The sequence below is a fragment of the Nuphar pumila genome, chromosome 17, assembly GCF_984573655.1.
Source record: "Nuphar pumila chromosome 17, dmNupPumi1.hap1.1, whole genome shotgun sequence".
Lineage (NCBI taxonomy): Eukaryota > Viridiplantae > Streptophyta > Magnoliopsida > Nymphaeales > Nymphaeaceae > Nuphar > Nuphar pumila.
The window spans coordinates 10074666-10363023 of record NC_143265.1 but is presented as its reverse complement, the minus strand read 5'-3'; the positions used below and the strand labels follow the sequence as shown (position 1 = coordinate 10363023).

The window sequence follows — 288358 nt, the reverse complement described above, 5'->3', positions numbered from 1 at the left end:
CACATAGTTTGATCTTGTCTGAGTTATGGTCGGCATTAGTGGATCAGATCCAACCAAGACATGTAAATTCCAATTTTCTTTCAGCAATAATTGATAGGCCCTAACCATTTGTACCGCTTAATAATAATAATAATAATAATAATAGTTGCAGGTATGAACCTGCAGGTTTGTTTATAATTGGTTTTTTTCTAGACAGAGAAAGCTAGGGTTAGGCAGACCTCTACCCAGGGGCGTATCTAGGATTCATGTGATGAGAGGGGGGGGGGGGGGGGGGGGGCAAACAGGGGTGTAGCAAAAAAAAAAAAATTTGGTGTGATAGTCTGCGGTTGGGGGGCAGCGCCCCCCATTTTTTTTTTTGAGATAAAATAAAAAATGGCTACAATTATTAATAAAAATCTATTTCATATGGACAAATCAAACTATTTGCTGCAGTCAGGGCTGGGCTAGGACTGAACTACAAAAATGGATAAAAATCTATTTCATATGGAATCAGGGCTGGGCTTTTAAATTTTTTTTTTTTAACAGTTAAACAACCATAGACCATTGGGATTGGAACATGCAACGTCCCAACACAAGGTAACGTACACTAGCTACTCCTGCCAAACAAGGGGAGCCACCCCCATTGATTATAATTGCTTATTTACTCAAAAAGCTTGCTTTGAATCGAATTCATTTATCTTAGAATCAAACATTTTCTATCATAAAGTTTTCGTGCGATACGAGCCATTGATTTGCTGTTCTCCTTGAAGATGACATTGAAAGTACTGCATCTAATCATATTTGTTTTCCAATTAAGCCATAACCAATGCATCTGTAAGTTCAAATTAAGCAAAACACCTATCCCCTCGCTTCTTAAAACCGTTTGGTCTAGTTGGAGATAAAATTGTTTGCGACCTAGCCATTAGACTTCTTTCCAGGCATTCAAGTTGAAGGATGTCATGAGTTCGATACCGGGGCATGCATCCCTCCCTGGAGCAAGAGGGACTGCCCAAGAGTTTTAACCATGGTTTTAAAACCTAGTGACTCGCCCTTTAGTGACTCGTTCGGGTCAACTCGGTGACTGGTTGGGTCATGTTAACTTTATATTTTATGGTATTTTATTAATATATTATATATAATATATATTATATAATATTTTTATAATATATTTAATATACAATTTTATTAATACATGTATAATCATATTTTTATATATAATATATTATATATGTATATATATATCCATGACTCTCCTACTCGGCTGAGTTTTGTAAAAAACGAGTTCAACACATTTTTTGAATGAATGACTAGGTGATCTAGGCCGAGTCAATCAAGTCATTGTGTCAACCCAGCGAGTTTTTAAACTATGGTTTTAACCATACGGTAGAGCGTCAATCTCTCCTAAGCCCCACCACCTCAACCAGTATAAAAAAGAAAAGCATAGTAAGGTTCACTTTGATTGGTTTCGGATCCTGATCCGACCCATAAAATTGACAGCCCTAAAATTTGAAGAAGAATAGAAAATTAGTGGTCCAAGGTTGGAGAGCTTACTGTGGGCTGAGGGGTACACAGTTGTTTATTGACATCCAATCTCTCACTGGGGACAGCCCACATGGCTGGATTGCCGTGTGGCATGTTGTGTTGTCAAGGCCAGCTAAGCTCCCGCCCAAGGGAATCCAAGTTGGAAGACAAAGCCTAGTGAAGGGTAAGCACGTGTGGTACCCACGTAAGCTAAAAGACGGGCAAGTTCACACGTGTGCCACTACAACTCACCTCGCACGTGCGCATCTAGGTTAGATAGGTGTCCGAAGGAGAAATTGCAGAAGTAATGTATTGCTAACCTGTGTGATGAATATCGGCATTTTTTTTAAAATTTACCCCAGTCAATAAAACCATAAATTTTCGTGGAAATCATTTTTCGGATTTTTTTTGCATTTGCAAAAGTTTATTTTGCTGGTTTTTAGTTCATTTTGTTGGTGATGCTTTGCCAATAAAAGCATGAGATTTTTTTTTTAATTCAATTTATCAGGAGTAAAAGTTAGTGGTATTTTCTCATTTTAGACTGTTGTAACTATAATAATCAATGGCACAAATATGCTGTCAGGAAGGTTTCAGAGAGTGAAAACCTCACAATATTTTGGAAAATTGGCTTTTATATAAAAAAAAATCTTGGAAACATACCGGCACATATAAAATATAAAAATATAATATTACAAAATTGTTACAACGATTGTTTTTACGTCTTGAAAATATCATGTCTTTTGGTATTATATTGGATTTAAAGAAAAAGGTGATATTTTCTAAATATGGACAATATATGTGACATAGTTGCTGAGCTCCAGTGTTGCTTTTAGTGGGTCGGATACTAACATGGGTCCAATGCGATATGGTCCGTCTAGCGGGTTTAATGATGTCATCAAGTGGGTTGGGTAGGATAGGTATGAAACCTAATCTCACTGGCCTGGACCTAATTTATGTATTTACAATCTGGATTCTAACCCGATTGGTTTTCCAGTATTGTGACTGTAAAAATTTGAAAATTGCAATTTACCCATTCTGATATATTTGACATAGCCAGATCCAAATCCAGCTTGAACTAGACTGACTCAAATCTGACAAAGTCCAATAGATTTTTTTTCCCTTTTTTTGGTGTGTGTGTTGGATATAGGTCCAACTCAAAGTTAACAATACAGGAAATGTCTGAAACTCATCATAAAATGAGTGCATGATTAAAAGTGTTGTGCATTAGAAAAAGATATGGCAAATTATACTAATAAACTTATCCAGATGGATATCATACAATATGACCACGTGTGTTCAACATAGTTTGTTTGCTAAGGATTGGATTATAGATTGTGTTTTTCTGACGTCAAAACAAAATTTTTGAGTCAAAATGTTTTAGTATATTAGTATATTACCATTGTGATGTGTGAAGGAAGATCCATATCCAAGACATGTATAAGATCCAGATCCAGGGTGTGCTGCACCGGTTATCCATGAGATAGGTCTACACGTTGAGGTGGATGCAAATGTTAAAAATAAGGATTTCAATCTGGTCTCTCATGTGTGCAGTTGCTCTAAACAAAGATTCCTCCTGATCAAGGAAACTGAAGTGAAAGACTCTTCTTCCTACAAGAAGACCTCTAAAAATGAAACTTGTAAATGAGCATGAAGAAGTCTCAAAAGTGTGTAATCTTTGGGCCCATGAATGAAAAGGGGAGAGACCCTCTCTCAGGTAGGGATGGCAGTGGGGCGGGGCGGGGGACAAGGTTTCCACCCCCGCTCCGCCTCAAAATTTCATCCTCCACCCCCGCCCCGCCTCCGCGGCGGGGATGGATTTTATCCTCCACCCCCGCCTCCATCCCCGTTTCATACCCTTCATCCCCGGTCCAAACGGGGATGAGGCGGGGCGGGTTGGGGCGGGGATCGTGGCGGGGACGGGGCGGGGCGGGGAAAAGTGCACGTCCACCCCCGCCCCGCCTCCGCGGCGGGGATGGATTTTATCCTCCACCCCCGCCTCCATCCCCGTTTCATACCCTTCATCCCCGTTCCAAACGGGGCGAGGCGGGGCCCCGCTTTCCCCCGGTCCACTGCCATCCCTACTCTCAGGGGCATAAAAAATGAGAGAGAACGTAGGCCAAATTAGACTGAACCACTATAAATTGTGTTTTCCTTTGGTGTGCATGAAAATCTCAAGTGTTCACGTTTTACATGGTATCAGAGCTATAAGCTCCATCGAGTTCAGTGTGTTAGTTTTGTCTCCCCCGATTCACTGCCGATAGCATCAAACTCATCCTCCTAGGTTCTTAACTCCTCTATACAATGAAATGTGTTATCTTTATTGATGTCTGTCAAGCTCGATCAAAACAATTATCTGCTATGAAGCTCCCAAATTGAGTTTGTTATGTATCTTATCAAGTTTATGGATGGATCATATTCAACTCCATGTCATTATATTGTTTAAAAATAGTCAGACCAGCTCGTGTTGAGTTGGATTAAAGCTACTGTTACCGAAGCCATGTTGAGGCAAATCATTAGAATTCCCTATGCACAAGATGCATGGATTGAATTAGAACAATCTTATATCTTTCACTCAAGCCTCAAGATTCTATAGTTAAAACATGATCTCAAAAACGTAAAAAATGAGAACAAAAGCACTATGGAATGTCTGAGTCATGTTAAGTTTATTCTAGACTCTTTGTGTATTGTTGAAGAACCTGTCTTTGATGGAGATTTGGTGTACACTCTAAATGGCTTAACTCATGAGTATGAGAGTTTTATTGCTACTGTTACAACAATAAGCTGTCAAAGTTTAATGAGGAGCTTGATCTTTTACTAAATCCAAAGAAGTGACTTCAATTATTTAATCCCAAGTCTCTTAAACAAACAGAAACTTTTACGATCACCTTCTCTCTTAAAGGGGTTGTAGTAGAAGTCGTGAAGGTCATGGTGGTTGTGGGAGAGGGACTAGTCATTTTAATCTCTTCTTCCAAAACTATCAAAATATAGGTGTTAGAGAAAATCAGGAGCAACAAATGACTCCCTCAACGTGATGGTAGGAACAGATAGGTGGTGTGTCAGTTTGCGGATGCAGAAACTACACGACACAAACATGTTATGATATCCTGAAATCCTTTGTGGTCATGGCCTTAAACAATGTGCATAACAACTCATGGTACCCAGATTCGGGAGCCACACATCACATGGCCACAGATAACTAGGGCATGATGAAAAAGGTATAATATAATGGGTAGAACAGAGTCACAATTGACAATGGTATTAATCTACTAATTACAAGTTTATGTGATTTTTTCTTAAATAAGATTGCTCTTTTAGGTGTTTTTCATGTTCCTCTCAGAAGAAAAAATCTCTTGTCAATTGCCAAGTTTACTCAAGATAATAATTATGCTTTTGAATTCAATGTTGACGAATTTTATATAAAAGATCAAAAAAATAAGACTAATCTCTTAAAATGACCAAGTAAAGGAAGACTATACCCTTGGCCAAGTCTGGCCCAAAATATAAAGGTAAATTATGGAGTTCCCGATAGTGAAACCAATTTTTCTTATGTTTCTCATAAGTTTTTTGAAAATGTTTGGCATTATCGTTTGTGACTTGTTTATTTTAGAAGTTTAAGTTTGCTTGAACAAAATAAGTTGATATCATGTAAAAAAAAATCATGTGATGATGATTTGTGTTTCAATTGCATTGTGAACAAGATTCACACACTATTGTTTGAGAGGGCAAAATACTCTGCTAACTCCCTTATTGAAGTTGTACATGTTGACCTTTGGGGGTCTACCCCTTCTCCTTCGAGAGAAGGGTATTTTTATTACTTACTTTTGGTTGATGATTATTTTTTATTTTTGTAGAATTTTTTCTTGATTAGAAAATCAGATTTCATGTCATGTTTTAAAAAATTCAAGGCCATATTTGAAAACCTGCTTGATAGAAAAATTAAAGTCTTTCATAGTGATGGGGGAGGAGAGTTTATGAATGGTGCCTTTATTGAATTTTTTAACAGACATGGGATAAAAAGCTGACTCACCTGTCCACACACCCCTCAACAAAATGATATTATTGAGCGTAAACATATGCATGTTTGTGAGGCAGGATGAGTTTTATGGTTCATGCATATTTAGATGTAAGCTTTTGGGTTGATGTTTTTTGTATTGCAGTATATTTGATAAACCGGTTTCCAAGTCCAAATCTTTCCCCATACGAGTTATTGTTAAATCATGTGCCTAGGTAAAAGCATCTCAAAAATTTTGGATGCTCATGTTATCCATATTTGAAACTGTATGTTGATTCAAAATTGCCATCTAGGTCGAAAGCATGTGTTTTTGTTGGATATGGCACAAATTACAAAGGTTATGTATGTTATAATCATGTTTTAAGAAAAGTGTTTATTTTTAGGCATGTTGTTTTTTATGAATATAATGTATGCTGGAAGGAACAATAAGAGACTTGTAGGCAAAAGAAACTGCCTCTTGGATACAAAACTCCTCATTGGTTCAACCTCTTGAAATGTCCTCACTTGTCACCCTACACGACCCTATGTTAGCTAATCCTAGTCATAGTTTACCTCAAGAATCATGAATCCAAGACCTTAAAAATATGGACTCTGACCTAAATTCATCAAGTGAGTCCCAGAGTGCATCACCCAATGAGTCTTGTCCAATAACTATTCATGAATCATCTGGCCCAACTCTTGAAGACAGTCATACAAATTTGATTCCTATTAGGACTCACCATATGATAACTAGGTCTCAAATGACACATTATAGCTCAGGTCTTTTCTTTCTATGAAGTATCACATTTCTATGTGTCTCTTAATTGCAGTATTGTAAGAAGAGAAGGAACCTTGTAACCTTAGTCAATCCATGCAGGATTCAAAATAGCAAATTGCCATAAAAAATGAAATTCATACCCTGTATAACACTCGTTCCTCTCACTAATAACCACAACCTAGTATGTAAATGAATATACAAAATAAAATGTCATACAGATATGACAGTTGCCAGGTATAAAGCTCGCCTAATTGTCAAGGGGTACAATCAACAAGAAGGTGTGAATTATTTTGCGACCTTTAACCCTATCATTAAACCCACGTCCATCAGAATTCTGTTCTCCATTACAGTAAATTGTGGTTGGCAGATATCCACTAGGTAGATGTTAACAATGTTTTTTTGGATGAGCTTCTAAAGGAAGAAGTGTACATGAGTCAACCTACAAGTTTTGAAAATAATTGCCATCGTGACTATGTAAGCAAGCTTAATCATTTATATAGTTTAAAACAAGCTTCACATGCATGGTTTGAAATGCTGAAGTTATACTCAGAGACACTCAATTTCATGGAGCAATATGGAGATTTGTCTCTATTCATTCGCCAAGAATATGGTGTGCAAATGTAAATTCTAATATATGTAGATATCATTGTAACAGAAAGCTCTTCTCAGGTGGTCAGAAACATTATTCAAGCTTTTGGTAAAAAATTCTCAATTAAAGACCTAAGCCCTTTGCATTACTTTTTGGGCTTTGAAATTGTCCGGGACATGTCATGGTTACTTTTGACACAAAGGAAATATATTACATCTTCCTGATTAAGTAATGCATTATAGACCACAAAAGTGTTGTCACCCCTCAAGCTGCTAATGTTTCTCTTTCAAAAAAATTTTGAGGAATTATTAAAGAACTCAATTATGTATAGAAGTATTTTGGGAGTTCTTCGATATGTCATGTTCACTCAGCCAGTCATAACCTTTGTCTCTAAACAAGACCTATCAATTTATGCCAGAGCCCACCCACGTAAGAACATTGGACTCACATCAAATGAATCATGCAGTGTCTCAAAGAGACTCTCAACTAGGGATGGCAGTGGGGTGGGGCGGGGAACAAGGTCTCCACCCCCGCCCCGCCTCAAGATTTTATCCTCCACCCCCGCCCCGCCTCCCTGGCGGGGATGGATTTTATCCTCCACCCCCGCCTTCATCCCCGTTTCATGTCCTCCATCCCCGGTTCAAACGGGGATGAGGCGAGGCGGGGCAGGGCGGGGATATTGCGGGGAAAAGTGGTCGGGGCGGGGTTGGGGCGGGGATGATGCGGGGATCGGGGCGGGGCGGGGAAAAGTGCACGTCCATCCCCACCTCCACCCCCGGACGGGGATGGATTTTAACCTTCGTCCCCGCCTCCATCCTCGGTCCAAACGGGGCGGGGCCCCGCTTTCCCCCTGTCCACTGCCATCCCTACTCTCAACTATGGTTTACAGGCCAAGCATCCCAAGTTCCAGTACTCGACAATGACAATGTGAAATAGAAAATCAAACCAATAGAACACATGATTCCATTAGCTTACATAGCTTAATTGCATCATTCCCCACAAGCAATTTTCTTGTAAAATTTTCATTTAGCCAAGATTGACTGGGCATGAAAACTATGACAGGATTTATTTTAATTGGAGGTTACACTTCTAATCTATCAGAAATTAAGAATTTCCTGTACATTCAGCATCCCTACATGTTTCAATAAGTTTAAATCCAACAAATTCTGTGGGTGAGAAGAAAGTACATACTGAGAACCACATTGACATCAAAGTTAGTAATTGAGATCAGGTGCAATGTGATTGCACACTTCAAGTATGCTGTTGCACCTGATCACCCATCATCTACTGTTGAGCCCCACAGCTGACAGGCTTTGGTGGGTGATCAGCTACAGAAGCACACTAAAAATGTGCTTACACTTGATCCCCCCTTCCATAGTTAGTGATAATTTTTGCTTTTATTTTATAATACTGAGTGGGAAGGGTTGGGATCAATCAATTTGGAGCTTAACCCACAACCATTCAGCTATGAATAATAAAGTTACCAATCCAGCTATCAAATTCTATCCTTCTATTTTAAGTAGTGAAAGAAACTTTATTGGACATTCTAAACTATGTCACAAAGACCATTTTGGCCTGGTGTCCGTGGTGACACGTCCGGACACGCTGACATGGGCACTGACAAAATGGCCATTAATTTAATATACGTTAATATTTTTAATACTGTTTAATAGTATTTCAACGAATTTGCATTTTAGATATTAAGAAATTTTGAAATTTGTGCATGGGACCCGCATTGCATGTGGGGCCATACCCGTATCCCCGTGACATAGATTCTAATGCACATTTTTTTTGTTATGTAAACTTTAATTTAACTACTTGAGTGTGCTCCCCATTACCATTTTATGAAAAACACAAAAGAAAGCCAAGAGCATAAAAGAAACAGTGATGTGTGCTAATGAGGCTAAGGGTTTTAATGGATCGGGTTGAACCTGGACCAAACCTTATAGGGTCAGGGTTTTGTAATAAAGGAGGAGGCCCGATTGGAATCCGGGTTGGATCCGAAGGGTCTGATTAGTATATGGATCCAGGTATGGTTTGTAAACTTCATACCAGACCCGGGTTCGACCTGAGTTCTGATTAAGATTCGTGATTTTTCAATATAAAAAAAGTTTCAAAAAATATTATTTTACTGGGTCTGGTTCATGTAATCCTCATAGAACCTAGGTATGTTTTTTTCTTATCGAAGGGGGTGTCAACGGGTCGGGTATATCCGGACCCGACCCATACAAAACCCTATAGGGTCCATGTATGGTGATAAATAAGAAGACCCGGGTCTGGACCCAAAGGTCCGATTAATACATGGAGCTCGGTATATTTATGCCAGACCTGGGCCCGACCCGAGTTTCGATTAAGACCCGCAAATTTTCAATGTAAAAATGATAAAAAATATTATTTTACCAGGTATGGCCCGAGTCTGGTTCATGTAGTTCTTATCAGGTTCGAGTATGGTTTCTCTTATGGTGGGTCTGATTAGACCCAAGTCCGGATCCGATACCATACCTAAAAATCAGGGTCAGGTCTGGTTCCACCTGGATCCAAACCAAACCCAACCCATTGACACCCCTACGTTACGGTAGACCTTATTGAACCCAGGTCAGGATCTGATACCAGCACCTGAAATTCAGATATGGGTTTGGACCTACAGGGGTCTTAACCAGATCCTATCCATTGACACCCCTAAATGAGAAACTCCGAGCTTGGGAACAGACATTGTAGTGATTGAAGTTGACAAATGACAATCCTCAATATCTGCATTAATGCATCCCCACTGGTTTAAAGTGGTTAGAAAGTACTGGAATTCGGGGAGTTGAAGGGTCGGATATGAGCTAGATCGGGATGGGTCTTGACCCGGATTAGAATTTGAAGTGTTGGTATCTAGTCTCTGCCAAATAGCAAAAACCAAACCCTGTAAAATATTTGCTTTTTTATATATTTTAACTGAAACTTTTTTGGATCTTAATTGGAAACTTATCAGACTGGGTCCATTTGATAGTTGGGTCTTTCAGGTCCAACATCGTTAGATAGTCAGACCTGATGCACTAAGACTGAACCTGGGTCGTATTGGATCGTATCCGGTACAAAATAGGGTCATACCGGCAATTATTTGATGTCACTAATAAGTCCACATGTACGGCCCAAAGGGGTTTGGCCTAGTCGGATGGGGTTTAGGCTGCTAGGCAGGCGGTCTAGATTCAAATCTCATGGGCATCACCCCTTAGAACGAAGTCGAAGTGTGGCGACTCCTTTGGGGGTAAGGGTTAAGCGCACGGAGGTTTAATGGATGATTTACACGATATTTATCAGGTACGAATTTTTAGGAAGATCTCCAAAAATTTGGCCTGTCATGTTTTTGTTAAAAAAACCTCAGCAAAAAATAAAATTTAAGAATATGATTGAAATACCCAGTAATTTAACTGGTTCTCAGCTAGGATTCATAGTCGCAAAAGAAAAAAAAGAATATGATTGAAATAAAAGAAATTAAAACTGAAATTCAACTGAAAGTTGATCAAATTGTCACGATTTTATTAGACTTTTTTATCGTCTGCCAATTTATTAGATATTTCTTTCTAGTTCGAGCTTGGATATGAATAGGGGTGGCAATCGGGTCGGTTCGGCGGGTCAGGTTAACGGGTTGACGGGTCAGAATATCTCAACACGAACACGACACGACCCGTTTATTAAACGGGTCGAATGTGGCAAACACGAACACAACCTCATTTATTGAACGGGTAACCCGACACGACACAACACGGTTAACCCGTTTAATAAATGGGTAGGGTCGACACAACATGACACAATTACACGACATGGCGACCCATTTATTAAACGGGTTGACCCGATAACATAGACACGATAACCGACCCGAGTAACCCGAATAACACAATGTGTAAAGTTAGGAGTTAGGGTTAGATAAGTTAATATATATAAACGGGTTGCGGGTTGACGGGTTCGTGTAAACAGGTTGACCCACCCGCCTAACCCGTTTATTAAATGGGTCAAACGGGTTGGCATACCCTTAACACGAACACGACCTGTTTAATAAATGGGTTAGGCGGGTCGACCCGTTTATGATATGAACCCGTTTAAGCCAAACCCTAACCCGGCTAAAAAGCAGGTTGGCGGGTTGGGTTTGTGGATCGGGTCAGATTTTGCCACCCCTAGATATGAATAAAAAGCGGCCTAGCCTAAATTTAAGTTTTTTTTTGTCAGATAGCCTAAATTGAAGCTTGTTTTTAGCAGATGGCAAAAACTAATCCAACTTCAAGATAGTATGAAGTTAAACCTATTGATACACACTATTCTTTAAAAAGCCGCAGAGGTGGCCTAACTAATAACTGTCACAGTCTAAATGCCTATCCAGGCACTCGGACCTAACCAGGACCCTTGTTTGCATGTAACAATATATGAAAGCCACCAATGGTCCAGTTGATTCCAAAAGGGTCAATGTCTACTGATTTTGATCGGGTCAAACTATTGTAAACAATAAAATCTGCAGACCCTGTTTGTTACCTAAGAATCAAACCTGTACAGAACACACACAGAGTAACTAAAGGGAGGGAGAAAGAAGCTAGAAAAATGCCTCTCTCCCTCCCTGTATAAAAGGGTAGTCTCATGTATGTGCTGTGGGTCTCCACGCATGATGCCAAAGACAAAACCATAATTATCAACCACCCCACCAATTCACATGCTTCTCTCTTGTCCTCGTCTCAATTATGCAAATGTAAAAACACATGAACCCTTTCTCACATCCCATTGGCATTCCCCCCAAAACAAAAACTTCTCCAGTCTCTGATTTAACCCCCTTCCCCACTCCATTCCAACCTCTCCATTTCTCATTTCACCCCTTTCCCCCTTTGTCACCCCACCCCGCCCCCCAAATTATTCCTTATTATTACTCTCTCTCTCAAATCTCCAGCCCCCCCCCCCCCCCCCCCCCCCATCTTCCCTTTCTTCATTATCTCCACCCCTCTCTCTCAAAATCCCATCTTTCCTTCTTTTCCTACCTCCCACCTGTGACAAACCCCACAAAAATGCCTCCTTTCTCTTCCTCACCCACAATTCTTCTCACCCTTCTCCTCATCCTCCTGACCACACATCTCTCAACCTCCCAGAATGACCCACAACCCAAAACCATTTATGATGTCCTGAAGATGAATGGTTTGCCAATTGGGCTGTTTCCCAAAGGGATCAGCAATTTCAGTGTGGATGACCAGGGAAAGTTTGAGGTCTATCTTGATCAACCCTGCAATGCAAAGTTTGAGAACCAAGTGCATTATGAGAAGAAAATATCAGGCAATTTGAGCTATGGACAGATGGGAGCTGTCTCTGGGATCTCTGCCCAGGAGCTGTTCATGTGGTTCCCTGTGAAGGGCATAAAGGTTGATGTTCCCAGCTCTGGTCTGATCTATTTTGATGTGGGTGTCATCTACAAGCAGTTCTCATTGTCTCTCTTTGAGACACCTCCTGAATGCAAGTCTGCGGATCATCTCAATGCCCCTGATCTCTATCCGGGAAAGAGAATTGCTGGTGTTGTCCTGAAGGTATATAAAGATTCTCTTTTCCCTTCTTTTTCTGTTTTTTCCTTGATGATCTAGTTGCAGATGTGGTGGTTCTAATTTTGTTCTTTTCTAAGATGCAATTGATTTTATCGGCTTTTTTTTCTGCATTAGATCATCATTCACGTATTCTATTTTAAAATGTTTGTTTTGATGACTACTGAAAAATTTTGAAGTACTAACTCATGCAGCATTTTGATTGGGTTTATATTACTTTTTACATCATGGTTTTAGGAGTTTGGTCTCTTTAGTGGAATCCTGATTGTTTATATACAGTTATAGACAATTGATGGAAGGCTGTCATCTGTATCTCTTAGTCCCAAATTTCTGATTCATTTAATGGATTGGAATTTTTCTTTTTCGGTTTATTTGCTATTTTGCCACTGATTATCGATAAATATTTGTGTTTAATACTTCATTTATGGCGGTGTTTTTGTTTACTAATTGTGGGTAATTGAAATCATTCAACTTTCTACCACCCATAGTAAAAATCCATCACTGGTACCACCATGCTTGGGAGTATCAATGGATTCTGAATATCTTTGTTACCGGTTGTCTGGTTTCATCCTCGTTGTAACCTTTTTATTCCAAAAGTTAATTCTTTTCCAGTTTACATTATATAGTGGGCGTCGAGTATTGAAGCCTCATTTCTTTTATCCCTGAGATCTCAGTGTCTCTAGCATTTATGTTAGTTGCTCCCTGTGTGGTACTTTTTCAATTTCTTCTGAAGGATGATGTAGTTGTATTCCCTCATCTGTATAGGTCTTTCAATATGCTGAAAAGTTTAAAACTTGTTATTTTGTTACAGACCAAAATGGGGAAACTCCGCTATGAATATGATCAGGATGTTCACACGGTTGCTCTATGAATGCCTGAATTATCCACTCAGCCAATTATGATTCAGCTAGTTATAAATATGGGTTGCTCTTACCATTAAGACAGTCTCAGAAAGTCTGGCTTAGCAGATAGTATGCTTCCACATTATGCTTGGATTAGAGTACGGACTAGTTGGGATTACTGTACGTGAGAGCATGAATTTTTGACAGGATGAGGATGATGTTTGCTGCATGTGTCGATAGACAGATACAGAGAGAGGAAGAGAAGGAAACATGATGTGCAATCGAATTATATCAAGGTGATTTGAGCTGGTTAGTTTTCCAAGCCATCACTTTCAGGTTTTGATCATTATAGTACTATGTGAAATGGAATTTTGATTTGTGAAATATGTAGTTGAGTCATTTGTGTCGTGTTCTTTGGTTTGAGCCATAAAAGCTTCTGGTGCAGTGAATGCCAAACTAATTGAACTTCAGTGCCATAACCTTTGATTTGTTTGTACAATCACATGTATTTAGATGAATAATAAGTATCGAAACCCTTGTGGGGAAAAAGAACATCTTTCTTTTGTTACTTGGACGTGTTTTAGTTTCTTTGTCATCTCCACTTTTCATGACAGGTCGTGTTAAATTGATTTCAGAGTCATGTTATCATGCTCTCAGCTTCTATAAGCTTTGCTGCTAAACAGATGATGATCTACAAGTGGTTTCTGTAGATGTTTAAAAATTTTTAATTCCATTTGCTCTAATGGAAAGTTTTGTTCAAGATCAGATGATGCTGCCACAGTGTTTCGGAAGGTGCAACTTGATTCATTGGCACATAATAGAGACTTGGAGCATGAACTTTTAAGGTCGGCTAAGCCTGATTAAACCCGGGGATATTCTGACTTGATGGCATTAGTTGGTTCTGTTGTGAGTCTTGTGACCCACCTAGCCCTTGTATCCAACGCAAGATTGGCTCTTGAATTTACTGATGTTCTAAAACCTTGATTGAAATGGCTTTATGATCCAAGATACATAATCTAACCATAGGAAAGTCTCCATTCACAGAGCATTGCTGCTTGCAATGACAATGACACCATACCTGCATTGCCAGCATAGCGAACAAACATCTTAAAATACCATTATTCTACTGTGAAATTTCTCATTCTCACGAAAGTTTTTTAGTTTTTTCTTCAGGTTCTCATTGGGAAATCTCAGCAATATAATTAAATAGTGAAACAGAAGAGAATAAAATGAGAAAATCATGGTTAAAAAAATCAAGACTGCACACGAAGAAAAATAAAAAAGCTGAGATATCTGATATTTGATAATGTCATGGTGTTATCACATTTTTAAATCTAAGAACAGAATTATAGGATATTTTAAAAATTCCAAATGCAAGGCATGTATGGTTTTTTTCTCTTTTTTTAAAAAGATATTTGCCATTATGATTGCCAGCATGTCTCCCTAAAAATGTTCTTCAAGTGCACGATACGATGTGAGATTGTGAGAAAATTACAAAAGATGAATATTGCACTTGGATCGATAAAGCTCTGTTATGCTTGCAACATTGATTACTTTTTGTGCCTCACTGAGAATTATCATGCATGTGCAGTACTTAACGCAGAGTAACCACGTACTTTGAGGATATATGGTGATACCTGAAGTGCTCCTCTACTGAGCGACGGCTTGTTTTCAGAATGGGACATCATTTTGAGCAGTTATTATACGTTGCAGGATACTGTAACTGCAATGCGTTTTTGTGGAGAGAACTGCATCATGATGAAGATGAGCTAAAGCAGTGGTGTGTTCATATAAAATAGAACCAGAAATTACCTGAAATTGGAAGGACTGTGTTGCTGTAGATTGAGCTAGTTCCTAAATGACTTTAGGAATGGACCTTTTGATGCTAAGACATGAAAGTCGCATTCAGCAAGGCATATAGCAGATTCGGTTTTGCATTTGACACACTCGAGTTTGACAGGGTTGAGTGAGGCTCCAATTACCTTTTTTTTTTTTATAGCCGGGCATCGATTTTCTATGCACTAGAAGGTACAATCAGTTGACCTGTGTCCTGTTCACGGTGTCCGTTGGCGTGAAATCCAGGTCTCCCCTGCCCATCAAGTACACCCAGTTTTGACCTTGCAGCAAAAGATGCGCAATCTAGGTTTTGAACTTGTGACGCCCCTTTAACTTGGGACGTCAGGATCCACCCTCTAGCCAGATGATCAGATCCCCTCGTGGGCCCAACTTTTTTTAGTGTATATGGCCAAGCTCTGAAACTCTTTGATGCAACGCAGTTTCTATAGAATGAACTGTTAAGGGATGATGTTTGCTACTTTCTTGGGTTTCAAACCTTCTAGTGAAAAACTCTAATTTTTTGCACATCTAATCCTCCAGATGTTTGATCCAGTAAAAATCATTCCTTGGATCATGTATATTAGATTTTTTGGAGTTGAAAAATCAGCAGTGTACATTGTACTGAATTTTCAACTATCAAAACAACATATCTTTATGCTGAAAAAATACAATCTAAATGTTGATTTCTACTATTTTGATCATGCTAAACACATCCATGGGATCATATTTGATCACAACTTCTCCTATGAGTTTCAACTAGGGGGTTTGGAACCCATGAGAGCAACCAATATTTTCCGGTTTGTACGCCTTAAAAACTGTTTAGAACATTTTCTGGTTTACTTAGTTTCGAGTAGAGAAACTGAAATGCAAGTGGGCTACATGACTAGTGTCAGTAACTTCATTGAAATGGAGAAGAGGGTGAGGATTAGAACAGACTTGGTCGGTGGCATGTGGGGGGCAGGAGGGAGAAGGGGGTTGCTGTGTTCTTTGTTGTTGGGGTCGGTAGGCAAAATAATGGCATTGATATTTTATTAGTCTACGATAATTATTAGCAAAAAGACAATGGCTGACATAACCATTCTATGGAAATTCAATGATGGTTGATAGGAGAGTATATGCTTATGCACATGCACAGATATGCATGAGCGCGTGCATGTTTGCACACCTCTCTCTCTCTCTCTCTCTCTCTCTCTCTCTCGGATTCGGTTATTGAATCCGACCTAATTGGACTCACTCTCTTGGATTGGGTTAGGGTCCAAGATTATTGAATCCTACCTAAATGGATTTTGCATAACCGGATTAGGAAGGACAAGGCTAAATCCGAGTCTTGATCCACTAGCTTAAATAGCTAATTGGATTCAATTGCATGTACATGGATTTGGATCAATGTCATATTTGAATATAATTCTTTATTAATTATATCAGATCTTTCATTTCTGAATCTGACTAATTGATTCGGATTCAGTCAGATAAATGACCTGAATCCAAACCAGTTATGTGCCTTCAGTTTGTAAAACCCTTGAGATCCTCCCTGTTCACTTCACCACGGAGTACACCCAGCTTCGACCTTGCGGCAGGGGACTATACACATACTGCGCCCTTTGGCTTTTTTACCAAGTAAAAAGGATATTGGAGTTGTTTGGATTGGAAGTAAAACCAACCTCTATCCTTCTTACCCCATGAATTTAATGCAAATGTTTAGCATCCATATGCCTTCTTTCTCCTTCTTTGACTGCATATAATCTGATTTTTCACCTTTTCAAGATAGTAATGGAATTCCTGATGTTAATGAAAACAGTTGCAAATATCTTTTTTTTTCTTGCTGAAGCGAAGGAGCCTCTGAAAGCTACGGACACACCCATGCGTTAGTGGGGTTTGATCCGGCTTCTTCAAGTCAACACCTTCACAACCACCCACAATTAACGCTTTAGAGAGCCTACGATGGCTTTGCTCATCTACTAGGGTTGATTCTTGAATATGACAAGTTGATGGAACATCATAAGTTCAAAACCCACAGGCGTGCTTCCTTCGCTGCAAGGCTAAAGATGCGAAGCGGGTTATATGTTTCCCCTCCGAACAGGGCAGTTAGCTACATCTCATGTTCGGGGTCCCAAAGAGCACCACGTATGTAAGCATGTGCGTCTCGTATCCCCATGTTTGTCAGCATTAATTAGCATTGGAGTTTGATGCGATTGCAAAGACTTAAGTACCCTCTCCTCCATTGGTGTAAAAAAAAATGACGATTCTTGAAAATGAGTGGTTGTAAAGACTTAAAGTGCCCCGAAGATGATTATTTAAGACCCAGTCTCTGCACTGCAGGATTATCTGAGAAAAAAATCTCCCCTGGAGGAGGCCATGAACATCAACCCTCTCACACTCTCTCTCTCCCTTCTCTTTCTGCTTCTATGCACATCCAACAGAAGATCTTACATTGCTCCATCAAGCACCGGCTGACTTGCACATTGACTGTTGTGGAGCCTGATTCAGAGTTTTTACCCTTACAGGAGGAGGGTTTGAGGGCTCCTCCCAGCATGGGTAGCATCATTCAACTAAATGAGTTGTAGATCCTGATTCAGAGTTTTTGCCCTTACAGGAGAGGGGTCTGGGGGCTCCTCCCAACGTGGGTAGCATCATTCAACTTGAAGAGTTGTGGAGTCTGATTCAGAGTCTTTACCCTTACAGAAAGGGGGGTCTGAGGGCTCCTCCCAGCGTGGGTAGCATCATTCAACTTGATGAGTTGTGGAGTCTGATTCAGAGTTTTTGCCCTTATAGGAGGAGGGTTTGGGGGCTCCTCCCAACGTGGATAGCATCGTTCAACTGGATTCATTGTGGAGCTTGATTTAGAGTTTTTGCCTTTATAGGAGGAGGTTTGGGAGCTCCTCCCAGTGTGTGTAGCATTGTTCAACTTGATTCGTTGTGGAGCCTGATTTAGAGTTTTTGCCCTTACAGGAGGGGGGTCCGGGGGCTCCCCCTGACACGGGTCCCGGGTGTCGTGGTCAAAAAATGCACAGGGTATCGTGGTGAGAAAGACATATTTTTGTGCCCCGAAGATGATTATTTAAGACCCAGTCTCTGCACTGTAGGATTATCTGAGAAAGAAATCTCCTCTGGAGGAGCCCATGAACATCAACCCTCTCACTCTCTCTCTATCCCTTCTCTTTCTGCTTATATGCACATCCAACAGAAGATCTTACATTGCTCCATCAAGCACCGGCTGACCTGCACATTGACTATTGTGGAGCCTGATTGGAAGAAATTAATGGAAAATCCAACAAGGAGCATGTCAGAATCAAGATGTGGATGTCAAGCGAGAATGGTGTTGTGCAACTCAAATAACACAAAATAATAGAGTATAGTTTTTAGTTAAAATGAGAAATGAAATGACAATAAAAATCACTGAAAATTTACAGAAATAAACTAGACTCAATAACGAAGACACCACTTTTTACGGATTTGGAATATGACATAAGGTTAAAGAGATATGACCCTGACAAATTTGTCTTAATTCGGGTAGCGATTTACAACGATTTGCTTACTGAATAACACTACAAATCGCTATAGTGATTTGCAGAAGACACTACAAATCGCTATAGCGATTTGCGGAAGAATCTATAAATCGCTATAGCGATTTGCGGAAGACACTACAAATCGCTATAGCGATTTGCGGAAGAATCTATAAATCGCTATAGCGATTTGCGGAAGACACTACAAATCACTATAACGATTTGCTGAAGACATTACAAATCGCTATAACGATTTGCAATTTGTAGTGTCTTCCGCAAATCACTATAGCGTTTCGTTGGAGACCCGAAAATACTACAAATTTATGTAGGAAAGCCTGATAATACTATAAATTGTTGTTGGAAGGCCAAAAAAAAATTTGGTCCGGAGGGCGCTGCCCCCCTAGCCCCCCGCCAGGGATGGCCCCCCCGGGACCCGCGCCGGGAGGGGGGGGGGGGGGGGGTTGCCCCCGGACCCCCTCCTGTAAGGGCAAAAACTCTAAATCATGCACAGAAGTAGAGAGAGAAGGGAGAAAGAGTGAGAGGGTTGATGTTCATGGCCTTTTTCAGGGGGAACTCTTTACCTCCCTTGATTTCTTCTCTAGAGAGAGAGAGAGGGTTTTACAGTGTTTTACGGAGAAGGAAGAAGAAGAAGATGACGATGGAGCAATGTAGGATCGTCTGTTGGATGTGCACAGAAGTAGAGAGAGAAGGGAGAGAGAGTGAAAGGGTTGATGTTCATGGCCTTCTCCAGGGAGAACTCTTTGCCTCCCTTGATTTCTTCTCTAGAGAGAGAGAGAGAGAGGGTTTTACAGTGTTTTACGGAGAAAGAAAAAGAAGACTTTGAAGAGTCAACATCATCCTCGACTTTCTGGATGGAGGACATGTTTGTCCTTTTTTTGAACGAAGAAAGAAGAAGAAGACTTTGAAGAGTCAACATCATCCTCGACTTTCTAGATGGAGGACATGTTTGTCCTTTTTTTGAACTATTTGTTTTTTCTTTTTTGAATGAAGGGCATTTTTGTCATTTTCTCAAACCATCACTTTATGAGAAGAATAGCAAGAAATGGTACTTAAGTCTTTGCAACAACACCAGAGTCCGATGCAAAGTTATGTCAACATACACGAGAATACGAGCCCCATGTGCTTGTATACGTGGTGCTTATTCAAAGCCCCAAACACAGACGTGGGATTCAATGAATCATCGGGGGCGAACATACACCACCCTCTCCTAAAGATGGGTATACTTCCTAGTGGCTTGTAAACTCTGCGAGTGAAGCATTTTTTTTCTCTAATTATCCAACAAAATATTTTTTAACTCTATTTCTTGAGAGAATGGTTATTATTTATTCTTAATTGCATATTTTTCCTACTTTTTTTTTTTAAATTATCAATATTTTGTCAATAAACATGCAAGAAAAATAAAAAAAAAATTCTCACGCCGTGTTAACAAATCGTGTGAGCCTACATATATACGTTGAACCACACATCGTAAGTTTGTCTTAAGTTCATGCCCGATTCATGTGGTCTAATCCTGATGGGCCCTATGATATCTCAAATGGTATGAAACACTATATGGAGAGACCTGTTGTGTCTACAACTCTATAATGGGTTGAGTTGAGAGAGACTCATAAATGCATTAGGTTATGGTCCCCAAACCTTATATTAAGGTCCTCTCTCTTCAAGTTCTTCATAAGTCAAAAAGAGATTGAATCTCTAACACCAGGTTTAGAGAAAGAAAAAAAGTCAAATATACAGGTTTAGAAAGATCATACCCGTCAATGATCAACCGGAGCGTTATGAATTCAGGTATAAATTTCGCTTTTGATTTTATTTTGTTTATGATTTCAACAGTTTAGCAAGAGCATATTATCGATCTTCGATGGATTTAAAATTCAACAATTGGTATCAAAGCATATATTCTCGTTGAATCGTTGAAAAATAATGATTTTATATATATTTTGTATTTTGTTTTTCAATGATGATCCATTCTGGTCATCGGATTGTCGTCGAACATCATGGGTCCATTCATATTGTGGAGCAGGGGCACTTTATTATGCTAAGGATCTGACGGTGACACTGTCTTTACCTGATCATCGGACCGTGGAGCAGAGGTTTGCCCCCTATTCAATCCAGTAGATAGGTGCTCGTCCGCTCTGATCGTCAGATTATCAGGGATGATGCCCATTCAGGATTCGCATAAGCGATTTCCCCCCTTCTCAGTTCTACTGGATCTCATCGCCGGAATCGTATGGATTCAGGGTCGGATTTGGTGTCCACCAAACTCGTTGGCACCCTGGCCGAATCCAGTCATCGCCGGTCGACAAGAAGGTGAGCACTTGGCAAGCCCTGTGTATGCCGGCATCCAGGGTCGATTTCAACCATCGTCGGATACACTCTGCTCGTCGACTGTTCATCGGATTTTGGGGGTGTCGCCCGTTTTGAGAACCGTTTGCCGGATGGTGTATTGTCGTCGTTCAGTCCTCTGGACACCAAACGGGGTTACAACTGACCTGATCTTTGGATGTCGTGCGAAGGGATGTTGCTCGCTCGACTCATCTTATAGCCGAAGTTCTTCCCCTTATTAGGGCCATCCGGCGAGAGAGAGGACTCGTCGATGTCTTCGTCGGACGACAGAGGGCCCTCCTCCTTCTGATCGCTAGACCGTGCGAGGGTGGATGTGCTTGGGTTCAACGGCAACCCAATATGGTTTTCTGCCATTGCTGGTCTCTCTCCAAGGTCGGTGGTTGCAGGCATTTGGTCTGGTACTCCGTCAGCGGCATACAGTGTTTTGCTCGGACCTAGCCGCTGGTGGATGATCGGATGCAGGTTGCCGACGGATGGGGTACTCTGTTCGCCCAGTCGCCATCCAATGTCTAGGGTCAGTTTTGTCCGGCAATGACGATGAGGCATTTGGTATGCCCCACCACCGTCACCTGGTGACTCTATGTACTAGGCAGAAGATGGTCGGCGCTTGGCTCGGCCATCTCGTGCTTGAGCCGGTTTGTCTTTTCTCTGTATTGGCTCTGCCCAAGCCGAATCGGCTCACTGTTGATTCAGTCAGGTGGGTCGACTCGATCATTCAGTTCAGTGTTATGCCGACCAAACCAAGGCAGGTTCGGTGTTTAGCCGACTGAACCGGACCGGTTCAGTCTGGTCTTCTGCCAGGATCTGGCCTCGTCAGCCACCTGAGTTGGAGACAGGCTGACTCAAGGTGCATTTGGGGGTGGGGGAGGGCCTGCCTACCCGATTCAGTCCCATTCAATTTGGGGGGGGACTGAACCGAGTTGGTAGACACCATTGTGTGGGTCGAGCCTGGTTGCACCCCACCCAATAGCTCGGGTCTACACCCGGCTACAATAATTTTGGGTCTGACCTGTTTCGAGTTAGACAAACTTTGGATCCGTAGGAGAGTCCAGCCTGACCCAATTGGTCAGACCCCTGCACTAAGCTTTATAAAAAAAAAATTAAGATTTTATAGGGCTATTTGGTGTGCTTCATGGGTCATTTGGTGGGCTATTTTCGGTTAACTTTTGAGCCACATACAAATTATAATTGTGTTTCCTTTATGTTCATGTGCATTCATTGACATATTCGAACATTGGTATTTTTTCTGATTTTGGGTCCGATATTTTAAATTGAATTGATTGAATCAATATGTTGCCAAAATAACATCTATTGTGTAGGTTAGTTTATTTTAGAATATTGTGATGACTATATATTTGTGGTTCATGTGAATAGTGATCGGTCCAAAGGATGATTACTATTTGATCGATCCAAATGTATACTTTCAGTAATAAATATGGGACAATCATTCAGTTTTTCATGTGAATAATGAGTCGGTCCAAAGAAAGGCTCGTTGTTTGACAGGACTGATGGTCCATGTTTTGATTATTGTATTGAGAGTACCACTTACAAGTTGACACTTTTGTTCAAAGACTAAGTGTCTATATTGTGCTGAGTATCTTGTAATGGGGTTCACCATTGTTTTAAATATGTTATTGCATGTGAATATGAATGTTAATTCCGAGTTTGTTTATTCTTTATTCAGTTAATACCTTTGCTTCTATGATATCTGCAAACATTAATTATATTCTTATTTTGAGCAATTCAAATTTTAAGAACTGAATATAAAATGTTATGATTGTGCTTGGTTGTACGGATCTGGATCTTGCACTACGAGAAGATTAATCACCTGCTCTTATGGATAAGAGTGTTGTTGAAGATAAAAAGAACTTTGAGCGGTGGGATCAATCTAATCGCATGAGTCTAATAATCATGAAATGTGCGGTTTCAGAATCCTTCAGGGGCACCATGTCTGAAGAAGCCAATGCCAAACATTTCCTTAAAGAAATTGAAAAACGTTTTGCAAAAAAATAAACGGTTGAGATAAGTACTCTTCTTTCGTGTCTTGTCTTAGTGAGGTATAAGGGCAAAGAAAACATTTGGGAGTACATCATGGAGATGTCTCATCTTGCTTCAAAACTTAAGGCATTAAGGTTAGAGTTGTTCGAGGACTTACTCGTACACTTAGTTTTGATATCCCTTCTTACAAAGTACAATCAATTTAAGGTCAGTTATAACTGTCAGAAGGAAAAATTGACTCATAATTAGCTCATTTCACACTGTATACAAGAAGATGATAGGATGAAGCAAGAAAAGACTGAAAGTGTTCATCTGGCAGTAACCTCTAAGGAGAAGTTTAAGAAAAAGAAAAGAACTAAGGAAGCTACAGTTGACTCTTAATCGCAGAAGAAACAGAAAAGACATCAGGACCCAAAGTCTAGTTGTTTCTTTTGCAAACGGGAGGGTCACATGAAGAAGGATTGTACCAAGTATTATGCTTGGCATGAGAAGAAAGGTACACTCCTTATTTTGGTATGTTCTGATGTCAATCTAACTTCTATGCCCGAACACACTTGATGGATGGATTCTGGTGCTACATGTAAAACCCATGAATTTTAAGGAATTTTCAATGAAATAAAAACAAGTGTTTATGTGAAATAATATGGTTTATGAAATATTCAATGTGATTTTGAGGCTTGCGGGCCAGTAGAGCGAACCCGGTAACGAATACTAGAAAGGGTACTTAGATCCGGACTTAGCGAGATCTGATGATCCAACCCGGTTCACGAGGCCAAGTAGAGAAATCCGATGGTTTCGAGATAATAGCGTGGAATCCGAAGCACATTTATGGCGAGAGAGTGCAAGTTTAGAACCAACAGGTGAAAAATCTACTTGAAAATAGAAGAAATCCATTAAAAAGGAAAAACGTCCAAATATGACATTAAAAAAATTTTCTTGCAAAAGTAAACACCAAGTGATGGTGTGGTGTAGTGGTAGGGCACATGGTTGCTTGGAGCCACAACCCAAGTTCAAAACTCACGGTGCACCCATGTAGAAGCGAAAAACATTTCAGTTTTGTTCCGGATTTTTATGAAATCCAGAACAAAACTGAAAGGGTTATATACAATTTAATTCACACCCTTTGCAATGAAAAGCAACATAGCACAAGTGGTGGGGCTCATTACCCCTTAAGTTGAAGACCCCGGTTCAAAACCCCCTGTGCATTGATTTTTTCCTTTTTGCACAAGAAGAGGATGATGGAGATTTTAAAATAATAATAATAATAATAATAATAATAAATAAATAAATAAATAATATATATAGGAATGGTAAAAACGTGGGAGTGGGTTAAGCCTACATTTTGGCTACTTTTTTTTCCTTTTCCAAAAAATAAGGGGAATCCCATGTGACATGGAAGAGGGGTACCCATAAAGTAAACTCAAAATGGAAGTTAGAGAGATTCTAGTCATGGGAGAAAGAGGGCAAATGTGGAAGCATGACCACCCACAAAAAAAATCGTGGATGTTGGTGGGGTTTGAAAGTTTGAAATTTTTTTTAACTCCCCTAATTAAGAGGAGTCATATGAGGGGCTCAAGAATAAAAAAAAAACATGCAACCACCATAGACGTCTCTCTCTCTCTCTCTCTCTCATACTCGACCTCCATTGTGGAATGGGAAGGCTTCTCCCTTGTGACTAAGTGGGCTCCAACGTGAAGGACAGAGAACCACCATTATCGCCAGCAAGAAGCTCTGAAGAGGTAAGGGGCACTATACTTATGTGTTGTACTCGTTGCCTTGTAGTATGTATGGGGCTTGATGCTGCCCAAAAATCTGTACTAAACCATGCTAGCCATGAATGGGTATACAGAGGTTCAAGCTCTGAACTGATAGAAAAAAAAACACTTTGGGTTTTGGATGGCCCGAGTGATGGTGGACTGGATGTGAACTCATCCCAAACGATTGATGGGTATTTGTAATACACGATTAGAGTGGATGACTCTAGAGGAGGGTATATGCATATTGAAACCACATGAGACGATCATTTCAACTTTCAATAGTTGTCAAAATTTTGTTAAGGTATATGTTCAACAAAATATACACAGACCATGTCACATGATATAAAAAAAATATAGGTATATGTTATTCCCAGATCTACAGTCCAAGGGTTTCATTGGAGGTCACGTAAATCTGGTTATTTACAAAGACTGTTGTTGAGACCATGTTTGTTCACTCCCTTTAGGTTTAAGCTTGCCTTGACCTAATGATTTTTGCTTTGAACATCTACTAAAGGTTGCTTGATAGTCGGTTAGACATGGGCCAAATAAGCTACTGATTTATGCTCTACTGCACTATGTCTTGGCTGGAATTAACGGTTTGAATGTGAACAACATGACCTAACATTTGATTTATTGTTGTATGACGTTAGGCTCAAAATTTTAGTTTGAATCATTACCTAATGAACTGTGAACTATTACAATAGATAACCAATACCATAGTTCAATAGTGTATAATACACTTATGAATGTCACGGTGGACACAGACCTTTTGAAACAGACTCAATCACAACGCACGATTGTGTTGCTCATATATTTTTTCTATTACATCAAGGTGTGCACATATAAAAAAAAAATATATGTATATATATATATATAGTTTTGAGTTAATTACCCAATTGTCCCATATAATCTGTTCAAGTAGGTTTTGGAAGTGTTTTAGTTCTACAGAAACGTGTGCACACATATGGTGGTTTCATTTGTATAATTTTTTTTGTAAATTGGAAAAGAATATACAACCTTGATTTGATGCTTGTTCGGTTGGAACAATGGGTTGGGTTCTAAAATGGTTAGATAAACAATCTGAAAAAAAGAAAAAAAGAAAGAAATGAATTTATACATTAGCATCAAGATTTGATGCCCAACATATTATCAAATGTATCATTGCCCAATTCTTTTTCTTGTTGGAGTTACAGATTGACGTTACAATGGTATGTGTTATCGTGAGCCTTGATGGTTACACCATTATTAAGGAAGTTAGTATATTAAATTTGTTACATGTACCTTGACCATAAAGTTAATATTAGGGCTGTATAAGAAGCACATTATTCCATTTTTGGTTATAAGGGAACACATTCATGTGTATTGAAAGTGTCTATATGAATAAGCAAGAAATATATTTTTTTTAATTAAGCTAGACACCATGCTTACTCTTTTGGGTGAATCAGCCACTCCCAACCGGAGGTGGGTATTGAGGTGATAATCCGGTTTGGGTCATTTTATGGCCACAAAACCACTGATCAGTTGGTCGGTATATGCTGGGATGATGGCTAAGCGAGTTGTATTGATGCATGAATAACTATTGAGTAAGCACGATGTCTTGAAAAGAAAGAAATAGTCTTTGTGCCACGTATAGCGCCTAGTTTCGTGGACGTGGACACACTCCATAGCCGAAAATAAATGTTGGAAGATATGAGTTCCAAGTCGAGCCATGTTCTGAGAAATACTACCTTGTTGGTGCTTATGGCACCCTGACTCAAAATGGAATACTATGTGTGTGAACCGCAAGTCGGTTTCAGGATTTTGAGAATCCTCTGTGGTGCAATGACTCACACAAAAAAATAATTGAGAAGTCAAAATATGAGATTTATGAGGCTCTGGGTATACCTGAAAGAAGGTGTATGTTACCGGACCCCTCGTAGTGCGATAGCTCGCACCTGATTATAAAGAAAATATAAAATGAAATATAAAACATAAAACTTTTGAGATTCTGGGTATACCTGAAAGACGGTATATGTTACCAGATTCTCTGGGCTCTGGGTATACCCGAAAGACGGTATATGTTACTGGACTCATTGATCTACCTTGAAGAGGGTATGTGGTACAAGCTTCGTAAACGTTCATGTTTTTTTGAGAGCTAGGCGTATCACCGTAGGGTCTCAGTTTACTACGATGTCTATGCCTGTGTGTACCCACAGGGTAAGAGTAAGAGTAAGATAAACATTAAATAATTTAAGTTGACTGGAAACTAATTCTTGAAAGATTGTGAACTGTTGATATGGCATTTGTAGAACTACAACTTATGCTAGTATAAAGAAATGTACCTTTAGTCCAGTTATCTCTCGTACTGTATCATGAATTTAAAAGCATGTTTATTTTATTAGAATAAGACAAATTACCTGCTGGTTATAACTTTAGATGTTTGCACATATTTGTACACAGGACACTGAGCACCACATATAGATATAATGCTTCTTACGCAGACAGTGGAGTCTGACCCTTCTGCTTTAAAAATTTTCAGGTAGTAAATAATTGGAGCATCGTGGCGTCGCATTTGGGAGTAGTCAAGAGATCTCAGTTTTCAGTGTTTCCTGTTTAACTCTGAATAGTTAGATTTGTAATTTCATTTATGAGATGTAGTTAATGACATTAATGTTTTAATATTTGAATGGTATGTTTTTTGGTACTTCTTTGTTTTACCCTGTAATGCACCCGATTTGTGTTTTCCGCACTTCCGCTATTTCAAAAAAAAAAATTACTCCAAAATTTTTACTATAAAAACTTGGGGCGTTACACTACAACTCACATAAGTTTGTCTTGCCTAAGTTGCCGATTGCAATTGATGTTGAAGGATTCATATATGTGGGCGATGGCAAAATAGTTAAAGTCAAGGCAATCGGGACATTTAGGTTATCATTAAAGACTGAATTTTTTTTAGATTTGAAAGAAACATTTATTGTGTCATCTTTTAGGCATAATTTGATTTCTATTTCCATTTTAGACCAATACAGTTATTCTTGTTTATTTAGAAATAATAAATTTAAGTTGTTTCTTCATTCAAATCTTATTGGGACTGGTTCTTTATCTACAATTGATAACCTTTATATGCTTGATATTATTGCTTCATTTAATAAAACCTTACAAATAAGTTCTCGTGGTGCAAAACAAAAATTAACAAATGAGAATTTTGCTTTGTTGTGGCATAAGCACTTAGGTCATATTTCTAAACAAAGAATTAAAAGGCTTATGTTAAATTAGATTCTTGGTTCCTTTGATTTCACAGACTTTCAGGTTTGTATTGAGTGTATAAAAGGAAAACAAACAAACATAAGAAAATTAGGTGTCGAAAGGAGAACAAATGGCTTAGAACTAATTCATACAAATATTTGTGAACTATTCCCTATGTCTTGTTAGAATATTCAATAATATTTTGTTATGTTCATAGACGACTATTCTCATTATGGGTACCTATATTTAATTTATGAAAAGTCTCAGTCTCTGGATATGTTCAAATCGTATAAGGCTGAAGTTGAAAACCAACTTAGGAAAAGAATTAAGGTCACCAGATCTGACTGTGGTGGTAAGTACTATGACATATATGATGGATCAGGTGAACAACGTCCAGGGCTTTTTGCTAAATTCTTAGAGGAATGTCGTCTCTCAATATACCATGTCAGGCACCTCTAACATGAATGGTGTTGCTGAAAGACGAAACAAGACTCTTAAGGATATGGTAAGGAGTATGATTTCTCATTCTACCTTACCAGAGTCCCTCTGGAGAGAAGCATTAAAGACTGCAACCTATGTTTTGAACAGAGTACCTTCTAAAGTAGTAACCAAGACCCCATATGAATTGTGGACAGGTCGAAAGCCTAGTTTAAAATATTTTTATATTTAGAGATGTCCAGCTGAGGCTAGGCTATATAGGCCATATAAAAAAAACTGGATTCCAGAATGGTTAATTGCTATTTTGTTGGATATTCTAAAAGGTCTACGAGCTATAAATTTTATGACCTTGTGAATAAGTAATTTTTCAAAATAAGAAACATTTGTTTCTTTGAGGGTGTTGAGTTTGAGGTGAGTGATAAAGTAAAAGATATTGCTTTTGAAGAAGAATATTTTTCTCTTCTTACAGTTGTGGATGACAATGATCAAATTTTCATTCCTAACATTGTTCCCATAAATTGGGATCAAGGTAATGTTTCAGATCTTCCTATCCAAATTAAGCTTTTAATTCTGAAGTTCAAACTCAACAACCTCAAGAACCAGTGTCATTAAGGAAATCCACTAGAGAGAGAAGAAAAGCGATTTCAGATGATTATATTGTCTTTCTACAAGAGCATTAGGGTGATACTGGCTTAATGGAAGATGATTCAATCAACCACCATCAAGCCACACAAAGTTCTAACTCTCAAAAGTGTATTGAAGCAATGCATGAGAAGATTAAATCCATGAGTAACAATGACGTGTGAAATCTTGTCCCATTACCTGAGGGTGTGAAACTCATTGGTTGCAAATAGATATTTAAAACCAAAAGAGATTCAAAGGGTAGTGTGAAAAGATATAAGACCTGTCTTGTTGCAAAAGAGTTTACTCAAAGAGAAGGCATTAACTACACATAGACTTTCTCTCTGGTTTCTATGAAAGACTCTTTTAGGATTATGATGACACGTGAGGCTTATTATGACTTAAAGCTACATCAGATGGATATTAAGACTGTATTTCTTAACGGGGACATCGATAAGACAATATACATGGTCTAACCAGAATATTTTGTCTTAAGCGATGCTAAGAAGATGATTTGCAAACTAAAGAAATCCATCTATGAACTTAAGCAAGCTTCTCGTCAGTGGTATAATAAATTTCATCAAGTTGTCCTCTCGTTTGGTTTTGAGATGAATGTGGTTGATGAATGCATATATCATAAGTTCAGTGGGAGTACATTTATTTTTCTGGTTTTGTATGTTGATGATATATTGCTTGTCAGTAATGATATAGGCATACTGCACGAAATCAAGAGATTTCTGACAAAGAAATTTGAAATAAAAGATCTTGAAGACACTTCTTTTGTATTAGAAATTTAGATACATCGAGACCATTCTTGGGATATTCTTGATTTATCACAAAAGAACTATATCAAAAGGATTCTGGAAAGGTATGGCATGAAGGATTGCAAACAAGGCGATACTCCCATTGTTAAATGAGACACGTTTAGTCTCGCTCAGTGCCCCAAACACCAGTTTGAAATTAAGGCAATGGAACATATTTCCAATGCATCTGCGATGGGGAGTCTTATGTATGCTCAGGTATGTATGCGTCTGAATTTAGCGTACATTGTTGAGATGTTAGGCATATATCTTAGTAACCCAAATATGAATCATTGAAAAGCAGTCAAATAAGTTATGTGGTATTTGCAAACAATAAAAGGTTACATGCTCACATACGGGAAGTAAGATCAATTAGAGATCATTGAGTATTCTGATTCTAACTTTATGGGATGTCAAGAGAGTCGCAGATCCACGTCAAGCTATGTTTTTCTATTGGGCGAGGAAGTTATTTCCTGAAAGAGTGTCAAGCAGACACTCATTGCTTTTTCCACTATGGCAACAGAATTCATGGCTTGTTATGAGGCATCCAATCATGGGATATGGCTACGTAATTTTGTCATCAGGCTGCAGATTTTGGATAATGTTGAAAAACCGCTAAAGTTATTTTGTGACAAAAAATCAGCAGTGCTATATTCCAATAATAACAAGAGCTCGTCGAAGTCAAAGCATATTGACATTAAGTTTCTTGTTGTTAAAAAAAGAGTATAGAATGATCAAATATCAATAGAACATATTGGCATAAACTCCATAATTACAGATTCGCTTACTAAAGGTTTGTCACCCAAGGTCTTTCACGATCTTACTGCTCGCATGGGTGTTTTATCATTTTATGATATGTTGATTTAGTGAGAGTTTGTATTTGGTCGTTCTATGATATAATAAAGTTCTCTTTTGCTACTTCGGTATAAAGTTAAAGTTTCAGTTGCATTCTGTACTCATTATGTTGTGATCTCACTAAAGTTTTCAGTAGGACCAGTTGAAAATAGGCATGTTTGATCACATTGCATGTAATTTTTATGTTTCATATCCATACTTGATCCATGTCATTTGGTTGTATCAATATACGTGATCATTGATGAGTCCAATTACGTTATTTGTAATGAAGACCGTTTTGGTTCTGTGTTGACATGATCAATTGGCAAGATTGATAGAAATATCAATTAATAAAACAATATTTTTGAGCTCATAAGGTTACAATGTGTGATTGTAAGGTTACATATGTGACCCAAGTGAAAGATTGTTAGAAAATTATGTAGGTCTACATACGTTGAACCACACATCGTATGTATGTCTTAGGTTCATGCTCGGTTCATGTGGTCTAATTCGGATGAGTCTTGTGGTATCTCAAATGGTATGTAATACTATGTGGAGAGTCCTACCCTGTCTACGACTCTATAATGTGTTGAGTTGAAGCAGACTCCTAAATGCATTACGTTATGGTCCCCAAACCTTATATTAAGACCCTCCCTCTTCAGGTTCTCCATAAGTCAGAAAGAGATTGAGTCTCTCTCATCAGGTTTAGATAAAGGAAAATGGTCAAATATTCTGGTTCTAAAAGATCATATCCGTCAACGATCAACCGAAGCGCTATGGATTTAGGTATAGCTTTTGCTTTTGGTTTTATTCTGTTTATGATTTCAACGGTTTAGCGAGAGCATGTTATCAATCATGCTTTAGTATCCGGTGGATTTAAAATTCAACATGTCGTTCTTTTGTTATTTTAAACTCTTTTGTTGTTTCGTGAAAGAAGGTAGTAGGTGGCACAGTGGCACCATTATGTTCTTCGTGATTTGTGGGTAATAGCCCTTCTTGGAGCACCAATGTTGTTAGTATTCATCCTGTACTTATCTTATCGGTAGAAAATCGATAAGCTTCACCCTTGGCAATTTTTTAATAAATATAAAAAACACTAAAAAAAATTTAATATTATTTTAATGGATTTAAATTATTTTTGGCCAATTTAAAACTATTCACATATAGGCCAATTCACCTGAATCGTTGGCCAAACCATACAGGACTGATACCGATACTGACAACATTGTGGAGCACTCTCATCCCACAAAAGGACCAGATCTTATAGGGGTGAAACACGTAAGAATCTGTTTGAATCTAGGTATAACTGAATCAGCCCAAACAAGAATCTCAGACTTTGCAAACACCATACAAACCATGATCCCATAGCTCATATTACAGTTTTGGATTTAGATAGATTCTTGGTTTCATATTTTTGTAAGATTCAGTCTGCAGAACCCGTGTTAGAGAAAGGGAACCACTAAATTGATATCCATACATAAAGATTTCATCCTAACCGTTCCCAAAGATACCATGTAGATGGTTTTAACCAGAAACTGATACTGAGCACCTCCATACAAAGAAGGAAAATGATTTTTTTGCTCTCCAAAACAACTTTTCTCAGAAGGCCTGTGGCCATCTGCAAAACATCTAAACCTGGATCCAACTTTTCTATCATATCCAAAAATTGGACTTAGGTTGAATCCGGATCGTTGGTCCGTGTTTTAATGTAAATGGGTTCCATAAAACTGGATGGAAAGAGACATGTCATGAACCCAGTTTCAACTTGTGTAACCGGCTGGAGATGGCACCCAGAACATCTGCCATTTTTTTATGCTCAACTCTGAAGCCAAGCCTACTGACCAAGTATACTAGATTGGCTGCCAAAAGTAAAACTGCCCCCTTAAAAACGTTTTAGCTCCAACTCTTCTGATCCTTTTTTAACATTCAATTTTGTTTTTCAGGGAGGCTGGCTGGGCTGTCGTGTCCTCAACTCAGAGTTTTATCTCGCAGGGGGGGGGCATGGCCATTAAATGACCCAGTTCTCGGTGAGGTTTTCCTTTGTCACTGAAATAAAAAACATTCAATTTTGTCTTTCAACAGAACAGAACTAGGAACTGCACATTATGCATAACTATACATTGAATGCCATACTTCTTTGTAGATGAGCTTTTCAGAGGTCGGAAATAAAATGCGTTGTACAGAAGACAAATACAAGTTGCAAAACGATTACAACATTTTTACTTAAATTTTCTGAGGGATCGACTTCCATCTCCAATTACATGCACCCTCGTCCATGTTCAAAAGCCTCACTCAAGCAGAAACCTCAAAATGATAGTAATGTGGTACAGGCACATGACACCACACTGTAGCTGAAACAAACCATGTTTTTCAAAAGGGTGTGAGTAGCATATATATATATATATATATATATATATATATAAGTAATGGGTCGTGATAAACCAATTTGGTGTTAAACTGTGTGCTAAATGGGTTTTTGGGCTTCTCCGGTGCTTTTTATGCCCCTCCTTCAGACCCTGTAAATGTTTTGGGCATGGTTGATTTATTAAAAAAATGATGTTTGGAGCCTCAAAATTTCACAAAGATTTTGGACCGTTGATTTTTCTAACTTTATAAAAAACCACCCATGTTTTTAGCACCAAATTGGTTTAGTATCTGATCTCTCTCAAATCAAGTACATTCTGTACTGTCAGAATTTTAAAAATAAAATAAAAAAACTCAAAAAACCCATTTAACATGTCGTTTAGCAAGGACTCTCTCTCTCTCTCTCTCTATATATATATATATATATATATATATAAAGTGAGATAGAAATGGGTAGTTGCCTAATCCTTAGTAGCCTTAGAGGAACCTTATTGCAGTGGCCAACATTCAATATATTAAAAAAAAATACAAACTCTCTCTCTCTCACCAGCGCCCCATCCCGTCTCCTCTCCCTCTCCTTCTCGTTGCAGCCTTGGACGAAAGAACTCTCACCCGCACACACTTACAATCTTTGGTAGGCACATAGGCACAAGATTGGATGATGGCCTCACCTAAACGTGGGATTCCTGCAAACCTTCTTCCACGACTGAAAGGGTGGCTCTCCGTTAAGGTTAAAAAATAGGAAGGCCAGGCAGAAGAGGCAAGAAAAAAAAAATCATGAATGGCGACAGATGACAAGCAAGAGAAGATCATCCTCCGAGGTTGTATCTAGAAGGAGAGGGAAAACCAGAGGAAGAGGAGAGGAGAGGAGAAGGGAGATGGGGTGCGGGTGAGAGAAAGAGAGACAGGGCAACAATTAGGCAGCTCTTTCATCCACGTATGCAACAAGAAAGAGAGGGAGAATGAGAGGGAGAGAAGTCGGAATGTTGGCCAATTGTGTGTGTGTTATGTTCAAAGATTTGCTAAGTTAGCAGCCTTAGAGGAACCTTATTATATTGGCCGTAGGATCTTATATGCAAACTCTCCCTCTTCCTCTCCCACTCGTGCCTCATCCCCGTCTCCTCTCCCTCTCCTTCTTGGACGAAAGACTTGCATGCCTAATCGTTGCCTTGTCCCTCTTCCTCTCTTACCCACGCCCCTATTTCTCTTCTCCTCTCCCTCTCCTTTTGGCTGCAATCTCAGACGACTATTCTCTCCCGCCTATCATTTGTTGCCATTCATGATTTCCCCCCTTTGAGCCTCGCCCCCCTTTCTTTTAACCCTAACAAAGCCCTTTCAGTAGCGGAAGAAGATGAGCAAGAATCCCACGTTCAGGTGACGCCATCATCCCTTCTTGTGCGTACTACCAAAGATTGTGTGTGTGTGTTGTCTTCAAAGTCTTGCAAAGTTTTTCTTTTTTGTGCGAAGAGGGTTTGGGAAAAACACAACCATATTTCAATCCCTTTTTATCCTTGTTTTTTTTTTGCATTGAGTAGATTGATATCATCCCAACCCCTCTTTTTCTTTAAATAGTTGTTTTCTCTTTTTATCTAGCACACACCTTAGCTTTATTTTCTCTTTTTGAAGAAGGTGAACAGGAATCTCACGTTCAGGTGAGGCCATCATTCCTTCTTGTGCGTATGTGCCTACCAAAGATGAAGATTTTTGAGAAAATTGTTTGTTCTAATTAGAGTGTCTTGTTCACAAACATGTTTAAAGCAAAATTTGCTAGCTGGTATTCTTTTATGTGCCTGTGAAAGAAATAATTCATCCCCACAACCTTGCATATTTATTCATCTCACTAATCAAATGAAACTTCTGTTTAGCTTGCTGTACCGGTTTTGTTCTTTCATATCTGAAAATATTTCATTGCTGATAGAGGACTTCAAATGGGGGATGCTAGTGTATCTAAATAGTTCATTGGTGTTGAAGATAACTGTGAAAAACACTGGACCTGTTAAGGTAGTTGTAATGAAGTACTGTCTTCAAAGACTTGGTATCATTGTTGACGTTGTGAGTAGCATGAAAATGACAATTTATGTAGTATCTGCATGAGCTTCACTGTTAGATGATAATTTAATTCAAGTGCATAAATGTACCATTATTTTGACAAATAGGTACGAAGAACTTTTTTTCTTGAAAAAAGGTCCTTTTTATGGTAGAAAATGCCGGTTTGTATTTTTCATTACATTCAATGGTAAGTATGGCCTCATTCTGCATCATGGTTCACTCTTTTTGTTGTGCCTAAAGAAATAAGAGGGTAAGTCTTTCGATTTCATTTTCTTTATCATAATGTATTGTTAGGTTTAGATTTACTATTTAGTTGTTTTTGAAATAGCATAAATGTGTAATTAGGGTTTCAAGGTTTTTCTTTTCCAATTAGCATTATGCATGAAAAATGAATGCTTGGTTTTGGTTAGAATATTAGGAGTTTTATTTCATTTCATGTTACTTTATTTTGTTTTACCTGTACTATTGCAACCTTTGTTTAATCGGATTGTTTCATTTGGTGATGCAGATTTTAGGTAGCTTTTCTATTTTTTCTCTCATTTTTTAAAAATGGATGTCTTTGAGTAATTGTGTAATTTTTTTGGTTTAATGAGTTTATCGTTTTAAAAGATTGCAAAAGGATGAAGCTATGGACACAAGTTGTTCTATAAATCTTAAAGTGGCAAAGAAGCAGGATATGTGTTCGGCTAAAGATGTTGGAAAATGTGATAATATGAATATTTGTTTGGCTCAAGATGTGAAGAAATGTGCTAATACAAATATTTGTTTGGCTCAAGATGTGAAGAAATGTGCTAATACAAATATTTGTTTGGCTAAACATCTGGAAAATGTAATAATGTAGATATGTGTTTGGATGTGAATGATGGTGAGGAATTTGTTGCAGAATTAGATGGAGAAGATATTGTTTGTCTTACCTCTACGGATGCAAATGAAGGTGGTGCTATGGAAAACAAAATAAGTAATGAATATGTGTCAATTGTGCCATTGTAGAGCTAAGTCACAGGGACTTGGCAAACTGGGTGCCACACCCGCGTCGACGCGATGCGGGTGCTCGTGCGAGTGCAACACCCGATGCAGGTCATTTGTGTCTATTTTTTGAACCCAAAAAAAAATGCTCTCAAGTTTGCTTCGTGTCGTCGCCACCTGAATGGGTCAAAGAGAGGGGGAAAGAACGAGGAGGGGAGGTGCTCAGTACCTCCCTCCCTGGCAGACCCGGAGCCACCACGATGGTGGCTCTGGTCCACCGACTTGAGAACAGGAGGGTCGAGGGAGAAGGAGAAGAGGGAAGAAGACTTGGGGGAAGGGGGGTTTACCTGAGAAGGTTGCGGAGGGCGCTGAAGTCGCCGGCGAACGGGGTGCCCATGGGAGGAGGGTGGCTGTTGAAAAAACATAATGAGAGAGAGGGAGAAACGAGCGGTGGGGCTTGTTGGGGTTCCGGTGACTGAGGGAGCTCGAGAGGGAGGGAAACCGAGGGGGAGGAGAGGGTAACAGAGAGAGGGAGAGGGATGAGCACAGGGGGGCGGGGGGTAGGCTATCGGTCGGCGCTCCGATGAGCCGTTGGTTGGCGGTTGGACGGGAGGAGAGATCAGGGCAGGCGACTGAGGTGGGGAGGGTTTTCTTGAATGAGAAAACCCTAACCCCTCTGTTTCTTTATAAAAGCACAGGGTGGGGTATCCAGTTTGAGTATGGGTCGAGTCCAGACCCGACCTGGGTCCGACCTAATTTTTTTTTTAAATCCTGGGTTTTACAGGTGTAGGGTTTTTCGAAACATCACGATCACCTGGATTTATTTTTTCTTTCAAATTAATCTGATGGTTTGATCAGAGAACGAGGGAGATAAAAGAATTCATAAAAAATATGATGGGGGTAAGTTAACTCTTAAAACATAAAAATTATATATATATATATATATATATATATATATATATATATATATATATATATATATATATATATATATATATATAATTTTTTATATTTTTGTTGCACCCCCGCACCCAAGTTTTTTGAAAGTGCCGTTTCCCCGCACCCGCACCCGCACCCGCACCCATGTGACATAGTTGTAGAGTATACCTAATGAGGGCATGGTATTTGAGAGTGATGACTGTATGTATGCTAGGATGGGTGACTTTGATACTAAGATAAATACTTCTAAAAGAAAAGGGTAGTTGTTTGGAAAGAATTTGTATGCACAAAGGCTTTAAGAAACCAGTAAGAGAGTTAAAAAAAGCAAGGGTTATTAAGAGATGTGTTTGTAAAGCAAGAATTACCATTGGATTATGTTTCAATAAAAAACAGTGGGTTGTACTTAATATTTGATTGGGACACAATCATGTATTACATTCTCCATCTACAATAAATATGCACAAGTCAACAAAAAATTTTGACATGCCTCCAAAAAATATGATAAATGCATGGATTGATTCTAGTATGAAACATTCTCAAGTGATGAATCTCTTAACCACTGAAGCAAAAAGATTTGAAAATATTTATTTTATTGAGGAACAACTTAGGGTGCATATTCGAAAGGGGAATAAAAAATAACATGATAAAGATTGTCAAATTGCATTGCAATATTTTATGAAAAAAGGAAGAAAATGCATATTTTTACTATGCTATTCAATTTGACGATGATGGAGATATCGGCAATTGTTTTTGGGCGGATGTTAGATCACATGAAAACTATTATTATTTTGGAGATGTAGTTGTATTTAACACAACATATAAAATAAATAATTATTTGATGTCGTTTGCCACATTCATTGGAATTAGCCATCATAATCAATCCATCGTGTTTGGATGTACATTGCTTATAGACAAAAAAAATCTTTTGTTTGGCTTTTTCAAGAATGCATGCAATTGGTGATCATCCTTCGGTCTTGATTATCATTGATTCAGATACATCAATGTTGACAGCAATAAAAGAGATTTTCTCGGATATATTGCATAAGTTGTGCATACAACATATCATGCAAAAGGTTTCATGATTTGTAGAAAATCTATAGTATAAAAATTATCCAAATTTTAAAAAACATTTGGATGACTGGTTTTACAATTCAAAAACAAGTAAAGAATTGTATCCTGAGATAAAAAATAGTAAGTTGATTATGGATCTTTGAGAAAACCACACTTTATGGGCTTCAACATATTGCAATAATATATTTATGACAAGAATATCTACTTCTCAATGCATAGAAAGTATGAATAACTTGTTTAAGAAGTGAGTTGATGCACATACTTCGTTACGCTTGTTTGTACAAAAGTATCATGCTTCCATGAAAAGGCGCCACTACAAAGAAAAAAATATGACTTTCGAATGAAAGAAAGAAATATACTCATTCAAACATGTACACAAAGTCTCCGTTGTGAATAGTCTTCACTCCAATAATATTTTCGAAAATGAATATTTGAAAGCGCATAATTGTTTTATTAATCTTGAAAGTGTGGTTTATGTTAAAACATATAAAGTGACATACGAGATAAAAGATGAGATGAAATCTCATATGTTTGTTACATATGAAGAAATCCCACAAGAACTAAAACGTCAGGCATTGTGAGAAGCATCAGGCATGGTATGTTGTCACGTTTAGAATTTTTAAATGTGGAACGTATTTGGTGAATTTTTATTGAAACTATATGAGTGTCTGGCAAACATCATGGACATTCTTGACAAGCATCTTCTATTGAAAGACAAGAACCATTCAGTAAGATGTATGGTTAGAGCTAATGGTGTTGTGAAAGTTAGTTATCCGGTTTATACTGAAAGGCAGGAAACATTCCTTCTATCTTTATTAAAGATGTGGCTTTTTAGCTGACTTTGTTATAAAGTCGGTTATCGCATATTGATCTTGTGGTAACCAGGTGGGAGTTGGTGTGATGATTTTTAAACAGTTTGGAGGGCCAGTGCGATTGAGTTTTATGCAACTACGGTTTTTTGTTCATGCAGATTGGTTACCAAAAGCTTCATAATTTAAAACAAATTCAAAGGACCTTAAACAAACCAATTCACAGTGATCTTGACTCACACTGTGCTTACACTTTTTTTATCACCACTAGTGTCTTAGCCAGCACATGCTAACTCATTAACTAAACAGACTCCTTAGTTTTAACTTTTATCTCAATTTAGGCTTTTCTGATAATGAGTATATTATCAGGTTTTTCTTCTGGTAAATCTGGAACAATAGCAAGTGCTGTCACTGAGGTCTTGTTGCCTCCTTATGCTTGCTTTTGATGCAGGATTCAGTAAGACGCAGGATTCGGATTAAACAGCACAATGATGAATTTTCATCGCAACAAGAGGTCCAGTTTGGAGAGCTGATCCAGTAATCAAGCTGAGTATTTAACAAAGAAAGAACTCGGTCGATTTATAGAGTGACTAAAATTGTGATTTTCAAGAAAAATCGCTTTACAGAAAAACTAAAAAGAAATCTCAAGTGGGAAACAAAATAAAAGATCACTTGACATGTTCAACATTATGGAAAGCTGCGTGGTACTGCAAAAAAAACAAAACAAAACGCTTTGGCAAGGCGCCATTAATTGGCAATATCAGGTGACTTACGTCATGAACGGCTGCCACAGCCACTAGCAGGATGGGAAATAGATGTTTTGTCTGTGCCTTTCGATGGGGAGCCACCGGATTCTTTGCTGGATACAAAAAAATAAAAATTTATATCCTCTGTCACAAAAATTATATTACAAGAATAATAGTACAAAAATACTTGTCACAAGCGTTATGATAAAGAAAATGAAATCAAAAGAATTACCCTCTTATTTCTTTAGGCACAACAAAAACAGTGAACCATGATGCAGAATGAGGCCATACCATTTAATACAATGAAAAATACAAACCAGAATTTTCTACTAAAAAAAAAAGGACCCTTTTCAAGAAAAAAAAAGTCCCTTCGTACCTATTTGTCAAAATAATGGTACATTTATGTACTTGACATCAATTATCATCTAACAGTGAACTTCATGCCAATACTACATAAATTGTGATTTTCATGCTACTCGCAACATCAACAATGATACTGGTACAACAAGCTAACAGTGAACTATTTAGATACACTAGCATCCCCCATTTGTATCTTTCAAATGAAGCATTCCAAGGCATCAATACTTTCAAGTTAACCAATAGAAAACAATCAATTCAATTCACCGTGACAAAATTTTGAACATAAAAGAAAAAAAAAAGGAATCATACACCAGCTAAATATTAACTTTTTTATAACCAATTTTATTAAGAAATGCCCTGTATAACCCGCAAATTTTCAATGTTTTTTGAGAAATAACATTGAATTAAGGCTAAAATATTTTTTAAAATTAAGCTATAAATTTAATTATAATTCAAGTATTAATGAGATTCAGAATAAATTTTAAGTTGAGAATTTATTTTGAATCAGGATTTTGATTTTATCAAATTTAATATAGATTTAAGCTAAACTTCAATGAAAACTTAAGTTATATCAATCCAAATTTCGATTCAAAAATTCGAATTCCAATCGAATTTGAATTTAATAAGTATGTCTCAGAGTAACAATTGCTCCTTCATTAATTTTTTTTCTTGCATGATTTTAATTGCAATTCTTGCTGGTTTCTGGCGTAAAATGGTTGAAATTAAATGGTGAAAGTAAGGTTCTGAAAAATAAAATTTAAATCTTGGGTTGAGTTTAAAGCAAGTTTCGTTTGTCTCATGGGAGTATTCTTGGATGATCATATCATAGGTTGTTTGTCAACTTATCTTGGGTTCTTTGAAATATTATAATATTATTTTCTTATGCTTCCTTGCATATATGTTATAATTAGACCTATAGGTTTACAATTCCTATGTGTCATGGGATTATGGCCAACCTCTAGCCATTATCGTAGCACTATCTTTAGAAGGAATCATAATAAAGATCAAACCTGAATTCCCTATAACATGATTTGGTTGCTCTACTATTCACGTATCATTCTATGGGTGAAGTAATGAGCAAATTCTCTACAAAAATATTAGAGCAAAAACCTCTTCTTAAATATGGCTTGTTTTAGTCGGCCTGTCAAATGATGAAGCATAGGCAAAATGTTGAGAATTGGGATCAATCCTTATGTGCACAACCTTGATTTATGGTAACACTATTTTTTTTTCAATTCTAGGGTTAGTAAGAAGCCTTGACCAACATGGTTAAAACCTGTACCATGTGTACGTTACCACAATTACCAAATACATGGCCAACACCATTGCTATATTAATTCTCAGTCTACATTTGTGCCACAACTTTTACTGAATCTACCTCTTCTCCCAAATTTTGAACTGTACTTTCTGCCACGTCTACCTTGATTGGGGGCATTATTTATTAGTAGAAAATGTTGGCTGTTTAGTAAACTTTTTTCTCTCTTTTTTTCTCTTTTTAGTATAGGCTTACATGGTGACGTGATATGGGACATAGTTCAGTAGAGGTTGAGTTTTTAAATAAAGAGTCATTTGCCTTCACTTTGGATACTTTACGAGAGTGACAAAGTCCCTTCCACAATTCAGTAGCACTGAATATTTCAATGACTTTGTGCAACATCCTCATCTGATAAGATTGAGTTAATCCAACCTATGGCAACCTAATCTGCATATGTTGGACAGATTACCACAAAATGTATGAATGGACCCATCTTAAAGATTTTCTTCTTTAGAAATATGCTCAATAGGATGTGATGTTCTATCAAAGTGGTTTGGGTGCTTCATGTAACGAATGTAGGGACCAATCATCCCCTTCCATACAAGAAAATTATTTGAAGTCAATGTATAACTGAGACTTTAGGTAATTGATATTGGATGGTGAAAGATCCAACAACCATGCAGGCAGTCCAGAACTCTGTAACTGCATGTGGTTGATATGAAATCAATGAGCGGCTAGGAGAAAGGAGACATAAAAGCAAAAAAATAAATAAAGAAAGAAACCGACCTATGCAAACTTACAATGGATATTGATTAAAGCATGGAGAGAGAGAGAGAGAGAGAGACCATATATGGTACGAGATTAAATGTAATGGGAAATTATTTGTTTGCATATAGTTTCCTCCCTATGAGTAAACATACCTACTATAGAACCGATAAGATTTTCAAGAGGTCAATATCATAAATTGGAAAGAAAGCATTAAAATCTACTTATTTGAGTTCCCTAACCTTAGATAGTGTTTTGGACAGGGTCACATATTGGCAACATTTAGAATTTCTACCTTGGGAAAGTCTGCTAGCCATTAAGTGAAGTCAAGAAATGTTTCCAATGAAAGAAAAAAAAAGTGTGACCAAAATTAGAAAAGGTGGGTCAACCCCATGGGGGGTCGATCAACCCTTATAGCCATGCATATAACTTAATATATATGTAATATATATACTATGTTATACATATTATATGTTATGTGTCCTAAGCATAAAAAAAAAGGAAAGGAGAAGAATTAAAAAGAAGAAAGTGGAAAATAACAAGAAAAAAAAGGTAGGAGAAATTAGTTAGATTTAGAAACTAAGTTAGATCTTGATCAAGGGCTAGAATTTAATTCAGCCATTGACCCAACCCTACCCTCTATTTAAAGAGAGGAGGGGCTCACACAACCCCCCCCCCCCGCATTTGGCTCTTTTTATTTTTCCTCTCAAAATTCCTCGCTTTCACAAAAACCCTTCTTCTCTTTCCCCATTTCACACCCAATCTCTTAGCGTTTTCTCTCTTGGGCCAATAAGAGAGGACTTCATGTGATTGAGCGTAGCTTAAGGAGGATCTCATCGAGGGTGTGGTACGTGTAGAATGGTTGGATCTTGCAAAAAGACCCACATGTTTGCGTAGGAGTGGATTTTCGATAAAAGGTAGGTGGATCTATACTTCTCTTGTAAAATGGAATTCATAATATGAATTTCATTGATTTTTCATAAGCATAGACCCTAAACAAACCCTCACATACGTGGGTTTGGCTTAGGGCTATCGAAAGACGAAAAAAGAATGGTTTTCTGAGAGAAAATTATCTTGAAAACATATTTTTCTCCAAAAACCAATTTCAAAGAAAATAAAATTGTAAATTATTACAATATGTAAATTTGGCTAATATTTTTATGCAAATTTCAATTTGGGTTAGTAGTATATGATATTGTAGACATTCTATAAAAAATTGGCAGATTTTCATATACGAAATTTGGAGATATTGCAATTTTAGTCATACCAGGTTTTTTAGAAAAGATTTTGGTAAATTTAGGAAAAAACATAAATTTCATAATTAAGACCATGTAATTTTAATTGTAGTTAGTAGAATATGTGCATGTGGATGTTATGTGATTTTTGCATATTTTTTTTATTTTTAGTCATAAAGAAATTCTAGGATTTAGCTACTTAATTATGTATTTTACTGAATTAATTTCTGAGAAAACAAGGCATATATGAGACGAGTTTATTTTTTTAGCCAAAAAGGCTGAGAAAAAACAGATTTGTCTACTGTGTATTATGATAAATTAATAGTTATGTTTTTATTTAATTTTCTGGGTTTAATTATAAGAAAAAAAATATGGGTGTACGGATTCAGGTGACCCAATTTGATACAACCCGAATGCATAGACTTGGTGTTACTGTTTTCTAGCCAGACATCTGGCCAGTAAAATGCTCGTAACTCTCTCTTGTTCAGAGGAGTTTTGATGACCAATTTATTGCATTAGAAAGCTAACAAAATTTTTTAGCTACTGTGAGTTTTTAAGCTCTGTTCATAAAATAAACATGGCTATGTGATAGTCGAAACAGAAAAGGATATGTCTACGGTAAAATGTTCTTAACTCCCTCATACTAAGAAATTTTTATGAACGATTTGCGGCTACAAAAAGCTGACAAAAATTTCTATAATTTATAAAAATCTTAGCTCTGTTCACTAAATATAAAATTTTCTATTAATTCGAACAAGATTGAGGGTTTTGCAAATTGAAACCGGTCTAAGGACCGAACTCCGATACCTATGTAGTTACTTATGTGTTTCATAAATTTGTGTATTTTAGTCAATGAACATATTGTATAAGTACAAGAATGTCTCACTGTATGTAGGGTATAATATTCCTATGATGAGGCATGCATGTATGTTTAAAAGAAAAATATGTTTGCCCAAATAGGGGGCCATGTGCAATCAATGGACCAAAGAGTCCAAATTGCGTAATGTATTTATTATTGTTAATAAAATTCCTACTGAAATTTATGTAAATTTCTTTAATGATTATGATGACAATGGTAATGATAATGTTGTTATGTATGCATGGATGGGTGCTAAATAATGAATGAGATTTGCATTTATGCATATGCCCATATTTTTGTTTAAAAGCATGAATGAATAAATGTTTTAATGCAAATGCTTAATAAGTGCATCCATTGCCTTGTAAGAGACTGAATTATTTTTATGGATTCAATTGTGATTTCATATAAGATATTAAGTAATCAAGTAAAACAATGCAACGCCACAAGTAAAAGATACTTATTGGGAGAGTGGCAAGTGGTACAAAACTTTGTGGGTTAAGTTTCGAGTATGAAAGATTGCTCCTCCCCTCCCACGATTTTATGAAAAAATATCTACAATAGACTACAGTGTAGAGAACAAGATACTCATGAGTGCAAAATTTGATGCATCGAGATTAAAGGTATTGATTATCTCTCTCGAATTATCGTCCATCACCCTGTCCCTGGTGAAAGGTGTTTGGCCAGGTCAAATCCACTCTTATATATGAAAATACCCCTACGTCATGGCCCTGATTCAGGTTTTCAAGCCTGTGTCATATCAACAGGGCTAAGAAGTGATATACACATTAGTTAGGAATAGCATACATCATTTAAGAAAAAAAAATATAATTAAAGACAGGAATCGACTCATGCATCGAAGGGCTTCTGCATTTGGTAAGCACATGCATTTTATCTTATCATGCATATTTGTTTCATTTGATCTTTAATATACTTATTTACTTAATTAGAATGCATGCTTAATTCCTTAGATTTACTTTATTATCTTATGAAAAGTTAGATGAAGTTCTTGTTTTGTATTTCTGTTTTACGAGTTTAGTATATTTCACTCTACTAAGACATGTTGTTTCTGATCCCTGTGATTTTAAGTTTTTTAGGAAGTGAGTAAACACTTACAAGCGAAGGCGGGAGGTTACAATAGGGACTGAGCCTACCTTTCCTTTGCCTTCATGAATTTTAGACTCTAATTTTTATTATTTAAATTTAATTCAAGGATAAATTGTAATTAATTTTGGACATGTTTAGGCATTTGATTTTTATTGTCGTATGTACGTTTGAATTTGTTTTAATTCCATAAATTATGATTGCAAAATGATTGTGTAAAGTAGCATGCCAAATTTTAGACTCCGATGTGTTATTCTGTTGTTATTTATAAACAAATTAAATGTATTTTAAAAAGAAATTTTTTCCACCATTTTTCGGGTTATAAAAATTGAGGTGTTACAATATGATATCAGAACGTAAGAAAAGAATGGCTCAAAGCTCGTCTAGCCGACCACTACCGTTATAAGTATTTTTTAATTTTTATTAGTTTTAATTATATGTTATTTAAATAGTATGCATGTAATAGTTCTGTTTTATGATTGGTGCAAAAATAAGAACGTAGATACCGTATAGGGTCATGTGAACAAAGATTTGTATTTGTGCTAAACTTAGAACTAATTCGAATCAATTTATGTTATTGCAGATTTTTCTGATTTTTAATTGTATGTAAATTCTATGTTTTATTTATTAAACATATAAATAACAAAAACAAAATATCTGATAAATAGCCTTAAGTAAATTTTGAGGATAAAATTTCTTTAAGGAGAGAAGGATGTAAAACCCATACTTTTTTTATGTTTTTCTATAAATAACATTGAATTAAGGCTATAATATTTTTTGAAATTAAGTTATAAATTTAATTATAATTCAAGTATTAATGAGATTCAGAATAAATTTTAAGTTTAGAAATTTATTTTAAATTAGGATTTTGATTTTATCAAATTCAATCTGGATTTAAGTTGAACTTAACTAAAAACTTAATTTGAGTTTTAATATTAGTCAAGATTCAAACTAAGTTATATTTAAATTGAAGTCTTTTTGAATTCCGATTTCAATTCTTAAAGTTCTATCAATCCGAATTCCGATTTGTAAATTTGAATTTGGATCGGATTTGAATTTAAATTTGTATTTAATAAGTATATCTCACAATAACAATTGCTCTTTCATTAGTTTTTTTTTTCTGCATGATTTCAATTGCAATTCCTACTCATTTCTGGCGGGCAATGGTTGAAATTAAATGGTGAAAGTAAGGTTTTGAAAAGTTAATTTTAAATCTTGGGTTGAGTTTAAAACAAGTACCTTTTATCTCATGAGAATATTCTTGAATGATCATATCATAAGGTTGTTTGCCAGCTTATCTTAAGATCTTCGAAATATCATAATATTGGTTTCTCATGTTTTTTTGCATATATGTTGTAATTAGACCTATAGGTTTGCAATTCCGATGTGTCATGGGATTATGGCCAACCTCTAGCCATTATCGTAGCACTATCATTAAAAGGAATCAGAATAGAGATCAAACCTGAAATTCATAAAGCAATTATTTGGCTGCTCTACTATTCACATTTCATTTTATAGGTAAAGTAATGACTAAATTCTCTAAAAAAATATTAGAGCAAAAACCTCTTCTTAAATATGGGTTGTTTGTGATCAGTCCTTATGTGCACAACCTTGATTTAAGGTAACAATATTTTTTTTTCAATTCCAGGGTTAGTAAGTGTAGAAGGGAGCAGCCACTTGTGTAGAGAGAGAGAGAGAGAGAGAGAGAGAGAGAGAGAGAGAGAGACGGCTGCACATAAAACTAAATCACGTTAAATTAGATTAGGGCTTTTCTCTATATTAAATAGAGAGAGGCAAAAAGGAAAAATTACATCTAAGTCCTTATGAGAACAAAATTTCAGAAAACCTCTAATATAAGAGAACTTAACCTAAAACCACCTATTCTCAACACTCCCCCTCAAGCTGGAGCATAGATATCAATCATGCTCAGCTTGTCACAACATTTTGAGAAATTTGGCCTAGCAAGAGGCTTTGTAAACATATCTGCAACTTGGTCTTCCGACTTTAGGTATTTGGTAGTGATATGACCAGCTTGAATCATATCTCTTACATAGTGGCAATCAACCTCAATGTGCTTTGTTCTCTCATGAAAGACAAGATTGTTTGCTATATATGTTGCCGCTTTGTTATCGCACATCATGGTCATTGAAGAGGAAACCTTCACCTGGAGATCATGAAGAGCAGTGCGAACCCATATCAATTCAGCAGTTGTTTGGGCCATAGCCCGATATTTTGATTCTGCACTCGACCTGAAAACCACATTTTGTTTCTTACTTCTCCATGAAATCAAGTTGTCTCCCAAAAACACACAGAATCCTGTGGTAGACTTTCTATCTACTACAGATCCAGCATAGTCAGCATTAGAATAGACTACTATCTCCAGAGTTCCACCTTTCCTGAACAATAACCCCTTTCCAGGAGAGGATTTTAGATATATGAGAATCATTATGGCTGCATTCCAGTGTACCTCAGTTGGTTTGTCCATAAACTGGCTAACTTTGCTTACTGCTAAAGCAATATCCGGCCTGGTCACAGTTACATATAATAACTTCCCTACTAGGGAGCGATAACTTTTGCTATCAACTGGTTTTGACCCTTCTTCAAACAACTGAACTTTATGGTCCATGGGAATATTTGCTGGTTTAGCTCCCAACATGCCCGTTTCCTTTAATAAGTCAAGAACATACTTCCATTGAGACAAAACCATCCCTTCACGGCTTCTAGCAACTTCTATACCCAGAAAATACCTGAGTGAACCAAAGTCTTTTGTAACAAAGTGTTTTTAAAGATGAGCCTTTGTGGCTTCAATAGTTTTCACATCATCTCCTGTAAGAATGATGTCATCCACATATACCACCATAACAACTATGCCAGAGCTAGTTTTCTTTATAAAAAGTGTATGATCTGCTGCCGATCTATTAAAGCCAAAGTTTGACATCACTTTAAACAACTTTTGAAACCATGCACGAAGACTTTGTTTCAAGCCACAAATTGCCTTTCTCAATCTACACACCTTCTGACACTCCCCCTCAACCTCGAATCCTGGAGGTTGTTGCATGTAAACGGTCTCAGATAGATCCCCATATAGAAATGTATTTTTCACATCTAATTGACACAAGCTCCAACCATGCTGAACAACTACTGAGAGAACAAGACGGATGGTACTCATCCGTGCAACAGGAGAAAAAGTTTCAAAGAAGTCAATTCCATATGTCTGAGTATACCCTTTCGCGACTAATCTGGCCTTGTACCTTTCAATAGAACCATCATATTTGTACTTTATTATATATACCCATTTACATCCAACAATGTCATCTGCTGGAGAATCAACTAGATCCCAGGTATGCTGAGATACTAAAGTTGTCATTTCTTCTTGCATAGCCAGCTTCCAGCGAGTATCAAGTTCTGCCTGTTGATAGTTCAGAGGAATAGTTTCAGCAGATAAGGCTGAAATAAAAGACTTCATATGATGTCCAATTCTGGCATGGGAGACAAAATGAGATATGGGATATAAGGTACATTGTCTTGTCCCCTTTCATAGAGCAGTAGGTCTGTTAAAACAAACACAAATACTTTTGCTGCGTGACCCAAACAGCAGGAACAACCAACAGCTCACGGCTGGCACGCAGCAGCACAGAAGCCTGTTGCGTGACCCAAACAGCAGGAACAACAGGAACTCGTCAATCACGGCAGGCACGCACCAGCAGGAACTCGTCAATCTCTAGAGAATCACGACAGGAGATGACAAAAAAAACCCCACGAAGAGAGAAAAAAAAACCAGATTCAAAAGAAATGGTTACGACTCCATGAAATCACGACAGGAGCTCCATCCTTAGATCTGACGACAGATCTGGGTAACATCCCAGATCTGTTATCAACAGATCTGGGTAACATCCCAGATCTGTTATCAGATCTTCCACACTAGTGCAACAACAAACCTGATTTTCACGCAGTCTGAATTTTTTTTCGTTGGTGAAGATCAGTCCTCTTCGTGATCACGCTCCCGAGATCGAGGGCTCTGATACCATGTAGAAGGGAGCAGCCACCTGTGTAGAGAGAGAGAGAGAGAGAGAGAGAGAGAGAGAGAGTTGCACAGAAAACTAAATCACGTTAAATTAGATTAGGGCTTCTCTCTATATTAAATAGAGAGAGGCAAAAAGGAAAAATTACATCTAAGTCCTTATGAGAACAAAATTTCAGAAAACCTCTAATATAAGAGAACTTAACCTAAAACCACCTATTCTCAACAGTAAGAAGCATTGACCAACATGGTTAAAACCTATACCATGTGTACTTTGTGTTTGTGCCATAACTATTATTGAATCTGCCTCTTCTCTTCAGATTTGAAGTGCACTTTTTGCCACATCCAACTTGATTGGGGGTATTATTTATTAGTAAAAAATGTTGATTGTTTAGTGCCCTTTTTTTCTCTTTATTTCTCCTTTTGGTATAGGCTTACATGGTGACATGATAAGGGACATAGTTTGGTAGAGGTTGAGTTTTTAACCAAAGAGTCATTTGCCTTCACCTTGAATACTTTACGAGAGTGACAAAGTCCCTTCCACAGTTCAGTGGCACTGAATATTTCAATGACTTCATGTAACAGTCTCATCTAATAAGATTGAGTACATCCAACCTATGGCAACCTAATCTCCATATGTTGGACAGATTACCACAAAAAGTATGAATGGACCCATCTTACAGATTTTCTTCTTTAGGAATATGCTCAATAGGATGGAGTGTTCTATCAAGGTGGTTCAGGTACTTCATGTAATGAATGTAGAGACTTTAGGTACTTCAAGGTCAGTGTATAACTGAGACTTTAGGTAATTCATATTAGATGGTGAAAGATCCAACAACCATGAAGGCAGTCCAAAACTTTGTAATTGCATGTGGTTGATATGAAGTCAATGAGCGACTAGGAGAAAGGAAGCATAAGAGCAAAAAAAAAAACAAAAAAACTAACATATGAAAACTTACAATGGATATTGCTTAAAGCATGGAGATAGAGAGAGACCATAGATGGTACGAGATTAGTATATTTCACCCTACTGATATATGTGTCTGACCCCTGTAATTTTATATTTTCAGAAAGTGAGTAGACGTTTACAAGCGAAGGTGGGAGGTTGCGACGGGAACTGAACCTACCTTTCATTTGCCTTAATGAATTTTGGATTCTGATTTTTATTATTTAAATTTAATTCAAGGATAAATTATAATTAATTTTGGACATGTGTGGACATTTGATTGTTATTATCGTATGTATGTTTGAATTTATTTTAATTCCACAATTTATGGTTGCAAATGATTATGTAAAGTAGCATGCCAAATTTTAGACTCGATGAGTTTTTTTGTTGTTATTTGTTAAAAATTTAAAAGTATTTCAAAAAGAATTTTTTTTTACCATTTTTCGGGTTATAAAAATTGAGGTGTTATAATATGGTATAAGAGCGTAAGGAAAGAATGACTCAAAGTTAATTTAGCCGACCACCATCATTGTAAGTATATTTCAGTTTTTATTAGTTTTAATTATATGTTATTTAAATAGTATGTCTGTAATAGTTCAACTTTATGATTGTTGCAAAAATAAGAACGTAGATGTCATGTAGGGTTATGTGAACAAAGATTTGTAGTTGTGCTAAACTTAGAACTAATCAAATCAATTTATGTTATTGTAGATTTTTCTTATTTTTAATTGTATGCAAATTCCATGTTTTATTTATTAAACATATAAATAACAAAAACAAAAATATGATAAATAGCCTTAATTAAATTTTGAGGATGAAATTTCTTTAAGGAGGGAAGGATGTAAAACCTATAAATTTTTGATGTTTTTCGAGAAATAACATTAAATTAAGGCTAACATATTTTTTAAAATTAAGCTATAAATTTAATTATAATTCAAATATTAATGAGACTCAGAATAAATTTTAAGTTGAGAATTTATTCTAAATCAAGATTTTGATTTTATCAAATTTAATCTGGATTTATGCTGAACTTAAATGAAAACTAAATTTGAGTTTTAATATAGGTGAGGATTCAAACTAAGTTGTATTTAATTTGAAGTCTTATTGAATTCTGATTTCAATTCATGAAGTTTTATCAATCCGAATTCTGATTTAGAAATTCGAATTCGGATCATATTTGAATTTGTATTTAATAAGTATGTCTCAGAGTAACAATTGTTCCCTCATTAGTTTTTTTTTTTTCTGGCATGATTTCAATTGCAATTCCTGCTGGTTTCTGGCGAGAAATGGTTGAAATTAAATGGCAAAAGTAAGGTTATGGAAAGTAATTTTAAATCTTGGGTTGAGTTTAAAACAAGTTTCTTTTATCTCATGAGAGTATTCTTGGATGATCATGTCATAAGGTTGTTTGCCAGCTTATGTTGAGATCTTCGAAATATCTTAATATTGTTTTCTCATATTTTTTTGCATATATGTTGTAATTAGACCTATAGGTTTGCAATTCCTATGTGTCATGGGATTATGGCCAACTTCTAGCCATTATCGTAGCACTATCTTTAAAAAGAATCAGAATAGAGATCAAACCTGAATTTCCTATAGCATGATTTGGCTGCTCTACTATCCATGTATCATTCTATAAGTGAAGTAATGACCAAATTCTCTAAAAAATATTATATCAAAAACCTCTTCTTAAATATGGCTTGTTTGGGATCAGTCCTTATCTGCACAACCTTGATTTATGGTAACACTATTTTTATTCAATTCTAGGGTTAGTAAGAAGCCTTGACCAACATGGTTAAAACCTATACCATGCGTAGGTTACCACAATTACCAAATACATGGCCACCACCATTGCTATATTAATTCTCAGTATGTGTTTGTGCCATAACTATTACTGAATCTGCCTCTTCTCTTCAATTTTAAACTACACTTTCTGCCACGTCCACCTTGATTGGGGGTATTATTCATTAGTAAAAAATGTTGATTGTGTAGTGCACTTTTTTTCTCCTTTTGGTATAGGATTACATGGTGACGTGATACGCGACATAGTTCGGTAGTAAAAAAATCTCCCCATTAACACGTAAGGAAAAAAATGATTAATTCCCAAAAAGAAAAACTTTCGTGTATTCACTACCAAATTCTTAGTAAATAAGTATGAGATTGAACTATAGCAAAAGATCGAACAGAAATTTCAAACTTTTTACCAAAAGAATAAAAATATCAAGCAAATACCTCATTATATCCGAATGAGATCGCCACGGCACGCACGATTTCCCTAAAATCGTTGGTCCTCTCTTGAGCTTTCATCATCCTTAGGGAAAGAATCGTGGGCAACAAACACTTTAATTTTTCATGAAATTCTTGAATTTTCAAAGAAAAGGGGAACAGGACACACGCACACACGCAGGGATGATGGCCTCACCTGAACGTGGGATCCCTATTCACCTTCTCCGACGATTGAAAAAGGGGCTCTCTGTTAGGGTTAGAAGAAAGGGGGGCAAGGCGGGAGAGGCTCGAAGGGAGGAAATCGTGAATGGTGACATATAACAAGCTGGAGAGGATTGTCATCCATGGTTGCAGCCAGAAGGAGAGGGAGAGAAGGGAGATGGGGCGTGAGTGAGAGAGGGACAGTTAGGCAGCTCTTTCATCCAAGGCTGCAACGAGGAGAGGGAGAATGAGACGGAGAGGAGACAGGATGGGGCGCGGGTGGAAGAGGGAGAGTTCGTGTTTTTTGTTTTAATATAGTGAATGTTGGCTGTTGAATCTTATAAGATCCAACGGCCAATGCAATAAGGTTCCTCTAAGGCTGCTAACGATTAGGCAGCTATGCATCTCTCTCTCTCTCTCTCTCTCTCTCTCTCTCTCTCTCTCTCTCTCTCTCTCTCTCTCTATATATATATATATATATATATATATATATATATATATATATATATATATATATATATATATATTGGCTGATGAAGGTACAGAACTAATGAGTAGAAATCACTTTTCCTTCAAAAATTTCCAATTTTTTGTAGATCAAATGTTAGGGATGTGATCAGAGCCGTACCTGTGTTTTATGGGGCCTGAGGCAGAGGGAAAAAATGAGCCTCCTATTAATAGTAGGAGTTTGGGGGCAACGCCTCCGATTTTTTTTTAAAGAATCAAAATAACAATAAAATTTGCATTCACATTAAACAAATATAATATTCTAATTATTTATATTATATTAAATAAAAATGTATAAAATATTTATATAAACTACCTAAACAATGGGCCCCTAAAAGTTTTTTGGGCCCAGGGGCCCTGCGGCCCAAGCCTCATTGGCCTCTTTACAGGTCTGGCTCTAGATGTGATCAATATGGTTTGTTTAGTAAGAAACTTGTTTTGAATTATGTGATTATGACATGTAATTAGGATTTTAAAGGGGTCCAAAAATAAATGATGGCCCACAATGTGCCAAAATTTCATAACTCAAAAGATCACATTTTTACATCAGAAAAGCATGATCCATAGCAAACATACCATGTTGAACAGATCTCTGTGGTTAGATTGAGTTGATACAACTTGCACCTATTATTTCTAATTCATTAGTTTCATACCTTCATTAGTAGCCAATATTAACCATGTTGCTAAGGATCAAGCCTTCGATTGTCCTTTTCTAATGTAAGAATGTGATCTTTTGAGTCATGAAATTTTGACACATCGTGGGCCGTTGATTTTTGGACCCCTTTAAAAACCTAATTACTTGTCATAATCACATTATTCAAAACAAGTTTCTTACTAAACAAACCATGTAGATCACATCCCTAACATTTGATCTACAAAAAATTTGGAATTTTTTTAAGAAAAAAGTGATTTCTACTCATTAGTTCCTTAACTTCATTAGTAGCCAATACTTACCCATATATATATATATATATATATATATATATATATAGAGAGAGAGAGAGAGAGAGAGAGAGAGAGAGAGAGAGAGAGAGCTCACCCGAAAATGAAAAAAACATATCACATAAAAGTAAAGTACATACATGTATATGTTGATGCACCCCAAAGTAACAAAGTCAACACAAGTATGCTGAGCATTTTGAAGTACCCATGATATTTCACTTAACAATCGAAGCTTTAGGCATCATTCCACAACATAAATGTGAAAAAGAAAGGCCTTACAATAAAAATTTTATGACACTTCATAAGACTTTACTAATGTTTTACAGACATTCAGCAGCTGAAGCAAAATAGTTCCAGGCTGTCTGCATAAAGCTTCCAAATCTGCAAGAATACAGGGAGCAATTAAAACGAGATATCCATGTGGATATGCAAGAAGCAAAGGCTTGCTCAATACAGAGGTAAAACTAATCAGGAGGAAAAAAAAACTAGAAAAGGTGAACCCTTCCAAGTGGTCACCAACAGATTGCCAAAATGGATATCATGTTCTCATGGTGTCACATTTGTGATGCCCAACAGACTGGAGAGGATGAAGAGAAAAGGAATGTCAATCAAAGCCCTTTCATCTGCATCTAATAGTAACTGTATCAGAAATGAACAATGAGTTAAACTTTTAACTAGTTGATTGCATGGCTGAATAGACCTCAAAAGATCAGTTGGTTCACCAAACAGCAGTAGCTGATACAATCAGTCTTGGAAATTAATTCCCAATATGATCCCCTACAGCATGGCTCCATAGTAGGCAAGTAGCACTCCTCCCATTAGAAACATTTATGCAATTTTTTTCTTTTAAACACTTCAGTACGGCAATCTTTTGTATGGTGCATCATAGGACAACTGAACCATTTTTCAGTTAAGAAACAGGTGCAATATCCAAATAAAAATTATCAATGAATATAGAAGTGATAAGGTACATATGACTTGGCGTTATGCCTTAATTATCATAAAAGGCTAAAAACAAAACTTAAAAAGGGAATTGTTCATTTGAAAGCAATGTTGAAACTGCTTTTCAAAATTAGAACCTTGTTTGAAACATGCAAAATTAATCAAACCTGATATTGATGCAAATCTCAGTTACGTGATTAACCACAATCCTTCACACTGCAATACCACAAATGGGACTAGATATCTTCCCTAAAAATAAAAGATAAGAAACTCAATTTAAGGCTTTTACTGAACACAAATCAATGTCAGTAACTGGCTGGAAGTGTAGCAAGGCTAATTTAAGAAATTTTACAAAGCGTCACAACCACAACCATAATGTGACAAAAAGCTACAACATACAAATAAATATTTGAAACACCCATGATCAGCAATAACATAAACACCTGTCAAACAAATAACTATGTTACTGCCACATATATAAAAGGAAAGATAATTACCTGGTTCTCTTTGGCACCAAGTCAATACACCTTCATAACAAAAACAGATGAATACCACAATTAAGAAAAATCATTAAATAATGAAAAGCAAAGAAAGTTCCGTTCTCAATCTATGAGAGTTCGTAAGAGCCAGAGTTGCATCTTCAGAGAACATTTTCATATTGTCAAAAGGGTGTAAGTGTAAATTAACACCTACCCAATGTTAAAACATATAGTATATTTTTTAATACAATGAATGGATCTGTTATTTTGACCTAATCTTCTCAGACATCTCTGTCAATTCTTCATTTTCTGATACAAGGGTATCCGTCACCTTGAAACACTAGATATGCAATTCAAGCCCAGTTCTCAATAGATTAAATCCAAGAAATCCATCTGACATGAGCCTTAAATTAGATTCTTGAGTCCAAAGACTTGCATCTAAGGTTGAATCCAAATTTCCACAGAAGAAAAGAAGGGAAAAGGACAGCCACTGACATTATTTTTGGCACCCCATTATTCAGCTCTCCAATCTGTCAACTCATGACGACGGACGCGTATTATAGATACTTGTTCCTCTGCCTCTGTGTCATTAACAACACCACGGCATCTTGGGAAGCCACAATAACAAGCAAGTTGTTGATCTATTGAAAAGAATCTGTGAAAGCAAATTGGGAAAGCAATTAGCCAGTTTATCAGCAGAACATTAAAATAAAACACTTGCTCAGTTAAGAGAACCTATAATCATATGTCAACTCTTCCCACTGATTAATGTCCCGCTTTGAAAATATGACTATATGCTCATCACCAGAAACACTTATCACTCTTGAATAGCAATTAGGCTGCACAGTATAGAACAAAAGAAAATGATGGAAGACCCAACTTAGTTAGCAATATAAACTTATAAAACATAAAACTGTACATAAGCTGACAATGGCATTAGGCTGATGATATGGGTTCTTCCATGCAGCTTCTAGAAATTGGTCATGAATAATGAAATCTTTCATGAACATTCAACTTGAATATAGTCAACCAGTATGTAGCATGTTTAACTATAGGTTAGCCACTGACATTGATAAAGCAAATGATATGTGACAAAGCTACACATCCAAGTTTGCATCATAATGACTTGCATGAAGCACTATTGTATAATTTAAAACTAGTTCATACTTCACAGCATTAAGGAATTAGAGCATTTTGTTAGATATTTGGACCCATTTATATTGGTTGGTCGGGATCAAATCCCATTTGATTTTATTATGCACAGGTGTTTAGGTCAGTGGCGTGTAATGAAATCAAGAGGAAAGCAAACCATAATGTGCATAAGCACAAGATAAAGTCCTACAAAGGACAATACAAATGCTAAAGGTAATACAAAAGCACCTAAGTGCATACAATGGCTACAAAGAGCCTAAATGTGCACAAGCACAAGTCCACAAAGGGACAATCCACAAGCCAAACAATGGCAAATACATGAGATCATAAGAGGCACCAAAGAGCATACACAAAAGAACACAAAAAACATACAAAAATATTAATCTTTATTGAGATAGAATGCTTGGGAAAGCATTAGAAACAAATGGGGAGATTTACCCCTTTATATAAGCTACATGGGTTACCATATAGTCGTTGGGATGCTCCCAACAACTATATTGGACTGTGCAAAATATCCTCATACAAGAGGGAAAGGACAAAGAAACACAAAAAAATATAAAAAACTGTACAAAATCAAAACTGCCCTTAATGGGCAGTACCTATTACATAAGTGCAAATAACCAAAATATCCTTACATGGGCAAAACCTATTACAATACTAAAACAGTTACAAAAATATAATATATATATATATATATATGAATCAATACATTTTAACATGGCAGAGCCACATAATGGTCAGGGTGGGCACGTGCCTACCCTGACCTGAAAAACTCCCTCAAGGGGTATCGGGTCATGGTGGGCAGTGCCCACCCTAACCCAGAGCACACATTAGAGGTGCCCTGGGTCAGGGTGGGCACCACCCGATCCGGACCGAAGCCCAGGGCATGATGTGTGCCCTACCCCCGGACCCCATCTCTCTCTCTCTCTCCTTCCTTTTCCTCATGTCTTTCTTCTTCTTCCATCTCCACCTCCTCCTCTCTTCTTCTTCTTCCTTCTCCTCCCTCTGCCGCTTCCTCGTCTCTTTCTTCCGCCTTCTTCTCCTGCTCCTCCCTTTCTTCTTCTTCCTTCTCCTTCCTCCTCCTCCTCTCATTGGCGCAAGGGCCGAACCCAAGCCTGTTGGGTTTGGCTCTACCTCTGGTAAACCCAAGTCTGGGTTCAACAACTGTTAAAAATTATATATATACCCTCTGCGCACCCCCGCACCCAAATTCTTTTAAACTGCTGCACCCGCACCTATGTGACAGGTTTTAAGGATTTTTGTGTGTGCTTTTCTATTAGCATTTAGGTTTTTTAATAAGATAGATATTTATTAGTTATTTCTGCATTTTTCTTCAATCAACATTAGACATGATAATGCATGCTTGATTTTCATTAGAATTTTGTGGGTTTTGTTATTTTTCTGTTTCAATTAGCCTATGTATGAAACTATGAATGATATTTGCTAGGATTGAAGGGTTTTATTTAGATTTTTTGAATAGCATGAATATTCAATTAGGTTTTAGGGTTTTTTCAATTAGCATATATATATATATGTGTGTGTGTGTGTGTGTGTGTGTGTGTGTGTGTGTGTGTGTGTGTGTGTGAATATTGTTTGTTTAGGATTTAGTTTTTTTTTAAAATAGCATGAACCATGAATATTTTATTACGGTTTAAGTTTTTTTGCATTTTTTTCAATAAGCATTTAGGTACTTTTAAACTTAGAATTTTAGGGGTATTTTCAATTATTATATATATGAACGAGGTTTTATATTTAGTTTTTTAAAATAGCACAAATATTTAATTAGATCTTAAGTTTTTTTTGCACTTTTTTCTTTTTACTATGCATTTGTGCCTACCCTAGTTTAGATTCCTGGCTCTGCCACTGGTTTAGGTCTTCTAAGTATTTAGGCATTTCTTCATTCTTTTTATTTGTAATTATGGGATGTTTACAAGGATATTTTTGCATTTTTTTTAACCATTAATCTATTTATCAAGGAAAAATGTGTTGATCCTCTCATACCCTTTCATCATTGATTCCCTCTCTCCCAAATAGAATCTCGTCAAGGCCACAAATTGGTTTGATTTGAGCTCTATGTAGTTAAAAATCACTAGTAGGCACCTAGGCAGTAGACCTCTAAAAACATTAATTGGGGCCTAGCCATCACCGAAAGAACAAAAAGTCAAGAAAATCAGACAGTTGAAAAGTACATACAAATTTGTCATGATAAATGTACATAGCCAATGATGTCTAGACTAGAAACAAGAGATCCACTACATTCACTCAAGCGGAAAATGAAAATGAAAAAGTTAACACAACCCAAGGTGCCCTAATATTGGATGCGAGTTAATGCACCTGACGAACTCAAATCATGAATGTGTGAAGAATTTAACATAGTATCATCTATAAAATTCTGGAGACAAAGTTAATGCACATGACATCTAATCAACTAAGAATATAAGTCCAATTGGAGGTCCAAGAGGGATCCAACTCAAATAAGAAGATTTGCACATCCATAGTGGATTTACTTCCTGCAGATCTAAGAGTAGTCCTTGTTCATGATCCAGACCAGATCCATCTCACTAGAACCAGATACTATTCAGGATCTAACAGAGACATTTTCCAGGGTCCAACACTAAGACTTGATATCTGACATTGATCTGAGTCCAAATTTTCAGATCCAAGGCAGATCAGTATCAGGATGAGATCCACAGAACCCAAAACGAGATCTGAGCAGAAACCAGCAAAATTTTGGTTCCCGATCAAACCCCTCCCCACATCCCAAAACCACTGCAAAATAGGCCATTTTGTCCAAAGTGAATAGCAAGAAAATTTTGGCACCAAAGAAAGTGATATTACTAGAACAGACACATTTTTCTTCTCAAAGACAAGATTTTTGTCTATAATTGGACCCCAAGTAGATTTGAGAACTCAATGCTTAAACAACCAACTCAAAACCTTGACAAAAATCTATGTGCATGTGTGGACATTAATATTGCTCAAACTTCAAGCTTGCTTCATCTCCAATACTTACTTCACAAGAATGATTTATTAAATGAGCAAGGCTCCCTGCCCTTGTAGCATCAATAACCCGTTTATCATCTATTCGGAACATGTATGTCCCAGCACCCTGCACAGGAAAAACAATTTTTTAATATTAGCAACATAAGTATTCAATAAGCCTGAGACGATGCAACTAGGTGGATCATCAAAAAAATAGCCTAGGATAGAAAGAACAGGAATGGCCTCCACTTCTATCTGCATACATAACATGAGAATTTTTATCAACTACAATCAGAAGTATAGGAGAAGATATTGGCCAATAGAATACTGATTTTGCTTAGAATATATCACACGATTATAAAAACGCATCACTCATTTGTCTGAAATTAAATTGTAAACATATAATTAAAGCAGAAAAAGCACTTAACTGCCCCAAATTTTCATTTTTATTAAAACAAAGAGCAAAGTGATCAAGCAAAAATAAATATAAGTCAAAACAATGAGAAAAATCTGATACCACCTATGTAGTCAAAAGTGTGCCTAGTTGGGCTAGGTGTTAGGAAAACTAGGAATCGGTCAGATTCCTAGTTTTCCCAAAAAAAACAATGTACCTTTTTTGCCGATTAGGAGCCTAACCAGACCTCACCTAGACGCGAGGGCAGTAACTTTTTTTTAATGATAACATGGGGAGTTATAAACCTCTCTCTCTCTCTCTCTCTCTCTCTCTCTCTGGCCCGACTCACCATCGCCCTCGTTCGTCGTTGTTGCCCTCCGCCTCCATGTGCGCCTTCTCTCCCCCTTCCTCCGCCTCTTCTTCTTCTTCCTCTTCCGCCTCTCTCTCTCTCTCTCAAGCATGACTCGCCACCGTCGTTGCCCTCTGCCTCCAAGTACACCTCTCCCCCTTTCTCTGCCTCTTATTCTTCTTCTCTCTCTCTTTCTGCTCTTCTCTCTTCCTTCCTCCGCCTCATCTTCTTCTTCTTCGTCTTCCGCCTCTTCTTCTTATCTCTTTGTCTTTGTCTCTCCCCTTTCCTCCGCCTCTTCTTCTTCTTCTCTTTCTCTCTCTCTCCCCGTTCCTCTACCTCTTCTTCTTCTTCTAATAGGTTTACTATGCAGCTATGCTTCACGATAGTGGTGTTTTGTACTTTGTGCATTTGTTGATTAATTTTATGTTGGATACATCTTTTTTGTTGGTCTTAATAATATTTAGGCAGGTTTTGTAAAATAACAAGTTTATTATGCTTGACGATAGCAATATCTTACGCTTTGTACATTTGTTGTTGATTAATTTTATGTTGAAAACAATTTAGATTATTTTTAACTTATTTGGCATTTGTTGATAGCTGTTTGCTTTGCTTATTCAATTGTTTTTAATATTTGGGCAGGTTTTGTAATGTTTGACATGTTTTTTTATTTTTTACTTATTGTTGATTGATTTTATGTTGCATACATGTTTGTTACTAATTCTAGCAGTTCATTTGCATATTTTTTTATAGTTTTTAATTAAGATACCGACTAGTCAGCAACTAGTCTTTTTAGGGGTCCACCGACTAGGCACCACCTAACGCTTTAGACTACATAGGATACCACAGAGAACATTCATCAAGGATGATGGATGACACTGAGAGCAATCTGCTATTTCCAGCACAAGGAAAACCTTGATTAGGCCATTGAATGACCATTCAAGCTCAACCAGCACTGCATATATGCATTTATCAGTAGCTTCCCAAATCGATACATGAGTTTGTGTGGGATCCTTTCCAAACCACAACTGCATTAAGCAATAAAACCTCCACCATTTCCAAATAGCTTGCATCTTTTTTTACTCATGACAGATATTGCCACTATGATTTCTCGCCCACTTCAAAAGCACGAGATTAAAAAACAATTAACAGCATCTGGACAAATGGTTTACAATCTCAAAGTTTTCATCAGATAACAAATTTTGCTCACCCATGACTACCCCCATATGCAAAAAATTAACCAACAAAACCTTCCTAGAGATGTTTTCTTCAGAAAGTAAGGTCCCAAATCCACCATGATTCCAATTCAATCATTATCTCTAATAGTTTGTCGAAGATGCAATAGTGAAGAATTACTTCAACGGTGTTAAAATATTGTATATATATATATATATATGTGAATATACATATTTTATTTTGTATGTAAACTAAAATACCCATGAAAGGGTATTTTAATCATTTCCCATTGTAATAGGGGTCGACCCACAAGGGGCTGACTTCATAATTTTTTGTTTTTTTTTTTGTTTTTTTTTTGTTTCTTGTTTTTTGTTTTTTTTTTGTTTCTTGTTTTTTATCTTTTTTAAACAATATGACTGTTGGGTACAACCGTTGGGGGCTACCCCAACAACTAGTTGGGCTGCCCCCTTTGCTCTCTCTTTTGCTTTTAAATAGGGGTCTTCCCTATTGTGTATCTCAATGTTTTTCTAAGTATTTTATGTGATTCAATACAAGTTATGTTTAACTTTGTGTTCTCTTGTGAGTTGTTCCTTGTTGTGAGAATTATTCTTGGTCCACAAGTGACCCTATTTGTGTTTGAACTATCTTGTAGCCCTTAGTGGCACCCTTTGTATTCTCTTGGTGCCTTTCATTACAAACGGTACCAAGAAGCCTCTGACTTGACCATGTCAAGTGCTAGGGCAACATTCCTTCGAGAATCCCAATCTAACTCCCCAATCAATTAGGCAGCAATCAACCCACAGAACAACCAACAAGAAGAACACCAAACTATAGAAAAGCCTCAGGAAGGCTTTAGCAATGGCCCTCTACGACTATCGCCTGTCCACATAGGATGGACAGCCCATTTCTGGCACAGCAATAAATATGACATCCCCAGGAACATAGCGGCTCTTGAAACAAAAACTTTCAGGATCCACACACCTTTGTTTGTAGTCTGTATACATTTTGATAACCGTCTCCAACAAAGGGACTCGAGCGTATAATTATATTTAACATGATCAACTCATTTTTCTTCATAATATCAACTAATAACACATGAAACAAGAGAAAACTCACTAAGATGTATGATATGAAAAAATAATATGGCCTACAGTAATCGGTAACATATATAAGTGTTGCAGGGAAAAAGGGCTTAGTTAACAATCTTTTAACCAGGAGTTTGGTTTTCATATAACTGCAAAGTTTTCCCAATAAATTTCAAATAAACTTAGAATAGGAAAATCATGATTTTAGTATTTAAAATTTTAAATTAAAGCTGTTTACTACATGTAATCTCTATGCATAATTTTGTCCTTAAAACATCGTAATGCCTATTAAAGAAAGTTCATTGCAATATCAGTTATACTGGATAAATTAACTTTCCTGGCACCTAGCGTAAGGTGAGGGCAGTTGAAACAACAAAAGCTAATTCCATTTTTTATAGAATTGGAAGCTAAACTTAAACATTTGAGAGCACTTATTCATCCTGTCAGAAATATTCACCTGCAGGGGTTAGAGATGAGGTAAAGAGAGAAGAGAGGGGTCGGTGGCAATAGGGTTTTCCCTCTTTCACTTAATATTTATAAGTGTTGTACATAGTATGACTTTACACAAGAAGTAAAAACAAATTACAAACATGCCACCACCCACGCATCCCAAGATGGATCTTGGAATGTGGTGCGGGTCGGATTCAAGATCCAAAACTAACAGCCTCCCTCAAGTTGAGTATGGTCTTTGATCATGCTCAACTTGCCTTTGAGTGCCCAAAACTGATGAGTGGATAATCCCTTGGTAAAGATGTCAGCAACTTGCATATCTGACCGAACATATGCAGGTTCAATTTCTTTTTCTTCCACCTTTTGCCTAACAAAATGTTGATCGATCTCGATATGCTTCGTACGACAATGAAGGATGGGATTAAAGGCAATATTAATAGCACCCTGATTATCGCAAAGAAGCATAGAGGACGAGATTGGTTCTTGTAATTCCTGCAGTAGATGTCTCACCCATGTAACATCGGTTGTTCCTGCTGCCATTGCATGATATTCTGCTTCAGTACTTGATCGCGCCACTGCCTTTTGCTTCTTGCTACTCCATGTTACAATATTATTGCCGATAAAAATGCAATACCCCGAAACTGATCTTCGCTCGTCAGGATCACCCACCCAGTCCGCGTCTGTGTAGGTGAATAGTCGATGCCCTGACATATAAGATGTGTCCTTGGTGTACATCAAGCCATCTCCAATCGTACCCTTTAAATACCGAAGGATCCTTTTTAATCCTTCCATATGTACATTTGTAGGAGCATGCATAAACTGTTAAGCCTGATTGATAGAGTATGCTATGTCAGGCCTAGTGAATGTTAAGTATTGTAACATCCCTACAACTCGACGATACAAAGTAGGATCATGATAAGTAGTGCCTTCTTTAGCGCTTAGCTTATGATTTAGAAGGCAAGGTGTGCTGATTGGTTTACAATTCTCCATCCCTGTAGCAAGTAAAATATCAATGATGTACTTATGTTGGCTCAATGTAATAGTCTCATGTCGATTATCAACTTCCACACCCAAAAAATATCGCAAGGGACCCAAGTCTTTCATCTTGAATTTAGCCATCAGCATAGACTTAACCCAAGATATGTGAACCTCATCACTCCCGGTAATAATGATGTCACCAACATATATAAGCACCCAAACAATAGCTGAATCACTTTTGAATAAGAACAATGAATGATCTAGAACACTTTTAGTGAACCCATGATGCTGGATCTGTAATGAGATATTGCGGAAATATAAAGAGTGCATACAAGCACATACAACAATGAATAAAAGAGAAAATATCACAAGTCCACGAAGGGACAATACAAGCACAAGCCTTTAAGAAGGCAACAATATACAAAGCCTCTTATTGAAAAGAGAGAGGAGCTCTCCAAGATGATAATACACAAGGGGATCACCCCTATTTATACAAGAGAAGGAGGAGGAAAAAGGAGGGCCAAAGGGCCTCAAAAGGAGAGCCAAAAGGGGGCTCCCATAGAGTCGTTGGGAGCCCCCAACGGTCACATTTGTGACCGTTGGGGGCTCCAACGACTTCTATGTTGGAGCCCCTTTAGGTCCTCAAAAATAATAAAAAAAGAAATGAAAAAATAAAAAATAAAAATTACATTTGTTCAAAAAGAAAAAATAGTTGTTTTCTAAAACAACTGTGAAATTACAAAAATACCCCTATCGGGTATTGATGTAATAAACAGAATATATATATATATATATATATATATATATATATATATATATATATATAATAGGTACATTTTAACACCCCCCCTCAAACTTTACGGGGGAAGGACGGAAAGTTTGCCGAGAAGAAACATGAACCGAGGAGCCGGGAGAGCTTTAGTGAAGAAGTCTGCCAACTGATATTCTGAAGTGACATATGGCAGAGCAATAGTTCCTCGTAAAAATTCGTCACGAACATAGTGGCAATCCATTTCGATATGTTTCGTACGTTCATGAAAAGTATGATTGCTTGCAATATAGATGGCACTCTTATTGTCGCAACACAGCTTGGAGGCTTCAGTAATATCAACTCCCATATCTTTAAGCAAACTGCGAAGCCATACAAGTTCCATTGTTGTGGTTGCCATTGCCCGGTACTCAGCTTCAGTGGATGATAGGGAAACTTTCTGCTGCTTCTTGCATCGCCAGGCAATCAATGAGTCCCCTAAAAAGACACAAAAACCAGTAGTTGAGACTCGATCATTGGGATTACCTCCCCAATCTGCATCAGTATAAGCAAGAAGATTCAAAGGGGAAGAGGAGGATAGAAATAGCCCTTTATTTATGGTATTCCGAATGTAGCGAATGATTCGGAGAACCGCACTCATATGCACGGTTGTAGGAGCATGCTGAAATTGACTGACTGAGTGAACCGCATGAGTGATATCTGGTCTGGTGATGGTTAAATATGTAAGAGACCCAATGAGTTGTCTGTACGGTGTAGGATCTTCCAGAAGAACCCCATCCTCTAACCGCAACTTGGCATTAATAACCTCGGGAGTCTCTACCTTCTTATCATCAGAAATCCCAGACTTAGAACATATATCTGCAGCAAGCTTCATCTGTGACAAAATATATCCTCTAGGAGAATATGCAACCTCAATTCCAAGAAAATATCTGAGAAAACCTAAATCAGACATATCAAAATTATCTTTTAACATATTTTTAACATTAATAATACTACTTTGATCATTTCCAGTGATAATCATATCATCAACATAAAGCAACAAAATTACGATACTAGAACCTGCATTTTTAACAAAAAGAGCAGTGTCAGTATAACAAGATTGAAATCCTAATTTTATCATGATATCACTAAAACGATCATACCAAGCCTTAGGAGCTTGTTTAAGACCATATAATGCCTTTAAAAGCCGAAGTGTTTGACCTTGCTTAATATTTATTCCGGGTGGTGGATCCATATAAACTTCTTCACTTAAACTTCCATTTAAAAAAGCATTTTTTACGTCAAGTTGATAAATAGGCCATTTTTTGGTTGATGCGACAGCTATTAAGGTTCTGACACTTGTCATACGAGCTACGGGGGCGAATGTTTCTTCGTAATCAATACCATATTCTTGGGAGTATCCCTTAGCAACCAATCTTGCTTTATATCGTTCCAAAGAGCCATCGCTTTTAGTTTTAACTTTGAAGACCCAACGACAACCAATAGGTTTTTTGTGTGAGGGTAGATCAACTACTTCCCAAGTATTGGTCTTTTTTAAAGCATTTAGTTCAACTTGCATTGCTTCAACCCAATGAGGTATAGATTTAGCTTGATTATAGTGAGTTGGTTCAAAATAAGAGTGTAGAGTTATCAAACATGCCCGATAGTTGGGAGTTAAAGAGTCATAGGAGACAAACCTATTTGGGGGTATTGATATTCTAGAAGAATGCCTAACTTGTGGTTCCTCAATGGATTCGGAAATTTGAGAGTATTTTTCGAGGGCACTAATAGGTTTTTCTTGATTTCTTCTTGAGTAAACATTTACATTGGTATTGCTATCATGAACATTTGTATTTGAATTACTATCATTTGAGAGTGTTATGTCAAGAGGGGATACCTTGTGAGTGTCATCTATGTTTTCAAGAGAATCTTCTTGTATGTCATCAATAAGATCATATAAGAATACATAATCGATTTCATTTGTCTCTTCTATTTTATCAAAACCGTTTTCTTCTTCGAGAAATGTTACATCTTTTGAAATATATAGTTTATCATTCTTAAAATCATAACATCTATACCCTTTTTGATTTTCACCATATCCAAAAAATACACATTCAATTGCTTTGGGAGATAACTTATCCCTTTTATGTAGTAGGACAAAACATTTGCAACCAAAAATACGAAGTCGATTAAAATCGGGTGAAAACTTAAAGAGTTTCTCATAGGGAGAAGCATTTTTTAACTTAGAAGAGGGCATTCTATTGATTAGATAGGTTGAGGTAAGAACGGCTTCCGCCCAAAATTTTTTTGGAATATTTCTAGACACAAGCAATGTTCTAGCGGTTTCTATAATGTGCCTATGTTTCCTTTCCGCTAGGCCATTTTGTTGAGGAGTCCTAGGACATGACTTTTGATGACAAATGCCATTTTGGTTTAAATAGTTTTGGAATTCGTGAGATAAGTATTCACCACCGGAATCGGATCTTAAAATAGATATGTTACTTTGAAATTGATTTTGAACCTTTTTATGAAAATCTTTAAAGAAAGTAAATACTTCCGACTTATGACTAAGGAAATAAATCCAAACATACCGAGTAAAGTCATCAATAAACGTAACATAATATGAATAACCCCCTTTAGACATAACCGGAGAAGGACCCCAAACATCCGAATGCACCAATTCAAAAGGCCTTGATGAGAAAAAAGATCTAGTTGGAAAAGGAATAGACTTCATTTTTCCAAAAATGCAATCTTTGCAATTAATTTCTTTTTCCTTACAAAATTTGTTTCCAAAAGGAAAGAGATACATTTTGGAATAACTTGGATGACCAAGTCTTTTATGCCAAGTTTCCATATTTTTTTCTTGGACATAAGAACAAAAAAAGTTTGTAGGGAGATCAAGATGGTCCATATAATAGAGGTCTCCCTTTCTATGGCCTTGCCCAATCCGCTTCCCGGACCGGAGATCCTGCACAAAGCAATCATTAGATGAGAAAGATATTTCACATCCATGGTCGGCAATTTGAGAAACCGAAAAAAGGTTTAAATTTAATTTGGGAACAACTCTTACTTTTGGAACACAAAAATTTTGAGAATCTTTAAAAGAGTCAATACTTGAAATTTTCAAAAAGGTTCCATCGACCGTTGAGACACAAGAGTCCTTTGAATTGATGCAAACATCACTAAGTGCATTCTCATGAGGGGTCATATGAAAAGAAGCTCCAGAATCAAGGATCCAAGAATACGTACCGGGTGACGATGTTGAAGCAATGGCCGCGCCCGATGTGGAGGAAGAAACTTTAAGCATTTGTTGGAGAGCCATAGATATTTGTCCAAGAGTTTCTTTAATGTCATTGTTTTTGCCTTCATCTTCTTTGGAGGTGGTTTCTTCAAGAGAGGCTACTTTAGGCTTGAAGGCTCCCATAAGCTTTGGACAAACGGGTCTAATGTGACCCGGCTCATTGCAATAATGACAAACAATCATTTTTCTTCCTCCATTGTAGTTCCCTTGTTTCCCAAAATGAGGAGGCTTATAGGTTCTAACATTGTTACCCGGTTTGGATACGGCAAGGACTTCATCAACATGCTTACTCATGCCAAGCCTTGTCTCCTCTTGAGTGATTTCGGCAATAGCATCCTCAATAGGAGGAAAAATAGATCTATGGAGAAGTGAGGATCTCACTTGCTCAAATTCGGGGCGTAGCCCAAAAAGAAATTGAAACAATCGCTCTTGTTCCATTTGTTTTTGTCTTAAATCAACATCTTCCATAGAAACCCACTTTGGCTCTAAAAGAGCCAATTCATCCCATAGTGGGTTAAGGGCACTACAGTAGTCTTGAATGCTACAATCACCTTGCTTGGTGGTTCTAACTTTTTCTTGCAAGAAGTATGCTCTTGCAAGATCCTTTTGGGTATACATACCCCTCATAAAGGACCAAGCCTCATTGGCTCGACGAAATTTAGATATATTAGCACATACCTTAAGTTCCACATTGTTCATAAACCACGCAAGGATTTTTGCGTGATTGCTTTCCCAATCTTCTACTTCCTTTTGATGATTTTCAATGGCCTTGAGACGAGCATCTCCCTCAAGAGCTTTTTCTTGATCTTCTTCCATTTTTGTGAGCATAAGCTTAGGTTCCGGAACGGTCCCCATGACATAACCCCAAAGCTTCTTCCCTTTGAGATTATTCTCCATTGCCGATGCCCACATCATATAGTTCTTTCCATTGAGTTTGAAAGAAAGATCAATCTTTGTCTCCATGATGTTGCCAAGAAGTGAGAAGATGTCCACCAAAATAAGAGATACACGAACCACACCTTTCCTTCAAGAATCGAGTGGCTTTGATACCATGTAATGAGATATTGCGGAAATATAAAGAGTGCATACAAGCACATACAACAATGAATAAAAGAGAAAATATCACAAGTCCACGAAGGGACAATACAAGCACAAGCCTTTAAGAAGGCAACAATATACAAAGCCTCTTATTGAAAAGAGAGAGGAGCTCTCCAAGATGATAATACACAAGGGGATCACCCCTATTTATACAAGAGAAGGAGGAGGAAAAAGGAGGGCCAAAGGGCCTCAAAAGGAGAGCCAAAAGGGGGCTCCCATAGAGTCGTTGGGAGCCCCCAACGGTCACATTTGTGACCGTTGGGGGCTCCAACAACTTCTATGTTGGAGCCCCTTTAGGTCCTCAAAAATAATAAAAAAAGAAATGAAAAAATAAAAAATAAAAATTACATTTGTTCAAAAAGAAAAAATAGTTGTTTTCTAAAACAATTGTGAAATTACAAAAATACCCCTATCGGGTATTGATGTAATAAACAGAATATATATATATATATATATATATATATATATATATATATATATATATATATATATATATATATATATATATATAATAGGTACATTTTAACAGGATCTCCGTGGAAAAACTCTCAAACCAAGATCGAGAAGCTTGTTTCAAGCCATAAAGAGAGCGTCAAAGTTTACATACCCAATTGGATGAATCATGCATACTATAACCAGGTGGTTGCTCCATGTAAACTTCTTCCTTTAGTTCACCATGCAAAAAAGCATTTTTAACATCAAGTTGACTGAGTGACCACCCATGTTGTAATGCCAATGCAATGATAATCCTGACGGTGCCCAATTTTACTACTGGGCTGAACGTTCCATCGTAGTCCTGCCCATACTGCTGTGTGAAGCCACGTGCGACCAGACGAGCTTTATAGCGCTCAACACTGCCATCCAGTTTGTGCTTGATCTTGTACACCCATTTGGATCCTACAACATTCTTGTTATCTGGCCTTTGTACAATTTCCCATGTATTGCATTCATGCAATGCTTCCATTTCCTCATTCATCGCCTCTACCCAAGCACGAGAATGTACAGCATCATGAAAGGAGGAAGGTTCTGTTTCTTTGGACACTCTGGTTAGAAATGTTTGAAAATCCAAAGAGAAATTGTCATAACTTACCCAGCGATCTATAGGATGTCTAATCCGAGTGGAACGTCGTAGAGGAGTCTCATCATTGACTGGATGAGCTCTACGAGAATAAACAAGACCAGAAAAACGTGAGGATGTTGTTGTAGGAGGAATGTCTTCCATATGCGATTCCACATCGAAAGTATAGGGTTCATTATCTGTCAATGAAGATGAATCCTCATAGGGCAACGAGTCATATAAAAGTGAGTCACTGAGCCAACGATCATAACTGTCCTGTGTATCTGTGGAAGATGAACCCAGAGTGTCAAAATTTTCATCATCAAAAACAACATTTCTAGATACCCGAATTTTGTTTGTATGAGGATCATAACACTTGTATCCTTTATAGTGATCTGCATACCCAAGAAACTTACACTGTACAACTCTGTCTTAAAACTTATTTCTCAATGAATGATCAATGTGAACATAACATACACAACCAAAAGGATGTAGTTCTTCATATGATGGATGACAATTATAAAGAACAAAATATGGAGAATTATCTTCAAGGATGGTCATGGGCAACCTGTTGATAACATAAACAGTTGTATGGAAGGCCTCGGTCCAAAGAGAGAAGGGAATATCCACAGTGTGCATCATGCTCAAGGTTGTCTCAACAATATGCCTGTGTTTTCTCTCAGCTACTCCATTTTGTTGAGGGGTGTGAAGGCAAGAAATGTTACGTGTAATGCCATGCTCCTTCAAATATTCACTAAAATCATGGGATATGTATTCTCCCCCCCCCCCCATCACACTGGAAATATACAACATTGGTATTGAATTGGTTTTGGACTAGTGCATGAAACTGTTTGAACAACTTTAAAACTTCATGTTTGTTTTTCATGAAGTAAATACAACTAAAACGAGTGTAAGAATCAAGAAAGAGTACATAGTATCGAGATCCAGAAAGAGAGGCAGTGGGCGCAGGACCCCAAACATCTGAGCATATAATCTCAAAAGGCTTTGTTGCTCTTTTATTGATACTATGAAAAGGAAGTACATGACTTTTGCATAAATGACAACTTGGACATTTTGACTCTAAACTGACTGCGGGTATTAGACCTTTAGCAGACAACTTGTCAAGAAAAACTTGACTACAATGACCCAAACGAAGATGTCATAAGTTTGGCTTATTAAGTTTCAAGACTCTAGATGAAGAACTATGATCTGTGGATCGACTAAAAAATGTTGGAAAGGAAGGAGCTAAAGAAGCCACGGCTACGGAAGACGATGTCTTCAAAGGCACATGAGATTCTTCAAAGACGTACATGTTCCCGCGCCGTTCACCTTTAGCGATCGTCTTCTTGGTGTGAAGATCCTTGAGATAAACAGAAGAAGGAGTAAATTCAACTGAAGAATTTGTTTCATCAACTAATTTAGACACAGATAGAATATTCTTTTGAATAACAGGTGTGAGTAAGACATTTGACAAGGGTAATTGAGATTCAGGCAAAGAAAGGGAGACATTTCCAGTGTGAGAGATGGGGTGGTGAGATCCATCTCCTATGACTATAGTGTCATTTCCAGTGTAAGGAGTCAAGTGAGAAAATTTACCTGCATCAGAAGTAACATGTGCTGCTGCCCCTGAATCAATATACCATATACCATCATCATTTTGACGCAAGTTCATCTGATTGAAAGTAGTCATAAGGATATTTTGTACGTCCTGTGGAGGAACCTGTCCCTGAGGATTACGTGCAAACGTCTGAGTTGCCCTCTGCCCTGGCCTCCCTGTTTTGTTTCGGTTCTGAGGATTGTACCAGCAATTTGCTTTAACATGTCCCCGCTTGTTGCATAGAAAACAAGTAAGAACATGTCCCCCTCGTGGTACACTGCCTGAGCCAAGGCCTCCTCCAGCTGGTGTAGGTAGTAATCCTCCTTTGATTATAGTTGTTCCATTTGGACGAGAAGGAGTAAATAAAGCTCATGTTTGAATAAGTGTATCTGACATCATCACAGGGTATCATCTGAAGCGTGTTCCTGATTTAAACTGACCTCATATTGCAGAAGCTTAGATTGAAGATCATCAAAACATGGAAGAACTGAGATAACCTGAAGTGCTGTGCAAAACATGTGATATTCAGGTCCAAGGCTACCTAATACCTGTTGTACCATGTCCATATCTGATATAGGACTTCCAATGGCAGCTAACTGATCTGTAATAAACCTGACATCCCCCATGAACTCTGTAATGGATTTGTTTCCTTTTCGCATGGATTGGAATTGCCACTTGAGTTGCAAAGCCCGAGATTCAGAGACCTGAGAAAAAGAATGAGCTAGTCCATTCCACAACTCGGCAGCAGATTGATCATCAGAAATGGTTTGTAAAACACAATCAGAAAGTGTGGAAGTTATGTAAGCAACTAATGTCTGATCCCGTTGTACCCATATGTCATAAGCAGGATTGGTGGTTCGAAGTTGACTCACCTTCTCATCTTCACCTGTTATTTCTTGCATGATATGTGTGGGTGGGGCGGGTGATCGCCCATCTAGATGACCATAAAGACCATGACTGCGAATAAAAGGCACAATCTGACGTTTCCAAAGTAAGTAGTTATCATGAGATAACTTGTGGGTCATGAGGTGAGTAAGAAAACTAGGGTTCAACTTGGAATCCATGGATTATATGAAGAATAAGAAGCCAAAAATGTTCTAACAGTGTATTGAAGAGGAGACAACAATATTGTGTGCTGAAAATAATATCAGCACACACGTTATTTAGAGAAAGAGGAAAGCAACAATGCTGTGTGCTGAAAATGATACCAGCACACACATTGCACACAGAAAAAGGAAGCAGCAATGCTGCTGTGTGCTGAAACTGATATCAGCACACACGCTACACAGAAAAAATAAAACAACGATGTTGTTGTGTGCTGAAAAGGATATCAGCACACACGTTACACTGTGTGCTGAAAAGAATATCAGCACACACGTTACACAGAGAATAGTAACGTGAGAACCAGAAAAAGGGAGAGAATCAAAAATATTTTGGGGAGAAAACAAAAACTCGGCAGACTAAAAAACAGAATGTTAAGACGTGCGTACAAAAAAAAATTAAAATGAGAAGATCGAAAAAGAAAACTGGAATGACGTGAAAGAGGATTAAGGGAGAAGGGACAGAAATGAACCCACGTTCTTTAGCAGCACGTGTTGGTCTTTAGAGGCCTTCTAGATGATTGATTTCCGTGCTTGTGCTCTAATACCATGTCAGAAATATTCACCTGCAGGGGTTAGAGATGAGGTAAAGAGAGAAGAGAGGGGTCGGCGACAATAGGGTTTCCCCTCTTTCACTTAATATTTATAAGTGTTGTACATAGTATGACTTTACACAAGAAGTAATAACAAATTACAAACATGCCACCACCCACGCATCCCAAGATGGATCTTGGAATGTGGTGCGGGTCGGATCCAAGATCCAAAACTAACACATCCGACTACTTTGCCAGAATTTTGTAGTTGGAAGTTTAGTGCTGAAAACCCAAATGTCAAGACAGTATTAAACAACAGAGAAAATTCTATTAATTTTGTTTTGCCAGCAACTTGTCCTTGTACCTCCACCATACAAAAGAGGAAACTCAGGATAACAGTTTCAAATGATGATACTAACATTTCCCATAATCTAGATATAGTTGGACATGCTCAATCACCCAGTGGAGAAGAAAATAAAAAACAACTGTATCTCTCCTCTCTTGATAGCCCGGTATCATCCTATTATCAGCACCTCCAGTATCTGCTGGTCAATCTGTTATAATAAGCTTTTCAACAGTTAGCAGATCCTGAACACAGATTGTTTTGATATTATCTATACACTTTAACAGCTCCTGTGTTTGACTTCCAGCTCAAATACCAAAGCTCTTGACCCACCTCAAACTGGATTTTGATTCTAATCCTGCTTAGGGTATCAAATATATAATAACCCTTGAAAATAGATTATTCTTCGCATGATTCTTCAATTAGTCTGCCTTAGAGACTGAATTCATCATCAAGTTCATAGGCAGTTTCTGAAATCACGGTTAAGGTAAAGTAATTGATACTATGCAACTTGATTACTTTGTCATGAGAAATTTGAGGTGCTGGAATGGGGTGTGTGATCCTGATGTAGATGAAGTGGTCAGATAGATAGTTTTAGGGCCACTTGTATTCATCAAAATTAGTGAGCAACTTCTTATCTATAGAAGGTGACTGGTAGGGCCCACGGAGGATCAGCCTGATCTCCTAGATTGTGCATGCACAAAAGGACTCGGCTTAGCATTTGATCGTCTTGTCTGAGTCATAACCAAGAATTGTTGAAAATTCACCTGTGCACTTTGGATTTTCTGGTGTGCAACATAGTTTTGCATCGATAAGAACAGGGATGCCAATGGAAAACTCTCACAAGATCATTGGAGGGCCGATCAAAGTGATTAGACTGGGTAGCAGCTGTGGTTTCAGCAGTGGTAGCTCGTGCGATGAGGAATTCTGCCGATCGGCCGATTCCGATGACAATTCACTGGTGCTCTTCACGTTTTCCTCTGGCAGACTTTGGTGATCTGCGAGCTCTGATGCTTGAATTCACTAGAAGGAAGACAACCACCGAGTGATCATGTCGGTAGACTGAGAATGGGAGATCGGCATGTAGCTGAGCTCAACTGGTCTATTGACAAGCTCGACACACGTGATGAAGCTCCGAACATGTAAGGGTTGAGCTCTTCATGATTTGAGAATGAATTCTCCAACGCTTTGTGACTGAGTCTCGCCAAAGGGCCACATCTCCGGGATAGTTCAAGGATCGCCAAATGAGAAGAGAATCAATCAACGAAGGCTATGATCGATCTCTTATGGCAATTGGTAAGGACTCTGAAAGTGATTTTGGCAGCGTCAACAACTCACCAACATCATAATTGGTACAGAGGGAATTCTCCGGCGTAAATTCCGGTCTAAGAATCAAGGGAAAATGGAAGAGGAAGAAAAGGTGGGAATTGAGAAGAGTGAAAATTTAATTCAATTCAACATCCCTCTACAAGTGGCACCACTTGGCCTTATATAGGGGCGACAGATGGTCCTTGGATGGATCTTATGCATGGACCAAAGCCTTATTACCAGTGTGTCGTACGATATGATACGGTGTAACGTAGTATCATATTTACTTATTTCATAAGCTATGGGAACCAAAAAATAGAAATTTCTTCTTAATTAATTGTGATTAGTGAAGACAAGAAAGAAGAGAAGTATTATTATGGAAGAACACACAGTATTCAACTTTGTGCTTATTGCAATTAATGAAAGACATTATGAAACTTCTTTGTTTTAATGCTTACTACTTATGAATTGACCTATTCCTTTCTCTCTTTTTTTAACTTTTTTATTTTAATTTTAGACTCTTTTGATATCTATAATGGATACACTGATATAACATCATAATTATGGCTTTTATATTTGATGAATGTTACATATTTATTCATGCTCAATTTATTCCATAATTAAGTTTACTTAATTGTAGTTTGACTACTTAAATGTGTTTTATTTCTTTTTGTGGTCATATTTTTAAATTTTTATTGTTATTTTAAATTTTATCTTATTTTTGAATTATGTGATTGTTATAGTTCGTTTATTCAATTTTTTTTCCTTTGTGTGTTATCTAATATGACTCTTTAATAGAAAACCTTTTGTTTTTCTAGTTGTTAGCTTGTTACAATATCGTTTCGCATGCTACAGTAGTACTTGTAATATTGCGTACTTTTACACTTAGCAATTTTGAGATGCTTTTCGAAAATTTGGCTAAATCTGGGAGAAAAATCGTTTGAGGCTCGATTTTTAGACTGATGCCTTTGAATCTGGGCTTGAACCAGGTCTCAACGACAAGGTCGAAGCGAGCCAATCGAAACGTGAGAAAAAGCTTTATTTTTTACCTTTAAATTCAAGCGAAATTCAAGCAAAATTTGGGTTATTTTCGGTCAAAATTCAGATTTTGATATTCGTGTAATATGTCGTTGGATGCGTCTCGGAATTTTGAGTGCAACGATATTTTATTTTTCTCAATTCGAGCTACGGTTGACCGAGAAATCGCATTTTTTCAAAAATTGAGCACTTTGTCAAAATGGACCCGAAGTTGGATCGGATTGAATCCAAGGCCTAGGATCCGAATTTGTATGTATTTGGGTCTTATTTAAGTCCCGCTCAAATCTGGATTTGATTCAGGTCTTGCTCTAATTTTTGTTTTGGGTATGGGTTTGGATCTTAGATCAAGATCCGGATCCAAATCTAAGCTCAACATTTTTCCAGCTTTAAATTGAATATACAGCTTTATTTTGGGGTTTAATAAGGTTAGGGAGCCTTCTGGGTTAATTTGGATATTTTTGGAAGTTTTAGATAATTTTTATTAATTAATATTTAATAAATAAATAAATAAATAAACAATATTAATTCCGAGTTTTCATTTTTGGGTTGAGTAGGACTTCCTAAAAGAGTCCTTATTATTGCTTAAGAGAGGTTAAAAAAGAGTTTTAAAAGTGTTGAGAATAGGTGGTTAAAGTTTAAATCTTCTTAGTTTGGAGGTTATTTGAAATTTTTATTTAATAAGGGACTTAGATGTAATTTATTCTTTTGGCCTCTCTCTATTTAACATAGAGAGCAGCCCTAATGTGAATTAACGAGTTTTTCTTCGTGTGCAACCGTCTCTCTCTCTCTCTCTCTCTCTAGGGTTCGGTGCATCTCTCTACATGGTATCAGAGCCATCGATCGTGGGAGCGTAATCGATCGTGATCAAACTACGATTAATCTACACTAACAAATTTTTTTTTTCAGGTCAGCTGTTTATTTTTCTGTGTAAGATCTGATAACAGATCTGGGATTTGACCAAGGCCATGGCCCAGATCTGTCATCAAATCTAAGGGAACAAGATGCGTGTTGCGGGTCGTGGATGCGTGCTCCTCGTTTTCTGTTTTTCTTGCCGTGATTCCCTGTTGTCGTGATTCCATGTTGTCGTGATATCCCTGCCGTGAGTTTCTGTTGTGATTCTCTGGTGCCGAGTTTGTGGCTTTAATTCCCTGTTGCCGAGTTTTATTGCCTGGATTCTCTGCTGTGATTCTCTGCCGTGATTTCTTGGATTTCCTGCCGTGATGTTTTGTTGCCAAGTTTTATTGTCGTGATATCCTGATGTTTGGGCACAACAGCAATCTTCTTGTCGTGGTTTTTTTGTTTTCTTGATTTCCTGTCGTGACTTCCTGTTATTTGGGAGAAACAGCAATCGCACTTGTTGTGCTGTTGCTGGTGATTGAGATATGACTGTCGAGCTATATATGTCTGGGAGCAGCCTCTGTTATGATTCAGTTTCTGCATATGCATAGTTATGTTGGTCGTGATTCCCTGTTGTGCTAAAAAAAATAGAACTATTATTCATGTTTGTGGGCTGCTGTTCACTACTGTCGTGGAAACTGCAGTCTTGATTCCCTGTTGTGCTGGGAAAATACGCTTGTTGTGGGCTGTTGTTTCTTACTGTCGTGGTTTTTGTGTGTGTGAACAGTTGCTGGTTGTCGTATCGGTTGATGTGTGAGTGTAACACACGTTATTCCCTGTGTTGATTGAAGTCTGTCCAGATTTTTATCTCTGCTGAAACAGAAGTATATCTTCAGTATGGCTGAAACTTCGAAATGTGATTCCAAATAAGAACATATTGGAGAGTATAAGGCATTTGCCAATCCCTTTTCGTACGGCTCTTCTGTAAGGTTGAATGAAACTAACTATGTCAGGTGGTTCAGAACGTTCATGATGTCGGTATCTGGACATCGTAGAAAACATATCTTGTTGGAAGACGAACCCACTGAAAAAGTGAGAAAATATGTTACCTGGGATGAAGATAATGACATAGTTATGTCATGGATCATGAATAGTGTCGAAACCCATATTGCAGATGGTTTAATTTACTATAATACAACCAAACAAATGTGGGACAATCTTAGAGATACGTATTCACAAGAGACTAATGTTAGTCGTATCCTGCAAGTCGAACAGGAGATATATAATTTACAGCAGGGAGATCAGACCTTGGCCCAGTATTATGCATCAGTAAAAGCTGTGTTTGAAAGACTCAATGCTCACAGGCCTCTTTGTTGTTCGAAGCAGAAGGATCATCAAGAACAGACTATGGTTGCTCGGTTTCTTACAGGCTTATCTTCAGAATTCTCTGTTGCAAAAGTCCAAATGTTGACTGGATCAGATGTACCTACTCTTGATGATGCATACAATCGCCTGAAGTAGACTTGTGATATCTCTTCCACAATCACAGCCTGTGACCCAGTCATCTGCTCTAGTTGTCTCCGCTGGTTATAGGCGTGGAAATATTTAGAATATTAGAGGACGAGGTTGTGGACGAGGTATGGGAGGCAGAGGAAAGCTTCAATGTACATTCTGTGGAAAATCTGGACATTTAGAAGATCGGTGCTGGGATAAACATGGCCGACCAACCTCTTCTTCATCAAATTCATATGCTCCCAAAGCAAATGTTACTACTCTCGAGGCAACAAAGGTACAAGAAAATATCTCTGCAAGTGACAGTAGTATCACCCTCAGTCGTCCTGTGAGTTCCACCCCTCCTGTAGCTGGTGTTGCCTATTCAACCGGAAATCATCTTCATCGGACTAACAGTAAGTGGATTATTGACTCTGGTGCATCTAGACATTTGTGTGGAAATTCTCTTGTTTTTTCAGATCTAAAGTATATTAATGCTCATCGAGGAGTCTCATTAGCCGATGGGAGTTCCTCCCCGGTTGTTGGTCAGGGAAATATTTTTATATCCTCCTCATTACAGTTGCAAAATGTTCTTCATGCTCCAAACTTTCCTCAAAGTTTACTCTCTGTTAGTTGCCTTATAAAAGAACAAAACTGTAGAGTAATATTTGATCCGATGGGTTGTCATTTTCAGGATTTGCTGATGGGGAAGAAGATTGGTGGAGGCTATGAAGAAAATGGAGTTTACTACCTACATCATCCAATGGGTAATGTTCATGCTGCCGTGGAACATTCATTCAGTCTTGTTCAGTGGCATCGTCGTCTTGGTCACCCTTCATTGTCAAAGCTTCGTTCGGTCTTTCCTCAAATTCCTTCCACCACATCATTTCAGTGTAAAGCATGTCAGTTGGGCAAGCATCATCGAAGTTCGTTCCCTTCGAGTCAGAGTCAGTCTAGTAATAAAGTTTTTGAACTTCTTCATGCAGATGTATGGGGGTCCTAGTAAGATTCCTACTAGGACTCAGTGTCGATACTATCTAGTTATTGTTGATGACTTCTCTAAGTTGTCATGGGTGTTTCTAACAAAAGAACGATCTGAAGTTCCAAGTATTATCAGATCCTTAATTCTTGAAATAAAAACTCAATTTGAATCTATTGTCAAGATTGTTCGCACTGATAATGCTCTTGAGTTTAAATCAAAAGTTTCGTTACAATTTTACCAAGATCATGGCATTCAACCTCAAACTACCTATGCCTATTCATCTCAACAAAATGGGGTGGTTGAGCGAAAACATAGGCACCTGCTTGATGTTGCCCGGACCATTATTATTCAATCTAATGTTCCTGCGTTATACTGAGGTGATGTGATTACCACTGCGTGTTATCTGATCAACCGCATGCCTTCTTCTTCTGTGGGTGATCAAATTCCATTACATATCCTAAAACCCAATACCCCACTCTTCTCTTTCTCGCCCAAAATATTTGGATGTGTTTGTTTTGTACACAAATTTGGCCCTGACCGTGATAAATTAACTGCTCAAGCTACAAAATGCATAATTATAGGTTATCCCAAAAATCAAAAGGGATATCGATGTTATGATCCTATTTCTCGCCGAGAGTATATTAGTGCGGATGTATCTTTCTTGGAATCCACTCCATATTACTCTAGTATCGGTTCTCCGCTGCAGGTTGATCCAGCTGAGTCTTTTCCATTACCTATACCTGTTTTTCCTTTGGTATCTGTGCCCTCATTACCGAACCAAACTTCATCTTCTTCCAGATTTCATAATCCTCCATTGGTATATGTGCGTAGAGCTCCACCTCCGCAAGTGCCTTCATCTTCTTCTTCCCCTGAGGTAAGTTCTACTGAAAATAGTGATCTTCATGATGATGATAACAGGCCTATTGCTCTACGAAAGGGGACACGACAATGTACCTTATATCCCATATCTCATTTTGTCTCCGATGCCAGAATTGGAAATCAGATGAAGTCTTTTATTTCAGCCTTATCTGCTGAAACTATTCCTCTGAACTATCAGTAGGCAGAGCTTGATAATCGCTGGAAGCTGGCTATGCAAGAAGAAATGGATGCTTTAGTATCTCAACATACATGGGATCTAGTTAATTCCCCGACAGATGCTGACATTGTTGGATATAAATGGGTATATACAATAAAGTACAAATCTGATGGTTTTATTGAAAGGTACAAGGCCAGATTAGTAGCAAAAGGGTATACTCAGACATATGGTATTGATTTCTTTGAAACCTTTTCTCCTGTTGCACGGATGGGTACCATTCCTCTTGTTCTCTCAGTAGTTGTTCAGCATGGTTGGAGCTTGTACCAATTAGATGTGAAAAATGTGTTTCTATATGGGGATCTATCTGAGACCGTTTACATGCAACAACCTCCAGGATTCGAGGTTGAGGGGGAGTGTCAGAAGGTGTGTAGATTGAGAAAGGCGATTTATGGCTTGAAACAAAGTCCTCGTGCATGGTTTCAAAAGTTGTTTGAAGTGATGTCACGCTTTGGCTTTAATAAGTCAGCAGCCGATCATACACTATTTATCAAGAAAACTAGCTCTCACATAGTTGTTATGGTAGTATATGTGGATGACATCATTCTTACAGGAGATGATGTGAAAGCTATTGAAGCCACAAAGGCTCATCTTCAAAAACACTTTGTTACAAAAGACCTTGGTTCACTCAGGTATTTTCTGGGTATAGAAGTTGCCAGGAGCCGTGAAGGGATGGTATTGTCTCAACGGAAGTATGTTCTGTAATGAAGTATGCGGAAGAATTCAAGAATGCCAAAGCATTCACAATGTCCAACACGGACAAATGAAACAAGCACAAGAGAGAAAATCCACCAAGGGATATACGAAGGGCCTTATAATAAGGCTACACACATAAAAGAATATTTCTTTTATTGAAGAGGAGCTCTCTAAGAGCCATGCAAAATACAAGGGGGGTTCCCCCTATTTATAAGAGAAGGGAGACCAAAGGGGGCTCCCAATAGAGTCGTTGGGAGCCCCCAATGACTCCATTGTGGGGCCCCTTTTCGGTATCCCAAAATACATTTAAAAAATAAAAAAAATAAAAAATAAAAAACAGCAAAATAAAAGAAATAAAACAAGTACCCCTATTGGGTACTTGTGAAAAGACCATAATACCCCTATCGGGTATTATGGTAAATACATCTATATTTATATATATATAGATGTATTATTACATATTATTACATATGTCTTAACACCCCCCCTCAAACTTTACGGGGAAATGACTGAAAGTTTGCCAAGAAGGAACAAGAAGCGAGGAGCAGGCAGGGCTTTGGTAAAGAAAAGCTGCAAGTTGATATTCTGAAGTGACATATGGCAGTGTAACTGTCCCACGAAGATATTCATCACGTACATAGTGACAGTCCATTTCAATATGCTTAGTCCTCTCATGAAAGGTGTGGTTGCTGGCAATGTAGATGGCACTTTTGTTGTCGCAACAAAGCTTCGAAGCACCGGTAATTTCGACTTCCATATCTTGAAGAAGACTTCGAAGCCACACAAGCTCCATTGTAGTAGTTGCCATAGCCCTATATTCTGCTTCAGTAGAAGACAATGAGACTTTCTGTTGTTTCTTGCACCTCCAAGCAATTAGCGAATCTCCTAGGAAAACACAAAAAGCCATTAGTTGAAATTCGATCATTTGGGTTTCCTCCCCAGTCAGCATCAGTATAAGCCAGTAAGTCTAAGGAAGAGAGTGAGGATAGGAATAGCCCTTTAGTCAAAGTATTTTTGATGTATCGAATGATCCGGAGCACAACACTCATATGCACAGATGTAGGAGCATGCTGAAATTGGCTTGCAGAGTGCACAACATGAGCAATATCCGGCCTGGTGATAGTCAGATAGGTGAGGGAGCCAATGAGTTGCTTGTAGGGCGTAGGATCATCCAGCAGAACTCCATCCGCCAGTCGAAGTTTAGCATTGATAACCTCAGGAGTCTCCACCTTTTTGTCATCTGAAATCCCAGATTTGGAACATATGTCTGCAGCAAGCTTCATCTGTGACAATATATACCCTCGAGGAGAGTATGCTACTTCTATACCAAGAAAGTACCTGAGAAAACCCAGATCAGACATATCAAAATTATGTTTTAACATATTTTTAACATTAAGAATACCACTTTCATTATTGCCAGTGATGATCATATCATCAACATAAAGCAGAAGGATGATGATACTATTACCTGCACGTTTAACAAAAAGAGCAGTGTCAGTATAACATGAACGAAATCTCAATTTTAACATGATAGCACTAAATCTATCATACCAAGCCTTAGGGGCTTGTTTAAGACCATATAAAGCTTTTAATAACCGAAGAGTTTGACCTTGGTTAACATTAATTCCCGGCGGAGGGTCCATATATACTTCTTCATTCAACTGACTATTAAGAAAGGCATTTTTAACATCTAATTGAAATATAGGTCATTTCTTAGATGATGCTACCGCTATTAGAGTTCTAACGCTTGTCATGCGAGCCACAGGGGCAAAAGTCTCCTCATAATCGATGTCATATTCTTGTGAATATCCCTTAGCAACTAATTTAGCTTTATAACGTTCTAGGGAACCATCACTTTTTGTTTTGACTTTGTAGACCCATCGACATCCTATAGCTTTTTTATTTGGAGGAAGGTGAACTATTTCCCAAGATTTAGCCTTATTTAAAGCATCTAGTTCAACTTTCATTGCTTCAAGCCAATGAAGAATATTTTTTGCTTGATTATAGTGGGAAGGTTCATAGTAAGAATGCAAGGCAATTAGACAAGCTCTATATTTAGGTGAGAGAGTTTCATATGAGACAAACCTATTAGGTGGAATTGATTCTCTAGAAGAACGCCTAAGGGAGGTTTCTTCTAGGGGTTCATTAAGCCGCAAGAATTTTTCTAAAGCACTAATAGGTTGTGCTTCCTCACGCCGAGTGTATACTTGGAGATTGTCACCATTAGTTGGTGATATACCATTATCATGAGTATTTTCTAAAAATTCCGGATGACTCAAAAGGTCATCATTTGAGTCTTCTAAAAGATCATTGATAAACATATAATCAATTTCATTTGGTTTTTCCAAAATTTCAAATCCATTTTCATCTTCTAAAAAGGTCACATCTTTGGAGACAAATAATTTATTGTTCTTACAGTCAAAGCATTTATAGCCCTTTTGATTTTCACCACATCCTAAAAATACGCATTCTATTGCTTTAGGTGACAATTTATCTCTTTTATGTAAAAGAACAAAGCATTTACACCCAAAAATACGAAGACGATTGTAGTCGGGTGTCATATTGAAAAGTTTTTCATAAGGAGAGATATTGTTCAATTTTGAAGATGGCATCCTATTGACTAAATAGGTGGAGGTTAACACGGCTTCGGCCCAAAAAACTTTTAGGAATATTTTTGGAAATGAGTAAGGATCTAGTAGTTTCTAAAATATGTCTATGTTTTATTTCCGCTAGACCGTTTTGTTGAGGAGTTCTTAGGCAATATTTTTGATGACAAATGCCATGTTTTAGATATGATTGAAAATCATTTAATAAGTACTCTCCACCCGAATCGGATCTAAGAATGGATATTTGACTTTGAAATTGATTTTGAACTTTTGCATGAAATTCTTTGAAGAAGTTAAAAACTTCCGATTTAAAGTTAAGAAAATAAATCCATACATATCTAGTATAATCATCAATAAAAGTAACATAATACGAATAACCACCTTTGGATAGAACCGGAGATGGTCCCCATACATCGGAATGCACCAATTCAAAAGGTCTTGTTGTCACAAAAGTTCTAATAGGAAAAGGAGTAGACTTCATTTTTCCAAAAATGTAATCTTTGCAATTGATATCTTTTTCTTTACAAAACTTGTTTCCAAAAGGAAAAAGATACATTTTAGAGTAACTTGGATGTCCAAGCCTTTTATGTCAAGTTTCAATATTTTTGTCTTGGACATAAGTACAAAATGAGGTATTTGGAAGTATTAAGTTATCCATAAAATAAAGGTCTCCCTTCCTATGGCCTTGCCCAATCCGCTTCCCGGACCGGAGATCTTGCACAAAGCACCCTTGGGATGAGAAAGATATTTCACATCCATGGTCGGCTATTTGAAAAACGGAAAAGAGGTTAAGATTTAATTTAGGAACTATTCTAACTTTTGGAACAAAAAAATTTTGAACATTTTTAGAATCAAGAGTTCCAATACCATTTATTTTGAGAAAAGTTCCATCGGCCGTAGAGACGCAAGATATTTTTGAATTGGTGTGCACATTGGTTAATGCATTTTCATGAGGAGTCATGTGAAAAGAGGCTCCGGAATCTAAAATCCAAGAGTACGTACCGGGAGGTGATGATGAGGCAATGGCGGCACCGGAGGTGGAAGAAGTAGCCTTTAGAATTTCTTGGAGAGCCAAGGAGATTTGTCCAAGAGTATCTTTGAGATCCCCGTTCTTGTCGTCATCTTCTTTGGTGGATGATTCTTCAACGGAAGCCACCTTTGGCTTGAATGCCCCATTTAGCTTTGGGCAAACGGGTTTAATATGTCCCGGCTCATAACAATGATGACATATAATCATTTTTCTTCCTCCACTCCCTTGCTTACCAAAATGAGGTGGTTTGTATGTTTTAACAAGATTGTCGGGTTTAGATACGACAAGAACTTCCTCTATGCTTTTACCCATGCTATGCCTAGTCTCTTCTTGAGTAATCTCGGCAATAGCCTCTTCTAAGGGAGGAAACGTAGATCTATGGAGAAGTGAGGATCTAACTTGTTCAAATTCGGGACGAAGCCGAAATAAAAATTGAAACAATCTATCTTGTTCCATTTGTTTTTGTCTTAATACCACATCCTCCATAGCCACCCATTTAGGCTCTAAAAGAGCCAATTCATCCCACAAAGGATTTAGAGCTCTATAATAATCTTGTATGCTCATGTCACATTGTTTTGTGGTTCTTACTTTTTCTTGCAAAAAATAAGCTCTTGCAAGATCCTTTTGGGTAAACATACCCTTCATAAAAAACCAAACTTCATTTGCCCGGCGGAATTTTGCAATATTTGCACATACCTTGAGTTCGACATTATTCATAGACCATGCTAGGATTTTTGCATGGTTGCTCTCCCAATCTTCCATTTGGTGATTATAATCTTCAATAGCCTTGAGACGAGCATCGCCTTCAAGTGCTTTCTCTTGATCTCCTTCCATCTTTGTGAGCTTAAGTTGGGGTTCCGGAACGGTTCCCATTACATAACCCCAAAGCTTCTTGCCTTTGAGATTATTCTCCATTGCGGATGCCCACATCATGTAATTTTTCCCATTGAGTTTGAATGATAGATCGATCTTGACTTCCATTGCTACAAAATGAAGATGTGAAAAAGAAAGGAAGTAGAGAGAGACACGATTTTACCTTAGAACATCGTATGGCTTTGATACCATGTAATGAAGTATGCGGAAGAATTCAAGAATGCCAAAGCATTCACAATGTCCAACACGGACAAATGAAACAAGCACAAGAGAGAAAATCCACCAAGGGATATACGAAGGGCCTTATAATAAGGCTACACACATAAAAGAATATTTCTTTTATTGAAGAGGAGCTCTCTAAGAGCCATGCAAAATACAAGGGGGGTTCCCCCTATTTATAAGAGAAGGGAGACCAAAGGGGGCTCCCAATAGAGTCGTTGGGAGCCCCCAACGACTCCATTGTGGGGCCCCTTTTCGGTATCCCAAAATACATTTAAAAAATAAAAAAAATAAAAAATAAAAAACAGCAAAATAAAAGAAATAAAACAAGTACCCCTATTGGGTACTTGTGAAAAGACCATAATACCCCTATTGGGTATTATGGTAAATACATCTATATTTATATATATAGATGTATTATTACATATTATTACATATGTCTTAACATGTTCTTGACTTATTAAAGGAAATGGGAATGTTGGAAACTAAACCAGCAAATATTCCCATGGACCATAAAGTTCAATTGTTTGAAGAAGGGTCAAAACCGGTTGATAGCAAAAGCTATCGCTCCCTAGTAGGGAAGCTATTGTATGTAACTGTGACCAGGCCGGATATTGCTTTAGCAGTAAGCAAAGTTAGCCAGTTTATGGACAAACCAACTGAGGTACACTGGAATGCAGCTATTATGATTTTCAGATATCTAAAATCTTCTCCTGGAAAGGGGTTATTGTTCAGGAAAGGTGGAACTCTGGAGATAGTGGCCTATTCTGATGCTGACTATGCAGGATCTGTAGTGGATAGAAAATCTACCACAGGATTCTGTGTGTTTCTGGGAGACAACTTGATTTCTTGGAGAAGTAAGAAACAAAATGTGGTTTCTAGGTCGAGTGCAGAATCAGAATATCGGGCTATGGCCCAAACAGCTGCTGAATTGATGTGGGTTCGTACTGTTCTTCATGATCTTTAGGTGAAGGTTTCCTCTCCTATGACCATGATGTGTGATAACAAGGCTGCAACATATATAGCGAACAATTCTATCTTTCATGAGAGAACAAAGCACATTGAGGTTGATTGCCACTATGTAAGAGATATGGTTCAAGCTGGACATATAACTACCAAATATTTAAAGTCGGAAGATCAAGTTGCAGATATGTTTACAAAACCCCTTGCTAGACCAAATTTCTCAAAATGTTGTGACAAACTGAACATGATTGATATCTATGCTCCAACTTGAAAGGGAGTGTTGAAGATAGGTGGTTTAAGATTAAATCTTCTTAGTTTGGAGGTTATTTGAAATTTTTATTTAATAAGGGACTTAGATGTAATTTATTCTTTTGGCCTCTCTCTATTTAACATAGAGAGCAGCCCTAATGTGAATTAACGAGTTTCTCTTCCTGTGCAGCTCTCTCTCTCTCTCTCTCTCTATATATATATATATATATATATATATACCTAGGGTTCGGTGCATCTCTCTACAAAAAGTTTTAAAAAGGAAAAATTTCCAAATGTGAAAAAGTCAACATTTGGGAGAGTTTCAAAAAATTAGGAAACTCAGAGAGAGTCCAAGGGCCTATAAAAAGACCCCCAAAAAAAGAGAGAAAAGAGAAAGAGAAGGAAAAAAAGAAGGGGGAGAGGCAAAGTGAGGAAAATTGAGGTAAAAGGGAGAAGAAGAGGAGGATATTTGATCTTTTTCAGTCGTCCATCCACCTTCCACCACTGTTTTCTTCGTTTTAGATTCATGGTATGGGTTTCTCTTTTGTTTTGAGTGAGAAAAAGAATATGGATTCGATTTCCATGCGGTATTTTGGTAGAAATCCATGTGAAATAGTAAATCTAAATATTTACCCTAAGATCCATGGTTAAGATTAATGTGTTTGCATTATTTTCGAAGTTTATTTTGGGAAAAATACATATCTTGATGTTTGTATTGGTGGGTCTCTAAATCGGGACAGAATTGCCATGTTTGAAACATGCGTAAATCTGGCCCAGATTTAGTGTATGAAAACCCTTGATAAAGGGCTCTCAAAACAAGTAGATGTACGTGTTCTCTTAAAGGAATATGTTGAACGTGCAAGCCTAACTGAAGAGCTTGCATGGCAACGGTTATTGTTGGTTGACCTAGGAAAATATGAGTATGCTCATATTTCAAACTGTGGAAAGGCATATACATGTTTTACATGCCAGCATACTCACGCATATATGCTCATATTTCAAACTGTGGAAAGGCATATACACGTTGTTTTACATGCCGGCATACTCAAGCATATATGCTCATAAGGCGGCCTGTACATGCATGCTAAAATAACTTTTCTTTTTAAACATGAATGTATTTCTTATCAATATATATATATATAGGAATCTTTTTGTTGTGATGAGCCTCAGCCGACCCAGTCGGCTGAACCATGTGCAGACAGCCTCAGCCGACCCAGTCGGCTGAACCATGTGCAGACAGCCCCAGCCGACTGAGTTGGCTGGGCTGCGGTTGTAACTCAGCCAGCTGAGTGCTTGGCTATGTTTTTTTTTTTTTTTAAATCTTCTTTTTGTTTGGTACAGGTGTGCTGGCTATCAGACCAGCCGACCCCAGTTCGGCTGGCCTGACTTGCCAGGCCTTGTGGCAACCGAGCTGAGTAGTGGCTGGGCCTGAAAAAAAAAACAGTTTCTTAACTGTTTGATGCCCAGTCGACTGGGTCAGCTGGGCTGGAGCAGAGTCCCAGCTGACCATCAGTCGGTTGGGTGCAGGATCAGTCTTCCTTTCAAAAAATATATATGTAGTTTGGTATGGACAGGCCCAAATTTTGTGTTTATGGAAATAAATTGGTTAGGCTATGCATGCCAATATTACAAATTATGCTAAGTGTATTAGGCTTAATCATAAGCATACAAAGGGGTGATGTTCCTTATGTGCTTAAACTTGGTGTGTGATACTTATTCGAAATTGTTGTTGCAAGCAGGCTTACTTGTGCATGTACATATACGAAATTTAGGTGCTTTTGCAAGATCAAAATGGCATGCCTGTTCGCACGTTTTAATTGGAATGATTCATTAATGAAATCATGCATTTGTCAGGAATTGTACACTGAATGAAAGTTTGCATCTAATGTGAGTGTGTGAACTCATGTACACGCCTATGAAAATTATAGTTACTCGCACATCCTCTTGAACATGGCATAAATAAATGTACTTTAAGAGGCATTTAACAGTAGATGCATATTGGCATATGATTCATGACTTTTGCATATGAATGTATTGATGATCAAATGGATCATCCTGAGCTGTGTGAGCCTTGAGCATGTGTTGCTTTTTGGTTTAAATTGTTAAATGCATTGCAAAAATTAAATGTGATATTATTGTTCTTATTGCACTGTTTCATGTTGCCACGGGCTGTGGTCCTGTAAAGAGTCTCGCATGTTGATTTGCAAACTTATGTTATTAATTTTGCATATTGATTTACGCAGGGAGGGGTTGAGCCGCCTCCCTGCGTCCCTCAATCGCAAGGGAGGGGAAAAGCCCCCTCTTTGCTGCCTTAAATCGCAGAGGAGGGACAGAACCCCCTCTCTGCGATGTGTTTTGCGAGGGAAGGGCTCGGCCCCCTCCCGATGCCTCACTTTTGCAGGGGAGGGGTCGAACCCCTCCCTGCGTGTTGTATTTGGCGGGGGAGGGGTCGAGCCCCCTCCTTGCGTCTCCTTTTGGCAGGGGAGGGGTCGAGCCCTCCCTGTGGCCAAGGGAGGGGTTGAACACCCTCCCTGCACAACCTTTACCAGGGGAGGGGCCCAACCTCCTCCTTGCTCCCTGTTCCTTGTTATGGAAGGGGAGGGGGGTTGAGCCCCTCCCTGCACCCTCGTTGTTCAGGGGAGGGGTCGAGCCCCCTCCCTGCTCCCTCTTCTCTGGCGTCAGGCAGGGGCTTCGCCTCCTGCCTGTTTGCGTGTTCAACAGGCAGGGGCCAAGCCCCTGCCTCTTTGCGTATTCGGCAGGCAGGGATGAAGCCTCCTGCCTCCCCCTTTGTGTCTAGCGAACAAGGGCCTCGCTCCTGCCTCTTTGCTCTTCCAGCAGGCAGGGCGAAGCCCCAGCCTCCCTCGTTGCCTTCATCAAGCAAGGGTGCAGCCTCTGCCTCCCTATGGTTGCTGACAGCAAGTCAGCAAGGGCTCGCAGCCCATGCTTCTTTCGCGTTCAATAGGTTCGCAGGGGCACGTTGCCCTTGCCTCTGCTTCCTTCACGTCAGGTCAATGGCAGTGGCCCTGACCTTCTATTTCTGGTGTTAGCGTGCTAAGACTGTCGCTTTTGCAGCTCGTACAACGGATCCGGCTCGAGCCCCGCGACCCGAGCCGTCAATCACTTACACCAGCAGACGCCAACAAGCTCGCAACTCCCCAAGGTAGGGAAAGATTGCACGGAGGACTTGGACAATTGAATTGAGTTCAATTAACTAAAAATGACAATTAAATAAATATATGTGCATATGTATATCTTTATACGAGTACGCATTTAACTCAAGGACGCGGTTTCGCGATCCTTGTCATTTACTTTGTCATGTCTTTTGTTTGCCGCCATGCTTTGCGGCTAGGCTTCGCTTACGCATTCCTGCTTTCAGTCTTTCTTTTACCGTCGCGCTTTGCGCCCATGCTCTTGCTTTTGCAAATGTTTTGTTACTGCCGTGTTATTGCAGAAGACGCTCAGGTTTTCGCTCATTGCATGTGCTATAAAGGCATCCTCGTGGAGGATGCAAGAGGCATTTACCACTCTCCCTCTTGCGACAAGAGTTGAGTCGAGAGCTTAACGATACATCCTCGTCTAAGGAGAGGGATCCCTAGCAGGGATCCTGGCTTTTCGAGTGAGCAGTCTTGCAAAGTAGACTTGAGAATTTAGAGAGCTGCGCAAAAGCATCAAAGACTGCCCAAATCAAAGTATTTGGAAGGATGTGATTGACTGGTTCCGTTTGTCTATTCGACATATCTCGGGTAACCCCGAATTGGGGCTTGAGCAAACTTCTTAGCGGGAGTTCTGTTGAGAAACTCGTATCCCGTTTATCGAAGCCAGTATCGAGTCATGCGAAGCATGTAGATACCACGAAAGCAGATGAGATTCTTGAAAATCGCATGCCAAATGTTGGCACAAGTTGTTGGTTGTTTCAAAAGATAAATAATGTCAAAAGTAAAGTTTGAGAAACATTACATCTTTGCGAAACACTTCTGTTGAGGCTCCTATTGAAGAACTATACATCTTTCATCCTAGAGTACTTGTAGTCGTGCACTACACGCTAGTACTGCGATGATCGGATGAGACGGTCGTGCAACCTCGTTCATTGCTAAATGCATAATGCTGTAAACACATAAAAAATAAGATCGCCTTCACAAGCAAGATGCTCGTATGGTTGAAAGACCACAGCATGTAGAATGGGTCGTTATTTAAGCAACGCCTAACGCACCCATTCGTCCTTTGGTTTCTGTCAAGGGAGAGGATAGATCGGTACAAAACTCCAATGGACAGGTTGTTAACAACCACCCCACGGACAAAGATCCGACCTCCCCAGTCATTGGAGTAGATGCATATTGGCATATGATTCATGATTTTTGCATATAAATGCATTGATGATCAAATGGATCATCCAGGGCTGTGTGAACCTTGAGCATGTGTTGCTCTTTGTTTTAAATTGTTAAATGCATTGCAAAAATCAAATGTGATATTATTGTTCTTATTGCATTGTTCCATGTTGCCACAGGCTGTGGTCCCGTAAAGAGCTTGGCATGTTGATTTGCAAGCTTATGTTATTAATTTTATATGTTGATTTGCAAATGTAAAAGAGATGAATTAATAACAAGATAAAAGAAAGTAAAGAACAGTGCAATTTGTGTTTCCTTCATGTCTCTTTTTTATTGTGGGAATCTTGGATATTGCGGTTTTAGGGAAACCATAAGGATACTAAAACTCCGTGTGCGTTGTTGTTGTCCCTGAACCTGATATTAAGGTTCTTTTCCTGACCACGGTTTTAGGGAGAGTCGGTCATTTTGCCTGGGGGTGGTGTGTAGACACAGTTGTTGTTTTGGTATACCAAGAAAAATAGCACTTGTGAATGTTGATGTCCCTGGTGTCCCCGACATTAGATGTTGATTTCTAATGTTTCGATGGATGTTGCTTTTTAATGTCGGTCGAGGGATAAATTTAAAATCCAGTAATAAAATACAAATTGTGTGCTAAGTTATCCTGAGAACCAGACTTGACCTCAGGGATTTTACCCGTTTTGAGTATCTGCGGGCAATGGTAATAAAAAAGTGGAACTTAAACGTATGTGCAATCTAATAGGGACATGCATATGAAAGAAAATTTGATTAAAGATAATAAATTATGCATGCATTCCATTAAAATCATGCATATTCCTGTTATACATTACATCATGCATATTTACTTGTTCCTTTTAATTGTGATATATTGATGAATGCATGATGTTCATGAATGCATGTTAAATGTTTTTAATGCTTAGATTGTGATATCTATTGTTATTAAATGTTTCCTCATGCTTAATAAATATTTCATATTGCATGAATGATTATTTGAATTATGAATGTGTTATATTTATGTCTCTCTAAAATATTGCATGAATCTTATTTATATTTTTTTTACTTATTTGATTCATTAGAGGGATCTGTACGCAGGATTCTTTGGATTTTGACACCTTATTTTTTGTGTTTTTCGCAGCCTCAGATGTCTAGTGGGGTGACCTGCTTCTGAGAAGAGTCACGAGGGGACCACACGACTACATGGCAGATTCTTTAGACGGTGTGGCTCTTTCCTTTTGTCTTTATTTTTGCTTTCTTTACTTTTAATTAATTATGTCTCAGACTCTTTATAATTGAATAAATAAAGTTTGGTTTGGTATGAAAGATGAGTATAAGATCCTTTGTAGTGGTGGTGTTTAATTGTAAGGCCCGGGTCTCTGGGAATGTTTCCGCACTTGTTTAAAAAAAAAATTGCCACTTTTTCTTGAGTATGAATTGGGGTCGTTACAGTACTAATGTTGTGAAAAGCGTTGAGGCATAGCGAGGCGCTCCACCAAAAACTGAGGTGAGGCATAAGCGTAAGTCTCAATTGTTTTTTTTTTTTTGAAAAATTATAAAAATATCTAAAAGTATAAGTAAATAAAAAAAAAGCTTTATTGATGAAGTTACAACCAATAAGAAATAGAAAATCTAAAATAAATACTAAAAATATGAGATTAACATGTAAAAGTAACTGAGAAACTGATTATATAATTGAGAAACTAATTATATAACTTAGAAACAAATTATATAGTTGTGAAAAAAAACCACACTACATAAAACTTATTAACATTGCTTACACAACACTATCAGTGACATCCCCATCAAAACATGCAAACAGGTGAAGGAGATGGAGAAAGAAATATAGGAATCAGTGTTGTTAAAAGCACACCTTGAGGCGCAAAAAGCGCGCCTCGCATTGAGGCAAGGCCCTTTGCGCCTCATGGCGCCAGCCTAAGGCATGCGTGAAGAAGTTAATCAATTTTATGTTGTGTAGTTTTTTTCACAGCTATATAATTTGTTTCTAAGTTATATAATTAGTTTCTCAATTATATAATCAGTTTCTCAGTTACTTTTACATGTTAATCTCATATTTTTAGTATTTATTTTTTATTTTTTATTTCTTATTGGTTGTTGATTCATCAATAAAGCATTTTTTATTTATTTGTATTTTTAGATATTTTTTTATAATTTTTTTTAAGTTTAAAAAAAAATTTGTGGCTTACGCTTTACGCATCGAGGCTTACACCTCACCTCAGTTTTTGGTGGAGCGCCTCGCTATGCCTCAATGCTTTTCACAACATTGGCAGGAATGAAGATAAAGACGTCAAGTTATAGGCCCAAATTATGTCCAAAGATTGGGCATCTACAATTATCCCATATTTATATTATAATCATGCTATGGTTAATAAGTTTTTGCCATTGTTAAATGGCACCCAAAATGTAAAAGAAAATTGCATCATTTGCTACTGCCTAATATAAACAACTTCGATTTTGCCACTTAAAGGTGGTGTCACCTATAAAGAATATTGCATTGCTACTTGGTTACTGCTCTCTCAAGTTGTACATCTAGTTTTCTCATGTACAGCCTGTCACAAGGACTCGGCAAACCGGGTGCCGCACCCGCATCGATGCGACGCGATGTGGTTGCGCGTGCGGGTGTGGCACCCGGTGCGGTCAACCCGGCTCTGGGTGCGTTGACCGCACCCAAGGTCATTTGTGGCCAATTTTTTTATTAAAAAAAATCTTCTGGGGGGCGCTGCCCCCAGAGACCCCCACCAGGGGCGGCCCCCCTGGACCCCCAGCCGTTGACCGCGCAGCGGGACCCGCGTCGAGGGGGGGCCTCCGGACCCCCCTTTCTGCAAGGGCAAAAACTCTGAATCAAGCTCCACAACTCATCAGCTCGACCCCTCCCCTGCACAAAGAGGGCGCAGGGAGGGGGCTCAATCCCTCCCCTACACAAATTATATATATATATATATATATAATTTTTTTTGCCGCACCCCCGCACCCATGTGACATAGTGTACAGCTTGCCTTTTAAATAATTAAATTTGTCTTCAAAAAATTCCTTTGTGAAAATATCAGCAACTTGATGTTCTGAATTGTCAAACTCTGACAAGTCCCCCTTTGAAAGAAAATTTCCAAGGCCACGCATGTGGCCTTTATGTAGTGTGATAATCAATATGAGTATGATTGGATATGTCATAAAACCTGGATTTGTTGAAGTGCCAATACACTTTTGTAAATGCCAATAAATAATTCTTTGTCTTGTATTGAAACCAAAACCATCCAATAAGCATTTAATGAAAACAGTTTTAGAAATAACTCCTGCCAAAGACCTATATTCTGCCTCAAACTTGACCTGGCAGCACTTTTGTTTCTTGTTTTTGCATGATATTATGTTGCTAACAAAGTATATAGTATATACAATATGTAGACACTGATCTTCTTGAATCTAGATCACCTACCCAACCTACATCTGAGAATCTCAATAATGAATTTGTATGCATGCTAACATCTGTCACATATACTCGTCTTAGGGGCTATGGCACCCACATCGACATGACTCGACACAAGTTCGGGTGCGGCACCCGGCGCAGTGGGACGGGTTCCATCGCACCAAATGCGATCAACTCACACTTGAGGCATAAAATGTCTAAAAATGGACTTGCTCAATGCTGACTAAGTCCATTTTTGTAAAAAAATTGTGAAGGAAAAAACAAAGGTAAAGGGGGGTAGGGTTCTGCCCCAAACCCTGATACTCCTCCCCCCTGCTGCACTCGCCCCGCCTCTCTGCGGCATGCCTCCTTTACTCACCGACAGCAAGGCACCTCTCTCTCTCTCTCTCTCTCTCTCTCTCTCTCTCTCTCTCTCTCTCTCTCTCTCTCTCTCTCTGACTAAATCCCGGCCCTGCAGGGACAGGTGTTCAGTTTAGTTTAACATGAATCAGACCTGGGTTTTGACCTGGTCTGATTCAACAAAATGAGACCTGGGGTTGGAGTTGGGACCCAGGTTTCATTCAGTCTGAATCAGACTTGGGTCTGGGCCTAGGTTTGATTCGGTCTGAATTAGACCTAGGTCTTGGTTCAGATTAAATCAGACCTGGGTGTTGACCCAAGACTGAATCAACTAAATGAGACAGCTTGGGCATGGACCTAGGTCTCATTCAGTCTGAATCAGACTTCTATTTGGGTTCAGGCCTGGTTCAGTCTAAATCGCCCTGAATCTGGGTCCAGGTCTAATTCTGACCAATTTAGACCTAGGTCACGGCCCAAGTCTGATCCTGTCGTATATGTATACCCCACCCGCACCCCCAGACCCAAGTTTTTTTAAAGTGCCACATCGCCGCATCCGTACGTGTATGTGGCATAGGTTAGTATTTCTATCTTATGATAAATCGATTCCTGCAATATTGACCTTTTTAAATATCTCATTATTCTTTTTAAAGCTTCCATAGGAATATTGGCGGGCCAATTCATAAATTGGCACACTTAGTAACTGCATATGCGAGATCTGTACATGCATTTGTCAAATATTGTAGAGTTCCTATCATACTCTTGTACAATTCTGCATTGCCAACTGGTTCACCATCATTTCTGGACATCTTTCCTAATGCAGCTGGCATATTTTTAGGCTTGCAATTGGTCAATTTCAATCTGTCTCATTTCGAATCTATCATGCATAAACTCCCTCACTTCATTAATTAATGACTCTAAAGTCTAAACTTCTAATGATTATAATATCATCAGAATAAAAGATGGTGATAACTACGTCCCTTTCTCCTTTACAAATACATAGGAAATTATATACTAGAGATCTTATTAAGTCTGTCTCTGAAAGCACTATGAAAACCCTAGAACCATGTATCTAATGTCTGCCTTAGACCATAAATAATCACAAACAAATTTTCTTGTAACTTGAAAAAAGCCAATGGGTTTTCCATGTGTACTCTTTCAGTTCTTTCAATTCTCCATGTAAAAATGGGTACTTAACATCCAGATAATATAATGGTCATTCATACGATAGAGCAAGAGAAATACAACATCCTCAGTTACTATGCTTACAACTGGGCTAAAAGTTTCTTTATAATCCAGTCCATATTGTTGATTATAACATTTTGTCACTAGTCATAACTTACAGTCAAGCTATCAGAATTCTGAAATCTCTTACAAGATTTAATAAGTTTGAACCATAAATAGAAACAATCATTCATTTGACAAAAACATAAAAGAAAATGCTGCAGTTTCACAACATCAAATAGACAGTGTACTAGTGTAGGCATGATGTGTAGCAGGATGCAGTATCCCAACTCATTGTTGCAAAGACTGGGCAAGGACGATCAATGAATCAGATCCTAACACAAGCCAAACCAATTAAAAGCCAGATACTGACTCGCCTAATGGGAAAGATGTGCTTATTGGGTTAATTTATACTTGAGAGATTTGAAAGCCACAAGGACTAGAACCAGGTTAACCCTGTCTATAACCCACCCAAACCTGGCCAAAACTATGCCACTTTTTGCAAACAGGAAAATATAAGTATGTCATTAGGTTGGATAATCAACCAACTTTCAGATTTCAGTATATGGGTTCATGCCAAATCAATGTCCATACCTACTGCTTGCAGCTAAATGTACAAGTAACAAAAGTATCAACCACTTGGGAAACATTAGAACTCCTGGATTTTAAAAGTATCCAGACATTCCAATAAATAGCCTTGACTTGAAAATAATTCCATAAATATGGGTTTGCGCCAAATCAATGTCCATACCAACTGCTACAGACAAATGGGCAAGCAAACAAATCACCCACTGAAAGAAACATGAAAACTCTCCTGACCCATTTTAAAAGAACTTGGACATTGTATCGAATAGCCTCAACTTAAAAATAAATTCCATGAATCCAAATGTCATGATAACAATTTTACTAAAGTAAGAGAAAGAACCAAAATATCCACATACCACCATAGAATTATAGATAAGATTTTCGCGTATGTCTGAAATTATTGGTCTAACAAGTTCGCCTGTGTATTCAATGACCTATAACAGAAAATGAGCAAGAAATTATCAAATCATCTAGAGATAAATCGAACGCATGCATGCACAAACACACCTACATGATACATCCAAAAAAATTATTAATTTACCATGTCACCAGCTCTATGTGCATGCTTTGCAAAAACACCAAAGCCATGAATAGCTGATTTCCCTACAAATTATAAAAATAAAAATAATTCAAATTAAGTCAGAGGCTGTGCATGTAAATCTAAAATATCCAAATTTTTTACAAGCTTCACACAAGCAATGATCATTACCAACAAATCAAAGCCTTAGAAGAAAAAAGACAGTAATACCATAATCTAGGTACAGTTCCCACTCAAAGTGAAAATCACATCTAACTACTTGATATGACTCATGCATTCAACACACATTCTTCCTGTAATGTTGTAAGTGATTCTTATTAAAGCAAAGTGAGGGTGAGACAAACATAAATAACATACATGAAAAAAAGTTGATGCAAAAGTCACTACTGCTATGACAGATTTCACCTCCACAGATTATAATGAAAATTTTCATGCCTTCTTTTCATTTGAATCATTTCCTATAATAAAGTACATATTCCATGGGTGTCATTGACATGCAACAGTTTCAATCAGCGTTAACAACTTTACTAATTTTTTGCTCAACCAAATTCTGAAATAACACTGTGGTGCCTTAGATCGATTGTCACCACCAAAGGGCATGTTATAAAGTGTAAAAATTTGGTACTTGTCTTCCACAAGAACTCCTTGCTTTCACAAAGTACAACAAATAAATATGTCATGTCCTAAATTGTCCTTGATGATGACAATTCATTTCGGGCACCATCAGAGTTATTCAAATTCTGTTAAAGAACAAAATTTGATGAACTTGTCATATTCACTAAAAGCGGTCCATGTTAACATGTAAATAATGAACAAATATGCACATATAAATACGTGAACACACATGCATGCATGAATCATGCTGAATTACTATATTGTCATGTTGGTAGACTCCCTAAGCCCATAAAGAAAATACTAATAGATTTCATGAATAATATATCAAGAAAAACTATAACTCGAAAAATATTAACAAATCCCCATCACCCCCACCCCTCCAAAAAAAAAGGACAATGTGTGCCATCTCATCTTATGTTAATTAGGAGGTTAGTTTCACGCTAAATCACTTGAATAAACGCAAAAGAAATGTTTAATCAAATTTAGATAAAATTAAAATTGCACAACTCATATACTCATGCTAATTCACTTGAATTAAATACAAAAGAGATGTTTAATCAAATTTAGATAAAATAAAATTGCAAGACACATATACTCACAATAATTTGCATAAGATTTAAGTGAAGAAACATTCAGTGTTTCACAGACCCTAGAATTCGGTAATCTTCCATTATTGCTTATCAGGGAAAATGACCCACAAGCCAGGATTTACATGCACTGTTATCTGCAAGCCACTACAATGTTTAGCTTTGCTGTGTTCCTTGGTCAATGTTCATCTAGGTCATATTCTTATATTTATAAGTTAATTTATTATTGGAAAAATTCTATTTGGGGGCCAACAGAGTTACCAGTCGGGGAAGCGGGAAGCGATACGGGAAGCGGGAGCAGGAAGCGAAGCACTTTCAAAAATTTAGGAAGTGGGAAGCGTGGGGTGACTTAGAAGAAAATTACGAACCGTCTCGGAAGCGACCTAGGAAGCGAACCAGAAGCGAGGGGGAAGCGAAAAAAATGAAAAAAATGGGGAAGCAAGGGGGGAAGCGTGGAGGAAGCACGGGGGAAGCGCGCTTCCCATAAAGGGAAAGTGTGTTTCCCATAAAAGGGAAACACACTTCCCATTTTTGGGAAGTGCGCTTCCCTGCACGTTTCAAAAGCGCGACGTTTCACGCTTCCCCATGCGCCTAGGCGCTTCCGGTAACTCTGAGCCAACCTTTTGCCTATAATTCCAAGATAGGCCACACTTTTCTGAAATTCCAGATATGGGCCAAACTTTTCCTAAAACAGTCAAATAGGAACCTCAGGTCAACATCTATCTTATTGGAACACGTGATTCCTTTTTGGTTTCTTGTATCTCCCCTTGGAAATAGGAAAGTACTCATTCAAACTCATAAAAAAGAAAAAGTAAACAGTTTGAACTTTTAATGATGAAGGTCACTGTTGTAATTTCACTTGTGATTTAACCTGAGTTAAAGAACAATAATAAATGCAGGCCCTTGTTTGGCAGTTTCCAGGAAAACAAGGGTCCATATTTGGAATTTCAGAAATGTGAGGCCATATTTGGAATTAGGGATAAAAGGTTGGCCCGTAAATGGAATTTTTCCTTTATTATTTTATAATATCAGCATCTTTTCACCCACAAATGTTTTTCTTTTACATCTTTCCATCAAAAGCTAGAGATGAAAGTGGATCAGAGCTCCCACATGGTTGGAACCAGATCTGACACACATTACTGGAAATGGTTGCTCTTTTAGGTATCTTGATTGGATCTGTATGTATAGAATCTATAGTTATAATTAGATTTTATCTTATCCAGACTCCGAACCTGTCAAATAAGTAAATTGGGTTTCTAACTCTCGTTTCAGATGATCCGCTCTCCATATTGATGCCTGATAGATAGAGCAGCTTGCTTCAACCAACGCTCCACCTTTTTCTCCGTGCAAAGTGTCAACCGGTTTGCATCTCTACAAATAGAAACAATAAGGACAACCTATTTTACCGGGTTCTAGTGTCACAAAAGCTCATATCAGACCGGGTTTGACCTATTATGGCATCTGAGCCAAGTTAATCCAAATGGACCACATTTTACAAAAAATTGATGCAGTTGCAGATCAAGAAGGATCCAGTCCATATTCAACCTGTTTTAATCCCACTAATATGCTAAGAAACATGGTCAATATATCACAGAACCTACTTTTGTCACTAGTTTCTTTAAATTGTGAGCATGGCGGCTAAGTACAGTGAGATGTTTCATGATAGACTGACCTAAATACTGTTAAAATAGAGTTATGGATGGGGTTAAATATCCAATCTTTTTTTAATTATGACAATAAGTTCTTGGTGGAATTACATAACAAAAGGATGCTAAAAGTGGTTGAGGTTGGCACCATCAAAATCAATCTAAGCCCGGAATATTGCCTAGAAGAAATTTGACCATGGAATAAGGAAGATAAGCTTGACTGCATTTCCCCCATTTTATACAAGAAAGAGCATCAAACATTTCCTCAAACCATAATAAGAGACATGGAATTAATTGGTGCAAGAGAAATAAGGTTGAAAACGCTGTTAGCTAGTGTCAATAGATCACCAGTCATTAGCAACACCACTTGAACCACACAAAGCATGACAAGCATAGATAGAACGATTTAAATTTTTCAAAATAAAAGCAGAAGTAAACCAAGAGAGAGAGAGAGAGATAACCAAATACAAGTCTCTTCCTGAAGGTAGCCTTCATGTATTCATACTTCTCAGGCAAAGAAAGAAAATGAGGCCTCTCACATTGGCAAGAGATTGTGGGATGACAAGTTGGCACAAGAATGCCACCAGAGAAAGTGTCCTCAACTGTCTCATTTTGGTGGTAGCCACCAACTATGTGAGGTCTGTTCTCCACATACAACCGCTTCAAAGATGCAGCAGCAAGGGCATCAGGCTCTTTACGACCCCTTCTACCAAGGAAATCATAAGGCTCTGCTAAAAAAGAGGGGGAAAAGCAAAAAGAAGGCACAGACAAACATAAGGATAAAACCAGATAGACAAATTTAGGTCATAAAACCATAGAGCAAGACTGGACAGACTGCATAATGTGCCCTAATATTACTTAGACAACAAAAAAACATAGCAGCAAAAAAGAGTAAAAAATGAAATCATAAAGAAACCATTGTTAATTGGATAGTATCAGCTGTGATGAAACAAGAGTATGCACAAATAGATGCCACTAAGGGCTACAAAGATACACAAGTGTGCACAAATAGAATAAGCCACTTATGGGCAAGATACAATCTCACAAAATATAGCACAAGCACAACACACTAAGGGCTACAACACATAAAAAATAAATATTTTATTTAACATAAAATGCTTAAGAGAAGCATGAGAATATGTGGGTTAGATCCCACATATATACACTACTAAGAATGGGAGAAAGGGAGCTCAACTAGCCATTGGGCTAGCCCTAACGGCTACAAAAATAAATACTAAAGTGCCCCTAATGGGCACTACCTATCACAAGATAATAATAAAATATTAAAATATATATAGAGAGAGAGACATACATAAACCTAGTATACACATAACAAGTATATACATATAAAATGTATATACATATTACTATATGTATTTACAAATAACTAGACATTTTACGACTCCCCCTCAAACTTGCAGCGATATCACCGAGAATTTGTCAAGCAGGAAGTGAAACTGAGGTGACGAAAGTGCCTTGTTGAAGAAATCAGCCAACTGATATTCTGAGGTAAGCAAAGTAATAATCATCTTCAAGAATTCTTCACTCACATCTAAGTTTGTAAATATCTAATTATTCTCATCACAACACTCACATGTACTATAGTAGGTGAGTGTCGAAATTGACTTGCAGTATGAATTGCATTAGCAATATCAAGTTGGATGACAATCAAATATGTAAGCGCTCCCATCATTTGACTATATGGTATAGAATCCCCCAGAAGTGATCCATCATCTATCTTCATTTCAGCATTGATCATTTCTAGAGTGTCCACCATCTTCTAATCAGTAATCTTTGACCTGTCAATAATTTCAATAACAAACTTGGTTTGTGTTAGCAAATATTCACGAGGAGAATAGGCTACTTCAATTCCTAGAAAAAAATCTGAGGAATCCTAGGTAAGTCATTCCAAAGTTTATTTTAAGAACAATCTTGATATAGCTAACCTCTTGTTTGTTCTGTTAGTAATGATCATGTCATCAACATTGTTAAAATGTAAAAAATGTAATATATATAATATTATATTATTATTATATATTTTCTTTTTCTTATTATTTCTATTTTTATTATCTAGTTCATTTTGAATTAGATATTTTAATCTAGTCAAGTACCAACTAGGACTTGACTAGAATATAGTCGTTGGACGCTATATTTAGAGTCGTTGGACTAGGTCCAATGACTCTTAAAGAGCTCTCCTCTACCTCTTTCTCTCTTGTATAAATAGGGGTGATCCCCCTTAATAATGTAATAATGCTTCTTAAGCATTTCTTGTGAAAATAAAATATTATTATTTTTAGTGTGTTCTTCCATTTATACCCTTTTACGGGTTATGCCCGTAGTGTCTCCAATAGACACTCTTTTTGAGTTCGTGCTTTTGTGGAAGACCACCATTTCATTACATGGTATCAGAGCCTTGAAGAGCTTTTGATCTTGAAGATTCCTACCTCGTTTTCCATGCCCCCATGCAAAGAGAGTTTTATTCTCTTGTGCGTGACTAAGGGATCGTTCTTGGAGGGAGCTTGGCGACAATTTTTTTTGTTTGTACTCATTCTCCTCCTCTCTCTTTCTCTTCTTTTCTTCTCTTATTTACCTCTTTTTCTTTTCACACCCTTGTAAAAGATTGATGACAATGATAAGATCACCATCATACCTATGAAATTAAATGACACAAATTATGTAATGTGGACATCAATTATGAAGCAACACATTTGGGAAAAAGGGTTGTGGGGTATAGTTGATGGTTCTGATTCGGAACCAAAACTCATTCTCACAAAAATTGAGAATGACAAAGAAGTTCCTCTAACGGAAGGAGAAAAGAACAAAGCATTAGCAACCTATGAGAAAAAATGAAAAGAATAGAGAATAGGGCACGTTAAAATTATGTCATAGCTAATCGATAGCGTTGACATCAAAAAGTGTTCAAGTCTTGCTAAGTTTGAGCATGCCGATAAAGCTTGAGAATACCTTAAAAATATGTATTCCCTTAAACATATTGCACATGTGTGCAATTTACAAGACAAGGTCCGGACAATGACTTAAAAGGATAAAACTATTAGAGAATATTACAATGAGTTGTCCGAACTTTGGAAGGAATTGGCTCTTCTTGAGCCAAATGGCATTGTTCCGAGAATATCGAGCATCGCCAAAAGCAACTCGATATGGAACATTTTTATCAATTCATAAATGGTTCAAGACCGGAATTCGAGTCGACCAAGTTGGCTCTCCTACATCGTGAAAAAATTCCCTCTATTGTTGAAACTACAGAGAAACTAACTATGGAGGAAAACAGACTTAGAAAAAATACTCAAAAAACTGAAGATGACTCCATTCTAGCTATAGACCGGGCAACTATTATTGAGAATGAAGTGTACGGGTCTAGTTCTAGACCCAAATGTTTTCTTTACGGGTCTGGTTCTAGACCCAAATGTTTTCTTTATGGGTCTGGTTCTAGACCCAAATGTTTTCTTTATATGATATTTACAGGTTGATGTTATCGGATATGGGTCGACAGGCCCGATCCAGTTTGTACCTTATATAACACTAAATATAGGGCACGATATCTCATAAGAGAATCGTGCCAGTCATTGAGGCCTCTCTCTCGTAAGCCTATTTCTCCTTTACAGCGTATGAAAATCTGGTCGAAGATGCGCAACGAGTCAAAGGTGTGTGACTTCTAATATGGTATCAAAGCAGGTCGAGAGGTAAGTACCAGGTCAATATTCTTTTCTTCCTCTTCTTCGTCTTCTTCTTCTTCCTTTTTTTTATTCTAAATCTGATCTCGTCAGATCAGATTTCATTCTTCGTCTATTCTGAAAATCGATTTCATCGTATTAGGCTAAAAAAAAATTCTTAAATCCTTCTCATGTTTTCAGTCTCTCAACATTGAATCTGGTCACGCCAAAGAGTCTGGTCACATCAAACCAGATCTCTTTCTTTTAAAACCTAAAACTCGGCTCTTAGTTTCTTCTTTAATGCTGGATCGGATCGTTCCAGATCTAGTGCTTTCGTTTCAAGCCTGATTAAATTAAATCAGGTTGTGACATATTGATTTCTCTCTTCAGCAGGGTTAAATCGAATCTGATCGTATCAGATCAGATTTGTGTTTCCCTTTAAATCTAAAATTTCTCTTGTCTTTCAAATCAATTCTTGTTCTTCAAATCTTTTATTTAATTATTCCTTCTTGTTCAGATCGTTGAATCATATCTGAATAAGATTTCAACCCCTCAAGGTGAAATCTGACCTAATCTAATTCTTTGTCCTAACATGAAATTTCGTTTCTCATCTTCATGTTTGTTACTTTCAAAAAAAAAAACTAATCAAAGTTTCAATCCAACGAAAAATTCATATCATTATCCTGTCTTGTTCTACTGATTACTTCTGACTATTTGTAGCAACATAATTTTTCGCAGCAAAGAAAAACGAAAAACCGAATTGCATTGCTGAAAATCAAACTCCTGGTGAGAGTGTTCTCTTATTATCGTTCCACATGGATTCTCCTTCCCTTCTTTCCAGTTTCCTTGGACAGCTCATATCTGAGAAATTAAACAACTCAAACTACTTGACCTGGAAGCGGCAAATTTTTCCTTTTATTAAGAGTTTGGATCTCTCTGGATATCTTGATGGAACGATTCATGCACCACCAGAATTCGTCCTGCAGGAAGAGCGAGATGATAAAGGGGAGGTTTCAAATAAATTGGTTTGTAATTCAGAGTTCGCAACATGGAGAAGAAAAGATCAAGCGGTTGTGGCTTACATTATCTCTACGCTTTCCCAAGAGGTATTAGTGGTCATTCCAGATGAGTGTTCAACCAGAGAGTTGTGGCAGATATTGGCTCAGACTTATTCACAGATTTCAGAAGCCAGGATTTTGCATATAAAGAGAGAATTTCAGCTCGTGAAGAAAGAGAGTTTATCAGTTATAAAGTACATGAACAAAATCAAGAGTATTACAGATCAACTAGCCATGGTGGGTTGCATAATTCCTGACAAAGAAAAGGTTCAACAGGCACTGAATGGTCTGGGATCTGACTACCACATGTTAGTTACCCCTCTTCTATGCCTTCCTTCATTGCCCAGTTTTGAAGATCTATGGACTAAGCTACTGCAATATGAAGTTGCCATTAGAGGTGAGGAGATGGCCCTGAATTCCAACAATCATGAGATACTTGTCACAGGAATAGCGTCAGAGCGAGAATGTGTGGGTTTTCGAGGCGGACGTGGACACGAAAGAGGTAACCAAGGAGGTTGTGGGTTACTTCCCACACCCAACATGTCACCTAACTCGTATCCAGGGAACCAATATTCTAGAAATATACCGACATGTTTTTAGTGTAATAAAAGGGGGCACATTAAAGCAAATTGCTGGCATAATCCGCAAAACAAAGGCAAATTTAGTGGTGTTGGGCCTTCTACTAGACGACAAGCAAAGGACGGCTCTAAAGGTGATGAAAAGGAAAATGTGAAGAATGTCTTGATTTCTTCTCTTTCAGAGTTGAGCTTCAAACAAACTGAGCAGGGGACTTGGTACATTGACTCTGGGGCTGCTACACATGTGACAAGTGATGTTGGTAAGATTTTGAAATTCATACCTTATCGTGGTAAATTTAGTATTAAAACTGGAGATGGTGCTCTTCATCCTCTCTCTCATGTTGGAAATATTTCCCTTCCACTCCTCGATTCCTCATTGCCTTTATTTGATGTTTATCATTCTCCTAGCATTGTCAAAAACATTGTTTCTGTTTCTAAACTTGTCGATGATACTAATTCTTCTGTCGAATTTACTCTTTCTTATGTATGTGTCAAGGATCTTCTCACGAAGAAGACGCTCGTTGAAGGAGAACGACAGGGAAACATGTATGTCTTCAAGGCGTCTCTTCCAGTTCGTAGTGCATCACTCAATTCACAGCTAGTTCGTCCAGTGTCATTCAAAAATTGTTTTAGTCTATCTCAATGTAATAAGCCAGAGATTTGGCATTGTCGTCTTGGTCATTGTAATCATTCATTTATTGAGAAGCTTGTGTCCAGAGGTCTTGTTCCGAAGTCTAGTTTGAATGTTGAGGTTGATTTTCATCTTTGTTCCAGTTGTCAATTATGTAATAGTCATGTTCTTCCATTTCATTCAATAAATCAAAGAGATTATGTGCCTTTTGAAAATGTTTATTCTGATGTCTGGGGACCTGACATGCAGCATTCTTTATCGAGCAATCGTTATTATTTTACCTTCATTGATAGTTACTCCAGGTACACCTGGATTTATTTTATGAAACATAAATCTGAAGTTTTCAAACTTTTCTGCTCGTTCTGTGCTTTAGTTGGTAATTAATTTTCAACTAAAATTCAATATTTTCATTATGACGGTGGAGGAGAGTACTTATCGAAGGAATTTACTGAATTTCTCCAAGATAATGGAATAGGTCGTCGAATATCTTGTCCACACACACCACAACAAAATGGTGTGGCGGAAAGAAAACAGTGGCACATTGTAGAAAGTGCACTGAGTATGTTACATGACACTCATATTCCTTTAAATTTGTGGACGGAAGCTTTTCATTCAGCTGTCTATGTCATAAATCGACTGACAATGAAATTGCTAGCAGACCAATCCCCTTATTTTACACTCTTTGGGATTCATCCTTACTATAATGAGTTGCGTGTGTTTGGTTGCATATGCTATGTTCACATTGACAGTTTTCAATGTCATAAGTTTGAAAACAAGGCATGCAGGTGCAGGTTTGTTGGATATGTTGATCAGTATAGAGGATATCGGTGCTATGACCCCACTATCAGTGGCATCAGAGTTTCACAGAATGACATGTTTGACGAGACTCGTACGGCTAATTCAGGAAGTACAGAAGGGCACAGTAAGGATGTTGAAAGTTATCAGCCATGGCTTGTTGCTGAGGTGTTTGATCAAATGGCGATGCATGACGTACGCTCATGTCACACTCTATCTGCAGAACAGCATAGTACAAATGTATACCCAGAAAAGGAAAGGTCGGTAAACACACAAGATATTATTATGCCTGTCGTTTCAGATGTTACAAAGTTTCAAGGGATTATTTATGTGCGGCGCAACAAAGACAATGTTCAGCAACCTATTGTGCAACCCAGGAGGCCGGAGAGGATTCACCATCATATTGAAAGATACGTAAGTTATAAAAACTTCTCTACAGACTTACAACTGTTCATTTCCCAGATTGAAAAGCATGATGAACCTATCAGTTTCTCACAAGCATCTATGTCAATCAAATGGGTTGAGGCCATAAATGAGAAAATGAAAGTTTTACATGAGTGTGGAACTTGGGAGATTATTCCTAGACCATCAAACAAGAATCTTGTAGGATCTAAATGGGTCTATAAAATCAAGTATAAACCCGATGGATCCATTGAACGCTATAAGGTGAGGCTAGTAGCAAAAGGGTTCACTCAAGAATACGGGCAAGATTATAACAAAACTTCCAGTTCTGTGATTAAGATGAAAACTATTTGATTAGTTCTGTCCTTATAAGTATGGATGGACTTTAAGTCAACTTGATATCAAAAATGCATTTTTGCATGGCAGTCTCAAAGAAGGGTGTATATGGAGCAACCCTCTGGTTATACAGATTATAGCCCCAACACACGTTTGCAAGCTATGAAGAGCCATTTATGGGCTAAAACGGGCCTCCCGCTCATGGTTTGATAGTTTCTCTGTTGAAGTTTAGAGACGGATTCGTTCGATCTCATCTTGATCATTCGCTTTTTATTTTTTGAGATCGTCAGGTACGCACCTTGATTCTTGTATATGTGGACGATATTATTCTTACTGGGAACTCTGATAAACACATAGAAGCTACCAAGATTTTACTAAGTCGCCAGTTTAAAATGAAAGATTTGGGGGTTTTGCATTATTTCTTGGGGTTTGAGGTGGATAGACAGGATGAAGCCCTGTCACTAACTCAACACAAATATACTTTAGACCTATTGGACAAGGCAGGCATGAAAGATTGTAAACCACTATCCACTCCTAGTGTCCTCAATCATAAACTCGGTTCCCAGGATGGGGAAGTATATGAAGATTCCAAGCAATATCGGAGTCTTGTGGGTATGCTTCAGTATCTCACATTTACTAGACCCGACATTGTATATACAGTGAATTAAGTCTCTCAATTCATGCATAACCCACGAACAGAGCATATGAATGTTGTCAAGAGAATCCTTCGATATTTAAAAGGAACTCTTGGAGATGGTCTAGTTTATCATCAATCCAAGTCCAAAGGAGAACAACATCGACTGGATGTATACACAGATGCAGATTGGGCTGGAGATCCATATGACAGCGCGATCGGTTTCTGGATATTGTGCCTTTCTTGCCTTTCTTGATGGGAACTTGATAGCGTGGAGTAGCAAGAAACAACGTGCAGTTGCACGATCTAGTACTGAAGCTGAGTATCGATCAATGGCGGCTGCTACAGCAGAGGCCACATGGTTGAAACATCTTTTGACTGAAGTCGGAGAATCTATTCTACCCACCACTCTTGTGATAATCATAGTGCCATACTGATTGCCTTTAATCCTATTCACCATAGTCGCACAAAGCATATAGAGATTGATCTATACTTCATTCGACAAAAGATAGAAGATAGAGAAGTTGATCATGCTTATGTTCCTACGGCTGATCAAGTGGCAGATTTGTTCACTAAGGGTCTTACCAGTATGCGTTTTTGGTTCTTGAAGAACAAGTTGTCCATGGTACAAAACCATGCACGACTTGAGGGAGAGTATTGAGAATGAAGTGTACGGGTCTGGTTCTAGACCCAAATGTTTTCTTTACGGGTCTGGTTCTAGACCAAATGTTTTCTTTGTATGATATTTACAGGTTGATGTTATCGAATCTAGGTCGACAGACCCAATCCAGTTTGTTCGTACCTTATATAACACTAAATATAGGGCAAGATATCTCATAAGAGAATCGTGCCAGTCATTGAGGCCTCTCTCTCGTAAGCCTCTCTCCTCTGCAGTGTTTAAAAATTTGGTCGAAGGTGCGTTGAAGATGCGTGATGAGTCAAAGGTGCATGACTTCTAATAACTATGTGTGAACTTATAGGCCTCCTCACTTCAGTAGACAAGGAGGTGGTTTTGATAAAAAAAGTCATTCGTCATCATTGTCATGAGCCAGGGCACCAGTGTTGTGAAAAGCGTTGAGGCGTAGCGAGGCGCTCCACCAAAATCTGAGGCGAGGCGTAAGCCTAAAAAAAAAAAAAATTTAAACTTAAAAAACTATAAAAATTATCTTAAATTATAAATAAATAAGAAATGCTTTATTGATGAAGCACCAACCAACACGAAATAAAAAATCTCAAATAAATACGAAAAAAATATGAGATTAACATGTAAAAGTAACATTAATGTAACTAATGCAAATGTATTTAATTCTAATATCTTTCATGTAGAAAAGCGCCACTGACTGGCCTGAAGTAAGGTCATTCAAAATGTGGCCACTGAACCACCAACTCAATAAGAGTGTACCCACAAACGAAAGAGTTTGAGATGGGAGTTTGTAAAATTTTTGAAACATAGCACATGAGAACAATTTTTTTGACTTTTTAATCAATACACAAGAATAATTTTGTGATATTTTACTGCATCTTTTATACATTTCTATTGAAATAATTCAAAATAAATATTAAAAGCTACTTTTTGTATTCTTACGCAGAGAAACCGTCCCCAAACTTTTGCTCCCCAACATTTCCTATGGAAAAAAAAAGATTAGTGCAGCTTTACCATCCAGCTATCTCATTCACCCCACTCTTAGGGATTGTAAGCGAACAGAGCAGCTCACTGCTCGGCTCAGTTGGCTCGCACAAAGCTCATTCAGACTTGAGCTCAGTGAGCTGAGCAATAAGCAAGAAGCAGTTCGTGCAATATAAGTGAAACGAGCACGATTAGGTTTATCATATGCCAACAAACATAAGAGTAAATGAACTGGTTATGCAGATATGATAAAAACAATGAGGTCACTGGTGCATTTTTGTTGTGGCTTCTTATAAAAAAAACCTATTTCTGCTTAACGAGCTAACTCAGTTTTGGCTAACTCGAGCTTGTGCAAGCTCATGTTCAGCTAGGTTGTAATCGAACTGAGCCCGAACAAGGCTTTCAGTTTGGTTCGTTTACCCACTGCTCTTCTCTATAAACATTGATACAGCCAACTTCACAACCTTGGTCTCAAGGTCTACGAAGGGGGTCGGGCCTACCAGAATAAGTCGCACAACAGGGGTCGTGCCCCTGCCTGCTACAAAGATTCAAGAGAGGGAGGCAGACACGAAGGAAAACTAATGAAGGGGGTCAGGTTACCTGGGGTATGGCTGCTTCCGGCGTCGCAGCTGCTTTCGGTGTCGCAGTTGCTTCCGGCGTCGCAGTGGCTTCCGGCGAGGAGGAGGCCGATAAGGGAGAGACGCTAGAGAGGGATTGCGAGAGACTGTGAGAGAGGAGAGGGGCTGTGAGAAAGAGAGAGAGGGAGAGGGGCTGCGAGAGAGGGAGAGATTGTGAGAGACGAGAAAGAGAGGGGCTGCGAGACATTAGGGCCCCCGACCCTCGTTAGGGTCGGGGGCAAGAATTTAATTATGGTCAAATGAGGGCTTTGACCCTCATTTGACCATAATCACGAGGCGTGCGCGCCTCACCGTGAGGTGAGCCTCGCCTCGAGGCGTACGCCTCAAGGCCAATGAGTCGTACGCCTCTATGCATTTGCGCTTCAAGCCTGCGCCTCAAGGCACAAAGGCCCTCGCCTTGAGGCGAGGCGCGCTTTTTGCGCCTTGAGGCGCGTTTTTAATAACGCTGCAGGGCACTATAGGCCCCAATGTCTTAAATTAAAGAGAGACGAGAAAAGGTCACATCGGTTGAATCAGATTCAAAAGATCAAGATGCACTAGTTTATATGACTCAATTGATGAAAATTCTTCAACCTCTTCTTAAGGGAGTGTCCTCCTCAACTGGAGCAGTTGCTTCATCCTTATCCGATCCAAGTAACTTTTCTTGGCTTCTTGATTTTGGTGCTTCTTTTCATATGACCTCAAATATTAAAAGCTTATCCGAATATCTTAAAAGTAACTCAAGTGTGTCAAAGTTTTCACATTTGATGGGACCTCTCTTGAAATAGAAGGAATAGAAAATTTTGGAAAACCTCTTAAAACAAAGAAATTTTTTATCCCAAAAGTTAGGTATATTCCTAAATTAAACTTAAACCTCTTGTCTGTTTCTCAAATATCTGATTATGGGTGTAATATTTCCTTCTCTTGTCATGGTTGTTCGATACAGGATTGTCAGTTAGGGAAGCTGATTGGGGAAGGCCATAGACAAGGAGGACTCTATTACATGAACTTTTTGGAATTACCTAAGAATGCTTTCTGTTATAATGTTCAGAAACTAGGATTGGACCTATGTCACAAAAGACTAGGTCATCCTCATATGTTCAAGATCCAATACTTTCCAAGTTTAGGAAAAGTTTATAATTTTGAAAGTTTCACCTATAAAGACTGCATTCTTGGTAAAATGAAACGATTATCATTTCATGATAGAACTTTTGTTTCCTCTAGAGCACTTGAATTAATACATTCGGATATTTGGGGTCCCGCACCAGTTATTTCAAAAGAAAGATATGCATATTATGTTATTTTTGTCGATGACTATTCTAGACATACTTAGATTTACTTTCTTAAGTACAAATCTGAGGTTTTCTCACATTTTCAAACGTTTCATAAAATGGTTAAAAATAAATTTCAAAATGATATTTTCATTTTTCGCACTAAATGAGGGAGAGAATTTATATTAAAAGAATTCAAAGACCATCTCAATTTACATGGCATTACACACCAAAGATCTTGTCCACACACCACAACAAAATGGCATGGCCGAACGGAAACAATGACGCATCATGGAAACCACTAGGACTTTACTAATAGCAAATCAAGTTTCAAAAGATTTTTGGGCCGAAACTGCCCTAACTGCTACCTATCTTATTAACCGAATGTCAATCTCTTGTGCCTTCCTAGGATATGCTGATAATAAAAAATGCTATCGATATTCTGATCTCAAAACTAGAAAATTATATGTATCTAGGAATGTATCTTTCTTAGAGAAAGAAAGTTTTTTTGAATTCGAGAAACCCAAGGAAGTCACTGAATACTCCTTTTTAATAGATATGATTTCAAAACCCAATGAATGGGATCCTGAATGTGACTTTGACAATGATCAAAGTCCTATTAATGTTGAACCTAATGATGATAATGAAGAGCAAACTCAGAGGGACATTAGTCTACAATATTCAAGATGTAGCGAGTCAAATCTTCCATGTGCATTAGAAAAATATATTGAAGTACCAACCAAAAGGTCATCCAGAATTTCTAGGCCTCCTAAAAAATTTGCATCATACGAGTCTTTTTCACCTACATACAAGGCAGTTATTGCATTGATACAATCTTATACAGAACCGCCATCCTACTATCAAGCCCAAAACCATATAGAATGGATAAAAGCCATGAAAACAGAATTGGATGCATTAGAAAAGGCTAACATTTGGACTATTCAAGATGTTCCCTCATGTAAGAAACCTATGGGTTGTCGATGGGTCTACAAAGTCAAAACCAAGAATGATAGAACTCTTAAAAGATATCAAGCCCGCTTAGTAGCTAAAGGGTATACCCAAGAGTACGGTATTGATTATGAAGAAACATTCTCTCATGTTGCTCATATGACCACTGTCAGAACTTTAATAACCTTGGCCTCCATTAGAAAATAGCTTATATTTCAGATGGATGTCAAAAATGTTTTTCTCAATGGAAACCTAATTAAAGAAGTATATATAGAAGCCTCATCGGGTATTAGTCTTCTTAAGGGTAAAGCTCTTCGTTTAGAAAAAACACTTTATGGTCTTAAACAGGCACCAAAAGCTTGGTATAACAGATTTAGTCGGGTTATGACTGATCTTGGTTTTCAATCTTGTTTAACTGACACTGCTTTGTTTGTTAAGCATTTTGATGCAGGCATTATTATTTTCCTTCTATATGTGGATGATATTATTGAAACTGGTTTATTCGGGTTACGGGTTTGGAACTAGACCCGAAAACATGAATCTGTGTAATACTTTGTATTTGTATTCGGGTCTGGAACAGATGTAATGTTATGTAATATCCAGACCCGATCCAGTTTGTAATACATATATATGTGGAATATAGGGTACGATCCTCAGTAAGTGGGATTGAATCTTCTATTGCACCGTCCCCTCCTCTCTCACCGTCTCTACCTTCTTCTGCATCAACGATACTCCTGGAGACAAAATCTTACATGGCATCAGAGCAGGGCTTCGTCTGATCTTTGTTCAAGGGCGTGAAGTTGATCCCAAAACGTGTCTCGAGAGATCGGTCTTCAAACTCCAAGTTAACGTGATTCTGCCCTTCATTCCAACTTCTTCTATTGTCTCTCATTGTGAGTCTCATTCTTATCATTTTTTTTCTCAAGATAGATTTTTGTTTGCATCTTTATCCCATCTTTCAGATCTGTTTTCGATTTCAGATTTGTGTCATCTTCTTCTTCTTTGTTTTCATACCTGATTCCATACGCAGATTTGTTTTCGATTTCAGATCTGTGTCATCGTCTGTTCCTTTGTTTCCAGATTTCCCATTTTGATTTCTGTTTTCAGACCTGACCTGACCTGATTATTTCGTCAAATACGAAATCTGATTGTTTTTCCCAGATCTGCGTTACTTTCACAAACACGAGATCTGATTATTCATCTCAGGAATATAGATATATATTTTATCGTAAATCAATCTTTGGCCTTTTTCTCTGTCACGGTTTGAGCACGCGTGAAACAGATTGTAATTTGTTCACGCTCCATCAGTTAAGATCTATTTCCTTGTTCGTTACCAACCTTGATGTCAGCAGCACGTTCGATTTAATTTTTTTTAATCAGACTCCTATCTTGATTGCCCTTTGCTGAATACTAAGCAGCACCAGCACAGTTGGGAATACTCGATCATCTGCGACTAACTAATCTCAAAAAATAAAAAAAAATAAAAAATCTTTGATTGTTGGAATTTCTGCTTCGTTGAAATTTCTATTAGTGTTGTACTGGTTGTTGCCTTGTATTGCTGCTCTTGCACTTGATGTTTTCCCTTATTCATCCTACTTCACATTATTTCGTCATAGATTCTCCTTCTCTACCGTCAAGTTTTCTTGGTCAACTCATCTCTGAAAAACTGAACAATTCGAATTACTTGACCTGGAAGAGGCAATTTTTGTCCTTTATCAGAAGTTTGGATCTCTCAGGACACATCGACGGGACCGTTCATGCACCTCCAGAGTTTGTGATGCAGGAAGAGCAAGACGATAAAGGGGAGGTTTCCAACAAATTGATTCGCAATCTAGAATTTGGGACATGGAAGAGAAAAGATCAAGCGATCGTTGCTTACATCATAGCTACTCTTTCTCAAGAGGTATTAATCGGCAGTCCTGACGAATGCTCAGCAATGGAGTTATGGCAGAGGTTGGCGCAAACGTATTCACAAATTTCAGAGGCCAGAATCCTACATTTAAAAAGAGAATTCCAGCTCTTAAAAAAAAAGAACTTGTCGATTACAGAGTACATGAACAAAGTCAAGATCCTCACCGATCAACTGGCCATGGTGGGTTGTGAAATTCCTGACAAAAAAAATGTTCAACAGGCACTGAATGGACTTGGCTCCAATTATCACATGTTGGTCACTTCCCTTCTATGTCTTCCTTCATTGCCAAGTTTTGAAGATCTTCGCGCAAAGTTACTACAATATAAAATTACCATTAGAGGAGAGGAGATGGCCATCAATTCCAGCAATCATAATGTATTGGTTACAGGGATGATGTCAGGAAGAGGACGTGGAGGCTTTCAAGGTGAACGCGGTCAAGAAAGGAACAGTCAAGGAGGCCGTGGGTTGTTGCCCACGCCCAATATGTCACTCAATTCCTTCTCAGGAAACCAGAGCTCCAGGAATATACCAACATGTTTTCAACGCAATAAAAAGGAGCACATCAAAGCTAATTGCTGGCACAACCCACAGAACAAAGGAAAATCTAATGGTGCAGGATCCTCCCATAAAGGAAGAATAGGAGAAGACTCGAAGGATGATGAAAAGGATAATATGAAGAATCTTTTGATATCTGCTCTCTCAGAGATAAGGTTCAAGCAGAATGAACAATGAACTTGGTAGATTGATTCTGGGGCTGCGGCACATGTAACAGGTGATGTCGGTAAGATTTTGAAACTCATTCCTTATAATGAAAAAATTCGCATTAAAACTGGAGATGGTACTCTTCACTCTATATCTCACGCTGGAAATGTTGCTCTTCCACTTCGTAATTCTTCGTTAAATTTATCTAATGTCTATCATTCTCCCAGTATTGTCAAAAATATTGTTTTTGTCTCTAAACTTGTTGATGATACTAATTCTTTCATCGAATTTACTCCTTCTGTACGTGTCAAGGATCTTCTCACGAAGAAGTCACTCGTTGAAGGAGAACGACAGGGAAATATGTATGTCCTCAAGGAATCTTCTCCTTCTTTTCGTGGTCCTTCATCGAGTTCGTCGGCCAGTCAGTCAGACCATCCAGTGTCCTTCAAAGATTGTTTTAGTTTATCTCAGTGTAATAAGCCAGAGATTTGGCATCGTCGTTTGGATCATTGTAATAAATCATTCATTGAGAAACTTGTGTCAAGTGGACTTGTTCCACGGTCTAGTTTGAGTGTTGAGTCTAAGACTTCTCTTTGTTCCAGTTGTCAATTATGTAAGAGTCATGTTCTTCCTTTTAGTTCAATAAATCAGAGAACTTCTGCGCCATTTGAAATTGTCTATTCTGATGTTTGGGGACCTGCCCCACAATCTTCCTTATCTGATCGTCGCTATTATGTTATATTCATTGATAGTTATTCCAGATACACTTGGATTTATTTTATGAAACATAAATCTGAGGTGTTCAAGCTCTTTCGCTCGTTTTACGCCCTAGTCTGTAATCAATTCTCGTCCAAAATTCAACATTTCCAATGGAGGGGCGAGTATTTATCAAAGGAATTTACTGATTTTCTCCAAGATAATGGAATAAGTCATCGTATATCTTGCCCACATACACCACAACAAAATGGTGTGGCAGAAAGAAAACATCGACACATTGTGGAAAGTGCCTTCAGCATGTTGCATGACACTCACATTCCCATGAGTTTATGGACGGAAAGCTTACATTCTGCTGTGTATATCATAAATCGTCTACCCATGAGATTGTTAGAGAATCAAACTCCTTATTTCGTACTTTTCAAGGTTCAGCCTGATTACAATGAATTACGAGTGTTTGGTTGCATATGTTATGTTCATATTGATAGCTCTCAACGTGACAAGTTCCAGGACAAGGCATACAGGTGCAAGTTTGTTGGATATGCTGATCAGTACAAAGGGTATCGATGTTATGACCCCACCACTCATCGCATTAGTCTCACGAAATATTGTGTTTGATGAAAACACTGTTGAGAACTCGAGGAATATAGATTGACACAACAGGGATGTCGAGTGGTATCAGTCATGGCTTGCCGCTGAGTTACTTAACCAGCTGGACACAACAGGGACACATGATGTCACCTCATGCCATACACCACCCGTTGAATGGAGTGAGACCAATGTAGAGCCTCAGCCGAAAGGGCTGAGAAATATGCAGGTTCTTGTCATGCCTATTTCAAATGCTGCAAAATTCCAAGGAGTCGTCTATGAACGACGCCACAAGAATAGTGTTCAACACATCGATGTGCAATCCAGGAGAACGGGAAGAATTTGACATCCTATTGAGCGATGGGTCAGTTATAACTTCTCCATGGATCTACAGTTATTCGTTTCACAGATTGAAAAGCAGGATGAACCCATCAGTTTCGCGCGGGCATACATGTCAACTAAGTGGGTTGAGGCTATGAACGAGGAGATGGAAGCTTTGCATGAATGTGAAACTTGGTAAATTGTTCCTAGGCCCTCAAACAAAAATGTTATAGGTTCTAAATGGGTCTATAAGATCAAGTATAAACCTAATGGATCCATTGAACGCTACAAAGCGAGACTTGTAGCCAAAGGCTTCACTCAAGAATACGGACAAGACTATGATGAGACCTTTAGTCCTGTTATTAAAATGGGAATCATTCGATTAATTTTATCTTTGTCGGTCCAGTATGGATGGACTCTCAGTCAGCTTGATGTCAAAAATGCATTTTTGCATGGTAGTCTGAAAGAAGAAGTGTATATGGAGTAGCCCCCGATTATGCAGAACACAGCCCCAACACCCATGTATGTAAATTACGAAGAGCCATCTATGGGCTAAAGCAGGCCTCCCGTTCTTGGTTCGATAGCTTCTCTGTTGAAGTTCAACGACATGGGTTCATTCGGTCTCACCTCGATCATTCTCTATTTATTTTTCAGGATCGTCAGGTCAGTACATTACTTCTCATCTATGTAGATGATATTATCATTACTGGGAACTCTGATGAACATATAGAAGTTACAAAAGCTTTCCTAAGTCGAAAGTTTAAAATGAAAGATTTGGAGATTCTGCGTTATATCTTGGGGGTTGAGGTAGATCAGCGGGATAGTTCTCTTTCACTAACTCAACACAAATATACCCTGGATTTATTAGATAAGGCAGGAATGAAGGATTGCAAGCCCCTATCCACTCCCAGTGTGTTGAATCATAAGCTCAGTGCTTAGGATGGGGAGGTATATAGAGAACCCCGACAATATCGCAGCCTTGTGGGTATACTTCAATATCTCACTTTCACAAGACTAGACATTGTATATGCAGTGAATCAAGTCTCATAGTTCATGCATGATCCACGCACAGAGCATATGAATGTTGTCAAGAGAATCATTCGATACTTAAAGGGTACTCCTGGGGATGGCTTAATCTATCATCAAGCTAAGACCAAAGGGGAGCAACATCGACTAGTTGTATATGCAGATGTTGATTGGGCTGGAGATCCGGATGACAGAAGGTCAGTTTCTGGGTATTGTGTTTTTATCGATGGGAACTTAATAGCATGGAGTAGCAAGAAGCAACGTGCAGTTGCACGATCTAGTACTGATGCAGAGTATCGATCTATGGCAACAGCCACAACAGAGGTTACATGGCTGAGACATCTTTTGATGAAAATAGGAGAAACTATTCTACCCACTACTCTCCTATGTGATAATCAGAGTGCTATCCAGATTACTTTTAATCCCATTCATCATAGCCGTACAAAACATATAGAGATTGATCAGCATTTTATTCGGCAAAAGGTAGAAGAAAGAGAAGTTGAACCAGCCTACGTTCGAATGGTGGATCAAGTAGCAGATTTGTTCACTAAAGGCCTTACCAGCATACGGTTTTGGTTCTTGAAAAGCAAGTTGTCCATGGTGCACGACCATGCACAACTTGAGGGAGGGTATTGAGATTAGTTTATTCGGGTTACGGGTTTGGATCTAGACCCGAAAACATGAATTTGTATAATACTTTGTATTTGTATTCGGGTCTAGAATAGATGTAATGTTATGTAATATCCATACCCGATCTAGTTTGTAATACATATATATGTGGAATATGGGGTATGATCCCCAGTAAGTGGGATTGAATCTTCTATTGCAGTCGTCCCCTCCTCTCTCACCGTCTCTCCTTTCTTCTGCATCAACGATACTCCTGGAGACAAAATCTTACAGATATGATCATCACCGGTGGCGACAAACAGGGAGTTGCAAATATCAAAACCCTTCTTAAAACTCATTTTTAAATTACTGACTTAGGCTTATTAAGAGTTTTTTAAGAATTGAAGTTGCTTATTCTCCTCGTGGGTATTTAATATCTCAGTCTAAATTTGCCTTTGATATTGTTTTTATGCCTGAAATTTCAAATGACAAGAAAGTAGACACTCCAGAAGTTATCAACATCAAAATGAGGATTAATAACGAAGAACCTCTTCATGACCCCACTCTTTACAAACAGCTTATCGGAGCATTTTCCTATCTCTCCATAACTAGGTCAGACATAGCACACGTTGTACACACAACTAGTCAATTTCAACATGCTCCCTCGTGCTTTTGTGGAAGACCATCATTTCATTATAGACATAAGCAAAAAAACAATGCATACATCAGATTTTTTAACATAACAGTGTCAGTATAATAAGATTTAAATCCAAGTTTAATTATTACAGAACTGAACTTGTCAAAACAGGCGTTAGGAGTTTGTTTTAACCCATATAAAGCTTTCTTTAAATGAAGAACCTTTCAAGATAGAATCTCTTATCCAGGAGGTGGATCCATATAAACTTCTTTGAGTTCTTCATTTAAAAAGGCATTCTTTACATCCATTGATAAATAACTCATCCATTGACAACAGCGACAACTATGAGAGTTCTAACAAAGGTCATCCTGGCTACAAGTGCAAAAGTTTCATCATAATCTATATCATATTCTTGAAAATAACCTTTAGCCACTAATTTTGCTTTATATCTTTCTAATGTCTTGTCACGTTCAGTCTTGACTTTGTAAATCCATCTACAACCTATGGTTTTCTTTCTTTTTGCTAAATCTTTTATCTCCCAAGTTTTAGATTTCTCAAGTGCCTCTAATTCATCATTTATATCTCATATTCATTTAGGGTAATTTTTTGCTTGGTTCTATGTGGTTGGCTCAAAACAAGACAAAATCTTGGCTAGACAAGCTCTATATTGGGGAGAGAATGATTCATATGATACAAATCTATCAAGAGGTCTAGAAATTGTCAGATCTTCTCAAGTTACTTTGTTATTGTCCTTCTAGGTTGGAATATTTTTCTAGGGCATCAAGTTGTCTATCATTTCCTCGCCTACTATATTGAATTATTGTGGCTTCAGTTTTAACCATGTCAATATTTTAATCATCCTAGATATTGAGTTGTGGTTCTTCATTAACAACAACATCAATCACACATTCATCATTACTCTTCGGCAATAATTCTAACAAGAATGAATATTCAATAGCTTCCTTAGGCACATTTTGATCAAAAAAACTTTTTTTTATAAATAAGACATTCTTTGAAACATAAAGTTTGACATTTTTGAAATCATAACAACTAAATCCTTTTTGGTTTTCACCATACCCAAGAAAGACACATAGTATGGCTCTAGGAGAAAGTTTGTCATTTTTGTTGGTAATAACAAAGCATTTACATCCAAAAATCCTTAATCTTGAATAATCATGAGAGAATTTGAAAAGTTTTTCAAGAGGAGATATTTTGAAGTTTAATACAAAAAAATTTATTTATAAGATATATGGCGGTAAGTGAAGCTTCAGTTCAAAATTCTTTTGGAACATGGTTCAAAATGAAAAGTGTTCTAGTGGTTTCAATTATTTGCCTATGTTTTCTTTCGGCCAAACCATTTTGTTGGGGTATATTGGCACAGGACCTTTGATGTAAAATACCATTGGTTTCCAAATATTCTTTGAAATCTTGACATAAATTCTCCCCATGAATCCAAGGAAAAAATAGATATGTTGGTTTTGAATTGATTCTTAATGAAGTCATGAAAAGTTTTAAAGATTCCAAAAACTTCATGTTTGTATCTAAGATAAATATAAGTATATCTAAAAAAGTCATCCACAAATATTATATAATAAACATAACCACCTTTAGAAGCAATGGGAGCGGGACCCCAAACATTTGAGTGCACTTATTCATGAGGTATAGTGTAAGATCGTGTATTTTCACACTTAGTTAAATTTGATTTTTTATCGAAAATTTGGCTAAGTCTGGGAGAAAAATCGTTTGGGGCACGGCTTTTAGACTGATGTCTTTGAGTCTGGGCTTGGCCCAGGTCCCATTGAAAAGGTCGTAACGAGCCAATCGAAGCGAGATAAAGAGTTTTATTTTTAACTTTTAAATTCAAGCGAAATTCGGGTTATTTTTGGGCAAAATTCGAAATTCGATATTCATGTAATATGTCGTTGGATGCATCTCAGAATTCTGAGCGCAACGATATTTTACTTTCCTGAATTCAAGTTTCGGTTGGCCCAGAAATCACAATTTTTCAAAAATTGAGCAGTTTGTCGAAACGGATCCGGAGTTGGATCGGGTTGGATCCAATGCATATGATCTGAATTATTATGGATTTGGATCTTATTAAGGCCTACTTTAATCTGGATTTAATCTAGATCTTGATCCATTTTCGTCTTGGGTATGGGTTTGGGTTTTGGATCCGGATCTAAATCCAATGCCCAACATTTTTACAAGCTTTAAATTTAGTTAGGGGCTTTAAATTGGAGTTAATTATGTATAAAAATTCTTCCTAGTCAATTTGACTATTTTTGAAAGCTTTTAAACAATTAATAATTAATAAATAGAAAAAATTTAATTATTTATTTTTATTAATTCCGAGTTTGTAATTAGGGCTTCCTAAGATGGGCCCCCATGCTTACATAAAAAGAGCTAAGAGGGTTTAAGAAGGACTTTAAAAAAAAATTGAAAAGTTTTAGAAAAAGTCAAAAAATTTAAGTTGAAAATTTTGAAAAGGAAGGTGAGAGAGGGTCCCAAGGGGGAAACCCTCCTTCTCCAGCCCATCTAAAGAGGGCTTGGGGGGGGGGGGTCACCCCCTCTCCCTCACTTTATAAAAAATAATAATAATAAAGAAAAGGGGAAAGAAGAAAGAGAGGAAGGAAGAAGAAGGGTTTTCTTCTTCAGCCATCCAACCTCTATTTTTCGTGTCTTTTCCGATTTTTAATAAGGTACAGGTTCCCCTTTTGATCTCGAATGAGAAAAGGAGTACGGATTCGTTTTTCATGCAATAGTTTAGTGAATCCAATGGGAAGAGGGTAAACCTACATTAACTATTCCTAAAGAACGAACCATTCTTATTGGCAAAGATCTTGCTTCCCAGGATAAATAGTCTTAAGCTCAGTATTCTAATTAACCTTCATAAAACTACTGAAATCTAAGCAGAAAAATATAACATGGTAGATGCTTTTAACATTTTATATAGTTTGAACTTTGAATCATTATTCTGGTTTTGGCACATTCTTACAAATCATCCCTGTCATCTCTGTCAAATTTGTCTGGCCTGGCCTGGAAGCATCTATGTCAAATGCAGTTCCTATATGATATGCAGCTTGGTAACAAACCAGTAAAGATTAATGAGAAGCTTCGTGCAGGTGAAGTCATGGGTTTGGTAGTTGCCAAGTGCTGTTGATTCAAGCTACCAATGTCTTGTATCAAATGACCCAAGTTAGCTGTATTATGTCTTTATGTCTTTATAATGTTACTGGTATGATCTGGCCTAGCTGATGTGGCGTTGAGGTCATGGTGGTTTTGAAGTGTTTTAAGTCAATGTTTTAAAAGTACGTGGATCTTTTATTTGAAAATGATGGATTTGGTCAGAACAATGATAATCTGGGTAGTTAAAATTCCACAACACATCCATGCACATGCATATCATACCATCACTGGTTTGAGAGAACATGATCGGAATCCTTGCTCTGGGAGTGGATGATAGGTTGCATGCCATGGTCACAAATCTCCTTAGGTTTTGGTTAGAAAGGGAAAAAAACATGATGTTGCATAAGATCTGTTGTCAAAAAAAAAAGGTATTAACAAAATTTTGGTAAATTAGAAAAATTAAAATATCATTATTAACAATAAAGAAAGAAAGGTTGAAAAATCTAAAACTCAAGAACAATAATTTCTGAAACAATCACACTAAAATCATGAAATAAATTGAATGCGTTGCAATTTTCCTTTCTTATTTTTGTGAATTTCCTGTTATAAGATGCAAGAGATTGATTATTTGTTGATGTGTGTGACCATGCTAGGAAACCAACTTGAAAAGGAAATTTAACTCTTAGAAATGCAGACCGATCTTATCTAGAACCTTAAGTTGGCCCTGAGCATGTCTAATTTTATTAAATATATGAGGTTTTGCTCATCTTACTCCTATTTGATGACTAATCCAAATTAGCAATGCAAGTATCAAGAATGTCTAGTAGCATCAATGTCATTTAAATCTAGTTTTTTTTCTTCATTTCATTTAGGTTTAAATAATCCCAATGAACCAATCAAGTAAACAAGCTTGACCAAGTCAGCACTTTGATAGCGCATATGAGAGCTACAGTGATTGTAAATTTATCTTCCTTTTTCCTATAAATGGTTTCTTTACACCCTATTCATATTCATATCTCAAACTTGCAAATTCAGATTCGGAAACGCATACTTAAAAATGACCAGCTAGTCAGCTACATCACATGGATACTCCATCTTTGCTCCTGTACCATATCCCCTTATATACTAGTTGGAGATAAAAAAAATGTGTATATATCTGGGTGTTGGATTTTTGTTTTACAAAAGCAAATTTTATCATGTGCTGTGTATGTTATTCCAAAGAGAAGCATTAATAGTTATGTGCCTTGATATGTATATGTTTTCTAAAAAAGAAACTGTGCATTAACAAAAATGTATTGTTGTGTATCTCTGTTAAAAAGGGGCAACAGTGCATTGACATATATGTTTACATTTAATGAGAACATGTACTGTCATGGTTCTGCAAAATTTAAGTAGCACGTGCACTTGCCATGTTGATGCAGAAATTAATAAAAACATGTGCTGTCATGTTTACATAGAAATTAATCAGAACATGTATTGCCATGTTTATACAGAATTCAATGAGAATATGCATTCCTATATTTATGCAGAATTTGATTTGAACATGCATTTGCTAAGTATATGCAAAATTTAATAAGCACATGCATTGATTTATTGAGATCATGCGATTAGCATGAATATGCACACTTGATGGGAATATGCATTTACATGAGCACATACATTCAAAAAAAATATGCATTGACATGGATACGTGTATGTAAATGAAAGAATGCACTTGATATAGTTGCATATGAATTAAGTAAATACATGCTTATAAATATTTTTGTTTCATACGCATGATAAAGGTTTGCATATATGAATGTGCATTTGGAACATGTAATTTGTGTCATAAATGACATATTGCTTTGGTTTTTGCATATGGTGCATCGATGATACAAGGGGATCATCACAGGCCTGGAGAGCCTTGAGCACTAGACGCTCCTTCTTTATTTACTGTTAAATGTATCGCAAAAATCACATTTATTTTTATTGCATTGTATTGCATTGTTCTATGTGTTTCCACGGGTGGGAGTCCTGTGATGGCTCTTGCAGGGGTAGATGCGAGTTGTTGCCTTTGTTTGCATGCTGAATTTGCAAATCAAAGAAATTAGATAATAATAATCTAATAAAAATAAAAGAACGGTGTATTGTACTTTCTAAAATGTCTCGTCGGGAGTACGGGACTCTTGGAGTTGCGGTTTTGGGAGACCACGAGAATAAAAAAAACTTTGTGTGCTTTATTTGATTACCCCTGAACCCGATATGGAGGTTTTTTCTTCTGGCCACGGTTTTAAGGAGAGTCTGGCACTTTAACTGGGGGTGGTGCATAAACACAGCTATTGTTTTGGTATACCAAAAAAAGTGGCACTTGTAGATGAGTGGTCCCTAGTGTCCCCGACATTAGATGGGTGATCTAATATTCCGAAGGCTTTTTCGGTTGAGGGTTAAGTTTGAAACCCAGTAATAAAATACAAATTGTGTGTTAAACTATCTTGTGAACTTAACTTGACCTTGGGGTTTTACCCGTTTGGTGTATCCACGGGTAAAGGTAATTAAAAAGAGAAACTTAAATTGTATGCATTTAATAGGGACATGCATATGAAAAGAAAATCATAATAAGAGGTAATAATTTACTCATACTTTGTACTGAAGCCATGCATATTCCTGATATGCATTAGATCATGCATGTTTACCTGTCCCCTTAACTATTAAATGTTGATAAATGCTTAATGTTGTTCTTTAATGCATGTTAAATGATTGTATTACTTAAATTGTGATCCCTGCTACTAATTACATGTTCCTTCATGCTTAATAATTGTCTCTAATGCATGAATGCTTAATCGAATTACGAATTTGTCATAATTGCATACCTTAAAAAAATATTGCATGAATTTTTATGTGTTATTTATGCTCATTTAATTCATTAGAGGGATTCGTAAGCGAAATTTCTCGAATTTCTGACACCCGATTTATGTAGTTTTTCGCAGTCGCAGAGGATTAGTGAAATGACTCGTTTCTGGGAGAGCTATGAATGATGCACGTTTGCTAGACCGCTTCACAGATGGACAGTGTGTCTCTACTTTTCCTTTACATTCAATTGTTTATGCACTCTGAATTTTCTTATGCAATTGTCTCGAAACTATCACTAATTATTCAATAAAAGTTTTATTTGGTTTGGTTTGGTTTGGTATGGATGATAAATGTAAGATCCCTTGTAGTTGGTTGGGTTATCCAATAGTGAGTGGAACTGTAAAGGCCCTGGGTCTCAGGGAATGTTTCTGCAATGATTTAAAAAAAATGCATTTTCAAGAGGTATGAGTTGGGGTCGTTACGTATAGATAAAAGACATCCTTTTTGCAAATGGAAGGGTTTTCATTTTGCCAAGAATGCAATCAGTACAGCGGAAATCGTCATTACAAAAAAAATTTAAGTGTGGTACATAGGATAATTTAGATAGGATGTCCTAGCCTTTGATGCCACAAAAAAATATCCAAAATTTGTACATTGCAACAAAAAGTGTCTTTTGGGATAATCAACCAATCCATAAAGTAAATATCTCCCTCCCTATGGTCTTTCCCAATTTGCTTCTTGGATTAGAGATTTTGCACCCAACATCGGTTTGATAAGAAAGAAATACTACTACACCCATGGTCGGCAATTTGAAAAACCAAAAGTAAATTCAAGTTAAGTTTTGGAACAAATCTTATTTTGAGAATTGAAAAGCTTAAAAATTTGTTAAAATCTTCAATTCTTTTCATGTCAAGAGAAGACCCGGTGGTAAAAACATGGGTTTTATTTGAATTAGTGTCACGATTGGAGAGCAAAGAATCGTTTGGGGTCATATAAAAAGATGTTCGGAGTCCAAAAGCAAAGAAACCTTATGAGGAGGTGAGAATGTAGAGAATCTTGAGATGGAGGACGATGAGTTCTTGAGAAGCGGTTGTAGGGGTTCCATCAATTGAGACAATATCATGGTTCCAATGGATTTGAATCTTCATTAGTCTCATTCTTGTTCTCTTGAGAAGTCCTTGCTGTCGCCACTCTTTTTATATCTCCTCCTTTAAACTTTGTGCAGTACGGCTTAATGTGCCCCGGTACTTCACAATTATGGAAAATAATCTTCTTCCTCTCGTCATCGTTATGTGGCTTTCCAACTTGGTGAAGTGAGGAGGCTTATAGGTATTTGTGCTGGCAGTGGGTCTAGAAATTGCCAACACATTGTCTTTAGTCGGTTTAGAGTAGAATATAGATCTTAATCTTGTCTCCTTCGTACAAACTTCGGCTAAAACTTCATATAAGGGTAGAGGCTCCAACTTAGCCATTTGATCCTAAAGTTTTAATAGTATTGTAATATCATGTGTTTTTTCATGTTTTTTAAATTCGAAAATTTTGAATTTTTAACTAAGTATTTAATGAAATTGATAAAAATCGTGGAAAATATCCTTAAATATGGGTGACGTCAGTTGGGTCTGGGTGTGGCCTAAGACCCGCTGACAAGACATGAATGAGACAATCAATATTTGAGAAAATTTTAGTTTTTAACCTTTCAATTTGAGCAAAAATAGAGCGAAATTCAGGTTAAATTCAAATTCGAAAGCAAAAATTGGGAAGTACAACGTTAGATGCGTCTCATAGTTCTGAGAACGTTGGTACCTTGTTTTTCTGAAATCGGTTTACAGCTGGCCCAAAAATCACGTTTTTCAAAAATGACCCGCCTCTATTTTTACCTTTTTCTGGATTGGATCGAACTGGATATGTTCTGTTTGATCTAAATTGATATGGATCTAGACCCAGGACCCATATTAACTAAGATCTGGTTCAAGTAGGATCCATATGAATTTTGGATATGGATTTGGATCTTAGATCCGGATTTGGATCCGAAATTCAACTATGACCAATTTAAAACTTGAAAATCAATTTAAAAGCTAAATTGAGTAGAACTCTACTATGGGAGGACTTCCAGAGGGGGGCGACACCCTCTGGAATATTCTTCGAATATATTATTTAATAATTAAATATTAAATAATTAATAAAAATAAAATAATTAAATATATTTTGAATATATTTAATAGATAAGGTAGAGTTCTACGTGAAGTAGAACTCTACCTAAATGAGTTCTCTAGAGGTGATGTCACCCTCTAGATAAACCTTTAATAAATAAAATAAATTAAAATAATAATACTAAGAGGATAATAAGGGAGAGTGTTCAGCAAGTTTGGTAGAACTCTACTCTCTGTGAGATAGAGAGCTATCTAGAGGGGACGTCACCCTCCAGATAATGAGATATTTAAAAAAAATTAAAATAAAAATAACACAAAGAGATAGCATTATAAAATGGCGTTGGACTCCCCCTCGCTCTAGAATTGTGATTCTAGAGAGAGAGGGAGAGAGTTAGAGAGAGAGAGAGAGAGTTGAGAGAGAGCCCAACTTGTGGGAGAGAGAGAAAAGAAAGAGAGAAAGAAAAAAAAGAAAGAAAGAGAGAAAGAAAGGAAAGGAAGAAAAGAAAAGAAGAAGAGAAAGGAGAGGAGGAAGATCCATCCTTCTCATCAAACATCCGACGCTTTTTTGTTCTTTTTCCACATCCGAACTAAGGTATGGATTCCTCTCTAGATTTGTAACGATTTCATGTATTTTTGGTTTGATGCGAGCATGTCATTGATTTTTTGTGTTTAAGCATGTGTTCAACATCGAATTATTCTTGGATTTGCATATCATAGGGGTTTCTGTCGATTTTTGTATTTAACCCTTCAATGTTGAATATACACATATATTTATATTCTGGCCATGTCGATTTTGGTAAATGCAAGTTTTACTATTCATGTTCCAAAATAAAATTTGATATATCTTGTTTGCGATCAGATTTTATCCAAATCGGGTTCTCGATTTCATCACATGGGCAGCTTGATCAGATCTGTCTAAATGCTTTCATGGGCAGTCTGATCAAACCTGCCGACATGCATACATGTTGCTTTTTATGGCGGAATCAATTTTATTTTCCTGCTTTGATGCAGACATGTTGCTGATAAATTTTTCTTTAATGTAATCAGATCTGAGTTGTGCTGATATGTTAATCAGATGGTTGTCTTATATATGTTGTGCAACCTGATCATGTTGGCAATACTTGGGCAGTCTGATTAGCCCAGCTATGGATAAATTTTCTTTAAGATGTTATCAAAACTGATTTGCCTACATGTTATTTCGGTGGACTGTTTATAAAAAAAAAACTGTTTTCAAGTGGTTATGTTGGATGTGAATAAATCAAATTTTATATATTGTTTTTCTTGCTGTGATTAAATCGAAATACATGTGTTACCTGTTATCATAGTGACAAACTTTTTTTTGGCAAAATCTCATTTTTTTTAAACTCGCGAGAAATTAAAAAAAATCATAAATCTCACATTTTTTGGCAAAATTTTGGCAATAAAAAATAATTTAAAATATATAAAACATTTTTTATAAGAAAATATTAATAAAATTTATTTAAAAATAAAAATACATGTCTTTTCATGATAAATAGCCATTTAAAACATAAATATTATGTTTAAATCGTGGTATTTATGTTTTTTCATAAATCTCGTGATATTTTGAAAATCTCGCAAGAATTTGTCGTTTTAAACTTTCAGGCAATTTCACGTGATATTATCGCGATGAAAATCTCACGATATTTGTCACTATGCCTGTTATCAGATTTAGCAACATGTTAGTTTGATGGCTGTCATCAAATTCATGAACATGTTGAATATGTTGACTATTATAAAATCTGATTTTTCTGTTATGGTATAGACTGATGTCATATTTGATTACAAGATTTGTTATGGATTGTTATCAAACCTATTTAGAGGCTGTTTTGTTGATTGACATCAAAAAACTGTTTTGATGTTGTTATGTTGACGGTCATCAAATATGAACCTATGTCATGTTGACTGTTATCGGAACTGTATATTCATGTTCTGTTGGCTGTCAGTAAAACTGATTATTTTGTTAAAAGTGTGGACTGTTATCGGATGCATATAGAGGTGTTTTTACACACTTTTTTGGGCAGCACATTGCTGCATAATTGTAGAGCAATAACTTGTTGTTCAGAGCATGTTGTTGTGCGTATTTCTGTAGCAATAGCATGCTGCCGACAGCATGTTGTTGCTCGTATATAAACAGTAGCAGCATGTTGTTGACAGCATGAAGTTGTGCCCATTTTGCAGCAACATGTTGCGGACAGCATGTTGCGGCTCACTTTAGTGTAGCAACAACATGTTGACAGCATGTCGTTGGGCATAATTATGGAATAGATATCAAACTTGCCGAATGGTGCATGGTGTAGTTAAATATGGACCAGACTGCCGACTATGTTGGATGTTTGCAATCTGATCAGATTGGCAGTGCGTTGGATGTTATTTCTAAACAGTTTGGTTATGTTCAGACTTGCATTCATGTGGACTACAGGGTGATTAGGGGTGGCAAAACCTGACACGACCCGCCAACCCGCCTCTTAGGCGGGTTCGGGTTGAGCTTAAGCCAACCTGTTTAATAAACGGGTCGACCCGCGTAACCCGTTTATTAAACAGGTCAGGTTCGGGTTGGGGGTATGCCAACCCGCCAACCCGGCTGACCCGTTTAATAAACGGGTTAGGCGGGTAGGTCAACCCGCCAACCCGTCAACCCGACCCGCCAACCTGACCCGTGAACCTGAGAACACGTTTACCCGACCCAACCCATTTATTAAATGGGTTGGCAGGTCGTGTCGGGTTACCCGTTTATTAAACGGGTCGGGTTCGTGTTTGCCACAGCCGACCCGTTTAATAAACGGGTCGGTTTCGGGTTGAGGTATGCTGACCCGCCAACCCATCGGGTCGACCCGCCAACCCGACACGATTGCCACCCCTAAGGGTGATACATCTGATGAGTTTTGATTATGCATGTTTATACATTCAAATCAGTGTTGTGAAAAGCGTTGAGGCGTAGCGAGACACTCCACCAAAAACTGAGGCGAGGCATAAGCCTCGAGGCATAAAGCGTAAGCCTTAAAAAAAATTGAAAACTTTTAAAAAATTTTAAAAAATATCTAAAAATACAAATAAATAAAAAACGTTTTATTGATGAAATAACAACCAATAAGAATTAGAAAATCTCAAATAAGTACTAAAAGATATGAGATTAACATATAAAAGTAACTAAAAACTGATTACATAAATGGAAAATATATGAGATTAACCAATAAAAGTTAAAATATACTAAGAAATTGATTACATAACTGAAATAACTGAAAAATCTATGAGATTAACATACAAAAGTTAAAATATATGAGATTATTCTAAAAAATATGAGATTAACATATAAAAGTAACTAAAAAATAATTACATAACTGGAAAATATATGAGATTAACCAACAAAAGTTAAAATATACTAAGAATCTGATTACATAACTGAAATAATTGAAAAATATACGAGATTAACCTATAAAAGTTAAAATATATGAGATTATTCTAAAAAAAAGATATTTCACTGGACTCTTGAAATATCTTTTTCATATGCATGATATATCATTTTCTCAAGCATAGGCTTGTTTCTTTGATGGTTTATGCCTTTCTTATTTATATGTTAGTTCAAACTAGAGGCCATTGAGATGCATGTCTCTATTGGTTTATATCTTTTTTATTTCAGTTCTCACTCTTGTTTTATTGCTTGACTTTACCCATTGCACAATGCTAATTAATAATTGTGCTAGACCTGGATATTTGTGATTACATGGCAACTAATCTCTAAAGTTCAGAAAAGGATTTTCTTTGGAATCCTCTTAAGGCATGACAGAAAGTCATCTTCACTTGAGCATTCAGTGGGAGCGAGAGTATACCCACAGACAGAATGCAAAAAAAGAATGCTACAAGTGGGAGCGAGAGTATACCCACAGACAGAATAGAGCATTCAGTTCCTGCAGGCTCTGTTTTCTTTCTATGCAGTAGCTTCTTTGTATAGATAGTTGGAAATCCTATGAATTGTTTTGCCAATTTAAGTAATTGTGTATTCTTGTTGATTATGTCTCAAAAATCTTGAAAAAAAAAATTTACGCTGCAAGCTTGCGCCTTGAGGGCCGCACCTCAAGGCGAGGTGTGCCTTTTGCGCTTTAAGGCACGTTTTTGATAATGGTGATTCAAATACTATGTTGCAAATGTGCATATCATACACATGAAAATTCTGAAATTATTTTGATGTTTGCATAAATATGATCATGTGCATGTTTGGATGTTATGCATGAAATTGATCATGATAATGCGCGTTGCAAGCATTTGTTCACATGCGTATGCAATTACCTTTATGTGCATTTATGTTGTGTATTTGAATGCGCATTGTGGACTTGTTTGGAAACCGTGTGTGTGTTGCATGTTAACTAAAATTTTGCAAAAAGATGCATAAATCATTTTGAGATGCTTTTATGGCTAGATATGAACTAGTGCGGGTCGTGTAGGCCTGGAGCACATGTTGCTCCAACATTATTGATTTTATTTATGCATTGCAAAATTTATTTCTAGAAATTATTGATTTTCTTAAATTAATTGCACTATTAAATTGTGCGGGTCAGGGCCTGAAGTTGGTTTTGCGTGAGGATTTGCAAAACAGTTCTTTTATAAAGAACTTGAAATTAATTAAAAAGGTAAAAGAGACCAAATAGTGTAATTAATCACTTTCTTGATGTGTCTTTCATAGTGTGTGAATCTTGGATAGCGGCTTTAGGGAACCGTGAAGATATTAAAACTCTGTGTGCGATTGTGCCCCTGAACCCAATGTGGTGGTTCACCTCCTGGTTACGGTTTTAGGCAGATTTAAGTTGTGTTGCCTGACGGTGGTGTAGTTAACTTAGTTGTAGTTATTGGTATACTAAGAAAGTAGCGTCAATGGTTGAGGATTTTCATTGATGTCCCGGCATTATGTGAGGATTTTGAAATGAAATAGGGATCTTCGAAACTCGAGCTTAGATTCACAAGGGAAAGTGTCATAAATGACACTAAAGCATAACCCTTGAAAATGGTATAACTAGAAACAAAATAAAAATAAAAAGATATTCTTTATTGATATGAAAAACCAATTGCTTAAGAAGCATTGGAATAGAATACAAGAGGGTTGCACCCCTCTATATACACAGCTGAAAGAGGAGGACTCAATAGAGTTGTTGCAACGGCTCTAAATAGAGTTGTTGGACTGTGTCCAACATCTCTATTGCTAGTCAAGTCTAGACAGGACTTGACTAGCAACAGTCATTTTAGTTCAAACTGAACTAGATGACATAAAGACAAAAAAAATAAAAATAAAGGAAAAAAGATACAGAAATGAAAGAAATGAAAAATATATATTTATATATATATAATAATATTATTATATATATATGTACATTTTTACATTTTAACAGATTTCTAATATGCTGACGGAAGGTGAAGATCCTTAATATCGATCGAGGAACAAGTGTGGAACCCAATAATAAAATACAATGTGTGTTATGCTACAATTGAGAACCTAACTTGGACATCGGGAATTTGTGCCCATTTTGAGTATCCACTGGTTTAAGGAAAAGTGAAAACTAAAATTATGTGCAATTCACTAGGGAGATGCATGTAAAAGCAACTCTGAAAAATAACTTAATAAGTTATTCATGCATTTACATTGAATCATGCATCTTTATTGTTCTGCATTAATTCATGCATTCATGTTTATTCTGTTTTGCATGATATTTGTTATTGCATGATACTTGTTTAAATGCTTGAATGGTAAGTTGATCATGAAGATTGTTGATGTGATATTTCTCTGAAATTATGCATAAATTTGGTTTATACTATTTTCATATTGTTTGAATTTTTAGAGGAATTCATACAAAGGACTTTGGTTCTTACCCGTTTTAAAAAAAAATTGTTTTACAGTATCGGGTGGTCAGTGATAGGTTGACTTGCTAGCTGGGGACCACGAGCCTAGCGTGACTAGTTTTGAGTTCTTGACAGAGTGGCTCCTTGTGATAGACGATTTTCTATCTTAGTTATTTGACATTAATTATTAATTAATAAAGTTGATTATTCCCCTTTGAATCAATGTAATGTCAGTTGTGGTTTAGTATATATTAAATCTGTGAAACCTCGGATCTTTGGGTTTGTTTTCGCAATTATTTTAAAAAAAAAATCCACTATTTTTACAAGGATTAGTTGGGGTCATTACAGAGTACCATAGTATTCTCTAACGGATTTATCTCCTTGCTTGCAATTGTAGATGCGGTCATGTAAATCTCATTTATATGCGGCATCCTTTTGTTTGTAAGTTTGCTTGATGAACTCCCATGCTTTGTCGGCCCTTTCAAATTCTTGGATGTTGGAACATGGTTTTTCGTTCATGCTTCCCATGAAGAGGGAGAGGACCTTGGCATGTCCAACCTCCCATTCTTTATGGGCTTTTTTGTAGTCCAACAATGTCTTCTCGCTTCCTTTGAGAGTCTCTTCTTTAGATGTTTCATCTTCTCTCACTACGGTTTTTGGGAGCCATCAACATATTGTTACAAATCTTTGCCCATGAGAATTCACTTCACTGTTGTGGCCCATATGTTGTAGTTGCTTCCATCAAAGTTGAAGGGTACAACCATAACTTTTTTGTCAATTATTGGAATGAGAAAAGAAGAAGTTGAGAGAAGGGGAGAAAAGTTGAATAGATGATAAAGGCTCCACCAAGAAACTTTCTCACAAGCTCACAAGCCTCCAACACATAATCCACGAGCACGAACACAAACACGCAAAATCCAAGGGATCAAGGCTTTGATACCATATAATGAAACAAGAGTATACACAAATAGATCCCACAAAGGACTACAAAGATACACAAGTGTGCACAAATACAATAAGTCACTTATGGGCAAGATACAATCTCACAAAAGATAGCACATGAACAAGCCACTAAGGGCTACAACACATAAAAAATAAATATCTTATTTAACATAAAACGCTTAAGAGAAGCATAAGAATATGTGGGTTAGATCCCCCCCCCACCCCACACACACACACACACACACACACACACACACACACACATATATATATATATATATATATATATATATATATATATATATATATATATATATATATATATATATATATATATATATATATATATATACTACAAAGAATGGGAGAGAGAGAGCTCAACTAGCCGCTGGGCTAGTTCAATGGCTAGTTGAGCTATCCAACCGCTAGTTGGGCTAGCCCTAATGGCTACAAAAATAAAGACTAAAGTGCCCCTAATGTGCACTACCTATTACAAGATAATAATAAAATATAAAAACAAAAAATACAAAAAATAAATAAATACATAGACATACATAAACCTAGTATACACATAACATGTATATACATAATAAAATGTATATACATATTACTATATGTATTTACAAATAGCTAGACATTTTAACAGCAGCAAAAAGCAAAACAGATGAAATATGTTTCTAAAGGACAACAACATTTCCATGAAATAGTGTACCAGAAGTTATTTCCTAACTTTTCCATCATCAAAGCCAAATATTACTAAAATAAGTATCTAAACAGCAATAAATTCTTCAAAGAGAAGGAGAAAGAATTAATTGATTTACCACTGCGGGCACAGCCTGAACAATTAGTGGAAGGAGTATAGCTGGGACAATGTAGCATTGCTCTGTGTACTTGTTTGTCGGCAGTTGGTTGCTTGTTTGATGGCTGCCGATGCTTCTTGCAGAAAGAAAGAAGACGAATACAATGATTGTCATCCTCATCAGCAAAAAGGAGATGGAGAATGTTTTCCTCGTCATCAAGCTTCATAATGTGAGAAGAATGTAAAGATCAATTGGTGGTCACAAATACAACACAAATTGAGAAAAGAAAAAACATATAGTCAAGGAGATTGGTAAGGATCATAGAAAATCAAATATATACCTCAACACAGAGGTCGGCTGCACGTGCACAAAGTGGATGATAAGCTACACGACAGGAACTATTTGAACACTGGAAAAAAATTGCAACATGACAATCACCATCATATCTACCATACAAAATAATGCATAAGAAATAAGACCACATGAAATGACTGAATAAACATGTGGCCAGGAAAAGTTCAACAGAATAAAAGAATATACAAACTAAAGCAAATCCATGATGAACCACCAACAAATTCTCAAAGCATTTTTAGTTATTATTTCTCCATCTTTGTTCATTGTTTCTCATTTTCTATTTTTGTGCTGTTGCTAAGGGCAAAATTTCTTGTGCATTCTTTAATCTATTGGTTTACCATGGGTATTTTATGTATTTTCAACGCTTTTATATGTGATGTTACACATATATCACCTGCTTTCATGGTGTGTCTCAGAGCAAGATCTTTAGGATACAATGCTTGCACTACAAGTTCTTATTCTAGCAGAGCCATGAGAAGCAGCTATTACAGCTTATATTCACTATTCCATCAAAACTTTTGCCATATGAGCTTGTTTTCAATATTTTATTCTAGAAAGAAAAGGAAGCGCTTTGGTCTATGACAAGAAAATTTTGCTTGGGATAGTGAATGCCTTGCAGCCATCTTCTTGTGCAAATATTGCTAAATACTGAAAAACTGAGATGCATGGAACTCCAAAAAAGATCTTACAAATTCTTGCATGACAATTCTTATCACAACAAGAAGAAAATAAACTCAACCAAAGGAGGTAATACTTCTTTTAGTAATGGTTACTTTACGATGTCAATATACAAATAACTTTCTTGGAATAAAAAACATATGAGAAGTGTTTCTCCCTATGTCACACGGACTCAGCTCCAAGGTCGCCGCACCCGCGTCGACACGCACCGACACGGGTGTGGACACGAGTGCGGCTCGGACTCGGTCAACCCGACCCTGGGTGCGGTCAACGCACCCAAGGTCATTTTGGTCCATTTTTTGGAATTTTTTTTTAAAAAAAAATTCTGGGCTACAGAATTTTTAAAAAAAAAATCTTGGGGGGGGCGCTGCCCCCCTATAACCCCCTGCCAGGGGCGCCCCCTCCCCCCTGGACCCCCGCGCAGCGGGACCCGCGCCGGGGGGAACCCCCCCTCCTGTAAGGAAAAAAACCCTGAATCAGGCTTCACAACTCATCACATGTCCCCTAATGGGCACAACTTTGACCGAGTCTTTATATATATATATATATATATATATATATATATATATATATATATATATATATATATATATATATATATATATATTTTAAATATATATATAGCGGAGTCCCCGTGTCCAAAATTTTGGAAATTGCACCGCACCCGTGTCGCACCCGCACCCGCACCCATGTGACATAGGTTTCTCCTTGAAACAGGAACTGTAAGCATCTTTCATCTTTTGCTATCACCGAGCAAAAGTATAAACATGTGAGTGAAATCATTTATCATCCTACAATGCCAGCTTTCTATGAGTTAGTTAAGATTAGCATTGAAAAGCGTCAACCTGAGAGATTGTTACACTCATTTTATCAGCACTTGTGCTTACCTCCACTAGAAAAGCCAAAATGACCTCGAGTTAGCATAATGGTAACTCAAGATTAGGATTGAGCCCTGGGTCAGGTGGTCTGACACAGCTTAGGATGGGTTTTAAAGTCGAGCCCTGTAAAGGTTCAGGCTCTACCTTTAGACAGCCAGGCACCATTCATCAGCTCAATCCGAGCGGTCAACAGTCCATTACCCAAGTTTATATTGAAGAAAAAGAAAATAAAGGAGAGCCTAACCATTACCCTTTATCCCATCAATCTAGAGTGGTTCTTCCTACTTATCCCTTTCAATGATGAAGCAATGGCACAATTCTATTCTGGCATGTAGGACAGCGATAAGACAATACTCAAGAGATGAAATCCCCAACTTCCCACACCACCCACCCCCCTGCCGCAGCAAAAAAAATAAATAAAACCTCATACCTCTCTCATTTGTTGTAGGGAGAGAACAGACAAGCAGTGGAAAAGTGGTTGAAAAATCAACTAGTCATTCATCTTCTGACAAAGGAAGCATCAAGTCCCCAAGAGATAGTCATCTGTACAGAATCATGCTATCATCATCTTTGCTCACGATGCCAAAATCTTTCCTCATTCTAATACCCAATCAAGTGAAAAAGTAGAAGAATGGCCTCATTGCCACCCTCATCCACAATAAGTTCACAAGTCATGCATAGGAGCTCCTTTTTCTTTTCTCTAAAAGTCAATACATCCACTATAAATGAGGGAAATTATCTTTTCATATCAATTCTATGCTTTAAAAGACTAGATTGACTCCACGTTTTAAAAAGTAAGCTTATAGTTCAAAGTGCAGTAAATAAAGAATTATGATATAGATTACATGCAGCTGAAATTCATAGCCTAATGTGAAACAAAGAATTATGATAAGTAGATGAAAACCCTGATATAATTAAAGCAGCGCCCAAGCTCACTGGCCATGAGGAGAGACTCATTTGACATATCGAGTAAAATACCTTATCACGGCATGCTTTCTTTTACAAAAACCTAATCACCAAAACTGCAAATTAACCTTTGGAATAAGTATTCCATAACCTATTTACTATTTTCATATGTGAAGAGTTCAATCCTCCAAGAAATGAAATTAATAATTTATTGGCCAATGCAAAAATAATGTTAGAATAGATACAATTCAAAATTTGTGTCTTAGTCTGCCCTTTGGACTTATATCCCTCCATATCACTGTAATCTTAACATTCCAGCATAATGGTTGACATTATACAAAGGAAGCATCAGCCTTACAACTTTAGCTATCATTCTTCTACTTCCGTCTTTATCATGAGATCAAAAGGCAATTAAAGCAAATATTCATGGTGATCCAAAGTCTATGCCTGCGCACGCCATGTTTGTCTTTGATTCTATTTCACCTTCTTATACCATCTTGTTACAACTTTTTGGCTCTATGTTTGACAGATGGCAGCTTAATTAATCAAAAGCAGGTCATATGTTCTTGGTACTGCATTAACTTCTTTTGTTGCCATATGAATCTTTCCCTTCAATCTAAGGCCAATATTACTGATATCTTGTTCATGTATGATCTTACAAGTTCTTATAAATTGTCAATTCACTTCTTAATAGGAAAGAGTCAATTTAAGTAACATTTGGTTACATCTCAAGTGATTTGGAATCACATGAGATGAAATCAAATGCACAATCCCTGCATAAAAATTCCTTTAACAGTACATATGCAGCATTATTCAATTCTCATAAAAGCATATTTGAATGCCTTACAAAATATCACATGCATTGTTAACCGGACCCTTAGCCGGTTCGAGATCCGTCGGACCCCTAATATATCTGACTGTTACGACTGTCACAGAGTTGTGTACAGTCTGCTATTAGAATATGGATCGGATATGGATCCAGTAAAGGATCCATATGGTTCACGTGTTTGTTTATATTCTAATGTAATATATATTACTCACACAAGGCAGTTTTGTTCATGTAAAATAATTGTAAACCCTATTAATCTTAATGAAGGATTAGTGCAGCAATCAAGTAAGAGTGTGGCTGCCGATTCCCAGAAAAGAACGAGTTCTCCTCTCCCCCCCCCCCATTCCTTCTCGGTTTTTTCGACAAAGTCTGCCAATCAAGGGCAGTTTTAACATGGTATCAGAGCAGCACAACTTCTGGGGGTGAAGAGTTGTCAGGACTTTGCTCCGTCAACGTGAAAGGTCGGCTTCCACTCATCCACGACAGGTCACGTTATTTTCATCCTTTTCTGCCTAGTTTTTCTATTTCTTTCCTTTCCAACGTCATCATCTGCCTTCTACTTCTTCTATTTTCTCTTGTTGAGTTCTTCTATCGCAGATCTGAAACATATACAGATCTGCTATCGTCCCCTCTTGTTGCCTTCTTCTTTTCATGCAGAAGCCGAAGCCGAGTTCTAACTTTTCATGTGATCTGCCTAGTCACGTGAATCTGGTTCCTTTCCTCTCGTTTTCTTTTCTTATTCACCTGCATCACACAAAAGCCGAGTTCCCTATTTTCATTCTCATATCACGTTTCCTTTTAATCCTTGGTCTTGAATCTGTTGGTCACGCCTGACCCGAACTCTGCCATTCATCTCACGCATCTGAATATTATTTCAGATCTACTGTGAGTCTCACACAGTTCTAAAATCATTTTTAAGATCAATTGTCGTTTCAGTTGTCGTCTCCCATTCATTTTCTGTCAAGTTTTTTTTTTAAACACACAAAAAAAATATATATCTCTTGTCGTGACATTGTTTTCTCTGTGCCGATTTCTGTCATAAAACAAAAGTTGTGTCAGTTTATGATAAAACAATCCAGTTTTCAGTCACTTTCTATTCAAAATCTGAGTTTTGCCGATTTCTGCAAATGGATACTTCAGCCAATTCTGGTCTTTCTTGCAATTTCCTGGGACAGCTAGTTTCGGAAAAATTAACTACAAACAACTATTTGACTTGGAAAAGGCAAATTGCTCCTTTTATTTGAAGTCAAGATCTTTCGGGTCACTTGGATGGCTCCACTCCAATGCCTCCGGAATTTATCACCACCGAAGCGAAAGAGGACGGAGGATTGCCAAATATCATTTGCAACCCTGCATTTGTTACTTGGATGAAGCGCGATCAGGCCCTCGCATTACTTTCACATTGTCACAAGAAGTATTGATTTTCATTCTTGATGATTGCACATCTAAAGTTTTGTGGGAGGTTTTAGCTCAAACCTACTCTCAGATATCAGAGGCCAAAGTGTTGTTTCTTAAACGTGAATTTCAGATGTTAAAAAAGAGAGGAATGAGCATTATTGAATTCTTAAATCAAGTCAAAAGCATCACAGATCAATTAGCCATTGTTGGGTACCCAGTGTCAAATAAAGAAAAGGTGCAGCAGACACTGAATGCCCTGGGATCAGAGTATCATGTTCTTGTCACCTCTTTATTATGCTTGCCTACGTTGCCCAGCTTTGAGGAATTACGTGCCAAACTCTTTCAGTACGAGATGACTCTGAAAAGCATGTCTGATGCTTCAGCAGGACAATCGTCTACGCATGAGGTTCTTGTCACAGGAATGATCGTTGATCGTACACGATTAAGGCGTGGCAGAGGCAGGGGAGCTCCAATCCAGGGTGGACGTGGGTTACTACCTACACCAAATTCCACTGTCAGTTTTTCAAAAAATGTTCCCACGTGCTACCAGTGTAACAAACGAGGTCACATCAAAGCCAACTGTTGGTTCAACCCACAAAATCAGAATAGAACGCAAAACAATAGAAATATTGCTACATCAGGAACTGTAGGTACATTTCGGGTCAGTGATAATGCTAAGGATCTTCTCTTATCTGCTATGGCCAACTTAAATCTGAAACAGAATGATGATGGAATATGGTATGTAGACTCTGGGGCAGCAGCTCATGTAACTGGCAATGCAGGTAAGTTCTTTACTTTGACTCCCTATTTTGGTAAATCTAATATTGTAACTGGAGATGGGACTCACCACCCTATTTCAAATATAGGCATCTTATGTTGTTCATGCACCAAATATAAAGAAAAATATTGTCTCTGTTTCTAAGCTTGTTGACTCTACCAATTCATTTGTGGAATTTACTCCTACTTATGACTTTGTCAAAGATCTTCAAATGAAGAAGATGTTCGCTAAAGGAAAGCGACGTGGAAACATGTATATCTTCAATGAAGATCCAGCCTCCAGTGTGTTGAAGCCTAAGTCCAATCATGTCTCTAAAAGCATTCTAAGTATATTCAAATGTAATAAACCAGATCTTTGCCATTCCCGTCTTGGTCATTATAGTCAAGTCTTTATTGAAAAATTAGTGTCCAATGGTGTCCTTTCAGAGTCTGTTTCACCTTTGTTGAAAGACACATTGTGTCCCAGTTGTCAGGTCTGCAAAAGTCATGTACTTTCTTTTCATCAAACAAATAAAAGAGCTTCCATGCCTTTTGAGATAGTATGTTCCGATGTTTGGGGTCCAGTCCCCAATCCTTCCTCTTCTAGAAGTAAATATTATGTATCATTTATTGACAATTTCTCTCGTTTTACCTGGATATTCTTTATGAAGCACAAATCAGAGGGTTTTTTTTGTCGCTTTCATGCCTACATTAAAACTCAATTCTCCCAAAATATTCAAACTCTCCAATGTGATGGAGGTGGTGAGTATTCCTCCAAAGAATTTTTAGATTTCCTCCAAGATAATGGGATACATCGTAGAGTTTCTTGCCCGTACACTCTGCAGCAAAATGGAATTGCTGAACGCAAACATAGACATATTATGAAAAGTACAATGAGTATGATGCATGGTTGTAACTTGTCCATTAGTCTTTGGATAGAAGCTTTTCATATTGTCACTCATGTGATAAATCGTCTCCATATGCATATTCTTGAAAATCAGTCTCTCTATTATGTTCTCTTTGGTGTACATCCCGATTATGATGAGTTACGAGTTTTTGGATGCACATGTTATGTACATATCGATAAATCCATGAGAACTAAATTTCACGACAAAGCCTCTATATGCCAATTCGTAGGTTATGCAGATGAACACAAGGGTTACAAGTGCTATGATCCTGCCAGTAAGAAGATCAGAATCTCCAGAAATGTGGTTTTTGATGAAAATAGTTTTCTGGGGAATAAAGCAAACAATCGCGAACATATTGGCACAGTTGCTAATTGGTATGATCCATGGCTCAGTGCAGAGCTTATTTCACACGCTGCAGAACATACTACTTTTGCTACTGAAAGCATACATGATGAGATGGCATCAGATAAGGTATCGGAAACAGAATGTCTGAGATACAAAGGAAATGTCTATACTAGAAGATCCAGAGAGCAAACAGATGTACCTACTGGAGAACACGTGGCATTGCCCAACAACAGAGAAGCACCAAGAAGATCAGGCAGGATAAGGCATCCTATTGAAAAATGGGTGACTTATGATAACTTTTCTATGGATTTCCAGATCTTTCTATCCAAGATTAAAAAACACGAAGAACCACTTGGGTTGTGTCAAGCTATTCAATCCAACAAATGGATTGAAGCGATGAATGAGGAGATTGAGGCACTTCATGAGTGTCAAACATGGGAGATAGTTGGTCGTCCCAAAGATAAAAATGTTGTTGGCTCAAAATGGGTATATAAAATTAAATATAAACGGGATGGTAGCATCGAACGATACAAGGTACGTCTTGTTGCCAAAGGTTTTACTCAAGAATATGGTCAAGATTATGATGAGACTTTCCGCCCAGTGGTGAAAATGGGAACTATTCGTATTATTCTTGGCCTCGCTATTGAACATGGGTGGACCCTTAGTCAACTTGATGTTAAAAATGCATTCCTTCATGGGGATCTAAAAGAAGAGGTCTACATAGAGCAACCTCAAGGCTATGCAGAGGGAGACCCAAAGGAATATGTATGCAAATTAACCAGAGCATTGTATGGTCTAAAACAAGCCTCCAGGTCATGGTTTGAAAGTTTCTCCTTAGAGATTCAGAACCACGGTTTCTTTCGATCTCAACTGGATCATTCTCTATTCATATACAAGGATGGAACCACTATGGTTTTCTTACTTATATATGTTAAAATACATGTAATTCATATGTATATATATATATGTTTTTATATATATATATATATATAATTGTCTAAAATACCCAATAGGGGTATTTTAGTCATTTCACAAGTACCCGATAGGGGTACTTGTTATTCTTCTTTTATTTTCCCTTTTATTTTTTGTAATTTATATTTTTTGTTTTTTGCTCACACAAAAGGGGCCCCACCATGGAGTCGATGGGGCCCCCAACGGTCACATTTGTGACCGTTGGGGGCTCCCAACGACTACATGGGGAGCCCCTAGGTGGCTCTCCTTTTAAGGCCTTATGGCCATCCCCCCTCTTCTTCATTTGTGTATATATAGGGGTGAACCCCTCTTGTATTCTTCACTCTTGAGAGCTCTCTCTCTTTTTCAATAAAAGACATTTAGATTTTTATGTTGTGTTGTCTCTTGTGGGTTTGGGTGTTAGCCCTTTTGTTTGTTCATTAGTGAATGTTGTAAGTGCTTAATGCACTCTTAGTTTTTCCGCATATTTCATTACAATATATGTTGATGATATCATGATCACGGGTAATGCTCCAGATCATATTCAACGAATTAAAGCTTTACTAAGTATGTGTTTCAAGATGAAAGATCTTGGGGAACTGAGATATTTTCTTGGTGTAGAGGTGGACAGACAGGATAGAAAAATGTTATTAACTCAACACAAATACACTCTTGACCTTCTAGCCAAAGTAGGAATGACAGATTGCAAACCCCTGCCAACACCCAGTGTTGTTAATCAAAAACTCAGTCTTTGTGATGGTGAATTATACCCTGATGCATGCAAGTATCGCAGTTTAGTGAGCATGTTACAGTACCTCACTTTTACTAGACCAGACATTGTATATTCTGTAAATCAAGTATCTCAGTTCATGCATGAACTGAAAACTGGTCATATGGATATCGTCAAACGCATTCTTCGTTACTTAAAAGGCACGGTGGGTGATGGACTCACATATGTACAATCTTCATGAAAAACACCAAAACATGACATATTGGCCTATACAGATGCAGACTGGGCAATGGACTCAGATGAGAGGAGGTCTGATTCAGGATACTGTGTTTTTATTTGTGGAAACCTTGTCTCATGAAGTAGCAGAAAACAAAAAAGCCGTGGCGAGATCTAGCACAGAGGCAGGGTATAGATCTATGGCAGCTACCACAGCAGAAGTGACCTGGATTAGGCATTTACTTACTGAGATGGAGAGAGAATATCTCAAGTTTGACTCTCATGTGTGATAATAAAAGTGCTATACAAATTGTGTTCAATCATGTTCATCACAGTCGGACTAAGCATATTGAAATTGACCAACATTTCATCAGACAAAAGATAGCGGACAAAGAGATTGAACCAGTTTATGTATCTTCAGAAGACCAAGTCGCTGATATGTTCACAAAAGGTCTCACCAGGAACCGTTTCTGGTATCTAAAGAACAAGTTGCACATGGTTCACTCCCATGCACAACTTGAGGGAGGGTATTAGAATATGGATCCAGTAGAGGATCCATATGGTTCATGTGTTTGTTTATATTCTAATGTAATATATATTACTTACACAGGGCAATTTTGTCCATATAAAATAATTGTAAATCCTATTAATCTTAATGAAGGATTAGTGCAGCAATCAAGTAAGAGTGTGGTTGCCGATTCCCAGAAAAGAACGAGTTCTCCTCTCTCTCCTCTCCCCCCCCCTCATTCGTTCTCGGTTTTCTCGACAAAGTCTGCTAATCAAGGGTAGTTTTAACATTTGCGAACAGAGATGAACTTTTGACAAGTGAGAAATTCCGTCAGCTTTCTGATGCCATAAACCGTTCATAAAAATTCCTCAGAATGAAGGAGATACAACCGGTTTAGTGCATGTCTGTACTTTTTTGTTATGATTGTCATTGTTTAGTGCTCAATCTGATAACAGAGCCCAAAATTTCATAGATTATGTAAAATTTTGTTAGATTTTCAGTGCAATAAATTGTTCGTAAAAACTCCTTCGGACGAGAGAGATACAAATGATTTACCTATCGGGTGTCAGGCCGAAAATACGAAATAACGAGAAACATGCATTCGGGTGAGTAGAATTGGGCACTCGAATTAAAATTTTCAAAAATTTTCAACAAGAGTACTTCAAATATTATCTCAAAAATCTCAAATCATGACATTACATATTTTTCTACAGACAAATCCCATTTTCACAGCCATTAGGCTGAGAAATCGATCCGTCTTTCTAAAAACTATCTCCTCATAAAAGTTTTCGGTATTTTTCTTAGATTCATGTTAAAATGTAAACTGTAATATATATATATATATATATATATATAATTTAATATTATTATATTTTTCTTTTATTATTTTCTTTTTCTAATTTTCTTTATTTTCTTTTTCAGGATCTAGTTCAATAGAAACTAGATATTTGATCCAGTCAAGTTCCTGTTGGAACTTGACTGTGCAAATAGTTGTTGGATTGTAGTCCAACAGCTATAATAAATGTTGTTGGACTATAGTCCAACAGCTATAATAATAAATGTTGTTGGATTGTAGTCCAACAGCTATATTAAGAGACGTTGGAATCCAACGTCTCTTTTTGGAGAGCTCACCTCTCTCTTCCACTTTTTGTATATATAGGGGTGAACCCCTTCAATGTAAATTACAATGCTTCTTAAGCATTTTATTCATGAATAAAGTATTATTTATTTTTCAAGTGTTCTTCCTTTTATACCCTTTCAAGGGTCATGCTTGTAGTGTCTCCAATAGACACTTGTTGGTGAGTTATTTGTGCATTTGTTGAAGACCACCATTTCATTACATGGTATCAGAGCTACGAAATCCTTAGATCTTGAAGTGTTTCCGCCTCGATTTCCGTGCCACATTTACAAAAGGTGTTTCATCACCTTGTTCTTGGCTCAAGAAGATTTGTTTGAAGAAAGGCGAACTTGTGCTACAAAAAATTTTGGTTTTGTATCCTCTCTTATTCCTTTGTCTACTCTTTTTCTTTTCTTTTTATTTTTCTCTCTCTCTCCTCCTATTTATTCCTCTCTTACCCTTCTAAAAGATGGATGACAATGATAAGATCACCATCATTCCAATGAAGCTAAATGATACTAACTATGTAATGTGGGCTTCGATTATGAAGCACCACATTTGGGGAAAAGGTTTATGGGGTATAGTGGATGGTTCCGATTTGGAACCTAAATTATCTCTTACCAAGAAAGAGGGTGATAAAGAGGTTCCTCTAACGGAAAAAAAGAAGAGTAAGGCGTTAGCCACTTATGAAAAGAAATGAAAAGAATGGAGGATAGGGCATGCAAAAATTATGTCATGGCTCATCAATAGCATAGACATTAAAAAATGCTCTAGTCTAGCTAAGTTTGAGCATGCCGATAAGGCTTGGGAATACCTCAAAAACATGTATTCCCTTAAAGATATTGCACATGTATGCAATTTACAAGATAAAGTTCGGACAATAACTCAAAAAGATAAAACTATTCGAGAATATTATAATGAGTTGTCCGAACTTTGGGAAGAGTTGGCTCTTCTTGAGCCCAAATGGCATTTTGCCGAAGATATCGAGCTTCGCCAAAAGCAACTCGATATGGAACATTTCTATCAATTTGTGAATGGTCTAAGGCCGGAGTTTGAATCCACCAAATCAGCCCTTTTACATCGTCGAAAAATTCCTTCTATTGTTGATACTATAGAAGAACTCACTATGGAGGAAAATAGACTTAAAAAAAGTACTCCAAAAGTTGATGATGACTCTGTTTTAGCTGTATCGAGACCGGGGAATCATACTCGTACTTACAAGCCACCTCATTTTGGAAGGCAAAACGGCGACTTTGATAAAAGAAAGGTTATTTGTCATCATTGCCATGAACCGGGGCACTATAGGCCTCAATGTCCAAAGTTAAAAAGAAGAGAAGAAAAAAGAGTTGCATCTGCTGAATCTGAAAAAGAAGAGAAGAAAAAAGATCAAGATGCACCTGTGTCTATTCCTTCAACCTCTTCTCAAAGGGGTATCCTCCTCAACCGAAGCCTCAACTGGAGCGGCAGTTGCATCTTTCTCCGGTCCAGGTAAGTTTTCTTGGCTTTTAGATTCTGGTGCTTCTTTTCATATGACCCCAAATGTTAATAGTCTATCCGAATCTCTTAAAAATAACTCAAGTGTGTCAAAGGTTTTTACAGCCGATGGCACATCTCTTGAAGTAAAAGGAATAGGATGTTTTGAAAATCTTCAAAAATCCAAAAGATTTTTAATCCCAGAAGTTAGATATATCCCTAAACTTAATTTGAATCTCTTATCTGTCTTGCAAATATCTGATTATGGATGTAATATCTCATTCTCTTCTCATGGTTGTTGGGTACAGGATCGCCAGTCAGGGAAGCTGATTGGGGAAGGCCATAGAGAAGGAGGGCTTTATTACATGGACTTTTTGGAATTATCCAAGAATGCATTTTGTTATAATATTCAGAAATTAGAATTGGATTTATGGCACAAAAGGCTTGGCCATCTTCATATGTCTAAAATTCAATATTTTCCAAGTTTGGAAAAATTTTGTAATTCTGAAAATTTTTCTTGTAAAGACTGCATTCTTGGCAAAATGAAAAGGTTACCATTTCTTAGTCTTACTTTTGTTTCCTCACGACCACTTGAGTTAATACATTCGGATGTTTGGGGCCTCGCACCAGTTATTTCCAAAGGTGGTTATACATATTATGTCATTTTTGTTGATGACTTTTCTAGACATACTTGGATTTATTTTCTTAAACATAAATCTGATGTCTTTGCTAACTTCCAAATATTTCATAAAATGGTTAAAAATAAGTTTCAAAATGATATTTCTGTTTTTCGCACTGATTCAGGGGGAGAATTTATGTCCAACAAATTCAAAGACTATCTCAATTTCATGGTATTACACATCAAAAATCATGTCCACACACTCCACAACAGAATGGCCTAGCCGAACGCAAACATCGGCACATTATGGAAACTACTAGGACATTGCTAATTGCAAATCAAGTTCCAAAAAGTTTTTGGGCTGAAGCGGTCCTAACTGTCACCTACCTCATTAATAGGATGTCATCTTCCTCATTAAAGAATACAACTCCGATAGAAAAGCTTGTTAATTTAACTCCAGATTATTTTAGATTAAGAGTCTTTGGATGCAAATGTTTTGTTTTCACCAACAGAAATGACAAACTCTCTCCTCGTGCAATCCCATGTGCCTTTTTAGGATATGCTGATAATCAAAAAGGCTACAAGTGTTTCGATTTTCAAAATGACAAATTATATGTGTCAAGAAATGTATCCTTTTTGGAAAAAGAAAGCTTCTTTAAATTTGAAAAATCCAAGGATGTCACTGAATACTCGTTTTTAATTGATCCAACTTCAAAATCCAATGAATGTGATGTTGGATGTGACCTTGACAATGATCAAAGTCCTATTGTTGTTGAAAATGATGATAATGAAGAGCAAATCCACAGGGATGTTAGTCTACAATATTCAAGACGTAGAGAGCAAAATCTTCCATGTGTATTACAAAAATACTCTGAAGTCTCACCTAGAAGAACGTCTAGAATCTCTAAACCTCCAGAAAAATTTGTGTCTTATGAATCTTTTTCACCCACGTATAGGGCCGCCATTACATTAATACAATCATATGTTGAACCATCATCCTATTCTCAAGCAAAAAATCATATAGAATGGATAGAAGCCATGAAAATAGAATTGGATGCACTAGAAAAGGCCAATACTTGGACGATACAAGATATCCCTCCGGGTAAGAAACCTATAGGTTGTAGGTGGGTATACAAAGTCAAAACCAAAAGTGATGGGACCCTGGAAAGATATAAGGACCGTTTAGTAGCAAAAGGATATGCCCAAGAGTATGGCATCGATTATGAAGAAACATTTGCTCCTGTAGCCCGTATGACCACTGTTAGAACTTTAATAGCCTTCGCCTCCATTAGAACATGGCATATCTTTCAATTAGATGTCAAAAATGCTTTCCTGAATGGGAATCTCGTTGAAGAAGTATACATGGAAGCCCCACCTGGTATTAGTATCCCTAAGGGTAAAGCTCTTCGTCTAGAAAAAACTCTTTATGGTCTTAAACAGGCTCCAAAAGCCTGGTATGACCGATTTAGTCATGTTATGCTTGATATTGGTTTTCAACCTTGTTTAACTGACATTGCTTTGTTTGTTAAGAAATCTGATGCAGGCATCATTATTATTCTTCTCTATGTGGACGATATGATCATCACCGGAGGCGACAATCAGGGAGTTGCAAATATAAAATCTCTTCTTAAAACTCACTTTGAAATGACTGACTTAGGTTTATTAAGATATTTTTTAGGCATTGAAGTTGCTTATTCCCCTCGGGGGTATTTGATATCTCAATCTAAATTTGCTCTTGATATCGTTTCCAGGTCTGGAATGACAGATGATAAGAAAGTAGACACTCCAGAAGTTGTCAATGTCAAAATGAAAATTGATGATGGAGAACTTCTTGATGATCCTACTCCTTATAGACAGTTTGTTGGAGCTCTTTCTTATCTTTCCATTACTAGGCCAGATATAACTCATGCGGTTCATACAGTCAGTCAGTTTCAGCATGCTCCCACTTTCGTGCACATGGGAGCGATTTTGCGTATTATTAGATACTTAAAATCCTCACTTTCACGAGGACTCTTCTTGTCTGCTTCATCTTCATTAAATTTAATTGCATATACTGATGCTGACTGGAGAGGTGATCCCAATAATAGACACTCAACTACTGGTTTCTGTGTGTTCCTAGGTGAAACCTTAATTTCGTGGAGGTGCAAGAAGCAGCAGAAAGTCTCTCTTTCCTCTACCGAAGCTGAATACAGAGCCATGGCAACCACCACTATGGAGGTTGTTTGGCTCAGACGATTGCTAGCGGATATGGGAGCTAAAGCAACGCAAGCTTCAAAGATGTGTTGTGACAACAAAAGTGCGATCTACATTGCAAGCAACCGGACATTCCATGAGCGCACTAAACACATTGAGATGGACTGTCACTATGTCAGAGAGGAATACTTACATGGAACCATTGATCTGCCATATGTTACATCAGAATATCAATTAGCAGACTTCTTCACCAAGCCTCTCGCTGCTCCCAGATTTCACTTCCTCTTAGACAAACTTTTGCTCATTGTACCGTAAGTTTGAGGGGGAGTGTTAAAATGTAAATTGTAATATATATATATATATATATATATATATATATATATATATATATATATATTTTTTAATATTATTATATTTTCTTTTATTATTTTCTTTTTCTAATTTTCTTTATTTTCTTTTTTAGCATCTAGTTCAATAGAAACTAGATATTTGATCCAGTCAAGTTCCTGTTGGAACTTGACTGTGCAAATAGTTGTTGGACTGTAGTCCAACAACTATAATAAATGTTGTTGGACTATAGTCCAACAGCTATAATAATAAATGTTGTTGGACTGTAGTCTAACAGCTATATTAAGAGACGTTGGAATCCAACGTCTCTTTTTGGAGAGCTCAAAATGAGCTCTCCTCTCTCTTCCACTTTTTTGTATATATAGGGGTGAACCCCTTCAATGTAAATTACAATGCTTCTTAAGCATTTTGTTCATGAATAAAGTATTATTTATTTTTCAAGTGTTCTTCCTTTTATACCCTTTCAAGGGTCATGCTTGTAGTGTCTCCAATAGACACTTGTTGGTGAGTTATTTGTGCATTTGTTGAAGACCACCATTTCATTACAATTCATGCATAGAGATTTATATTTTTTTCAAAGCAACAATGGCATATTTTCAATTAACAGCATACAACATGAATAAAAACATTAAATGAAGTATTCTAACTGAATTTTTCACAAAGAATCAATTATATATCTCCCTATTGTATTTCGAAAACTGATTTTATTTCTAAGAAAACCCATTTTCAAGGTTAGCATAAAATCATAGGTTCTTAAATAAAAAAATCGTTTTCTAGAGACACCCCCCCTGGAAAATCTGATCAGTCCCTTCTTCATTAATATATTTTAGGATTTACAAAGGGTTGTCATTCGAAAATCCTTCATACTTCGAATCTGGGCTAATCGATTGTACCCGATTTGCCTGTCTTCGAATACTAATCACATGATTCAAATCACATTTTGTTTCTCATCTGCATGAAATTCCAAATCACATGTTTGGTTAGTTGTGCAAACGAGATTCATTCTCTCATTTGCACGAGATTCCAAATCACATGTTTGGTTAGCCGTGCAAATGAGATTCCAAATAACTTTTATATGCAACCAAACATACCATAAATGTTGTAAGATGTTTATTCTTGAATATATCATTTCGTACAACAATTAAGTCATCATCTATTTAATCTTAAATTCCGCTCCTCTCAAACCTGAATTGAGGTTCAAATGCATTAATAACATTCAATTTTCTCTCTCTATCAATATTCAGCCTACTTACATATTGCTATCTATGCATCTCAACAACATCAAATTTCAAACTTCTATAGATGATAATGCCTTACACTAACTCAATTGTTCTACCCTATATACCAAATCTTAAACTTCTACCTGATAACCCCAGCCTTCATGCCTTTGTATTTTTTTCTCTTACAGGCACATTAGATACAAACCAAGAATATATGGCACTATTAGTTTATATCCCAGTAACATCATACTCCTAAAGCAATGAAAGCTTCCAATACCTATGTATCCTCTAGGCACTCCCTACCTGAAATCGTCAACCTAGGTGCACACTGGCATGTTTCACAAGTATTTCTAAAACATACAGGGAATCCATATCACCGAGCGTACATTTACATGATGGTAAGAATATAGCTTATATTGCCAAATATATCACATTCCCCTGAACATTTATTACCATTTCAATCAATAGTACATATAAAGTGATATTTAACTGCCTTGTGCTTATCTTCTCCATCAGAGCTGACAAGCTAGCAGTAAAATACAACAATAAGACAAGAAATACTTACAACCCATAAGAGCAACAACAAGCAATTTAAATGATAAGAATTGCAAAAAATTCAAAGACAGCATAGTTTAGAGACAACCCAATCACAATCATACTGTTAGTAATGAATTTCCAGCAATGAGAACAAAGGAACTTCTAGCAGCCTAAGCACCACAGAAAACATAGGCTAGCTTAGCATTTTCTCTTAAGAAACAAAAACAATGTTGCATATGGCACATCATCTAATACTGTAACACCTTGCAACAAGTTGAAAAGCAACAGCCCGGATGCACAAAATTACCTGAATACATGCTCCATATGGAACACCACATATGCTGCACAAAAGCTTCCAACGATCCTGCGCAGATTAGAGACCAAAATTTAAGAGTAAGCACCAGAAAGTACCATAACAAGGCAAAACGACTAGAAGAAATAGGGGAACTAAGTTTACAAGTTATCCCAAAAACAATAGTGGGGTAGAAAAAGGAATCTCATACTTTGTGTATCCTATTTAACCCGTCAATTGGCTCCATTTTCTTGACATCAACAAGGCAGGTTTCTGCAAAATGTTGCTTTTTTGTGATGTTGTGCATAATTGCTGGTAGATAAATGACATATAGTTGCAATCTGACAGGAGGTCAGAGAAATAAAATAAGCCAAAAGAGGTCAAGAAAAAATTTGTCTTACCAGGTATCCACATAACACATGAAAGATGAGCCCAACGCCCATCAGTTGTAATCTTCATTGCACCACCTGCAAAAAGTGCCACAGATTGAGGTTGAAAAACAAAAAAGAAGCTAATTGAGCTTGCATCATGGAGAATCCCCTTACATAACCACAAGCGTCAACCCAAGTTACTGAATGAGAAATACAACAGGCATACCAACAACAGGGCAGAGGCAGCACCGTGGTGGAGGATTAGGAGCACCTGGCTGACATAAATTGCACAGCCAAAGTTTCCCACTCCAAGGTTCTGATTCACCATAGCATCGTGCATGAACCTAGAAACCAAAAGTGATTGCATTAAATGGTTTAAATATTAAAATATACGGGAAAATTCAATGAAACATAGGCTCTCATTGCCTGCAGATATCAGACAGACTGAACAACACTCCTCAGGGGACTCACCCCTACAAATTCAGAAAATTTTTTGGAAACATCAAAGCCAAAAACAAGAACATCAACTAGTAATAAGGTAGTAGAAGGATCAGAAATTAAACAGACAGACAAAAACAGGAGAAAAGAAGCAAGACGGCACTCCACAGAAAAAAATAAACAGAGGAAGCTTCCCAAAACATTAAGCATGTGAGTTAGACAAGCATACAGAACCATCATATGTAGAAGAGAATAAGTTTTACTTAATTGTTAGTATGCAACTCAAGTACTACAAGATGTGGGGAACCATATTCGCAAGCAAGGTCCCAACAAAGAGATCACTAACTAATAATCTGGGTACAAGATCCGAATGGGTCGATTAAAAATTTTCCAAACATTGCATAGATTTGGCCACTTTCAGAGCTTGAGATTTTTATCAGTGAATTCAATTCATTGAATTATATGACCAAATTGTTGCATGGTACAAATCTTGTCTATCATGAAAGGAACACGTAGGGTGGTGCATTGTCATTTCGGTTAAGAAACGGTTCAAACATCAGAATTTCAAGCATATTTTTCACTATCAGTTCAGTAAAAGGATGGTTTTGCACAATCAATGTCTCTTGGCTCAGAAATGATAGTTTGAAGGAGAGCATAAGACACATGAAAGGCAGAATTGTCATAAGCATCAAAAGGGGTCTTGGTATGCATATTCTAACATGACATTTTTACTTACATAACAATCAGTTATTGGTATATTTCTCATCTTGTAAATTGCTTTAACAGTATTTTTGCATCAGGAAAGGCTGCATATCAGAATACAGGCTAAGGTAAGAGGCTTCCTAGAATAATCAGATTTTCTACCTCTGAATCTTGTGATCATAGTCACAAATGTCGTTCTTGGAAATTTCCAAGATGATGGAATTTCTTGGGAGATTTTGAAATTTTTATTTTTATCAGAAAATCTCGGGAAAATACCGGCATATAAAAAAATTTAATAAATATATTGTAGAAAGAAATTCTGAAAATAGGTTATAAAATCTCTCAATGTAAAACATAGGAATAACATAAGCAAATGGAAAACGCAAGTGTTTCAAATGGGTGGGTATAAAAATTAGTCCCATATCAAAGAAGATGGGAAACGAGGGCCCCTTCCCTCCTCTATTTAATGTGGCCCTTTCCTTATGTTAAGAGGAATGAAAGGGTGGGTGACCACGTGGGAGAACGTTCACGTTGTCAGTGCCCTTTTAAATTTTAAAAGGTGCATTACTATTCTGCCCCTACCTTTAATTTGTTTTTCTCGGCGTGTTTGGTTCTTGGGAAGTCTCAATAAAATCGTGAAAAAAAAGTGCAATAATATCATGACTTATTTAAAATAGGCGAGATTTTGAAAATCTCATGAAATTATTGGATTTATTGCGTTTTATGAATATTGCACGATAATATAGCAAGATTTTCAAAATCTCAGCAATATGTGTTACTATGTTTGTGATTCCATCTATATTTTAACCAAGAAATATATCATGAGAATAGTCACAAAAGAAAGCATGATGTCAAGATTCTTACCATCATCCGACATTTGTCACACTGCAAAAACAGATTGTTTGCATATTCCTAAAACAGAAAAAAAAAACGTAAATAGAGTACATATAAGCGACGAAGAGGTCAGGAAGCTCAAGTCAAAAGGAGTAACAGAAGGGAAAAACTCACCAAAAAATGAAAAAAGAACTAAAGACCAAACCATATACAAGTTAAGATTCTAAGCAAACTTCTAAAAGGAAGCATGGAATGTTAAAAGCAGCAAATAACTTTGATGAGTAAAAGAGGAAAGGTCAAAGCAGAGTACCTCATCCATGTTGCAAACGTTACACCTATCAAGATCTTTCCAGTTAATATGAACTGGATGATAGCTAGAGTGCTGATCCCTATACTTTTGATAACCAAATTTGGATGGGAAGCATTTCGAATATGAGCAACTATTTGCCAGATCCTGAAAATGAAAAATAAGGTTTCATGAAAACACAATACATGGCTAGTCATAGACTGGTTGACAGTAGAACTTTTGACCATAATATTTGGCAACTTCTGTTCAATCAACATGAAATGTGTGCAGGTGTGATTCTGTGCAACCCATGAAATCAAAAGACCAGAACTAGACATTGGGGAGAGGAAAGGTGGAACTCAGTGCTTTGTAGTAATGCATTGATCATCAACAAGTTCATAGCTATAACGTCAACCTTTGTAACAACTAACAAGATTAGATCTAATACATTATTGCACACAAAACACTGTCAATGTGAACAATTGTAACAGCAAAGACTCAAAGAAAACAATATGCAAAAGATACGATAAAACAGCAGTATAAAGTCTTAATCTCCAACCATTGCATAGCAAGCTACCAAAATACTGTACAGAACTGCTGCATCTAACATTCGCCTTAAGTTTCCTAATCTCACTTTAGCAATAGACACAAGATACTGGACATGGAATACTTTAAGAATGGGATAATGCAGCAAGAAGTTGAAGTCCAATTACACATAATTTCATGTACATATGACAACACAGTGGCAAGGTTGGCTGATGCAAAAGTGGTTTTGCAAGTGCCCTTCATTTTATGTTCAGGAACATTGTTAATTCGCAAAAAAAAAAACTTTAGAAAGAAAATGGGCTTTAGCAAAAAGCTGCAACAAATGCCTCCATATTCTTCTTGCATTCAAACTAGTTTTCAAACCTCGAAGTAGATAATATAAAAGCCAAATATAACAAAAGCAGATAGATAATGTGATACAAGTACAGTTATTCAAAACAGTCTTATGAAGCAAAGAACTTTCTAATGGACAAATGCCACAAGGACGAAAACAAGCACATGTTCTTTACGATTTTATCAATACCAAGAACAAGATAAGAACAATAATATTCCCTTTACCTGTATGAGTTTCCGAACTTTTTTGTTGCAAAAACCAAACATATAAGAGCCAGACCTTCGTCTCATTTTTCCAGCTTCAGGGTCATGACCATTAAATAAATTAATCCCTGCCTTTCTAATCTGGCAATAAATCTTCTTCCAGCATGCTGCTGGAGAACTTCCATTGATCTATCAATAAATAAGCATCACATGAAGTTGAAGCAAGAACCAAAAATGACTAGTTTAAAAACAGAAATCTAATGCAGTGGCTACTTGAGAAGGAAGCCAAATAAACATCTGTATTTCATTATCGTTCATAAACTTAACATGGTTCAAGTAATTATGAAGCTAATCAGTAACCTGTGACAGGTTCAAGTAATTATAAAGCCAATTAGGTGATAAAAAAATACCCACTTTAAGTTCAACAAATGAAAAAAAAGGAGGTGATGAGAAATAAAAGTGCCCCCATAATGTTCGCGCTTAATATCAAATGCATGACTTATAAAATATACAAGACATACTTGAAAAACAAAGTCACAGGAAAATGCTGGCATTCCTAATGCAAAAACATATCACTGGAACTTCCCAATGGATCTTCAATAACAACTGCTGATGCAGGGTTACTCAGTTCATGGGCACAATTTTTTTTTGCATAAATTAATTAATTACTAGCAAGTGAGAATATTTCTTAGATTTACATAATCTTTTCTTTATACAAAATGTCTGCACATCTACATCAGTGTAACCTCATGCCAATGACAGATAGGTTGGAATAAATGAGTGCTACCAATACTGTTACCCTATCATAATTCAGATGTCAAGTGAGCCCAACTTGAAGAGACCCTATTTAACACTAAAGGTGAGTTTTGCTTTTAAAACATGTTCATTGATTATATTGTACTTTATCAAGGAGAAAGGAAAGCTTTTATGCATATGCACAAACAGAAACAAGCCCTACAAGTAACAGATACACTGCATAGGGCTAGCCTCCTTGGCATTGAGGACAACAGAATCAACCTGCTGTCCATTATCTAATGTGACCCTGAATAAAGGTAAGGCCTTTGATCTCGGATTCCTCAACACTTCCATCTTGTACTCAGAAATTTCATTTGGATCTGCAATAAGAATCAAACAAGCCACAAGTTAAGGCTCCATGTGGAAGAATTGACATTTACTATTCATAATTAACATAAAAAAATGCTTCCAAATATTTACAAACAATGAACAGAACCAGATTATTGTTTGTCTAGACGAAAAACTTATTAAAATAGTTCTTGACTATAATTATGATAGGTTGTATATGGACTGCGTCCAAGTTGATCCAGTAGGATCAAATGAGTCTACTGATTCCAAAAATAATACCATGAATATAATATGGATTCAAACCATGGTAAATCGAGAATCCAATCTACGACTAGGTGTTGACTTGAAAAAGCTTTTCAGAATTGGTTTACATCGAAAATATTGGCAATTTTTTTAAAAGAAAACCAAAAAGAATTTGGAAATCAACAAGGGGAAAGATTATCATTAGAATTTGGACCTTATGTACATGTGTTTGTGCATGTGGGTGTTTATGTCAACAGCTTTTAGTGAATGTTTACAAGCTCACCACAGCTTCTGTCCCTAATAAACTTTAAATGCAATAGTTATTTCATATAATGATTTCCACTATCAAGTTCTTGTTAAGATGGATGTATTCTTTGGTGTGTATGCATATACGTGTGTATTATATATATGTATGTATATATATATACATATGTATGTATGTATATATATATATATATTATATTTGACTAAGCCTTTGGTCAACCTAGGTTGACTAAGCCTTTGGTTGTTGGAGGCTAATCCAGCGGCTAGAAGGTTCCTCCCTCTCCTTTAATCTCCCTCTCTTCTCCCTTTTTGTGCCTATATATATGGGTGGGTGGGTGCCTTTGTAAGGTGAGAGAGTGATGGGTAGTTTTTAGGCTTTTGAGTGTTTAAGTGTTTGTGGTGAGGATTGTTTGTAATTTTGTATTTCTTTTTATATTATTTGAATTTCATTCTTAATAAGATTGTTTATTTTTAAGTCATGTGTTCCATTGTTACTTCTATGGTGAATGTGTATTCAAATACATTGTATTTTTTATTCTTGGTATCCATTCCGGAGTTTATCGGGATTTATGTCATTTTCATGACATGGTATCAGAGCAAGGCAACATGGTCTTGAAAAAGATTTGTATGGTATGGATTCAAGTTTTTCGCATTTCGGTATGTACCTTTGGCCCCTTTTGGTTTCATATATGTGGTAGGTATTTTTTTGTCCTCTTTTGAAATTAGAAATTGTTGTCCTTTGATATATGAAGTATATGTTTTAGATTATAGATGTGTATGTTGAAAAAATATATTTTACAATAATATGTGGTTTCTTAAAATCTTATATGTGTTTCATATTTTGTAAAACATTAAATTTTATGTTGTATTTCTTTTTTTTAATGTCTCTTAACGTATATGTATACATGAGTATGCTTGTTCTTATGCCCATATATGTATACATGGTTTATCTTTGAGATTTTTTAATGTATCATAATGTTTTCTTAATGATATTTTAATTGTGACCAAAGCATGAATTTTGTGTGAACTCCTTGATTAAGATTATAAATCTTAGAGATTTTTCGCATAAGTATTGTCATGAGTGATAACATAGATATTTTCTATGCTCTCATAAAATCCTTCTATCATCATATGAATGTATTATTCCATATATAAGTGATATTGCCTCCTTTTAAAATACCTTAATAAGTAAAATTTTATTCTAGAAAATTAATAGCTTGAGTATTAAGGAATTGTTGCATTATATTCCTAGGTATATGCCATCATGTATCCAAATGTATGTTTTAATAATTTTGAACGTATTATGCATTTTGTGTGCATTTCATCTTGAATAAAGTTTATATTTTTAGTGTTCTTAAGCTCCTAAGTAGCTATTGTGTTTATGTATCTTTCTTTGTGAGCTCGTGTTTGCCTCTTGTTTGAGGTGTGTGAGTGGGAATCTCTATATGTTTGTCTTCAATTGTCTCATAATAGACTTATGATTTAGATCTAACTTGTTAAAAGCTTCTTTTTAATAAGATCATGTATATTGTTCTTGTCTCTTTATTGAGAGTTATTAGATCTTTTGTATGTGATGTGCCTTAATCCACTTGTTCCTTGATTGGTGGATTTCTGATTTTATTTTGAAGAATTCTCAAACTTCATCTCCACTATGTAGATTGCTTATATTGAGCATGGTCCTCGTTCGCTTATTCAAGGTTATAAAAATTGTCATGTGATATATTGTTGTGCATATGATTGCACTATATTAATTCTAAGATTTCATCTCTTTTATTGGATTTAATTTGAAACTTTGTCTTTTCAAATTAATTCCTATATATGAACTCACTTATTTGAAATTTGATTTTTGTGAGTATGTATCGCCTTTTTATGGCATTTGTTTTGTCCATCACAAATTTTTATATGCATCATTTGTTTTCATTGTTGTTATTGGGTCAAGGTTAGCCATTGAGGTGAGTTATGTGTGCATCTCATGTCATCTTATCAATCTAGATTCTCAAGTTTTTTAGTGACGTGTTGTCATTTGCCTTGGGTCTGATTGATGGTTGATTGGCCTCTGAACTCATTGTTATTAGAAATCTGAGTTGGTCATTGAGGTGAGTTGTGTGTGCACCTCATGTCATCTTGTCACTTTAGGTATATGTCTAACTGGTAGGTGATTGACCTCGATTTCTATGAGTGTTTTATCACTCATGTTTTTGTATGGCCATTGTTACAATATTGGATACTTGGTACCTTGTTTTGAATGTGATGGTAGTTATGTTTTGAAACCATGAAGTTTTGAAAGATTGATATTTGTATTCTTCTTAATGGCATTAGTTGTTTTCATTACAAGCTCTCTTAGCTCTTTTGTTCTCTCCTGTTATACTTCGTATCTAAGTGTCATTATGATGCAGAGCAGGATCGATCCAGATCCATACAGCCTGACCCAGACAGGAGACCGAACATGCACGATGGGATTGAGGATCGGACCCACGTAGTGGATCCGACCCAGAACATGGTACCAAGACGCAGGGATGGTGTACCCCTGCGTACTTATTCTAGACTAGCACAGGTTCGAGCGTCCCAAGCCCAGCAGCAACGAGAAGACGTCTCGGGTCCGGGACCGGACCCGAGACCCGGATCCAGTTGACGTCTTTAAAAAAAAACCTATTCTAGGGTTGCATGGAGCAGAGATTATTGGATATTGCAGCAGCCTTTTGTTTTCTGAATTGTTTATTCCAGCAGATTCCCCTTTGTTCTTTATTCCTTCCTATTGCTTGTTTCTATTTAATTTAAGATCATTCTATTGTTCGATTGAAGTGAACATTGAAATAAAGAAAACCCAACACCATTGATTTCGGAGGTTATTCAAATTATTTTCTGAGCAACGCACGGTGTGGGAGTCGTGCCCTTCGTTTCAACTTTCAAGTGCCCGTGAAAGCCGATCCCCTCGCTGCATCAAAGTGGTATCAAAGCCCAGCCTTCCTCCTTCGTCAGCGGCATGGCTCATGAGGCGGGGAACGATCCTAGCATCGGAAAAGAGCGGGAGGAAACCGGCAACAAGGATCTGGTGATGCGGATGGTCGAGATGATGACCAAGGTCCAAGAAAACATATTGCGCGTCAGCAGGGACGTGGCCAGCATGTCAAAACGACTATACGGAATCGAAGGACGGATCATCGTCCTTGAGTCACCGGTGGAACACCGTGCAACTTCAATACCAAGGTCAAGTGCGGATTCGATTAACGGCACAGTGGATCGTGCGAATACCATATTCGTGAAAACAGGCCAGACGATCCATCAAAGTGGTATGCATCCTCAGCCTGTCTGCGCCAATGACTCGCATATGTTACCCCCTCTCCATCCAGATTCGATAGTGGTTGTGACTCACACAGCCGGTACCCTCCAGTTAAACCAGGGAATCACGGCAGGACCCCCCCCCCCATCTATCAGTTGTGTCTGTGGCCGCGTCGCAGGCCAGACCTGGCATGTAGGACCCCAGTGTCACGTTGGGTCCAGCCGCAGGCCTGAGTTCATGGCCTCTAACCACGGGGGCAGCGCCACAGGCCAGGTCGGGTCTGCAGGACCCCAGTGTCACGTTGGGTCTTGTCGCAGGCCTGGGTTCGTCAGCCCGACCGGGGAAGGACCCCTTTTTCCCTCCTGAGCCCGTGCGTGGAGGCCTCGTGGTAGCACACCCGCGGGCAGCAGGTGGTCCCCCTTGGTTTGGGCCGAACCCAAGAGGGTCCGGATCAGAGTTTTTTTCATCGGGCACCAGACCCGGTTCCCGAGGACCATCCTTTGGGTCCCAGAGAGCGGGTCCAGGCCTCGAACCCCATTACCGGACCTACCCAGTGTTAAAATATAGTTTGTGTATGGATCTGGATCTAGATCCATACGCATGTTAAATGAAACACATGCTCAATACAGCTTCATTAATGGCATTCTTGTAATACCTCTGATATTACAAGGCTCATTGTATATCTGTTTATTTTATAAAGCTTAGGGTTTGGAGGTCGAGCTTGTGCGTGCCGCCCCAGCCAATTGTGCATCTCCTCCTCTCTCTCTACTTTCCTGTGCGAGCTGAACCACACATACATCCATACGAAATCTCATATGGTATCAGAGCTTGGGGTTGCGGAATCCTATTAGAGGCGTGTTCAGCGAGATCTGAAGAAACAGGTTTTGGCTCGTCTTCCCCCTTTTTATTCTCCTCTCCCAATCCTTCTATGCAACTCGTCTTTCCCCCTTTTTATTCTCCTTTCTGAATCCTTCTATGCAACTATTTTTTTTTCTGCTAGTTCTCGTTCATCATCTGTCCAGATTCTTAACGTGATACCAATCCCATCGTTCATCAACGACAGTCCCAGAACTAAACAGGTTTGTCTGCTACTCATTTTTTTTATTCTCGTTCATCAACGACTGTTGCCATCGACGATTGTCAGTCATCGTTTCTTGATTCATCCACTCTTAACGTCTGACAGTCTTTCCTCAACATCAACGACTGCAGCCACATTGCTGCAGCCATCAACGACTGTCAGTCATCGTTTCTTGATTCATCCACTCTTAACGTTTGTCAGTTTTCCCTCAACATCAACGACTGCAGCCACATTGCAGTCATCATTTATAAGTGTTCTCCTCTCTGATTGCAGCCTGTTTGATTCATTTTTTTATTGTAGTCAACAATCTCTTTGATTCCAGAAATTTTTCCTTTCCTTTATTGCTATTTTAGTGTTCCATGTGCAACGCCTATAGGCATATTATAATAGTTTATAATCTCGATTCTGAATCTACAAAAAAAAAAGATTATTTCAAGATATTGGTAGCACAGGTACATGTCTTGTTGAAGTTCTCCTGATTGATTCAGTGATCTCAAACTTGTTTATTTCTTTCCATTCGTTTTGTTTGCTTATTCATTGTCCCATTGATATGGATTACTCAACGTCATCCGGTCCCTCTGCAAATTTCTTGAGTCAGCTCGTTACAGAAAAACTTACTCATTCTAATTTTTTGACTTGGAAGAGGCAAATCCTTCCTTTTATACGGAGTCAGGATCTCGATGAACATCTGGATGTTTTAGTTCATATACCATCACGGCTTATTTTGCAAGAAACCAAGGATGAGAAGGGTGACACAATTACCATTTCTATTAAGAATCCAGAGTATACAGCTTGGAGGAAGCGGGATCAGTCTTTTGTTGCTTATATTACGTCAACACTCTCTCAAGAAGTGTTGGTTACTTTTTCAGATGATTGCACTGCGGCGGATCTGTGGAGTAAGTTGTCTCAGACATACTCTCAAATATCAGAAGCCCGAGTTATGTACTTAAAAAATGAATTTCAAAGTTTGAAGAAAGGCTCCATGACAGTCATGGAATACATAGGTTGCTTGAAGAGTATTACTAATCAATTGGCAGTTATTGGAAGTGATATTAAAGATAAAGATAAAGTTCAACAACTTCTCAATGGATTGGGTCCTGATTTTGACATGTTTACCACAGCTTTATCATGCCTTCCTCGGTTGCCCACTTTTGATGACCTTCAAGCGAAACTTCTCCAGCATGAGATGATTATGAAACAAAGGGCAGAAGGAAATGAATCAGCTCGTCCTCATTCAGTTTTGGCCATGGACACTTCTGTAGGTTTTGGACGAGAGAATGGAGGGCATCAAGGAGGCAGAGGCCGCGGACGTTTTGGGCAGGGAGGACGTGGTATCTTGCCTACACCTAATATTTCAGGGGCTTTTAATACAAGGAATCAGAGGAGAGTGCCCACTTGTTTCTTATGTAACAAAAGAGGACATATGAAAGCTGATTGTTGGTTCAATCTACAGAATAGAGGAAAAATAAACAAAATTGAGAATAAATCAGCTACTACTGTGGACACAAAAGTGTCATCCACAGATGTGCAACAACTTTTGTTATCAGCATTGTCACAGATGACGATCAAGCAAAATGAACAAGGTGAATGGTATTGTGATTCAGGTGCCGCCACACATGTTACGGGAAATGCGGGTAAGTTATCTCACTTATTGCCTTATTTTGAAAAAGGTAGTATAGTTACGGGAGATGGAACTTATCACTCCATTAGTCATACTGGCAGTGAACATATCCCTATGTCAAAGTCCTCACTTCACTTGTCTAATATCCTTCTTGCTCCTAATATTAAAAAGAACATTGTTTCTGTAGCTAAACTTGTTGACGATATGAATTCTTCCATTGAATTTACTCCCTCTTCTGTTTATGTTAAGGATCTACGAACGAAAGAGACGTTCGCTAAGAGGGAGTGACAAGGAAACATGTACGTCTTCAAGGAGATTCTTTCAGTGTCTTCGCCTTCAGTCTCAGTCCTCCAGTTGAAGTCGTCCAAGCATTCTTCAGTGTCTTCGCCTTCAGAGTCTTTTTTTTCCCTTCATTGGAAGTTTTTAATTCATCTCATTGTAATAAGTCAGATATTTGGCATAGTCGTTTGGGACATTGTAGTCGGGGTTTCGTTGAAAATCTTGTATCTGATGGTCTCCTTCCAGAGTCTAGTTTATGTTCATTTTTTGATAATAATAATAATAAATGTTTTTCATGCAAACTCTGCAAAAGCCATGTTCTTCCTTTTCATATTATAAATAAAAGAGCTTCAAAGCCATTTGAGATTATTTGTTCCGATGTTTGGGGACCTGCACCTATTCCTTCTCTTTCTGACAGTCGTTACTATGTTGTCTTTATTGATTCTTATTCCCGTTATACTTGGATATATTTCTTAAAACACAAGCATGAAGTTTTTCAAATATTTCGGGAATTCCATTCGATGGTCAAAACAAAGTTTGCTTGTGATATTGTGCATTTACAATGTGATGGTGGAGGAGAGTATTCATCGAACGAGTTTATTGCCTTTCTTCGGGATAAAGGAATAAGTCGACAGGTTTCTTGCCCTCATACTCCTCAACAAAATGGGGTTGCGGAGAGGAAACACAGGCATATTGTCGAGAGCGTGATGAGTATGTTACATGATAGCAATGTGCCCGTTAGTCTCTGGACAGAAATTTTTCACACATTTGTTCATATCATAAATCGTCTTCCTATGGCACTTTTGGATCAGAAATCTCCCTATTATATTTTATTTGGGCAACATCCCTCTTACGATGAGCTGTGTGTTTTTGGTTGTGTATGTTATGTACATATTGATTCATCTCTGCGAAATAAGTTTCAGGACAAGGCTGTCAAGTGCAGATTTGTTGGGTATGCAGATGAATACAAAGGTTATCGATGCTATGACCCTACTACAAAACGTATTAGGACCTCCATAAATGTTGTTTTTGACGAACGAAATTTTCAGGTCAATGACTCTGCAGCGTTGCCATCTCGAGAATTAGAAGTATATGATCCATGGATGAGCGCAGATCTTTTTGCTAATACAGGATAAACATGTCAGACAAATTGTCCTTCCTTCGGCTTGAGTAGGGAGTTGAATGACTCACAGATGCATGTTGAATTATCTCCAGTTGAGTCTCCAGTTGAGCTACCCCAGTAGAACGCTTCTTTGGACAAATATACACTAGACGGGACAAAATACAAAGCCGAGGAATGTGGAAAGCATCGCCAATGATCCGGCTCAAAGGTCGTCACGCATTAAGCATCCTATTCAACGATGGGTGAGTTATGAGACCTCCCTTGATTTCCAGTTGTTTATGTCGCAGCTCACAAAACAGGATGAACCCACTTGTTTTAATCAAGCTCTTCAATCCCGTCATTGGACTGAAGCTATGAATGAAGAAATGGAAGCTCTTCATGAATGCCAGACTTGGGAAATAGTCCCTCTACCAGAAGAAAAGAATGTAGTTGGCTCAAAAATGGGTTTATAAAACAAAGTATAAGCCTTAAGGAAGTATTGACAGATATAAGGCGCGACTTGTTGCTCGAGGATTCACACAACAATATGGTGAAGACTATGATGAAACTTTTAGTCCGGTAGTCAAAATAGGTATTATTCGTGTCATCATATCCCTAGCAGTCGATCGAGGTTGGAGCCTTAGCCAGATGGATGTTAAAAATGCATTTTTGTATGGAACTTTAAAGGAAGAAGTGTATATGGAGCAACCTCCTGGTTATGCCGAGAAGGATCCTACTGCCTGGGTGTGCAAACTAAGGAAATTTCTGTATGGGTTGAAACAGGAGTCCCGTTCCTGGTTTGAAAGTTTCTCTATGCAAATTCAGAGTTATGGTTTTAGAAGATGCTCTTTGGATCACTCACTCTTTATTTACCAAAAGGCAGACATTGTTATACTTCTTATATATGTTGATGACATTGTGATCACTGGGAGCTCAGATAATCATGTGCAAGACGTGAAGCAGTTTTTAATGAAAACTTTCAAGATGAAAGATTTAGGGGAGTTGAAGTACTTTCTTGGTGTGAAAGTTGACAGACAACAAGACACATTGACACTCATGCAACAAAAATACACTCTTGACCTTCTGGAAAGAGTCGGGATGACGAATTGCAAACCAGTCAGCACTCCTAGTGTATTACATCAAAGGTTGAGCTCTGAAGATGGTCATCTTTGTGTCAACCCTACAACGTATAGAAGTCTCGTGGGGATGTTACAGTACTTGACCTTTACCAGACCTGATAAGTTTATGCTGTCAATCAGGTATCCCAGTTTATGCATGCTCCAACGGAGGGTCATATGGAAGCTGTGAAGCGCATTCTACGCTATTTAAAAGGAACTATAGGAGACGGACTTGTTTATCGCAAGAACGATAATCTGCATAGAGGACATGAACTCATCACTTGTACAGACGCAGATTGGGCAGGGGATCCAGATGAGAGACGATCTGTCTCTAGATATTGTGTATATATTGGACACAATTTAGTGTCCTGGAGCAGCAGAAAACAAAAGGCAGTGGCACGATCGAGTACAGAGGCTGAATACAGATCGATGGCTGCAGGCACGGCAGAAGCCACATGGATTAGACACTTATTGAGTGATCTTGGGGAGACAATTATTCGATCATTTCTTTTATGTGACAATCAAAGCGCAATAAACATTGCATGTAATCCTATCCAGCATAGCAGAACGAAGCACATTGAGATTAATCAACATTTTATACGGCAGAAAATCGAGATAAAGGAGATAGAACTATGTCATGTTCGAACAGAAGATCAAGTGGCAAACCTGTTTACCAAGGGGTTAACAGGACGTCAATTTTGGCTATTGAAGAGCAAGTTGTACATGCTCCAAAATCACGTACAACTTGAGGGAGGGTGTTAAAATATAGTTTGCGTATGGATCTGTACGCATGTTAAATGAAACACATGCTCAATAGAGCTTCATTAATGGCATTCTTGTAATATCTCTGATATTACAAGGCTCATTGTATATCTGTTTATTTTATAAAGCTTAGGGTTAGGAGGTCGAGCTTGTGCGTGCCGCCCCAGCCAATTGTGCATCTCCTCCTCTCTCTCTCTACTTTCCTGTGCAAGCTGAACCACACATACATCCATACGAAATCTCATACCCAGTTGGGTCCGGTTCGCGGGTCACCCCGAACCAGATCCAACCAATTAATTTCGAACCCCAATTCAGATCCCCTACCGACCCAAACCCATATCGGACCCGGACGAAGCTCCACTTTGAATTTGAGCCGGGTCAAAACCAGACCCATTTTGTTATGGATCAAGGATCGAGTGCAAAACCGACCTTGTCCCATTACAACTCGATCCATGATCCTACCTATCCCATTCTGGGTCCGACGAGTAGTTTAGGACTTGACCCGATCCAGATCCAATCGGGTGAATCATCCCAGTATTACACCAATCAAACCCAATACCCGTACCAGATCCAACTCATTAACCCATCCCCGATCCAGAACCCAGTATCATACTCGACCCAATACCTCTACCCTAACCCTACCCATAATCTAGACCCATATTATCCCGTTCCTACCCACCTAGAGCCCGGGACCCGACCAACCCGTCCACCTTTAGTAGGACCCCCTGTCATACCAGTGCCACGACGCCGGCCACAGATGGCTCCCACCCACGGGCAAGCCAGACCGATACAGTTTCCAGCTGCCGCCACGCAGATTCAGCAGGGATCGGTACGACCTGAGCGCCGACCACCCGCCGTTGGAGTTCGTCAGCATTAGTATCCAGGCGAGCAGCACCACGTAGAGGGTGATGAAGCAGTATTGGATGACGACGCTTTCTGGAACAAGTACCCCGCAGGAATGGTAGAGACCCGTCAACAGAGAGCACCAGAGCACCCCTCGACCTACGGGGTGAAGCTAGACCTTCCGAAGTTCGCAGAACGATTCGATGCAGAACAGTTCTTCGATTGGTCCTATGTCGTACAGTTTTTCTTCGACTACCACACTGTAGCTGAGTACCGTCGTGTCTCTCTAGCATCAACTTGGTTGAGGGGCCTAGCACAGACATGGCGGGTTGAGCTGCAGAAGTCGAGGGAGCGGTAGGGACTAGAGCGCGTACAGACATGGGAGGAGATGCAGAGGTTGATGCAGTCAAAGTTCGTGCCTTCAGACCACGCCGAGCGAGCCTACAAGGAGTACATGACCCTGCGTCAAGGCACTCGTACCGTGGCAGAGTACACTGCTGAGTTTCATCGTCTATCCCTGCGAGTGCGGATCGAGGAGACCACTCACCAGCAAGTCACAAGGTATGTTTTTGGTCTCCGTCCTGCTATTTCTGATGATTTCAGTTGTGTCACAGTCGAGACATTAGATCAGGCAAGCAGTTATGCCATGAATGTTGAGGAAAAATTGAAAAGGAGGCAGGAATATAGAGTCTCTCATACTGACCAATCTAGTCGACCTAAGTCGAGTTTCCCAACTAGGGAAGCGAGCTCCCCTAGGAAGGAAGACTCAAAGTCCACCCCTAGGGTAGATCCTAGCAAACCCGACCAGTTCGGACCCGCATTCAATACCAGATCCAAAGTCAAACCTAGTGAGTCTACCATCTGTTGTTTTAGGTGTCAGGAGTTAGGACATCGTGTCAAAGTGCCCCACCGTGAACAAGAACGCCCATTTAGTCGAGGGTATAGTTGAGTCAGCATCCGATAGTGAGAGTGAGGGTGAGTCGTGGGTTGAAGGGGATGACGATAGGGAAGTCGTGGAGCTTGACGGCAACGTCAAAAATTTGTTATCTATTCGTCATGTTTTGACCGCACCCGAGAGTCGACCCCTGCAAAATGGTTGTGGAACAACATTTTTAAAACCCGGTGCAACTGTGAGGGTCATGCGTGTGATGTTATTATCGACACTGGTGCGTGTGAGAACATGGTGTCCGAGAGTGTTGTGTCCACCTTGAACTTGAAAACGAAGAAATTGTCCCAACCATACAAGATGGCATAGTTCAAGAAAGGAAACAAGGTTCCCATCACCCAGCGTTGTTTGGTTCGGTTCTCCATGGGGGAGCATTACCACAATGAGGTGTGGTGTGATGTAGGCCCTATGAGTGCGTGCATGTGTGTCGACAGTAGAGCGATAAATCACATTACGATCAAATATTGTTTTCTCATTCCTCGTTTGGATGATATGTTTGATATATTGGTCGGTGCCTCTATCTTCTCCAAAATTGATTTAAAAAGTGGGTACCACCAAATCCGTATCCGAGAGGGGGATGAGTGGAAAACGGCATTCAAGACACGTGATGGATTGTATGAGTGGTTAGTCATGCCATTTGGGTTATCCAATACCCCGAGTACCTTCATGAATATGATGACCCAAGTGTTGCACCCTTGTATAGAGAAGTTTGTCGTTGTCTATTTTGACGACATTTTGATTTATAGCTCGTCTTTGTCTGCTCATTTGAGTCATCTGCATCATGTCTTAGAGATTTTAAGAAAGGAAAAGTTGTATGTCAATGCCAAAAAGTGTGAGTTTATGACGTTAAGTGTCGTATTTTTTTGTTTTATTGTGTCGTTTGATGGAGTGAAGGCGGATCCCGCCAAAGTCCGTGCGATTGTAGAATGGCCTACCCCAAAGACTATAGGAGAAATTCGTAGTTTTCATGGGTTAGCCACTTTCTACTGTCGTTTTGTGAGAAACTTGAGCACCCTCATGGCCCCCATCACGAAGTGCCTAAAGGGTACTAGTTTCCATTGGACGTCTGCTGCGGGAAAAGCCTTCACGCTCATCAAAAAGAAAATGACTAGTGCCCCTGTTTTAGCCCTTCCGGATTTTGACGCAGTCTTTGAGGTTGAGTGTGATGCCTCCAAAGTGGGAATTAGTGTCGTCTTGAGTCAGAACCGCAGACCCATTGCTTTCTTTAGTGAAAAGTTGACCCAAGCCAGGTACCAGTACACCTATGATGTTGAGTTTTATGTTGTGGTACAAGCCCTTCGTTATTGGAGGCATTATCTTATTTATAAGGAGTTTGTCTTATACACGGATCATGAGGCGTTAAAGTATTTGAATAGTCAAAAGAAGTTGAGTGCTCGTCATGCCAAGTGGGTCAGTTTCTTGCAAGAGTACACCTTCACTATTCGCCATCAATCAGGTACTCTAAACAAGATAGCTGACGCACTTAGCAGGAAGAATAGCCTTCTGATGACTATGTCTGTGCAGGTCATTGGGTTCGAGCAATGCATGGAGCTATACCCGACGGACCCTGATTTCCAGCAGGTCTAGGAAGGGTGCCTCTCCCTTGATAGCACAGTTGACCCACGATTTAGTATTCATAACGGTTACCTTTTTCGAGGTAATAAGTTATGTGTGCCTGCATTCTCTCCTAGACTCCAATTGATTTCCGAGTTGCATGAAGGGGGACTAGCTAGGCATTTTGGACATGATAAGACGTTCGCTTTGTTAGACGAACGTTACTTTTGGTCCAAAATGCGCAAAGATGTTGTCAAGTTTGTTCAGAGTTGTCGAGTGTGTCAGGTGTCCAAGGGTCGCCGTCAGAATAGTGGTCTGTATACTCCGTTGCCCATCCCTGAGCGGCCCTGGGAACATGTGTCCATGGATTTTATTGTGGGTCTTCTTAGAACCTGGCGTCGTTTTGATTTCAGCTTAGTTGTGGTTGACCGATTTTCCAAGATGGCTATCTTCGTCCCGTGTAAGCGAACCACTGATGCCTCGTTAGTAGCCTCGTACTATTTCAAGGACGTGGCCCGTTTTCATGTATTGCCTCACACGATCACCTCAGATCGTGACACGCGTTTTATGAGCCATTTTTGGAAATCGTTATTGGCCTTATTGAAAACCAAACTTCAGTTCAGTAGTGCATATCACCCGCAAATCGATGGTCAAACCGAAATTGTGAATCGCACCCTAGGGAACTTGTTAAGGAGTCTCGTTGGAGAGAATGTCAAAACATGGGACCTAATCTTGCCTCAAGCCGAGTTCGCATATAACAGCTCCATCAACCGGTCCACGGGCAAGTCTCCTTTTCAAGTGGTTTATGGTCGGTCACCCACTCATGTAGTAGATCTAACTCTTGTGACCAGTCTCCCAGATCCAGTCCCAGACGCGTTTGATGCCATTGAGTACATGCGTGATATTCATAGACAAGTCCGAGCCAAACTTGTTGAAAGTTACAAATCCTACAAAGCTTTCGTAGACCAAGGTCGTCGAGATGTCCAATTCCAAGTCGGTCAGTTAGTATGGGTTTACCTGTGTCCTGAGCGTTTCCAGTGGGTACTTATGGCAAGTTGCGTCCTAAGAAATATGGCCCTTTCAAAATTATTTGGTGATTGGGTCTGAATGCCTACCTCCTTGAACTGCCTGAAGATTGGCACATTTCGCCTATCTTCAATGTGTCTGATCTATACGCTTACTGTGGGGACAACAAGTCGTCAGAGCCGACTTCTTCCCAACCAAAGGAGAATGATGTAGAGCAGGATCGATCCAGATCCATACAGCCTGACCCAGGCAGAGGACCGGACATGCACGATGGGATTGAGGATCGGACCCACGTAGTGGATCCAACCCAGAACATGGTACCAAGACGCAGGGATGGTGTACCCATGCGTACTTATTCCAGACGAGCACAGGTTTGAGCGTCCCGGGCCTAACAGCAACTAGAAGACGTCTCGGGTCCGGGACCGGACCCGAGACCCGGATCTAGTTGACGTCTTTAAAAAAACCCTATTCTAGGGTTGCGTGGAGCAGAGATTATTGGAGATTGCAGCAGCCTTTTGTTTTCTGAATTGTTTCTTCCAACAGATTTCACTTTGTTCTTTATTCCTTCTTATTGCTTGTTTCTATTTAATTTAAGATCATTCTATTGTTCGATTGAAGTGCATATTGAAATAAAGAAAACCCAACACCATCGATTTCGGTGGTTATTCCAATTATTTTCTGAGCAACGCATGGTGTGGGAGTCGTGCTCTTCGTTTCAACTTTCAAGTGCCCGTGAAAGTCGATCCCCTCGTTGCATCACATTATATGTAGACAAGAGATGTTTGTTCACACTTTTGTGTGTTTGTTTAGCTCATAAGTGGCATTGAGATTACACTCTTGTTCCAGTAATTGATATACTTATTTTGAGTGTCATTATATGTAAACAAGAGAAGTTTATTCACACATTTTGTGTGTTTAAACATTGTTTAGCCTATAAGTAGCATTGAGATTACACTCTTATTCTAGTAGTTGATACACTTAGGGAATGTTCAGTTGCATCATTTAGAATCACTTTCTCACGGGCATGAGAGAGTAATTCTAATTTCTAAGGAGCAACCAAACATGAGATCTCAAATCACAAGGGCCCACCCAGTGTTGTGAAAAACGTTGAGGCGTAGCGAGGCGCTCCACCAAAATCTGAGGCGAGGCATAAGCCTCGAGGCGTAAAGCGTAAGCCTCAAAGTTTTTTTTTAAAAAAACTTTAAAAAACTATAAAAAAATATCTAAAATTATAAATAAATAAAAAATTCTTTATTGATGAAGCAACAACCAACAGGAAATAAAAAATCTCAAAAAATTGTGAGTTCATAAAAAATAATAGTGAGTGAGTTCATCAAAAAGAAAACTTTAAGCCTTAGGATTTTTCTTCATAAGCTTCAAAATAGTTTTGAGCAAAAATAATAAATCGGAACAATGAAACATAATTTTTAAAACGTTTTGAGTTAAATAAAAATTATAGGTGCTTTTCTGTAATTTTAAAAAAGAACCAATTCTGAAAAAATTCTCAAACAACTCTGTTTCTATATTTTTCAGAGAACTGTTTATTATTTTTTCGAAAAATAAAAGCCCTCTTTCTGTAAAACATAGGTTGAGATCAGGGTAATATCGTAATTTTATCTAAAAAACGTGCAAGGGTTCTCGACCCATCTCAGACCCCTTTTTTCATTTTGTTTGTTTTTTTTCCTCTTCTTCTGCAGGTTCCACCACTGTCGCTAGTTTTGGAACAACTCCACCATCTCCGGTTACTCGTCGGTGCTCCACCGTTTGGCCATCCTCCGCAAACCACCACTACAGTCAGAGACTCCGACACGACCATCTAACGGAGGGGGGTCTCCTCCATCCTCCATGCTGCTTCTGTGTCCCGACCTCCACCACTGGGATGCCGCCTCCGCCCTCCTTCACGAGCCCTCCAACGCAGTCGGGGTAGGAAAGCGGTTCCTCCTCCGTGAGCTCCCCCAAGGGCTTGTCCAGGGGCGACCGAAGCGTCCCCTCCGACGCCTTTATCTTCCTCCCTAATTTTGGCTGACCCGCTGGATTCCTCCTCTTCCTCCGTGGTGGAAGAAGTGGTGGTGGTTGTGGTGCTTGGCGTCGTAGTAGCCCAGCGGGTTCTTCTCATCCCTCCTCTGACAGCAGCCCAAAGAACTCTGCCACGTCGGCCTCCACCCTCCGTCGAAACTTCAATGGGACCCCGTGGTTCACCAACTGAAAGAACCCCCACTCCTTGCACGCCTTCCCCACCAACTCGGTGAGTTTGCCGGAGACTGAAGAGGTGTCAAAGAGCGGCACTTTAAAAAAATTGGGGTGCGTGGTTGTGGGAGGGTATAAATTTGCGCGATGCAGCACCTTTACTAAGGGGCTTATGGTTTTCCACATTAACTGAAAACAAAAAGAATAAATTAGAATAGTTGAATGCATTTGTTGTGCATGAACTAAGCAAAAAGAGGCATGTACGCCTCAGTCCGAGGCGCATGCCTCATGTGTGTTGCGCTTTATACCTGCGCCTCAAGGCACAAAGGCCCTCGCCTTGAGGCGAGGCGCGCTTTTTGTGCCTTGAGGCGCGCTTTTTGCGCCTTGAGGCGCGCTTTTAATAACACTGGGCCCACCTGTGATTTGTACTTGCTTTACTTGCTTTTTAGAATCACTTTATAAAAAGCATGAGATCTCAAATCACGAGGCACCCCGTGTGATTTGAAATCACAGGATTTAAAATCATTCTAATTTCAAATCCTTTCTGAAAAGGAGCCGTTGAACATGCCCTTATTTTGAGTGTCATTATATGTAGACAAGAGATGATTATTCACATTTTTTGTGTGTTTGTTTAGTACATAACTGTCATTATGATTATGTTCTTGCTCTAGTAGTTAATAACACTTGTTTTGAGTGTCATTATTTTGAGACAAGAGATGTTTATTCACACTTTTTGTGTGTTTGATTTACCCATAAGTGGTATTGAGATTATATTCTTGTTCTAGTCGTTGATACACTTGTTTTATGTCATTTTATGTAGACAAGAGATGTTTTTCAATGTGGTGAGTTATGTGTACCCATTGATAATACTCTTGTTCTAGTCGTTGATACACTTGATTTTTGAGAATTTATGGTATAGTGAGGTGATTGTGGTCAAAATAGTGTTAAGATTTGCTAATATCATTCATTGTGATATATAGGATTTTTAAATCTCTTCATAATTTTTCTAAACTCATTTGCTCTTGCATGAGAATTGGTTATTGAAATATTTTCATGTATTTTACATGCTTTAGTTGCATAATTTGTTCCATGATTGATTGTTTTGCATGTTTTGCATAAGTTTAATTAATGCTTTCTAAGCATTTGTTAATGAAAGATACATTATTTTCACCTTGTGAGTTGTTTGGCCACTATCATATTAATATCTCATTAAAGCCTTTGTGGAATTTCTTTGAAATATTGTTTGTTTCATTAGTTAGTTTTCTAAGCAAGTGTTCTTGAAAATTTTTCATTGTTATTGGTCCTAAGTGACCCTTTTAGTTGTATGGCTAATATTGCTTCTAAAATGTTATCGATCTATGTGTATTTGACTTTTCTTAAATCGTTATTGAATGATTGAAATCATTTCTTGTATCTTCCGTTGTGTGAAAATGTTTTCGTAATTTATACTCGGTTGTGAGTTATTTATTCATGGAATTGTTTGTACATCCATGTTTCATACTTTTTTTATGTATTAATGAACCTTGTTTGATAATATGCAATAATGAATTAAGAACTATAATTTCCTAAAATTATCTATTGAAATGAATCTCTCAATGACTATTGTATTTTGAAATTAATGACTTTTTCAATTCTCACTTTAAAAGATCATGATTTTGAAAAATGTTAAATTACCTTATTAAATATTTTTCTATATATTGTATTTTTGTGTGTTTGGTCATCCTCTCTCCATAATATATATATATATATATATATATATATATATATATATATATATATTTATTTCTTGTTAGATTGCTCTTGTTAGCTCTATTTACAGGTTCTTAAGAATTGATGATATTGAAGATCATCTCTGTAAAGAAGCACCAAATGGAAGAACTTGAAATACATGGAGACATTTTATGTGATGGGTTTCTTCTTTACTGTGAGCCATTGTAAGTTTGAGGGGGGTGTTAAGACGGATGTATTCTTTGGTGTGTATGCATATACGTATGTATATATGTATATATATATATATATATTAGAAAATTGAAGGGAAGAAGAAGAAGAAGAATTGGTAGTGGTGGGGGTTCTTCTTCGTCGTCTTCTCTCTTCTAGATGTCGACTTGGTGGTGGTGATGCAAGCTCACCCGCCTCAACTAATCCTTCTCTGGCAATCATCGGCGTCACCAAAGCCATTGGCTAGGAGTTCCTCCGAGTCCTCTCCGACAGGGACTTCCCCTACCGATTTGTCTCCATGCTTTGTTCAACGCCGATGGATCCATAAGGTTGGTCTCTTTCACCCTCTACCCCCCTTTGTTCTTCTTTTTCATTTTTGTTTCATTGTTTCCTCTTCTTTGTGTTTCGTGGTGGTGGTGGTGGTGGTGGTGGTGGTGGTGGTGGTGGTAAGATGGATGGTGGTGGGTGGTGGTGAGATGGTTGTGGTGGTGAGATGGGTGGTGATGGTGATGGCGAGTTTAAATCATCATTTTCTCTTGGTAGGAAACATTCCTCCACCCCCCTTGGAGGAACCCCCCTTGGAGGAATGTTTCCTATCAAAAAGTATTCTTTTTAGAAAAATTCTCTCATTTGGAACTGTGGGAAAATCGTACCTTTTTTCTTTCTATCTTTCACTTTTCCTACATCTTTCTCACTTCCAAACGTTCCCTAGAGCTCATCCATTTGTGGAGAAAAAGTTTCTTGCATGTATGTGACACACAGAACTTCGACACATGTGCATGCACACACACACACACATTTGTAAAATCCAGCAGCAAGTCAGCAACTACAACCATCACCACCCGGTAGTTCCAGTATCAAACAGTTACAAATGGCATTCCAAGTATTTATCTCACATAGCTAATATAAAAGAATTTATAGCTACATATACCTGAAACAGAAGTAAACTTTCTCACTGCAATATAACCTACAGGCCATATGCAACGTTCATTGTGGAAGTAATCAGAATCCTTCACAATCTTTCCTGTAAAATTTCAAATTTGAATTTAAATGGATAAACTATTGATGTATATTTATAGAAAGATCCATTTCCATGCCAAAAGTATAATGCATGTACCATTAAAATGTAGGCTTTTAATGTGTAAGAAAACAGAGATGGCATGTATGACAGTGCATAATCTGATAAAGAGTCCAAATGGCACCAAATATGAGTAGCAAACCTATTCACCTAAGCTAATCACACGAAGGTCGCCTACTTCAAATGGACAGGGACTGCTCAACTCCTCAATCTGATCGCTCCTTTCATCAGACAAATGATTTTCCCCTAAGTTGCTTGTATCATCCTCTACACTCACAACATCATGGTCATCAACCATATTTCCATACTGCAAATGCATCATTTTGTCTGGAAGCTTTTGTTCCTTCAGGTACCTGATGAGAACACCACCATCAGTACAATGCACCTGATCTAACTGACTTTAAGTATCAAAACAGCATTCAGAGAATAGATAGTTTCCCAAGATTTCAGCACAGGGAACAGATTTCAATCTCCTTTTTTGGAGTTTTTCTTTTGTGGATTGCTGTAATTAAATTTCCCTTTTCTGGAGTTTGTTTCCAAAATTATCAAACTATAAGAGCTTTAAGTTTTTAGTAAGTGGTTGAAGAAGAATTTGAGACACTCTAAAAGTTATATATATATATATATATATAATCTCCTGGAAGATCTGGTTCCTCGATGGGCAGCAATTCAGCGTCTCATGGAAACCTAAAGCATCAATAAGGTTGTCTCTTTTGTCATGGGCGAAAATAGCATTCAGGAACAAGAGAATTTTTTAATGCTGGGTTGTAACGTTCCAGCTGGTGGTGAGGCAGATTTGGGTGGAGGAATAAGATCATCTTCAACAATGAAGTCAACTCAGAGGAGAGACTAGTCTTCAATGTGCTTAATGAAGTTCAATATCAGCTTCTGCTTCTTTTGGAAAATGTTTCACATGTGGTTTGCCTCAATTGGCTCTATGCCAATAGACAGCGTCCTCCCAGGTCAGATTGGATTAAGTTATCCATATACGGCAGATTCCATGTGGCTTTACCATTCGTAATAGTGAGGGGATCCATTTGTAAATAGGAGTTTTGGTGCAATCGGGGAGTTCAACGACTAAGGAATGGATTTGGTGGTATGATCTTCTGCAAGATATCCAAGCTGATAAGATTATTATCGAAAGCTCAAGGCGTGATGTTGTGCAGTATGTCTGAAGTACATTGCCAGGAAATTCAAGCATCAGTCATATGGAGCAAAATATACTCAATTTCATAGGAAACATTGCTGAGTTTAATTGTCTTTGGGTTCCAAAAGAGTAATCTAGTTTCAATCCAACTGGAAAAATTGGGAGTCCTATGATGTGAACATTGTTGGAAGGAAAAAACACCAGATTTGTTTCCATCAAATCTGTAAATACTGGTTGTCTTTTTGTAACCAGTAGTGGTCTGCCTAACCCCAGCTTGCTCATCCAAAAAAAATCTTTTCAAATGATATAATCAGAGGACTTCTACAGTTAGAACTGCAACAATGTGAAATATATCAACAGCAACATGCCTAGAATAAAAGAAATAACATAGAAGCTAAGTAGATAGTACTACAAGCAACATAGGTCCAAGTGCTAAGACGATCTTCTTTTGTCAGTCAAAATCCAAGATATTCATAGAAAAAAACAAGCCTGCCTAAAGGCCTTTAACATCAGATAATCCCAACTACACAAACATTTGAATCAATAGATAGCAACAATTTCTTAATACCAGAAAAAAACACCCAAGATTACCTCCATGCTTCTTCCAAGCCCTCAATGAAGCTTGAATGTTGGCACTTCAAATGGAAGGAAGAAAGAATTCCTCTAAGTAGTGTAACTATGTTTTTTCTGTTAACCCTGAAAACCAAACACAAACAATTGAACAACTAAATTCAAGAAAATTTGTTAAAAAAATAAACAGATAAAGAAGGCAAGTAATGGCTTGTCAATCACTCAAACATCTAAACAGAAACAGAAATTGAAGCTTATCAATGTGTGTCAAAGGCATCTGATTCTTCAGAACATATGAAACTTCAAACTCATCCTGGATAGGCTTCCATCTGTTAGTTAGCATTTATAAGAGTTCATTTATATTAAAAAGAAAGCATTGCATGTCATTTTCTGTCAAAGGAGAGGAGATCCTCATGCATAAAACTTCATAAACATCCTTGACAGGTTTCCATTTTGCAAGTTCCAAGATGAAATATTAACAAATGTTTGCTTATGTTAGGAAGAAAACCTTGCATAATCATAACTCCCAAAAAATCGAACTGGTACTAGTCTTTCTCTTGGATCCTGTTGAAGACCATCACATCCATCTGCATTTATTTCATCCATAACAAGCGCTGGCCACATAGCATGCCCTGCAGAGAGAAAATCTAGGCTAGTAACAGAAACTATATTCCAAGAAAAATCACAGCACGAAAAGCTAATTCATAAGTGATGCATTAGGAGCTTAAATTGATGTTGAGTTTGTCAATTTTTCATTCCACAGGACTAACCTTATCTATTGTAAATGTTATAACCAAAACTGGATGTCGATACTTTTGCAATCTATCTTTTATTATCGGCATCAAGCATTGACTATATGTCATCTACATCGTCAATCTATCATCAATTTAATGACTACCAGAAACATGCATTTAAAAAAGGCAGTCCGTCACCAATCAAAGAAATAAACCTCAATGGTGCATTCAAGCTGTTGAATCCATTATCATTACAATCCAGAAGAAGAGAGCCATGACGTTTTCTATGTTAAAAAAAATCTAAAAGTTTCTGAAAGCAAAAATGCCAAAGTGGTGCATCAAACTATCAAAGTGTGGTTACAACAGATAACAATATTATGAAATACTCACCCGTAATTTTAGCCCATACAGCATCTCCATGCTCAAGTTCTTCGTTATCATAAACGCTGGCTGCTAACATGATCAAGTCATCATCATCCAGGTCTCTTTCTGGGCCCCAACATTTCAAGTTGTTTTGTCTCATTTCTTCTTTAGAAAGATGAAATTTTATCTTCTCTCCATAAAGAGAAGTCCATTCATCATCACCATCTTCATATATGATCTGCAAGAAGTAACAATAGGAAGAGTACTCGTGCATTTCAATGTCTTTCTCATGCTAAATAATATTCAATCGTTTGTCAGAATAAAAACTTGGAGACATCCCATCTGGGCAAAGATTCCACAGGCAAAAGAAATCTTAAATCTCATAAACAAAACAGATTCTATAGATAATTTGAAAGCGTCAAGAAAGAAATTATTTGCAGTATAATCGATCTCAATAACTTGCAAGATACAAATCAAATTTAAAGGAAATGAGGCAAATGGATCATACATGGTGTTCTCGTTTGTCCGGATTATACTGTGTGATTGATCCAACATACCAGTCATTGTCTAATGGCCAGAAAACCTGCATTTTTCAATACGAAATTTTCAATCGAAACATAAAAACAATATGATATTAAAATATGTGGACCCATCACCAATGTCTCAAACAGAAAAGGTGGTCAATTTTTGGAGTCAGGTTTCCTTGCCTTGCATTTGAATCCCGTTAACATCTTTGGATCAACATTTTCCAAACTCAACCTGCACCCAGCAAAATATATTTTACAAGTGAAGATCAAAATTGTTCTTTTAGTACCGCTGACATAAAAATAAGTACCATCACTTTTAATAAATTGGAGAATGTTATTTAAGATGGTTTGGACGTGTAGCAAAGACATGATACAAGTGTAAGGAATAAGGAGAAGAGGAAGGCAGTTGAAGGCAGTGGAAAGTGACATAAAGGATTGTAAGGTGTCTGAAGTAGTAGGATAATGCATCTTGATGATGATGGTGGCGGTGGTGATGGCGGTGGTGGTGGTGATGGTGATGGTGATGGTGATGGTGATGGTGATGGTGATGGTGATGGTGATGGTGATGGTGATGGTGATGGTGATGGTGATGGTGATGGTGATGGTGATGGTGATGGTGATGGTGATGGTGATGGCCATGGTGATGGCCATGGTGATGGTGATGGTGATGGTGATGGTGATGGCCATGGTGATTTGGTGCTGATGATGATGATTGGCTTCCATAAAATTCTGAAGTTCATGCTAATAAAAGAACAATAGCAACTGTAATCTCAATTTGAGCTAGCATGCAGTATCACGATAATCACTCCGTTGTTATCCCAATAAATTATCCAAATATTCTAGCGAGATGCACTGAATGCAAAAGCTACCAAGTATGCGCCATTTTGAAGCTATAATAGCAATCGAGATCAAGATACTTACCGAACCCACTTCTTTACAGAAGAAGTCCGCGAGTGCTTCAGCACGTCCACTCTGTGTCGGTTGCTTACGCCCCAGAGATTTTTGAAAGAATTCAGACCAACCCTCACTTTCCTTTCTCGTCTTTCCCGCTTTCTACTCCAGCCAAAGTCCAGGAAATGCTTCCTATCGACCCCAAGATTGTGAAGCTCGTACTTAAACGCCCGGCCCCGGCCTTTCTTCTTACGCTCATCCCTAGAATGAGGCGCATCCGTCTCCCCGACTCCGCCCACCGTCCGACCCACCAACGAATCAAAGAAAGAGAGTATGGCAGGCGATCCGGAAGACGACCGGGGCCGCTTACTCCTCCTGCAGTAAACCTGGAGAACAGGAGGCCGCGGCGCCATCTCCGGCGCGTTGCTGGGTTCCGATTCAAGCCTCTCCAGGAACTTCCTGGATCTGATCTTCCTCGACATTGCGGCCGGAGCACCGCCGGCGAGCGCGCAGCTCGACGAATTGGTGTAAATGCGATCGATGTGGGCGTACCTCTTCGGAGTGCCGTTCTCGCTCTCCTCTTCCACTTCCATAACCTTCGGAGACGGCAATTCGGAGAAAAAGACGATCAATAGCTTGAAATTCGCCCTTTGCTCCTTCGTTCTAGGGTTTCTCTCCCTCTCCGAATTTTCAGGGTGAGAGTCCCGTCGGGAGAGGAAAAGAAAAAGCTCGCCCTAGAGTTGTTCGGGGAATTTGTAGCGTCTACGAAAGAGGTGTTTTGGAGGGAGGCCTCTGTGTATAAACATCCCGTTTCCTGCCGTTACCCGAATTGACTCGGTTTTATCGACTCGGACTATTCGAAGTTGATTCGTATCAGTTCTCCTTCCTTATGGACTGGGTTTGGGACCTTTGGATGGGAGAACCAACTTTTAAGGGGCGTTTGCCTGTCACGGAAACTTGGGCTTTTCCTTGGAAACGTATCGACGAAGTGCGTTTCCACGGGCCCCACCGTGGACCAAACAAATTGCACTTTTCTTTTCTTCGTGAAAAAGGAGCCCAAAATCTAAGAGAAACCCCCACTTTAAGCAAAAAGGGTTCCCCGTGAGGGGTTGCCCGATTCCGTTTTTGCGAAAATATACCACCCCTTCCACACTTACCTTTCAAAACTCGATTCAACACTTTTCTGTCTGGTCATTTGTGGCCGAAAAATGATCGGGAGGTTCCAATTGACCGGTGCGACACCACCCTCACCATTTTTCGACCAGGTTTTTTCTTTTTTGTTCTAAAAAGAAAATTAACGGCTAGTCATATGAATCATGCATAAAAGTGTATAGTTTCTCTCGTTGCTATGGTTTTTCAAATCAATAAAAATGAAAAGAGATGTGATTGCTTATCCAAAAATAAAGTAATAAAATTTTACAAATAATTGCAATTATATATAAATAAACCATACTTGATTTATAATATTATTTATAGTATTTGAATTTTATAAAGTTTATACGTAGCCTGCCACGTCTTCCAACGATCCTAATCATTTTTCTCAATACAAGTTGGAACAACATGAAATATATGAAATGTTGAGGATAATACTTTGCAATGATAAGTTAGTAGACCTAAGTGGTATGGAACTCGTGTGCTAGACTCCAAACAATGCCCCTGAACTGGTTAAATAAGATCAATCAAAATGTGCGTTGATTTTCCCACAAAAAAGAAAAAAAAGGGGAATATGAGTATGGTTTATTTGTTTTTTTTAGGGTAACTAGACATTTCCCCCACTATTTGCAAATCAATCCCTACCTTATTTGTTTTTAGCAAAATAGTCCTCCGTAAGGGCATAACAGTCTTTTCCACTAACTTTTTTTGCATACGTGGAAAATTTTACAAGTAAAATCCGACAAGAAATCTTCTAAAAAATTCTGATTTGATGTAGACTTGGATCCAATAAGTGTGAAATGAGCTAATCGGGTTTGGATATTCTTGTGGTTCTGTCTCTATTAGAAACTGGTTATACTTATACCAAGTCCTATTGTCTCAAGTTCCATGTGCCATGTGCTACTCCAGGACGCGTAACGAAGATCCGACTAGTAAGTTCAGAAATTTCTTTGGAAAATGGGACACGATTTTTTATTTATTTTAATTAATAAAAACTGATTTTTTGATATTTCAATGTAAAAATGCATTTTTTAGCTAAATAAAATTTTAGAAAAATAAATTAAAATTAGAATATTGCTCGTATATGTCCGTGTGTGTTCTCACGTGTCACCAGGGACACATGTCATGTCCCTATCACTAGGCTTGTAAATGAGTCGGATCCAAAAGAGAAATTTGCAAAATTTGTCTTTCCCGGATCCGAACTGACCCAACTCCCCAATGTATTTGGGACCCCCAAACCGACCCATTTGCCTATCTACCCATCACATAGCCTGCTGCAGCCAATGGATTGAAAGATTGGGTTAAATAAGATAGCTGTATGGATAGGTCGCACTAGCTTGGGGTTCGAATCCATTGGGTTGTTTATTAAGAAAAGAAAAGTGCTGAAGTGTTCAAAGCGAAAGGTTAATACCTGGGTTTGGAACAGTCTTAATACCTGAACTATGCTAGCAAAACTTCCTTTAAACCAAGTTCCTTTCAATAAAACTTTGAAAATGAAAAACAAAAAACAATTGCAACTGTCTTTTTCAAAAAATAAAATAAACGGGTTCGTTTGAGAAAAGCATTTGAAACATGAAAATTTATATTTAAACAAACCTGTTTTTAACAAAATTCAATTATGGATCCAATTGGATCAGATCGTGGGTTCAAATCATAATGATTCTTGAATCTGAATCTCATTGTTCCTATATCTTCACTTATGACATGCCATGCGCATTTCCTTGGACAGAACACAGGTCAGAATGTCCCTAATTGCACGAGCAAACAACCTGATTCAGACAGATTCGTACAACATATTATTTTATTATTTCCTATGGATTTTATTACATTTTAATCTTACTGCAATAAAAAAGACTTTAAATATTAAAATATCAAAAAGTGGATTTTATTGATTAAATACTTGCAAAAATTGTGCTCTCATTCCTATTTTTGGAAAAAAAATTTGAACTTGCGAGTCACAAACCATGTGTCCTTGTATTCACGTATCTTTGTGACAATCAAAACATTAATTCCAACTAAAATACCCAATTTACTCTTAGGCTTTAAAAGATATCATAACGCGTATTTTTTGAAAAAAAAAGGTTATATCGTTCTGAAACGTGAGGGTAATTTAGTAATTTCACATGATCTACTTCTTCGCTAAAGGTAACACCTGCACTCAATAGGACAGAGATAACTAGGGCTGTCACAAACCCGCTAAATAACTAGTTATCAGATTCGGGTTTTGTTGGGTCTAAAAATGAAACCCCAAACCCGGATCTAAATAATTTATGGAGTTTAATTTTACTAAAATTACAAATAAAACATTTGGGTCACACAGGGTCGAGTCAGATATCCAACAAAATCATGACTCAAACCTGACTGGCACATTACTCGGGTCGGGTTTAGGTCAACCTGAATAATATTCAGGTTGGCATCTTTCATGCCCATACCCAGGAATTCGGGTTCCAGTCGGGTTGGGGTACCCAATACAAACCGAACCCATTGACCTAGGAGGTTGGCTATTTCGTTTGAATTCAGAATGTAACTTCACCTATTCCACAAGACACCAATTTGGCCGTGTCCCTGGTGATATGAACCCAACACGAGCTGACACAACCCAGACATATACATGCATTATTTTATTGATCATAAGCAGTACCCAGCATATAAGCTACAGAGATCTCTGAACTTCGCTAGCTAATATGCATAACAGAGCATGCACGACCACAGTGGATCATAATAGCAGACAGTTTGTAAAGAACGGCAAAAATTCAGTAACTGTATCTTGTCATGTTCACCAAAGTACTGGGCAAAGTTGTATCAGTCATACAATTATTTGTGTTCCAAAAATAGCAGAGTGCTAGAGAGCGAGAGAGATCATTCTTCACTTTGTCTGGTCCCTAACACTGGGATATCCTCATACCTCTTCTGCAATTGGAAAAGGGTAAGCTCGTGTGAGTTCAGCTTAAGAAAGAAAAAAGGTTAAAAAAGAGGCAAACGATACACTGATGGCACTGAAGAACACAACATGGTGATAAACAGTAGGATAGCACAACCCATGGTTACCAGGAAACAAAATGGATAAGAGAAGTGATGCGTGAAGCGGAAGCGAAGAAGCAAGTGTTAAAAAGTAGTATGAATCAGGAGGCCAGATATAGTTATGAAGCAATTATGCAAGTGCATAAAAAAAAAAAGAACACAGAAAGCAATATGAAGCGCGAACAGAAGTAAATAATAAATGACATGAACACAAATACAACAATATAAAACCAACACCCTAGCTTGTTATACAAGATTCTAATTTTTTAATATGAAAAATATAGGAAATGAGGGGAAAGCCAGTAGGAAGTGACAAGGAGAGAGAGGGAAACATTAAGGAAGTGAAAGGGAATTTATTTGAGAAATGAAGAGGAAATGGACCTCCCACTAAAAGGAATCAGCTTTTCCACATTTTGGAAGCGGATTTCCCAAAGCTTCTCCTCCTTTCGAAGAAGCGAGGAGTTTCCCCATGTACAAAGAAACTTCTGGTGACTATGGTACAACCACCAGTTTCAAGGGAATAACACTTACAAATACTTGGTCAGGCTCAACCTTATTACGCAATCACCAATTACGCATATGCACAGTCTGGGATCCCTTCTCAACAAAGAAAATGATCACTACAAAATCAGGACAACAGTATCTTTTGGCAACCTCCATTGACGGAACACACTTCGTGTGGAATGTCAAAGCATCAACAAGCAGAAAGCAATTGATGTAAAACTGCACTAACAAGAACAGGGGGCGAAGGAACAGGGTATGTCTCACAACTGACCTAGTTTCTTGTTCTAGTTCCACCATTGAAGGCACACGTTGTGGTTTGCCATGCCAGACCAACAACCCTACCAGTTATATTTCAAAGGAAATTTATGCTCATTCAGGTAACTAACTAAGCTTTACTGAGCATGTGTTAAAGGTCAGACTGAATGCGTACAACCTAATGAAAACTAGTTATAAATTTCATGCGATATATAACCTGGAAAATAAAATAACAAATGGGGCAGTTCAAAAAGTACCACAACCGTTCAGTTCAGATAAATCCCAAAACTTTTGCATGAAACCCATCTTTGCTACATCTTCCAAATAGAGGGCTAAATGCGGTACAACCCTACCAGTTATATTAGGAGCAAATTTATGCTCATTCAGGTAACTACCTAAGCTTTATTTAGCGTATGTTAAAGGCCAGACTGAATGCTGTACAACTTAATGAAAACTAGTTACAAATTTTGAAAATAAAATGACAAATGGAGCAATTCAAGAAGCACCACAATTGTTCAGTTCAGATAAATTCCAAAAATTTTGCATGAAACCCATCTTTGCTACATCTTCCAAATAGAAGGCTGAGTAACTAACCTCCAACTTTCTTCAGAATAATGGCCTCGGCAAATATGACAATTCAAAATTCCAAAGCAAAAGAGGACAAAACAGATAGAAGACAATGATAGGAGAAGCTCGTGTTCCAAAGGTCAAGATTAGGTGGCATTCCAAGTTGCTTTATAAATTATTTCCTTACCAGACCAAGAAAGTCATAGCTAGGCTGTTGCACAAACGAAGGTTTAAAGAGCACCAGAAATCCAGGTTGTAAGAAAAGGAAACAGAACCAAGAAGCATGGCAGGAAACAGAAGTAAAGGAGGCGTCCAAGATCCACATAATGCTATGTAATGATATTGTTATCTCCAAACTTTACTACTTAATGAAAAACAAAGAGCACATGTCAACATAATACGCATGGAATATAAATATTTTTTATATACTTTTCTGACTGTACAACAAAATTGGTATAATGTAACTCTATAAGTCTATGAGATACAAACATGAAAACCAGCATGAATGTCTTCAATTCAAGCAAAAATCATTATTTAATAGTACCATAGTAAGTAGCAAAAAACAGATAACTTTCACAAAAAACTATAAACATAGCAAAAAACAGATAACTTTCGCATAAAAAGCTATAAACTATACACATATAAATACATAAATGCATACATGTTCTTGCAATGAAAAGAAAACTTTTGGAACACTTTTTGGCTTATTCTTTTAAAGGAATTGCCCAAAAGATCTTTGAGTTTTATAAAAATAAATCCATATTTTTTCATTTTAAAGAAATTATAGAAAATGAGCCATTAGTGATCTCTTAAACCCAATAAAAAGTAAGGTTTTGTTCCCTTCCCATGGAATCACAATTTCCTTGTGGAAGTGTGCTTTAAAAGCCACATTTGGGAAGGCACCAGAGGGAGTTGGAGAGTCGGAAAAGTGAGTGTAGTCCTTGAATTGGCAAATACCTCTTAAAGCAGGCACTTGCCGATTCTGTTTAACAAAAGAGAAGCCTAAGCTACCTCCTATACATTAAAGTGCATGTACGTAAGTAAATCACACATAATTTAATAAAGCAAGTGTATGAAAAAACTGTGTACATAAATAGATGCACGTGTAATTTAAATAAAGAAGTATCTGCATAAATGTCATCATAAATAAATGCATACATAATTCTAAATAAATTAACAAAAAGTAAATAGTCACCAAAGTACATATAAATTTCTGCATCTACACCCCACCCCCCACCCCACCCCCCAAAAAAAAGGGGGCAGACCTTTGTCAAAAAATCCGCATTCAATTTTAGATATTGGTGACTATTTGATCATACATTCTGCTTCCTCCATGTCTTCCCCTAATTCTCTTCTTCATTCATTAACCAACTGGTTTCTGAAAAGTTAGATGAGACAAAATTTATACCATGGAAAAAAAAAATCATCCCATTCATTTGCAGTCATGATCAGATAGGACATCTCGATGGATCCACGTCTGCACCCTTGGAATTCATGCCAGTTACTACAAAAAAGTCAAAAGAAAAGGAAAAGGAGACAACAAAAGACGATGTTACTGAGCCGACAGTTTATGTTAAAAATCCTTATTACACTGCTTGGTTAAAAAATGACAACTCTTTCCAGACAGGTTCTTTTACATACTCCAACTGGAGTAACTGCACATGAACTTTGGGAAGTTTTGCACTGGTGGTATGAGCAGATATCTATACAAAAAATGTATCACTTCAAATCTGAGTTTGGATCATTAAAGAGAGGAAGCAACAACGTTATGGAATTTCTTGATAAGGTAAACTACATTGCAGATCAGCTGGCAGCTATTGGTAGTCCTGTGGCAGATGAAGATGCTTGCAGTGACTCTTCGTGGACTGGGTGATGATTAGAACATGTTTAAGGCGATGTATATGGGCCTTGAGAAGAGAGGTAACTTTGACAAACTCATGTCTATGTTGCTTGAATTCAAATCCAATTTTGTTATCTCAATAAAGAAAGAGGGTTCGCAACCAAACCATGAGGTAATGATGGTAGCCAGCTCAAACCGTGGCCGTGCTAGGGGCAGAAATCAAAAGGAAAATGGCTATTGGGTTTAAAAACCGTGAAAAATGAAGAGAAAAAAGGGGTTTTCACGTGTATCAATTCAGATCTGTAAACAAAGGTCAGATCTGATATCCATCAAAGAAAAAAGGAATCAGATTAACAAGAATCAAACAGATTTGAGATAGATCGGACGAAATCGATCCAGATCTAAAACAAATTGATTTGATGAGAGAACACGCTGAATTAGGGCTTGCACAGTAATTGGAATTTAAGAAAAAAAAGAACAGAAGATGAATCAGATCTGTTTCTGGACGATGGAAACACATATCTGATCAAAAGAAAAGAGAGAAATCAGATCTGACCCAACATGATCAGATCTGATCTAAAAAAGGAAGATGAAGAAGAAGAAAGGGAAAAAAAGAGAAGAATTAAGAGTGTGAGAAGAGGAAGACAGGTAGATGAATGTCCCGACCTGATGTACCTACCTCGACCTACTCTGATACCATGTGAAGACTGCACCTTCGGTCTGTGTACCCTGTTACACAGAGGAAGAAGAGAAGAAAGAAAACATAATAGGAGACGATATAGGTCGTTACCCAGGCTGGGACATCCCCTCTTTCTTATAATGAATGGTAAATGTTGGGTACAACTACATATCTGTCTTTTAGTATATTGCACATTTACAATACATTACACAAGGGAGAAAAGACGAAAAAGACCCTCATTCGTGAGTTCTAACACACTACACCACGAATTTTGAGTAAGATCAACGAGCATCTGAACCAACGAACCAAGTCAACCTTTAAGACAGCAATACTCTATCACACGGACACTTGAATGTGAATCACCAATGAGCAAGCAAGCTTGTATTGCAACCACCAACAAGAGCGTGAGAAGAACGTGATCTCACGAGCCAACGAACAATACTAGCTTAAGTTCCAAAACCACGTGACTCTGATACCATGTAAAGAACCAAAGAGCCTTTGATCGTAAGCAAAAGTCCACCGATAACCAAAGTGGACAAGCACAAAAGTGGTCACTATGGACACACCCACAAATCCCACAAAGGGGATACACACAAAAAAGGCTCAAACATTAAAAAATAATATTTTATTGTTCACTTGAAATATGCAAGAAGCGTTCCAAAGAATGAAGGAGTTCACCCCTTTTTATATACACAATAGAGAGCCCAAAAGAGTTGTTGGAGCTAGTCCAACAACACTATTTGTAGCTGTTGGACTAGCTCCAACGGCTAGTCAACTCAATGTTGACTAGTCAAAAGAACAAAAAGTAAATACAAGATAAAAAAAGTTTACAAAAATATGTATACATATATATATACACATGTATATACATGTACAATACATGTATTACATATGTATACATATATATATATATATATATTGTATATATACACAATTTAACAATAACATGGCTAAGCAATCCTGACTCTCGTTATTGTAAATTTCTTTCACATTGGCACAACTCATAAGCATCTTTAATTAATTAATTTATTTGTAATCTTTTTTTATTCAAATATCCCCCCTTGACATACATATTTCTGCAACATGAACTCTTGCTTATATACTCCACAAGCTTGTGTTTGTCAACATGTCATACAAGTGAGATCTTAATTGAATACACCATCTTGTTGTATAATAAAACCTAAGTATCAAGTTTCTTTGCATTAGTGTATTGCAAAGTATTCTATCTTCAACATTTATTATCGTCAACAGCTTTTACACTAAAAATGCACTCTTCTGAGGCATTCATCAAAATTCTAGCCTCTCATGCAGATTTTTTTTATTTTGACTGATAAGTGTCATCATCTACAAAGCATCCAATCTTCAATAAAGGATGCCACTTAATCTTTATGGACTAAAAGGTGAGCACCAATCTTAATTTGAAACATAGTTGTCATTTGCAAGTAGTTTTCACAGTAATTTCAGCCCCAACATACACATATCTAATAACAATATATCTATGGGATCCGTTTCTTCAATTAATATGCATAGAGATGCAAACATGGTAAATGGGTTTTTTGGCTTTTTCGGCGATTTTTTCTTTCTCTTTATTCCGACCCCATAGATGTGTTCAGCATGGCCGATTTACTATGAATCGACACCTGGATCATGTGTTTTCAATAAAAAATGATATTTAGAGCCAAGGCAAAGCCAAAAATCCAAATTAAGATGGACACAAATGTGTGTGTGCACGCGCATGTGTGTGTGTATAAATCATAGTCACTTGTATCGTTAAAGGTAATTTCTCAGCGAGGGTATTTCTCAGAGAGATTTTCAAAAGTTGATAAATCTGGGGAATATCTCGGCAATTCATAAAAAATTAAATAAAAATTCTAAAAAAAGTAAAAATACATAAAATAGAAAAATGATAGAAAACTAAGATAAAGACCTTAAAAGAGACAAGATAAATTGATAAATGAGCAACTAGGTTAGCAGCTAACAACTAACAAACAATAAATTAGTAACTACATAACTAACAAAAAACAGCTAACAACATAACAAATAATTATAGCATCCATCTAACAATAGGGTTTTAAGGTCAAGATTGTTTTTTTTAAATTATAGTGATTTTCCAAATTTTTATCTTTAATAACTTAGGTTTTTTTTAAGCAAAATCTGAAAACAAACGCAGTTTTCTGAAGCGATATTTATCCCGATAATATCGCGAGATATATAATTTGCAGATATATCGAAATATCATGATATATTCCCAATATTTTCAATATATCGACTATATCAGTGACTCTGATATATATATATATGATGTATGTAACTGGACTTGAGGAGGTATATGAGATGATGGAAAGGAAATGTCATCAAGGCAACATGGTAGAAGACAACAATGCCCAAAGGCAATCTCTCCAAGGTGGCACGTTGAAGATGGCAAGTCATAAGAATGATAGAAAATGTAGTCAGGTTAACTTGTGAGAAAATTCTATTCATGTGCCTCTCAATCTTGTAAAAGCTGGCAACTTGGTCTCATCTACCTTAAGAAAGTCTCATCAAATTGTAAAGACTCTTGTATATATGATGTATGTAGCCAACTCACCAAAAGATGTGTGAGTAAAGTGAGGTTAAGAAAAAAAAATAAGAGAGGAAGAATCCTTCTATCGTGGATGTAGGCATCATTTGCCGAACCACATAAAGTCGTGTTTGGTGTTTGATTGTGTGTGAGTTTTCTTCATTTTTCAAATTCTTTCAATTCTGTCATGTTGGACCGCACTTACAGAACGTGCTTGATCATGCCCTCCAACTTCATGATTGGCATGTCACTTCCGTTGAATACAAACAGGCGGGGATCTTATCAGATGTGAAGGTCATAAGTCAATATCATTTTTTTTATCCGCAGCATTCCGGTCTAACAAGTATGCATTGCAGGCGAAGGAATACCGTAAGGTAGGTTCATCCTGCAACAATTGAAAAAATGAGCCATGTGGAATCGATAGTCAAGCTGGAAATTTTGCTACATTTACTTTTACAAACTTTTCCAACTTGTCCAAATTGGATCCGGTGAAGAGCCACATTTCTCGACGTTATTGTTAATGGTCGACTTTTACGATGTCATAGATACACTGTATGCATGCATTTACAAAATCTTATACCATTGAAGTATGAAGATGAAGCATTTTTCCCACAAGGGTTCGGCTCATCCGACTTGTGAATGCAATGACAGGATGTCACAAGTTTGAAATGTGAGTGGCGTCTCTTATCACAAGGTGGAAGCTGGGTGTACTTCGCACTAGGCAAGGGAGACCTCAAGGGTTTTACAAACTGAAGGCTAGCCAATGTGTAGTCGGTGATAAAATAAAAAAGGTAAAGCATTTTCAAATTACAGAGGGAAAGAAACTTTATCAAATTTTGTTTTGAAAAAAAGATTTGGGCATATATTCCCAATATTTTCAATATATAGCCTTTGGGCATTGTTGTCTTCTACCATGTTGCCAGAGAGAGAGAGAGAGAGAGAGTTTTGGGGGGGCACAAAATTCAGGTCAGGGTGGGCCTAAACCCCTTATTGGGGGATTTGGGGATTTCAGGGTCAGGGTGGGCACTTTCCCACCCTGGCCAGTATGTAGCTTTGCCACTGTTTGGGGCCTCAAAATTCAAAATTTTACAAAGATTTTAGGACAGTTGATTTTTCGAACCTTATAAAAAACCACCCATGTGTTGGAATCGAATGCTCCAAGAGCTGAACCTTATAAAATCAAGTATTTAGATCACATCTGTACCGTCAGAATTTAAAAATTAATTGAAAAAAAAAAACACAAAAAACACATTTAGCATATTTTTAGTTGATTTAGACTTTGTTATAAACTTTCTCTAAATCAACCAAACAAATCTCAGTTCCATTTTAAGTTGCCCTTTAACAAGAAGCGAGAATAGCTTTTAGAAACCTGTTGTTCTACTGCTTTTCCAAAAACTTCATAAAATGATTCAGAAGTTCCACACAATGATGGTTAGCAGACTGTATATATCCTCTGCTATTGCGTATGGGAACCAAAATTTTCTTCCAACTATTGAACAGTTTTAAGATTGGACATATATTGCTGAATATTTTCATGAACCATTTTTGTTTCTATCTTGCCTACTGAAACCCAAAATTTTATATCATTATACCTGATGCCCACCCTATTTTTCTTGATATTTACTGTTGTGATTTCAACCTCAATAAGACTAAGCCTATCCATTTTTTCCTAATCACTAATCAGGCTTTCTTTGGTCTACTTCATTCCTCCATTCTATATTTAACAAGTTATATTATATTTAACCAAGAATTTTCCATCATCATTTTAGTACACATTACATCGTCCAGATTTTTTATTTTCTTTCTCTAGTCTTAGCTACTTTTTACACCTTATTTTGTATTTAACTTAGTACATAACCTGTCATATGCACTTTTTCTTCTTTTTGAACCGCTTGTCTGTTTCTAAATATTGTCATTTATTTGTTGTTGCCATTTTTTAACACATACCTTTTTTCCTTGATATTTTTTTCACTCCATCACCAAGACTGCTTCATATATATGACCCTTTCCCTTGAATATATTTTTATATTCTCTAACCACATTTGTCACACAATAGAGAGATGAATGATTGAAATACCTAATGCTTTGGTGGTCTACATTCTTGATCTATTTGATACCTCAATTCAGAAATCAAGACCTGTTGGTGGAACAGTTCCTACTTAGTGTCAAGCATTTAGAAAATAAAAATAGTTTCTAAAAACCATGAAAATATTGGATGCAAACCTCCTAATAGTGGTCTTATCAACATACATATATAATATATATATACAAAGCTTCCTGTTATCTTGTACATCGTAAACTACAATTTATGAAAGCTATAAATGCTGTAGGAAAATAAAAAGTCACCATCTCAAAAACCTTTCATCTCAATCTCAACCTCAGCCATAAACATCCCCTCAATGAGCTCAATGCCTTCTGGAATTTTGATATCATTGCATCTAAAACACATGCATAACATAGATCACATTACTAGCCCCATTTAAAGGATCAACTTTCTACAACTAATATCTTTACAAATATAAGAATATACATAAATACGTACACAATTACATGTTGTGTGTGTGTGTGTAAATTATGCATGTTTGAAAGCATGACACACTTCCAATAGCTACAGAGAGAGAGAGAGAGAGTACCCCAACATTGTTGTATTCCCACAACTTGTGGACTCCATAGTCCACAGCCTGCAAGAGGGGAAACAGTGTAAATTAGTCATGCATGTTCTGCAGGTAAAAACTAAAACAAGTATTATGCAAGTAGGCAAAAACTGCAGTTTGCGATTGGTACAAGGATATATGACTAGCATAACCCACAGACTGTTAATCAATTTTACAAGCCAATGTTAGGGCAATACATATATAGAAGGAAAACGTAATTCATGTATGCAGATGCGTTTAGAAATGCAATCAATAATTATACAGCACAATGTACAGCAATGAAACAAGACCTAATCTTAATAACAGCTGCAAAATAGAAATAAAGGATAAAGTGAAAGTTTTCTGACACAGGCAGTAGAATCAAAATATGGATTTCACAGAATAAAATAAAAAACTGAGGGCAACTTAAACCATGTATAATTGTATAACTAGGATGACCAACTTTGTATTCCTGACGTTAAAAATCAACATCAATATGGCTTCCTTTGAGAGAACAAGTATTCAACAGAAATTAAGCACTATCCTACTCATTGTAAGAAAACAAAGGGTTCGATAATGAACCCATAAATGCACACTTAAGGTGCAAATACACAAACCCACTAAGGGGCAACCAAAAGCACATAAAGTGCTAAACCCATAAACCCACAAAGGGGTTAAGCCAAAAGGCTAAAAGAATATTTCTTTATTATGAAAAATAGGGTAAAAACCTTTTTACAATGGAGCTAAAGCTCCCTCAAGTATATACAAATACAAGGGGAAGTCCCCTATTTATAACACAAAAGAGAAGTAAGGAGGGGCTCCTCTCATAGACGTTGGAGCCCCTCCAACGGTCACAATTCCCAACGTCTCTTAAGAGAGGACCCCCCAATGTACTTTGAGAAGTATGAAAATAAAAAGGACTAAAAAAAATAAAAAAGATTACAACCATATTAGTTAGATAGAATATGTGAAAAATTAAGTAAAATGACTAAACTACCCCTATGGCTAATAGTATATATTTTATATATATAATTAGGAAGATGCATATACATATATACCATATATGTATCATCCTTTATATATATATATAAAATATATATATGATTACAATGATTGAATAATACATTTTAACACTCATGAAGTTAAAAATCAACATCAATATGGCTTCCTTTGAGAGAACAAGTATTCAACATAAATTAAGCATTATCCTAACAAACATATAGATAAGTAAGATCAAACATATGAAGGTGATATTATATCAGTAAAACAAAATAGGAAATGCATAAATGTGTACAAAATGTTAGAGCAATGCCTATTACCTTTGTTGCCCTTTATTTAGGGTGCGTTTGGATTTACATTTGACTGGGGAAATGCGTCTTCATAATGGCGTGGTGTGAATTCATGTGAGCTAATGGAAAAGCTAAAAGAAGTGGACTCCACTTGTTTTCAAGAATAAAAATTATCATCTATATGGATGGTAAATTGATGGCCCTTTTTGGGGAATCAAAGAAAATCGTAGGACTCAAATCCTCAAGAAACACACCCCAAACAACAGTAATGTGAGGGTCAGAGAGAATCCTCAATCCTGAGAATTCTTCCAGACGTATCCAAACACACCCTCATGTTATGAATGAATTCTCATATCTTCTAGTGGTATAATCACAGTGGCTCTTGTCATAATATTGAAACTGGATGTTTTTAGCTCCTGGCAATCCAGGTAGTGTATCATACGATAAACACTGCAAAACTATGTTACACCCTGAAACTAATTTGAGGAGTATATTGTAATGAACTCCTTGGTTTGAAGTCTCACATCAGATGATACTTTACAATTTCCAACCATGTTCACTAAAACCCCTCCAAAAAAACCTTCTTGATAAGGAAAGTACCAACAGGATTTGTTCCTACTTTATGACCTAAAATCTGACATATTGGAATCACAACAGGCAGCACATAACAATTAGAAAATAAAAAAAGGGGAACTGCAAAGACTTGAATCTCACGTTTAGCAATAAGAACATTTAAAAGAGTTCTGATTTGATTTCCAAATTGTCCAATGTACTTTTTGATATGTCAAACAGAACCCATGATGAATATGTTGGAAATGATTTCCCAATTATTCCAGCTATGAAAAGAAAAAATGGTAGAAAAAAATAAAAACACTTTTAAATTTCAACTTTAAAAATAGACCCGCCAAAAAAAACAAAGATACGGGGCCGAATGAGATAGCTGGATGGTGAGGTCGCACTACCATAACTGAGGGGTCTCAGGATCGAATCCCATGTAGGTAAACGTGTGCAACTGCTAGACCGCTCCGAATTATCCATCTATCAGGGTGTTCGGACGCAACCACTTATCCAGAAAAAGCTGAAAAAGTCCAAGAAAAAGAATGCCATCCATCCCCAACAACAAAAGTTCCCAACTTATCCTGCTTTCTGGATAAGTGGGTGTATCCAAACATCCGCTTACAGCCAAAACTCAGAAAAGAATAATTTATCCTTCCGAAACGGAAAAGAAAAACGATAAAAAACTAAAATAAGAACCACACACACAGAAAAATTGAAACCTTCTGATCAAATCCATCAAACCACGAAACATGAGAGAGAGAGAGAGTACCCGTTCGCCGAAGAAGGCGCCGGCGACGATGAAGGTGACGTAGACGGAGTTCCGGCGCATGAGGAGCCGATAGATCCCCTCGTACAAACCCATCGTCTCTCGGGAAAGGAGAGACTGAGGCAACCCAACCAAATATCCTAGGATTTCTCCTTCTCCTTCTCCTTCCGAAGGGCGGGTTGAGAAATTGCTGGTTCACCTCTGATTGATGGAGTTGGATTTTTTTTTTCTCCCAACACCCTTTTTTGCAGGGGGAGACAACTCCTCTTGCAATTTGCGTTCGTAAAATGCAATGACTGGAAAACCCGTACTCAAATACGAAAATTACTTTCATATAACTAAATATCGTGTTTTTTTTTTTCGACAGAGAAAGCTGGGGTTAGGCAGACCCCTACCAGTTACACAACTGCAACAACCATACCATTTGGGTTTCGAACTTGCAATGTCCCAACACAAGGTGACGTTCACTAACTGCTCCTGCCAGACAAGCAGAGACCCCGTTGGTAAATTTGCAATTGGGTAACCCACCTCTGAATGCTACGGACACACCGTTTGCTGGTGGGGTTTGATCCAGCCTTCAACTCAGCACCCTCACAACTACCCCACTGGCCATGGGGGCGACCCTGCAGTGGTCTACATCGCGCTGTTATTGGTGATTAGTGGGATGAAGTAAAACAATGAGTCACTATAATATCAAAATTATAAAATATAAGAACTGTAGTACTCATTTTCAACACTTGGTTTTTTTTGCAAATCTAACCATATAGATGTATTCTACATGACAAATTTGCAAGGAATCAACTTCTTAATCATGTAATTTTTTTTAGGAAAAATGTGATTTTTGGAAGCTTGAATATTTATGAAGATTATGAGTTGCTGACTTTAAAGCCTTAAAAATTATTGTTTATGCATCATAATCGGATTCAAGAGCTACCCCGTATAGATTACAATCTTACGGTTAGTTAGATATAGGAGACAATGACAAAAAATCCATTAAAAATCTCAATTCAAATGGTAGCTCTCATATTTGATATATATATATATATATATATATATATATATATATATATATATATATATATATATATATATATATATATATATATATATATATATATATATATATATATATATATATATATATATATATTTTTTTTTTGCTACAACCGGTTGTACCTACAATCGAGTTAGAATCTCAAATTGCCAGATGTTTTAACTAAATCTAACTTCATAGATGCCTCCAGCATATTCAATTAGTAGTAATCAACTCTAGGATCATATTTTTTGACATAAAAACATATTTTTATGAGTTGGAAACAATGATGCATTTATAGCCATTGATTTTTGGATCATCAGAAAACCTGTATAAAAGGTAGATTCCGGTGATCCAAAAGCCATCTAGTTCGCATCTAAGGTGTTATACGTGAGAAAAAAAGGTGTTTGCTAAGTCAACTGTAAAGAGTAACCTACCAGAAACCGTAACTGTAGCCTGTAGGCTACACTTTCTCAAACAGACTTTATAGATGCATTCAGCATGATTTTTTTATAGGAATCATGCATTGAATCATGTTTTTTGCACATACAAGTAAGATTTTTTAAGTTACCAAATTTTAGTATATTGTGAACGATTTTTTAATATAAAAAAACCCCACATGTATGCCATGTTCATGTGATTTGAAACTCGTTTTTCACTAAAATATGCGTATAGATCATATCAACAGGGGTTGAACAAGAAAAAAAACTCAGGAATTATGAAAAATTATAGCTTTAATAGATGGCTGTAGGTGCTCTTTATAAAATTTACTTTTATTTTCCTACTTATTGTTTTGTTTTTTCTTTTGAAAGGCAGGCTGGGGTTAGGCAGAACCTACCAGTTATACAATGACACCATTGGGATTTGAACTTACGACATCCCAACACAAGGTGACATGCACTAGCTGCTCTTACCAGACAAGCGGAGCCCCCATTGGTACTTCTTATTGTTATTTTCATAGTGAATTTGTTGTTTGCAATGACTTGCGATTCTTGGATTTTCTCAATATCTTGTGATTTTAAATCACAATTACAATACTTTCTCAGGGTTAGTGAAATATACATTTTGATTTTTCTTGCCTGTAGTCTTGGGATAGTTGGTCACAAGATTGACATTGTGGCCAACCATCACAGCTTCTACTTTCTCAGCTGTGAATGTTAATCCCCACTTGTGACCAAAGCAAACATTTACTGTTTTTTCTTAGAAAAAATTCAAAACACATTAATATTTTGCGATAATAAAAAATACTCCCAAGTTATGATAGTTGTAACACATTTAATTCAAAAAAAAAAAACTTTAGCAGAAGTTTAACCATGACAAAGTTTAGCGTGCTTTTATAAAAACTTAGTTATGTTTTTCATTATTGCTGATTTATTTTCCTTTTCTTCAAAGCAAGCTTGGGGGTAACTTCCTTATGGGATTCCAAACAGAAACCCCGGGAGAGCAATGGAGCAGATCCAGTGATCGGGCCCGAGTATTTACTCAGGCCACACAAAACACAAGAAATCTCTACGTACATAGAGTTTTTCTGTGTTTTGTGTTTTACATGAGCACGGATCCAGTCCTTTTGACATAGGACGGGTTCCATCCAACATTCAATCTTATCTGTTCAATCAATGGCTAAGATTGATCGACATTTTAACTTAGATGTAGGTTGATCCTAGCAGGACAGATGCTTCAGCTGGACGGCTAGGATTGACATAGGAGGGAACCCATCCTATGTCAAAGGACAGGATCCTTTTGGTTTTACACAGAAGATTACAAGGCGGGTAACGATTTTCTGTGTTTGAGTTTGACACAGGACTGGCTTGGGATAAGGAGATATTGAAAATCACCACCAATGGTGATTTTTTCAATATCCACCCTGGTCAAAACAAAAATGGTTGAGAAATATCCGGCCCCGGCCGTCCAATAACACAGCAAACATCTTTGCTCAGCCTTCACATGGTGCTTTCCACTTTTGAATCTACAGAAAACTTCAATACCTGAAAAAACAAAGATTAAAAAAAAAGTAAAACATTGAATGGGATGCCATAAGTTTAAAACCCACAGATAGCGTCCCTTGCCGCAAGATCAAAGCTGAGTGCACTCTCTCGTATGCAGGGAGGACCTCAAGGGTTTTACCAACCGGAGAGAGGCAAGCCAATGGGAGATCAGTGATTGAGAGAAAGGGGGGTTGGTTCCCTTGGATTATCTAAACAAAAAAAGTAGAACATTCAAAAATTCATGCCAAAGATGTGAAATCCTTGCTTTACAATAGGTTGGGCCGACGACCCAAAATCTACATTACTACAAACCTCCAAGACCTTGCCACCTATTGAAATCTACTGCCATTTAAGACGTCAACTTGCAAAGATAGCTTTCATCAAATCAGTCCCACTCATCCCCTATGTCATCCCTACCATCATACTCCTGGGGATTTCATTGATGCAAGTTGTTTTTTATCAAATCGGACTGGGATTTTTTTTATGTGATCGATATCATTGATTTAGTGAAATCAGCATTTAAATCCCGAAATCTGACTGTGCTGGATTTTTTTGGCGATTAACAAACCAACGGTTGACAAAACACAATTTTATGATTCAAAAAATCATATTTTTCATGAAAAATATGATCCAATGGTCGAGTCTTAATAAATTGACCAGGAAGAAACCATCTATAAAGTTGGATTTGATCAAAACAACCTGTCATAAGATTTAAAAGGGGTATGAAGATGGGGGATGACATAGGGGAAGAGTGGAACCCGACTCAGCTTACATACATATACCATGGCTAAGCATCTCCACTTAAAAAAAGTAAATGATATATTATGAAAAATATGGGCTTAGCCGATATCTCTCACCTGTGAGAGAGAGAGAGAGATATATATTCATATTTACACCTATATCCTCATCCTCATGACCAAGACAGGAAACAAAGATAGTACATTTGATATTGTTTAAGATGGTTCATGCCTACTTAACTCCAACCACAGACTTGAGGTACCGAAGCTTATCGTTCACATCCTTGAGATCAGTGGATTCCCCAAATGAAGATGCCGGCTCTACTCCGGTGAAGACGTAGAGTTCCCTGAGCTCCTCTAAGAAGGATGCCTGCAAAGCCGCATTGTACCCAACAATCACCCGCAAGGCCTCAATCTCCTTCCATATTCTCTCCTCCTCGTAGACTTCCTGCTGAAGAAAAGATATCAACGTAAAGCAGCCAAAAACGATCACAAAACAAACATAAGGCAATATTTTTTTTCTGGGATAATCCAAGGTAAACCCCAAAATCACTGACCGCACATTGGCTGGCCCTCCGGTTGGTAAAACCCTTGAGCCCCCCTCCCTGCTCCCCAGCTGTGCCGTTGTGGCAAATGGCAAGGAATGCCAACAAGACATGCATAACACAATAATTTGTACAAATCACAAAGAAATGCACATAATTCAACACAACAGGAGCTGGTTTAGAGAAGGACCCAGTCTAGTTAGGAAGCAGATCAGGTCATGCTGAACATGAGCGTTTTCGCTCATGCCGACATCGTGGCCATCCGATTTGCTTTTTAAAAAGCTCAAAAGTCAACAAAACCACGTGGCATTCATCCAAAATGCAAACAGACGGCCACGATGTCGGCATGAGCAAAACCGCTCATGTTCAGCATGACCTGATCTGCTTCCGTCTGGTTATGCACAAACAAGGAAACCTTGCAACTACCTCGGTAAATTTTAGTTGAATTGCAGTTGAATCTCAGTCACACGGATGTTCACATATTTCTGGTGCACACGATAGAGTTCCTCTCTCTCTCTCTCATAAGTAGAGCTTTGGTGCTAATGAAAGCAGGCATGATACAGTGATCGGTGCAGAGTACTTTACAACGTAAGCGAGACACAAAACACAGCTATCTTTTGTGTAAGACAGAAAATCACACATTGATCTTTTGTGTAAGACACAAAAAATCGCTGCACATACAGCGATTTTTTGTGTAACAGAAAACAGCTGTGTACATTGTGAAGTACTTAGGCCCGATCAGTAGATCTGCTCTGTAATGAAAGTAAGGACCTATCGAGTAGGAATCACCTTTTCATATCAGTAGATCTTGTAATGAAAGTAAGGACCTATTGAGTAGAAATCACCTTTTCATATTTTTTATACTTTTGTTAGATCAGACCTTATGGATGTGATCTGCAATGTTTGTTTAGTAAGAAATGAATGTTGAATCTGTGATAATGACATGTAAGCAGGTTTTTCAAAGGATTAATAAATTAACCACCTACAATGTAACAAAGTTTTGCAACTCAAAAAATCATATTTTTAGTTTGAAAAATTAATCACAATCCAAATTCCAAGGCCTGTACCTTAGTAAACAAACCATGCTGAACACACCTATGTGGTCAGATTGAGCCGATACAACTTGCACCTAAGATTTCCAGCTCAATAGTTTTGTATCTTCATTAGCGTCAGTTTTTCCTGGTGCAATAGACTAAGGTGATTCATGTGTTCTCCCTGTCGCTGTTTTCTTATATATATAACTGAGTTTTTGGAGTTTTTTTTCATGTTTTCCTTAAATCTGACCGTACGGATGTGTTCAACATGGTCAATTTACTAGGGAACGACACTTGGATCATGTTTTTTTGATAAAAAAATGTGATTTTTTAAGCCTTGAATATTTATGAAAACCTTAGACTGTCGATTTTTAAACCTTATAAAAACATATCCATCGGATGATCCAAGAGGTGATTCCTATAAAATCAAGCATGTAAAACACATCTGTATGGTTAGATTTAAGAAAAACATGAGAAAAAAAACCTTCAAAAGCCCGATTAGCTAGAAAAGTGGTTACTCTTCTCTCTCTCTCTCTCTCTCTCTCTCTCTCTCTCTATATATATATATATATATATATATATATATATATATAAAAGAAGAGGAACAGTTACAGGGAGAACACATACATCACCTTAGTCTATTACACCAGGAAAAAATGAAAAGATAGCATTTATTACCAAGCAAACCAACTTGAAAAACATGAATAACACCGTTCAAGAGGTAATAGTACAATTCACAAAAAATAAAGAATTTCTGCAAGAAAAAGCATAAACAAACTCGCATGCTAGTGTGGATTGGCAAGCTGAAAGGGATAATTTAACTAAAATCATTACCTCATCCCCCTTATCTGTGCTCATGTCATTCCTTTCCACAGGAATCTCTACTGTAAGTGAGGAATAGATTGATGCTGGAGTCACTGCTGTGTCAGTTAAATCTTCAAAGGATGAAGCAGGTGGAGCTGAATAACCTGCCGTGCCAGGTGAATATGCAGGTTCATCCTCACGGGTCATGCCCGATGAAAGGGGCAGCTGTGAATCTTCATCAGGAAAATTCCTTCCTGCCATCTGATCAACAAATTCCGTTTCCCAGCTCAAACTTTTTCCATCACTATCAGTTGTTTCCTGCTCGGTCTCCTCATCCACTCTCCCTGACTCTTTGGCACCTGTCTTGTCAAACACTTCCTCCCTTCCTTCCTCTGCTATTCTGTTATCTGCCATTCCAGCTGCCTCTTCACTATCGATTTCTTTGATAACTTCGCCATTCCCTTTGACTGACTGAAACATTTCATCATTTACAGATTCAATATCTTCCCTTTCTTTGTCATTTTTGCTTTTGATCTCCCTCTCCATTTCTCCTGTCATTTTTGCTTCAAATCTCTGGATCATACGATTCATGTAACCGCCGCTTTCTCCGGCCAAGAGCCGAGGTCTCCTAATCAACAACAATTTCATGACCTTTCCTGTACAAGCATATCCCATGAATGCAAGACCAAAAGGAACAGCAACCACGAACCCCAGAGTGGAGAAAACAACCAGAGGAGGGATCACAAATGGTGCAGATGATACAACTGCACCCATTATCAAGACCTTTTTACCCCAATCCCATATCCTTTGCAACATCCTGTTAACCTGTCACTGCCCAAAGATATGTCAAATAGCTTCCATTAAACATATGAAAGACCTGTCATTCCCTGGTCATATCAACTGCTTAGAACTAGATCATCTTTAAATTAGATATTGTTGAAAGGAGGACTACCAAGTTGTATTTTGAACTTTAGAATATTCCTTCTTACAGCAGCATTAAGGGCCTGGTTAGATTTACATTTACGATTCTAAAACTGGGATACTAAAAATCCTGGGATTCTAACAAACTTTGCACGGTGGCTATATTTGGATTTTTTAGAATCCCAGCTGTTTGTGGAATCCCATTTCTATAGCTAAAAACAGGATTATTCACATCCCTTGTTCCAAGAGGAATTTCAAGAACCTACAAATTCCCACGTCAAATGCAGCTCTAGCAGAAGGATGCATGTTTTATATATAAGTTTTTTTAAGTTTTTAAGTTTTTTCTTTTTTAGAATTGGATACTTTGAACCAGTGTTGTGAAAGGCGTTGAGGCGTAGCAAGGCACTCCACCAAAAACCGAGGCGAGGCGTATGCCTTGAGGCATAATGCGTAAGCCTCAAATATTTTTTTTGAAAACTTAAAAAAATTTATAAAAAATATCTAAAATACAAACAAAAGTAAAAATATACTAAGAAACTGATTATATAACTAAAATACTGGAAAATATATGAGATTAACCTACAAAACTCTTATTGATTATGTCTCCTAAGTCTTGTTGTAAAAAATAAAAAAGAAAAAAAAATTGCGCCTTGAGGCACAGAGGGCCGCGCCTCAAGGCGAGGCGCACCTTTTGTGCCTCAAGGCACGTTTTTGATAACACTGCTTTGAACCTATGTCACATAAGTGGGTGCAGGTGCAATACAGGTGCTTTGGGGATGCAAAAGCGCCCATGTTACATGTGTGTGTGTGTGTGTGTGTGAGGTTTTGATGAACAGGACATACTGTTTGTGGCTATGTACCAAGATTTTGCCTAAATTAAAGATATAAATACTGGTTGCCAATTATTTGATCAAACGTCTAAACAGAATTTTATTTGACGAGTACAAAAAAGCCATTTATTATCCATCATTTTAAATCTATGTGTGTATAATATCTGAATGCTTCCTTAGAAATACTCATTCCATTTTTACATGAAATCCTTTGTGTGTTAATGGGTTAAAAATTCATAACAAAAAGACCTTAGTTTGAACATGTGATATGCGGCTACAAAAAAATTACGTAGAATTACAAGTATTTTGCAGAGTAGCAACTATATACAATGCATCATCTAATATATATACAAAACATAAGCCAATATGTATAACGAAAAATCTAACATGCAAACTTATTCAATAAACCTTTAGATTGTCAATGGATGGAAAACACTAGTCTTAAATACTAAATCTCAATTTTCTTTTTTAGTATGCCGATAAAGAATTGCTGAAAGAAAAAACTAAATTTTCTTCGTTAGCATACCAAATGAAGAATTGCAGGAAAAAAAAATGATCGCTATTACTTTTTATAAAGAGAGACAGAGGGATCAGAAAAATAAATTATGAACTTTTCCGAACTATTGTTGGGTTTTCTAGAAAACCTTAAGGGCACAGTCAAACAAGAGATTATTAAAATTCTAAGATTTCTGAGTAAATTTAAAATATTTACCAAAACGAAGGACTATTAGAATTAAAGGTCCTGTGAGTTCTAGGATTTTGCGAATCCCAGAATCTCATGATCTCCTTAAAATCCTACATCCAACAGACACGAGTACCAGTGCACTTCTTTTTTAGGCGCAAAACATTCAAGTGAAAATACCATTTCTGATGCCAAGATTTACAGTAACCAGCCACAAAAGAAAACCCACCTTTTGTGAAAGAGAAAAAGCATGGCGATTAAAAATTCTCATGGAAAAAAATTACACGGAACCATCATATATAGAAGACATTAAATACCATAAAGATCCCACAGGTCAAAATGTTATGGACACACTTTCTGTTTTTTATAACTAAAAATTGTATAGTGTACATTAAGAGCCCGTTTAATTAGCGGGGGCACAAATGTTTGTAATAAAATAGCAAAAAATACAAAAACAATAACACTAAGGGCTTTACAAGATCATGAGCATAAGCACAAACCAATGTCACTAAGGTACAATCACAATGTACACAAGCACAAGTCCACTATAAGACAAAACAATAGCTAAGAAGGGGCAACAACACAAGCACCAAGTGCATATAACACATTAAGAAACTAAATAGAAAAACACAAAATATAAAAATATTCATCTTTATTGAGCATAAATGCTTAAGAGAAGAATTGAGAAAAATGGGCACAAGTAGTGTCATTATATAAAAAAGGACCCAAGGCATAAAGCCATTGGGATCTCCCATAAGAGTCATTGGGAACTCCCAACGATCCTAAATGTGATCGTTGGGGCTCCCAAAGACTCTATGGTCCCAATGACCATAAAGCCCCTATAATGCAATAAAGGGAAAAACAAAAATAAAAAAGCAAAATTATTCTTAGAGGACAATATCTATTACAAAAAGATGAAAATATCTCTAGAGGGTATTACCAATTACATCAATATAAATAACACACACACACACATATATATATATATATATATATATATATATATATAATATAAAACAAATATATATGTATGATAACACACACACACACACACACACACACACATATATATATATATATATATATATATATATATATATATATATATATATAACTTAATACAACAAAGACTTAATGTGAAGGATTCAAGTCATTAAGGGAAATCTTCATCTTTATCACGTAGAGAATTTTGCAAATACAAGTCTTCAAATGTCTTTATTGGTGATCATCCCCAAACGCCTTCGTTGATTATTTTCATCTTTATAACATGGTGCATTGAAGATATCCTTTCTCAGTCCATTGTATCTTTAAGAGCGGTAGAGAGAACAAATCAAAATGTTCCAACTACACAAGGAAGATATCCTTGCCTAATAGTTATAAAAAATTTAAAACCAATATATTTTAAAAACAAGAATAGAATTTTCAAACAAAGTAAAAATAATTTTTAGAAATGTTAGATAATCATTAAGAAAAATAAGATGAGTATTCTTCAAGGATCAATTTTTATGAAATCAAACCATAATCTTAAAATCAACATATTTTTCAAGAAAACATAACATTGATCATAAGAAAAATTGATCATTAAAGGACATATGAATCATCAAGAAGAGATAGACAACTATGCATAAATATTATCCTAAGCATTTCAAATAACAACATGCATATAAAATATAACAAATTAAAAGGAGACCTCAAGAAAAGATGAGCTAATTAAGTTCATGCATACAACAATGTCAACAAGACAACCAATATAAAACATATATATAACATATAATTAAAGCATATTTAATACACAAGACGATAATAAAACTAATTATTTTTATCAATAAAATGCATGATTTTAAGGTAAAAAATCAAATAGCCTTCAATTACGAACAAAAGTGTCCAGCAATATCAAGTGGACAACACACATGTGTTTTTGTAAAGAACACACTATCAACACCCACTAAGGGGCACACGCAAGAAGGCTCACAATATAAAGAATAAATTTTTATTAAACATCACAATTATGCAAAAAATACTTGAAATTCTTATCCATAAACATCTTTCATATAAGGAAAAATAAGAAGTAAAAGTTTAGAAATTTCAAGGAGAGATTTTAAAAATCCCACGTAACAAAGGGAATGATATTTGCAAATCAGTACTAATTTGCGAAAAATATAAAGAGATTTAAATTTTCATAAATATTAAGAAGTGATATTTTACAAATTTCAACAATAGTTTGACCACCACAAGCAATCACCTCACTAGGCCTCCAAACCTCAAAAATCAAGTGTATTAGCGACTAGAACAAGAGCATAATCACCATGCTAATAAAGGGTCAAAGACACACACGAAGGTGTGTATAAACATCTTTTGTCTACATATAATGACACCTAAAACAAGTGTATCAGCGACTAGAACAAGAGCATAATCATAATGTCAATGATGGGTTATGGGCTAAAATCACATACGAATGTGTGAATAAACATCTTTTGTCTGAAAGAATGAAACCCTAATCGACAGTGAGAGAAGAGAAGAGAAGGAGAGAGAGATTCCAGATGAAGGAGGGTTCAGTCCATCGTGACTGCCCTCTCATTCTATTTAAAATAAAGTGTAAAACATTAGAGTACGAAAATACCCTTTTATAAAATGATAATTTACAATACATGAACTGGATCTGGACCCGATCCATTATATAAATGGATCGGGTCAGACATACACAATGAAGATAATAATGCCTTCTTTTCAGCCTCCCTCAAGTTGTGCATGGTGTTGGACCATGAACAACTTGTTCTTCAAAAACCAAAATCTATCCTTTGTTAACCCTTTAGTGAGGATATCAGCAACTTGTTCTTTAGTTGACACATACATGGGCTCAATCTCTTTGTCTTCAACCTTTTTCCTAATAAAATGTTGATCTATTTCAATGTGCTTTGCTCGACTATGGTGAATGGGATTGAATGACATGTTGATGGCACTTTGATTGTCACACAGCAACAGTGATCGAGCAATCGGCTCTCCCATTTCAGTCAGAAGATGTCTTATCCATGTACCCTCGGCCATGGCAGTGGCCATCGATCTGTATTCAGCCTCAGTGCTCGATCTAGCAACCGCCTTTTGTTTTCTACTGCTCCAGGATACCAAGTTTGGCCCAATGAAGCTGTAGTAACCGGATATTGATCGTCGTTCGTCTGGATCCCCCACCCAATCAGCATCAGCATAAGTAATAATCTCATGCCCCCCACCTGGATCTAATTCTTCCTTGCCTTTGTATACCAGCCCATCACCCACTGTACCCTTTAGGTAGCGAAGTATACGTTTGACTGCCTCCATATGTGACACACGAGGTTCATGCATAAACTGGGATACCTGATTAACCGAATATACTATGTCAGGTCTAGTAAAAGTCAGGTATTGCAACATGCCAACTAAACTGCGATACTTAGTGGGATCTCCATATATATCCCCTTCTTGCGAACTCAATTTCTGATGAATGACAGTTGGAGTTGTTAACGGCTTACAATCTGTCATGCCTGCTCTGCCGAGAATGTCCAGCGTATATTTGTGTTGAGTAAGGGTAAGTGTATCATTCTTGTTATCAACTTCTACCCCAAGAAAATATCGCAGCTCTCCCAAATCTTTCATCTTAAATCTCTGATTTAATAACTTCTTCACCTGCTCAATGTGGCTTTTACAATTCCCTGTGATGATGATATCATCTACATATATCAACAGAAGAGTAGTAACTCCTTGTTCATTGTGAATGAATAATGAGTAATCCAGAAGAGACCTAGAAAAGCCATGCCGTTGTATTTCTAGAGAAAAACTGTCGAACCAGGAACGAGAAGCTTGTTTCAAACCATAGAGTGCTCTCTTTAATTTGCATACATATTTTTTGGCGTCTCGTTCTGCATACCCAGTGGGTTGTTCCATGTAGACCTCTTCTTTTAAATCCCCGTGCAGAAAAGCATTTTTTACATCCAGCTGACTCAATGTCCATCCATGTTTAATGGCTAGACTCAACACAATACGAATAGTCCCCATCTTAACAACAGGACTAAAAGTTTCATCAAAGTCTTGGCCTTCCTCTTGTGTGAATCCCTTGGCTATAAGTCGAGCCTTGTACCTTTCGATGCTCCACACAATACGAATAGTCCCCATCTTAAAAGAAGAGGTCTACATGGAACAACCCACTGGATATGCAGAACGAGACGCCAAAAAATATGTATGCAAATTAAAGAGAGCACTCTATGGTTTGAAACAAGCTTCTCGTTCCTGGTTCGACAGTTTTTCTCTAGAAATACAACGGCATGGCTTTTCTCGGTCTCTTTTGGATCACTCATTATTTATTCACAATGAACAAGGAGTCACTACTCTTCTGTTGATATATGTTGATGACATCATCATCACAGGGAACTGTAAAAGTCACATTGAGCAGGTGAAGAAGTTATTAAATCAGAGATTTAAGATGAAAGATTTGGGAGAGCTGCGATATTTTCTTGGGGTAGAAGTTGATAACAAGAATGATACACTTACCCTTACTCAACACAAATATACGCTGGACATTCTCGGCAGAGCAGGCATGACAGATTGTAAGCCGTTAACAACTCCAACTGTCATTCATCAGAAATTGAGTTCGCAAGAAGGGGATATATATGGAGATCCCACTAAGTATCGCAGCTTAGTTGGCATGTTGCAATACCTGACCTTTACTAGACCTGACATAGTATATTCGGTTAATCAAGTATCCCAGTTTATGCATGAACCTCGTATGTCACATATGGAGGCAGTCAAACGTATACTTCGTTACGTGAAGGGTACAGTTGGTGATGGGTTGGTATACAAGAAAAGAGAATTAGATCCAGGCGGGGGCCATGAGATCGTCACTTATGCTGATGCTGATTGGGCAGGTGATCCAGACGAACGACGATCAGTATCCGGTTATTGCAGCTTCATTGGGCCAAACTTGGTATCCTGGAGCAGTAGAAAACAAAAGGTTGTTGCTAGATCAAGCACCGAGGCTGAATACAGATCGATGGCCACTGCCACGGCCGAGGGCACATGGATTAGACATCTCCTGACAGAAATGGGAGAACCGATTGCTCGGTCACTGTTGTTGTGTGACAATCAAAGTGCCATCAACATGTCATTCAATCCCATCCACCATAGTCGAGCAAAGCATATTGAAATAGATCAACATTTTATTAGGAAAAAGGTTGAAGACAAGGAGATTGAGCCTATGTATGTGCCAACTGAAGAACAGGTTGCTGACATCCTCACTAAAGGCTTGACAAAGGATAGATTTTGGTTTCTGAAGAACAAGTTGTTCATGGTCCAACACCATGCACAACTTGAGGGAGGGTGAAAAGAAGAAGTCATTTGTATATGTCTGACCCGATCCATTTATATAATGGATCGGGTCCAGACCCAATAAGTGTAGAATGTATATTAACTCTTTTTTAAAGGGTATTTTCGTACCCTAGTTTATACACTAATTGTATTAATAGAATGAGAGGGCAGTCACGATTGACTGACCCCCTTTTCTCTTGATATCTCTTTCTCTTTCTCTCTCTCTCTCTCTCTCTCTCTCTCTCTCTCTCTCTCTCTCTCTCTCCTCTCTCTGCCGATGACAGGACCATGCAGGGAATAACGAGCGTTCTTTCTCACAAACTGTGAAGTGGAAAGCCTCAGTCCATAATGATAATGGGAGATTGCTCCCGTGCATCATGCTCATCGCAGTCTCAACAATATGTCGATGCTTCCTCTCAGCAATCCCATTTTGTTGAGGTGTATGAGGGCAAGACACTCTTCTCTTTATCCCATTATGTTGAAGAAAATTAACAAAATCACTCGAGGAGAATTCACCTCCTCCATCACACTGGAAATTAAGAATGTTGATAGAGAAATGATTTTGAACAAAAGAGTGAAATATCTGGAACAATCCAAAAACTTCTGATTTGTGCTTCATAAAGAATATCCAAGTATAACGTGAGTAACTATCAACGAAAATAAGATAGTATTTACTGCCAGAAAAAAAAGTAATTGGAGCACGACCCCAGACATCTGAACAAATGACCTCAAATGGCCTTGAAGCTCTTTTATTAATGGAAGCAAAAGGTAAAACATGACTCTTACATAGATGACAGCTAGAACATTTTGTATCAACGACTTCTGAACTTAGACTGGACTTAGGAATAAGATTATTCATGACAAGTTTTTCAATGAAATGACGACCACAATGGCGAAGACGACTATGCCAAAGTCTTGGCTTATTACTTTCAGAAACATTAAATATAAAATCAGAATCAAAGACTTGACGTTGGTGAGGCTTCAAGGATGAATAGTTGGAATGAATGAAGGAAGGATCTTCTTGGAAGATGTACATGTTGCCCCATCGTTGTCCTTCAGCGAATATCCTCCTCGTGCGAAGATCCTTGACATAAACAGAAAAGGGAGTAAATTCGACTGAAGCATTAGCATCATCAACAAGTTTTGAGACAGAAACAATGTTCTTTTGAATATTAGGAGCATGGATGACACTTGGAAGTTTAAGAGAGGATTTTGACATGTCTATAATGGCATTTCCAGTATGTGAGATGGCATGATGTGATCCATCTCCTGTGACAATGCTATTCTTTCCAACATAAGGTGTAAGAGTCAAGAGTTTACCTACATCACCTGTAACATGAGTAGCTGCTCCGGAGTCGACATACCAAGTTCCTTTGTCATTTTGTTTCATATTCAATCCTGCCAAAGCTGCCAACAGTAACTCTTTTACTTCTTCATCCATTTTAGTCTCTGCTTGTGGAGCTTTCCCTTTGTTTTGGGGATTAAACCAACAATTCGCTTTAATGTGCCCTTTCTTGTTGCATAGGAAGCAGGTGGGAATGGGTCGTTGTCCCTGGACATTGGGTGTTGAAAGAATGCCACGACCTCCATAGTTATTTCTCCCTTGGCCTCCTTTTCCTCGAAAAGAACTTCCTCTACCTCGACCATAACTCATTCCCATAGCCAGCACATCTTGTATTCCGGAATTCCCATGAGAGGTTTCAGAGGAACCTTTCAGATTCATCTCATATTGCAATAATTTTGCACGAAGATCTTCAAACTTTGGAAGTTCTGGTAGACATAGTAAGGTTGTCGTCATAACATGATAGTTTGGCCCCAATCCACTCAAGGTTTGTTGTACTTTATCTTTTTCACTGACAAGACATCCAACAACCGCCAACTGATCTGTGATGCCTTTCATTTTATTCAGGTATTCCATAATAGACATGGAATCTTTCTTCAGCATTTGAAATTCTCGCTTAAGAAACATGATTCTTGCCTCAGAAATTTGTGAATATGTTTGAACTAACATATCCCACAGTTTCTTTGCCGAACAATCATCAGGAAGAGCAATAAGGACCTCCTGTGAAAGAGTTGAAGTGATGTATGCCACTAGCGATTGATCTCTCTTCATCCAAGCAACATATTCTGGATTCTTGTGAAGAACAACAGATTGTTCTCCTTTATCATCCGCATTTTCTTGCGAAAGGAATTCTGGAGGCGGTGGGACCGATCCATAAGTGACCAGAGAGGTCCTGACTCTTTATAAACGGAATAATCTGTCTTTTCCAGGTTAAGAAATTGCAATTATTCAATTTTTCAGAAACTAGTTGACCAAGAAAACTTGAGGACAAGCATGATTGCCCATGAGTAAATTCCATTTGATGAACTCGGCTAAAAACTTCAGATGAAGAAAGACAGATGGCTACTAGCAGACAGTTCTCTTTAGAATCAACAAAAGATACAAAGTAGTAGAAAGGAAATCACAGATTGACAGTGATTAGCAGGTAGCAGGAAAACACATATTCAATGCAGGGAAAAACAGCAAGAAAAAACAGCAGGAGGAAATCACAGATCAAGAGAGGTAGATTGACAATGATTAGCAGAAATTAACTGTAGGAAAAACAACAAAAGAATAGCAGAAATTAACCACGGATGGAGAGATGATCGAATTTTCACAAAGGAAAGGAGGAACCTGATTTTATTAGACACAGATTTTGTTGGTAGAAACACACTGATGAAAGAACTAGAATCAGGCAGATTCAAGCTGGGTATTCACGACTGATGAAAGAATCAGAATCAGGCAGATTCACGCTGGGGATTCACGGCTGATGAAAGTTCCAGAAACACACTGATGAAGGTTCCAGAATCACGCAGATTCACGGCTGGCACACTGATGAAAGTTCCAGAATCACGTCGATTCACGGTTGGGTATTCACGCTGGGTATTCACGGCTGGGTATTCACGCCCAGATTCACACAGATTCATGGCTGATGAATATGAGCTTTCTTCAAGATTCACGGCTGATAAATCCACTCTGCTGACGCTGATGGGCTCACGCTGGGTTTTGCTCACACAGATTTACGGCTGATGCAGATCCACGCTTGGTTTTCTTCACGCAGACTCACGCAGATCCACGCTGGGCTTTCTTCACGCAGATCCACGCCGGGCTTTCTTCACGCAGATTCACGCAGATCTACGCCTTGCTCTGATACCATGAAAGAATGAAACCCTAATCGACAATGAGAGAAGAGAAGAGAGGGAGAGAGAGATTCCAGATGAAGGAGGGTTCAGTCCATCGTGACTGCCCTCTCATTCTATTTAAAATAAAGTGTAAAACATTAGGGTACGAAAATACCCTTTTACAAAATGATAATTTACAATACAAGAACTGGATCTGGACCCGATCCATTATACAAATGGATCGGGTCAGACATACACAATGAAGATAATAATGCCTTCTTTTCATTGTCTACATATAATGACACTAAAAAAACAAGTGTATCATTGACTAGATCAAGAGTATAATTACAACGCCAACATTGGGCTAAAAACACACACGAAGGTGTGAACAAACATCTCTTGTCTACATACAATGACACTTAGATACGAGGCATAATAGGAGAAAAACCCGAGGTAAGAAAGCTTGTAATGGAAACAAACTAATGCCATCAATTTGTACAATCTTTCGAAACACCATGGTTTAAAAAATAGATAGTCATCACAGGTAAACATAATTATAAGTATCCAACATAATAATGTATATATAATGTATACATACATTATATATATATATATATATATATTCTTTTATCATTGTAATATATATATATATATATATACATCTTAACACACACAACTCACTCCCATAAACAAACCTTGGTTCAACAATAACAAGGACAAGAGAAATGATGCATCATATAAAATTTTGTGATAGACACAACAAATATCCTAAGAATGCAATAAATACTCATGGAAATCATTTTTCAAATAAGTGAGTTCAAATATAAGAACCAATTTGAAAAAACAAAGTTTCAAATCAAATCCAATAACGGTAGATGAAAAACTTAGACTGAATATAGTGCAATCATATGCACGACAAGAAGTCAATTAATGCAATCATAAGCTTCGTAAATACAAGCAAGCTATATAGAAAGATAGCTCAGTATAAACTACAAGTCTACTACGAGACAATCAATGCCATATAACATTAAAGATGACCAAAACATATATAATTATCAAAAAATCATATAAAAAACCAAGTGCATACACAAGTACAATAAATCATGGATATTCACAAAGAGATTAAAAGAAGTCATGTATATGCAATCATCTAAATAACTTAAAGTCACATATATTATACAAAGGACATACATAGAAACAAATTTAAGCATATATGCAAGTGATAGATGGCACTAAGGCCACAATATAAAAATTTATATTTTTATAAATAACAAGTAAGCAATGAATCAAGAGTCTTTAATAAAAAACACACATGTCCACCAAAGATCTAAGTGGACAAGTACGTTCATCAATAATGGACAAGTACTAAAGTGAACCATGACGGAAACACTTATAACACCTACTAAAGGAAAACACAAAGAAGTTTCTCATATTCTTAACTTAATATTTCATTAAAAACTAAGTATGCAACATAAACATAATATTTAAATCCCATGCAACATTAAAGAGCCATGAGACTAAGAAAATAACATAAGCATAAGGACCATAAAAGAGATTTATTAAAGTGAATGACTTCCCATAAGAAATTATGCTCAAAACCTTAAGCACGAACAAACAATCTTATTCACCATGTAAGGCAATCATAAGTGCAAAAGGATAAAAAATCAATATAAAAATTATCATTATTATTATTATTTATAAGCTAAATCATAATTTATAACACTTCATTTGCTACTTTTAATACACCAAGAGTAAAGAGAAAGATTAAACACACAAATAAAGCAAGTTTTTAAAAAATTAAAATTCAAACAAGATTTCAAAAAACATACACATATCTAATTTCACAAGATTAAACAAATAAACCTTATAAGAACAAGTCCAACAATAATAAAAAAAACATTCAAAGTTTTTTTTTTTGTTTTAATAAAACAAAGGCAAACATATATATATATTTAAAGATTAAAGAAAATAAGTGCTTCCTCATGCATAATGCATGAAAAAGATAACACAAGAAATACTTAAATATATAAGATACATACCGGGTCTAGTTTTTCCTTGAATCCAAGCCACACAACGATCATGAATCTTTCACGAAGCATAAACTCGAACCAAAGAATCCCAAGACCCAAAGGAGGCAAAATGCCAATAAGAAATTTTTGGCTCTGACACCATGTAATAAAATAGCGAAAAATATAAAAACAATGCCACTAAGGGCTTTACAAGATCACGATCACAAAAGTACATAAGCACAAATTAATGCCACTAAGAGCTTACAAGATCACAATCACAATATGCACAAGCACAAGTCCACTATAGGACAAAACAATAGCCAACAAAGGGCAACAATACAAGCACCAAGTGCATATAAGACATTAAAAAACAAAATATAAAAATATTCATCTTTATTGAACATAAATGCTTAAGAGAAGCATTGAGAAAAATTAGCACTAGTGCCATTATATATAAAAAGACCCAAGGCATAAAGCCATTGGGAGCTTCCATAGGAGTCATTAGGAGCTCCCAAGTCCCAACAATCATAAATGTGACTGTTGGGGCTCCCGACTCTATGGTCCCAATGACCATAAAGCCCCTACAATGCAATGAAGGAAAAAATAAAAATAAAATAAGAAAAACAAAAAAGCAAAATTGTCCTTATGGACAACATCTATTACAAAAAGACAAAAATACCCCTACAAGGTATTACCTATTACATCAATATAAATAACATATATATGAATATATGTACAATATGAAATATATATATATATATATACAACTTTGTTAAAAGTTGTAATCTCATATGTTAAAACCTAAGTCACAGGGACTCGGCAAAGCAGGTGTTGCACCCGCGTCGACGCGACGCTGGTGGGCGTGCGGGTGCGGTCAACACGACCCTAGGTGTAGTCAACGCACCCAGGGTCATTTTCGTTCATGTTTCGAATGTTAAAAAAAAAACGATGAAAAGGAGGATTAGGGCAAAAAAAATTTTTGTCCTAATGTCTCCTCTCCTCTCCTGCGTAGCTCAACTCGAGCTCTCTCCTCCCGACGCCACCTCCTAGGCTCCTCCTCTCCCTCGTCGCAGGTACATACCCTCTGGCTCCCTCTCGCTCTCTTCTTGTGTCGGCAATGGAGGGGCCGAGCCCCCCTGCTCTCTCTCACTCTCTTATTGGGTCGACAGGGGAGGGGCCGAGCCCCCCCTCTCGCTCTCTTGTTGGGTCGATAGGGGAGGGGCTGAGCCCCCCCCCTCTCCCTCTGTTTTCGGCAGGAGAGGGGCCGAGCCCCCATCCCTACTCCCTCTTATTTCAGGGGAGGGGCTAAGTCCCTCCCTATTTTTGGCAGGGGAGGGGCAGATCTCCCCTCCTTGCTCCTGATTTTATTATATATATATATAATATATATATTATATATATTTTTTTATATCAAGATAATGTCTGTATAATTGATTTGAAATTTTGAATGTATTTTTTTTTGTTTTCAGGATAAAAATTACGGATAAAGAGAAAGGACTTGCGTCATCCTCATCCCAACATGTGAGTTCTGCTACTAGTTTTGTTGATAGTTATAATGGGATTGATGATGTGGGGTCACTATGGGTACATATAGATAAACTTGCAAAAACTGAAGAAGGAGGTGGTGAAAACAAAAGATTTTGATGCAAGCTCTGCGAAAAAGATTTTGTTGGGTTTTACACAAGAGTGAATGCTCATTTGTTGAAGATACTAGGACATGGCATTTCAGGATGCAGAAAAGTTGATGAGACAATGCGAAGACAATACAAGAAAATACAAGAAGAATATTAGAAGAGAAAGACAATGACTGATTCTTGTGCCGTTAGTGTGCCATTTGCAAGCCACCAAGAAGATGGTAAAAAAGAAAGAAAAGTCAATATAGGAGGTAGAGAAATGATACAAGCAACATTCAATACATATAGAAGAGAAGAATTGGATATAAAAGTTTGGAGGTATTTTTATTCTAGTTCACTCCCATTTAATGCGGCTAGAAATCCTAATTGGAAGGATTTAGTAACATCCTTGGCAAATTATAATTGAGTGGCTATGTGCCTCCAAGTTCAGAAAAAATATGAACCACACTTCTTGCAGAAGAGAGGGCAAATGTGGAAAGGTTGCTGGAGATTAAAAAATATTCATGGGAGCAAAACGAAGTTTCTATTCTGTCTGATGGATGGACAGATATTCAAAGGCGTCCACTGAACAATTTCATTGCTTGTTCGCTTAGTGGCCCAATATTCTTGAAAGCAATTGATGCATCTGAGAAATATAAAAATGCAAAGTATTTGAAAGGGTTATTTATAGAAGTCATAAAATAAGTGGGTGATCAGAAAGTGATACAAATCATTACAGACAATGCTCCAATTTGTAAAAGTGTAGCGTTGAGTTTGGAGAGTGAGTACTCTCATATTTTTTGGACTCCCTATGTAGCACAGGGCTTAAATATGGCTCTAAAGAACATCTGTAATCCCAAATAAGAAGAAAATTCACAAGCATATGTTTTATGTTCATGGATTGAATATTTAGAAAGAAATGTCAAAAGCATTAGGAATTTTGGTGATAACCACCATCGTGCTAATGCTATATTTAATAGGCATTCTGACCTGATTGTTGTAGGTCGCTGAAACACATTTTGCGTCCATCATTATGATGGTGAAGAAGATTAAAAGAGTGAAGAATGCTTTGGTTAACATGGTGACCGATGAAAATTGAACATTCTATTGTGCTGATGATGATATCAAGGCTCAAGAAATTAAAAAATTCATTCTTGATGATAAGTTTTGGGACAGAGTGGTATATTTCCTTCAATTTACGCAACCTATATGAAAAATGTTAAGAGAAGTTGATAAGGATGAGCTCATGCTTCACAGAGTTTATGAAATGTGGGATAATATGATTGAAAAAATATAAGCAATAGTTTTCAAGCACGAAGAAAAAAATCCTGCATTGGATGATTCAAAATTTTTTAATCATATTTATTCAATTTTAGTTAGAAGATGGGATAAGAGCAATACTCATTTACATTGCATGACACATTCTCTTAATCGAAAATATTATGCAAATAAATGGCGGGCTGGTGGTATTGATCGTGTCCCACCAAATTTAGACCCAGAGCTATCAAGACATAGAAATATGTGTATGACAAGACTTTTTCCAGAAGCATATCTTCTACATCAAGTCACAAAAGAGTTTGAAAAATTTTCATCTTCGAGATTATATGGACCGGCATTATTCGCGAGAAAAGATGATAATATAGATCCTATCACATGGTGGTCAACATTTGGATCAGAAACACCTCTTCTCCAACGTCTTGCATTAAGATCGCTATCGCAGCCTGTTAGTTCATCTTGTTGTTAAAGAAACTGAAGCGCATATTCTCAAATCCACAATATGAAGAGAAACAAACTCACCAGCAAGCGTGCAGAGGATTTAGTATATGTTCATTCAAATCTTCGATTACTTTTGCGAACCAATGATGAATACATGTACTAATTTGCTTTCTTAGTTATTTAATTATTTCTTAGTTTTTCATTCAAATATATTTGTATTGTATTTAACATTTTCAAATTGAGTTTGTAACGCAGAGAAGGAACATCCAAATTTGGGGATGTAAACCCAAAAGAGTGTGACTTCGAGGGAGAGCATGATTTCAACATAACAAACATGGATTTAGCTAAGCCCAGTATTCCTTTTAATGATGCATTTGATAATGAAGAAGAAAATTATTAAGATCCATTACTTCATCAGGATATACTTTGGTATGTAATTTAGTTCTTTTCTGCTTTACTTATTTGATTGATATTTAGGTTGATTTATGTAATTGCTTTACTTATTTGATTGATATTTAGGTTGATATATTGCATGCATGATGAATGATATTATGACAATGTTAACTGTTAAAACTTCAAAATTATATATATATATATATATATATATATATATATATTTGCCCTGTCGCACCCCCGCACCCAAGGTTTTTGAAAGTGCCGCACCCCCACACCTACAACCATGTGACATAGGTTAAAACCCCATCATATATAATCTTTTTCCAGTTTAGTTACAATAGGATAGCTAGTTAATAGGTAGTTTAGTTTTTTTTTGTTCTTTACTTTTTTGACTAATTTGAGCTTATGCTTTTTGACCAAGTCAAAAAGCAAAAGCCAAATAAGACAAACTTGAACTTATGCTTTTTGACAAAGTCAAAAAGCATAATTCAAGAAAGAGTCGTTGGACTCTCCAACGGCTTCCAACGACTCTCTCTAAGCCACATTAACACTTCTATAAATATGGAGCAACACCCCATGCTTTTGTATTCTTTTTGGATGTGGGTTTTCCCCACTTGAATAAAGTATTTTCTTTTTTCCTCTTAGTGTATATACTCTTTTGAGTATTCTTTGTGAGTGTATTGAATGAACTCTTGTGTTCATTAAGAGATCCTTTGTGAGCTTGCTTTTGGAGTTTCCGTTTGAGGCTATATTTCCTTTCATGGTATCAGAGCGAGGTTGAAGCAAGTTCTTTCGGTGCATTGGGAATTGTGCCACATGAGTTTCTTGCAATAAGGTGATTTTCCTTGAAGTGGTGATTGTGTGGAGGCATAAAAAAGCTTAAAGAAATATTTATACTCACCATTCGTGGTAGAGTATCCTTTTATTTTTCTCTTCTCTTTCCTCTCTTACCTCTTTTCCCAAATATTGTAAAATGGATGACAATGATAATGTCACCATCAAGCTCATCAAACTAAATGATTCCAACTATGTCATATGGGCTTCTATTATGAAACATCTTATATGGGGAAAGGGTTTGTGGGGATTAGTAGATGGAACCGATGAGGAACCTACTCTAATTCTTACAAAAGATGAGGGGGAAAGAGAAATACCTATCACGAAAGTAGAAAAAGTTAAGGCTATATCTATTTATGAGAAAAGGTGGAAAGAATGGCGTATGGGACATGTCAAAATCATGTCTTGGCTTATCTCAAGTGTTGATATAAAGAAATGCTCAAGTTTAGCAAAATTTGAGCATGCAAATGAAGAATGAGACTATCTTAAGAGAATGTATTCTCTTAAGGATATTGCACATGTGTGCAATCTTCAAATTAAAGTAAGAAACATAGTTCAAGGAGACAAGAGCATTAGGGAGTATTATAATGGCTTGTCGGAGTTATGGGAAAAATTAACTCTTCTTAAACCAAAGTGGCACTGTCCACAACAAGGTTGTTAAATGCGATGAGGCGAAGCGAGGCATTGAGCATGTTATGAAGAGAGACATAAGCCTCAAGGCATTGAAGCATAAGCTTCATGATCAAAATAATAAAATATATAATATTAATAAAATAATGAAAATTTTAAATAAAAACTAATTTTTTGTTCTTTACTTTTTGGACTAATTTGAGCTTATGCTTTTTGACCAAGTCAAAAAGCAAAAGCCAAATAAGGCAAACTTGAACTTATGCTTTTTGACTAAGTCAAAAAGCATAAATCAAGAAAGAGTCGTTGGACCTTCCAACGACTCTATTAGAGCCGTTGGAGAGTCCAGCCACTCTCTCTAAGCCACATTAACACTTGTATAAATATGGGGCAACACCCCATGCTTTGTATTCTTTTTGGATGTGGGTTTTCCCCAAAGTATTTTTTTTTTCCTCTTAGTGTATATACTCTTTTGAGTATTCTTTGTGAGTGTATTGAATGAACTCTTGTGTTCATTAAGAGATCCTTTGTGAGCTTGCTTTTCGAGTTTCCGTTTGAGGCTCTATTTCCTTTCAAACTTAACATTGTCTACTAGGACTGATTGCATCCCATAATCATGGGCCCCATATCTCGTGTTGCAACATGGACGAGTGCACCTGCACTTAAACACCTCTAAGAGGCCTTACTAGAGGTAGTAAACATATTATGAACTAGTCAACCGGGACAAAGTGGCATGTTTGCATAAACCATGTAATCTACTACCAACTTTATTATGATCACTGGTCACATAATATTTGACGTTGGTATTTGTGGAGTACATAGGCCATGGAAAAGTAATATCCCCACCTATGTTGGCGTAAATCTAGCCTTGACCTGAAAAAAATAGGTAGACAAAAAGTAACAATGCCCATGATCCCTAAATATCATTTGTTAAGCACTTTTTAAGAGTTTACTTCTAGATGCTAATATTTGCACCTAACATCAATAATATTTTTTTAAGACATTCATTGCAGGCAAGCAACTATGCAAAATCATATATTAGTCAATTAAACCAAGCAAATGTGAACACCAATTCTACTGATGACCAAATATTTAACTAAATCTGTCCAAAAAAAATGCAATGACCCAATATCTTACTAAATGGACAGGTGAACATCAAGAGTGGACTTCCCCAGCTCGGCCAAGTTAGCAGCAAAAAAGTGCAGGTAATGCAACTAACTTAGCTGCTAATATTTCTTCACCAAGTTGCTTTTTGCGCTAGAAGAATATGATCGTTGCATATTTTTAAACTCGAACAAAATCTAAAAGGATAAAGTGTTTGAATTGTGGATCCTGCAGCAACTACTTGTGATACAGAGTTTTAACTTAAATCATCTGCAAAATCCACTGGGCGGAACTTCCGCAGAGCTTCCGTGCTCTTGAACTATTTTGGGTCACATCTCACAGAGATCCAATATTTAAAATATATAACTAAATATAAATTAAACAAGTAAGATGACCATATACCTGAACACGCAAAAGTTGATGATGACTACCAACATTTTCCCCCTCAATACCAATTTATGTCAAGTTCTTGATAATGTTGAGTCTTTTTAAGGTAACCCTTCAAAATTTGTAACGATTGAGACTTATAAACTCTTTACAGCTAAGACCTATTCTTCTGATCTTTTGAAGTTGTGGCAAGAATGCCTCTCTCTCTGCAATATCTTTTTGCATCTCATGTGTGCATACTTTTGTCTTGCACTTGTTTGTATGATACCATCTTTTTCTTCAACGATGGGGTAAAATCTTTTCTTCTAATTCTCCTTTAAACATGGGATTGTCTTGCCTCACTTTTGTAAACTTCTTATTATTTATCTGGAGTTACATCTATTTACCTAAGACTTGACCACCTTACTCCATTTGACCGTTGTAATTATTGCGGTTTACCTTCAACCTTTAACTGACTTGTATGGTTTCTTCAAGTGTTAATTCTATGGTGAACACTGTCTCTCCATATACTAGCAAACATTCTTGACGGAGAAAGTAAACTCTATTGGGATTAAGACTCTTAATTAGTCTAGCCCAGAGTTGTCAGTCGAGGAAGCGGTAGCGGGAAGCGATTCGAAAAGCAGGAAGCGAGGCACTTTTAAAATTTTAGGAAGTGGGAAGCACGGGACAACTTAAAAGTGAACCAGGAATCATCTCTAAAGCGAGAAGGGAAGCTAATTGGAAGTGACCTAGGAAGCGAAGAGGGAAGCGACCTAGGATTCGAGTGGGAAGAGAATAGGAATCGAGTTTTCCCGATATTGGGCAAAAAAATTTTGTTAAAAGCTCCAAGCCCCCCAAAAAAAGAAAACTCACTTCTTGATATTGAGAAGCGAGTGAGAAGTGAGAAGGAAGTGAGCCTTCCATTTAAAAGGGTCGCTTCCCCGTGTTTTTTGGGGAAGCGGGCTTCCCCGAGTCCTATAGTGTTTCCAATAACCCTGGTCTAGCCTTCATATGGATTTTGGTCATCATCCTCCTTTTTCGATTCTTCAGTCTTCAATCGTTGTTGGAGATCATATTCAAGGACCTTAAAATTTAGAAGCACCATTGCTTCTGATGACCACCATGAAGATACTTCATCAAACACCATATCCCGTAATGTGTAACATTTATATGTGGAGGGATCACAATATCTCCATCTATTTTCCTCATTATCATATCCCAAGAATATGCATGTACGGTTCTATTTCTCAAACTTGCTTCTCAAGTTTTTTGAATAAGAACATAACAAACACAATCAAAAGCTTTAAGATGACTTACCCGAGTTTTGCTTGAGATGGCCTATCGTCATGTCAGTTGCCTCTTTAAAATAATCGACCCAAAATTTACTCAGCATGTTCTTCACATGCATCATGCTTCTTGCATTTCAACAAGTCACCAAATAAATTTCTCTCCTTTGCCTAACTTCTTCTTTGAATTGCTTGGACTTTTGAAAACCTTTGACTTTTTTATAAAGATTATTTACAGATATCTCTTGAGTAGTCATCAATAGGTGAGCATATATCTATAACCACTAACTGATAGTGGATTGACTTGACCAAACACAACTAAGTGGCGAGCTCCAATGGCCTTCTTACTCGATACTTAGCTTCTCTATATGGAAGTTGATGAGTCTTTCCATATCGACACCCTAATACACCTAGTGTCTTTTTGGACCTCTAACTTAGGAAGTCCCCTCAACATTGACTTGTCCATTGTCACTTTTATCCTATTGAAGCTCACATCTCCAAGTCAAGCATATCAAAGATCTGTAGTATCATTCTTACATGTCATTTCAGTTGACATATCATTGGCTCAAGTATTACAAAATTACCATGCAATGATAACTAAGAGACTAAAATTAGATTTGTCTTCATACATAGCACATGGTATACGTGTTGTAGATAGGCTTGATCATCACTATTTTGGACAACATATATCTTTGCAGATATGAACGATCAATAACCACACATTGTTTGTTGTCGAAACAACCTTCCCACTTCTTGAGTCGATAATTTAGTGATGATCATAATTGATCACTTCGGTATTCAAAACAGATGTCAAAGCTATCTCATCTTGCTTGGCAACATCCTTTTCTGACTTCTATCATTATAAGAAAAGCTGCCGTATCCAAACCCCTATTTATTATCATTTTGGTCACGAGGTGCAATGACTAGGTTTCCTACAACGATCTTCTTCTTCCTTGCTCGATAGTCATGAGCACAACGACCTTTTTCTAGATTCTTGGTCACTATGCTCGTGTTGATAAGAAGGGTAGCTTCTCTTAAAATGTGTACTTGTAGCGTATACATGCATGTAGTATATATGTATCATATATACATACATGTATGGATTTTGTTTTCCTATTTGTAGAATGAACCTTAGGATATATTTGTATTTGTATTTTTGTTTCTCTATTTTGTATTCTTTTGTATTTTTAGTTCATGCCCATCAAGGGCATTTAGGACCTTTTGTGGGTCAACTAGCTGTTAGGATGCTCTAACGGCTAGTTGCTCTCTCCTTTGGCTGTATATATATGGAACTTATGTCTCACTCTTTGTATGCATGTTTTATGCACCAATTTATTTTATATTGTGAGTGTACGCCATTGTGCCTCTTGAGAGCTTCCCTTTGTGGGTTGTGTTGTGTTTTTTCCCTAGTAGGCATTGATTTTTATTCTTGGAGATATCAGTACAACTTCATTTCTTATGGTCATACCAGCCGTTTGGTTGACAAGAGATTCTTGATTTGCAAGAAAACTCTCCAACTCTATGATGGACAGTTGTACTGGCCAGCCTCAAACTGTCATCACGAAAATGTTGGTACTTGGGTCTCAATTTTTTTATGATGATTCTTCTCATCTTTATCTTGTTGATCTTGGCCTTTAGATCTATATAGAACAATTTTCAACATAAAATCTTTATTTTCATGAAGTATTGGTAGATTGGCATCGATCCTTGAGTGATTGTGTTGAGCTTGTTCTCCAAAATATGAAGTCAAGCATCGTTTGACTTCGCAAAATTGGGTTGCTAAAGCATCACAGATAGCTTTGGAAGTTACAATATCTTGAGTATATTATAATTGTTCCTTTTTTACTGTTGTTTTTATCACATACAAGGATTTTTTCTGCATTGATTTTTCTATCTATGCAATGTCCTGTCCAAGGTTGCCAGGAAGGGAAACAGAAACGAGAAACGTAATATGTGTGTGGAACAAAAGTGCAAATACTGACAATATGCATGAATGTTAAAATATTAAATATTATAACTAAAGTATTTAAAAATTGTCTTATTAGATAAAATATTAAAGAAATTTTGAATAACACATATATTTAAACTTTGTATTGAAAAGAGAAATTTCTTATTTAAGATAAACTTGCAAAAAATGTATGGAAAACATGTTTCCCAAATGAAGGAAACGGGTTTCCTATACAAAGTAAGTTTCTCATGTGATGTGAAATGGGTTTTCCATGCATTTTTAGAAGTTTTCCACAAGTTTTGGAAACACTAGGTTTCTGGTTTAGGAAACGGTTTCCCAAGAAACGAGTTTCCATTTGTAAGTGGAGTTTCCAGTAATCATGGTCCTGACATTTGACAGTGACGATGAAGTAATTTGCTATCACCGACAATCTCTGGGAGGTCTTGCAAGATGGAATAAAAATCTATACAAGACCGTCAAAAATTATAATTGGACCTAGCCAACAATATCTTCATGTGTTCTAAATCAATATCGACTTTCAATCTTTGTTTCTTATTTTTTATTGTTTCTTGTTTTATTCTGTTGGACTATCTTACTTCTGTCATTTTGCATGTGTCTAATGGCTATTAGAAAACAATGTATGTTTTCTTTTTCAATGATTGTGTTAAAATATAATTCGTGTGCACTGTTAGCTCACTATGAACCATCATGTCCACCTATAAATAAATGTTCGTGTATAACTCATTCTCATAAATGAAGTGAAATTACTCATTTTAAGGAAATCAGAGGTTCAGCAAGTTTGCTTTTGCGTGTTCAAGTATGTGGTCGTCTTATATTATGTGTATCTTATTTTTGTTAGATCCGACCCACTATAGTTCGTAAAAGAAGCCCGAGTTTACGAGCTAAAGACTGAAAAGCGAAAAAGAGGTTGCTGATGTACACAAGAGTCCACCTTCAAGCTACAGATCCACGCAGGACTCAAATTCGGCTGCGAACCATAGAAAAACATATCGGAACAGAATCCATTCTGAAGGGAGCAAATGCTAATTTTTTTTCTAATTTAAAATCAAGACACCAAAATCAAGCAATTCAAGTTCTCAGATTTTCTACTTGTCACATTTTCCGTCTACAGAAAAGGGGGAAAAAAGAACCGGAAGAGTAAATGAGGCCAAATGTCTAGCTCTTACAGTAAAAAACCTGCGAAGCGCTCTGAATTCAACCGCCTCTGTCTCCCGGCAAACTCTCGAGTGATCTTCGCTCTCTTCGGCTCTCCCTCCCTCGGAACTCAAAAACCTTCCATCGGAAGCGCTCTGCGTGTTCTCGATGAGAAAGGACACCACGAGACAAAACCGGATCCTCTGAGCAGCACGATCGAAGGTCGAATTCAACCAAGCCGTTGAGATCGCTCCAAGCGGGTTCCTAGAAATTGAATCTCAGAAGAGAAGAGCGTCGATCGAGAGGGGAGCAAATCTCAAACGCCGCCGTTACAGAAAACAAGGAAAGAAGAAGACGGCAGCCACCGCCGATTTCACGTGCTTTACCATCTGAGCCGTCGATATCCCTCCGCGGAGCGTCCACAGAGAGAGAGAGGACGATTTAACGACTTCGGGAAGAAGAGAGCCATGGATGGAGGCAGAGGCATTGGGATACGCGGCCCGTGATGGCCTCGACGTGGCTCTTGCAGAAGCACGGCCAGGTGGCCGTTGCCACTCCTCCTTCCCCTTCGCTGCCGATCTAAGTCACAGGGACACGCCTTCCTAATGAAGTGTCCCTACGCACGAATACTGACACGCTTAGATATAAACTCCTAACCACTTTTCTAGCTAACCTTTCAGTTAACCGGGCTTTCAAAGTGTTTTTTCTGCGTTTTTCCTTAAATATGATCTGTACGGATGTTATTGAATTTATAAGAATCGACTCTTGGATCATCCGATTAAGGTTTAAAAATTTGATGGTTTAAGATTTTTTTAAATATTAAAGGCTTAAAGATTATATTTTTTTAATCTTTAATACATAATTCAAGTCTTGTTTCATAGTAAATGGATTATGCTGAACACATCTGTACAATCAAATTCAAGTAAAAGCATGGGAAAAAAGCCTTTTAAAAACCCGATTACCTCGGTGGTTAGTTAGAAAAGTGGTTAGCACTTAGCAGCTACTACTTTCTCTAAATATTATTGTATTATTTTTTAATATATTACAGTTTTATTTTAATAAAAATACTTTTTTTAACATTAAAATACAAACAACAACAACAACTACGCCTTCATCCCATAACAATTGGGGTCCGCGATATAAACCAACAAAAAAAATCATTATGGGTTTTTCACATGAATCCTTCTCCTCCATTCATTTTTATCCAATGCCATGTCCTCGATGAGGTTCAAAGCATTCATATCCTTTCTTATCACCTCCATCCATGTCTTCCTAGGCCTACCCCGACCTCTTTTAACTAATATATTTTGATTACACCTCATCTCATTTCTTCATCCTTCTAATGAAATATCATTAGGCCTTCGTCCAATATGTCCAAACCATCTTAAACGATTCTCTCTCATCTTATTTTCAATGGGTGCAACGCCTACCTTATTAACATTAAAATATCAAACAATAATTATTGCAATTTTACAAATTTCACGTGTTCTGATTACAATCCAAGGGTCACACCAAAAGTCTATTCTCAATCAGGCCCCTATCTCCCAACCTCACATGGTGTAGTGGCTCCCTCCCTCCCTCCCTCCTTTTAAGGGTTTGCATATTTCGTCTCAACTGAACATGTTTTTTGTGCCATTTTATATAGATTTGCTTATAATGTAATCAATACATGAAATGACATTAACTGGCGGTCGAAAAGGAACACATCTAAAAGATAAAAGAACAGACCTGATGAGTATTGTCCTTGCTGCCATGGATAGTTGATTTGATGCCCACTCCATAAGGCCAATCAGGAGCGAAACTTGCCATTGAGAGGTTCACATAACCCCTTAGTGTGATGGTCAGCTTCTTATTTTGCCATCCGCTCCAACGGAATATAGTATCATTTCTGCTTCTGGTGAGATTGCAAGTGACAAATATGGAGTTCTCCTTGCTTACCGATAGACCTGAAGCGGCTTGAAATCCACCATGATCCTGAGGAAATGTCAGATTGAGGTCATATGGTCATGAAAAAAGACGAGCATCGTCAGTAAAAAGAATGGTGCTAGAGGAACCCTTTCATGGAGATGGGGTGCAGTCGTCCCCTGGAGACCGAGAGATTGAGTCCTCGCGTGAGACGCTCTATAACCAGGAGAAAAAGGTAGGGGAAGATAGGGTCTCCCTGGCAGATACCCGACTGCTCCAGAACTTATTGTCTTGCTTCTCTATTGATCACTATTGCAAAAGAGGAGGGGTCTAACACATTTCATAAACCTTTCAGAACTTTTCAAAGCCAAAACAAGAGAGTGTCTCTTAGGAAATCTCAATCAACCTTATCACAGGCCTTTGTCAGGTTGGTCTTAAACTTTACTCCTTTCAGCTTGCTCCACGCTATCGAGTCCACAATTTCATGGGCAAACATCACATTGATTTGCAAACTTCAACCTTGTTGGTTGAGACTGATGAGAGCAATGTGAATGCAATAAATCTTTTTCAAGATTTTTTGCAGTCTGAAAGAAATTCCTCACGGCCCTGATTACATCTTCTTCCACAGTGTGCCAATATTCATTAAAGAATCAGCCTGAGAAGCCGTATGGGCATGGGGCACTCTCCCTATCTAATTCAAACACCGCTTCTTTAGTTTCTTCGTTCGTCACCTCTTACTAGGTTGTGGCTTTCTTCCGGTCGAACTCTTGGTTCGGGTTCATTCCACCAATGTTTTTTGAAAAAGCCTTGACAAATAACCAATAGCCTCGGCTTTGATACCCTCGTTTGATAGGAGGGTGTTGTGTGTTCTCCCCCCAAGACACAATGTTTGCTACAGTGCATATTCAGGTCCGAATGAGCGCCACGTATATAAGCACATGGGGGCGCGTATTCTCATGTGTGTCGGTATTACTTAGCATCGGAGTCCGTTGCGGTTGCAAAGACTTAAGTACCCTTTCTTGTTGTTCTCGCCATGAAACGACGCTTCGAGAAAATGACAAATATTTTCTCTATTCAAAAAAAGGGAAACGATGGTTCGAAAACAAGATAAAAATATCCTCCATTCAGAAAGTCGAAGATGATGTTAACTCTTCAAAGTCCAAACAACGAAACAAACCTGGAACGCTCTCTCTTTCTTTTCCGTTTGAACTTTTCGTCATCATCGTCTTCTTCTTCCTTCTCCGTGAAACACTGTAAAACCCTCTCTCTCTCTAGAGAAGAAATTAAGAGAGGCAAAGAGCCGACGATCCGATGGTGATCGTCGTCCTCTTTCTGTTAGCAATGGCCGGAATGTTGCCATCGTCCAGCGGGTAACCGACTGCGGCGGTTCCTCCACCGCCTTCGAGGGACACCTACAACGGAATCTTCCTCCAATACACCTACAACGGAGTCTTTCAAAGTACAATCTGTCTACCCCTACATCGGCAATACTTCTGATCAGGGTTATGCCTTCCAGACCATCCTGACGCTGCTCAACACAGGCATTCGCACCCTCAAGTCTTGGCGGGCATTCGTCGAGTTCTGGCACCGCGAGGTCCTCATCTCGACCTCCGGTGTCGTGCTCTCCTACAGGACCCACCTCCCCGCCAACGTCGGGAATGGCACGTTCACCTCTAACTTCCCCATCACGGACCTCAAGACTGCCTTCGAGACGACTGGCGACTACAACCTGATCACAGCGAAGATCGTGCTCAAGGGGACGGAGTTCGGCATCGCGATTTACAATTTACACACAATAGCGATTTACGAAAATCGCGTAGCAAAAAAAAATGGCAAATCTCTAAATCGAGTAGCAATTTATGAAAATCACGTAGCAAAAAATAAATAAATGGCAAATCGCTATGCAATTTTCGTAAATCGCTATATCAAGTAGCGATTTACGAAAATCGCGTAGCGAAAAAAAAAAAGAAAAATCGTACGAAAATCGCGTAGTAAAAAAAAATTGCGAGAAAGGGTGTTACGAAAACCGCGAGCAAGAAACAACCGAAGGAAACAATAAACAAAAATGGTCAAACAAAATACTTTATTGTTCTTTTTCTACAGTTACAAGAGGGAAAGAAAAGAAAGAATTTATACAAGGCCCAAAAAAAATATTTCTGGGGGGCGTTGCCCCCCTGCGGGACCCGCGTCGGAGGGAGCCGGACCCCCCCCCCCCTTCTGTAAGGTCAAAAACTCATAATCAGGCTCCACAACTCATCAAGTTGAACCATGCTACAGTTAGTGTGCAGGTCAGTCGATGCTTGATTGAGCAATGTAGGATCGTCTGCTGGATGTGTACAGAGGCAGAAAGAGAAGGGGGAGAGAGAGAGAGGGTTGATGTTCATGGCCTTCTTCAAGGAGATTCCTTTCTCGGATAATCCTGCAGTGCAGGGACTGGGTCTTAAATAACCATCTTTGGGGTACTTAAGTCTTTGCAACCGTTCCTTTTCTAGAATCATTGCTTTATGGCACCAATGACAGAAAGGGTACTTAAGTCTTTGAAATCGCACCAGACTCCGACGCTAACTGATGATGACAAACATAGGGATATGAGCCCCATGAGCTTATATATGTGGGACTCATTTGGACCCCCAAACATGCACAGTGGCTAACAGTTGTCTTCGGGGGAGGGGGGGGGGACATATAACATGCTTTGTCGTTTGATCGTGGCAGGTTATATGTGCACCCCTTGAACACGCACTGTAGCTACAGTGCATGTTTGGGGTCCCGCTTGAGCACTGTGTGGCGCTCAGTCGGGTGTATGGGGGCACCGTACACCATCGTACGCCAGCTTGCGGGTTGTACGACACCCCTTACACCTGACTGACTGCCACGCGATGCTCAGACGGGAACTTGAACACGCATTGTAGCTATAGTGCATGTTCGGGGGAGAACACGCAACACCCTCTCATGGTAGAAGCATCATCCAATGTGAGAGAAGTGATGTGGTTCCCCAAGATATTATGGTTGTATAGGAAGTGAAAGTCGGCAGTATTGTGATGCCCCTTATTTAACCATTTGCATTTAGCTTTTTGCTTCCCTTTTGCCTCTTCTATTTCCTAAAGGATTTGGAGTTTATCCCTCGGACGGAGTTCTTTATAGATGCCATCATAAACATTGTTATTATAAAATTTTCCTAGTCATTGGTGTGATTTTTGCAAACTGTTATGTTATTTTAAAAGAGGAATTATACATTAAATAATACATTTAAAATCAGTCCTTGCATTCATGTAGAATGGCAAGTTAGATCGTCTCTTCAGAGAACATAAAACAAGGCATATTATTTCACTTAAAAACCTTATTTCATTAATATTTAAAAAAAAAAAAGAATTACACTATCTCTTCAACTATAATGTGACAAAAGTAAACATAATTAAAATGAAAGCAAATCCTAAACTAAGGTCGAGATTTTCTCTCTTCGAACTCAATTAAAGAGGTAATAATAGATATCTTTCTCTCTAAAAAAATAACCTCCAAAAAAAATACTTGCAAAACAAAATACACAACTATACTTATACTAACAAGACTATTATCAAAATAACAAAAAGCATGCGGGACTAATAATTAAAAACTCAAACAAATTAAATTCAACTAAATTCTAAAACAACTGAAAGGAAATCAATAACTAATCAAATAATCAACAATAAATCTATCTAATTTAACATTACTCAAAAACAAAAACAATAAGATTATACTAACGGTCAACATAAAACTTCTATTTTTCTTAACGAAAAACAACACACACACGTATCAGACCTAACTAACCCTAATATATCAAATAACAAAAAGCAACACCCGAAAATAAGAGAAAAATCTAAACTATTCTACCCGATTTCTAAATAAAGAAAACCTGAATTCGACAAGACCTATCAACTTTGGACTGAGGATGGGCAATGTCAAAACATATCAAAATCTCCTCAAATTCAGCATAGACTTCACCAATATTCTTTAGTTACGTGTTTGCCTTATCCCTGGACAAAACTCTGCAAAAATTTACATGAAATGATGCACTAAGATACAAAATTCACTTTATAAATTTCTGATTATAACGATAATGCAATTAACAATTAATTAAAACAATGCAAATCAATCTAATTAAATACTAATCAGAATTAAGACTATTCTAAAATCAATTCTAAACTAAAAAAATAATCACTAACCTGATGATGCAATGCTAGAAATTAATTAGAAATACAAAGAAAAACTAAACTGTACGCTAAATGATCTACCGCTAACTGAAGCAAACACTTAGCTAAAATTGACTAATTTAATCCTAAAGGCATGGATGGAAACAAAATCTGATGCAAACAACAAGATAAAAATAAATTTAATCTAACTATTATTTAACTAAAATTAATAAATGACCTAAATTAACTAGGACACGCTAAAAATGCAGGACACACTACCGATTTACGCTATTCAAGTAAATCTAATTCTAATTAATCTAATCTAAATAGCATTTCTAAAATATGAGAAAATAAATTAATTAACAAATTGATTTAGAAAATTAACAATAAACTATACGTCTAATCGAATTAAATCTATTTTATACCTAACTACAAGCAGTGGGTGAGAAGACTTACCTCACGGGTTGTCCGACGAATTTTAGAAAGAAGAGAGCGGTCCACCTTTCTTGAAAACACGTACCTACATTCTTTCCCTTGCTGCACATTGATGTCCTCTTGTTGCATATGTCTCAAAGCTGAATCTACGAAGTGGGAGATCGATGGAGAAGAAAAGATGGTCGACAGTTGCTAGTAGGATTCTCGACCATCGGTCAATGAAGGTAATTGATTTTTCACACCAAATCTGATTTGAAGCTTCAAAAGAGTATACCTTCAGCGATTAGATACAAAATACAGCAAGAAGAATAGAGAGAACACGAAGAATGTGAAGATTTACAAGAGAATTGCAAAAAGAAATGAAAAACAAAAAGAGAAACACGTGAAGAAGAAGAAGAATAAAACATGAAGAAGAAGATGAGAGAAGAAAGGCATAGCTTCCAAGGCTACTGGACGAGTATAGGGTTGTTGTAGATTTTCTTTTTATATGAAAATTTTACTTATTTCCTAAAACAACCCTTAGTTCAAGATATTTTCAAGAATTACCATCAAATTATTAAAATTTACAATTTACCTCTAGGCGCCATTTTTAAGGGTGAATCAAACTTTCTCACCTTGGATCTTGGATGGGTTTAAGTATGAATCTGATTCAAGGTCCATGGTGAAGGCTTTGGGTCAGATCTGGATCCAAATCTCCTTAAAAATTGAACTCATTACCTTGAAATAGCTCTATCTTTCTCATTTTAACTCATTTTTGAGTGAAATTTGAACTGAAGCATCTTTGTACCTAAAACATCACAAACATGGATACTTATGCCATAAAATCACATATAAATACATGAATGTATGATAAAATGATATGCATTTTATGCATTATCAATTGCTCTCATTTTGCCAGTCTCTGAGCAAACCAATCCTAAGCAACCTCTAACTAGATACGCTAAGAAACTGAAAATAGCAATGCATAAATTTAAAAGTAATACAAGTACAAGTCCTAATTAGCCCAACTCACTTTCATAGGAATTATGATTGCATTTAACATATGCAACAAGCTCTTTAAACATCTAGGTTACCCCAGTAAGCGAGTTTGGTCTCGTGAGGGTTTACACTGATGTTACTCACAAACATCTTTGTCATGAATATATATAGTTTTTTTTCAAAAAGCATTAGGCATTCGAGAAAATGAATTTGAACATATATTTCATGCAAATGCATTCTCATAGCATGTTTAGAGTCTAACATGCCTCTATAGTAATCACGATTTTCCTAATACCTTTCTGGAGTTTGCAATTATCTATGCTTTTTTCTCAAAAAATCAAGCGCATTCATATTATTGCCCATCTATTCTCACATGTATGTTTTCTGAACAATTTTCAAAATTCTTTCTAAGCAATAAATTTTTATTAAGCTCTTTTATTTATTTATTTATTTTTTCAATTTGAGCACTATGTCAATTCTCAAGCTTTCGCAACCCATGCAGTGAGCTTTGAGTCATTGACTCCCAGGCCATACAACCTTAGGGCACCAGATACAAAGTATCTCTCAGACTTAATCACTCGAGTCACTATGCTCTAGATTTTTATAGTTATACATAGTTTTCTTTGTCATGTGAAATGCCTACACCTCTTATACTTTCTAATGGGTCTATGTAACTAGTGTTGGGCCGGTGACTCTCACACCAGATCACTTTAAAGCACCAAGTGTAGAACACCCCTCTGTCTTACTTGCTCGAACCCACCAAGCCACAAGTATTAACTAGACAAAGAAGTTTCTCTCTCCCAGTTGCCCTATCCGTGTGAATGCAAGCAATTTGCATTGTGCCTGAACTCAGCTACTAAGGAACAACTATGAAATTCAAGACAAACTACACGTGCGTTTTTCTGTTTATCACTTTATATTTTCACTGCTTAGTTTTTCACAAAATAATTGTTCATATTCATTCATGCAATTCAAAATAAACCCTAACAATCATATCCTATCTTCTTTGAAATTTACCTAAATAACCACTCTTTCTAGATTTGATTCAGGAAAAAAAATCACATGGGGCTTAAAAATCCTCTAAATTGTCAGATAATGTAAAAACATTCATATAATGCTGAAACTTGTTTCTCAAAAGCCTAACTTCATGAGTTTTTGCCAATAATGGATATGTGGACAAAAAAAAATTGGGGTGTGCATCTCATACCTTCCCCCATGCTTGAATGATACTGTCCTCATTGGCATATTACAATGCAATAATGCAAATGTTCATGCACACCTAAAAAACATAAAAGAAAGATGGAAGAAAGGAATAATACAACTTGTTTTTGTACAGAACCCGATAAGCTGAATGTTGCCTCGTTCGTGCCCCACCGCCATGCACATGTAGACACATGATTTTCTATCGATTTGGCATATGAATTGCTCATTTCAAGGTTTCATGTTGTCCTATAACCTGCAACTCATAAACACTAAAAGCACAAATGATTAAAGTAATTATTCATGACAGTTTATTCAAAAACTAACAACGAAAAGAAAGTAAAGCAATCTAATATATTCTTAATCTATGATTATGATACAAATTTCCTGCTCAGGTCCTACTTCTCGGCAAGATGCATGACCTCACACTCTCCTGCCTGTGAGCCATCTGAAATGTAGGGCTTGAGTTTTTGCCCATTAACCGTGAAAGTACCTCGTGTGCGAGGATTGTACAGGGTCACTGCACAATGCAGAAAGACCTCATGCACCACTTATTGACTATCCAATCTTGATCTGAGCTTCCCTGGGAAGAGCTGAAGACGAGAATTGAAAAGCCACACTTTCTGTCCAGGCTCGAACACTTTCCTAACAATGTTTTTATAATGAAATGCCTTGGTTAGAGCTTTATAGATTTTTGCACTCTCGTATGTATCATTCATAAGTTCTTCGATCTCACTCAACTACAATCTCCGCTTCTTGCCAACCTAGGTCTTATCAAAATTAAACTTTCTGATTGCCCAATAGGCCCTATGTTCCAACTCGACAGGGATGTGGCATGTTTTTCCGATGACTAAACGATATGGTGACATGCCAATAGGGGTCTTAAAGGCAGTTCAGTAAGCCCACAATTCATCATCAAGGCGCTGAGACTAATCCTTCTTGTCTGGCTGAATTGTCTTCTCAAGAATCCTTTTAATCTCCTTATTTGAAACCTCTACCTGTCCACCGATCTGAGGATGATATGGGGTGGCGAACTTATGGTGCATCGAGTATCTTATTAGAAGATAAGCAACCTGCACATTCTTAAAGTGCTTGCCACCATCACTAATCATCGCCTGGGGCACACCAAACTGACTAAAGATATTGTGGTTAAGAAATTTAAGCACTACTTTATGATTGTTGGTCTTGGTTGTCATAGCCTTGACCCACTTGGAAACATAATCAACTGCCATAAGAATATACATATTTTTGAACGATGGTGAGAACGGGTCATAAAATTAATGCCCTAAACATAAAAAATCCCCACTACAAGTATGGGGAGTAAGGGCATCATGTCCCTCTGGAACATGTTTCCTTACTGTTGGTAATGAACATAGCGTTTACTGAATTCATGAGCATCCTTGTGGAGGGTGAGCCAATAAAATTCAAACTACAAAACCTTGGTTGCAGTCTTCCTACTACTGAAATGCCCTCCATATGCTAGATAATAACAAAAAATAAGAATTGACTCATACTATTTTTCTGGGACACATCTCCTTATCACTTGGTCTGCATAATACTTGAACAACTCCGGTTGGTCCCATAAATAGTGCTTGATCTGCGCTAAGAATCGATCTCTCTCATTCCTGCCCCAATGCGCAGGTAGTTGTCTGGTCACCAAATAGTTCACAATATTGGCAAACCAAGACAACTGCAATAATCCTATTACCATAATATGCTCATTTAAGAAAAAAACGTTGATTGGTCTATGATTCATTGTGGAATCCATAATCAGTCTGAATAGATGATCGGCTACTACATTCTCGCTGCCCTTCTTGTCTCGAATCTCGAGATCAAACTCCTATAGTAGCAAGACTTACCGAATGAGTCTAGGTTTGGTGTCTTTTTGCTCAATAGGTATTTCAATGTTGCATGATCAGAATAGACAACCACCTTGAAGCTAAGTAAATAGGACCTAAACTTGTCCAATGTGAACACTACAATGAGCAACTCTTTCTCTGTCATAGTATAATTCATTTGAGTCTCAGAAAGAGTCATACTCGTGTAGTAAATCACATAGAGCTTTCTATCAATCATCTATCCTAAAATTACTCCTATGGCATAATCGAACCCATCACACATAATCTCAAATGGGATCATCCAATATATTAATCTTAAAATTGGTGCAATGGTCAAATCATCTTTGAGTGTCTCAAATGCCTTTCTGCACTCCTCATCAAAATCAAAGGGTTTCTCTTTGGCCAATAAAGCATACAATGGTCTAGAGATTTTGCTAAAATCTTTAATAAACCGTTGATAAAAGTCTGCATGCCGTAAGAAAGCACCTGCCTCACAATAGTAGGTGGGGTCAATCATGATATCAACTCTACCTTGGCTCGGTCTACCTTAATCTCTCTCTTGGACAAAATATGTCCGAGCACAATCCCCTCCTCGACCATAAAGTGACTCTTTTCCCAACTGAGAACAAGATTTGTCTCCATACAATATTTAAGCACTTTAGTCAACTTATGAAGACAATCATCAAAAGAAGAGTCATACACTAAAAAATCATCCATGGAAATCTCCATAACATCATCCACCATATCGGAGAAGATTGTCATCATGCATCACTGAAATGTAGTTGGGACATTGAAAATCCCAAACGACATATGCCTAAAAACAAAGGTGCCATAGGGACATGTGAATATCATCTTCTCCTGGTCATTAGGGTGTACTGCTACTTGATTGTATTCAGAATAACCATCTAGGAAACATAAGTAACTCTGTCCAGTGAGTCTCTCAAGGATCTGGTCAATGAATGATAACGGGAAGCGGTCCTTCCACGTTGCTACATTCAACTTCCTATAGTCTATGCAGATTCGCCACTCTGTCGTGGTCCTCATAGGAATACCCTCCTCCTTCTCATGTTCAACTACTGTAAGTCCAAACTTCTTAGGGACCACCTGAACTGAACTCACTCGCTGACTATCCGAAATGGGATAAATTATCCCTGCATCTCGCCACTTGACCACTTCTTTCTTGACGACTTTCTTCATGTTGGGATTCAGTCTCCTCTGCATGTCTTGCACAGTTTTAAATCCTTCTTCACAATAAATTATGTGCATAAAAAATGAATGAACTATTCCTCTAAGATCTGCCACCCCTCAACCTATCGCTGGTTTGTGCTTTTGAACCTCTGTGAGGTTTGTAGAGATGGTCACAAGCAACGTATGATTGTCTCTAAGATATGCATATTTTAGTGAAGCAGGTAAGGGCTTCAACTCAAGCTCTGGAAAACATTTTATTGAAGACTTGGCTGGTGTCTCAGCTAAAGTGGGGAGAGGCTCGAATCCTCCTCTCTAAGGAAAGGTACTGAAAACTATCAACGACACATTTAAGGACTCCCTGTCTAGGCTATCTTCTAATGTATTATAAGCTGCTAGTGGATCTCTAATCAACAAGTCTGAGTCTTCTTTTATCAAATCCTAAACAATATCTAGATGGAAGCAAGTCTCATCTTCAGCGGGTCCCATGGCAGCATTAAAGATATTCAATCTTACTTTTATATTACCAAATGAAACATCCATCGCTCTGATACAATAATTGATACATGCATTAGTCATTGCCAAGAATGACCAACCCAAAATGATCGGAGTCTGGTGTTGACTGTCTATGCCCTCCATATTTAAGATAATGAAGTCGACTGAAAAATAGAACGCATCTACCTTGACTAGTATGTCCTCAAGAATTTCTCTCAGAACCTTAATAGAATGATCTGTTAACTGTAGGGTCATAGGAGTCGACTTCATCTCTTCTAATCCAAATGATTCATAGAAATGCCCTGGCAAGAGATTAACACTTACTCAAAGATCTAACAACGCGTGCTCAATCTAGATATTTTGTATGACACATGAGATAATAAAAGCACTAGGGTCCTTGAGTTTAGGTAGAGTTTGGTGTTGAAACACCAAACTCACCTGCTCTGTCAGAAGGACCTTGGTAGGAACCTTGCCTGTTGATTTGTATTTTCACGTGCACAGTTCATTTAGAAACTTGGTGTAAGCAGACACTTGTGAATGACATCAAGCAAGGGAAGGTTGATTTGCACTTGCTTGAAAATTTTGAGCATCTCTTACATTTTAACCTCTTGCTTGCTAATGCCTCCTAGGGACTTTAGGGCTCTTGGATAAGGTAGTTTTAGGACATACACTGAGGAATCCTCTTCCTTTTGAAGCGATTCACCTCTATTCTTACTTTTACCAGGGGTAGACGACTAAGCAGAAGTAGAAGGCATGGTCTCGTCTGGCTCATCTATCGTCTCTCTCAGAACTGACTGATACTCTTGTCAACTCTTAAGGGTCATAACTACCTTAGCCTGCTGCTAGTGAGGATTTATCATACACAGGCTAGAAGATATGGGATCCTTGCCCTTGAAGTTCACTACAGGTTGACTTGGTAAGCTACCTTCATTCCTCCTAGTCAATGCCCTCTACTAACTGTCACATCTGTGTCTTTAATTTGCGTGTGGGAGTTTAGCACTTGAATGCACTTTTTAAAGGCAGTTTGGTAGGAGGTTTTCACTTCCTAAAATGTCTGAAGAAGTCTCTCCTCAAAGGATAACTGTTAGGTGGTCTTCTGTAAAGCTGGAGTAGGAAACATAGGAGAGGGTTCAAGATAGCTTGGCCTCTAATAGGTCTGAGTGAAAGCATTAGGCCGAACCTACTGTGTTGGAGGGACATAGACCTAAGCTTTTAGATTCTTTCATGAGAAATTAGGATGGTTTTGCCAACCCGAATTATAAGTAGAAGAAAACAGGTTATTTATAAGTTTGACAAATCCTTGAGCAGCCTTAACTTGCTCTTGGACAATTTCAGAGTACTGAGATGCCAAAGGATACTCATCAACAACATGTGTCAGGCTAATGCATATATCGCACACCACATGAGTAGGTGGCATGCTAGCAAAAAGTTGATCCAGTTTCTGACTGAGCAAGTCCACTTTGCTCTCCAAATCAGCCGTTGTACACACCTTAAGAGCACCACCTTTTCTCACGATCTCTGATGTGGCCCACTCGGCCTGTGAGGTGGAGGCATGATGTAACAAATTCTCACTCAAGCTGTCAAACATACTCCATGCCTCATCATCACTCTTTAACATGTAAGTATTACCACACAAAGAGTCAAATATCTGACAATTTCGTTCAGATAGACCGTCAAAAAAGCATTGAACCAATTGTTATTTCGACACTTGGTGGTGGGGACATTTCCTAAGGAGTTCCTTTATTCCTTCCCAAGTCTCATGAAATTCTTCACCATCAAACTTTGTGAAGCTCGTGATGGCTCTTTTAAATTGATTAGTATGACCTATCGAGAAATATTTTTTGAGGAACTGCTTCTATATTTGATCCCAAGACCTTATTTCTATAGTATCTAAGGACTTAAGCCAATACCTGGCCTTATTTTTCAATGAGAACAGGGTCAATTTTAAGGCATCATCCTAAAAATTCTAGATTTTCATAGTGGAACACATCTCGAGTAACTCATCTAAATGTTTGTAGGAATCCTCTTGAGTAAGGCTATAAAAGGAAGGTAGCATCTTAATAACACTAGCCTTAATCTCGTTATATGGTGCCCCAACATCAGGTCTCTTGATGCATGATGCTTGGTGTACTCTGTGGATAGAAAGTACTCCCTCAAAGGGCGTGTAGGTCTAGTAGACTCCATTTGATCATCCATTTCGCTTTGACCTCGAGAAGTAGTCTCTCAAGATCTTTGACAAAATGATGCAACAAAAAGCCTAAAGATCTACACCCTTGCATACACTGACGTTTGTGTCAGGTATGAGTGCACTAACTATTCTAAACAAATAATCCTAAATGCGATAATGCAAAAGATTATGTACTTATATTTACTAACTAAGTTAAAGCCTATATTTACTAACTAAACAAAAATATCAATAAAGTGAGTAATGAATTAGACCTTATCTACGTCGTTTCTCAGCAATGATGCCAAAAATTTGGTGTGATTTTTGCAAACAGTTATTTTAAAACAAGAACTGCACACCAAATAATAAATTTAAAACATGTCCATACACTCATTTAGAATGGCAAGTTGGATCATCTCCTCAGTGAACGGAAAATAAGGCATACTATTTCACTTATAAACCTCAGTTTATTAATATTTCAAAAGAAAATAAAAGAATTACACTATCTCTTCAATTACAATGCAAAAAAAGTAAACATGATTAAAATGAAAGTAAATCCTAAACTAAGCTCAAGACTTTATCTATTTGGGCTCAATTAAAGTGGTAATGACATATATCCTCCTCTCCAAAGAAACAACTTTTAAGAGAAAATACCTACAAAACAAAAGACACAACTATACCTATACTAACATGACTATTATCAAAATAACAAAAAGCCAGTGGGGCTAACAATTAAAATCACACAAATTAAATCTAACTAAATTGGAGAACAACTGAAAGGAAATCAATAACTAATATAACACTACTAAAAAAACAAAAACAATAAGATTATACTAACGATCAACATAAAAACCTCTATTTTTCTTGACGAAAAATAACACACATGTATCAGACCTAATTAACACTAATATATCAAATAACACAAAGCAACACCCAAAAACAAGAGAAAAACCTAAACTATTCTACCCGATTTGTAAATAAAGAAAGCTTGAATTCGACAGGATCTGTCAACTTTGGAACGAGGATTGACAAGGTCAAAATAGATTAGAATTTCCTCAAATTTGGCATAGACCTTTCCAATATTTCTAGTTATGTGTTTGCCTTGTCTCTGGAAGAAACTCTACAAAAATTCACATGAAATTATGCACTAAGACGCAAAATTCACTTTACCAATTTCTAATTCTAACGACAATGCAATTAAAAATTAATTAAAACAACACAAATCAATCTAATTAAATACTAATCAGAATAAAGACTATTCTAAAATCAATTCTAAACTAAAAAAATAACCACTAACATGATGACACAATGATGAAAATTAATTAAAAATACAAGGAAAAACAAAACCGCACACTAAATGATCTACCAGTAACTCAAGCAAACACTCTACTAAAATCGACTAATTTAATATTAAAAACGTGGATGAAAACAGAATCTGACACAAAAACAAGATAAAAATAAATTTAATCTAATTATTATTAAACTAAAATCAATAAATAACCAAAATTAACTAGGACACGCTAAAATTATAGGACACGCTATACCGACTGACGCTATTCAAGTAAATCTAATTCTAATTAATCTGATCTAAATAACATTTCCAAAATATGAGAAAATGATTTAATTAACAAATTAATTTAACAAATTAACAATAAACTATATGTCTAATCAAATTAAATCTATTCTATGCCTAACTACAAGCAATTGGTAAGATGACTTACCTCAAGGGTTGTCCGACGAATTTTAGGAAGAAGAGAGTCATCCACCTTTCTTTAAAACATGTACCTATGTTCTTTCCCTTGCTGCACGTTGATATCCTCTTGCTACATACGTCCCAGAGTTGAATCTACGAAGGGGGAGATCAATGGAGAAGAAACGATGGCCGACAGTTGCTAGATGGGTTTCTCGGTCGTCAGTTAATAAAGGTAATTGGCATTTTCATGTCAAATCCAATTTAAAGCTCCAAAAAGTATACCTTTAGCGATTAGACACAAAACATAGCAAGAAGAATAGAGAGAATGCGAAGAGTATGAAGATTTATAAGAGAATCACAAAGAAAAATGAAAAAAAAACAAGAAGAGAAACACATAAAGAAGACTAAAACTGAAACTTTATATCGAAGTGGTAAACAAAACTTTATTATATCATAGAACGTCTAAATACAAACTCCCACTAAACCAGCATATCATAAAATGATAAAACACTCATTCGAGTAGTATTCTCCTGAAAGACCTTGGGTGACAACCCTTTAATAAGTGAATCCATAATCATGGAGTTTATGCCAATATGTTCTATCGATATCTAATCATTCTGCACTCTTTCTTTAATAATAAGAAACTTAATGTCAATATACTTTGACTTTGACAAGCTCTTGTTGTTATTAGAATATAGCACTGCTGAATTATTGTCACAAAATAACTTTAATGGTCTTTCAACATTATCTAAAATTTGCATTCTTGTGACAAAATTATGAAGTCATATTCTATGGTTGGATGCCTCATAACAAGCTACAAATTCTGCTACCAAGGTGGAAAAAATAATGAGTGTCTGCTTTCCACTCTTACAAGAAATAGCATCCTCGATCAATAAAAAAATAAACCTCACCTAGATCTGCAACTATCTTAGTATCTTGCAAAGTCAGAATGAGAATACCCAGTGATCTTCAACTGATTTGACTTATTGTATGTGAGCATGTAACATTTTCTTCTCTGCAAATACCACATAACCCATTTGGTTGCTCTCCAATGATCCATACCTGGGTTACTAAGATATCTACCTAACATCCCAACAATGTACGCTAAATCCAGACGCGTACACACCTGAGCATATATAAGACTCTTCACAACAGATGCATAGGGAATCTATTCTATAACCTTAATTTTAGACTGGTGTTTAGGGCATTGAGCGAGACTAAACTTGTCTCCCTTAGCAACAAAAGTGTCATCTGGTTTGCAATCCTTTATATCATATCTTTACAGAATCCTTTTGATATAACTCTTTTGCGATAATCCAAGAACGGTCTCGATGTATTTGGATCCCTAATACAAAAGATATATCCCCAAGATCTTTCATTTCAAATTTCTTTGTCAAAAATCTTTTGGTTTCGTGCAGTATGCCTATATCATTACTGGCAAGCAATATGTCATCCACATATAAAACCAGGAAAATAAATTTACTCTAACTAAACTTATGATATATACATTCATCAATCATATTCATCTCAAAGCCAAATGAGAGGACAACTTGATGAAACTTATGATACCACTAACGGGAAGCTCCTTAAGTCCGTAGATGGATTTCTTTAGTTTGCAAATTATTTTCTTGGCATCATCTGAGACAAAATACTATAGTTGAACCATGTATATTGTCTCATCGATGACCCTATTAAGGAATGCAATCTTAACATCCATCTAATGCAACTCTAAATCATAATGAGCCACAAGTGCCATCATAATCCAAAAAGAGTCTTTCGTAGAAACCAGAGAGAAAGTCTATGTGTAGTCAATGCATTCCCTTTGAGTAAAGCATTTTACAACAAGACAGGCCTTATATTTTTCCACATTACCCTTTGAATCCCCTTTGATTTTAAATATCTATTTGCAACCAATAGGTTTCACACCTTTAGGTAATGTGACAAGATCTCACACGTCATTGTCCCTCATGGATTTAATCTCCTCATACATTGCTTCAATCCACTTTTGAGAGTTAAAACTTTGTGTGGCTTGATAGAAGTTGATAGGATCATCCTCCCCTAAAACAGTATCACCCTCATATTCTTGTAGAAAGACAATATAATCATCTAAAATTGTCATTCTTCTCTTTCTAGTGAATTTCCTTAATGATACTGGTTCTTGAGGTGTTTCTTGAGGTTGTTGAGTTTGAACTCCAGGAGTAAAAGCTTGATTTTGGATAGGGAAATCTAAAGCATTGTTTTGATCCAAATTTATGAGAATAATACAAAGAATCAAAATTTGATCATTGTCAACCATAATTATAGTTAGAGAAAAATAATCTTCTTCATAAGCAATGTCTTTTACTTTATCACTCTTCACAAACTCAGTACCCTTAAAGAAATAAGTGTTTCTCGTTTCGAAAAAGGACTTATTCATAGGGTCATAAAACTTATAGCCCCTTGACCTTTCAGAATACCTAACAAAATAACAGCTAACCGTTCTAGAATTCAGTTTTTTTTTTATATGGTTTGTAGGGCCTAGCCTCAGCTGAATATCCCAAATATGAAAATATTGTATATTAGGCCTTCTGTCTGTCCATAATTTATATGGGGTCTTGGTTACTGTTTTAGAGGGTATCATGTTCAAAACATAAGTTGCAGTCTTTAATGGTTCTCCCCATAGGGACTCTCGTAAAGTAGAATAAGAAATCATACTCCTTACCATATCTTTAAAAGTCATGTTTCGTCGTTTAGTAACACCATTCATGCCTGAAGTGCCTGACTTGGTATACTGAGAGATGATCCCACATTCCTCTACGAATTTAGCAAAAGGCCCTAGACGTTGATCACCTGATCCATCATATCTACCATATTACTCACCACCATGGTCAGATCTGACAACTTTAATTCTTTTGCCAAGTTGGCTGCTAACTTCGGCCTTAAACAAATTGAACACATCTAGGGACTGAGATTTTTTATGAATTAAATATAGGTACCCATAATGAGAATAGTCATCTATAAAAATAATAAAATATTATTGACTATTACAAGAAGCCATAGAGAATGGCCCACAAATATTTGTATGAATTAGTTTTAAGACGTCTGTTTTCCTTTCTGCACCTAAATTTTTTATGTTTGTTTATTTTTCTTTTATACACTCAACACAAACTTGAAAGTCAGTGAAATTAAAGGAATCAATAATCTCACTTGACACAAGCCTTTCAATTTTTTTTTTTAGAAATATGACCTAAGCGATTATGTCAAAATAAAGTAGAATTCTCATTTGTTAATTTTTGTTTTGTACCACGAGAACTTAAATGCAAGGTTTCGTTAAATGATGCAACAATATCAAGCAAATAAAGATTATCCATCATAGATAAAGAATCAGTCCCAATAAGATTTGAATCAAGAAATAATTTAAATTCATTATTTTTAAATAAACAAAAATAACTATATTTGTCTAAAATAGAAATAAAAATCCAAATTCTGCATAAAAGACAACATAATAAATGTTTCTTTCAAATCTAAATAATTTTCAGTCTTTAAAAGTAACCTAAATGTCCCTATTGCCTTAACTTCAACTGTTTTGTCATTGCCCACATAGATGAATCTTTCAACATCAATTGGTGGCCGATAACTTAAGCAACCCTGCATAGACACACTTATATGAATGGTAGCACCAGAATCCATCCACTAAGTGTGTTCGGGCATAAAAGTCAAATTAACTTTAGAACAAAGCAAAGTAATGAGTGTACCTTTCTTCCTACACCAGGTAAGATACTTGGTACAATCCTTCTTCTTGTGACCTTCCTCTTTGAAGAAGAAACAAGTAGACTTTGGGTCCTGATGCCTTTTTTATTTCTTTTGTGATTGAGAGTCAACTGCTGCTTCCTTAGTCCTTTTCTTTTTTTTTTAAAATGTCCTTAGAGGTTATTGTCAATTGACCACTCTCAATCTTCTCTTGCTTCATCCAATAATCTTCTTGCATATAGTGACAAATGAGCTCATTAAGTGTCCATTTTTCCTTCTGACAGTTGTAACTGACTGTATTGTGTAGGAAATGATATCAAAATTAAATGCACGAGTAAGTCTTCAGACAACTCTAACTTTAGTGCCTCAAGTTTTGAAGTAAGATGGGACATCTCTATAATATACTACCTAATGTTTCATTTACCTTTATACTTCATTCAGACAAGACTCGAAAGAAGAGTATTTGTCTTAGCCTTTTCATTTTTTGTAAAACACTTCTTAATTTCTTTAAGAAAATGTTTGGCATTCACCTCTTCGGACATAGTGCCCCTAAATGATTCAAGAATTGTACGTTTCATAATCATGAGACTCATGCGATTAGATCAATCCCACTGTTCAGAGTTCTTTTTATCTTCAGTGAAACCCTTATCCGTAAGAGTAGGAGGTTGATCTTCTCATAGTGTAATATCTAAATTCATACATCCAAGAACAATCATGACATTTTCTTTCAAGTTTTTAAAATTAGAACCGCTCAAAATAGAGATTGAATTAATGTTTGCAGATATCACAGAAGCAGATGTATTAACTGAATAAAAAATAAACACGCTCACGATTAACATATATTTTTACATGCATTAACATGAAAACAACATATTTAGACAATGGTGAAACTCATCACAAGATACCCAGTACAACATTGACATTTAATCTTTAGACAAAAATGTCAACTTGTAAGTGGTAGTCTCAATACAGTAATCAAACATGAACAATTAGTCATGTCAAACAACGAGCCTTTCTTTGGACCGACTCGTTATTCACATGAAAAATCGTATAATTGTCTCATATTTATTACTGAAAGTATATATTTGGGTTCAGCCAAATAGTAATCTTTCTTTGGACTGATTACTATTTGCATGAACCACAAACATATACACATCATAATATTCTAAAATGAACTAATCTACACAACAAAGGTTACTTTGGCAACGTATTGAATCAACTAATTTAATTCAGAATATTGGACCTGAAATTTCAAATAATACCAATGTTCAAATATGTTAATATATGCATGCGAAAATAAAGAAAGCGTAACAATATACATGAGCCAAAAAGTAACCCAAAAATCGGCCCACCAAAGTGACCCCTAATGCACGCCAAAAGCCTTATAAAATCCTCAATTTATTATTATTTTTTATATGGCATATGAATGGTTAAAATTGGTATGACCCAACATGGATCAGACCCAAAACACCCCTAATGATGCATCTTTTATGAAATAGATTTTTAAAACAGTACTTTCAATCAAAATATTTGTGCAAACCGTGTATCAAATAATAAAAACCGTTCACACTAGTGGTGAAGTCTGGGTCTAACTCAGGGAGCAAGATAAATACTTTTGTACCCCACACAGAATGACTTTTGTTGCCTTAAAAATAAAAATTAATTAACTAAATAAAAGAATGAGTGTTGCCCTCTATAGAAGACTTATAAAGAATAATTAATGGTTTTATTAGAGACTCAATGAATTAAATAAATAAAATAAAATAAATCCTAATCTAAAAATCAAAGAAAAGGTCTTCAGTGCTTTGAGTTTTTAGTCCCTTCTTGTTTTGTTGCTATAACCTATCATTTCTTTTAAGGAGACCTCAAAGGGCTCTTCGAGGGCTCGTTTGAAGGTTTATCGTACATTCGAACACTTTCCTCTAAAAATAAAATGACGAGATAAAAAGGAAAGAAAGAAAGAGAACTACACGAAAATCAAAAGTTAGTATGAAGAAAAATTACAAAAGCATGAATTGAACTAACACAAAATGACAACCTACACTACAAGACAAAATAACATAGCTAACTATTAACTAATTAAGAACTAACATGAACCTAACTACTAAAAGACAAATTTGCAAAACAAACTAACTAATTAACAAGAACAATTTATGAAACTAACTAAAAACAAACTAAAAAAAAACAACTAAACTAATGAATTACCAAAAGAAAAGTGAATAGTATCTAGCATGAAATACACTAACTAAATGAATCCACACTAATGACTTGAAACAATCAAATGACCTCTAACAAACTTAATCAAGAAAACGTAAATATGATACTTAAGTAGACTAAGTCAGAAAACATTAAGACACTATGAATAAAACAAGCTAAAGTAAACTAACTTACGCAAAACAATACTACTTACGGCTAAACAAGAATAATTAAATCGAAGTAACTATTGTATTAACCTACCATGACATATACTAAGTAGACCCTACTGTACGCACTATTGTTAACGATAAATATATGCTATATATATATATATGTGTGTGTGTGTGTGTGTGTGTGTGTGTGTGTGCACTCGGCTTTGTATCGCACACGACTGATCAGATTTTGCATGAATGCTTTTGATCTCACGTCACGCCGACTGATCAAAATACTTAGGATCGTGATCAGACGGTCACAATGTTCATGATCTTGCAAACCCACTCCAACGTGAATGCAAAGTTTGTGTGATCTGATGCATACACAGTTCGAAAATTGGCCAAACAACCATGCAGGTTGCGGGTCGGGTGTAGTGGATCACACTACGATATGCGGTGTAGCCGTATGCTTTTTATGAAAATAAGCCAACATGTACCACTGCCTTAACATGATTACAATAACATCTATGATTTTTTTTTCTTTTTCAATGAATAAAAAGAAACCGATTATCCTAGATGCTATGAATGCACTATGATTAACCGATGCTATGCTATGCTGATGATAAAATAAAATATCAATGATGATGCATGCAATGGGCCTCAATGCTATGAAGATAGGGGAGAAGTGGTTTATCTTTGGCTTACCTCTGACGGATGGGTTGAGAAGAAGAAATTGGCTTCTCCATTGCAATCGAACGAAGTCCACTATCTCTCTCTCTGATGATGAGAGCAAGAAGAATCGACGACGATGGGGTTTAGAAGCAATAACGAGAAAGAAGAAGAAAAAAGAACGGGGAAGAAGACTGGTTTGAGAAGAGAAATGGGAAAAGAGAAGAGGAAGAAGAGGTAGAGAGGAGAGATAGAGGGGGGTGTAGAAGGCTAGAGAGAAAAACACCCCCTCTTTCTCAAAACCCACTATTTATAATTTTCTAATTAGGTTTTTAGAAATTCTTTCAACAAAAGTCAAAAAAGTTTTTAATATTTCAAAAGAACTCTCTTTCTAAAAATATTTTCAAAAAACTTAATTAGTTTTTCCAAAATACTCCAATGAGGCTCAATTTGCTCGAGTTACACTTTGTTGAAAAACTATGAAAAACTTCACAAACAAGCATTTTTAAGCAATTATCACACATGATCATACATGAAAATGTATGAATTTATGCATAAAAATTATACATGATCACCTACCAGGTGCATGCAGCAAGTCATAAGGTCAGGTCTGAAGAGGCCCATCCCTCACAAAGATAACGCATAACGTGGTTCAGTCCCCGCAGCCGAACCAGATCAGTTGTCCCCGATCCAATAAATAAGTCAGTCTGGGCTTGACTGAATGATGAGCCAGCCCTGGTCCATTCGACTGAAGGCCGAACTGGGCTTGGGTTGGATCGACTAAAGGCCAAACTGGCCAAAGATTGGCTGCTGAACCGCCCCTGTACAGGTAACCGAACCGGCTGAGGCACTGCTGAACCGTCCCTATACAGGAAACTGAATTGACTCAAGCACTGCTGAACTAGGTAACTGAATTGGCTCAAACACTGCTGAACTATCCCTGTATAGGAAACTGAATCGACTCAGGCACTACTAAACTGTCCATGTACAGGTAACTGAATTGACTCAGACACTGTTGAACCATCACTGTACAGGAAACCGAATCAGCTCAGACACTGTTGAACCGTCCCTGTACAGGAAACCGAATCGGTCAAACACTGCTGAACTATCCTTGTACAGGAAACCTACCCGAACGATTCATCTTATGGCCATGACACCGTTGACAAAGGGTGGATATAGATGTCGACTGTCGTCAGCCCTTGCAAGAGGCTTGGTAATGGCAGAATCCAGCCTAGATGTTGGCTGACAGGCATACTATGGCGGATGACTAAACCGAGAAGCAAAGATGACCAAGAATGGTACGAGGGGAGCCGACAAACTGAGCGCATCCGGCGATGGCTGAAATGGGTCCCTGGATGCCGGTAAGCTAGCGTTCGAATGTACATCAGCCATACTCACCATCCGACAAACCAAATCTTTTCAATGATGGTCGGGTTCGACCCCTGATGCCGACAAAGATCGGTAATGGGTCAGAGAGGCCACATGACACGACAACACTTGGACTGGATGACGGCTCATTTCGGTCATCGAGTAGTCTCTCGCTGGTGGGCAAAGAAAAAAAAAAGAAAAAATCTCTGTCGTCCAAAGATCCAAAATAAGGAGATCCCCTATCGTCCGCCATTCGACCAAGAGAAAGTAAGTCAGTGAAGGGTTGAACGGCCCTTTCGATCGATTTACCATCTGCAGAGAAAAGGCTTGACGACCCTTCCCTTCCGCATAGGCACAAAAGGAAAGAGAAAAGGGCCTGACGGCCCTTTCCTGTCTGTGCAATCTGATGTTATCAAAGGAAACAAGTTGAATGACCCTTTTCATCCATTCAGGTGCCACAGAAACACCCAACCACTGATCGCACTCGATCGACACTACCAATAAAAGAATATGTAATAAAATTGAATGTTCAACGATTTAATGGGAACACGTGCTCTGATACCAATTGTTGAATTTTAGAAATTCATCAAAAACTAAAGAGAATCGTAATACGTATTCTCACTAAATTATTGAAATTTAAAATAAAAATATAACATGATGCAAAAACGTACCTAAATCTATAAGCACTTTGATAGATCGTTAACGGGTATAATTTTCCTGAACCTTTATACATTGCCCTATTATTATTTTTAAACTTTACTGGAGACTAAATCGTTTGATGATTATAAGAAAGCTTGGAAGAGAGAACCATTATATAAGGATTGAGAACCGTAACATAATATATCTAATTAGAATGTATCTCATTAAAAGTTGTTCTTTTTCAGCCAATTGTAGACACCTCTCTTTAATTAGTGTACCGTATCATAAAGATATTGATTTACAACACTGCCCGACGTCGTGCCATGGTGGTTCTCAGGGCTCATCCGTAACGCCGGATTCACAACGTTTGTCAACACTGCCCGACAGCTTTATCGCTAGGATTCTCTCCCCCATTGCCATTTCTAAGTCAGATTCGGATGCTTGGTGGATCTCCGCTTTCCTGTGTCGCTCGACTTGAGATCTCCGACCATCTTCGGCCTGGTTCTGTGATTCCTGTCGTCGTGCAGGGTAAGGGCCCGTCTTTTTCGAAGGAGGTGCATTGTGACGTGCTTGCTTCTGGCGGCCAATCATGACCCTCTTTCCCTGTTCCTGCTCCCCTGCACCCCTGCTGTCAACGAGGACACAATGTTCTCCAGTGCTGCTCGAAGCCTCATCCACCGCCTTCTCCTCATCGTTCTCATTTTGAAGGGCATCAAACCTATTACCCAAGTTTGAGTTAGCAGCCAGTCTGTTTCTATGTCAATTTCGGCGAGTGCATTTGACTTAGGTCCACCCTTGATTAGCTACGACAACTGCAGTCTCCTGTGTTGCTGGTTTCTTTCCCCAACAATCAATGGAGTGCGAAATCTATCCGATAGTGCTCTTCACATGTCATAGAGATTAAAAAAAAGCTTGTCTTTAAGGGAGGAAAACACAATGCCCGGCGTTGCAGGCCATTGGAAAGTCAGTGTTTCAAACATGAAACAAATATTGCATTATCCGATCTTGAAATCTGGCAATCACCGTCCAACGTAGCGGTTCCAAAAGTCTTGCTAGCGCTTCTCAGAGATCATGACGTGCGGCGTGTGGTAGTCTGGGGAACTCCTCCCGGTTCTAATGGGGTTGGTATCTTCTTCCTTTTGTCCACCAATCATCTGTAGCCAGAATCTGTAGAAGACGAATCGTCCTCCTATTGTCAAATAAAATTGCCCTTGCTTTTGTATCTTTGTGTATGATTCCTAAGTCTCGACTGCACTAGGGAATCGATTGGGTAAGGGATGTGAACGAATAGGATATGCATCCCATATCTGATTACATCTGATTTTGAACAAAGTTAAGATTTGGTAAAGCAAGTCCCACCCTACTACTTGCGCTCGCTTGCGATGTTAACAAAGCAAGTGTAACAAAGGCGGTGGGAAAAATAGAGGTAGATAAACGATGGGTTTGGGAACAGAGGCGGAGCTGGGGGGGGGGGTGCCTCCCGAAACAGTTAAAAAAAAGTTTTTGTTTTAAAAGCCCAGTCCTAGCCCAGCCCTGATTCCATATGAAATAAATTTTTATCCATTTTTTTTAGCCCAGTCCAATCTTAGCCCAGCCCTGACTGCAACAAATAGTTTGATTTGTCCATATGAAATAGATTTTTATTAATAATTGTAGCTATTTTTTATTTTATCTCAAAAAAATTTTTTTAGGGGACGCTGCCCCCGAACCCCCAACTATCACACCAATTTTTTTTTGCTACACCCCTGTTTGCCCCCCCCCACATGAATCCTAGCTACGCCACTATTTGGGAAAGAGCTGCTAGACAACAAGGACCATTCTTGTGTGCGTGTGACAAAGAGTAGTTGCGTGTAATTAGGGGTGGCAAAATCTGACGCGACCCACCAACCTGCTTCTTAGGCGGGTTCGGATTTGGCTTAAACGGGTTCATGTAGTAAATGGGTCAACCCGCCTAACCCATTTATTAAACGGGTCGGGTTCGTGTTAGTAGTATGCCAACCCGCCAATCCGGCTGACCCGTTTAATAAACGAGTTAGGTAGGCGGGTCAACCCATTTACCCAAACTTGACCCACTAACCCACCCGCTAACACGAACCCAACCCGCCCGCTAACTCACCAACATGTTTACCCAACCCGACCCGTTTATTAAACGGGTTAACTGTGTCGTATCGGGTTACCCGTTTAATAAATGGGTCGGCTTCGTGTTTGCCACAGTCTACCTGTTTAATAAACGGGTCAGGTTTGTGTTGAGGTATGCTGACCTGCCAACCCTACCCGCTAACCCGACCCAATTCTCATCCCTACGTGTAATCAACAGGGAAACAAGGAGGGAGGGGGTGTGTGGTGGGGGCAAATACATGCAACAAAGGTGTATATATATAAGAAAATCGGTAGCTGCGAAATGCTTAGGTACTGAATGCGTGGTCAATCGCGCTGGCCATCCATCATCACACTTGTTGATGGACATATCATTTGGCACCTAATGTGTGAGCAGCTACCAATTTTTTATTCTCTTTCTATAGGTATAGGTAGGTGCTCAACCCAAGTCCATCGCGCATGATGGACGATCAACGTGCAAAAATGCCAAGAATCATGCTAAAACTTCAAAACATGCAAAAAATCCTTTTGAAATCATCGGTAAAAGCAAAAAATAATTTCAATTGTGTTTTTGTTGAGCTTTTTAGTGTTGAAGCGCTTTAAAAAAACACGGTTTTATACTTGTTTTTGCGTGCTGACAGTTCATCATGCGTGCTTGCTAGGGACGCGGGTTGAGCACCTCTCTCTCTCTCTTTATATATATATATATATATATATATATATATATATATGTTGGGCTAAAAAAAAAAAAAAAAAGGAAGGAGGTTTACCCAAAAGGTTTTTTTGTTTTTTATCACATCCAACACGTGTACCACTTATAAAGTTTCACATGCAGTTCGCCTTTTGTAAAGCATATGAAAATGTGATCACTAATTCAATATATACGGATCAATGTTAGGCAATTTTGACCTCCACCGGGCTTTTCATATCCTTTTTAAAGTAGAAAAGTTATTAGTCAAAATGGAATAAGGGAAACCCATCCGATTGCTTCTAATGTTTGTTTCTATAACAAGATGGGTTTGGGTTTGGGTTTGGGTTCGGATTAGGGTTCGGTTATAGTAACAAATGGGTTGGAGTTTGGGTCAGGTACGACATTGTATATAAACGGTTCGAGTTTGGGTCGACTGGGGTTCAGGTATATAGCAAGAAATCATTGGGGTCAGGTATGAACAACACGTCAGATTCAAACAGGTCCTAGTCTACATTCTCAACCCCAAAACCAACTCATTTTTTATAATCGGTCTAGATTTTAAACCTTATCCAAACCCATGAGTCTTTTAAAATTCTGTCCGTTCGTGTTTAATCTGTTCAGGTCATCAGGTTTGATTCGGCCATTCAGGTATACTCGACCCAGTTACACCTAGGGCTGCAAACAGATCGGATATGTTTTAGATATCTGATCTGAGTCTGACATGATGTTCCTGGATATAGATCCTTTAAGTAAAATCAGTTCAATTGAATTACTTGTTTATGATCTGAGTCTGACATTTAGATAGGATTAAAATCAGTTCAATTGAATTACTTTTAAAATTCGGATCAATAATTTATTCGGATTTGGAGTTGATTCGAATCAGATTTGCGTTTTTTACATCTAAATAACTTGTTTATGTTCTATTTTTTTCAGTTCCAATATTACCACGTGCATTTTGGATATGGGTTCAACTTTACCTCCTAGGATCTGTTTTTTGAATCCGGATCCATATTTGGACCTACTATTTAAATTTCGGATTCAGATCTTGCCCATTCGCACCCCTAGTTACACTCCATTGTTTAGTGTTCCTTTTTAGGATTCAGTACTACCCTCCAATTTCAGGTCCATATTCAACTCTTGGTCGTTGGATCTTATTGAGTTTGAGACTCAGATTCAGGTCTGTTGCATACAGTTCGGATCAAGTATGCTTGGACCAGTTTCTGATCCATCTGTTCCCAACTAGTCAGGTGGTTTTAGGAAGGTGCCGCGGAACGTCTCGTACCGAGATGGAAATCAATGTACCGGTTCAAAAGTACAACGATCCTCGGTACGCGTTTCCTAACACGAAACCATGTCCATACACAACTGTATGTCTGATCTAGTTTCCTCGTTCGTCTCGGAGATCGCTTGCACCAAAACAATTCGGGAATCGGTTAGTCGCTGACCGAGTCTCAAGATACCGTATCACGTTTGCCGCATTCGGTGGTCCGTAAGAGAATTTGGACAATTTCATTTAGGGGCCAACCATTAGTCTATAATTTCAAATATGGACTATACTTTTATAGATTTTTAAATGTAAGCCAAACTTTTCTTGAAAGCGGCCAAAAAGGGCCTGAAGTCAACATCTTTCATCTTAAAAAAGGTGATTCCTTTTTTGTATCTTCTATTGGCCCTTGATAATTGAAAAATACACATTCATACTCATAAAAAAGAAAAGTTTGAAGTCTCAGTGATGGTTACTGTTGTAATTTCACTTGTGATTTAACCTGAGTTAAAGGATTTATAATAGATGCAAGTCCTTGTTTGACAGTTTCCAAAAAATAACTGAGAAATTTGGTATTTCAGAGACGTCATGCCGATATTTAAAATTAGGGACAAAAGGTTGGGCCCTAAATGGAAGTTTCCCTATAAATACGCTTTCCACTCTCATCCCGATCTCAGGAAACCAAAACGATGAGGAACGGAGGGAAGCGCAGCAGCAGCTCTCACGCAACCCAGAATTCTTTGATTCTTTGCACTCTTTCTCTTCGATTTCCTCTAACGTAGACCTCTTTCTTATTCAATCTCTTTCAAGATTTTTTTTTGAAGATTTTTCTTCTGAAATCATCGCCACCATGAGAATTATTCGCAAGTCTATCGTTCCAGACGGATCCGGCAGCATCAAGGTGAACATTTTCTTCCTTCTTTGGTAGATTTTTAATCGTAGATAATTGGAATTGTATCTTTAACGATATTTTTTTGTTGTTAGTGTGATTGTTTTTCTTCTTTTTATTCAGATTGTTCCGGAAGAATCTGATGATCTGTGGCATATTTATAATATCGTCGCGGTGGGAGACAAGGTTTTAGCTGATACCGTCAGGTATTTCTTTTGTTTTTATTTTTGAAATTTTCTGGATTTTTTCTTTAGAAATCTATCTGTTTCGACGTTTTTTATATAATTTTTAAGAATTTTTTTAGAGGTGTAGTTAGTGTTTTTGGAGAATAGTGGTTGAATTAGTTGCTTGATTTTTGTTTTCGATTTTTTTTAGGAAAGTTCAACGGGAGATTGCTTCTGGCGGGAGGGACTCTGAGCGCGTGAGGCTCAAGCTGGAAGTTCAAGTTGAGGTAATTTTTTTATCTTCTTTTCTTTTCTTTTTCTTGGTATTAATTTGTATTTAGTATTTTTTGCTAATTTATTTGAGATTTTATGCATGCCAACTTGAGGCAAAGTTTGAGGATGCTTGTTTTTTTTGTGAATATTGCATGTTATGGTACAGTTTTGTGTATGATTTTTTGCGTTTATTATGGAAGAGAATGAAAATTAGATAGTTATCTGTTTTGGTTTTTACATCGGAGTGCAAATTCATGGAAGGGATGATGTGGGTGTTTTTTTTTAGGATATTGATTATGACAATGTGGCTTCGGTCCTGCGGTTACGCGGGAAGAACGTTATGGAGAACGAGCATGTCAAGGTGAAATCATCTGAATTTGATTCTGGTAATGTTATGTGTTTTTGAGATTGCCACTAACAATATTTTGTGTTATGTGGTTGCAGATTGGGGCCTATCATACGATAGAAATCGAGCAACATCGACCCCTTGTTTTGAAGAAGGCATGTATTCTTGGACTTTTTGGGTCAGCTTTGTTATTGATATCAATTGTGAACACACTTTATGCACATACACGTTTAGTTCTTGTTAACTTTGAATTAAGTCATTACCATGATATCTATGGTTTAGTTCTTGTCGTATATTTTTTTGGACCAATTGAAGAAAGCGCTATCTACATAACTTATTTATTGAGTTACTTGAGTTATTATGTTTAACAAAAGATTATATGCAATGATGAAATTGTACCAAATAAAAGAAATAAAATAGTGATTAATGACTGATTTCTATTTTTATATGGGCTTTAATGACTTTTGTGATCCTTCACAGTTATGTCTCAGTTCCTAAATTTAACAGTCATTATGTGCATCAAAACTTAAGTCATTTACTACATGTTCCCAGATTGCTACCTTCCACACTTATATGATATCACCGACTTAATTTTTGTCTCGCTAAAAAAGTAAAGAACCTCTTATGCTTGGCCATGTTCCAGCTTCCGTAGGTCCATCTATCCCTGACTTGCATTCTTCCGCTATTTGCAGCTACCTTATCAATCTTCACTGATACAGTGATACAGATGATCTGCCGATACTGATTTTTTTTTGTTTTCTTTTTTTCTTTCTCCTTGGGCCTGCCAAGAACAAGCTTGAGTCCAATACCATCAGGGCCTGCCTAAGTGGGACTTTCTTTTTCATAGGCCTGGGGGCCCTTGCAGTTCCAAACTGAACACAGCTCAGCTTAGACAATGTCTGACCTTACCAAAGAAATTGTGATATAGCAGACATGGTCTGTATGTACGAGAACAATAACAACTTTGATGTGGAGGAAATTATGAATTATAGAGGTTGTCCGGTTTGAATTGGATGTATTGGATCTCAGATGGGCCTCATATTTGATGAATGGTCTTGAACTCACATGGATTCTTTCTGAAGTCATAAACATTTTCATAGAGGGTTTTAAACTTGTTGCCTAATGGCATATTTTTAGTGGACTGACAAATACTTCATGTGCAATTGATAATTTATATCACTTGCATCTTGGTACTCTGGAGTCTTAACACAATCTTAGTTTTTCAGTTATCCAAGCAGTATACATTCCTAAAACCTGTACGCTGTTTACCTTGGATTAGTTTGATAATTCCTGCTTTATATAGACATGTGGTGCCATTGTACCATCCTCTTTTTCTTTTTGTGGTTTCTGTTTTTCTTTTTAAAACATGTGATGTTTGGCTTGCTCAAACTACTTTTATTTTCCTCTTTTATGTATTGAGTGCATCTTCTATTTTATGGTATTACTCAAGATATGATTTTTGTTATTTTAGGACCTTTGGGATTCAGTGGCTCTTGAAGTACTGCATCAAGCTTGTGGTATGACCTCTTTAGAGTCTAGATACTGAAATTATTTTGCATTTTTCATAATTCAGTGCTACAGCTAGAACTTTGAGAAGTATCATGACTTAGACTTGCTACACTTGGGAATTGTGAACTGTAAAAAAAGAAAAAGAAAAAAGGCAAGGAAAGAAAATATCATATTTCTGAGCTCAATTTCACTTGTTACAAAAAATCACCAATGTGTTGGTCCTGTCTCAAGTTACGGTTGAAATCAGGTGGTCTTCTCTCTTAAGAGTTGCACACGTCTGGGTGCCACGCACCGACAAACCACATTCTTCAGAATGTTTTTTGTCCTTCTTTTACATGTATTTTGAATATTTTTTGGCGAATAGTTATGCATCTTTTTTTCTTCTATTATCCTGTACTTATTCAACTTGTCAAATACCAGATCCTGCAGCAGGGGCAGATTTGGCAGTTGTCTTGATGCAGGAAGGTTTAGCTCACATCTTGTTAGTTGGTAAAAGGTAGCTATAACTCTTTCGATGAAAATTATGTTATCTAGTCATCATCATTGAGCTTATCCAACTGCATAATGTCAACTTTTTATAAGTTCTACTGTATCTGAATTAGCAAATGCTTCAAAGAATGGTCATGCTTGTTCAAATACAGGATGCAATAAAATCTCTTACCTGCCTTTTTTTCAAGTTTTTATATTTAGGAAAAAGTTTTATTAAAAAAACATTGCTAAGAGTCCAATAAAAACTAATGTCATGGTATTTTTGAAGTTAATCAACTGGTTAGCATTCACTGTATATGTTTAACTATTTAGACCTACCTGTTTTTGCACACACACAGAGTTGGTTGGTGCAAAATGAATCAGTAGGAACTGCATGTGGACCAATGTAGTGTTTCATCTGACAAAATCCACAAAAAATGACCTTTAGCAGTGGTTTCAACTTTAAAATATCGTGAAAAGTTCTTTTTTTTGCGCTTTTCGCACACCACCTAATCTTTTTGATTGGGTGGTCATCTTTTGTTCATATTTTAGTCGCACCAAGTGTGTATGTGTGTGTGTGTGTCTGTATATATGTGTTTTGTATGTGCGCGCGTGTGTGTATGTATTTCTATATACATACACACAATGCACACATATTGTATGTATGTGTGTATATACTATATACAATAGTTAGTGCATGGTGTGCCTTGACCAAAACATGGATTGGAGGGAGCCCACCATGCTGATCAATGGATCACATATCTTAAGCATGGGCCACAGTTGTCTGTTAGGCCAGCCTATCCAATCATCACCTTGACAATTAAAAGTTATTAATATGGTAACCAGCAATGCACTTCAATTCTAGTTTGCAAAGTTCTTCTGTCATGTGGATTGTTGCTCTCTTGTATGGGTAAAACGATATTGTTTCTATAATATTTCTAATTTCGCAGTAAAAATGGTTTCATCCCATTTCCTAATAAAAACAATGAAATTTGTTATTCATTAGTGCATATATTTCATTCTGTGGTTATTAATGACGGCCAATATTTTGTCAGCATAACAACAAGCCGTTCCAGAATAGAATTATCGATTCCTCGAAAGCATGGCCCTGCTATTGCTGGTTATGAGAAGGTACTGTTAATACTGTTATCCTGTTTTTGATAGGCATTTACTTATTTAATAACTGAAATTCGTCTCTTCCTAAAGTGCTGCTTTGTTTTCATGAAATGGGAAGAATTTTGTCTACAAAACAACAACAACTCCGCCTTCATCCCAAAACAATTGGGGTCGGCGATATGAACCAACAAAGAAAATCATTATGGGTCTTCCACATGAATCCTTTTCCTCCATTCATTTCTATCCAATGCCATGTCCTATGTGAGGTTCAAAGCATTCATATCCTTTCTTATCACCTCCATCCATGTCTTCCTAGGCCTACCCCGACCTCTTTTAACTAATATATTTTCCCATTTCTCCATCCTTCTAACTGGAGCATCATTAGGTCTTCGTCGAATATGTCCAAACCACCGTAAACGATTCTCTCTCATCTTATTTTCAATGGGTGCAACGCCTACCTTCTTACGTATCTCCTCGTTTCGAATCTTATCTTTTATTGTATTTCCACACATCCATCTCAGCATACGCATTTCAGCTACACTCATTTTTTGAATATGATGTCTCTTGGCAGCCCAACATTCTGTACTATATAGTAAAGCAGGCCTAATAGTCGTCCTATAAAACTTTCCCTTAAACTGCAATGACATTCTACGATTGCACAACACTCCAGTTGCACTCTTCCATTTCATCCACCCAACCTTTATCCTATGATTTACATCTCCATCAATTTCTCCATACTTTTGAATGATAGATCCCAAATATTTGAAAGAATCATCCACCGGTATTTCGTGCTCACCAAGCTTCACTACACTCCCATCACTACTTCGTTGCTTACTAAATCGACATTCCATGTATTCTGTCTTACTCTTACTCAACTTAAAACCTCTTGCTTCCAATGTCTGTCTCCATAATTCTAACTTAGCATTAACCCCAGCTCTAGACTCATCAATCAAAACAATATCATCAGCAAACAACATACACCACGGCACATTTTCTTGAATTGATCTCGTAAGCTCATCCATCACTATAGCAAATAGGAAAGGGCTTAAAGCAGATCCTTGATGTAACCCAACCGTTATAAGAAAATTGGTTGTCACCCCTCCACAAGTGCGGACATTGGTTACTACTCCTTCATACATATCTTTAATTATACTAATGTACTTGAGAGAAACACCTTTCTTCATCATTGTCCACCAGAGAACGTCCCTAGGTACTCTATCGTAAGCCTTCTCCAAATCAATAAAAACCATATGCAAATCTTTGTTCCTCTCTCTATTTCTCTCAATAAGTTGTATAGCTTCCATAGTTGATCTTCCAGGCATAAAACCAAATTGATTCTCTGATATCATGAAAATCTTCCTCAACCTAGACTCAATCACCCTCTCCCAAAGTTTCATAGTATGACTCATGAGTTTTATACCATGATAGTTTGTGCAATCTTGTATATCACCCTTATTCTTATATAGAGGCACCAAAGTACTCTTCCTCCACTCATTAGGCATCTTATTTGTCCTCCAAATCTTGTTAAAAAGATTTGTCAACCATTCTAAACCTTTCTCTCCCAAGCATTTCCAAGCCTCGATAGGTATACCATCTGGGCCAACTGCCCTTCTTGATTTCATTTTCTTCAAAGCCTCTGCAATTTCTTTCTTTTGAATCTTGCGCATGAAATCACGATTCATCTCATGAAAAGGAATTGAAAAGTCTCCAAGATCCTGAGCATGACTTTCATTAAATAGCTTATCAAAATAATCTTTCCATCTCTCCTTAATCTCCTCATCTTTGACTAAAACCCTTTGCGTTTCATCTTTGATACATCTAACCATACCCAGATCCCTCGATTTCCTATCTCTCATCTTTGCAAGCCTATAAATACCCTTCTCACCCTCTTTGGTATCCATCTCATGGGAAGAATTTTGTCTGACCATGCAAAATTGACTTTCGATTGAAGAATTTAATAAACTGGTTCTCTTTACTTGACAGGCATTAAATAGGTTCTTTGAGGGCGTTTTTCAGGTTAGTTCATATTGATAAGGATAGCTTTTATTGCATTTTTATTGTTTGAGTAGTATCTTCTTTAATTTTCTTGCTTACAGATGAATTCTGTTGCACCTAACAACTTTTTCACTCGTAGGCAGTTGTAAAGAATGTTGACTTCAAAGTTGTTCGCTGTCTTGTAATTGCAAGTCCTGGATTCACAAAGGTGTGTGCTACCCTGCACATGTTTCTCGATACTATGTACAACTAGGCCAAATACCTATGCATTACTCGGGAGTCGCTAGAAGCTAGGAGAGGGGTTAAGGAACCGAGGGGAGGGTGAACAACTGAGGCATTATTATTAATTGTTCATATTATTTTTCGTTGCATTATAGTTTCAGTTGATGCCTAGGTGTGCCTAGACAAGCCAGTGGACCAGGTAAGGCTTAACACCCAGGCATCACTCAGTGCTTTTGACTACATAGGTTAGATATGCATGTTGCTATATCCACTTTTGGAGGTAGTCAATTGATCTTAATTTCCAGGGACAGGAATGCTTCAACTTCATTGTGTTTGATTTTAAAATTTTAATCCATTGAACATAAGAGCAGATGGGTGTAGTCTATTTAATCTGTTGAGGAATTTGGCCAAGTCCTTCATTTGGTCAGCATCTGCATACATGTGGGTGCACACATTTTGAACCTGAAAGCAGATGAAACATGGTTTTTGTCCACTGCTTGTTTGATGAAATGGATATCCACATTGCAAACCATTAAAATTTTGATATAATGAAGACCCACATCTGTCTATTTGGTTATGAAAATATTCCCAACTTTCGCGTTAATTATTGAAGTTTGAGGTTCTCTCTCTCTCTCTCAATTTTATGCTAAAAGATGTTGCAACAAGGCAGGCCTGCCAGTAAGTAACAAATTATCTAATTACTAATTGCAACAAACTAATATTATATTTAATTAATTATATGAGGAAAACTATACTCTAACAATTATTAAAATTATTGTTAGGACTTAGGAGGCTTGCTGTCGTAGAAGTGGTTTGTGTGTGGTTAATAGGTCCATGAGAACAATTATGGTAGAGCCATGTATCACAGATGGAGATGCATGAAAACTCGAGATTCTGGAATCTGAACTAATTTTTTGATTCAACCACATGTATTTCAAATTATTTTGCTCAAAGGTTGGCCAACATGCTTTCTGTACTAGGTAATATACTATATGAACCAAAGCTTGTTTGATGGGCAGTAAAAATTTGCCATTTTTGATCGTCAAGAAAAAAAAATCTGAGTGCACTAAACCATTATTTTAATGCATTTTCAGTAAATTGCAGCATATGACATCTGACTTTTACTTTATCAGTTTATCTGTATGAACAACATTTGTTCGGCAACGTTTGAGACACTCTGATCTAGTTCACTGTCTAATTATCTATTTTAAAACTCAATCAAGATCAACACTCAGATAGGAGATTCATATATCTATTCCTAATAGTAAAAACATTCACTCCTTAGTTATCATTAGTACAATTCTCTCAAAACGGGTGGTTTGACAAATTAACTAAAGACAAGCAATAAAAGTATGTATACATCATTATACAGGAAAACATACAAACGGGTTAGAAGCAGGAAACTTATTAGTTTTAATTGACTGCCATATACTATCAACAATGCAAAATAAAGTTTCTTTATTTAGTGGGAAATTTCTAAGGCATCCCATTGTTGGCTTGGAATCTTGACATAATGAGCACTGGAAAAAGAAAAGAACAAGTCAATAAATTTCAGTGAAAATTTGAAACTTTTGACGAGAATTGGTCAAAATATTCCATATATCCTTGTTGGTAGGGGTGCACACAAGCTGAGCTTAGGCTGTCTCTTTCAAAAAATTAGCTGTTCAAGCTCGGCTCGAGCTCGAGCTCGAGCTCGAGCCGAGCTTGAACAACCTTTGTCCAAACTCGACTAGAGTCAAATTCGGTCTTAGCTTGGCTTGACTCGAGCTGAGCATTTTTTATTTAAAAAAAAAATTAAGGTGTAGTGAAGACAATGGTTTCAAACTACCCACCTTCCTGGAAAAAGGCTAACACCTTACCCGTTTAAGCAAAGCCTTCAGATATGCCTACTTTGCAAACATAAATTATTCATGTACCATATTAGGTGCATTATATAACTACACAAACCGAGCTTAATCGGGTTAATCGAGCTTGCCTGCCTGCCTGATCAAGATCGACTCGTTTATCTGTACCAAGCTTGAGCCTGTGCTCAAGCTTGGCTCGTTTATCTACTCGAACGAGTTCAAGCTGTGCTTAAACGAATCGAGCTCGAGCCGATCCCGGGTTAGCTTGGCTCGTTGTGCACCCCTACTTGTTGTGTGTATCATATTTTCAATTTACTTAGAAAGTGCTGATTTTGGTTAGGCTATTTAACTAGAGCATGTTAGGGTTAAAGTTGACATGAATTTACCCTTTTTCTGTTTCCATGATTGTTTTTGTTGATGTACATTTGCCTTCTTTTAGAGCTTTGTTGAATGAAATAGTGCACTCGTGAAAATTGTCATTGATGGTTTGATTGCTTTGATCCTTTTTTCTCCCCCATTGTCATACAATTCAAATACCTCTTGTTGAATAGTTTAATAACTTCATTGCATCTTGTCAAATATCATGGCAAATTTATCATTTTCTTTTTATATGAATGTAAAAGTTACACTCTTTGATATCTCAGGATCAATTTCATAGTTTCTTACTATTGGAGGCTGAAAGACGAGAGATGAGGTCGATAATTGAGAACAAGTCACGCATTCTTCTAGCACATTCAACTTCTGGCTACAAGTATGCTTGTGTTATTTACTTCTAGTTTAGATTTGTCTTTCTAGGTTAAGTTTTATTCCTTACCAAAAATTTCTAGTTCATTTACTGAAACACCATGCATTTCTATGCATTCAAGTGTAATTCTTTACAAGTTAAAAACTTAAGCTTCAATATACAACACCATAAATAAAGTTGTCAATTCTTATTTGACAAATCAGATAAGGCTGTCAAGTGACTATCTGATTGAGTCCAACCTAGTTCTATCCACCACATCATATCTCCTAATTGGACAAGATTATATCCATTTTGTTGTGATGATTGGTCGCTATGGAGTTTCATAAGTGATCATGTGATTTTAATATCACATGACCAGTGCCTGTGACTGTGTTGATGCACAGCTAGCCAGGGTACAGAAATAAGTGAATGAAAGACAAGCAGCTCCATGAGTGCTAAAGCTTCTCTTTTATAGTGCTCTATGTATGTATATGTGTGTTTCATTTAGTGCTTTTATTCATGTAAATAATATGTATTCTTCAAGAAATTGGTTTGTTTCATGTTTAAAAAAAATGAGCATTCAATGCTACTCACGGGTCCAATCAATCAAAGTTCTTCAGTGATCATTATATCCATTGATTGTTCATGATAACTTTTTGATGTTTTCATATTTATAGGCATAGTTTGAGAGAAGTTCTGGATGCCCCAAATGTCATGTCAATGATCAAGGATACAAAGGCTGCTCAGGAGGTACTGCGGGAAAGATCTTACCAGAAGTTTCTGTTTGCTGGATTATTTTGCTGATTCATCCGTTAACCTTGTGATTGTTTTGACATTTCTTTTTCTAGGTTCGAGCGCTCAAGGATTTCTTCGATATGCTTTCAAATGTTAGTTCTGAACTTTAGATACTTGTCAAGCTTTACCTTTTAATTTGACTCTTCATTAGAATATCATTGATAAATTTCATCTGCATAATCTGTTTCAAGCAACAATTGCTTATCAACAATGTCCAATATGTTTTTTTTTTTGGAGTTTGTTGGAGATGAATTCTTATGGAAACTTTGGTTTCATGTCTGTTAAATAATGTAACTCATGCCTTTCATAATTTTTTCGATGGGCTTCATGCGTCCTTTTTGTCAGGATTGGTATATCGTCTTGGATGTATCAAACACATGATTCTTATTATGGAGAGGAGTTTTACACGATTGATATATTACAAGCAAGAGCATCAATGGATGCTGGCAACATTTCTCTTGCTCGTTTTTCTATCATCTTTGTGTATTACAATAACTTGGTCTTAAGCCATTGTCTGTTTTACTCGGTACTTGTTAACTTGATACTTGTTAGTTTTTATATAGTTCATGCATCATAGTTCATAGCGTATAGATTCTTGCTTCATTCATAAAGTACTATGAATTGTAAATTTATAAATATAATATATTCATCATTTATTTCTTAACTTGTAAAGTCCTTTTTCTTCTACTTCTACTAAAAATTTTTCAAAACCATTTTCTTTGCTTAAAATTTATTTAGTTTTCCCTAGATGTCACTTCATGTATATTCTTTTCTCTTTTCTCTCTTTTTTGTTTCCTTCAAGTTTGTGATCACAATTAGTGATACTGGTAGTATAGTGCATTAATTATGTGCATGTGTGTGTCAGTGCACATGTGTGCACTGGTGACCATCATTATCGTGAAGCCTTTATTTAACATATGCAGCTACAATTAGGGGTGGACATCGGGCCGGGCCAGCCCAATAATGGGGCCCGTAAAGGCTCGATGGGCCTGACTCATCTGAACAGCTGCCGAAAGCCTGACCTGATTATTATTGGGTTGGGCTCAGCCCAACACCAATTTGGTCAGGATTTCTTGGTGATGTCCATAACCTGCCCAAAAACCCGACAAAACTTATCAGCCCAATAAGAGAGAGAGACCCGTATCGACCACTGTTAAAAATGTAAATGTATATACATGTAAATATACTATGTAACAAGTATGCAATGCATTTGATTAACTACAGACAGTAAAGTGTGATACTAAGCGTGACATAGAGAAATAAGTAACATGAAACTAATTTGTTGCATATTACAATTCTAGCTCATGAAAAAACATATAAATAATCTCAAGTTGAAATCATCAATCACATGCTCCAGTATTAATAACATGCTCAAGTAACTAATAACATGGTGAAATAACTAATCACATGTGCAGTCACATAACTTCATACGTATGTTGTCTAATCGATACACACAAAATGTTTAGTTTAAGTTTTTCTTGAATTATCCTGCGGGTACTCGCAGGCCAAGGCAACCATAACAGAAGAGAACATTCGTGGGTTTATTATGCATTGGTGTTTTATTAACCCGAATGTCTAACTGAAACTGAAATCCTAAAGGAGCGGTTGAATAACCAAGAGAACTTCCCAAAGGCCCAAACATCAGGATACATCCTTAACTTTTGCAGAAGGACGTGAAACTGCCACCTAAGACAAAATTTGGTAGTCCGGTCCCCTAACTTCGAGAATTGGGGACCAACGAGCCATTGCCGCTTGAAGCAAGAAACACATGTCCCCGGAGTTGTGTACCACCTACCATCTTCAAGGTAAGCTCGAGTCTGAGTGGGTTGCTATCTTATTAATTTGTATTACTCGATTTGTCAGGGTTTTTCCTGATGTGAACCCAATAGCTAAAAGATACTGGAGTTTTCCACAAATTGTATCGTACCACCGGAGTAGTAGATCCCCAACCATTCATACCTTAAATAGGTATGTTAACCAGATCTTTATCCATTTAATTGTGCAGACCCACCCAGAGTGCTTCGGTACCTCTAAACCGTCAAGCACGAAAGCCCCGGTACAATCATCATATTTAAATTCACTTGTGTATGAGTTTCACTACTTGAGGACTCTACTCAGAACCCTCAAGTACTCAACTTGGCATTCTGATGGCCAGTGTTTAACTATGACCCGTACTTATAGATAGGAGTATAACCCCTGTACTCGAACCACCATTATGAACCACTCACATTACAAATTTGATTATGACCATTTTTTTTTGCATGAATCATGGATAGCTCAATTTGATAATTACTAATCATGGTTGAAATTTATAAAGTTTAACAACAATAGAAATTTCAATGTAACCCATCTTGTCCGTGTGTTGCTTTGTACTCAACATAGCACCACAAAAGAAATTTAATATACTACAGAATCATAAAGAGTGTTAGTTCAAACCAGAGCTACCGGAAGCGCCTAAGTAAAGGGGGAAGCGCGCTTCGGAAGCGCGAAACGTCGCGCTTCCGAAGCGTGAGGGGAAGCGTCCCCCTTTTTTGGGAAGCGCGCTTCCCCCACGCTTCCCCATTTTTTCCATTTTTTTCGCTTTCCCCTCGCTTCCGGTTCGCTTCCTAGGTCGCTTCCCTGACGGTTTAGAATTTTCTTCTAAGTGGTCCCACGCTTCCCCGCTTCCTAAATTTTTGAAAGTGCCTCGCTTCCCGCTCCCGCTTCCCGTATCGCTTCCCGCTCCCGTATCGCTTCCCGCTCCCGCTTCCTCGACTGGTAACTCTGGTTCAAACCCAATGAGGGACATATTAGGCGTCAAGAGGAGAGAACAAAATTACAGACTTTGAATGGCAACCAACGATATTTCAGTTGAGGGGAAATCGTCTAGGCAGTGTTTGTTGCGAACAGAAAAAAAAACATTGACTGGTAAAAAAAATGTCAAGCACGTTCACTATAATCTACACAGAAAAGTCAACAAAATTATGAGTTATAATGATGTTTAAACAGAAATATTGCACCTAAGAGATTTTATTACGTGTTTCTGGTCGAGGGTAGTTTATGATCTGACTAAAATGGAATTCAAACAAAAAAGGAAAAGAATACAATATAGCAGCAGTGTTCTCTAACAAACGCCATCATGTTCACATCCTACAGGGCACTCAAGACACTCAACAGCGACAAAATATTACAGAAAAAATGAAAGGAGAACTTAACCATCAGGCAATGTTCATATGCGTAAGATCTACACAAAATTTATTAACTAGGCATACAAACCAAATCAGACTGAGTGTGCACTGAGCACGAATCTGATTGAGTGCATATTTTGTCCCTTACCAACCAAGCTAATGATCTTACTAAATAGTCATTTGGTTTAATAATAATAATAACATATGATACACGGATCACCTTTGACAGGAATCAGTGATGTTAATTTACAAGGCTAATCCAACTAGATTTCCAGAGTAATAAAACAGATAATCGATTAACACCATCCATCTTTTGATGACAAATACTACTATAGTTAACATGAACGTTATTATAAATCAGTAATATTGGCAATCGACAACCAAAATTTCGTTTTATGATAAACTATAAGATGTGCTACTGAAAAACAAGTCTCAAATTTCACAATATTGAAAACAAAATGATACACAAGGCTGATAAAAATTATTGGATTTACAGAACTTGTAGCATGACAAAAAAATTCGATATACACAGCCTAGAAACATTCACATACACTGATTCAAAGCACATACTCATGGCTGTGTATCAATCGACCAGAGTATTTAGACTGGCACACTGCAGAACCCACAGTAATCCCTAAGGAAAATTTGTTTTTTTTTCATTTCCTGTCCTTCAATCCAAGATATAATAACCAATGAGTACAGATAAATTTTCCTAATATCAGAACATGCATATACAACTGCTCGATGTATAGCACATACGCAGAACCGAGACCCTGTGTTTGCGCTATATTGAATCCACAAAAAAAATGGATTGTGATGTAATAGCTCCCATGTTTGCACAAAGTACACTGTAAAATATGAGCAAAACCTACATTCGCCATCTAACAACATGATTTATAAACAGGAAGATTTTTGTATGGAGCCCTTGAAACAAAATGAGGATCTTCCAAAAACAAACTAAGATCCGCAAGAGAGAGTGTCTAAAAAGACATTAAAGCATAACCCTTAAAAAGGGTATAATGGGAAACACCAAAAAGAGAATAAAATATATTCTTTATTGAAGTGGGAACTCACAATGCTTAAGAAGCATTTTCATATCTTTACAAGAGGGGCTGCACCCCTATATATACAAGTGGGAAGAGGGGAGAAGAGGAGAGCTCTTAAGGAGCTCTCCTTGTAGCCGTTGGAATAGTCCAACAGTTAGAAATATAACCGTTGGACTATTCCAACAGTTACCTTTCTAGTTAAGTTCCAAGTGGAACTTAACTAGATAAGGTATGTCTAGTTCTATTAGAACTAGACACTAAAAAGTGCTAAAATAAAATAAAGAAAAATACAAAAAATAAGATAAAAATAGACAAATATATATAATAATAATATAAATATAAATAATAATAATATTATTATTTTATATATATATATATATTACATTTTAACACTCCCCCTCAAACTTACGGTACAATGAGCGAAAGTTTGTCTAAAAGGAACTGAAACCGGGGAGCAGCGAGAGGCTTTGTAAAGAAGTCTGCTAACTGATATTCTGAAGTAACATATGGTAGATCAATTGTCCCATGTAAATATTTATCTCTGACGTAGTGACAATCCATTTCGATGTGTTTGGTGCGTTCGTGGAATGTTCTGTTGTTTGCAATGTAAATCGCACTCTTGTTGTCACAGCACATTCGTGAAGCTTTTGTTGCTTTAGCTCCCATGTCAGCAAGCAGACATAGGAGCCAAACTACTTCCATGGTCGTGGTTTCCATGGCTCGGTATTCAGCTTTGGTGGATGATAGAGAGACCTTTTGTTGCTTTTTGCGCCTCCACGAGATTAAGGATTGACCTAAGAAGACACAAAAACCAATGGTTGAGTGTCTTTTATTGGGATCACCTCTCCAATCAGCATCAGTATATGCAATTAAATCAAGGGAGGAGGAGGAAGACAAGAAAAATCCTCGTGAAAGAGATGACTGGATGTATCTGATAATACGCATGACTGCTCCCATGTGAACAGAGGTGGGAGAATGTTGAAACTGGCTTGCTGTGTGAACAACATGTGCTATATCTGGTCTAGTAATGGATAGATAGGAAAGTGCCCCGACAAGCTGTCTGTAAGGAGTAAGATCTTCAAGAAGTTCTCCATCATCAATTTTCATTTTAATATTGACAACTTCTGGAGTGTCTACTTTCTTATCATCGGTAATGCCAGACCTGCAAAAATGTCAAAAGCAAATTTAGTTTGAGATAATAAATATCCTCTAGGAGAATAGGCGACTTCAATGCCTAAAAAATATCTCAATAAGCCTAAATTAGTCATTTTAAAGTGAGATTTAAGAAGTGTTTTGATGTTTTCAACTCCCTGTTTATCGCTTCCGGTGATGATCATATCATCCACATAGAGAAGAAACACAATAATTCCTGTATCAGAATTCTTAATAAACAAAGCAGTGCCAGTCAAACAAAATTGAAAACAAATATCAAGTATAACATAATTAAACCTATCTTACCAAGCTTTTGGTGCTTGTTTAAGTCCATAAAGGGTTTTTTCTAAGCGAAGGGCTTTACTCTTAGGCTGAGACCTGGAGGGGCTTCCATGTATACTTCTTCAACTAGCTTTTCATTTAGAAATGCATTTTTGACATCCATTTGAAAGATTGGCCATTTATTAATGGAGGCTAAGACAATTAAGGTTTTGACTGTTGTCATACGAGCAACAAGGGCAAAGGTTTCTTCATAATCAATGCCATATTCTTGAGCATAACCTCTGACTACTAATCGGGCTTTATATCTTTCAAGAGTGCCATCACTCTTGGTTTTAACCTTATAAACCCATCGACATCCTGTAGGTTTCTTTCCTGGAGGAAGGTCTTGAATAGTCCATGTAGAAGCCCTTTCGAGTGCATCTAACTCAACTTTCATGGCTTCTATCCATTTGACATCATTTTTTGCTTGAAAGTATGTAGATGGTTCCTCTTATGAGTGAATTAATGCAATAACTGCTCTATATTTAGGTGAGAAGGATTCGTATGACACAAATTTTTCTGGAGGCCTTGAGACTCGGGATGACCGTCTGTTGGAATGTCAGAATATCTTTCAAGTGCACATGGAAGATTAGGCTCTCGTCGTCTCGAATATTGTATATTAGTGTCTCTATGAACTTCTTCATCGTCAATATTATGATCAAGATTAATAATTCCTTGATCATTATCAAAGTTATAGTCAAGATCATATTCATTAGATTTTGATGTCATATCTAACAAAAAGGAGTACTCAGTGACTTCCTTTGGTTTTTCAAAATCAAAGAAGCTATCTTTTTCTAGAAAGGAAACATTTCTGGATACATATAATCTATCATTCTTGAAGTCAAAACACCTATAACCTTTTTGATTTTCAGCATATCCTAAAAAGGCACAAGGAATCGCACGAGGCGAAAGTTTATCATTTTTGTCCGTAAATATAAAACACTTGTATCCAAATATTCTCAGTCTAGAGTAATCTGGAGAAACGTTCATAAGTTTTTCAATTGAAGTTATATTTTGCAAAGAAGAGGATGACATCCTATTAATCAGATAGGTGGCAGTTAAGGCAACTTCTGCCCAAAAATCTTTCGGGACTTGGTTTGGTATTAATAAAGTTCTAGTGGTTTCCATAATATGACGATGTTTACGTTCTGTCAACCCATTTTGTTGAGGTGTGTATGGACAAAACCTTTGATGTGTGATGCCATGTAAGTTAAGGTAATTTTTAAAATCTGTGGATAAAAATTCTTCCCTGAATCTGTGCGAAACATGGTAATATCATTTTGAAATTTGTTTTTAACCATATTATGAAATGTCTGAAAGTATGAAAATACTTCGGACTTATGTTTAAGAAAGTAAATCCATGTATGTCGGAAAAAATCATCGACAAAAATAACGTAATAGGCAAATCCTTCTTTAGAAATTACTGGTGCAGAACCCCAAACATCCGAGTGTACTAATTCAAGTGGTCTTGAAGAGATAAAAGTTCTGTTCTGAAATGGTAATCTTTTCATTTTGTCAAGAATACAATCTTTACAAGTAAATGTTTCAGAGTTACAAAATTTTTCTAGATTTTGAAAATGTTGGATTTTGTCTATATGTGGATGACCAAGTCTTTTGTACCACAACTCCTATTCATTTTTCTGAATGTTATAACAAAAGACATTCTTCGGCATTTCCAAAAAACCCATGTAATAGAGTCCTCCCTCTCTATGGCCTTCCCCAATCAGCTTTTCTGACCGGCGATCCTGTACCCAGCAACCATGAGAAGAAAAAGAAATATTACACCCATGATCAAATATTTGAGAAATGGATAAAAGATTTAAATTTAATTTGAAAATATATCTAACTTCTGGGATAAAAAATTTCTCGATTTTATGGATTTTTTCAATTTTTTTATTCCTTCTATTTCAAGAGAAGTTTCATCAGCTGTAAAAACTTTTGATACACTTATTTTATTTTTAACACATTCGGATAGACTTTTATCATTTGGAGTCATATGGAAAGAAGCATCAGAGTCAAGAAGCCAAGGGAAGTTACCTGGATCGAAAAAAGATGAAGCAACTGCCCCAGTTGAAGCTTCAGATGAAGATGAAGCTCCTTTGATGAGAGGTTGGAGAATCTTTATTAGTTGGGCCATGGAAACTTGTACATCCTGATCTTTGGGCTCCGATCTAGCAATCACAACTCTCTTTCTCTCTGAGCTTCTTGAGCTTGGGACACTGTGACCTGTAGTGTCCAGGTTCATGACAATGATGGCAAATAACTTTTTTCTTGTCATAGTCACTACTTTGTCGGTTAAAATGAGGTGGTATATAAGATCGTACATGATTCCCTGGTCTAGATACAGCTAGAACGAAATCATCTTCAGTTTTTTGAGTATTCTTCTTGATTCTGTTTTCCTCCATAGTTAGTTATTCTATAGTATCGACAATAGAGAGAACTTTTCCTCGATAAAGAAGAGCCGATTTAGTCGACTCGAATTTCGGTCTTAGACCGTTTACAAATTGGTAAAAATGCTCCATGTCAAGTTGCTTTTGCCAGAGCTCAATATCCTCGGGACATTGTCGTTTTGGCTCTAAAATAGCCAATTCACCCCAAAGTTCGGATAATTCATTATAGTATTCTCGTATAGTTTTATCACCTTGGGTCATTGATCTAGCCTTTTATTGAAGATTGCACACATGTGCAATATCTTTTAGGGAATACATATTTTTCAGATATTCTCATGCCTTATCGGCATGCTCAAACTTGGCAAGACTAGAGCATTTCTTTATGTCAACGCTATTGATTAGCCATGACATAATTTTAGCATGCGCTATTCTCCATTCTTTCCAACTTTTTTCAAAGTTGGCTAAGGTTTTATTTTTCTCTCATTCGGTTAAAAGAACTTCTTTATCACCTTCCATTTTAGTGAGAACAAGTTTAGGTTCTGAATCAGAACCATCTACTATGCCCCACAACCCTTTTCCCCATATATGGTGCTTCATTATTGAAGCCCACATTACATAATTTGTGTCGTTTAGCTTCATGGGTATGATGGTGATTTTATCTTGATCATCCATCTTTTACAAAGGTGATAAAATAAGGAGAAAAAAAAAATAAAGAAAGAAAAAGAGAGGGTAAAAGAGAGCAAACATGATATTTTGATGCAACGAGCCTTTCTTTTATCTCCTTCCTTCAAACGAGGCTTTAAAAACCACAACCAAGGTGATAAAACACCTTTGCAAGCTTGGCACGAAAAACGAGGCAAGAAATCTTCACGATGTATGATGAACCTTGCTCTGATACCATGAAACAAAATGAGGATCTTCCAAAAATGAACTAAGATCCGCAAGAGAGAGTGTCTAAAAAGACATTAAAGCATAACCCTTAAAAAAGGTATAATGGGAAACACAAAAAAGAGAATAAAATATATTCTTTATTGAAATGGGAACTCATAATGCTTCAGAAGCATTTTCATATCTTTACAAGAGGGGCTGGACCCCTATATATACAAGTGGGAAGAGGGGAGAAAAGGAGAGCTCTTAAGGAGCTCTCCTTGTAGCCGTTGGAATAGTTCAACAGTTAGAAATGTAACCGTTGGACTATTCCAACAGTTATCTTTCTAGTTAAGGTATGTCTAGTTCTATTAGAACTAGACACTAAAAAGTGCTAAAATAAAATAAAGAAAAATACAGAAAACTAAGATAAAAATAGATAAATATATATAATAATAATAATATAAAAATATATATATAAATATATATATATATATAAAAATATATATATATATATATAAATATATATATATATATATATAAATATATATATATATATAAATATATATATATAAATATATATATATATATACATATATAAATATATAAAAATATATATAAATATAAATATATATATATATATATATATAAATATATATATATTACATTTTAACAGCCCTAAATGACATACTTAAAACCAGTGTTGTGAAAAGCGTTGAGGCGTAGCGAGGCGCTCCACCAAAATCTGAGGCGAGGCGTAAGCCTCGAGGCGCAAAGCGTAAGCCTCAAAAAAAATTTTTTAACTTAAAAAAAACTATAAAAATTATCTAAAATTATAAATAAATAAGAAATGCTTTATTGATGAAGCGCCAACCAACACGAAATAAAAAATCTCAAATAAATACGAAAAAAATATGAGATTAACATGTAAAAGTAACATTAATGCAACAACTTGATCTATATAAGTATCTAATTGCATAAATATGAGCATTCATTCAATGAAAAACTAACATTAACAACATAATGCATATTAGCACTAACAACATCATGTCATAATTAAAAAATGATGTTAACATTAACAACCAAATGTTAATGTATTTGTCCAGAATTCTTCAAAATGAGAGTGTTAACATTCACAATTACAACTGAAAGTCCCAAAAAGCATATAAATGGCTAATAACTCTATGATATGAATTAGGGCCTAGACTCTTGTTGTGTCTCGTCATCATCAATATTTAAGTCTTCAATATCATCATCTGAAGAATCCATATAAATAAGTTCTTCTTCATCTTCATTCTCTGACTCTTCATCATCTACACTTTCTTCATCCATGTCCTCAATTACTTCTTTTGCTTTTCTTTTTTCTTCAATAAAAAATCATGTATTAAATATTTATGTTATGTAATTAAAAAAATACCTTTATATTCATAGCTAGGTAAAAGGAATATAACTTTACCTCGATCTCTTGAAGACATGTCTTGCCTAGAACCACTTTGTGAAACATGAGGTGAAATGACTTTTTCAATAAGCACATGCTCAATGACATTTATGTCGAAGTTCGGATCCAACCATAAATCCTCCAACCAATTAGGATCACTTGGCAACACTGGATCTTTCTTCTCCACAATCCACTCATCGTCTGAGTCTATATGATCTTGACATATAGGGTCTTTGGTAGCCCTCCTCTTCATATTTCTCTCTCTTAATTTCATATTGTACATTACAAAAACCAATGCATTCATCTTCTCTTGTTCAAGTCTATTCCTTCGTTTTTTATGTACCTATAATTTCAAATCATTGATAATCAAATATAAGATAAATTAAACTTTTAAAAATGTATTTCAAAAATAAAATACAAAGTCACAAACCAATGAGAAAGTACTCCAATTCCTCTCACAGTCCGATGCACTGCATGTCAAACTTAAAATTCGAATTGCAAAATTCATCAACTCAGGATTTTCGTGCCCAAATGAACTCCACCAATCAACTGTATTCAAATAAAATAATAAAAAATTGCTAAAAACATTAAGAATGTCATAATTAACAAAAACATAAAAAAATATTGACAAATAACAACATAATTGCAAACTTACCAGGACTTTTTAATTTTCTTGTTGTAACAGCTGCCTCTCTGCCAAACAAGCCCTTTCCCTTTTTAAATGCATCGATTTGTGTTGTAATTTTCAACCGAATATTTGCATCAAAACTAATTTTTCAACACAATTATAAAAGCCACTTATAACTTCTCCATCAGGGTTGAAGTTGTCAGCATAATGAAAATGTGGATTTAAATAATAGGCAGCTGCATGCAAAGGCTTATGAAGTTGCAAGTCCCATCGTCTATCAATGATATCCCAAATAAGTTTATATTTTCTTTCGACATTGTCAAGGTTTGAAGCAATTTCCTCCTTCGCTCTATCCATTGCCTCATACAAAAATCCCATAGCAGGTTCGTCTGCATCAACGAGTCGCAACACTTTTACGAGAGGTAGTGTAGCTTTAATTGCATATGATATGGCACCCAAAACTTATGATCATTAAGAACAATATAAGAAATGTTCTTAACATCAGATTTCTTATAGTAATTAGATGTTCTAAAATTTGAAGATAAAAACATCGACTTTAACTCTTTCTTATAACATCCAATACTATGAAGTGTAAGATATGTTGTGGTAAAACGAGTGACGGCTGGACGCAGAAGTTCTTTCTTCTTTCTGAATTTTCTTATTAAATTTAATACCCATGCATGACTATAAATGTGTCTTGTAATTTTTTTTGCCTTTTTCACTGTATCTTTAAAAATTGATATCTTTCCAATATCTTCTAACATAAGATCCAAGCAGTGCGTTGCACATGGTGTCCAAAAACATGTTTTTTATGCTGTTAACATATTTCCAGTTGCCACATAATTTGGTGCATTATCTGTAATGAATTGCACCACATTACTTTCACCAACTTCTTTAACAACTTCTTCAAACAACTTACACAAATTTGCATCAGTTTTTTCCATGTCGCTGATGTCAACGGACTTCAAAAATACTGTCCCAGATGAGCTGTTCACAAGAAAATTAATTAAGTTTCTTCCTTTTCCATCTGTCCAACCATCTGCCATAATACTGCAACCAACCTTTGACCATTCTTTTTTGAACTCTTTCAAAATTTCATGAGTACAATCTACCTCGTCCTTCAAAATCCACATTCTGATCTCATGATAAGAAGGCGGTTTGAACCCTCGCCCATAATTTGCAATAGCTTCTACCATTGCACCAAAATATGGACTGTTGCAAAGATTAAATGATAAGGCATTTGCATAAAAAAAATCTACCAATGGCACAACATACCTTTTTTCTTTTATCCCTTTTGAAAGCAGTGTTTATTGTGGTTTGTCGTGCTTCTTTGTTCACAAAAAGGTCCATAGGACCACCTGTACTTGTTTTTGCATTACTACATGATCCACTAGTTTCTTTATTCACATTATCGCCTGTTGATGATCCAAAATAGACACTTCTCCCGATATCCAACTTGTTTTGTTCTAACTCTTCTTTCTTTTGCTTCTGATCCTTTAGATGATTCTGAAAAAATCTTTTCACATCAGGTGGAACCGCTTCGCACATGCTTACACCATGCTTTGTGCCAGCTAAGTGATGTTTTAGCCTATAGATGCCTCCTGTAGTCTCTTTATGACAGTAATTGCAAATTACATGTCCTACGAGTTTGAGATCTTTAGTAGGATTTAGAACTTTAACTCCATGATCCCATCCTACATCTTTTGCCATTGTTCAACTGCAAAAATACATAACACAAAATATATATTAACATCATGCATTCTGTTGACCACATTACATGAAAACAAATGCAAAATAGACAATCCTGGTGTATAAGCTATATAGGAATCCTAGAAAAAAACATAATTGAGCAACAGGAGCTACGCTGCTCATGTGTGCCAAAGTAATAGAAACAAAACAATGACGGTATACATAACTCTTTTGTAACGTAACAGACTAATATGCAACATGCTAACGGAAGGCATAATAGTAAGGAAGTTGCAAATCTATCAAAATATAATGTGAGTTGAAAGGTCCTTTAAGTAATTTGTCCATCTTAACCAGGTTTGGTCCGTTGCAGGTTTTGTAAACCAAACCCATGTTTGTGATCTCTTTAGTTCTTTTAGTTGAAAAAGCTATATGACGGTGAATTATGAGCGTGGGGTGTGTTACACTTGCATACGAGGGCTCTCAAAAAAAAAAAAGACCAACCTTTCATCAGGATCCAAACCCAACCATGGAGGCCACAATGGCAAGGGTGAGGTCTGAAACAGAGCCATTTCTCATGCACCCGACCATGGAGGCCACAATGACAATGGCAAAAGCTCCAAAACAGAGCCATTTAGCCTATCAGCGCAACTTGGGAAAAAGATCCCAAACAGTCATTCTCTCTGTAAATCCCCCGACGGAATCCGATCAAGTTTCTCTAGCCTGTCATTCCGGCCAATGCAGAGAAGCAGCGAACATGTTCATCCCGGGCCTGCAATGCTTCCTTCTTGTTTAACCAACACTGGATATGTACGTAGTATGTTTGGTTTTCATAAATAGGAAGGGATTGTCTTTCATAAATTTACCTGAAGCACGCAACATTTTTCATGGAATGCAAATGCTTCAACTCGCAAGCAAAATTCCCAACTTCACAAAGATCACACTTATCATAACTTGGAACAAGCTAACAGTCGAACAAAGATAATTTGAAACCAACCACAAATATTAAAAATATACCCCTATGCAATTTTTGCCGAACAATGTCAAAGACTAACATGTGATGCTCACCGCAAGCACACATCGATGCCTGATTGAAACAGGAGATGAGGTTTAACTACTACAAATCACAGGTGGGCCAGTCACAACTTGTGGCAATCATACACGAATTCTAGGAATGACAAGCAAACGAGCATCTCGATCACGATTAAGCAGGAATATTGTGAATCATGTTAAGCAGGAGAATAAACAAGCAGGGGGTAACCCCCTGCCTGGCGACAAGGTGAGCGACAGGGGGCAGAGCCCCCTACCGAAAAAGAACAAGACAGGGGGCTTCAACCCCCTGTCGGTCGGCCAAGAGAGAAAAGCAGAGGGGGGGGGGGACCCCTGCCCTGCCCACGAAAGGCGACGACAGGGGCTCCGCCCCCCTGTCGGTCGACCAAGAGAGAAAAGCAGAGGGGGGGGGACCCCCTGCCCACGAGAGGCGACGACAGGGAGCCCCGCCCCCTGTCGGTCGACCCCAAAAGAAAGGCAGGGGGTAATCCCCTGCCGAAGAGAGGCGATGACAGGGGGCTCTGCCCCCTTGTCGGTCGACCCATCACGGAGAAGAAGAAGCAAATAAGGTTTACCTGTCACTGGAAAACGCAGAGGAAAGGCGGCGTCGGGGATGTCGGTCGAGGTCGCCGGAACGGACAACAGTGGTGGTGAGTCGCTGGTGCCCTCGCAACAGAGAAAAGACGGTGGTGGCTGGCGGGTCGTCGATGCCTTCTCAGCAGAGGAAAGAAGAAGGTGGAAGAGGCGATGACCGACGGCAGGTGGTGGCCGGCGACAACGGTCGCGGGGGACGAGAGGGGATGGAGTGGAGAGAGAAGGGCCTGTGTCTTTTTTAAAGACACAGGTTCTCGATCCTTCGAGAATACGGGCCCGGGTCCGGGTCAGACTCGGGTCCGGGCCATCGGATTTTTTAATGCGTGCCTCATGTTGAGACACGCCTCGCCTCAAGGCGCTTGAGGCGTACATGTTTACGGTATTGCGCTTTTTAAGTGCACCTCAAGGCAAAAATGCCCTCGCCTCGAGGCGATGCACGCTTTTTGCGCCTTGAGGCGCGTTTTAACAACACTGCTCAAAACAAAAAAAAAATCATCGTCTCTATGTCCCATACGCAATCCTCATAGTTGTCTTCATACGAAAAACTAAAAACTAATTGAAACCCTTTCGGTTTGGGGTATACAATGATACATTACAGGCTTGAAACACAATACGCTCGCAAAACATAATAAAATCCTACCTCTTTGCAGCCCCCCCCCCCCCCCCCTCTTTTTTTTTCCTTGCTGAGTTTTGCTGCAGCCGTGCGCCTCCTTTTCCAAATTCGAGAGAGAGAGAGAGAGAGAGAGAGAGAGAGAGAGAGAGAGAGAGAGAGAGAGAGAGAGAGAGAGAGAGAGAGAGAGAGAGAGAGAGAGAGATGGGGTTTTAAAAAAATGTGTGAGGGTCAGTTAGGGGAGAGAATGGGGGGAGGACGTGGGGGAGTGGGGGTCGGTTACCCCAACTCTCCAACGGCTGTGTGAAATCGCAACCCGCTCTTTCTTTTTTTAAATCCCTTAGGGTTTACTTAAGGAAACCCCACCCACCCATTCACGAGTTTTTTTTTTCATGTTTACCTTTTAACGCACCAAGGTTGCGGGTTTGGTTCGACCGAACCCGTGACCTGCGACCCGTGACCCACATCAAGTTGGGTCCATCCTTGGGCCTATCCGGATCGATCCATGGATCCAGATCTTCTTTTAGATTTTTAAGGTATTAATCTTTAAATTTTTAAATATAAACCCTAACTGGATTTCTTTGGACCCAAATACATTATCATGGATGTCAACAACTTATTATGGGTCCAAAATCCATCGTGCTCATAAAACCCTCTTAAGAAATACGGATCTAAGGATCCGAATTTTTCTTCACACTATGATCCGAATTATCATACATGGATCTAGACCATTATTATGGATCCAAATCATAAAAATTCTAATTGGATCATCGCCATATTTAAATCTTCGATGTCCAGGATCCAAATGCAATATTGTGGATCCGAACGTCGCATAGACTATTACGAATCCCCATAAGGTGTCATAGGTCTGATATAGAGATTTTCTTATTAAGAATCTGATTTAAACTTCGTGGATCCACTACATCCGTCCTGGATCCAATATCAATTCTAACCCGGATATTTAGGATCCGATATCAGAGACCCGATCCATTTGACCAAAGTCTATTATTAAATATCCCATTAAGGTTCACGATCCGATATCTAAGATCCGAATGGAATATTGAAGTTTCAATCAGAATATTAGGGATCCAACATTGAAGATCCAAATAGGATATCCGAGATCGAAATACGACTAAACAAATATGACACTAAAAATATCCTTGTATTAGCTTAAGGATATAAAGTTAAAGTTTATTTATCTGATAAAATTCACACTTATTACAAATCAATTTCTTTTTTAGGTCCTTTGCTATCGAACCCATTTGTATTTTCAAGAAAGGTGACATCTTTTGAAACGTAGAGTTTGTTATTTATTGGATCAAAACATCGATACTCTTTTGAATTTTCACTGTAGCCCAAGAAAACACATTCAATGGCTTTTGGAGATAATTTATCATTTTTATGAGTAAGTACATAACACTTGCAACCAAAGATTCTTAGTCTTTTAAAATCGGGAGTCATTTTAAAAAGTTTTTCAAATAGAGAAACATTTTGTAATGAAGACGAATGAGTTCTATTTATTAAGTTGAGGTTAAAACGGCTTTGGCCCATTTTTTTTTTTGGAATGTCCCTTGAAATTGAAAGAGTCCTAGTGGTTTCTATTATATATCTATACTTTATTTCCGCTAACCTATTTTGTTGCGGTCTAGGACAAAATATTTGATCACAAATTTCATTTTGTTTCAAGTAGCTTTGAAAATTACTCCTCTCCCGAATTAGATCTAAGAATGTATTAGTTGTTAAGAAATTGATTTTTAACCATTATATGAAATTCCTTAAAAAAAGAGAACACATCAGATTTATGATTTAGAAAATAAATCCATGTGTATCTAGTAAAATAAAAAAAAATAACATAATAAGAGTAACCTACAGGACCCCATACATCCGAATGCACTAATTCAAAAGGCTGAGTAGAAATAAAAGTTCTTTGAGGAAAGGAAATAACTTTTATTTTTTCAAAAATAAAGAGATACACCTTCGAAAAACTAGGATGCCCAAGTCTCTTATGCCAAGTATCAATACTTTTGTCTTGTACATAATTACAAAATAACTTGGGTGGAAGGGATAAAAAATCTATAAAGTAAAGATCGACTCCCCTATGGCCTTGCCCAATCAGTTTCCTTGACTGGAGATCCTGCACGGTGCAATCTTTAGATGATTTTTTTTTGTAACAATGATTGAAAATTTAAGAGACGGAAAAAATATTTAAATTTAATTTTGGAACGACCCTTATTCTTGGAACAAAAAATTTTTGAGAAATTTTTGAGTCAAGTGTTCAAATACTATTTATTTCTAAAGAAATTCCATCGGCCGTTGAAACATAGGATGAAGTAGAATTAGTGCAAACTTCGGAGATAACATTCTTATGAGGTGTCATATGAAAGGAAACACCCGAGTCAAGAATCCACATACTTGGAGGATATGAAGAAGATGCATGGTGGCACCCGAAGTAGAAGATGATTTGAGAAGTTGTTGAAGTGCCTCTGATATTTGGCTAAATGTGTCTTTAATATCTCTTCCATTTTTGTTTGTTTCTTCTTTCTTGGGTGTGATTTCTCCAACGGAAGCAATTTTGCCTTTAAGCTTTGGGCATACCGGTTTAATGTGTCCCAGTTCATTACAATAGTGGCAAATAACACCCTTCCTATATCCACTATTATAGTTGGACCCATTATTATAGTTATTTTGTTTTACAAAGTAGGGGGGCTTATAGGCCCTTACATTGGAACCCGACCTAGTAATGGCCGAAACATCATCATTCTTATTTGTCATGCCAATATGAGTTTCTTCTTGATATACCTCGGCAAGAGCATCTTCAAAAAGCATAACTTTCGTTCTATTAAGGAGAGAGAACCTTATTTGTTCAAATTTCGGTTTTAGACAATTAAGGAAATGAAAAAAGTGTTCCTTATCAATTTGCTCTCTTCTAATCTTAACATCTTCAGGAGCCATCCATTTAGGCTCAAGAAGTGCTAATTCATCCCAAAAATGAGACAAAATATTAAAATAATCTCGAACACATATGTCCCTTTGCTTAATGGATCTAATTTTGTCTTGACAAAAATATTGTCTAGCAAGATCCTTTTGGATATATATAAAAGAACCAAGCTTTATTGGCTCTTCTAAATTTAGCAATGTTGGCACATATTTTTATGTCAACATTGTTCATAAACCATGCCAAAATTTTTGTATGATTGCTTTCCCAATCCTCTATCTTTATATAACTTTAACACGATTATCTCCAACAAAAGCTTTCTCAACACCCTCTTCGACCTTGGTGAGCTTTAACGATGATTCAATAAAAGTTTCCATCACAAAGCCCTAAAGTTTCTTTCTTCTAAAATGATTTTCCATAGCCGAAGCCTATATCAAGTAGTTGGATCCATTGAGTTTGAAGAAGAGCTCCACTCTTGATTCATGCTCCACAACGAAAAATAGATAGCTAAAGAGGAGGAAAAGGCAACACACCTTTGTCACGATCTTCAATCACCACAAGCAAGACCTCCAAGATCAAGAGAACCCAATGGGCTCTAATACCATGTAATGATATGAGGGATCACAAGGGATATCCCTAAACACGCAATAGCAAGTCTTTGATGGGCAAGATACATAAAGTTAACAAGGTATCTAGGCACAATAGCACAAGAGAGCACAAAAGAACATAAAAAAACAATATATTTTATTGATAAAAAGCTCTAAAGAGCCATGCATATAAGAGGGGACAAGGTCCCCCTTTTATACACAAAGGGGAGCTCAATAGAGCTGTTGGGAGCTCCCCAATCCCAACAGTCCTATAATGTGGACAGTTTAGTTCATGGTTAAAAAGTGAAAATAGAAAAAGTAAAAAATAAAAAGGAGAAAAGTCCCTAATTGACTGAGCTAAGTACATATGATAAAAAAGACAAATACCTGAGGGTTATGTTAATATACAACTATATACATATATATATCAAAATATATATGTATATAATAGCATACAGGAATACATAAATGCATACATTTTAAGATGATGATGTGTTTGTGTGTGCATGTGTGCATTTCTGTTGTGTTTAATGAGTGTAAAAATACCTGACTGCCTATTAACTCATGTTTCATTTCCTCCCATTGTTTTCTTGTTTATATCTGTGGGTACACATGTTCTAGCATTCATGGTACACCTTAAGGGCAGGGGTCAAGCAATGAGAGAGCTTTTTTTCTGTTTGGTGACTTAGGAATTCATGAACTCCATTCTCCTGTTGCAATTTTTTATGTGGAGAAAATCCTGTTATAACAATTAGACCCCAAGTTCTTCATGATAAGTTTGGAAACTGATTTTGTCATTCATGTGATTCTATTAGGGATTTGATTTTAGACAACTCTTGGGCTTCTTTTGACTAAATGATGTCATCTGCACTGTTGAAACTGCTTTTGGATGCTTTCTAGACTTGTAATTTTCTTAATAGGTCTTAATTCACTTATATTTATCTCTCCTTAGGAAACTTAGCCTTACTTTCTAGGCTGTCCATGAAGATGAGCATTCATTCGACAGCTTGAGTTGATATTGCCTTTATACCTCTGTTGCAATCATGATATCAATCCATTCAGGTAGTTTTGCTTGGGTAACATGAAATATTGGTTGATATACGTTATTTCATTGAATCACATATTCGTCTGTCATGTAATTGCACTAACTAGTTCAAAATATTCTAGAACAAAAACTATAATAACAAAATTACAGTTTCTGAATAACTTATCACTTGCCTTGCCTGATCATTTGATCTAGCCTCTAAGTCACATTCTTTGGAGACCGTCATCTTTGAAAGAAAATCTTTGCACTGGCTAGAAGGAAAATGAGATTTACTAGTCCTGTAACATTGTAACTTGTGTCAGGACCTGCTATTCATTGATTCATTCCTATTCTTGTTACTGATTACCATTTTGAGCATCATCCTCACTATTGTATATTGATGGATAGCTTTTCGTTGTTGTTCAATGAAATACAGCTGCAGAAGTGCATGCTTTCTGAACTGTTCCTGTTTTGTTGTTCTTTTTTATGGGAGAAAGAACTATCTTGTTCGTTATCCTAGTAGTTGTGGGGCATCTCTGGGAAATAGTTGCATCATTAAATTTTACACATCAGTTTCTTTATAAGATTGGTTTTCACGTCTCTAATACATTTATGCATCATCCCATTGTTTCTCTTAGTACGATTCAGATCTTATGTTACATGACTTTGTGTTTGTGTGCATATTCTTGTTTGCACAATGCAATTAAACTCTTTTTTTTGCTAGGATCCTGCTCGTGCTTGCTATGGCCCTAAGCATGTTGAGGTTGCCCATGAGAGAATGGCTATTCAGACAGTTCTTATCATTGATGATCTTTTTAGGTAATAATTTTACATGAAATGCTTGTTCTCACCTTACCTCCATGTAGTAGAAATTATTGGATGTTACCTTAGAAAACTTGAATTGGTGAACTTAATTTGTCTTTAAAGAGCTACTAGCATTGACATACGTAGTTCGTTACTTCTGTTCTTTTTCTCCAAGCAGCTGACTAGAATCAAGCTGTTTCTTCAAATCCCAACAATCTTGTGTTCTTAAATGATATCTATATGAAATCATAATTTCTGCAACTTAACTTGATCAGCTATAACAATTCATTTCTTGTTTCCACAGATGTTCTGATGTCAAGACAAGGCAAAAATATGTGAACTTGATTGACTCTGTCAAGAAATTGGGGGGCGCAGCTCATGTGTTCTCTTCTATGCATGTCTCCGGCGAACGTAAGGCTAAAATTCGTGTTCATCCCCTAGTATTTTTTCTCTCCCCATTGAGTCTTATTACCAGTGTTTCTGCTGTGTTGCATTTGCAGAATTAGCACAACTCACTGGAATTGCTGCTATTTTAAGATTTCCACTACCTGACCTTGAAGATATAGAGATGTGAAGTTGATGCTTCTTTCCTATTTTTTCAGCACAAGACAAATCCTAATTTGAAGCCCAACCCCTCGTCCGTATATATGATTGAGCTTTGTTTCTAATTTCTGAAGGATTGTTTACTTCCTGTTTTGGATGCAGTCTGGATTTCAGAAACTACATGTCAATTTCTCGTGTTAATTGTTGTAAGATTGCAGTAACGACTTCAGTAATATAATGGGTTTTATTATTCAAGCTTGATCTGTTATGTATATTTGATGCTTGATATGCATCTTTTTTTTATTAAAGTTGTAGAAGTCCTGGAAAGATGCTAAATGCTTCTGATGGCCCATCTTAATTTCTGCCCGAGAGAATAAAAATAAATTGTCATGCGGATGATCATTTATTCCTTTAATTATTTGATCAGTATGTCATTTATATAAAACAAAGATAAATAAATTGTGTAGCGCCTCAAAATGTAACCCAATTTTTTAGAAGATTTTTTTTATAACAGCGAAAACAATCATTTCATTGGGTTAAGCATTGAGGCGTATTACAGGATTGATCAAGCAACAAAATTTATTTTATTTCAAAATCAAATAAATAATGACATCAGAGTTTCAATGACATGAACTAATATATCAATATGAAATCAATCTATCCCGAGAACAGTAAAACAAATCTTGATCGAAGTCTCATCCCGCAGCAGCTCATAAATTCTATTCTTTACCTGAAAAATGATAAATTTATATAAATTAAACTACAACCATCTAAGTAGAAAATACTGTAATTTTTTTACAGGTATATCATGTGTCAAGTATGTGATGTGGGTGCTGCGTGTGATTTTCAGCATATACAAGAACAAATAAATGATCTACATTACGACCGCAACAGTTTACAAAAACTAACTAACAGGCCAAAGCATTAGCAAAATTAAAATATCTCATAGCCACAAATTCCATTGCATGCTAAAAGTAAATGACCATATTTCAAAAGTAACTGTTTATGTATAAAATTGCAAATCTGTCATTATTTATTCAAATGTAATACCAAAGATGTTCTAATTTAATATTTTTCTTTAATTATCCTGCGGGCCAAGGCAACCATAACAGAAGTAAACATTCAGGGGTTTGTTATTCATGTGTGTTTTATTAACCTGGACGTTCTAACTGAAACTGTAAATCCTAAGAGAGTAGTTAGTGACCGAGAGAACCTCTCGAAGGCCCAAAATCAAAACATAATGCATCTCTAACTTCTGCAGAAGAACATGAAACTATCACCTAGGACAAATTTGGTAGTCTGGTTTCTTTAACTCCGAGAACTGGGGACCAACGAGCCGTTGCCGCTCGAAGTAAGAAACACATGTCCTCGAAGTTTTGTACCACCTACCCAATCCAAGGTAAGCCCGAATCTGAGTAGGTTGCTCTTCTTATTAATTTATATTACCTGATTTGTCAGGGTTTTTCCTGATCTGAACCCAGTAACCAAAAGAAATTGGAGTACCCCGCAATTTGAATCATATCACTGTAACAGTAGATCCTTAA

General features: G+C 37.3%; 5 protein-coding genes across 5 annotated transcripts; 2 read left to right on the top strand and 3 right to left on the bottom strand.

Annotated features, from left to right (window-relative positions):
• Positions 1-11832: 11832 nt before the first annotated feature.
• Positions 11833-13789, top strand: LOC149811606 (uncharacterized protein At5g01610-like). The gene is made up of 2 exons (XM_089993655.1): positions 11833-12401; positions 13225-13789. The coding sequence occupies exons 1-2, from the start codon at positions 11892-11894 to the stop codon at positions 13282-13284; spliced, it is 570 nt and encodes a 189-aa protein (XP_089849781.1). The 5' UTR covers positions 11833-11891; the 3' UTR covers positions 13285-13789.
• A 41765-nt stretch (positions 13790-55554) lies between these two features.
• LOC149811605 (histone-lysine N-methyltransferase TRX1-like) lies at positions 55555-181462 on the bottom strand. Its single transcript, XM_089993317.1, has 24 exons — positions 180852-181462; positions 180111-180162; positions 179912-179986; positions 179431-179641; positions 178815-178938; positions 178328-178432; positions 176740-176942; positions 176443-176535; positions 157205-157302; positions 156209-156376; positions 155129-155272; positions 154849-154896; positions 153071-153188; positions 152875-152940; positions 152685-152746; positions 152489-152545; positions 135558-135626; positions 135239-135437; positions 100911-101177; positions 97605-97666; positions 97420-97497; positions 59580-59675; positions 56150-56253; positions 55555-56069 (listed from the first exon to the last, which is right to left on the bottom strand). Exons 1-24 carry the CDS (start codon positions 181412-181414, stop codon positions 55928-55930), a joined length of 3204 nt encoding a protein of 1067 aa, XP_089849443.1. The 5' UTR covers positions 181415-181462; the 3' UTR covers positions 55555-55927.
• A 3119-nt stretch (positions 181463-184581) lies between these two features.
• Positions 184582-196930, bottom strand: LOC149811604 (cytochrome b-c1 complex subunit 9, mitochondrial-like). The gene is made up of 3 exons (XM_089992740.1): positions 196649-196930; positions 194033-194080; positions 184582-184883 (listed from the first exon to the last, which is right to left on the bottom strand). Exons 1-3 carry the CDS (start codon positions 196739-196741, stop codon positions 184833-184835), a joined length of 192 nt encoding a protein of 63 aa, XP_089848866.1. The 5' UTR covers positions 196742-196930; the 3' UTR covers positions 184582-184832.
• A 2550-nt stretch (positions 196931-199480) lies between these two features.
• On the bottom strand, positions 199481-227203 carry LOC149811603 (uncharacterized). The gene is made up of 4 exons (XM_089992739.1): positions 226796-227203; positions 202814-203614; positions 200642-200848; positions 199481-199663 (listed from the first exon to the last, which is right to left on the bottom strand). Exons 2-4 carry the CDS (start codon positions 203597-203599, stop codon positions 199619-199621), a joined length of 1038 nt encoding a protein of 345 aa, XP_089848865.1. The 5' UTR covers positions 203600-203614; positions 226796-227203; the 3' UTR covers positions 199481-199618.
• A 29104-nt stretch (positions 227204-256307) lies between these two features.
• LOC149811602 (protein PELOTA 1-like) lies at positions 256308-287069 on the top strand. Its single transcript, XM_089993637.1, has 16 exons — positions 256308-256528; positions 256640-256722; positions 256892-256967; positions 257240-257314; positions 257398-257454; positions 258771-258816; positions 259229-259304; positions 260332-260407; positions 262376-262408; positions 262527-262595; positions 265098-265204; positions 265855-265927; positions 266026-266064; positions 286192-286286; positions 286576-286682; positions 286772-287069. Exons 1-16 carry the CDS (start codon positions 256478-256480, stop codon positions 286843-286845), a joined length of 1137 nt encoding a protein of 378 aa, XP_089849763.1. The 5' UTR covers positions 256308-256477; the 3' UTR covers positions 286846-287069.
• The last annotated feature ends 1289 nt before the right edge of the window (positions 287070-288358 follow it).

Bases quoted from the DNA above. Each gene is read 5' to 3' on its own strand.
- LOC149811604 (XM_089992740.1), bottom strand. From the start codon at position 196,741: ATGGGTTTGTACGAGGGGATCTATCGGCTCCTCATGCGCCGGAACTCC. The intron at 194,081-196,648 runs GTACTCTCTCTC...CCCCTCTTGCAG, and splicing joins GCGCCTTCTTCGGCGAACGG to GCTGTGGACTATGGAGTCCA. The intron at 184,884-194,032 runs GTACTCTCTCTC...TTCCAATTGCAG, and splicing joins GGGAATACAACAATGTTGGG to AAGAGGTATGAGGATATCCC.
- LOC149811606 (XM_089993655.1), top strand. From the start codon at position 11,892: ATGCCTCCTTTCTCTTCCTCACCCACAATTCTTCTCACCCTTCTCCTC. The intron at 12,402-13,224 runs GTATATAAAGAT...ATTTTGTTACAG, and splicing joins TTGCTGGTGTTGTCCTGAAG to ACCAAAATGGGGAAACTCCG.
- LOC149811605 (XM_089993317.1), bottom strand. From the start codon at position 181,414: ATGGAAGTGGAAGAGGAGAGCGAGAACGGCACTCCGAAGAGGTACGCC. The intron at 154,897-155,128 runs GTACTCTGCTTT...TTTCTGTTTTAG, and splicing joins ACGTTTGCAACATGGATGAG to GAATATGCAAACAATCTGTT. The intron at 152,747-152,874 runs GTAAGACAAATT...AACATTTTGCAG, and splicing joins ATGTGTTATGTGGATACCTG to AAACCTGCCTTGTTGATGTC.
- LOC149811603 (XM_089992739.1), bottom strand. From the start codon at position 203,599: ATGTTGCAAAGGATATGGGATTGGGGTAAAAAGGTCTTGATAATGGGT. The intron at 200,849-202,813 runs GTAATGATTTTA...TTTCTTCAGCAG, and splicing joins GCACAGATAAGGGGGATGAG to GAAGTCTACGAGGAGGAGAG. The intron at 199,664-200,641 runs GTTAAGTAGGCA...TTGTTTTTTCAG, and splicing joins ACCTCAAGTCTGTGGTTGGA to GTATTGAAGTTTTCTGTAGA.
- LOC149811602 (XM_089993637.1), top strand. From the start codon at position 256,478: ATGAGAATTATTCGCAAGTCTATCGTTCCAGACGGATCCGGCAGCATC. The intron at 262,596-265,097 runs GTGTGTGCTACC...TTGATATCTCAG, and splicing joins CAAGTCCTGGATTCACAAAG to GATCAATTTCATAGTTTCTT. The intron at 286,287-286,575 runs GTAATAATTTTA...TTGTTTCCACAG, and splicing joins ATCATTGATGATCTTTTTAG to ATGTTCTGATGTCAAGACAA.